This window comes from Diceros bicornis, chromosome 30 (assembly GCF_020826845.1).
Source record: "Diceros bicornis minor isolate mBicDic1 chromosome 30, mDicBic1.mat.cur, whole genome shotgun sequence".
NCBI classification, from domain to species: Eukaryota; Metazoa; Chordata; class Mammalia; order Perissodactyla; family Rhinocerotidae; genus Diceros; species Diceros bicornis.
Window position 1 is genome coordinate 4,166,152 of NC_080769.1, and position 243,793 is coordinate 4,409,944.

General features: G+C 58.2%; 7 protein-coding genes across 14 annotated transcripts in view; 4 read left to right on the top strand and 3 right to left on the bottom strand.

The window, feature by feature from the left end:
* CACNA1A (calcium voltage-gated channel subunit alpha1 A) overlaps positions 1 to 96,224 on the top strand; it is a 217,633-nt gene extending 121,409 nt beyond the window's left edge. Inside the window, 39 exon segments of the mRNA XM_058525574.1 lie at positions 590 to 646; positions 1,722 to 1,811; positions 9,207 to 9,416; positions 12,436 to 12,548; positions 13,728 to 13,840; positions 13,966 to 14,097; positions 14,343 to 14,415; positions 16,143 to 16,260; positions 16,380 to 16,447; positions 19,624 to 19,730; positions 21,551 to 22,345; positions 29,825 to 30,052; positions 30,054 to 30,268; positions 31,677 to 31,806; positions 33,277 to 33,406; positions 37,298 to 37,357; positions 38,066 to 38,172; positions 46,583 to 46,682; positions 48,346 to 48,506; positions 49,271 to 49,408; positions 50,810 to 51,011; positions 52,098 to 52,262; positions 54,526 to 54,636; positions 58,646 to 58,729; positions 65,964 to 66,080; positions 66,369 to 66,434; positions 66,510 to 66,625; positions 68,506 to 68,656; positions 71,593 to 71,720; positions 73,858 to 73,954; positions 76,387 to 76,492; positions 88,313 to 88,420; positions 88,537 to 88,637; positions 89,822 to 89,931; positions 90,024 to 90,162; positions 90,309 to 90,422; positions 92,710 to 92,896; positions 93,205 to 93,449; positions 94,868 to 96,224. Of these exon segments, the coding sequence (XP_058381557.1) occupies positions 590 to 646; positions 1,722 to 1,811; positions 9,207 to 9,416; positions 12,436 to 12,548; positions 13,728 to 13,840; positions 13,966 to 14,097; positions 14,343 to 14,415; positions 16,143 to 16,260; positions 16,380 to 16,447; positions 19,624 to 19,730; positions 21,551 to 22,345; positions 29,825 to 30,052; positions 30,054 to 30,268; positions 31,677 to 31,806; positions 33,277 to 33,406; positions 37,298 to 37,357; positions 38,066 to 38,172; positions 46,583 to 46,682; positions 48,346 to 48,506; positions 49,271 to 49,408; positions 50,810 to 51,011; positions 52,098 to 52,262; positions 54,526 to 54,636; positions 58,646 to 58,729; positions 65,964 to 66,080; positions 66,369 to 66,434; positions 66,510 to 66,625; positions 68,506 to 68,656; positions 71,593 to 71,720; positions 73,858 to 73,954; positions 76,387 to 76,492; positions 88,313 to 88,420; positions 88,537 to 88,637; positions 89,822 to 89,931; positions 90,024 to 90,162; positions 90,309 to 90,422; positions 92,710 to 92,896; positions 93,205 to 93,449; positions 94,868 to 95,440 (6,065 nt within the window). The 3' untranslated portion in view covers positions 95,441 to 96,224.
* A 31,536-nt stretch (positions 96,225 to 127,760) lies between these two features.
* IER2 (immediate early response 2) lies at positions 127,761 to 130,864 on the bottom strand. Its single transcript, XM_058525573.1, has one exon. It carries the CDS (start codon positions 129,446 to 129,448, stop codon positions 128,789 to 128,791), a length of 660 nt encoding a protein of 219 aa, XP_058381556.1. The 5' UTR covers positions 129,449 to 130,864; the 3' UTR covers positions 127,761 to 128,788.
* Positions 130,865 to 131,961: 1,097 nt separating this feature from the next.
* Positions 131,962 to 135,277, top strand: STX10 (syntaxin 10). Of its 3 annotated transcripts, none has more exons than XM_058525570.1 (8): positions 132,002 to 132,538; positions 132,747 to 132,916; positions 133,080 to 133,174; positions 133,250 to 133,312; positions 134,056 to 134,163; positions 134,256 to 134,362; positions 134,459 to 134,553; positions 134,646 to 135,277. In XM_058525570.1, exons 1-8 carry the CDS (start codon positions 132,504 to 132,506, stop codon positions 134,720 to 134,722), a joined length of 750 nt encoding a protein of 249 aa, XP_058381553.1. In that variant the 5' UTR covers positions 132,002 to 132,503; the 3' UTR covers positions 134,723 to 135,277. The 3 variants fall into 3 exon arrangements, with proteins under 3 accessions (XP_058381555.1, XP_058381553.1, XP_058381554.1); XM_058525571.1 differs by having other exon boundaries at positions 132,013 to 132,538; positions 132,747 to 132,928; positions 133,092 to 133,174; positions 134,646 to 135,260; XM_058525572.1 differs by lacking the exon at positions 134,646 to 135,277 and having other exon boundaries at positions 131,962 to 132,538; positions 134,256 to 134,358; positions 134,459 to 134,547.
* A 3,112-nt stretch (positions 135,278 to 138,389) lies between these two features.
* On the bottom strand, positions 138,390 to 157,298 carry NACC1 (nucleus accumbens associated 1). Of its 3 annotated transcripts, none has more exons than XM_058525569.1 (6): positions 157,103 to 157,298; positions 141,611 to 142,576; positions 141,359 to 141,532; positions 140,450 to 140,555; positions 140,261 to 140,358; positions 138,390 to 139,705 (listed from the first exon to the last, which is right to left on the bottom strand). In XM_058525569.1, exons 2-6 carry the CDS (start codon positions 142,566 to 142,568, stop codon positions 139,446 to 139,448), a joined length of 1,596 nt encoding a protein of 531 aa, XP_058381552.1. In that variant the 5' UTR covers positions 142,569 to 142,576; positions 157,103 to 157,298; the 3' UTR covers positions 138,390 to 139,445. The 3 variants fall into 3 exon arrangements, with proteins under 3 accessions (XP_058381552.1, XP_058381551.1, XP_058381550.1); XM_058525568.1 differs by lacking the exon at positions 157,103 to 157,298 and adding an exon at positions 156,427 to 156,502; XM_058525567.1 differs by lacking the exon at positions 157,103 to 157,298 and adding an exon at positions 155,200 to 155,343.
* TRMT1 (tRNA methyltransferase 1) lies at positions 156,596 to 163,997 on the top strand. Of its 3 annotated transcripts, none has more exons than XM_058525565.1 (17): positions 156,596 to 156,695; positions 157,014 to 157,208; positions 157,296 to 157,351; positions 157,603 to 157,745; positions 157,912 to 158,099; positions 159,528 to 159,643; positions 159,723 to 159,835; positions 160,987 to 161,135; positions 161,314 to 161,400; positions 161,478 to 161,547; positions 161,632 to 161,766; positions 161,854 to 161,939; positions 162,249 to 162,357; positions 162,442 to 162,518; positions 163,342 to 163,461; positions 163,550 to 163,679; positions 163,818 to 163,997. In XM_058525565.1, the coding sequence occupies exons 2-17, from the start codon at positions 157,024 to 157,026 to the stop codon at positions 163,896 to 163,898; spliced, it is 1,845 nt and encodes a 614-aa protein (XP_058381548.1). In that variant the 5' UTR covers positions 156,596 to 156,695; positions 157,014 to 157,023; the 3' UTR covers positions 163,899 to 163,997. The 3 variants fall into 3 exon arrangements, with proteins under 3 accessions (XP_058381548.1, XP_058381547.1, XP_058381546.1); XM_058525564.1 differs by having other exon boundaries at positions 156,609 to 156,695; positions 156,924 to 157,208; XM_058525563.1 differs by lacking the exon at positions 156,596 to 156,695 and having other exon boundaries at positions 156,757 to 157,208.
* A 1,407-nt stretch (positions 163,998 to 165,404) lies between these two features.
* On the top strand, positions 165,405 to 169,826 carry LYL1 (LYL1 basic helix-loop-helix family member). Its single transcript, XM_058525576.1, has 4 exons — positions 165,405 to 166,019; positions 166,964 to 167,316; positions 167,396 to 167,487; positions 168,418 to 169,826. The coding sequence occupies exons 2-4, from the start codon at positions 166,985 to 166,987 to the stop codon at positions 168,831 to 168,833; spliced, it is 840 nt and encodes a 279-aa protein (XP_058381559.1). The 5' UTR covers positions 165,405 to 166,019; positions 166,964 to 166,984; the 3' UTR covers positions 168,834 to 169,826.
* A 7,739-nt stretch (positions 169,827 to 177,565) lies between these two features.
* Positions 177,566 to 237,130, bottom strand: NFIX (nuclear factor I X). Of its 2 annotated transcripts, XM_058525584.1 has the most exons (8): positions 236,575 to 237,130; positions 192,632 to 192,694; positions 192,288 to 192,362; positions 191,793 to 191,913; positions 190,542 to 190,678; positions 187,554 to 187,676; positions 185,514 to 185,689; positions 177,566 to 177,651 (listed from the first exon to the last, which is right to left on the bottom strand). In XM_058525584.1, exons 1-8 carry the CDS (start codon positions 237,128 to 237,130, stop codon positions 177,580 to 177,582), a joined length of 1,323 nt encoding a protein of 440 aa, XP_058381567.1. In that variant the 3' UTR covers positions 177,566 to 177,579. The 2 variants fall into 2 exon arrangements, with proteins under 2 accessions (XP_058381567.1, XP_058381568.1); XM_058525585.1 differs by lacking the exon at positions 187,554 to 187,676 and having other exon boundaries at positions 236,575 to 237,101.
* Positions 237,131 to 243,793: the final 6,663 nt, after the last annotated feature.

Sequence of the window (243,793 nt, forward strand, 5' to 3'; positions counted from 1 at the left end):
AAAGTAAACAAATACGTATAATGTGGGCACTGCGAAATGCTGAGAGGAAAAATAAAGCAGAGTAGGAGGCGAAAACGGTCAGAAGAGGCAGGGTGATCAGAGAGGGTCTCTCTGAGGAGGTGGCGTCTGAGCAGAGACCTGAAGGAAGTGAAGGAGGAGGCCCTGTGGATGTCTAGAGGAGGGGCGTCCCAGGCAGAGGGAACAGCAAGTGCAAAGGCCCTGAGGTAGGAGCAGAGTTGAGTCATAGCAAGGAAGCGAGTGTGGCTGGAGCGGAGTGAGTGAGGGCAGAGTGGAGGGGGTGAGGGCGGGGAGGTGATGGGGGCCGGATCAAGCAGAGCCTCATAGGCTGTGCTGAGGATGTGGGTCTTTATTTGGGGGAGGTGGAGACAGTGTTGGCTGTTCCTGCTGTTGCTGAGGCGGGGCTGGGAGTCAGAAAGAATTGAGCAGCACGTTTCTGGGTGGTGAGCTGTCACTATCAGCAAGGGGAGAGTGGAGGTGGCGGTGGGCCCGTCTCCCTTCTGGTCCAAGGGAACCCGTCCCAGGAGACTCCCCCAACACTGGAGCTTAACTCTGTGCTCTTCCTCCTCAGAAGAGGTGATCCTTGCCGAGGACGAAACCGACGCGGAGCAGAGGCATCCCTTTGATGGTAACTGCTCTGCACCTGGCTCGGCAGGGGCGGGGGGAGGCGGGAGCAGCCGGTGCCGGGGAAGCAGGCCACTCGGTTCTAAGGGGCCTCCAGGGGGATGTTCAGGGCCCCGGTGATGCCAAGAACAAACACAAGCAGATCAGGCTCAGGAAGACACAGGCGTGGCGGGAATCTGCTTCCTCGGCGTTTCAGGACCCCGACAGAGGGCTTTCACCTTCTGGCCTGCCCTTCCTGCTGTAACCGTCTGCTCTGGGCCTCTGTTTTCCTCATCTGTAAAATGGGCAGGCTGACAATAGTACCTCCCTCACTGGGTTGTTTATGAGGATTACATTAATTCTGGCAAAGAGAGTGCCTTTGCCAGAATCAGCAGTGCCCAGCGCACAGTCAGCACCGTTTGTATTTGCCAAATAAAAATAGGTAAATAATAATAACTCCCCCAAGAAGCCAGCTTGCTGTTAAGGACAGTCGTCGCACACGTTAGACGTCTGGCCAGACAGGGCAGCGATGCTTGACTGGAAAGACCAGGAGCGAGGAGGAGGTGAAAGAGCCAGGCTCTGTGCCGGTGGGCTACAAAGGGGGCTGTGCTATTTGGGGAGGGGACGAGACTGCCCACGGGGGCGTCTGAATCACTTTGTGGGAAGTGCATGACTGAGCGCACTGTCCCCTGGAGGGCTCCTCGGAGAGCAGATCCTAACTACTGAGGGAGGGCGTCCACGGTCCCCGCCCACCTGCAAGTGTGCTGAAGGTCGCGGGGGACCGTCTCCCTAGGAGTCCCCGTACGTCCAGCCGCAGGGCTCCCAGGGGGCAGTAGCAGCTGAGAGCCAGACTTAGAGTCAGAGCGAACAAGAGTCAAGTCCTGTCTTCTCCCCTTGGACAAAGTCAGTAACCTCCCTGAGCCTCGGTCTCCACATCTGTAAAATGGGCGTACTGTTCCTTCCGTCAAACCGGGTGGAATCCAGTGACACACAGGAAGGCCCTGGCACAGCGCCTGGCACCGAGGACGCGCTGGGTCGACATCGCTGTTGTTGCAAAAAGGGTAACGTCTTTTTCTCCTGCCATGTTTCCATTGTTGGAGCTCTGCGGAGAGCCACCATCAAGAAAAGCAAGACAGACCTGCTCAACCCTGAGGAGGCCGAGGACCAGCTGGCCGACATCGCCTCTGTGGGTGAGTCCCTCCCTCTGCAGCCCGCAGGCGGTCGTCACCGGCGCCAGAGACGGGGACTGAGGGCGAGGCAACCAGGCTGCCTGGGTTTGGGTCTGACTCTGCCCCTTACCGGCTGTGCGTCCTGGGGCAGGTGACACGATTATGGGAATAACAGCCGTGCCCATCTTCTAATACGGTTGTGAGGATTAACTCACTAATCCACTCTCTACTACTACTCTCCACTAACTCACTACTCCACTCTCCCCTTGCTGATGGTGTAATCCATGTACAGCATTTAGAAGAGCACCTGGCAGAGAATAAGCTCCCGATAACACTGCCTGGTGTTATTCATTCATTATTCATGAATGATATTATTAGTCATTAGTTCACTGAGGGGCTGCTCTTATTAGGTGCCCAGTTGTGAACAAGACAGAGACTAAATCTCTCCGCACGTGGAGCTGGCAGTCCCAGCGCAGGAAATAGATATTAAACAGATAATTACACAGATAAACCTGTGATGATAACGGCACTGCAGAGGAGAAGCCCCGGGCTTGGCCTGCTCTGGAAGAGTGGGGTGTGATCATGGAAGGCTTCTCAGAGGAGGTGACAGGAGAGTTGAGAACTGAAGGTTGGGGAGGACTCCGCCATGGTGGTGATAGCAGAGAGGACCGTGTGGAAGGCTGTGCTCAGACTGTTGCCACTGGTTATTGCAGAGGGCGAGTTGGAGGTGGGAGGGAACATTTACTCACCTCTTGCCTCTTGATTGGGACTGTGTTGCTTTTGACCTTCTCCAAGGAGAATATATTATTTTTTGAAATGGGTTTTAAAAAATTCCAGTAATGAAAGAGTAGGTGGGAGAGCACCCAGAGTCGGAGGGGAGAGGGCATTTAGGCTGATGGGGAAACTGTGGGCGGAGCATACAGGGAGAAGGGGGGGAGGGAGGAGGGAGGAAAAAAGAGGGAGGAGGGATAGACACACACACACATATATACACACATATATAGACACATACACACACATACACATAAACACATACGTACAGGTGTTTCTAACCCACAGGCACCGGCTACTTTATACCCTGCTCTTTTCGCTCAGCCCCAGTGTATAACCCTTCCTGCTGAGTTCCAGCACGGTTTCCGCGCAGCGGGACCCCACGAGGGTGGCTACACTGTAGCTTCCTTAGCCGAGCTCTGTTACATGGTCTTTGAGCTGTTTCCAGTGTTCGCCCTGTTGAGGAGCACTGCTGTGCACATTTATGTACAATTACCCCCCCACCCTTTGGGCGTACTTCCTTGGGGATAATTATAGGATTAAAGATATTAACAGCTTTTCAACTCATTATTCGCAGAGCTACTCTGAGTTTCAGATACACTGAACCCATTTATAAACCTGCCAAGCACGCGTGCCTTCCCGGATCCCCCACCCCAGCCATCGCTCATGACCTGTTTAATTTCCTTTCCCGTTAAGTCAGTTTGTAATGATACCTTAAAGCTAGTTTTAATTTGCATTTCTAATTTCCAGCCCAAACACCATCTTCCCCGTAATGATGACCCAGTCCTGCTTCCACTTGTGGATGCATCTGTTTCTCTCCTTCCAGCATGTTCTGGAATTGGAGCGCTCCATCGATGCTCCGTGCGTTTGATCGGTTATGTCTGCCCCACATACTTTCCCAATTAGGTGGCTTCCATTTTTAAAAATCTGTTTTGTTATGTTTTGATAGGCAAACACTTTTTATTCATACCACATTTATTCAATGCCAGGCGCTGAAAAAAAATTGGGGTACCCACGTCAGGATCTCCTCTATGGATAACATTGGGTACGTGCTCTTAATTATCAGGGAGATATTGTTTTTCATTGATAATTCTAGAAAAGATGAAAACATGATAATACTCAGTGTTGGCAAGGATGCATGGAAATGGGCATTGTCATATGCTGTTGGCAGGAGTGTAATTTGCAGTTTTTCTGGTGTATGGTTTGGCATTATTTAATTGTAGATGTTTGTATTCTTTGACCTAGCATTTCCACTTCAAAAGCCTCTTCTCAGCAGCATTGTATCTGGTGTTCAAAAAAGTAAAAACCAGCAACAACCCGTGTACCCAAAAATAGGGAGATGGTTAAAGAAATTATAGTATTTATTCATAGGGAAATATTATGCAGCCAGGAAACAAGAATGGAGTTGCTACTGACATGGAAAGATGTTTGAAATATATTTTTCAGTGAAAAAGCCCGTTGCACAACAATGTAAAATGTATGATCCTGTTTAAAAAACAACGCTAAGAAGTGTAAGAGGTACTTAAAGATGTGGAAATTGGAGGATTACAAGGAATTTTCAATTTTTACGTGATATTTCTCTGGAATGTATGAATTAGTGACATGCATTACTTTTGAAATCGGAAAAGTAATGAGATGAGTTTCAAGCGACTTAAAAGCAGCAGAGACTAATTATAGGGAATCTAATGGCTGTGCAGGGCAGGGAGGAATTTGGTGAAAACCCAAAGAAAGCCTCGTGAAGGAGGCATTTGTAAACTGGGCTTCACGTGGAATGGGGAGAGTGTGTTAGTTCACTAGGGCTGCCATCACAAAATACCACAGACTGGAGGGTTTAAACCACAGACATTTATTCCCCCACAGTTCTGGAGGCTGGAGTCCAAGATGAGGCGCCGGCAGGGCTGGTTTCTCCTGAGGCCTCCCTCCTTGGCTTGTGGACGGCCGTCTTCCCCGTGTCCTCCGGTGCTCGTCCCTCTGTGGGTGTCTGTGCCCTAATCTCCTCTTCCTATAAGGACACCAGTCATATTGGAGTAGGACCCACCCTCATGACCTCACTTTAATTTAATTCCCTCTTCAAAGGCTATATCTCCAAACAGCATCACATTCTGAGGTCCTGGGGGTTAGGACTTCCACATATGAATTCTGGGGGACACAGTCCAGCCCATAGTGGGGAAGCCCCGGGAGACACTCGCAGAGGGCTTGCCTGTGGGAGACCCCGCCCTTGACTCTGGCTGGTGTAAGAAAACCTGCTCCTTGGAGAGTCCAGGTTCCCGCTGGCGTTTGTTAAACGTGTGATGGAAGGAAGACGAGAAGCTAAAGTCGGAGGCTGTCAGGCTGAGTGAGAGCCAACGCTGCCCCGTGGCTCCTGTGTTAAGAGGGCAGGTGACGTCCAGCTTTCTAAACGGATCCAAACCCAGGCCGGTGGCTTGTTCTCCCGGGACCAGGTTTGCCGCAGGGAGACCCACCAACACCCAGCTGCTTGGCCTGCTGGCTCGAGATCGCATGGGAAGGGCCCCCCCAGACAGTGGTTTCCTAACCCACCCCGAAAGAGGGCTCTGGAATCCCAGCGTTCTGACAAGGAGGCGTCTTTACTGTTATTTATTTCTGTAAAATACTAATACTGTGTTTCAAAGTAAGGCGGGCTGCGTGGGGTTTGTCTGCACTCTGTGCCACAGTAAACACAGTTTACGTAATCGGTGAGTCCACCGCGCTGTCAAATCCATTGATAAACACATTATAAAGCGGCTTCATTTATAGTTGATGAAATTGGAAATCTGAGTCGTTTACAGGAAGAGCTGAGCCATGAACGGAAGCTGCCATCGCAACACCGTTTCTTTAGGAAAATCAGATTCCCTGGAGACGATTTTCACGGTGTGAGTTCCACGTGGGTTTGCTGGGGCAGCCGTCACCAAGGCCACAAGCTGAGTGGCTTCAGACAGCAGACAGTCATTCTCTCACTGTTGCGGAGGCCAGAGGTCCAGAGTGGAACCAGGGTGTCGGCAGGGCCGTGCGCCCCTGAGGCTTCGGGGGTCGTCCGTCCTGTGCTGTTCTCTCAGCTTCCGGTGGGGTTGGCCTCTGCGTCCTCCACACCAGGCTCTGCCTGTGTCACCACAGCCTCTTCTCCGTGTGTGTCTCTGTCTCTTCTCCTCTTGGAAGGACACCAGTCACTGGATTCAGGGCCACTCTAATCGAGTCTGACCTCACCTTAACCTGGTGGCAGCTGCAAAGACCCTATTTCTAAATGAGGTCACACTCACAGGGACCGGGGTTAGGACTTCAGCACATCTCTCTGAGGGACACAGTGCAACCCACATTTTGGGCAGCACCTACTCCAATTTACAGAGGATTTTAAGGGCATATAAACTGCCGGGAATCCCCAGATCAAGCCTAGATGGTGACAGAGTGCTGTCCTCACCACGGAACATTCTAGACTAGTGCTGGCTCTCGATGCCTTGAGTGTAGTTGGTCTGAACTGAGATGTGCTTCATACTAACCTATCAGATTTGGAACTCTTAGTACCAAAAAGAGAGTGTGAAATATCTCTTTAATATATCTCTCTATATATAGATTTCATGTTGAAATGATAATATTTTTGATATAACAGCTTTTATAAAATAGCTTATTAAAATTATTTTAAGGGGCCGGCCCCATGGCCTAGTGGTTAAGTTCGGCACACTCTGCTTTGGCGGCCCAGGTTCAGTTCCCAGGGGTGGACCTACACCACTCATCAGCCATGCTGTGGCGATGTCCCACATACAAAATAGAGGAAGACTGTCACAGATGTTAGCTCAGGGACAATTTTCCTCAGCAGAAAAGAAAAAAAAATTATCTTAAAAATCTAAGAGTTGCCTGCAATTACAATTCCAGACCACAGAGAAAAAGCAGAGACAAGGATGGATAGAAAAAGAGACTGTGGGTCAAAGTGAGTGTGGAATACGATCAACAGAGGTGACAGGAGGCAGCTAGCACATAGTAGGTCTTCAGTTAATACCCTCCCCCGCCTCCCCTCCCGAGGGAGGTGTGCCCGTGTGGGATGTGTCCCCGGTCCCAGTGGTCAGGGAAGACGTCCTCGGTGAGTCAGCCCGTGAACTGGGTCTAGATTTCCGCTCTGGGGGTTGCAGCAGGAGATCGTTAAGGCCAATAATCCTACCGTGCCAGCGTCATGTCATACGGAGGGGGATTAACTCACTGGTTCCTCCCACCGGCCCTCTGAGGTGGGAAGTGTCCCCAGTTTACAGATGGAGGCACTGGAGGCTCGAGAAGCGTGGTCACCTGCCCCAGGTCACTGGCTGGTGATATAGCTGGGTTTTCACCGTGGCTCTGGTCGATGGGGTCGGGGCTCCCGCCCACTCTGATTGCTCTCTCTCTCTCCCCGCGTGGGGCCTCCCTCCCCGACCCCGAGGCCTTGAGAGCCCCATTCCTCTTCCCAAGCCCCGTGGATGCCTGCAGCTCTGGGCACATCTCTGGGAGCTGCAGGGACCGGGGCCAGAAATGCCCCGACTGGGAAGGGCCGTGAAGAGCCGCCTGGGGTTCCCAACGCCTGAGACGTGAGGCAGGTGATGGACGTGAGGGGAGGGTCCAGCGCCAGGTCTGGCCGACGGCTGCCGGTGGGAGTGTGCCCCCTCCCCACAGCCACGTGTCCCAGGAGTGAGTGTGGTGTGGAGGCGAGAGCGTGGGCTCTGAGCCGACCTGACGCTGCTCACCCAGTTCCTGGACCCCTCGGCCTCCGTGTGCTTGGCTGTAAGGTGGGGTCACGGTGGTCTCTGCTTCCTAAGGTCGCCATGAGGAGCAAGTAGCTTATCATGTAAGTGTGTCCCCCGCAGTGCCTGGTGCCCAAGAAATGTTCAATAACTATCAGCTGTTATTTCATCATAAAAAGCTGAAATCCATATTTTTATGGAAAATATCCCAGTTTTTAAATGTGGATCAATGATTTCAACTTTTACAAACCGAAGATGAACCACTATGGCCCCTGGGGCACCAACTTGCAACCTCTGCTTAGAACTTTGCCGACAGGGAGTGGTGTCCTGCGAGATGTTTGCTGTGCCCCAGGCCTGGCTGGTGGGACGGGGCCGGTGGGCACGCTGGAGGACGAATGAGCGAATGGAGAAATGGAGGAATGAGTGGATGAAAGGATGACCAAATGAATGTTGGATGGACGGATGAATGCGTGAATGAATGATACTGAACAAAGGGAGAAGAAATGAACCAGTGAAGAGCAACAAACAGACGAATGCAGTGGAAGGTTTGCAAGGAGAGGTATTTTAGAAGGTAACATCAATCCACCCAGAACTGAGCTCTGACCTCCTCCCAAACCAGTCCCCTCTCAGTGCAGGGCAGCTGTGTCCCTCCAGGGGCTCACGACAAGAACCTGGGCCCTCCCTCCCTCACACCCACGCTTGATCCATCAGCAGATGTTAACATCTGCCTTAAATAGTGCATCCCAAACCTGCCCACTCCTCCCCCATCTCAGCACCATGGAGGCCAGCCCCGGTCATCACTTGCCTGGACTGATGCAGTCTCCTCCTCCCTGGCCTCACCCTCTGCAGTCTGTTCCCCCACAGCAGCCAGAGGGCGCCTGTGAGCACCTGAGGCAGATCAGGTCTCTCCTCTTCTCAGAACTTTCCGTGGCTCCCACCTCACTCAGAGCAAAAGTCAAAGTTCTCCCCGTGGCCCAGAAGGCTCTGCTCAGTCTGCACTGTCCCCTCCCTGCCCTTACCTCTTCCTTCTCTCCTCCTCAACCACAAGCCACACTGGCCTCCTTGTGCTGTTCCTCAAATATGTCAGGCAGGCACATTCCTGCCTCAGGATCTTTGCACGTGCTATTTCTCTCTGCCTAAGATTCTAAGATGATTTAAGTCAACACCTTCACCTTGACCACTCAACTGAATACTGCAGCCTGCCCCAGGGCCCTGCTGGGGCTCCCAATCCCCTTAGGCTACTCTATTTTTTTCTTTTTCCAAAGCACTTTTCACCATCCATCACATTATTAGTTTACTTATTTATTATATTACTTTTGTTGTCTGGCTCCCCTACTGGAGCATTGGTCCCAGGAGGGCAGGGATCTGTCTGTTCACTCGTGTATCCTGAGCACCTGGAACAGAGCCTGGCACACAGTAGGTGCTCCATAAATGCTTAAGAGCAAAAATATGTGCAGACAGAGGGCACAGATGGCTCATTCTTTGGTGATCATTTCTAAAGTGAAGTGTCCACAGAAAGCTAGGGCCCCATGCACACCTCCTCCTGGAGGCTTTCCAAGCATACTCTGTGCAGCTCTGCTGCCCGCCCCAGCACGGAGGTCTGGAGCAGATCCTGCCTCAGCCCACCCTGTGGCGTGACCCCCAGAGTCATCAGACGTGGCCAGGAGGGGAGACACAGAAAGTTGGCTCTGGCAGTGGGGAGCCATCAGCCTCTGCACTGACACCCGAGCTCTCATTGGCTGTTTCCAGTGCTGTTATTTTTGGGGGCATCGCCTTCCGGTAAGCTCCATCTCTGGAAAGCTAAGCACAGGGGTCATGATGGTTCCCTCGGGCCAGAGGGTTCGCTGGGGAGGCCAATGGATCCCTGGCCACAATCCGTGCCTGGGCCGTGCATCAGTTCATTTCCTCCGCGGGAATGCCCTGACGTTCTCCATCCTTCCCCCCGCAGGTTCTCCCTTCGCCAGAGCCAGCATTAAAAGTGCCAAGCTGGAGAACTCGACTTTTTTTCACAAAAAGGAGAGGAGGATGCGTTTCTACATCCGCCGTATGGTCAAAACTCAGGCCTTCTACTGGACTGTGCTCAGTCTGGTAGCCCTCAACACGCTGTGTGTCGCTATCGTCCACTACAACCAGCCCGAGTGGCTCTCCGACTTCCTCTGTGAGTACCGCCTGCCCGCCCACATGATCCCTTCCTCACGCCCTTTCTCCTGCTCTCCTCCTCGGGTGGTGTAGTTTCTTCGTTGGTCCTTGTCAAATCTGCCCTTCCATTGGGCCGTGTCTGTGGCTGGGGTTGGGCTGATGTTGGTGCCGCCACAAGAACAGAGCCCCCCTTCTTTGGATCTGAGAGCTGAAAGCTCAGGCCACCAAACACCCCGGTGAGCCCTGTCTAAGAGAGAGCCCTGGGGGTGCTGGGGAAGGGGCATTGGAAGAGAGAGAGAGAGCGGCAGAGACCGCCCGGCAGCCACACAGACAGAAACACACATGCAATTTCTAGGTGTGTCTCTGGGAATGTTAAAATAAATAGCTTGTGGTTGAGAGATGGGATGCGTTAGGGACAGAGTGACCTGTATGTTGTCCCCATCTTCCCTGCTCATTTCTGACTCTCTGCTTCTCCCCTTTTCTTTCAAACCTTCTTCTTCTTTCCCCTTCTGCCCTTTTTGACTTCCTTATGTCTGGGATTCATTCCTAGAAGATCCCCTCCAACAAGTGTGAGAGCATCTTGCCTGCTCTGTGGGTACCAGGACCCCCAAGGCTTTGCCATTCTGGGCCTATTTGCAGATTCTAGGAATTAGCATGAGATAGACTCAGAATTGATGGTCAGGTAGGCGTCAAGAGAAGTGGTGAAATGTGGGCAGACGTCTGGTCAGGATTTCAGAAGTAAAGAGCTCTGAGGAATCAACAAGAGTAGTGACTGGGCAGTGAGGAAGGCAGGTGGATGCCCTGGCTCTGGCTTGTGGGCCCCAGGTGAGGACTTCCCAAAACCTTCCTGCCCTCTGGCTGCCCCCGCTCTGCATCTGCTGGCTTGTCCGACTTAGGTCTGTGGATTCTCTGCCCTCCTGATCTAGTTCAGAATTGACGCAGCCAGCCCCTGGGGACAGTCGAGTCTTCAGCCTGGGAGCCTGGTCCAGGTCACTGTCTTCTTGTAACCCTCATTGTTCCCAGTCATGTTGGCTGACCCCCCCAGGACACCCCCCAGGGGCCAGCTCTCCTTCCGAGAGCCCTGACCTAGCTCCAGCCTTGGTAATTGCATTTGGTCCCCCTGGAGTCTCTGATAAATGAGGACTCTTAACTTCTTGTCTACCCTCCCCTGAGAGTCTATTTTAATCTCCCATATTCTCCCCACTGATCACCTCCCTCTGTCTGTCCTGGTTCAGGAACAGAGGGTTGGGACTTCCTGCCTGGGGCCTCTGTGTCTCTAAAGGTCCTTTAATTATCCCCATTTTCCAGTTGAAAAAACTGTGACACAGAGAGGTTAAGTGACTTGCCCAGGGTCACACAGCCAGTAATTACTGAAGCCAGGATTTGAACCCCGAGTCCAAGCTGTGCCTGATGGCACATCCCTGCCCTGATCACCAGGTGACCTGAGTTCTCAGTGTCTGCTCTGCCCCTAACTCTCCACGTGACCTTGGGCAAGTTATTACCATCATCCGTCAATCAAAGACATCTTCAATTGTAAGGCGCTCTTTTGTTTTATGTGCCACTAAGAAACAAAACAGTGCTGCTGTCTAAATTAGCATATGCCACTTTTAAGGTACAGCCCAATCTCAGAGACGTCAAAATGTGAACAAAAATATGTGTCTTGGCATCGATGAAGGTACTGGTGTCTCTGGTCTCACGTTCCTCGTCTGCACTGGGTGGAAATTGGATTTGCTGGCCCTGAAGTTCCTCCGGACCCCCCAGTGCTCCACACAAGTCATTCCCTCAGGTCTTGTGTATCACCAGCTGTCACATTTCCATGGTAACCAGGGAACAAGCCTCTCAGAACCTTGTACATCCTCCCAGAGCTGCTTCTGGAGGCTCCTGGGATGCACCAGACGTGTGGACAGATTTCCCTCGTGAGGTTTTAGTCCTGGAGGTCCTGGGGACCCTGACGTTTCCCTCGGGCCCTAGGAGCTTCCTAGAGTCCTGAAGCCAAGGGGGAGTTTCCGTCAGGAATGAGCGGGAAGGACCTCAACAGTCGGTTCAGACCATCTCTTAAAGGAATGACACACACACGCCCTTGACCCTCACACAGGATTAGCTACGTGACCAAAATTGAAGTTGTTGGAAGTGTGGATCCTCATTCCTCCCTTTCTGTATGCTTTCCTGCCCTCAGAAACCCTCCTTGCCTCCACTCCCGTCCGTCAGGGGAGTCCCCACACCCCTCCTGACTCCTCGTCTTCCCACCCCACCCAGGAAGCCCTCCCAGGACAGGACCTGCTGTTGGATGTTTCTTTGCCGGAGCAAACAGACACTGTGTTACCCTTACGCTTTCTCACCAAAGAGCAACAGGCTTTCTCTTCTCAAGACCTTTAGACGTCGGCAAGACAGGGCGTCCAGGGAGCGTCGGGTGGGTTTGCCAAGTCGGGAGAAAGGCCGGGCCCTAGATCCCCTGCCTGTGGTGCTCAACTGAGGCCCTAACAAGGATCACTAGCAGGACACCACTGTGATTGCTGTCTCTGTTGTTCCTGTGGAGCTCAGGCGTATAAAAGTGGAGTCATCATAATTTTTATATTATGACACACTGGTGCCCATGCATGGCCCTTGTTATTTGGTTAGTTAGCCAGTCAGTTAGTCAGTCAGTTAGTCAGTCAGTCAGTTAGTTTTTCAAATGTAGTAAGCACCCAGGAACCCGCCACCCAGCACAAAACGTAGGCCCTTGACAATAACTTACATCCAACTCTTCTCATCAAACCAGGGCAAAAACTACAAGATGGAGACCCCCTGAACTTTGTCTCGCTCCTTTTAAGACTGGCGTGGGGGTGATGGGTTGGAGGGTGGGGCGATTGGCGCTCTTCCTCTGTAATAGACGGGCAGCGGAGGCCCAGGGAGGGGCAGGCTTGCATAGTCACCCAAGACCATGGGCTCTCTGCCGGCCTGCCAGGACAGACGGGGGCGGGGTGCAGTTCACAGGAGAGTCGGAGCCGCCTGGAGCCACATCCCCAACAAAACTAACCTCCTCTCTGCCCCCCTTCTAGACTATGCAGAATTCATTTTCCTAGGACTCTTTATGTCCGAAATGTTTATAAAAATGTACGGGCTTGGGACGCGGCCTTACTTCCACTCCTCCTTCAACTGCTTTGATTGTGGGGTAAGTGTTCCGGTTTCTGGGGACTCTGTTTCTCCAGCTCTTGCTTAGAATGGCTGATGCCTGGGGACGTGCAAAGGGGGGGTGCAGTCCCCCCGGATATGAGAGACGGCTGAATGCAAAAGGATGAGAGGACACCCTCAGACACTGGCGGGGAGGCAGAGAGCCCAGATCTCACAGCCACGCCCGGGGGGGGGGCGGTGTGGACCGTCTGGAACACGGTGCAGCCTGGCGATTCCACTGCCGGGGCTGCACCCCAGACAGACTCGCACGACGCCCAGGGGATGCGCACGAGAGTGTCTGAGCAGCCTTGCTCGTAGTGGCCCCAAACCAAATGACCCGAATATCCCTCTGCGGTAGGATGGATAAATAAGTTGTGGCATCGCCACGTAATGGAGTACTCTGCAGCAGCCGCCACACCCAACAGCAGGGTGAATCTCACCGCAGAGTACCGACACTGACATCAGTCCATACAGCAGGATTCCGCTCATGAAAGTCAGAGGGACCAAACTAACCTGTCTTGGTTAGGAAGGATACTTAAATACTTTAAAAAGGCAGAGACCTCAAAAACATTATGCTCAGTGAAAGAAGCCAGACACAAAAGGTCACATATTGCATAATTCCATTTATATGAAAGTCCAGAACAGGCAAATCCGTAGAGACAGAAAGTGGATTAGCGGTTGCCAGGGGCTGGGGGAGGGGATGGGGGGGACTGTTCATGGGGACGGGGTCTCCTTTGAGGGTGATGGAAATGTTTGGAACTAGATAGAGGTGACGTCTGGACAACATTGGGAATGTATGAAATGCCACTGATTTGTGTGCTTAAAATGGTTAATTTTATGTTATGTGAATTTGCTCTCAATTTTTTTTAAAGCAAGGAAATAGTATTACAAAATTCAGGATGGTGGTTGTGTGCAGGGGTCCCCGGAGGCTTCTGGGGTGCTGACATGTCCTATTTCTCGATGTGGGTGGTAGTTACATGGGCATCCGCTTTGTAACTGTGTGTTTCAGGAAATCTTTGCTGTCGTGAGCTCTTAATAAATTTTTTAAAAGGGACGAGAGTGGCCTGAGCCCTCGCCCTGCTTCCGTTTGGGGGTGGCAGTGGGGCTGGGTTCCTGCAGGGTTCAGGCTCAGGGCGTGTTTGCAAGGACCCTGGACACAAGACGGGGTCCTCGCATCCAGGTCATCATCGGGAGCATCTTCGAGGTCATCTGGGCCGTCATCAAGCCCGGCACGTCCTTTGGAATCAGCGTGTTGCGAGCCCTCAGGTTATTGCGCATTTTCAAAGTCACAAAGTAAGTCTTGGGGTTCCCTGGCGTTCCAGGGGCGGGGACGGGGGCCCGGGTGGGGCCGCCTCCGGCGTGCGGGGAGGTGGGCTTGGCCGGCCTGGCCTGACGGCCCCGCCGGCCGCTGCTGGCAGGTACTGGGCGTCTCTCAGGAACCTGGTCGTCTCTCTTCTCAACTCCATGAAGTCCATCATCAGCCTGCTCTTCCTCCTCTTCCTGTTCATCGTCGTCTTCGCCCTCCTGGGAATGCAGCTCTTCGGCGGCCAGTAAGTGCCCAGCAGACGCTCCGACCCCTGCTTCCCTGGGGTCTGGCGCCCCCTCGGACCCAGGCCCGCCTCCCTCCTGCAGACGCCCCGCGCTCTCACGCAGACAGGCGGAGCCGTGGGTGCCACTCGGGGTGTCCTTCTGGGGGACAGAGACGCTGGAGATGTCGCCCTGGAGAAAAGAGCGGGACCCAGACCTCGGAGCTCCTGGAGCAGGGCCAGCGTGCAATTCTGTGTCCTCCCCGCAGGTTTAACTTCGATGAAGGGACTCCTCCTACCAACTTCGACACTTTTCCAGCAGCAATAATGACGGTGTTTCAGGTACAGCCTTCACCCGGCCCCACGCCACGCAGGGCCACATGGGGCAGCACCAGGTTGTCAGGAGGCAGAGGGAGGGGGAAACGTGGGGCTTTCCTGTGGTTTCCGCGGCAAGGAACAGGCGAGGCCAGCCAAGCGGGTTTAGGATCAGCTGGTGTGAATGATTTCAGTGGGCTCTGGGGCATGGGGCTGTCCAAGGTTGTCTGGTGCCCGGCCCTGGGTGACCAGGGCCTGAGTGTGAGAGCCCCACGGTGGAGGTGCCAGGGGTGTGGGCTCTGGAGGGGCCGGTGTGCATTTGAAAAGCACGCTCATGGGCAAGTTGTTCCCTGTCTGTAGGAATTAGCAATCCCTGACTCTTCCAGCGTCAGGATACAGAAAATAAAAGCCATGGTTACTACACGCATCCTCCCCCAGATTGAAGACACCCGGATCCCGTGTCCCAGGGCAGAGATTGGCCATGGGTGGTCTCCCCAAACCGGCTCTGCACCCTGTGGCACACACCCTCGGGTTGGGACTGGCCTCGCTGGGACCTCCAGAGCCTGTCCAGTGGGTTCAGTCTCTTAGGGGACAGAGAGTGTATGAAAACGTGGCTTCACTCCCCCCTTCTCCTGGTGGGTAACTTCTCAATGAGACCCTGAGAGAGGGGTTTGGAAAGGGAGCCATCCATGAACAAAGTTCTGAGCCCTCACATAAATTATTGTTAATGGTCAGAATCACCACCCATGTATCTTCAGCACAGAGGTTCTGGCCCCAGAGCAATTCTGTCCCCCAAGGACACTCGGAAGTGTCTGGAACCATTTTCAGCTGTCTCGGCTGGGGGTGGGGGTGCTCCTGGCATCTAGTGGGTGGAGGCCAGGGGTGCTGCTCAACGCCCCACAGTGCCCAGGGTGGCAGGAGGGCCCCAGGTCAGCCGTGCCGAGGCTGAGAAACCGTGGCTTAAGGGATTCATGTTTCGGAGTCCTTTCACAGTGACTTTATCCTCGTGGAAATATACCCAGGAGGAAAGTTGGATTTTTTTTTAACAAGCGTGTGGGTGCCACACGCATGTCCCCTCCGTCCTTCCCATGAGCGTCAGTGCAGTTTCTACCTGCCAGCGTCCCTTTGCCGGAGCTTTCTCTGGTCCCCAGCACCCACTCTGCCCTCCGGCACAGCAGTCCAGAAGGACCAGTGAATGTGTTGCTTAAACCACAGACATTTATTTCTCTCAGTTCTGGGGGCTGGAAGTCCAAGATCACAAGCCCGCGGGTCGGTTCCTGGTGAGGACTCCCCTCCTGGCCTGCGGACGGCCGCCCCCTCGCTGTTCCTCACAGGGCAGAGAGCCAGCGAGCTCTCTGGTGTCCCTGCTCACAAGGGCACCGATCCCAGCTTGAGGGCCCACCCGCCTGACCTCCTCTAGCCCTGATCACCTCCCATCTCCAAATACCATCACATGAGGGTTTAGAGCTTCGATGGATGAATGTGGGGGCGCCGCTCAGTCCAGGCAAACCCCCGTGTCACACCAGGGGAGAGAGTTACAGAAAGATCTGTGAGCCCCCCAGGGTCACCGTCTCCTAGGAGTGGAGACGAGAGCCCCTCAGCACAGGGACAGCCCTTTCCCCTCGCAGACAGACGAGACCCCGCAGACGAGGGCCGAGGAGGGGCCCACACTGGCGGTGCCGGCTCCACAGCTGCGTCTCCGAGGGGCGCGTGGCTGAGGGGGGGTTGGCTGTGTGTCTCTCCCTCCCTTTCAGATCCTGACGGGCGAGGACTGGAACGAGGTCATGTACGACGGGATCAAGTCCCAGGGCGGCGTGCAGGGCGGCATGGTGTTCTCCATCTACTTCATCGTGCTCACACTCTTCGGGAACTGTATCCTCGGGGGCGGGGGCGCGCCCGGGCTCTGCAGAGTGGAGGGGGCGCGGGGGGCTTGGGAGACCCCGAATCCGAGGTGCGAGCGGCAGTGCTTTCCCTGACTCCGGCGTCCGCAGACACCCTGCTGAACGTGTTCTTGGCCATCGCGGTGGACAATTTGGCCAACGCCCAGGAGCTGACCAAGGTGGAGTTGGCGGGAGAGGGTTTCTCGGGCAAAGTCGCCACCTGCCCGCGGCAGCTCAGGACCGTGCCGGGCATGGGGGCGGGACGGGGTCAGAGCTGTGGCCCCGGATGCTCGGGGCCGGGGAGAACCGTCCCTAACCTCGCTGGGTCTACGGCGAGGGAAGCGGGAGGTGGCCAGCCGCAGAGTCGCCACAGGACGCAGACAGCAGACTCCGCCGGAGCGCCCATTACAGGGGGGCCTCCAAGCAAGGTGCGGCCCAGGCTAGCGGGCACTGTCGCAGCCCACACCGCAAAGGACGAGACAGACACACAGTAGCCCGCACGGGGTCCTGAGGCCGAGGCACGTCCCCGCGAGCCTGGGAGCTGGCGGACCTCACCGCCACGTGGGAGCAGGAGAGAATTATATGACGCCCGTGGTGCCGGGTGTTGCCGTTATCTCCCTTTCACAGAAGGGGAAACTGAGGCTCGGAAAGGCAAAGTCACCGGCCCCTGGTGGCGTGATAATGGCAGCTACTATTTATAGCATGCCAGGCGCTCGGCACAGTTCTTGGTACACAGTAAGTGCTCAATAAAGGGAGCCTCTGTGAGTCACGTGGCACGAGCAGGGACGTGGACCTAGAACTCTCATCACAGAGCTGGTGAAGGGAGGGCTGGGATCCGAACCCGACCTGAGTCCACCCACACGCCCTGCTGGCTTTCATCTGACCCCAGCTGAGCAGGTAACAATCAAAATAAGAATAACAACCACAGGAAATGTGGCTGCCCCTCTTGTGTGCCTGACGCCAAAAAGCCTAGGAGACAGGGAGTTGCTGCATCCACATTTTACAGATGGGGAAGCTGAGGCACAGAGACATTAAGCTACCCCACCACATAGCTAGGACCTGAAACAGCAGAGATGTGACCCCTCAAAGAGCAGAAAAGAGAGAAGAGCAGAGGAAATGAGGTCAGAGGAGAATTTGGGGGTTTGGGGGAGAACCATCCATGCGAGGAGAAGCCCAGTTTTCATTCATGGTCCGTGATGTGGAACTATCTGGGAAAAACCTGGTGCCGGGAGACCCTTCGGGCAGCCTTGGGCTCCGTGGGACTCAGGTCCACCCCAGCCAGGCACAGAGGAGGCAGCATTGCCTTCAGTAGCACAGCTCACACCCCTGGGATAGCCCTGAGCAGGGCCGCCGGGAATGGCTGTACAGGTTGTGCACTGCACAAAGGACGCCGGGCACCTGTCTGCAGTTTGAAAAGGGGGTGTCAGAACAAAGGCATCTCACGAGCCTTTCCCCACAGCCCCATCACAAGAGAACGTGTGCAGGCTTCCTGCCAGCCCAGGAGGCAGGCCTGGGCCCCCCTCAGCTTTCGCAGCCCCGTCCCCAGCACCTTGGGGCGTTCAGGACATGCTCATGGAACTGAACCGAACTGAGCAGACGTTGCCAGCCCTCCGTCTGCCGGCCCTGGCGGAAGGGAGAGCGAGTTTCCCGGGCCCAGCTCCAACTGGGGAAACGGAAGTCTCCACCACCCCAAGCCCGCGCCACGGCCTGGCCTCCACGGAGCCGGCTGGCGTGGCTGCGCCGGGGCTCATCCAGCCATGAGCTCGTCCAGGTTCCCAGGTCCCATCCTCGGGGGCTGGGGTGGGGGACAGGGGATGCCAGGAGGGCAGGAGAAGGGGAGGGAGAGAGGCAAGCTCGTCTCCCGTGAGGTATGGACGTGCCCCAGACCCACGTTCTTTCCTTTGTTTATAACACAAACCCTCTTGGGCATTAATACGTGGCAGGCACCCCGCTAAGCCCCTGACGTGTTTTCATCTCACTTAATCTTCACAGAAACCCTGGCAAGTTCTCTGAGCCTCATTTTACACATTTTGTCATTTATTCAAAAGCATTTATTAAGCACCTACAGTGAGCAAGGCCTGGTCTAGGAGCCAGGGACCCAGCAGTGAAGAGAACAGGCAGAAGTCCCCACCCTCATGAGGCTGACAGTCGAGTGGGAGAGGCAGACGAGGAACAAATCTGTCAGATGGTGATAAGCGCTAAGGAGAAAGTGAAGGGAGAGTTGGGGAGGGTTGAAATTACAGATGAGGAATATGAGACACAGAGAGGTTAAGTGACTCGCCTGAGGTCACACAGCAGTAACTGAAGGAGCTGGGATTTGAATCTAGAACCTGTGCCTCCAACTCCCTGCTTAACAGTGTGCGTGTTTCATATTCACCTGGGAGCTTGCTGAAAATGCAGCTTCCAGGGCCCAGCCCGGGTTCTGCGGGAGTCCTGGGAGTCTGCAGCTGCAGTGTTCTGAGGCAGGCGGGCCAGGGACCCGGCTCTGAGAAATGCTGGTGTGGTGCCAGGAGGAGGGGAGGCCTGGGGAGAGCAGGGTGGCCGGCCAGGCCCCACGCTGTGCTGTCTCTGGCAAAGTGCCCTGATCTGCCCACCCCGAGGTGCTAAGGTTGCTTCTGGCCCCGAGACCCCAGCGCAGGGGGCGGGGCGCCCGGCCAGCGCATGGCTGTCCCATTGGCGGGTCTGTCTCTGGCCATTTCTTTCTCGTTGCTTTTTCTTTGCTTTTTCTTTGTTGGCTTTTCTGTTTTGCGAATGAGGCCGTGCATGAAGGCTGAAGAAGGATTTAAAGCCCCAAAACGTCTTTTTCTGTATGTATTTTTAAAACTTCTTCCCCCATCCTCCTCCTCTCTGAACCTAACAGGCCAAGAATATAAGTTCCTCGCCCGAGTCCCCTTCGGAGGCTGTTGGCTGTGCATGAGGAGCCGCGGGTGCCGGGGCTTTCTGCACGTGGGGGCCAGTTGGCATTTTCTCAAAGTCTCAGTTCAGCGAGCTTAAACGGCCCGGAAAGTGGAGAGAGGAAAATCTTGGCATTAATTTCCAGCTCCTCAAGACAGGGTGCAGAAAAGTCGCCATTGTGGGAAGAGAAGGGAGTCTTTTTCCTTTTGTTTTCTTCTGGCTGCGTGTTGTGGCAGGGTCGATATGGAGCTGATGGAGCCTGCACACGGAGGGGAGAGCGGCGCCTTAGCCGACGCCGGGCGCCCCTTCCGGTCGGTGGGCCTGGGCTCCGAGTGGCCCACACGCAGGCGAAGCCTGTCTGTGAAGACTTCCGGTGTCGCCCCTGGTTAGCGGCAGGGTCAGGGGTGAGGCCCCAAGGCCCCGTCGTGTTTTGTGAACAGGGATCCCATGTGCGTTTCAGGATGAACAGGAAGAAGAGGAGGCAGCCAACCAGAAACTCGCCCTCCAGAAAGCCAAGGAGGTGTCAGAAGTGAGCCCTCTGTCCGCAGCCGGCATGTCCATAGCTGTGTAAGTGCCCCACTACCTCCGGCTGCACCCTCTGGGCCGCCCAGCCTCGACACCCTCCCAGTCAAGCATTTGGGGGCAGGGAGGGGTCCCCGACAGGGCTGAGCTTTAGGAAGAGGCACTTCTGTCCTCCACCTATTTGTACTCAGTAAATAGTTAATATGCACCTACTGTGTGCCCGGCACAGTTCTGGCTGCTGGGGATACAGCGTTAACAAGGGGTTAACGGGTGTAGGGAGGGCCAGGGGTGGAGCGAGTTGTGACTTTAAATAAAGCTGTCAGGGAAGGCTTCTCTGAGGAGGTGACAAGGCCTGGAGGAGGTGAGGGAGGAGCTGCAGGAGGATCTGAGGGAAGAGCATCCCCGGCAGTGGGAACAGCATATACAAAGGTCCTGAGGCAGGAACATGCCTGATGTGTTTAGGGGATATGAAGGGGGCCAGCGTGACTGAAGAGGAGTGAGCGAGGGGAGAGAGTGAGAGGAGACGAGGGCAAGGAGGAGAACTTCGACTTTTGCTCTGAGTCAGGCGGGAGCCGTGGAGGGTTCTGAGCAGAAGGACAGGATCTGACTGAGGTGCTCACAGGCGCCCTCTGGCTGCTGCGCGGGGAACAGACTGTGGGTGGCGAGGATGGGCAGGCAGGAGCCAGGAGACCAGGTTGGAGATGACTGCATTGGTCCGTGCAGAAGAGACAGTGAGGGCTGCACCAGGGCAGAGGCCGAGGAGGTGATGGGTGTAGCCGAATATTAGACAGATCACGAAAGCAGAGCAAATAGAATCTGCTGGTAGATCAGAGGTGGTGAGGTGGTGAGAGCTAAGGTGTCCGGATAAAGGGAGGTTCGTGGCACCAGTATTCTGGTTTCTGCCTTTGTTGGTGGCCCCGGGGTTTTGCACAGCTACAGCCTGGCCAGCACTCCCGCAGCAGACCCGCTGGCTCTTTGCACCGGCGGGAACGTAGGCACCACCCCAGACTCCCGAGAGCCCACCTGGCTCTTCCTGGGACCCCCAGATGTCCTCCTATCCAGAACTAAAGGGTCGTGCAGACACCACAGGGGCCTCTGAACCCTGCTGCAGGCCGGTGTCTGTTCGGGTTGGCTGTCTCAGAGGTTAAAATGTTTTGAACATCGAGACTGCTCCTGGGGGAGCCTGTGCTACAGTTCGCAGAGGAGTGGGAAGTGCTCGCCTCAGCAGCACAGGTACCAAGAGGAGTGGAGAGAGGGACGGGGACACCCTCCTGGGCTGAGACCCCATTAGACCAAAATGCCCAGCCAGACCAAGATGCGTTAGTGGACCGAGACACCCTCCTGGGCCAAGACACCTGGAAGGCCGAGAGGTCCAGTCAGGTTGAGTTTTCCACACAGGTACACACCTTGTTGTGCAGAGATGCCCAACCAGGCCCTGATGCCCACCCGGGCCCTGATGCCCACCTGGGCCGAGATGCCCACATGGATGAAGACGCCCACCTGGGTGGTGATGCCCACCTTGGTGGAGTTGCCCACTGGGCCGAGATGCCCACCTGGTTGGAGATGCCCACCTTGGTGGAGTTGCCCACTGGGCTGAGGTGCCCACCTGGGTGGAGATGCCCACCTGGGTGGAGATGCCCAGCTGGGTGGAGTTGCCCACTGGGCTGAGATGCCCACGCGAGTGGTGATGCCCACCTGGGTGGAGTTGCCCAGTGGGCCGAGATGCCCACCTGGGTGGAGTTGCCCACCCGGGCCGAAATGCCCACCTGGGCGGAGACGTCACCTGGGCCGAGCCTCCCGTCGCCCGAGGGGTCCGTGCCGGCCGCGTGCCCAGCAGAGCCCTGACCCCCGCGCCTCCCTTGCAGGAAGGAGCAGCAGAGGAACCAGAAGCCGGCCAAGTCGGTGTGGGAGCAGCGCACGAGCGAGATGCGCAAGCAGAACCTGCTGGCGAGCCGGGAGGCGCTGTACAGCGAGATGGACCCGGACGAGCGCTGGAAGGCCGCCTACGCCCGGCACCTGCGGCCCGACATGAAGACCCACCTGGACCGGCCGCTGGTGGTGGATCCGCAGGAGAACCGGAACAACAACACCAACAAGAGCCGCGCGGCCGAGCCCGCGGGGGCGCGCCTGGGCCCGCAGCGCGCCGAGGACCTGCTCAGGAAGCAGGCGCGCCTGCAGGAGCGCGCGCGGGACGGCCCCGGGGCCCCGGACGCGCGGCGCGCCTGGGCGGGCAGCCGGGAGGCCGAGCTGAGCCGCGAGGGGCCCTACGGCCGCGAGTCGGAGCCGCGCGCGCGGGAGGGCGGCCTGGAGCCGCCGGCGCTCTGGGAGGGCGAGGCGGAGCGGGCCAAGGCCGGGGACCCCCACCGCAGGCACGCCCACCGGCCGGGCGCCGGCAGGGAGAGCCGCAGCGGGTCCCCGCGCGCCGGCGCCGACGGGGAGCCCCGGCGCCACCGCGCGCACCGCCGGCCCGGCGACGAGGGCCCCGAGGACAAGGCCGAGCGCAGGGCCCGCCACCGCGAGGGCAGCCGGCCGGCCCGGGGCGGCGACGGCGACGGCCCCGACGGCGGAGAGCGCAGGCGGCGGCACCGGCACGGCCCCGCGGCCGCCTGCGACCTGGACGCGCGCAGGGAGGACAAGGAGCGCCGGCACCGGCGGAGGAAGTGAGTGCCGGGCGGGACCGCGGGAGCGAGGGTGGTCACAGCCCAGTGGCGCCTGCTGTATACTCCGTGCTCTCCCGAGCAGCGCGCTGCGGGGCTCGACAGCCCCCTGAGGTAGATCCCATTGTCACAGCCCCATTTCACAGAGGGGGACACGCAGAGGTGAAGCCGCTGGCCCAAGGTCACATAGCTAATAAGTGGCCTTGAACCCGGACGCTGCGAGCAGACCGTCGCGACCTTGCGTTTCTCAGGGAAACTCTGGAGAACTCGCCCCTAGAATTGCATGGCTGTTCCATGTGCTCGCTGTGTGACCTTGAGCTAGTGACTTCCTGTCTCTGGGCCTCCATTTTCTCAGTCTGTAACATGGGGGTGGTGGGATCTAAGTGAGTCATTGCTGGAATTAAATGAGATAATACATGCAAAGGTGGTGCAGGATGAGTGCCTGGTGAGTGTAGACCATTGTTAGCTGTCACTGAGTTAACCTCTTTTTACCTGATGCTATTCCTGAGGGACTTGAAAAGCCGCTCTGGGCCCTCAGAATCAAGGGCGAGCAGGGCTCAAGGCTTGTGGGGGCATCTTCAGGCCAGCCCCTTACCCAGTCGGAAACAGCACCCATTTTCATCCCAATATTTTGCAACACTCGTTGGAAGGTCCTATAGTGATTCTACATCCAAGACCCCAACACCCTACCTGCTGAAGTGGACGTTGTTCTTTTATTAATTAACGTCTTCTTAGGCTTCTTTTATATCACAGTTTGGGCATCATATTGATTGTTTAGTGATGTGTTTCGGGGGTTCTGTTCGACCACACAGGCCCTAGGTCAGCACTTCCCAAAACTGAGCATGTGCACGCAGCCCCAGGGGTCCTGTTCAAAGAGACCCTAATGCAGGAGCCCCCCGGGTGGGGCCGGTGCTCATCCGGGGACCACACTTTGAGTAACGAGACCCTGAGGGACAGATTGGGGCGATTCTGCCGCAGGCACCTGCACGCACGTTGCGCGTGAATGCGACAGGTACACTTGCCGTGGACTCGGGGCTCTGTGGACAGCTCCTGAGATGTGAGGGAGTTGTGCCCATGTCGACACGTCCCCCAATGGTGGACACCTCCTGGCAAAGTCCCATACGAATAGTCCAGTCTTGCTTCAGTTCGTCCAATAGCTGTATTCCAGGAAAAGGTGATGTGTATTTAAAACGTGCAAAAAACACTTTGCGTTTGTGTGTAAAACAGACTTAGGCTAAAATTAAAGGCGCAGCTCATTGCAAGCAGATTTCCCCCATGTGAGGGACCTTAGAAAGTCATGAAGGAGAAAGGCAGAAAATTCTGCTCCATGCAGGACCGCCCTGCACACGGCAAGGAGTTTAGTTTGCCTGCCTCCCGTTTCCTAGATGCCCACAATGCCCCCCAATTATTGGGTCACTAGGTCTTCCCGTGTCTCCTCAACAGCCCATGGAAACCATTGTTTTAGGTCATTCCTGCTCCAGGGTCTTCTCTTACCAGTTTATTCGTTCATTCCGTCAGTGTTTATTAAGCGCCTACTATAGTCTAAGCTGGTGCTGTGGATTCGAGCAAGTGGCGGGCATGCTGTGACAAGTGGTCTGGGGCACTCTGAGAAATATGCCCAAGAAACCATGCCCAGCCTAGGGTCCCAGCACAGGCTTCCGACAGGAGCAATCCGAGAAGGGAGGAGAGTGTTCTAGGCTAATAACAGCATGTGCAAAGGCCCTGAGGTGGGCCAGAAGGAGATCACTTTGCTGTCTACAGTTAGAGGGTGAAGAGAGAGTGGCAGACAGAGAATTGAAGGGATGAGGTGGGTCAACAAAGCCTAGGGTCCTCTCAGGCAATGGGAGGCCACTGAAAGGATTTTAGGGGGACTAAAGCATGTAGCACAGGACTCCGTCATTAAAGACCAGTGATTCACTGCTACTGTTATTATATTACCTGCTAATACGATGTTGTTATCATCCTTGTTATTGTATCTACTCCTATGACTGATGGAGGCAGAGTGACACGGGCAGAAGGCAGCCTGGTAGTGAAGGGCAAGCACTCTGGAGGCCGAGGTCACCCTCGTCCTCATCACTTCCCGGCTGTGTGACTTGCAGTGTCACTTCCCCTCTCTGGGCCTCCATCTCCTCATTTATAAAGTGGGGATGTGAACAGTGCCCACCTCCTAGGAGAGGCGTGGGGTCACATGAGCTAATACACATAAGACGCTTCACATAGTGCCCAACTGGTAATGAGTGCTCGGCAATGTTAGCCGTTACTAGTACGAGCATTGTTACTATTAGGCGCGCAGTCAGTGGTAGCTGCTCCTGGTATGGGTGTAGGCACTCACTGCGTTAGCTATCGCTGTTACTTTCACTATGATTAAGACTTTTTCATTGATAGACGTTAAAAATAATTTTAGATCCACAGCCTTTAGATGTCCACTCCAACTCCTTTTTACAGATGGGGAAACTGAGGCCCAGAGAGGGGAAGGGATTTCCCCGAGGGCAGCCAGCCCCTGGGCATCCGCCGGCTGGCCCTGTCCGCGTCCTCTCCCAGCAGGAGGCGCCTCCCCACTCCCACCCTCTTTGGTTGATCAGGCTCCTGTTCTGCACCAGGAGGCCGCCACTAGCTCCCTCAGCAGTAGACGTGTTGCACGCCGTGGCCAGGAGGGACGTGTTCATCTGGCTGATAAACATATTCTGCCCTCGTTGGAAATAAAACTTCGTGAAGATTCAGGCGCTTTTAGAGAAAAAGTCCGAGACAAGCCATTCATCTGCTTTAAAAAATAAATAAATACGAATGGCAAAGGTAAAACTTTATTCGAGAATATAATATGCTGAAAAGACGTTCGGTTCCATATTACGTACGAGGAGGCCAGTGGCCCCACGGGGTCTGCCTCGTGCGTGTCCCCCTGGCGTCCCTGAGGCCTTTCCCCAGACGGGCTCCGTGCTCCTCATTCTCCAGAACATTGATGGTATGTGTGAGGGTTCCCTTCTGTCCTCTGTCTTCCTTCCCGTTTCCACCTCCTTCTCTCCCTGCTCAGTTTCCCAGCTCTAGGGGCCCCTCCCCCAAGGCTTTCACTGGCTCAGCCGGGGAGCAGTGGCAGAAGCACGTTCTATCCCATGCCGTCAACAGTTGCTGGCCCCGGATCCCTCATGCCGGGCGTCTGAGCCCAGAGGCACCCCAGGGCGGCCAGAGTGAGGCCGGAGCCCTCCCTGGCTCCCAGGAAACGTCGGTGGCCTGCAGGGCGTCCACGGGAGGCGGGAGCCGGGCAGCGCCTCCTGCCAGACTTGGCCAAGCAAGGGGAACTTGTGCCAGGCCTCCGCCACCCCAGAATTAGTGTCTCGGCTCTTCGCATCCTGGCTCCACCTGCTCCCATCACCATGACAACTCGGTCCCCAAGAGGAGCCAGGGGAGAGACGCTGGACTGCTGAGCCTCAAGGTCTATCCTGCGTCGGGCGGGGGGCGGTTCATCCTTTAACACCCTGATCCTACAGCCCCCAGAGGCCTTAGCCAGTCTCCTCAGTACCCCCACTCCATACACCCCAGGTCACCCATCACCCCATTTTCTCCACTGCGTGGCGCTGTAGCTTAAGATCTCTAGGACCGGAGTCCAGCTCAGCCATTTCCCAGCTGGTTAACACTGCGCAAGTGCCTTTGCCTCTCTGGGCCTCAACTTCCTCGTCTATAAAATGGGCCTGATGCTAATACCGCCTCCGATGGTGGCTGTGGTGGGGATTAAATGAGTTAATATGTGCAGGTCCTTACGACGGTGGGGCACAAGGAAGCAGGACCATCCTCTGGATCGGGGGCCTGAGCTGCCCTGGGGGAGGTGTCCACGGCCCTCGGCAGAGGGGCGCTGAAGTGATTAGCTGGCAGAGAGACGTGGCACGGGGCCAGCCTTACACGCCCGGCTGCCTATTCCGGACAGATGATGGCAGGTCCCCAGGAGGGAGGGGGAAGGGGCCTGACTTCAAGGTTTTCTGCCCCTTTTGAGTTCTCTTTGGAGACGCTTAGAAATGAAACCTCCTGGAGGTTGGTCTTAGGCCTTTGTGGGCTGAGCTCGTGGAAACGCCGTGACCGGCAGAGCCAGCAGAGGAAGCGAAGGCAAGACAACAGAACCCTGTGGGTCCTCTGTCCGTGTGGAGAGGGCTCCTGGTCCCATGCTCGAGGCCGTCCCCCCAGCAAAATGCTCCGCCTGGCCGCAGCTGCTGAACTGTTTAGCACAGCCCCTTCAGGTGGCAGCCAAGGGGTTCAGTTCTCTGTGAAATGACAGGGGTATCTCTCTACTAGAAAATATATAAAAATGAGAGAATATTCCCAGCCAGATTGTCATCTGATGTTCAACTTCTAAAAAAGTACCAGGAGGGGGTTAGAAATAGGAGCCTTTTTGTGGGCTGTGCAAGAGCTTGGGGGAATCTTGGTTTAGAATTTTTCATCTAGTCCACACCATCGCAGCCAGCGCTCACCGTCCAGGCACAGAATTCACCTCCCAGGGCTGCCGGCAATCCTCGTGCCCAGCCTCCCTCGGCCGGTAGACCCGTCACTCCAGCCTCCGCCTCCGTCTTCACAGGGGCCCCCCTCTGTGTGCCGCCGCCCCTTCCCTTCTCTTCTGAGGACACTTGTCGTTGGATTCAGGGCCACCCTCATCCAGGATGAGCTCCTCCAAGATCCTTAACTTGATTAGGTCTGCAAAGACCCTGTTCCCATGGAAGGTCACACACACAGGTCCTAGGCAGACATACCTTGTGGGGGGCCGCCATTCAACCCACTACAGTCCGCCTCTGACCCCACCCCAAAATTCACATCCCTCCCACATGCAGACGACATTCACCCCCATCCATCCCAACATCCGCCAAGTCTTAGCCCCTTACAGCGTCAGCTCAAAATTCCCAAATCTCATCATCTGAGTCGGGATGGCTGAGACTCTGGCTGTGATCCACTGGGGGCAAAATGCCGCTCCATCTGTGGACCCCGAGACTGGAAACCAGTTATCTGCTTCCAAAATGCAGTGGTGGGACAGGCCTGGGATAGACCTTCCTGTCCCAAAAGGGAGAAATTGGAAGGAATGAGGGGTCACTGGTCACAAACAAGTTCTGACTCCAGCAGGGTGGATTCCATTAGGTTTCAAGGCCTGAGAGTAATCCTCCAGCCCTCGGCCTGTTCACACATTCGTTCCTCATAGCAACTCGATGGCGTTACCAGGCCCATCTTGTGGGTGAGGAGCAGGCTGAGTAACTCACCGGCAGTCATAGAGCAGATCAGCTCCAGGGTCTTCATTTTAGTCTCTGAGTTGTAGGGAAGGTTCTATAAGTAAACCCACCGTAAAGACGAGGGACCTGAGGGGCTGGCCTGGTGACGCAGCGGTTAAGTGTGCGCGCTCCACTTTGGCGGCCCGGGGTTCGCAGGTTCGGATCCCGGGCGCGCACTGACGCACTGCTTGGTAAGCCATGCTGTGGCAGCGTCCCATATAAAGAAGAGGAAGATGGGCATGGATGTTAGCTCAGGGCCAGTCTTCCTCACAAAAATAAATAAATGAAGATGGGGGACCTGAGGCTCAGAGAGGTTAGTCACACTACAGAGGGTCACACAGCTCGTAAGCGGCGTTGCTGAGGCCCAGGCCAGGTCAGCCCGTCCTCCAGGGCGTCAGTCTGTGGCCCGCTCGCCTGCCTGAGGACGGAGAAGCTCGACTGGGCCCGCCCTTCTCCCATGTGGCCTCAGAGAGCCGAGCCTGAAAATAAGTTACCTTGTCTCTCTTCTGCTCACTACAGCACCAGGGACTCTTGGAAGTTAAGATGCAGAAATACAGTGAGGGAGACGGTGCGAGTGGCTCAGCCAGGGGGAGGCCCCGGGGGGGCAGCCTTGGCTTGAGTGTCAGGTGGACGTGGTTCTGGGTGGGCCTGAGGCACCAGGCCCGCGCTGTCCAGAGCCGTCGGTTCCTGCGATTGCGTGTGCTCTCCCAGGCAGGCGTTCAGTGAACGGGAGTGGCCAGGTGCTCTGTCCTCGCTCTGGCCCCTCGAGTGAGGGGGTGAGGGGGACAGCCTGACAAAGCCACTTCGTAACGTGACTTGGCTTCTCCGGGCCTCAGTGACAAGCCCAGCCGCTCGCCCTGGTTGCCCGCGGGATGGATGAGCCGGTGAGCATGAGGTCTGGCGCGCAGCGTGCGCTCAGTGAGTGTGAGCTGTTACGAGGAGACGTGGAGGGCACAGGCTGCAGAATCGGGGGTCGCCTTGAAGAAGAGCGGGGGGAGAAGTTTTGGACTGCAGACCCTTGGAGAGAGGAGCTGCTGAGACTGTAAACCGCAGATGTCCTGGTGTTTCCGGGAAGCAGACTTTCTGGGGGCCAGGGCCCAGGGATCGGGGAAGGGTGGGGCACCGTATCTGAGGATCGGGGGTCCAGAAGGGCTCTCTGAAGGCTAACAGCAGACTTGGGGGCCGAGCCCGCAGGGAGCTGGCCAGGGGGCCAGGTCCACCCGGATGCGTGCGCAGGCGGGCAGAGCCAGGCTGGCCGAGGACAGACATGCAGCGAGGGGACGGGCTCCAGCCCCCAGCCACCCTCCCCGGACCATGGCTCCTGGGGTCCCTGGCAAACTGGGGGTGAACTGCAGGTGGGAGGAGGCAGGTCGTTGGAAGGTCTGGGCCGGTGGGACCCCTCCTAGGCCTCAGTGTCCTCATCTGAAAAATTCGTTTACCATTTGACAAGAAGTGACCAAGCATTTGCCGTGTGCCGGGCCCTGTCCTGGGCGCTGAAATCACAGCCCTGAACAGGAGGGACACAGATAACCCCTTGCCCCACGGAACTGATGTTCCAGTGGCTTTCGAGGTAGGAAAAGCTCAACAAGGAGCCTGGACTTTTTCTCTCCTCTGAATGCACTGAACTTGCAGACTCTTTTCTTCTCATGTCCGTCTGCAGGATGTTAATGATTTGACTAATGGAGGCACCAAACTCCTACCCACCTGTCTCCCCTGCTGTCCGCCTCCAGCCACACCAGCCTTTGCTGTCCCCACCTCAGGGCCTTTGCACTGGCTGTTCCCTCTGCCTGGAATGCTTTGCCCAGCACCCTTGTATCCCTGTGAGAAATTCTCTTGTTCTCTTACCAGCTGTGTGGCCTCGAGCAAGAGACTTAACCTCTCTGAGCTTCAGTTTTCTCATCTGTAAAATGGTGCTAGTCATTGTCCCCCAGGGCTGGCGAGGAGGGGTTATCACGAGTCAAGGGCTTAGAACAGTGCCTGGGAGTCTGTGTTACAGAAGTGTTGGCTCTTATTATTGCTGCTGTGAGTTTTCATTATGTTTACACACACGTACTGGCTGCTTCCTCTAACTGTGGAGGTAGAGCGTTGGGGGCCCCCTCGGTGCCGGGCGCTGGAGGGCTTAGGGACACAGCCTCTCGCTGTCCGAGTGTCCCCGAATGGTGGGATCTTAGGCGGGATCCACAAGTGTCCGCTCGGTCATTCTAACTCAGTCCTGGATTCTTTCTCGTTGGCCTGCCTGCCGCAGAGAGAACCAGGGCTCCGGGGTGCCCGTGTCGGGCCCCAACCTGTCGACCACCCGGCCGATCCAGCAGGACCTGGGCCGCCAGGACCCGCCGCTGGCCGAGGACATGGACAACGTGAAGAACAGCCAGCTGGCCACCGCCGAGTCGGCCGGTCCCCACGCCGGCCTGCCCCAGAGCCCGGCCAAGATGGGGAACAGCACCGAGCCCGGCCCCCCGCCGGCCCCGCCCGCCGCCAACCCCCCCGGACACCGCCAGCCGCCGGGCGCCCCACAACCCGGGGAACCCCTCCAACCCCGGCCCCCCCAAGACCCCCGAGAACAGCCTTATCGTCACCAACCCTAGCAGCGCCCAGACCAACTCAGCGAAGACTGCCAGGAAGGCCGAGCACACCGTGGTGGACATGCCCCCTGCCTGCCCGCCGCCCCTCAACCACACCGTCGTCCAAGGTGAGCCCCCGCCCTCGCCCGTCGTGGGCGCCGTCCCCAGAGGCCAGGCTGCAGGACCCTGGACAGCGACCCGCCTCCCCGCCTCCAGCTCCTCTGGACAATGGGGGGGACCCGGGTCCCCCCACGGGCCGCGGGGAGGATGCCGTGAGATAACGTGCACACGGGACGCGCCCGTAGGCGAAGGGTGTCTCCTGCCCCCCGAGTCCCCAAGGCACAGGGAGCCACCAGGTCTGAGGAGCGGGGGAGTCGCCCGATGGAAATGTGGGCCGAGATGACCCTCTAGGCCAGTGCTGTCCAAAAGAAATGTGACATCTGTGATTGTAAACTTTCCAGTGGTCATGTTGAAGTGGAGGGAGGAAGAGAGAGAGAGGAAGGAAGGAGGGAGGGAGGAATTAAAAAATGAAAAAGCAGTAGGTCAAATGAACTTTACTAATAAATTGTATTTAACCCAAAGTGTTTATTTATACCCCAAATGTTACCATCGCCACGTGCAATCAGTATTTTCAGAATCATTAACACGCTATTTCACGTTCCTGTCCTCGTACTCAGTCTTGGAACCCGGTGTGCGTTGCACACCCCGGGACGTGGCCGTTTGCACTAGCCCCGCGTGGCGTGTGGCTCACAGGTCCCGGCCCTGAGGGCCTGGCGGTTTCTGCCCCACCCCCGGGAGGGCAGAAGCGCAGGAATTAGAGATGAGCCACTGAACTTGTCTCCTACGGTGGCGGCAGGGGCCCACGTCCTCAGGTCAGCTCCCTGCACAAGGTTTCCGTGCGTTTGCTCTGTCAGCGCTCACCACGGTCCGACGAGGTGGGTCTCGTCATTGTGCCCACGTGCAGATGAAAGAGAGGCTCAGGGAGGCTCGGCCTGCCCGGGACACGCAGCGAGGCGAGGCTGCAGAGTCGGTGCTCGGGGAGTGGGGGCTCCTCGGCCCGGGCAGGAGAGGGGCGTCCCCGGGGGCACCCTGCAGTCTGACTGTGGGCGAGCTCCTAGTCCCGTCCGTAAAGTGGGGCTACCGGGCCTCACCCTGCCTGCCTCCGAGCGTGGAGTGAAGGTCCACAGGATGGGGGCAGGTCTGCGTTCACAGCCCGTGGGGGTCCCTCCAGACTCGGGGCTGCCATGGTTGAGGGGGGCCGGGCTGCCCGGGCCCAGCTCTGCCCCTTCCCAGCTGTGTGACCTTAGGCAGGTCACTTCCCCTCTCTGCACCTCAGTTTCCTCGTCTGTAAAACAGGGACCATAAAGTACCCACCTCAGAGGGTCACCTGAGGATTAAACGGCACAGGATGGTGCCTAGCGCATAGTAGGCACTTTATACGTGTCAGTGGCTTATTGCCTGCTCTGGGCAGTGGAAGGAGCCAGAGGCTTGTGGGAAATTATGGAGGGAGCTGTGCATTGGTTCTTGTCCCAACAGTGAACAAAAACGCCAACCCAGACCCACTGCCAAGAAAGGAGGAGAAGGAGGAGGAAGACGACCCCGGGGAAGATGGCCCCAAGCCCATGCCCCCCTACAGCTCCATGTTCATCCTCTCGACCACGAACCCGTGAGTATGGCTGTGGCCAGGGCAGGGCCCGGGGCTCCCGTGGGGGCAGTGGGAGTCAGGCCAGAGGGGGCCTTTGAGCAAACTGAAAAATGGTGCCTTTTTCTTAAGTCATAAAAGATAGAAAGTTGTGATAAAGTACTGATTGTGTAGCAGAAGACCCCTTCCTGCGATCAGCTAGAAATCATTGTCATAAATACCCAAATCTACACTGTCTGTGACGTGAGAGGTGCCCCTTAGAAATGGCTGCCTTGTGCAGTGCACAACATGTACAACTGTATGAGGCAGCCCTGCTCCTAACCTCTGCTCCTCAAGGGTTTGGATTCTGGGTGGATGGTCTCTGAGCTCCATGGCCCTCTGTCTTGGGCATCCTTGAGGAGGATGGATTATTTAGGGGAGAAGTTTATCACATGTATGTCACGGGGGCCCAGAGGTTGCTTTAAAATTGCATTTTTCTAAGGAGTATTTCTTGAAACCCTGGTCCCTCAAAATATTTCTCGACAAAGAAGAATCACATCCAACAAGCTGCTTTCTATAGCCTGCCTCTTGGAGTCTCACCCTGTGTGTTTAGTTTTTATTTAGTTGATATCTCTTTTACCAGAGAAACACGTGGCACCGAGTGCCGGGCGCTGTTCTGAGTGTTTTACAAATGAAAAAAATTTCTCATAATAACCCTCTGGGGTTGGTACTATGTGTATCCCCGTTTGATGAAGAAACGGAGGCCCAGAGAGGTGAAGTCACTGCCCAAGGTCACACAGCAACCAAGTGGGAGAGCCCAGACAGACCGACTCCAGCATCTCTGTTCTTAACCCCTCAGCCCTGCTGCCATTCCTACTACCTTATGACATATTTGTTATTATTAACTCCACTTAAGAGGTTAAGTACCTAAGTATTATCCCATTAGCACTTTAAAGGCTCTGATAAGGCCTGCAATTCATCGTTTTAGTAACTAGCTTTTCAGAGCCCCTACCGTGTGCCAACTCTTTGGAGCTTCACATCCTTGTGAGGTGGGCGCTATTATTATGGCCATTCCACAGATGAGAGCATGGAGGCACAGAGGGGATAGGTAACTTGCCTAAAGTCACGCAATTAATTAAAAAGAAAGAAAGAAATCTACTTAAGCTAGCATTCCCCAATTTTGTTTGACCACAGCACATTTTATGCATGAAAAACCATTTCATCTCCTACAGAATCAAGGATAAGATTTCCTCAGCTCAGCCTGGGAATCAAGATGTTCCAGGAGGGTTGTTTGAGAGTGATAGGAACTTATAAACAGGGCATGTGAATATCTCCCATAGCTGAGGTACCCCCTCCTTATGGGGTTCCAGGATCCTGAAGAGCCCCAGATGTGGGAGCTTGATGGTTTGTTGGGTGTGGGACCTCGGGAGTTAGAGATCTCGTGGTAGATGACGTAAGGAGGCTTGGGAGCCCGGGGTCTGAGTGGACCTCTGCACACCCACCTGTCCCCAACAGCCTTCGCCGCCTGTGCCATTACATCCTGAACCTGCGCTACTTCGAGATGTGCATCCTCATGGTCATCGCCATGAGCAGCATCGCCCTGGCGGCCGAGGACCCCGTCCAGCCCAACGCACCTCGCAACAACGTGAGTCTCACCCGGCGGGCCCCTTCCCAGCCCGGCCCCTCTGTCACGGCCACCCTCTCCTGCATGCAGAAAGCTCGCGGCTCGGGTGGAAGGGTGTCGGGGCGGCCGGGGCGCAGCCCGTGGCTGCTGGTCGGGAGAGGCCCCCACTCCCTGGGGCTGCTCCCCAGGGCAGGGGTCCTGGAGGGGCGGGAAGGGGCGGCCCGGCGTGGCTGCGCCCGAAGGCGCTGGCATTCTGGGTGGGGGGTGAGGCTGGCAGGATGCGGCGGGGCCCCTGCTCCGCGTGGAGCGTGGGGGCGCTCAGGCAGGGGGCTCCCGACACGAGCCCCCCACGGCCAGGTCTCGCCAGGCAGACTTGCCTGTTGACCCGACGCTGTGAGAGAGAGCGCTATTTTCACTCAGACACACCCTGAACTTGCAGCCTTTCCAGAGCTACAAGCCCTCCCTCGGGGGGCTGGGCTCTGCGGACAGGCCCGGGTCACGGAGCACTTAACAGGCTCCCCCCAGGAGCTCGGCGTGGAAGCCCTCCCAGCTATCCCCACGTGACAGATGGGGACACTGAGGCCCAGGGAGGTCAAGTGACCCGTCCGGGGTCACACAGCAGGATTCCACTTCTGCCTCCCCAAACCTCCTGCTGCTCTTCAACTGTCTCCGTTGATTGAGCACCTGCTGTGTGCAGGGCCCTCCCTGAGTCCTGCCAGGCAGGAATGAGTGTGTGCCCGGGGTCGAGAGGGCAAACCGAGGCGCCCACAGGCGAGGGCTTGGCAGGTCTGGCCTGGCAGCGGCGCCGCCCTCCCCGTGCCCAGGGCCGAGGGTACATTTCCCGCCGGAGCCGCCCTCGCTGAGTAGGTTAGGAGCCTGCACCCAGCCCGCCCGCGGCGCACCGTGCACGCTCCCTGCTTCCCGGGCCTGCGGCGGGGGCCGAGGGGGAGCTGGAGGAAACAACTAGAACACGCTGGCTCCCGGGGGAAACGGGGGGAGACCGGTGCCGGGCAGGGCCGAGGCTGTGCTGCCCGATTCCTCCCGGACCCAGGCGCCATCGGGGAGGGGCCAGCAAGGCCCCCGACTCTGGGAGGCCGGAGAGGCCCCGTCTGCAGAGGGGCCCGGCTGAGGATCCCGGGGGCCCGGAGCAGCCCCCGCCCCCCGGCCCCTCCCGCGCTGAGACGTCCCTCCTCAAGGCCTCCCCCTCGCCGTGAGCGCTGCGCCCCGTGCCACCAGCCGATGACCGGGGACCCTCCCCGAGATAGGCCTCAGAACAGGGCGGGAACCACGCGTGATCCGTTTATCCAGGATTTTAAGGTGCACACATGCACGCGACCACCACCCCGGGCGACTGGAACAAAACCGGCCCAACCACGGGCGCCTCCCGACCCCCGTCCCCTTCCCCCGGAGCCGAGGCTCCAGCCACCACGTCTGGAGGCGACTGGTTTTCGCGAGGGGGGTGGGCGCTCCTGGCATCCGGAGGGTGGGGGCCCAGGACGGTGCTCAGCACCCTGCGGTGCCCAGGACGCCCCACCACGGGGAATGAGGGGACCCCTGGTGTCCACAGTGCTGATGCCAAAACCTTCCCCCAGTTGTCACCACAACCCCCGTTCTGGAAGGAGCATTTCTTAGATTTTCTGATTTTTCCCCTGCACGTGACTCCTTAAACACTAGGATTTCCCCTGTTGCCCGTTTTAACACTGAACACCTGGAATAGCTCTGTGCCTCGCTTCTGTCACCCACCCTCGCGTCCCCCGTGAGCCAAGCACGCACGGCTGTGGGTGGCGGTGGTCCTTCTTTTGCCTTGCTGTATAATATTCCTCCGTGCGCTGTGATTTGTTGCTCTGTGCTCCTGTTGAGGAGCATTCGGACTGTCTCCAATGTGGATGCTGTCACCACCCCTGACGGGTCTCCCGGGGCCCCTGGGCATGACCGTCCCCAGGGTATAGACCCAGAAATGGGGATTCTGGGTCATGGAGCATGCTGTGGTCTGCCCCACTGGGTCCGGCAGGGGTTCTCTGGACGATACGGTGCACTGGCAGTGGCCACGTGGGGGCTCCCGGGGGCTCCACAGTCTCGCCCACACGTGGTGCTGGCAGGTCCTTTGTCTGGCCCGCCCGGTGGGAGCGGAGTGGCTTCTCCTTCTCAAGGGGCTTGATCTGCATTTCCCGTGATAGACGGGGCTGGGAGCCTTTCTGGATTCAACGAGCCGCGGAAGAAGGTTCTACGTGTCGACACGGTTCCATCTCATTCTCTTTGGTTGCCTCTTGCCCGACTTGCTCAGCTCTCCGGGACCTGAGCGCCGCCCGCCTGGCCTGCCCCGCCCCGCTCCTCGCTGCCTTCCCGCCATTTGTTACTTTATTTAGCAATCATGTGGCTCCCGTGTGCCGGGCGCAGAGCTCAGCATCGGGGTCCACAGGGACCAGACGGCCCCGCCTTCCCAGAGCTCGCCGAGCGCCAGGCGTTGGCCGTGCGGTGCCCTCTGCCCGGTGCCCCTGAAGTGCTCTCCCACACCGTCCCCTCTGCCCGCCCAGGTCCTTCCAGCCCCTCGCACCCGCCACCCGTCCCAGGTCAGCCGTCCTGGCCGCTCTGGTCCCTGATGGCCCTTCAGGCACCACACATAACGGGATGGGAGTTGCGACCACACGGATCACAGCCCCCAGCTCCCGCAGGACCCAGCACAGCTCCAGCCACTCATGCATCCATTCAACACGCATTTCTTGAGCGCCTACTGTATGCCTGGTCCTGCACTATGAACCAGGGATGCTGCGGGGACAGACAAACATCCCTGCCCTCGTGGGGCTGAGGTTAGGGTGGGGGACATGGACAGTGAGGTTATTAATAACTGTAACAAATAGTTCGTCAGGAAGTGATACGTGCGGGGGGCGGGGGTAGACTTGGTAAGGAAGAGCGCAAGCACCAGGAAGTGGCATTTTTATCAGGCGGCCAGGGAAGGCCTCGCCCAGCCATAGAGGAGAGAAGGAATCAGGTAGGACACAGGGAAGAGCATTCCAGGCAGAGGGAGTGGCCTGTGCAAAGGCCCTGAGGTGAGGACATCAGGTGGCAGGAGCAGAGTGAGCGAGGGGGGAGCGTGGGGCGAGGGGAGGGTGGGGAGGGGACCGGCCGGATCGTGCGGGGCCTTGGGGGCCTCGGGGAGGACTCTGGCTTTTACCTGGAGGGCCGTGGGAGCCCTGGGGGGTTCTGAGCAGAGGAGGGACGGACCTTGACCCCATGCTCATGGGCGCCCTCTGGCAGCCATGCTCAGTAATGGCCAGCCCCTCCTTCTCCTGGGCGCCCCTGATGGACCCCCGCGCTCACCGTGGCCCACCCTGACCCGGGGCACCCAGGGACGCGCCAGGCGGCCTGCAGAGGGGGCAGGCTGCAGGGCACTGCTTGTCAGGCAGAGACCCCCCGGGCTGGGGTCAGCCCCAGTCTGGCCTGGGAGGTTGGTCGTGTCTAGGAAACCCTACATGGGAACCATTGACCACCTGGGAGGCCAGCAGGTCGAGGGCACTGCGGGGTCAGACCGTCAGGCCGGGGATGCGGCCGGCCCTGAACCTGGCTGGGGCCTCCTCTGGTCTGCACAGGGCTTGTGCAGGGGTGTGGGAGGTGTCCTTCGCGTTGGCCACCAAACCGGCCTATTGGAGTCATTTTGTTAGAGCTTTGCCGCCATCTGCTGGACAGTTTCATTCACGACATACAAATCTGCCCTGGAGACAGGGTGGGCGGGGCCCTTGTGCAGTGCGCGCCCTGCCCCACCGCACGTGGCTGCCGTGTTTCCTCCTCTGGGTGCAGACTGCTCCTTGGGGGCTTTGCTGGAGCCGCACAGCCCAGTGGGCCCTCACTAGCTTCCCGGGGGCTCTGCGGGAGCAAGCCAGTGATCTGCCGCCCGCTTGTCTTTATCCCCTGCAGGTGCTGCGATATTTTGACTATGTTTTTACGGGCGTCTTTACCTTTGAGATGGTGATCAAGGTGAGTGCCAGGGATTCTGCGCCCTCAAGAATGCCACCCGGGCACGGGAGGCTCACCCAGGGATTAGAAATGCTTGGTGCGTTCGAGGAGCAGCGAGGAGGTGGGTGTGGCTGGAAGGAGTGAGTGAGGAGAGTGGGGAAGCGGAGGGTGGGGAGATGAGGGCAGGGAGGTCACGGGGACCGATCATGCAGGGCCTCGGGGGCCACAGGAAGGACTTTGGCTTTTACCCCTGGTGAGGTGGGAGCCACGGAGGGTTCTGGGCAGAGGAGGGATGTGACTGGCCTCGGGTGCTCACAGGCGCCCCCCGGCTGCGGTGGGGGGACAGACGGGGGAGGGCAGGGGGGGTGGGAGCAGGCGACTGCGCTGGTCCAGGCGGGCGAGGGTGGGGCAGACCAGGGTGGTGGAGAAGGGGGTGAGAAGCGGCAGATCCTTGAAGGTCTGGAAGGCAGAGCCAGCAGGGTTTGCTGATGGAGCGAGTGTGGGGCGTGAGGCAGGCAGGAGTCTAAGGGGACCCCCAAAGTTTGCACCCTAGAAGCAGCAAGGCAGAACTGTGGCGGGGGCTCCTCACTCCCCCCCAGGTCCCCCTGCGGGATGAGGGGGTCCCTCACCCCCCCGCCCCCTCCTGTCGTCCCTCCCAGGGCTAGAGTGTGGGTGCTGCTCCCAGGGTGGGCATGAGGGGTCTGAGCACCGTCTGCCCTCCCCCCATAGATGATCGACCTGGGGCTCGTCCTGCACCAGGGCGCCTACTTCCGCGACCTCTGGAACATTCTGGACTTCATAGTGGTCAGTGGGGCCCTGGTGGCCTTTGCCTTCACGTAAGTCTCCTCACCCCCCGCCCCCAGCCCGGGGCTGCCCGTTGGGTCAGGGAGCGTGCTCTCAGGTGTAGAGACGGGGAGCGCGGGCTCCGGGGCGGCGGGAGGCGTCCGCATGCCGCCAGGAAGAGCTTCGACTGGCTTTTGCATGACGTCCCCCGTGGAGGAAGAAGGAGAAGCCCCCTTCTGCCTCCTCAGGCAGCCACCTCGCCGGCCTTGCGGTGCTGCTTTGGTAGACTAGCCCCCCCCCCCCCGCCATCTCATCTTCCTTCCACCCTGCAAGCTCCCCCCAGCCGCTGTCTCTTTGGGGAGCCCCTGAAAAGACAATCAGGAAAGGAATGTGCATGAGAATCGGACCCCACCCCGTGCCCCGTAGTTGCAGACCTGGTGACTCCCTGTGTGTCTCTCACTCCTCCCGGCAGTCCTAGGACGCTCTGCCCTCTGAAAGGCCGTGCACTGTCATGCACTTCCAAGATGGCACCCAAGGGCTGGGCAGCCATAAGCTCTTAGGGCCCTGGTAGCAAACTTAGCAGTACGTTCCTCAAGTTGTAGACATTTGGAGCAGGATGAAAAGGCCTCCCAGCCCCTAATCCAGAAAAAAACCTTCTTGGGGCCCCTGTCTGTGCCCATCACAGCGGATGGTTCCCAGAAAGGAAGGTCTCAGAGGGGTTCTGGCCCGCCTCACCCCCATAGCGAGAAATCAGGGGCTTCGTCTGTGCCTCTGCCTCCCGGCTCCCTCTGAGCAGGTCTGTGGGGGCCCTTGAGTAGCCCCCCAACCAAACAGTGAGGGCTGGGTTTGTCAGGAGGGCCAGAGCGGTGGCCCATTTCCGATTTAGGGGCCCACTCTCAGATTCTTCCCTGGAAGCACAGCGAGGTCGAGTTGTGCAAGAGGAGCAAGAACTCTCCAGTTTCTGGAACCGTGAGGGTCGGGAGGCTGAGTGTGCTTCTGCCTCTGGCCAGACTTCCCTCTCTTTTCTCTTTATCTTCTGCCTTCTCCCCCTCTCTCCGTGTCTGCTGTCTTTCCACTCTCTCTCTCTTTTCCTGTCTTCCTCTCTGCCTTCTCGCCTCCCTCCTCCTCTCTCTCCTGCTTTTGCAAGTAATTGAGTCTTTATTTGAATATTAGAGCAATGAAAGAGATCGTAAAAAGGAAAAAATCAAGAAGTTTGTCTACATTATCATTAAAATGTTCTGTAGGTTAAAAAATAATAATAATAAAATAAAGTAAAATGCACAGCAAATTAGAAGAGAAAGACTGCCAGAAATCAGACAAGGAGTCAGTGGCCTTCATATGTAAAAAGCAATTACAAATCAATAAGAAACACTAAACCTCAATAGATAAATGGGCAAAGGATTTACAAAGAAATTTCACAGAATGCTGACAACTAATAAATGTGGGGAAAAAAATTCAACCTCATTGGAATTCAGAAAAATGTAAAATACAAACAAGATATCATTTGTTTCCAATCAAGTTAGAATGAGGTTCTTCAAAAAAGATTTTTTTTAAGATAACACACAGTGTACGTGAGCCTGTAGTGAAGCACACTCCTCCCTCCCGCTGTCAGATGTTTGAGCGGCTCCTGCGAGGTGTCCAGTGGGCACCGTGCGAGACCATGAGAGAGTTTCCGTTCTGAAAAGCCAAAACATCTTACCACCCTGGCCTGGAGTGAATCCTCCTCCTGCGGAAACACCCGGAGTGTTTCTCCGCCACTCGCTGTCTCTGTCTCTCAAATCCGCTCGCCCCTGTTCCTCCCTTCTCCTCCTGTCTCTCCTTCCCTCCCTCTCCCTGTCTGTCTGTCTGACTCTCTCCTTTTGACTCCTTTTTCCCCCTTTTCCCTATTTTCTCTCTCTTCTCTGTTTATTGCTTTCCCTTTCTGTCTCTCTCTCTCTCTCCGTCCCTCCCTGCCTCCTTCTTTCTCTCCCTCCAGCAGCCCCCAAGTCACCCAGGGCTCAGGAGGGTGAGGGGGACCCTGGCGGCCACACCCATCTGTCCACACGCGACCGCCCTCTGCCGGCTGGCCGTGGGCGGTGGGCTTTGCCCTCCGCGCTGCCTCTGGGTGTGGTGTCTGGCGCCCAGCGGTCACCGTGGCTGTCCCCTCCCAGCCCTCTGTCGGAGCCGACACGCTTCAGGCCGAGGAGGGGCCCCGTCCACCTCCATCCCCCGGTTGGACCCTCACAATTTGGGGAAGGGGTGGCCTTCCCAGGACGAGCCTTTCACCGTCGAGCTTTGCTGTGCCGGGCTGGAGTGTGCGGTCTGAGCTCTTTCGAGGCTCCGGAGCCACAAGTAGGCTGTGCTTTAAGCAAACCCAATCTGCACAAGCAAAGCTCTCTTCCACCAAAACCATCAGCAGGATGATTCTTCACGTCGCACAAGAATCTGCCACAGGGAGCAGATTAAGTATTTGAATTTTCTTTTTAAATATAAAGTTATATAAGAGCGTTCAGAATGAGCCTGTGACTCACGGAAATTCGGCAGCGTTCTCATAGTGTCAGCCTTTTAAACTGGTCTCATGAAGTTGCTACAGGCCCAAAACTAGCCAGCCCACAGCCTTGAACATCCCCGTCTTGGATGGTTTCTTAAAATTCCTGTGCAAGGGAAGGTTGGGGACAGGGATTTAATCCTGTGAGCCTCGGCGAGCTCGTAGATATCGCAGGAACTGGGGAGTGTGGGATTTTGCCAGTGGGATTCTGACAAGTGCCAGGGATGCTCGTGGGGTTTGGGGAGAGCTGACAGCCCTGGGAGCACCTTACTGTGAGGGTCATAGGGCTGGGAGAGGTAGACCGAGACCCACTCCTGCGATGCCCTCCCCACCTCACTGCCAATGATCCATCTGACGCTGCCACTCCTCCAGGGCAGGGCTGCAGGTCTGGCGCAGCTGGCCAAGCACCTTGATCAAGCCACTCCTGCATGCCTGGGGCCAATCTACCAGAAAGCCAGAGAAGGAGCCCTCGAGCTGCTACTTTTTTCCCCAGAAAAGTTTCAGAATCCTTTCCCTGGCTGCAGGCTTCTGGCCTCTTGCCTGAGGTCTCTCGACCTCCGAGGACTTTGCTATTGTCTCTCCTCGTCACCAGATGGATGTCACATTGGCAGGAGTAGGGGACGCTCTGAGGGTCTCAGCTGAGTGTCCAACCCCAGAGTCCTTTGCCTTTTTCTTTTCTTGTCTTTTAACTCATGTTATCTGTCCTGTGTGCCCATCTCCTGGGGCTGAGACCCCCAACAAGTGTTAGATTAACCTTATTGTTTTAGAAAAAGATTCCTGCAAGTCTATCTGGTTTCTCTCTAAGGTGCACGTCCCTTAGCGTCTCTGTGCTTCAGTTTCCCCATAAAATAGAAAACCTTGACTTGGTAAGAACAATTCAACAGCCTCCATTTATTTAATCTTCACAACAATCCACGTGGGAAGTCATCGGCTTATTCCCACTTTGTGGATGAGGAGACTGAGGCCCAGAGGGATGGTGGAGGGAAGCGGGATCTAGCAGGGTCTCTAAGGCCGGGCTCAGCTGTCAGATTCGGGGTTGCTCCCATCTCCGAGCCCTGAACACAGAGGCTTTCAGAAGTCAGCAGAATGAGACTTGGCAGCCCAGCCAGCCTGGGATCCTCGGGGCCCCAGCAGGGCCCGGAAATCCGGGGAAGGGGCATGAGGCTGTTCCCTTCCTCGTCAGAAGGAAGCTTGCTGTTCCGGCCTTTTAGGGTGGAGGCAAGGATTCTGCCCCAGTGCCGTGGCTGTGGCCCGGCCCAGATGTGGGAGACTCTCCCTGCAGTCCTCCAAGGGCTGTGTCGAGGCTCTCCCGCCGGTCGTCACCCCCTGCACCTCGCCCAGACCTGTGTGTGTCCTGCTCCGTCCCGTGACCGTGCCGTGTCCGTGTGGCGTCATTCCCACACCATTGCATTCGCCATCACCCGTGAGATCACGCTCTGTGCCTCGGGGCGGCCACTTGACATCTCTCAGCAGCTGGAGGGTGACGATCCTGCCGTCACTGCCAAGAGTCCATCTGGCGCTGCCACTCCTCCCTGAAGGCAGGCCGGCACAGCTGGCAGCGCACCTTGATCAAGCCGCTCCTGCATGCTCGGGAGCCAAGCTGCCAGGAAGCCAAGGAAGGAGCCCTCAGGCTGCCTTGTTTAAATGCCCATCCTCAAAACTGCCTCTGCCCTGAAGGCATTATTCTCCTCATGTGTGATGAAATGGAAAGAAGATTAGAGTGCAAGGTGCAAGACACACACGCCTGGGTTCGAGTCTCAGTCTGCCACATCCCGGCTATGTGACTTTGGGCGAGTTGCTCTCCTCTCTGGGCCTCAGCTTCCTCATCTGGAAAATGGGCATCATGGTGCCACCTTCCCCCAGGCAGGTGCAGTGGCGTTCAGAAGACTCACATGTTACACTGAGATCAGCAGGTTAGGCAGAAATCAGTGCCGTTGAAAGGTCCCTCAGTCATCCGTGAAGGAGCAGCGGCACCGTTCCACGCGTGCAGTAAGTCCTGGGTGCACTGAGCTTCAGGAGTCACCGAGCTCAAATAAAAAGGTGGGCAGGGGCCGGCCCGGTGGTGCAGCAGTTAAGTGCGCGCGCTCCGCTGCGGTGGCCCGGGGTTCGCAGGTTCAGATCCCAGGCGCGCACCGATGCACCGCTCATCAAGCCGTGCTGTGGCGGCGTCCCGTATAAAGTGGAGGAGGATGGGCACAGATGTTAGCCCAGGGCCAGTCTTCCTCAGCAAAAAGAGGAGGATTGGCAGATGTTAGCCCAGGGCCAGTCTTCCTCAGAAAAAAAAAAAAGGAGAGGAGGAGGGAAAAATCCAGTGGGAATATTTGTAGGCATTTAAGGTGTTCTGTGTTTTTGAAACATCACTAACTTCAAGAGGATGGCGGGTGGAACTTTCTGTGTCGGATCCTCTTGGCGGTAGGGCTTCCAGCGTTCTGATGGTGGTCGGGTTTTCCGATCGGCCTTGATCTCCAGCCGTGGTTGGAGGGTCGTGATGAGCCCCAGCCTGCTTCCCAAGCTGTGTTGTGCAGGGACCAGGGGCCGAGGGCCTCCCCCAGCCCTGCATCTTCTCAGAAGACTCTTGAGAGCTGCCCCTTATGTCCCCCGGGTGGGGCCTCTCTGCTGCCCCTCCTCCGTGACTGAGGGGCCGAGCCCAGGCCCTGGGCACCGTGCACCGAGCAGCAGGACCCGAGGCCTCTTTTCCAGATGAGGACAGTAATTAAAGGCAGACCTGGGATTCAAACCCAGGTCCCCCCAGCGCCAAAGCTTGCAACCTCAAGATATTCCAAACCCTCCGGCCCCAGAACTTCTGGAGAAAGGGGCGTGTCTGGCTCTTGGCAGTGACCTTCAGCGGCAAAGTCACCCTTGTAGTTGTTGCCTTTCTGGCCATCCTGCTCCTTGGACATTTGGCTTTCTCGGTGCTGTTGGGCAGTGCCGGGGGCCTGCCAAGGGCAGGGGACTGGACCAGGCTTCCCAATGGAAGGGTGGACGTCGGCCAGAGCCGCGAGCCCGAGGCTGCCCCCGCCCCGGTGCCCAGGTGGGCAGGGGGCGCCCGGGTGTGCGTGTGTGCACGTGTGTGTTCTGTGTTCTTTCTTCTGAGGCCGCTTACGATCTGTCTCTCCTTCCGACGCCACCCACCAGGAGCAGTACACGGTAAAGTCTCGCTCGCTCGCTCTCTCTCTCGTTCTGTCTCTCGTTCTCCGTGCCGTGCTGCAGCCACGTTGGTTCTGGGACTATTTCTGTGGCCTTGTGTCCTTGCTGCTGTGCTGTCGCTGACAGTGACCACAGCCCCTTCAGCCTGCTCCCCAGAGAGGAGGAGCGCAGAGGGGTCTTGGCCACTGCCTCCCACCATGACCCACCATTAGCCCAGCTCTTGGGGGAGAATAGAAAGGGAGTGGCTGGAGTACGTCCCCAGGGTCTGATTTTGATAGGGCAGCTGAGTGGGGCGGTGTGGTTATCAGAGAAATGAAAGTGTCCAGCCTCCCAGATGGGAGAAGGGTGAACAGTCCAAACAACCAGGACTTGGGCTCTAAGAAGAGAAAGTAACCCCCTTGAGGAGCATCTACACTCTTGGCAAAGTGGTTTGAAAATCTGGTTGTTTTCTGTGAAAGCACCTTGATCAAGCCACTCCTGCGTGCTCAGGAGCCAAACTGCCGGGAACACTCTCCTCAATGCCACAGTAAACAGGATTGTTTCTCAGCCTCTGCAAAGGCAGAAGGGCCTCCTAGGAGACAGACCCCACAATGGCTGTGAGTCTTTTTCAGATGAGCACATGTGCCCCAGGAGGTGTGTTCCCAAATGTTAGCCATTCGGCACATCAAGATTTTGGCCAGTTCCACATACAGCCTCGATGTTCACTTGCGAGATTTCCCCTCCGACGCAGAGTCTAAATTTCATTTTAGTTTTGCTAGGAAACTTTCTGTCATCCCCTTACAACCAGTATTGTTCACCTCAGATAGAACCACGACCACAAAAGCAAATCCAAGTGGAATGAGGCAGTGGCATTGCAAGTTGTTGCCTTCAAGCTGGGTTTTGTTAAAAGGGAAAGGAGCGAGTGTGAGGGCGGCGTTGAAGAGCTACCAGCACACACCAGAGACTTCCTGTCTCACCAAAGCAGAAGGCCTGAAAGATGAAGAAACAACTGTTTCCCTGCGTGATCAGTTGTTTCATTGTGCCCCTGTTCTGCCTAAAATTATCTCCGTGACCCTCTTGATGTGTGTCTCGAGGGGCACAGCCTTGAGCTCATAACGATGGCTTTTGTTTAAAAAAGAAAGAACATGTTCAGACCGCTGAATTCTGGAGTGAAGCTGTGCCTGGCAGGCTAGCATCCAGTGCTCTTTATTCCCTGGAAAATGAGAGAGAGGAAGCCCAAAAAAGTGAATGGCACAAAGAATGATGTTTTTGCACTGGACACACCGTGGTGGGGGGGGGCGGTCTCTGGGGCACCCCCACCCGTGACCCACGAGAGAACTGTAGGGAGGTGTTCACTAGGAGACCCCCAAAGAACTCTGATCTGGGTCCGTTCCTGTGCGTCTGGAGACCACGCGCCAGGCGCACGCTGGGGCCCGGGGCGAGGACCGAGATTAAGGGGGAAATGGACACACAGAAGAATAAATCACAGTTTAAGCCTTGAGAAGGTTTCTGTCTAAAGCCAAAAGCAAAGACAGAAGTAAAAATGATTCCGAAACAGTGATCGGGTCTGGCAGGACCCAGAGGCGGTTAGGGGAGGTTGGCGGATGGAGGGACGTTTACGTTGGGCTCTGAGGGCTGCGTAGCCCTGTGAGTGGAGACATGGAGGAAGGGCATTTCTAGCAGTGGGAACAGAATGTGCAATCGCAGACAGAGGCAAAAGAGCGTGGCTGGGGTTTGGGGTGTGTAGCCGTCGATGGGAATGCAGAGGTGAAGGTAGCTTGGGCTGGATTTCAAAGAGCCTTGAATTCCGGGCTAGAAGTTTGCGTTCTGGGAATTCAGAAGGATTCAGAATTCAGAAGGAATTCAGAAGGAGTTCTGCTCCAGGAGGATTCTGAGCAGGAGCGCGACGTGGGTGTTGGGTTTGGCCACTGTGCACAGAAAAGATGGAAGAGAGAGACAGGGAGTGGGGGGGAGTTGGGAGATGGGTAGTGGGGGTCTGATCTGAGACGATGGGCAAGAACAGGTGGGGGGGATGTGGGGGGGCCCAGTGGGTGGGGTGGAGGGCAGGAAACCGAACGTGACTGGGGTTTCTGTCTTGGGCGACTGGGTGGGTGGTGAGTTTCATTAACCACAAGCCTCTGATGGTGGCACCCAGTGCCCTCCTCTTGGGGGCTTGACTCGCGGTTGGCTAAGGGTGTCATGGTGTCCCCAGGGTCTGCATGGCTGACACTTAGGCCCAGCAGACCCCAGACTGGATTCCTGGGCAGCTCCCTTAGAAGGATGGGCTAAGAGACCCTGAAGAACGAGGCAGTGGTTCGGCTCAGCACCTGGTGTCCCAGCTCCTTCCTTGCCTGTGGGCTCAGAGGGTGTTGGAGGAAAGAGAGGAGTCTGGCTTAAGGGCCACTCTGAGCATTTCCTGAATCCTGTTGGAAGGAGTGCGGGGGGGGGGGGGGAATCCCATTTTCTAGGAGCCACCAAGACCACCTCCAAAGAGAGGGGCAGGGAGCAGCCCACTCCCCTGCGCTGGGTCTGAGGGCCATCCCATGCAGCTGCTCAGGCCCAGCCAGGTGGTGGAGGGCCCTCACCACACCCTGAGACCAGAGCCACAGGAGGCTGTCTCCTCACCAGCTCTCGAGCCCAAATGTAGCAGGAGTGCTGCCCACTCTCCCAGCAAGGGCAGGGCTGTGCCAGGCTCACCCCAGACTCCTAGGCCCGGGAGGGTGGGGTCACCTGGGGTGTGGGCCACCCACCACCCAGCCTGACCTCTGCTCCCTCTCATCCCTTCTCACCACCCTAACATCCCTCCACAGTGGCAATAGCAAAGGAAAAGACATCAACACGATCAAATCCCTCCGAGTCCTCCGGGTGCTACGACCTCTTAAAACCATCAAGCGGTTGCCAAAGCTCAAGGTGAGATTGGGGCATGGGGGAGGCCTGTCAGGGTTGCCCTGTACAGTTGAGCAGGCTGTGCACTGCTCAAGGACACTGTATCACAGCCACCATATATGGATATATTTATTATTCCAACTTTCCAGCAGATGGCAGTAAAGTGGGTTAATCTATCAAAATCTGTATATTATGACGATTTTCCATTGGACAAAATGTCTTATGCAAGGTCAAGGATCCCTTTTCCTAATTCACATGAAGGCGTCTTATGGATAAAACAATCTGAGAAGCAGGAGACTAAGTTCCTGGTCCCACGTGACCTTTGACTTTTCACCGACCTGTTCTAGGCTCCAAGATCTTCTGTTTCTAAATAGCATGAACCAGCACTTCCCAAAAGCTTGGCGTTCAAAAAAAAAAGAAACGAAACGAAACCTAGTCATCCAAACACCCCTTTTCAATCTATATACCGCCTGATGGCCGCTTGTATGCTCTCTTACTTAATGTGTTTCTTTAAATCAAGTCACTTTATTTTTTACTTAAGTGGATTTATTTTAAAAGGAAATGCTTTGTCAAGTTTCTCCAGTTGGAAAACCAGAACCCAATGTTAATACAAGGTGAAACTAAATATCTGTTCCAAAAGAATTAAGACACTGTTATTAAAATCTAGCCAAATATGGTTGCCTGACAAAGGCTCTGAGCAGAGAAGCTTGCTGTTTCTTGGTTAAAAAGGAAAAGTATCAATGTTTAGGTGTTAACATAGTATCAACTAAGGAAGCCTTTCTGCTTCACTCGAAAGGATTGAAAGAATTGCCAAGGGAGGAACTTTGTTACCCTGTGGTTCGCTGTTACTTAGAGCTGGGCTCCTATAGGACCTAAAAGTCCATAGATATCCCCAGGGGTGTGCCCCGCCCCCACGATTCTGCAAATATTGATACAAATGCCCCTTTTTTGTTGATGAACGTTAACAGAGAGATGTGGCCACCTTTGGACGTGCAAGCTTGCTGGCACTGAAGTGTGTGGCCTTCCGGCAGTATCCGGTTCACTTCTTCACCGTTTTCTGGGTCACAGCCCCCTGTGAAAGCCCCATAAAAGCTATGTGCTCTCTCCCCTGGGGAGAGCTGGCAAAGCTAGCCTGTAATTCCAGTAGGTTCCACGATATGCCCACTGGTGTTAGGACCCACAGTGATTAGGAATAGAATGGGGTGGGGGCGCTTCAGCCTGGGCCCCGCGCCTCCTCTGGGGGATGGTGGGAGGACTCCGTCTTACCCAGGGCGGATCTCCCGGGCACATGAGGTCGTCTCGCAGATCCAGAGCACCCCCAAGTGACCAGTGGGCAAAAGGCCGGAGGCCGCAGCCCAGCTGATGGGAAACAGTGTGGCGTGAGGCAGGGACACAGAATTAACAGGAAAAGACTCTCTGTTGAGGACTTTACTCTTGCTCTGAAGAGCCGTGGGCCTAACTTGGAGGGGCTTAAAGAGGCTTCATTTCCCAGGGGCTGCGATCGGGGGCTCAAGACACGTAGACACAGCTTGGGTCCAACCCTGGCACTTACTTCTCAGAACCTCGTGGCCTTGACTGGGCCGTGTCCTTGTCTGTAAAATGGGAGTGATGAGGACGCTTGGTGTTGTGGGCTGTGGGAGGCCGCGGCCGGGCAGCCACAGCCCTCACGCCCTCTCCGCCCGCCCAGGCCGTGTTTGACTGCGTGGTGAACTCGCTCAAAAACGTCTTCAACATCCTCATCGTCTACATGCTGTTCATGTTCATCTTCGCCGTGGTGGCCGTGCAGCTCTTCAAGGGGAAATTCTTCCACTGCACCGACGAGTCCAAGGAGTTCGAGAAAGATTGCCGGTGGGTCCCCACTCGCCACGCGTCCCCGTTCAGGCTGGGGGTGGCAGTGGCCAGAGGCACCAGCTGCTTGGGCTTGGAACCCAGGGCGCTGGGCACTGGGAGTGACCCAGCTGCAACCAGCTTGGATCTGGAGTGGAAAGAAAGGCCATTCTGCACTGGAGCGGCTGCCCATTGCTTCGGGATGAGCCGTAAGCTGGTTGCCTAACCTTTGTCAGGTGGGGGATATCAATACACATGCACGTTCCCTTATTTGAAACCTTTACAGGCAGATGTGTTTCAAACTTCAGAATATTTTGAGGTTTTAGAGAGATGGTAGGGTGCACGTCCCAGGTAAGACAGATCACCCTCAGCTTGGCCTGAGGCAGTCCTGTAATCAAACAGCACATTTCTGCCAGGAAACATGCAATATTTGCACAAATGGGATAAATAACAAGTTTGGGTGGCTGCTTCTTGGAACTGGAAGGATGACAGGTGTCGGGCGAGGGGTCTGGAGCTAAGCCTTGTTTCCTGCCCCCTGGGCCTGGTGAACCCAGAAACGGGCCGTCTCTCTCCCTGCCCTTCCCCTCCCCGATCCTGAGGCTCCTGCCCTGATGATGAAGTGTCTGGGCTGGAGAAAGGCGCTCGACTCACGCAGCCGGCTCCCCCACTGGTGCGGAGCCGTGGCATCGACCGTGGGTTTGTCTCCAAGTGGGGGCTCACGTGCCCCCGGCTGCGGGAGGCCCCTCGTCCCCTCCTGCACGCCCTCACGGCCCCTTTCCCCGCAGTGGCAAGTACCTCCTCTACGAGAAGAATGAGGTGAAGGCACGGGATCGCGAGTGGAAGAAATACGAGTTCCACTACGACAACGTGCTCTGGGCCCTGCTGACTCTCTTCACCGTGTCCACGGGGGAAGGCTGGCCACAGTAAGCCCCGGCCGGGAGAGGAGAGGCGCTGTGGGTGGGCGCCGGGAATCTGGGAGAGGAGGCGGCCCCTGGCAGCCCGAGGTGCGGATCCTGCTGGAGCCCGAGGGGCCGTCACCACCCTCCCGTGCGGTGGGGCTTGTGGGGCGGAAATCCAGCTTCACTTGGCTGGCCAGGCCGTGAGCGTCCAGCTGCATCCTCCCTGGGGGGCGCTGTTTCTGATCTGCAGAAAGTCTCCCCAGACGCGGCGCTCACGTCCTCCTAACCCTCCCGGTGCTGGTGAACACACATCTCCACCACGGGGTGTGGACGTGGCATTTTCTGAGTCTGTTTGACCGCAGGGCCATTCTCTCCCAGGGGCCGGGGCTGGGGGAGCCGGGTGAGGTGGGATCGTGCAAGTCCAGGGGCAGATCCTGTCTCTCTTTAAAATTTTGATATTTTGTTCAAAATGGATTTTTTGGCATTCGTTTTGATTTTTTTAAATATTGCGGTCAAATACCATTTATCTTGGTTATTGAGGATTCTCATGCCCCCTTAATTTGTGGCCGAGGCCAGTGCCTCACTCTCCTCACCTAGTCCCTGTCCCTCCGAGAGGTCTCGGAAATGCCTGGGTGAAGGCTTGATAGATTCCAGTGTGTGCCCTCAGCGTCCTCACCTCCCCCCGCTCTCCGCGAACACTCCAACCCGCACGTGCCTCTGCTCACCCACGCACACACTCATTACACACCCACACGGGGCCAGTGCGAGGCCATGAGGTTCTTTTGAGCAGATTTTTTAAAGACACCCCTTCCTCAACAGACTTCACCTCCATCTGTCAGAGAATCGTTGCAATATACTTAATGATTTTGTTCAAATGAGGCACTTTATGGCCAACTGTGAAGAAGTTGTCGTCGTGAATACATGAATCTATTGTGTCGACAATACGAATGGCACCAATTAGACACAGAGCCCTTGAGCAGGGCACAACCTGTGCAGCTGTACAGAGCAGCTACGCACATACACCCTCCCATGCACGTCCCCATTTCACCTCCTCAGCTCCCACCACCACTCGTGCTCAGATACCACCCACACACACACACACACACCTCCATGACCCCCTGCTCACTCCCGTCCACCACCACAAACCTGGTTTCAGACCTCAACCTGGCCATGTCGGAGTGGGTGATCTTCAGTAAATCACTTTAAATAGCTGAACCTCAGTTCCCTTGTGTGCAAAATGGAGCCAGCAAGAAGCTCCCTGAGAGGGTCGCTGGGAAAATAAGTAAATTGTGGGACATCATTTCTGGCACATAACAGGCTCTCGATACGTGCAGGTGGAAGTGGCTGACACTGTTGTCCCCTCTTGACGCTTCCCTCCGTTCTGCCCCCGCCCCCTGCCCCGCGTCCCCGTCCCGGTCCCCGCAGGGTCCTCAAGCACTCCGTGGACGCCACCTTTGAGAACCAGGGCCCCAGCCCCGGCTACCGCATGGAGATGTCTATCTTCTATGTGGTGTACTTCGTGGTCTTCCCCTTCTTCTTCGTCAACATCTTCGTGGCCTTGATCATCATCACCTTCCAGGAGCAGGGGGACAAGATGATGGAGGAGTACAGCCTGGAGAAGAACGAGGTGCCCCTTCCCACTGCGCCCCCTGTCTGAAATCTGACACACACGGGCACATCCTGCCACACACGCACACGCACGTGCACGCATGCACACGCACACACACGCGCACGCACGCACGCGCACGCACACGCACGCACAGAGCAGCCCTCCGTGGGGTGTCCAGAGGAAACGCATGGGCAGAAGCTGTATGTATCGGTCAGTTCGGACCAGGTGATGCTGCAGTAACAAGCAGCCCCGGCATCTCGGTGCTGGCTCTCCACAAGGGCTGGTTTCTTACTCGCACCACACGTCCATGGGGCTCTGCTCCCCCCCAAGACACTTCAGATCACAAAGAGAGTCTGGCCAGCCGTGGTCCAGCTTCTGTGCTCGTGCCCAGAAACGCCGCATATCACTTCTGCTCGCATTTCAGTAGCCAGAGCGAGTCAGACGGCCCCCTCTCATCAGTGGGGTGGGGAGGTGTAATTTCCCCCAGGGAGGGGTGGGGAATATTTATGAATGAAAATCCAGTCCACCAGAGTCTAGACATGGCCCTTTGCCCCTCTAGAATTATCCAAGCTAGGTGGAGGACCTAGAGTGCAACTTTCCTCTGCTCTGTTGGCCCCTAAGGCTAAATAACCATCATTCCTCCCTCTCTCCTTCTCTCAAAGGGAAAGAGGAAGAGACGCTAAGTATTCAGTAAGAAAGAATGGTTAGGCTTCAAGGTCAGACTTTGGTTTAAATTCGGGTTTGGCCCGCTCGGCAGCTGTGCCACCTCAGGCAAGCGGCTTAACGTCTCTGAGCCACTGTTTTCTTTGTCTGTAAAGTGGGGCTATTGCTAGGGCCCACGTCCCGTGTTCACTAAGGGGCCTCAGTGAGCTAGTGGGGGAGATGCCAGTGCCGGGTTTGGCAGACGGTGACTGCTCGAGGAGCCACAGTGTTGGGAGAAGCAGGCAGCTGTGGTGAGGACTCACAGGCAGCCCGGGGGTCCTGGTGGGGGGCAGAGGGCAGAATTGGAGCAGGTGTGCCGGGAGCCGTGTTGGGCATGCGGGAGGGCGCTCGGGTCCCCCGCCTCTCCCGCCCGGCGCTCACACCGCGGGCCTCTCCCCGCAGAGGGCCTGCATCGACTTCGCCATCAGCGCCAAGCCGCTGACCCGGCACATGCCGCAGAACAAGCAGAGCTTCCAGTATCGCATGTGGCAATTCGTGGTGTCCCCGCCCTTCGAGTACACCATCATGGCCATGATCGCCCTGAACACCATCGTGCTCATGATGAAGGTGAGCGCCGCCCCGCGTGGCCCCGAAGTCCTGCCCACACGCCCGCCCGCTCCCCACACAACGGAACCATCGGCTACGTCTCCCAGGCAGACCACACTCGTGTCACCGCCGAGCCTTTGCTCCCGCTGTTCCCTCTGCCTGACACGCTGTTCCCACCACTCTGCCTGGCCAGTTCCTTCCAGCTGCACGTGCACAGCCCTTCCTCCAGGAAGCCCTCCCTGGCCTCCCAGGACGGCACAAGGTGCCCGGCTTTGCCAGCATCCTGTGGGTTACCTCACATGCCATATACCAGGGTCAGGTTGCCCGACAGTCTCCACCCGTGAGCTCTGAGGCGCCAGACCCGTCCTGGTCACCCCTGGATTCCTGGGGTTCAGTGAGGGCTGGCTCAGAGCGAACAGGAGGCCCTCAACAAATGTTTGATGGATGAAATGAGGAAGCGGGGCAGGCAAGGGTCTTGTGACCCCAGGTCCACGCAGCCTCCTCAGGGTGGAAAGTCAGAACCTTTCCCTCTGGTTTGGAGACCAAGGGCCCGGACTCCAGCCCAGCTCTGCCGTTTAACTCAGCATTAACTTTGCCCAAGTGACCAGCAACTTCTCAGGCCTCAGTTTCCCTGTCAATGAAATGGGAATGATGATGATAGCACCTTCCCCCTCGACCCACGTGGGCATGAGGATTGAATGAGAAAATTTACACAAAGGTGTTAGCACATTTCTCAGTGCTTCAAAAACACTCAGTAAGTTGAAGCTGCTCGTTTTTGAACTGGCAAAAAAGCAGTGCGTATCTTTGCCTGAAAACTCGCCTCTATAAGCGAATTCTTTCATCGTTTTGTTGTCGTGATTGTGACCAGTTTCAGACAGACAGAAGAGTGGAGAGTGTAGCGCGGCGCTTCTCAAACTAATGTGCTCACGGATCATCTGGGGACCTTAAATGCATATTCGGGTTCAGCAGGTCCGGGTGGGCCTGGGATTCTGCATTTCCAGCCAGCATCCCGGTGACGCTGATGCTGCGGGTCCCCGCACTGCACCCTGATGTCCAGGCTCTCATGAAGCCCCAGCCTCCATCACCCAGAGTTACCACCTGCCACGTTTTGCTATGTTTACTTCATCTAATTTTTTTCTTATTTTTTTTATTGAGGTGAAATTCACATCACATCACATTAACCATTTTAAAGTGTATGATTCAGTGGCATTTAGTACCTTTACCATGTTTTGCAACCACCACCTCTATCTAGTTCCAGAACATTCCATCACCCCAAAAGGAAACCCTGTACCTGTTAAGCAGTTACTCCCCATTCCCTCTGCCCCCGCCCGTGGCAACCACTAATCTGCTTTCCGTCTCTGTGGGTTTACCTATTTTGGACATTTCATCTATTTTTTAAAGTATTTTAAATGATAGACATGACCCTATTTTGCCCTTAAATTCTTCAGTATGCATTTTTAAAAATCAAGAATATTTTCCTACATATCCTTATGCTTCACAAGATTAGTGATAGTTCTCTAAGATCCGTGTGGAATTGTCCCCAAAATGTCTTTTACAGCAAGTTGTTTTTTGAGCCGGGATGTAAACAGCTACACACGGCTTCTGGTTTTTGTCTTTTAAAGCTCCGTTCTCCCCATTCCTTGTTTTTTTTTTTTTTTCCTCGCTGTTGACTTTTTGGGAAGACCAGAGGAGTGGACTGAAAACCGTGCCAGCCCCGGGTGCGCTGGTTCCTCGTGGGGCGCTGTGACTCTTCCTCCATCGCCGTATTTCCTGTAACCTGGTACTTAGGTCGAAAGGTTATAGACTCGAATCTGATTAAGTAGTTTGGACAAGAATTTTTCACGAAGATTCAGAATAGTGGTTACCCCGGGTGGGTTATTGGCTGGGAAGGGGTACAAGGAAACTTTTTGGGGTGCTGGAGATGTTCTAAACCTTGGCCTGGGGAGTGGTCTCATGGGAGTGTGCAGGTGAGGATTGAGAGAGAGATCTGGAAAATAAAGAGACTACCACAGAGGGGGTGCTGAGCATCCTCCTGCACCCCGCGGGAGCCCCGTGGGGCCAGGCTGTCCCGGGTCCGGGAGGCCGAGAGAGGACTGAGACAGGAGTTTTCGTTTTGATGAGAAAAGCTGAGCCCAGCCGTGAAGAGCTGGCCTGGGGCCCGGGCGGCTCCACAGGATGGCAGCAGGGAGCCACCGAGTCCTGCCCGCCGGGAAGGGACGGCCACAGAGCCCCCCCATCCCTGCCCTGCCCGCTGACCCCCTGCCCTTCCTCCTTCCTCCCCTAGTTCTACGGGGCTTCGGTTGCGTATGAAAACGCTCTGAGAGTGTTCAACATCGTCTTCACCTCCCTCTTCTCCCTGGAGTGTCTGCTGAAAGTCATGGCCTTCGGGATTCTGGTAAGTACAGCCTGGGGCTGGAGCCGGGGGTTAGGGGAGCCCGGGGGCACTGGGTGCTGGTCTCCCACCTGGCCCCATGAGCCGCAGCCCCAGTGGTGGTTTGAGCATCCTCCACACTCACAGACCCGACTCAGGAGCCTTGTGCCTGCCCAGGAGCACCAGTGAGACCCAGCACGTTCACGGTTACCGTGTGCCGGGCGCGTGTCTATTCAGTCCTCCCTCGAAGTGATCCGATGGGGGGGAGTAACCGTCATCCCTTTTAGACACAAGGAAACTGAGATCCAGACAGGCTAAGTCCATGGCGTCAAACTGTTCTAACCACCATCCGCAGTAAGAAACACATTTTACAGCAGAGCCCAGCACGCAGACGAGCAGGTAGACAGCCGAGATGACACTTTCACAAAATCGGCATCCACTCTTATCGCACGCCCTGGGCTTTGAAGTTGTTTATTCTACTCGATTCCGTTTCCTCTTTTTTTTAATGCAGCTCATGACCCCCTAACTTGATTTAATCTCCCACTCATGCAAGTGGTCTCAACCTGAGGCCCATTGACCCCCCAAAGGGATCTGTGGGGGCGGGGCGTGAAATTAGATGTGAAAAAATTACATCTTTATTCTTCACCAGCCGCTAACTAGACTTTAGCACTTCCTTCCATCTGGAAAGCAGACAACAAACCCTGCAGTATCACCCATACACTCTGGGTCACCGATAGAAATCAGATATCTTCATAATGCATTCAAGAGGGTGTAGGTCCCTCAAAATTTAGTTTGCATTCATCGTTGCTTCAAAATCATTATTAAACCTACAGCTGGAAGCTATTTCATGTTGAACTGGCTCCTCCGGCTGGAACTTCACGCTGAAGAAGTGCACTCATCGTTAGGTCACTGTTTTTTTAAATATTTTGATCACCGTATTTCAGTATAACAGGTCTCCTTGCAGTCCTGGGTACTTTATTTTATGCATTTACAAAGTTTACTCTGAGGTCTTCCCAGATGGCCAAGGAGGTTCATAGCACAAAAAAAAAGGTGAAGAGGGCCTGAGCTAATGGGTTGTGACTTGGGGTGACCTCAGAAGGTCCCCAGTGAGTGGCAGGGCTGAGACGACACAGCATGTCTTCCCTGCGGGCCACCCACGTAGCCCACCTCTGAAGAGAAGGGCCACAGCCCACGGTCTCAGCCGGGTCTCCAGGGGCGGAGGCTGGGTCCTCACCCTGGCTTCCTGGGCTGGTAACAGGTGTCAGATTTGGCACCAGGGAGACCTCGATTCAGATCATATGTGGGCGCTGTCGCCTCACCAGTCTCTCCTCCATCACAGGAAGGGCCCGTCCTCTGCCTCTCCCTCGGAAGAGCTCTTGCAAACCCCGAATGCAAACAATGTGTGTCTGGAGCCTGAGGATGAAGCCTGGCATGCACTGAGTGCTCAGCAGATGCTAGGAAGGGTTACGATAAGGCTCCTCACCCACCTCCCTCCTCCCAAGCAGCGGCTCCCAGCCCTGCTCCCCATCAGAAGCAGTTGGGGAGGTTCCTAAAATTGAATGATGCCCTGGACCCAGCCCCAGAGGTTCTGATTCGCTTGGTCAGGTGGGGGCCCCCAAATCTGTATTTTAATGAGAACACCCGGGGGATCCAAGGTACAGCCTGGGTTGTGGGGCCCTGCACTGGGCACCAGCCAAGGGGGGAGGCACCCTGCAGCCAGGGCCGTGGTACCAACTCAGCGTTCCAGTCCTGGGAACGTGTGACCCAGGACAGGTCACAGAACGTGTGTGGGGAAGAACTCGTTCTTGGGGGCAAATCGTGGCTCAGCCTGTCTAGCTGAGTGGCCTCGAACAAGACACTTGGCCTCTTCACTCCTGTGTGCACATCTACAGAATGGGGGTACGTGCACCTCCAGGGCTGGGCAGAGCATGAGCCTCCCCGGTGCAGCTGAGTCATGGCGATGTTTTCACTCCCAGCCGGTTTTCTGGTGGGGAAGTGATTCTTCTACCAGGGGCTGGGGCTCCATCTCCCCAACCCTGACAATCCCATGGGGGCCTGGAAAGTCTCCCTCTTCAATTTTAGATGAAGCCCCAACTTCTCCATGTGGAGTTTAGGTGACAGAGGGGAATCTTCTAGTCCAGGGGCTTGAGAGCTGTGGCCAGAAACCTAGAAAATTGTCTTTGTTTGGGGTCCACCAGAAGCAGAGCCTGAGGCAAGGATTGAGTGCAGGGAGTTTATGTGGGAGGTGGTCCCAGGAGGCACAGTGGGAGGGAGGGGAGTGAAGCAGGAACCGGAAGGCAGCCAGTACAGGGTGCATTAGGAAGTCCATTCCCACTGTGGGCACTGGGGTGCAGTTCCAGTGGGGGCCTCAGGAGGCGGCAGAGAGCACGGACTTCAGAGTCATCCCACCGGCCGGGGAGGGAGCTGGGGTATTTATCCTCCAGTGCCCATCAGCATGGTCAAGGGTTGCTCCCAGGAGAGCTGTTAATTCCCCAGCAAATATGCAGCCAGAGAAAGCCCCAGGGCAGAGTAACCAAGGCACACAGTTGAAACATGAGGGGATGTGGGCCAGGCCCCAATAGCACCTGCTAAAATACCAAAAATACCAGTGTAGCCTGAATTCTTTCTAGACGACTGCAAAACAACATCCATCTATTGAGCACCTACTGTATACCAACCCCCACGCTCAGTGACTCACATTCATTATCTGATTGTTGTTATACCCCCGTCTTCCAGAGGAGGGCCCTGAGGCCCAAATGGTCCAACTCCGAGGACATTTGCATCATACTTGCTAAAAGGATTTGATCCTGGGCAGCACAGCTCCAAAGCCCGGGGCCTCATCTGTGAGGCAGAGGGGCTGCTGCGGTGTCCGATGCTCAGGGGAGGAGCTGACCACTCAGAAGGGGACCCAAGCTCCGACGTGGCCTCTGCTTTGGGGGGACACTGGGACGGCCTGCGTTGGGTGTGGGTATCGCTGAGCCTGAGGGGAGCCGTCTGTTTGAGCCAGACCTCAAGCCCAGGCAGGGGTGCTACGTGGTGTGGGCTCAGACAGTGTGAAATAGTTCAGCGTTATAACAACACTGCCGCTGTCCCCGCGTGTCCCGGCTGGACCAGTCAGGACAGGCCACGTTAAGCTGCATAGCAAACAGCCCCCACAGCCCAGTTCCTTCAACCAGCAGAGGTTTTGTTGGCACTCAGCAGGGAGCTCTTGGCCATCTCAGTTACTCAGGGATCGAGGCTTACAGATTAGCCGCCCTCTGGACCCTTGCTGGCCGCCAGGGTTGAGAGAGTTCTGACGAGTCCCTCGCTGGCCAGGAAGTGACCCACTTTGCCTCTGCTCACAGCCCACCAGCCATCTACACATGAGGGACCCGGATGTGCAGCCTGCTGTGTGCCCGGAAAGCCCCTGTGCCCCATTACTGTCTCTCTCCTCCAGGTTAGGAAATGGAGGCACAGGGAGGTTAAGTCACTGGCCCACGGCCACACAGCTGGACAGTAGCAGAGCTGGGAGGTGAACCCGGAGACCGCTCTCTTAGCGAGTGTGCAGTACCCAGGCCTGATTCAGTGGGGTCCTGAGCATAGATTCTAGACTAGCCCAGGCCTGGGTCCAAATCCTGAGTGTTCACCTCCATGCTGCTAGCAGCTCGAGTTGCTCTCTGAGCTTCACTTACCTCATGTAAATGGGTGAAGGTCTTCCTGAGGACCCCAGTGACGTCATTTATAAGGCATCTGGGGTCTCAGGGAGACAGGGCACAGCCGGAGGGCAGCCCTCGTCCCCAGCAGAGCTGAAGCGGACCCTGGAGGCCCCTCCGGGCCGGGCGCGACGGGGGAAGGCCTGGGGCCCCGGGGAGGCCACTCAACACAGATGACACTGAGAGCCGCACTTCAGTGTTTTGCTGTTTGAATGGCTGTGGTTGTCCCGGGCACTTGAGCTGACAGGCAGCTGTGCCCCTCACGTGCCCCCGGGGCCGGCCAGGGGGGCCAGGCGCGGAGCCCCGCGTTGGCATCTCTGTCTTGTGGGTCCTCATTCTAGAATTATTTCCGTGATGCCTGGAACATCTTCGACTTTGTGACTGTTCTGGGCAGCATTACTGACATCCTCGTGACTGAGTTTGGGGTAAGTTTCCAGCCGGCTTCTCTCTGGCCTAGAGGGGGGACGGGGCGGGATGAGGTCATCCAGAAGCATGGGTCCCGACAGCCGCAGCCGGCTCGGGCCGGCGCTTGACCGTGACCAGAGAGGGAGACGGGGCCCCCAGGGGCGAGGGGGGCCCCCGGGAGGGTGGTGGCTCGGGGAGGCGGGATGCCCAAACCACGGCTGCAGGGCCCGCGCTGCAGTGCGAACTTCCCTGCTGCTTGGCTGTTGACTTACGAGTCAATAATGTGGACGAGGGCATGGAGAGGGCCGAGACACTTAAAGGATCCCGTGGCTGAGCCCCCCAAGTCCCACCCAGTATTGGGGCCCAGAGAACAGCTCCACGTCCGCTCTGCTGGAACTCACCATCTTCCGGCTCATGGTCAGGCGGGAGCCTGGGCCCTGGGGCCAACAAGGACGCCTCTCCCAGGCCCGTAGGCGGGTCCCCAGGACGCCCACCTTCCTCCAGGACCAGGGGCTCCCAACGTGGGGGCCTCTGGACCGCCCTGCGGTGGCTCTGCAGGCCACACCGTCCTTCCCCCTTGTCTGGAAGATGCAGGGCCCCCGAGCCGCTGTCCCAGATGCCTCCTGGGCCACCCGCCAGCCAGCCCAGGCTTGAGTGCCCTCGGGAGGCGGGGGAGGGCGGGGAGCCTCGTGGAGAGGGCGGAGGGCGAGGGGCGTGGCGGCAAGGGCCGGGCTGGTGTCAGCCTCGTCACAGTAACAGTGACAATGTGAACATCCGACTGGGACGGCACCCGCTGCCTGCCAGGCTCTGTGCCAAGCGTTTTACGTGGATTAGCTCGCGGCCCAGGTCAGGGGCTCAGCACAGAAAAGGAGTCCGGCAGAGGTTCCACTGAAGGGCCTGGGAAGCAGAGACCACCCACGGAGGGGAGGGGAGGCGCCAGTGCCCAGCCACCCTGGGGAGCTGTTTCCTGCCCCCGGCGCGGGGTTGTTAAAGCAAGGAGGAGACCTGAGCCGGAATGGGGAGGGACCGGCAGGAGCTGTGGGGGGAGGAGAGAGCCCCTGCCAGAGAGGAGGGCAAGGCAGGCAGAGAGCAGCAGTGGAGGGGGGATACCCCCCTTTCTCTCCTCCTGCCCTCTGTCTCCTGCCAGCCCCTCCTACTGTCCCAGCCCAGCCAGAAGGGGGCGGGAAGAGGGCCGGAAGGCCAGGGAGCCGGGAGGATGCTCGGAACCAGCAGAGCAGAGTGGAGAACAGGTCTGGGTGGAGTGGGGCCTGAGAGGGTGTTGCCCCATTTCACAGATGAGGAAACTGATGCGCAACGCTCGGGGAAGTGAGGGACCTGCCTAAGGTCACGCAGCCAGACCTGGTGACTCCTCAGGGCACACTAGGGTTCCCTGGGGTGTCGCCATCTGAGCCCCCAGCAGAAAGGGATGAACTGGCCCACTGTTCCTTCCTGGAGGGCTGGTGGGACTGGGGAGCTACTCACAAAAGGAGGCCATTCTCTGAGGCGTCCCCCAGCCCCCTCCACATGGTGTCCTGGCCACACCGCTTTGCCTGCAGCCCCAGTAAGGCAGAAGTTCCCCCTCACCTGCACCTGACGCCCTGGCACCTTCCTCTAGAGAGGTCATGCCCACCCGGGGGCTGTGCCCGGCAGAGGGCCAGGGCCTGGACCTCATCTTCTGTCTGAGGCCTGGAGCCCCAACTTGCAGTCAGAATATCTTACCATCCCCAGCTGAGCACAAGGCAGCCTTGAACCAATGTCCCCCTGCATCAAGAGGTTGGAAAGGGTGTCCCACCACCCCAGTGTGGCAGGTGGAGGAATTTGGTCGAAACCTCCAGTCGCCAGTAAGAGACTCATAGGGCTGGACCCCAACAGCCTGTTCTCCTGGCTGCAAGATGGGGAGGGCAGGAGAATGGGGCATGGGGTCCAATTTGGGGACATCAGGACCACTGCAGTAGTCAAACAGCCCTCCCCATGAGCTGTGTTACCTTTTCTCGTCCTGTATGTGGGGATAAGCTTTATAACCAACCTCATCAGATCCCTGCAAGCCTCGCATTCACTCCTGCATTCAGTAAGCATGGGCTGAACACCTGCTGTGTACCAGGCCTCGTTATTGGTGCTGGAGACGGAGCCGTGGACAAAGCAAAACAGACAATACCTGCCCCCGTCTCAGGGAGGGAGATGGCAACTTCTAACAAGTCAGAGCGATCGACGTACAGTGCTTGGCACAGAACCTGCCAGAATTAGGCAGTTCACAGATGGTGGTTATTATTATTATTTCTGTTGATATTATTACCGTGAATGTCTTTGGGATTGCATTTTGCGAGGCAGCCCCCAGGCCCTGAATTGTAATCATTTGGAGGGAAAGATAGAGGGTGGGCGTTTGGACCCTTTTAGGACGATAAACTCCCAACCTGGAGTGGGGGGAGGCCCGCCCTGCCAGGCAGGGAGCCCACAGCCACCCCTTTCTCCCTCCCAGGTAAGCCCCCCAGGTCTGAGGGCAGAGCTCAGCCAGGCTGAGGCGGGGGAGTCAGGCCCTCCGGAGGGCAAGTCCCAGAGTTTGGGGGGGCGAGGGCGTGGGGCCTGCCGGGCCTCAGCTGCACCCCCAAGTGGCCGGGGTGATGTGGGTTTGCCCTGCGTGCGATGGATAATGACTGTGTTTCTTGTCTTGTCTCTTTTCATGCCTGCTCTTTAAACTGTATCTTGGCGCAACGCCGTCTGAAACACTCATCCAATCAAAATGCACTATGAAATCCATTTGTCCATCCATGACGTGGTCTGTGTGCCCATACACCAATGACTATCTCCCAACCCACCACCACCCCACTCCCCGCCCGGGAACCGAAACCCATTGGTTTTTTGGCTCTGGTTACAAATCAACCTAAAAAACGCTGAACTCGCCTTCCCAACCGCCCCCGCCCGCCCGTTCCCCCTCCATCTTCAACATCCGCATCTAGAATCCGGTTGGTCTTACTTCTTTCTGAAGTCTAAATGCCTTACATTAACTGTGGACGCATCCTCTCGCATCAGCATGCTCGCCAAGCCCTGGGCTTCTGACTTGGGTTGCCTGACGCCCGTCCCCCATCCCTACCCCGTCTGTCTGTCGTCCCTTCACCCCCCAGCCCCCTCCCTCCCCACCCCTGCAGTCTCTCTCTCTGGTTGTTTTCTCTGGGTTCTCAATTGGGGTTTTCTGTTTGGGTTGGTTTGCGTCTTCTGCAGAGAAAGGGATGGGTTCGCCCCGTGCAGCGCCCCCAACAGGATGAGTCGGCCGGCCGGGTCTCCCACCCCATCCCGGCCCTCAGAGCCCTCAGCCACCGTCTCGTCCCTCCTGTCCCCTGTTCGGCTCCGTGGAGTCCAGGCCCCGGAGAGCTCCACCCGACCCTCATCCCCTCCCAGGCCCGAGACCTCTGTGGGCTTGGCCGGCAGAGACGAAAATCTCCAAGTCCGATGGAGGAGGTCTGAGGGCCCGGCAGCGTGCGGGCAGGGCTCTCAGGCCGGGACTGGGGGCTGGCTGCTTCCAGACGGGCCGACCAGCGAGGCCCTCCGGCAGCCCAGACATGCACACACGCGCGCCCCCACACACACACGGGCACTGCACACACATGCCCTCTCCTTCTTGCTCAGTCTCTGCCTCTCATGCCCTCTTTCTCTCTCTCCTCTCCCCCTGCACACACGCACACAGTATCCTTCCCCTCCGTCACGTCCATCCACCTGCGCCCCGTACCCCCACCCCAGCACACACCATCCCCATCCCTCTCCTCACTTATTCAGCTCCCTGCACGCTCCTCGCTCTGTGAAATCCCACCAGCCTCTGCCCCTCCTCCACCCCCCAGCCCCCTTGAAGGACCCCCAATGGTATTTTGCAGTGGATCCTCCCCTGCTAGCGGTACACATGCACTCATCCAAACACTGAATGAGCCCCAGTTCAGTGCCACAGGTGGAGGGGTGGGCAGAAACAGACACCGTCACTGCCTCCTCCTTGCCTCCAGTCAAGGCGGGAGAGGGAGGCATTGGCCAAATAACCCCTCAGACTCACTTGAAATTGCAACTGTGCTGCGAGCTGAAGGATGAGCAGCATTAACAAGGCAGAGAGGGGAGAAAAGGGCAGTGGAGGCCCAGGACAGCATGTGCAAAGGCCCTGTGGCAGGAGGGAGGAGGGGTCGGGGTCTGCAAAGACAGCAGAGGCAGGCTGGCCCAGGGAAAGTGAGGAGGGCAGAAGGGGCCAGGCCCCTGGGGCCTTGTTGTGGAAGCCTGGGAGGATATGGAGCAGGGGAGGAGCCATCAGAAGTGTGATTAGACAAGATCTCTGGGGCTGCAGAGCAGGGAGCTGGGCAGAGGGCTGGGCTGGAGGCGGGCACCAGGAATCCTAGCAGGAGAGACAGAGCAGTGGGAGGACCGGGCATCTGAGCAGGGGCCTCTCCAGGACCTGGGTCAGGTCTGGGCTGGGGGGGAGGGGCGCCTGGAGGGACTTGAGTCTGGCTTGAACCGGGAGATGGAGGTTAGGGAATGCCAGGAGAGGGCCAGGTGGGGGAAGAGCATGGGTGTGGACAGGGTGGGTTTGAGGTGCCTTTAAGAACACCCCGGAAGAAGTCAGGCAGGCGGGTGGTTATGGGGTCTGGAGCTCAGAGGCCAGGTCTGGGCTGGAAGTGGGTCTGCCAGCAGCAGGATTTCTCTGGAGCCCCGAGCGGGTGGCTCCTGTGTCCTCCTGGCACTCGCACCCCTGAGCAAGCCTTCTGGGGCCTGCGTCCGGCCCTGGCCCCCTGGGACTGGGCAGCACAGGGCAAGGTTGGAGGAGAAGCCAGCTCCCAGGCTGCAGTTGAAAGATGGAAGCCTGGAAGACAGGGGTCGCGGAGGTTCTGTGAGCGCGTGAAGGGCAGACCCAGGAGGAGGTGGAGGGTTGGATGAGGGCCGACTAGCACCTTCCCCCGCCCCGTCACCTGCACTTCTCATCCCCACCCCTACTCCTCCATGTGTCTCTGCTCACCCTGCTCCGAGAAGGGCAGCATGCTCCGCACGCATCCCTCCGAGACCCCCTGCCTCTCCTGCATGGTGGTAGGCTCCCCGCTCCGCCCCAGCCCAAGGCTGTTTCCAGGGCCGCCTGCCTTTGCATGCTGGGCCGAGTCCCCATGTTATGTCCCACCCCGTGAAGGGATGGCTTGCACTCTGGGAACGGACGGGAGGGGGCTGGGGACACCTGGGCCATAGGTCCCGTCCCCAGGTGGAGCTGGGTGGCCAGGCAGGGCTGGCAGTCAGGTCCGTGTGGCATAGAGGGTGACTCTCTCTTAGCCGAGCTGGGTTGGGGGCTTATTCGAGGCACTTGGGCCACTGTCACAGTGGGTGGGCCCAGTGTGGCGGGGGCAGGAGCCCCCTGCCTCTCCCCCACCCTGGGGGGTCTAAGGGCGGAGTGACATGTCCCAGAGAGCACCCTGGGCTTGGCCAGTAGGCCAGAGGCCTCTTGCCAGCCCCAGAGATTCCTCGACACCCCCTCCCTGCCTCTCGGCTCCCAGGCAGCCCTTGGGGACCACCGCATAGGACTCCCACATAACTCATCATCCCAACTTTTGAGGCCAAAAGGGGCCCTGTCACTTTCGGGGCATCCTGTGTGGTCACCCCTGTGCCACTGGGTGGGGAGGGCCAGGCCAGTTTAAATCTTGCTCCACGGCTCGTGTCTGGGGCTCCTCCAGGTCCCGTGGAACAGAGTCCAGTACAGCCCCTCTGCCTCCGTCCCCTGGTGACTGAGCAGTGGGGATTTCCTTGTCTGCCTGAGGCAGGGTCCCACACGCAGACGCCTCCGGGGCCAAGCGGAGGCCGTAAGCCAGGAGAGCAGGCGCCCTTATGAGAACGCGGGGCCGTGGTGCTGGAGGATGTGTGGCCTGCTTCGGGGGGCAGGCACAGCTGGGCCCCAGCTAACCGTTGCCAGGCCGGAAGCAGGGCCAGGGTTGCCGGAAAGCCAGATCCGGGGGCAAAATCTGATTTTTAAACACTGGCAACTATGTTTAATTAAAAAAAAAAAAAAATCTGTTCAGGCGCAAGAAAAGAGCTTTAGGAGCCCGATTTGGTCCGTTTGTGACTTCTAGCCTCCTGCCCCCCGCAGCGCCCCCTGGAGGCCCCAGCAGGCGAGCCCGCGGACAGTCCCATGAGGCGCCCACCTTCTCTGGCAGCCCCGCCCCCGCCGGCTGTCTGCCCCTCACCCCCCCCGGGGTTCTCGGGCTTGGGCGGGAGGAGTAAGGCAGTGACTAGACAGGGGTCTTGGAGCAGAGGCAGGGGCCGCCCAGGGAGGTCCTGGGGGCGGGGACGGCCCCCTCCCCGCCCCCAGCACCGGCCCCTCGGTGGGCCCGGCCGATGCGGAGCTCAGCCACCCACGGGCGCTGCGTGCTTCCTGCTTCCCGCAGGCCTGGTCCCGTGCCACTCCACCCACCCCAGAAGCTGAGAAGCCATCCCTGAGAGGGGGGAAAAGGGCCCCAAATGCATCTCCTCCGACTCAGCGGGCAGCGAGGACTCGCCCTGCGGCAGAACAGCCCCAGCTCCCTCCCGTCCTCCCCATGCCCGCTCGCCAAGGGGGTAAGACAAGACGTCCTCCGCTGCTCCTCTTGGCGTGGGTGAGGTCAGGGCGGGCAGGAGCGGGTGGGCAGCTCGGCAGGGCAGGGCAGGGCAGGGCAGGGGGCCCGGTGAGTCCACGACAGATGCATTTCTGGCCCGGAGCGTAACATGCCCTCGGCACCGCCGCGTCCACCAGGCCCGCGCGCTGGCTGCCCCCCCGCCCTGGTGTCTGTGCCTCGCACCGTGTGACGGATTCGGCTACTTGCCCCGCTTGTGTCCTCTTGTCTCAGTGCATTTGGTTGTTGGGAGAAACAAAAACCATCTCGATTTTTTTCCTGATTGGATGATTCGGATATATTTTCTTTTCCTCGTTTTTTTTGTTATTTCTTCCCCCCTCCGCGCCCCACCCGTTCCTTTCTCTTCCTTCCTTTTTCTTTTCTTTTCCCCGTGGCGGGTGGGGCTGGCCGGGAGGGCTTATGCTTTTGAGTTGATGCCTCTTCCTCCCTCCCACCCTCTCTTCCCCGACTTCGCTCCTTTTTCGAGTTTTTCCTCGGCACCATTGCATTAATAGTGCTTTCTCTCCTCTCCCTCCTTATTTGGGGTCTGGCTTGCTTTTTCCTGTTGGTTGGCTTCATGTAGGGGCCTCTGTGAGTGGTGACGGCTCTGAGCCCCTGGGGGGGTGGGCGGACGGTCACCCCTCTTTCTCCGTCTCCCCAGAACAACTTCATCAACCTGAGTTTCCTCCGCCTCTTCCGCGCTGCCCGGCTCATCAAACTCCTCCGCCAGGGTTACACCATCCGCATTCTCCTCTGGACCTTTGTGCAGTCCTTCAAGGTGAGCCCCTGCGCCGCCCCCGCGCGGGGCTGGGAGGGACCGCAGACGCCCCCCTGCACGCGCCCTGGCTGAGTCTAGAAACCAGGTGGAAAGGCCCCTGTCATGCACCTGCTGAGGCTGCTGTCTGCAGGGCTCTTGTCTAACTCCCTGCCCCTGGGGTGTCTCGAGAGCTCCAGGGGAAGCCCCCCGAAGCCTTGCCCTGCGATGCCCCCCTGCGGGGCGGGGCCCTGGCAGCGGAGGCAAACTGAGGGGCGCAGCGCCCTCCCTCACGGCCGCCCTTCCCGCCAGGCCCTGCCGTACGTCTGTCTGCTGATTGCCATGCTCTTCTTCATCTACGCCATCATCGGGATGCAGGTGCGGGGGCCAGCGTCCCCGGGGGGAGGCAGCCGCGGGCGGGGCGCCCCCGGTCGTCAACCTGCCCCTCCCCAGGTGTTCGGCAACATCGGCATCGACGTGGAGGACGAGGACAGCGACGAGGACGAGTTCCAGATCACCGAGCACAACAACTTCCGGACCTTCTTCCAGGCGCTCATGCTTCTCTTCCGGTGAGGGGGGCGCGCTTCATCCTCCTGGGGGGGCGCGCTTCATCCTCCTCCTGGGGGGGGCCATGCTTCATCCTTCTCTTGGGTGGGGGGGGCGTGCTTCATCCTTCTCTTGGCGGGGGTCTGGCCTCTCCCTTCTCTTGGGGGCCGTCCTCTTCTCCTCTTCCGCTGGCTCCGTTCCAGTGAGGCCTGGGGACCCCAGGGCCCCTGGCAGGGCCGAGCCGAGGCCCTGGGACACAAGCAGGGAAGGTGTTTTCTGGCTTTATCTCACTGACTCCTCCCGACTAGCCTGTGGGGTGGGGATTCTCGGCAACCCCATCTGACAGGTGAAGAAACTGAGGATTAGGGACTCTGAGGCTTGATTCTTAACCCTGGCTGCACGTTAGAGTTCCTTCCTTCATTCAACCGAGGTTTACTGAGCACCTACTGTGTGCCAGGCACTGCTTCGGGCACCAGAGACAGAGCAGAAAGAGACATTCTCTGCCTTCTGGAAGCTGTCAACTTAAAAAGCAAATTTGCCAGTTATTTTACCCTCAACTTGAGTGTTTTCGGAAGTAGCCAAAAGAATTGCAACTCGGGATGTGCGTGCTATGGGGAACCATGGGCAAATCCAGAAAACAAAGGAGGGAGCTGCTTTTATAGAGAGAAAGGGGGATTAGAAGAGGCTGTTCTAAAGGAAAGTCCATGGGGGAAAGCAACAGCTCAGGGTTGCAGCGGTTTCTCATTGGCTGGGTCGTTGCAGGGTGAGAAGAGAAATCTTCCTTCAGTGTTCAAGTCCTTTTGCTTCCTGTCGAAGGTGAAAGGCATCCTCTCGTCCTGTTCTGTGTAACTGAGGATGTGTGGTAGGGAGTGAGAGCTCCCCCTGCAGGCCTTCCCGGCTCCAAGTTAGCTAAGGTTTCTTTTATTAATATCCACCAAGCTTATATTCTAGTGAGGGAGAGAGGCAATGGGTAAACTAATTATAGAGAATGCTCGAAGGGGATAAAACTGCAGATCCAGAGGGAAATGGAGGCACAAAAGAACAAATAATGTATGATTCCACTTATGTGAGGTACCTAGAATGGGAAAATTTATTGAAGAAAAAAAGTGGACTAGAGATTGCCAGGGGCTGGCTGAGTGGACAATGGGGAGTCATTGTTTGATGAGTACAAATTTCCAGTGTGTGGTAGATGAAAAGGTTCTGGAAGCGGATAGTGGTAATGGGTACATGGCATTGTGAATGTGCTTAATGCCTCTGAATTATACACTTGAAAATGATTAAAATTATAAGCTTTATGTTATGCAGATTTTCGCATAACATTTCTTTTTTTTAGTTTAGCAACAACAAGTAGAGGAATGGAGAGCTGAGAGGTCACACCTCTCTGGAGGGGGGTGACATTTGACAGAAATAGGTGAGGGAAGGAGCCATGCGGATATCTGAGGAAGGGCAGTCCAGCAGAAGGTACAGCAAGTGCAAAGGCCCTGAGGCAGTAGCATGGCTGGCACATTTGAGGACAGGGAGGAGCCCAATGTGCCTGGAGCAAAGTAACCTAGGGAGAAAATAGTAAGAGACGACAATCACCTGGAGGGAAGGAAGCTTTTAAATCATATCTGTGTCCCCAGGGCCCCACCCCAGACCAACTGAATCCACGTCTGTGGGAGTGGGGCATGTCATCAGAGGCATGTCATCAGCATTTTTTAAAAGCCTCTTACAGGCTTTTAAAAATCCTCTGCACAGCCTAGGATGAGAGTCACCTCTCTGAGCTTCCAGAGAAAAGAGTAGCTTACCTGGAACTTGAACCCATGCCAGTCCAGCTCCAGAGCCCAAGTGCTCTGCCTCCCTGGGGGGCATTGGTGTCCAGGGCTGGGTGCCCAGGTCCCTGACGCCCCCGCTCTGCCCTCAGGAGCGCCACCGGGGAGGCTTGGCACAACATCATGCTTTCGTGCCTCAGCGGAAAGCCGTGTGATAAGAACTCTGGCATCCTGACTCCCGAGTGTGGCAACGAGTTTGCTTATTTTTACTTTGTCTCCTTCATCTTCCTCTGCTCTTTTCTGGTGAGTCTGTGGACGTGCGAGGGCGGGCTCCCCAGACCCAGCTCCCCCTCAGGAGCACGGTTTCCCTGGAACGTGACTGTGTCGCAGACCTGCTCCCTCCCAGGCTTCTCTGAGTCCGCTGGGAATGAGGTTAACCGGGCTTCCTCACCCTCAGCACTGTTGACGTTTGGAGCTGGATCCTTCTCTGGGGGGACATCCTGTGCATTGTGGGGTGTTGAGCAGCAGCCCCAGCCTCCACCCACCAGATGCCATCCCATCCCCAGGTGTGATGACCAGCTATATCTGCAGACATTGCCAAATGTCCCCTGGGGGAAGGGATAGAATCTCCCCCGTTGGAGACCCGCTGGGTTCCACTGAGAGAAAAACTACTGGGGCCGAGAGCTGCTCCCACAGCCCATCTAGTTACAGAGGATACTGGTTATGTTCTCGCTCTCCCTGGAGCAGTCGGAGCCCAGTCAGATCAGAAACTGTCTAGGTGTTTCCAGCAGAGGGGATTTAATACGGCGATTGGCTACGCGGGGTTGAAAGAACAAACAGAGGACACTGAAGTCACCAGGGACTGCCAACAGCAGGAAGGCCTGGACTGGGGAATTAAAAGAAAGGCAGGGTGTTACCGACCCAGCCGGCTGCCCCTGCCCCCTCAAGGGATTGCTGGCACCCTGGCCGTCTGCTGCCCCTGGACAGTTGCAGTCGGTACTGGTTTCCTGTGGCTGCTGTAACAAAGTACCACAAACTTGGTGGCTTAAAGCAACAGAAACTTGTCCTTCTACAGTTCTGGAGGCTAGAATCCTGATCGAGGTGTCGGCAGGGCCAGGCTCCCTCCAGAGCCGCTCGGGGAGGGTCCTCTTGGCGTTCTTTGGCTTGGGGCAGCTTTGCTCCAACGTCTGCCTCCGTCGTCACGTGGCCTGCTCCCTGTGTGTCTGTGTCAACTTCCCTCTTAGGAGGGCAGCAGTCATATTGGATTTAGGGTCCACCCTACTCCATTATGACCTCATATTTACTTGATGACATCCACAAAGACTCTTTTTCCGAATAAGGTCACGTTCACGGGTACCTGGGGTTAGGATTTGAATGTGTCTTTTGGGAAGACATGGTCCAGCCCACAATACAGAGCCACACTGGCAGCAGAACGAGTCCCTTCTCCTGTCCTCCCCCGTCTGGCCTTCTGGCCGTGGCTCCCACTGACGGGATGTAGGGAGCCAGCTGTCAAGGGAGTGTGGGAGATGTGGTTTGCAGACCCCAGCCCAGACACCAGCGTCTGTCAGCAAAAGCCCAGCACCCCCACCCTCTTCAGACCAGTGGCCTCACATGGAGAGACCTGCAGTCTCAGACTCACAGGCCCCCAGTCCAGCGTCTGTAGCCGCTGACCCAGAGGGTCCCTGCCCAGTCCTAAATTCCCAGAAGGGAGAGTCTGAATGGGCCAGCCCAGCCCCTGGTCAAGAGGCCACCCTTGTGTCAGCAGCTCTGGGTACACATGTGGACAAGATCTTATAATCCAGCCCATGTGGGAAGGGCAGCCACCTAGAAGACACCTACAGCACTTGACCGTCAGCCCCCGAGGGCAGGGCTTTCTGTCTTGGTCACTGTTGTATCCCCAGCACCTAGGACAGGGCCAGGCACACAGTAGGTGCTCAATCAGTATCATAAAGATGAAGTAAAAATAGAGTCACTAAAGTTGGGGACACCTAGGATTACAGGTTACTTATTAAACACCTACTATGTTTACACTTTTGCTTCCACTTATCTAGATAAACACTTTGTAGTACCTACTATGTGCCAGCTTTATGCTAGGCATGGGCGGTGTAAGGAGACCCATGGTTCTCTCAGTTTGCAGGGGTGATGGGCAGACAAGTCGGCAGATAACAGCAATATGGTCTGATAGCTGCTGTGATGGGGGAGAGTCTGACTGCAGGAAGGACCATTTCAAACAGAGGCCCTCAGGGATGGTGAGCAGGAACTAGACCACATGTTAATCAAATCGGTTGCAAGTAATAGAAACTCAGCTGAAACTGATTTAAGCAGCACGCACAGCTGACTAACTTGTGTACCTGAAAAGTGTGAGTGCAGCTGGATCCAGGCCAGAGGACCCGTCCTCTTTGCTGTTCTCTCCATGCTGTCTTCATTCTCAGACTTTCTCCCTGTAGAGGCAAGATGGCTGCCAGAGTGCCAGCAAAAATCCCAGGGAAGGCTCTCATTGGCCGCCTTGGGTCATGTGCCCCTCTCCAACCAATCACAGGCTTGGGTTGTATGACCACGGGGAGCCATGAAGTGGGGGTCAGCCACACCCAGCTACAACGTCTTGTGTGTAAAGGAGGGGGATTCCCCAGGTTCTGTTACCCAAAGAGAGAAAAATCATGATGCAACATTTGCAAAGGCTTGGAGACAAGCTCCTTGCAAGCTCCCCACGTGCTGAGGGCTAGAAGAGCACGTGAAAAGGTGCTACCAGGTGCAGACAAGGGCAGGAAAATTTCTCCATCCGTCCGTCCATCCATCCACCCACCCAAGAAATATTTGCTGAGTGCTTACTTTGCGCTGGGGCTGGGAACACGACCAGGTCCTTGCCCACAGGGAGCACTCACTTTGGCCTTGTTGGCGGCCAGGTGTGGGAGGATGTGGGTCCTGGTGGTCCCCTTGGTGTTGGCCCCCATTTTACATAGCCTCTCCTCTCTGTGTCTCTATCCATCACTCTCGGTCTTTGTCTCTTTGTATCCCTCTCTGTCTCCATCTTTCTCTGTCTCTGTCTCCCTCCCCCATCTCCATCTCTGCATCTGTCTCTGGACTCCTTGCGTGAGTCTGTGTCTTTCCTCCCTGTCCCCCCATCTTTCTCTTCTGTCCCCCTTGCCCCTCTCGTCTCCCCGTGCCCCGGGCCCTGTGTATATGTGTTTGGATGTGTCTCGCTCTCCCCCACTCCCTCCCGGCCCCCGGGGTCCCCACAGATGCTGAATCTCTTTGTTGCCGTCATCATGGACAACTTCGAGTACCTCACCCGAGACTCCTCCATCCTGGGTCCCCACCACCTGGATGAGTACGTGCGTGTCTGGGCCGAGTATGACCCCGCAGCGTGGTAAGGAGTCACCCCCAATCCTCCAGCCACATGGCCCACCTCTCCCTGGCATTGGAGCATGGGTTAAGTCAGGCCCCAGACCCCAGGACATTCAATCACTGGGGAGCCAGCGGGGATCTTGGGGGATCAATCTAGAGGAAAGAGATGAGAATCAGTGCTTTTGCACACCCGGGTTAAATGCGTGGATACCAGCCCTGCCCAAACCCCAGGCTTTCTGGGAAATGAGGGAAGGAGTCAAGCATGAGGCGTCCGCCTCCTGTGAGTCTCTCCTGCCCAGAACGATGAAGGACAAGTTAGCCAGGCCCCAGGGAGGAAGCCGAGGGCTCTCGGCCTCAATGCTCCTGGGGGTGTGGGGAGAGGGGCTGGCCAGGCTCTCTTGGCAGACAGGATTGGCTGCAAGATCAGAGTGGTGGAACCCAGCTCCCACGGGGATCCCGAGCCTGGAGCAGGTGATCACGTGAGGCCAGAGGAGAGGACACAGAGCCCCAGTGGCCCTTGCATCTTCGTGGTGATGAGGGAGTGGGCGCCAGAGTGCCCCCTCCTGGCCGGCAGGTGGTGGTGTCAGCGAGCCATCTCCACCCGTGCGTGTGTGTTGGGTGCCTGCTCAGCACCAAGCCCTTGCAGGACCCTCAGAGGCGCTGTCCTGGTGTTCAGAGCCCACCTGCCACTACCTGGGGATTCTAGTGCAGGCGGGGCTTGGGGCCTGAGGGACCATTACTGGGGGCCTTATAGGGGCCTGAGCGCTCAAGGAGAGGCCTCACAAGGAAGGGGGAGGAGTCCATCTGTGCCATTCCGGCAGCCTCAGACAAGTCCTCCCGGAGACTGAGGGGCCGGGGTGAGCCGCGGGTCTGGGGCTTCACTTTCAGCTGGTTCCTAACTCTTCCTCTTTTGATTTTAGGTCACAGCAGTTGGATGCTGTCCCTCTGCCCTCTATTCCACGAGCCCCACCCCCCGCAGTGTAGCCCATGTAGATTGTGAAGGAGGGAGAGGCAGAGAGACCCCTGGGGGAGGTGCCCCCCAGCCCAGAGCTCCCGCCACACCCTCTGCCCCTGGGGTCTGCGAATATTTGGGAACATCTCAGGGACTTTTGCTCATCCTGTGTCTCCCCCACCCCTTCAAGCTGGAGGTCCCCAGCCCCTGGCGTCACAAGCTTGCTGTGTGGTGGGGAGCCAGCGTGAACGCGGCTTGACCCTGTGCCTCCACTAATCCCCTCTCTTCTGCTTTCAGCGGTCGGATTCATTATAAGGACATGTACAGTTTATTACGTGTAATATCACCCCCTCTCGGCTTAGGCAAGAAATGTCCTCATAGGGTTGCTTGCAAGGTTTGACTTCCACTAAAACCTGCTAGCATCCATGGAATGAGTGTGGCTTGGGGTTCTTCAATATATATATTTCGTATATATATATATATATATATCTAAAAAACAGAGCCATCTCTCTCTCTTGCATTAAACTAGAAAACTCTCTTAGCCACCAGAATGCAGTCACGTAGACTCGGGGAAGCATGGAACATTTCTCTCTGTTCCCTTCAGCCATTTCTGCTTGCTCCCAGCTGAAGCTGCCCATCCCGGGGTCTCCACAGCACCCCAAATCAGACGCATCCCGGGGGGGATCGTAACTGCATTGACCCCCCGCAACCATCACCTCTACTCTGTCCCCCTCCACCCTTTGCTTCCTGAAGCTCCCAGCCCTCCTCCCACGGCCCCCGCCCCTCCTCCCCATCTAGGCACCTCAGAGACCAGCCTCAGCCAAACCAGAAATTTTTAAAATAACGCTGAACCAAAGCGTTGCTCCAGGCCCTCCAAAACAACAACCCCCCTTCCCCCACGTTGTTCCAGAACCGGAGATCAGAGTCACCACCGAATCTGACTGTTCTCTTTTCTCTCTCTCTCTCCCTGCTCGTGAGCAGTGAAATCTTTTTTTTAATTACCTTTTCTTCCATTTTTTCCTCCTCTTTCCCGTTTATTTGAAATACCTATTTTACCATTCTCTGCATCTTTCTCTCTATTTTTTCGGCTCGTGTGATTTTTTTTCCTTTTTGGTTTTTTGGTTTTTGTTCTCCCCCGTTCCTCCCCTGCCCGCCCTTTCCTGTGCTTCTCCGTTCCCACCCTGTTCTTGTTTTTTGGTGCTGCCAGGGGCCGCATGCCTTACCCGGACATGTATCAGATGCTGAGACACATGTCTCCGCCCCTGGGTCTGGGGAAGAAGTGTCCGGCCAGAGTGGCCTACAAGGTAGTCTACCCTTGACCACCGCCGCCGTCGGGCGCTGGGGATTTTTCAGTGCCGACCAGGAACAGCCAGCCGGGTCTCTTTTTCCAGCGTTTCTCTTCTTCCTTCTTTTTTTTTTTTTTTTTTTTTCTTTTTTCCCCCTTTCCTCCTCGAGTAAATGGACCTGGCCGTCCCTTGACTCAGCAGCACCCTGTGTCCGTCCTCTGATGACTGTGTCTTGGTGTTTGGAGACTCCATTATGGCCGGGGGGGAGGGGAGCCCCCAGGTCCCCTGGCACCTGGTCCCCTGGGAACCACATTGGACACAAACATGCTTTGGGGGGGATCGCCGCCACGCCTCCCTTCTGCCCACCCACAGCGGCCCCTGGGGCCCAGGCTGGGGCAGGTACCTGGTGGCAGCAGTGGGGGAGACTTTGGCCCCCAAGAAGGCAAGACCCAGGCCCCAGCTTTTGTATCTTGAGCCCCCAGGTCCAGGCCCCCCACACACACCTGAAGCTGATCTCTGACCTAGGGCCTTGGGGGATCCAAGACCTCCCGAGGAGCCTCCAGAGCCTCTCCTCCCCACCCTCCCTCCCCTCTGGAGCCGTTTCTCCGGCCCCTGCCCTACACCACCTGTCTCCCCACCCCTACCCCGAGACGCTCCAACATGCCTCTGCATCATTCCAGAGTGGGCAGGCAGGCCGCAGCTGGACCCTTGGACTGTGGCACCCTGATGCAGGCCATGCACGCTGCCTTGGCGGGGGCCTGGGGCGGGCAGGCACCATGGCCGACCGGGGGCGGTGCATGCTGGCTGTAGGAGCAAGGGCCGGGCCACCAGGCGGCTGAGCCGGGCCACCCTCCAGACCCCTGTCCCGGAATCTCCCTTGGCACCCAAGGACAGATGCTCTGTTCCCTCCAACTCATCCACGAGAAGGTCGGGAGTGACCTTTAAAGTCGTCCCTCCCCCAAAAAGATTGCCCCATCATCCCATTCTCCCGTCCACCTTGGCTCACCCTGTGTCTGCGAGAGTCCTCCCTCCCTCTGCTGCCTCCTGCGGCCACCCCACCTCCTCTGTCCTCCCTCCGTGCACCCCTCCTTCCCAGTCAAGATCGGGCTGAGGCCGCCCCGCCAGCATCCAAAAGATCGTCTCCCTGCACCTGTCTCTTCCCTCTAATTGTCCTCTCGTCCCTTCTCTGAGTCTCTACTTGGCTGGCTGCGTGTGTGCAAAAGAGAGGGAGGAGTGCCCTTCCCCTCCTGGTCTCTGTGCAGGGCCACCACGGCTCCATAAAGCACCTTTTGAAAATTTGAAAAGGGCACCCTTTCCATAGAACACTTTGTCGAAAAATTGTTGTAGTCCATCCATATGGCAAGAACAAGACACTCTTCTGCTATCAGCTGGGCAGTTGTCATTTAAATAAACAAATCCATGATTTCTAAGATGAGGAGTCCTTTGTGCAATGCACAACATGCCCAGCTGTGCACAGCAGCCCAGTCTGTGTGTGTTTCTCTGTCTACGGCCTCCCTCCCTGCCCTGCCCCAACCCCTGTCTCGTGTTCTACTCGGGGTTTTCCATCCCCCTGCCCATCTGCAGCTCTGTGTTTCCTGCTGACATGTGTCTTAATCCCCTGGTGAATACCAAACTCACCCTCAACCCCCATCTCCATGCCACCTGAGCTTGGCTGGTGCCCACCAGCCCAGCATCCTCTCCCATGCCGCCAAGCATGGGGGACAGAGCCCCTGCCTGGGACACAGGGAGTCTTTTCTTCCCTGGGCCATGGGAACACCCCCTCACCCCTTCCCCCTGCCATCACACAGAAAGCTGAGACCTGGACACACCCCTGAGATACACTTCCCACGGAGCTATGAATGAGTCTCGAGATTCCGTCTGCATGCGCCCCTGTCTGCTGTTCTGTGTGTCATGGCCTCGCTGCATGTCTGCGAGGGGCCCACCCCATCAGCGGGGGGCCGCCCGCCTGCTGCTTCTCAGAGGAGTGATGTGGTCTGTGCCCACCTGGTCTGGTGTGGGCCGAAGGGGGGTGGGATGGGGAGCCGGCGGCCCCCCAGTGGCTGTGGCTGTGGACTCCTGTGCCTGGCTGCTGCATGAGCTGCTGCAATCGATTTGGTCTCTTCTTTGGGGTCAGAATGGAGCGGAGCCGTCCAGAAGAACTCTGGGGCAGCGCCAGGGTGTGGGGCAACCCTGGAAGTGCCAGCTCTGGGGTCCAGCAGGCGGGAACAGAGAGGGCAGGAGCTCAAGGCCTAGGATAGCCCCCAGGGCCCTCCCTCCAGGCCACCAGAGAAGTCAGTAAATGGAGCATTGGGATGGATAACTGGGGATGCAGCCCCCTTAGCTGCTGCCATCAGAGTTCTTCCTGGTGCTCCCCGGGTGGGTGGGGCTGTCTCATGGGGCACCGGGAGGGGTGCCTGGGAGTGACTGCCCTCACCTCTGGTTGTCTGTAGAGGCTCCTGCGGATGGATCTGCCTGTAGCTGATGACAACACTGTCCACTTCAATTCCACCCTCATGGCTCTGATCCGCACAGCCCTGGACATCAAGATCGCCAAGGGTAAGGGTGAGCACGTGAGCAGAGAGGAGGACAGGGTGGAGCAGCAGGGAGCCAGGGAGCCCCCTCCCGGCCTGAAACCAGGGGAGCCACTGCCCTGTCCTCGTCTTCACTCACTCACCTGATCACTCATTCAGCCAACATCCAGTGCAAGCCTCCCGGGCACTGGACACTGCTCCAAGCATGGGGGACACGGCAGCTTACACTCCAGGGGGGAGGCCTCCCCGCGGAGCTTCTGAAGGAGGTGCGGTGATGAGTCACATGGGTACCTGTGGAGAAGGTGCCCCTGTTACCCAGCAAGGGCTCACCACCCAATGCACATATAGAGTTGATTCTCACAGCGTCAGCCTGTGGGAAAAGAAAAACAGCTTTATTTGTGAGGTTGATCTGCAAGGAGACAGGAGAGACGTGCTCTCAGATCTGTCTCCCTGATCCAGGGCTTGGGTGGAATTTATGGGATGAGGGGCAGGGCAGTCTGAAGTGTGGGAATAGATGACTGGAGGAGAGGAGAAGTGAGGTCGTTGGTGATCTGCACAAGCACAGTCAAGCTTCATGGCTCTTCACAGGACACACGTTCACAAAATGGTGGTGTTAGTGTGATCTGAGGGTGGAGTGTTCAGCCCTTCGATGTCAGAAGGGTCACTTATCAGGCATTTGCACAGCCCCAGTTGATGGGTTGGTGGTCTCAACAGGCCTGAACTGGACAAGGAGTCATTTCTCAGTTCCTGAAAAACCACTCTTAATTACTCTGTTGTTAAGATGGGGTCAGTTGAACTGTGCTGGAGGGCCCGTGGTTACAAATCCCCCCTTTTTGTTGTTCATTCCTCACTCTTGAGGGATACAGGGTGACAATTGCTCCAGCTTCTTCCTGCTGATGAGGGGCATACGTTGTTCCATCTCATTGAGCCAGTCTCTTAGTAAGACGGTGATGCAGGGGGGATCCCAAAGTTAGGCCTATATGGTGCAAGCAAGTAACCAGGTATTTAATAAAAAACATTTCTAGAGAAACAAAAAGAAAACCAAGGTTAATGGCTGCAGCAAATTATAAACCAGTTTCTGAGTCCAGGGAGCAGCCAGTCAAAGGATTTCTAGATGTCAGGGTCAAAGCATCTTTTGTAGCTTAAAATGTCTCTGCTGATGTCATCAGGTGTTCAGGTATCTTTCTGAGTGGCTTACACAGCAATAGATATGAATCTCCCTTAAATTTATATTTGGAAGTCCAGCTTCAATTTGCAAGGCTTCAAGAAAGCAGGTTCAGTTCTCAGTGATTCCAAATGAAAATGATGAAAAAAATTGAAAACGTTAGTTTGGAGATTTGGAGCCAGATATTTGAGGAGACTAGAAGAATTCAGGATCCAGTCCAGTTAACAGATATCATACAAAAACCTCAAAGACAATTAACAGAGCTAGAATCTAATATCCACAGATGTGTATTATAGTTTCTACTGAAACGTATTTTTTGTCTCTAAAATCGCCCTCATTTTTAACAAAGATAGGCAAGTTGGGACTAATTGGTTGGCAAAATAAGTCTAGTTTCAATAAGCTTGGGCCAATTATTTACATAAGTACAGCAAGAATAGCAATTAATAATATAGGCTCTTTTAAATGTGCTTTGCTGGAACGTTCCATAAGGAATCTCAGATTGAACTTCAAAGGCCTCTCAAGGCCAGAAGAGCCAAGGACTTGTCATCAGAGTCCACTTGCAATACCTATAGACGAGGTCCCCAAAATATCCAGAGATTCTTGCACCTGCCAGGGAAGTGACCTTCTTTACTCACCTTGTAAGGTTGCTGGAAACCCTGTAAACAAGGTACCAGGCCAGTATTTCCAAGTGGCTTTATTTGTTCCATAAAGTGAATCCTTGTTCCTTAAAGGTGTTTGGTCATACCTGAGTTTATGCATGTTTCTCTCAAATATGACATTCCAGTCAAAGCTTTGGTAATATAACCAGTGTTTCCAATTGTGTCCTGTTATAAGGAGAACAGATTCTTACTAAACATATACAAATAACTATATTGCCATGAAAATAAGAATATTTACTCATCAAGAGTTTCCAAATTCCTAGGGATCAGGTAGGGAGAAAAAGATAAATGTTTCAATTCTGCTTACAGAGGTATAATTTACCAAATTGTTATAAGTCATAGCTAGCTTAAGAGAAAAGAGAAGAAGGTTTCTTAAAATCTGGAAAAAATAAGATGTTAAAAAAATCAGCAATATTTCAAACAAAAATTCATAAAAATTATAATCATCCTCATCAGTTTGTTCAGACTCATGTAATCAACTCTTGATCTTGATCTTTTGTTAGCAGTTTTATGGGGCCATCAGTTTCTCCATTAGAGTTCTGTAATTTCTTACCCAGCTCAGTTTTGTAATCTGAAAGTTTATCAGAAACCTGTATTCTAGAGTAAGTGCTAGAGTGCTTTCCATGAATCTCTCTGAAGAGGAAACTTTTGCAAAAACATCGTAGTAAAACAATAACTGTCTATAAATGACAGAAGACTCAAAAATGGCAATTGACAAAGAAACTTGGCTCTTTCTGTGACATACAGCACTTTAAAATAACTAGAATTATGACTGATAACTAGGACAGATCAAAATTTTAGGAATGTTATATAATTTTTAAAACATTTGTATTAATAATGTTTACCCATGCAATATAACCTAAGAAGATTTATCATCATTTATTTGACAATGCTTCCCATGTAATTTAACATACAAATACGCCTAATTAGTCTAAGATCTCCCTGTTTATAGAAAGAGAGAACAAATTATTTGAGAAGTCCCAGGGCCCCACTGGAAATTATAAAGTTTGAATTTGGGGGAACTTTGTCAAAAATATTAAAAGGTTTGAAAACACTTGGTCACATAGGAAACAGTGCTGAGTTATCTATTTAACCAAGGTGATAACAGAAGATGTTAAAGGCAAACAGAGAGAGTTAAACAGTTTTAAAAACCCTTAGTTTTCTTAATAGAGAGATTCCAACCTTTTAGAACATGGGAAATTATTTTGCCAAAACATAGATTTTTCTGTCTTTTAGGTAGACTTACTCAAAGGTAAAGAAAAACCTTTTATAATCTCTTTATCAAGAGCAGACTAAAAGTCAAGGAAACATATCCTTTTAAGAGAGAGAAAATTCTAAATTTTGTACCAGCTTATTTTTGCTCTTAAATCTCATTCACTTAATTAAATTCATTTTGATCTTAGCCAACTCAACCACGCAAAAATCTCTTTCCTCAGGGTTCCTCTTCCGCAAACCTTCCATAACCTTCTTTTTTTTTTATTGATGTCATGATAGCTTATATCATTGTGAAATTTTAGTTGTATATTATTGTTTGTCAGTCACCATATAAATGCATCTCTGCACGCCTTGTGCCCACCCCCCAACCCCCTTGCCCCTGGTAACCACCAAACAGTTCTCTCTGTCCATGTGTTAGTTTATCTTCCACTTATGTGTGAAATAATGCAGTGTTTGTCTTTCTCTCCTGGCTTATTTCGCTTACCATAATACCCTCCAGGTCCATCCATGTTGTTGCAAATGGGATGATTTTGTCTTTTTTTATGGCTGAGTAGTATTCCGTTGTATGTATATACATATACATACTATATGTATATACATATACATGTATATACATATATACATATACCACATTTTCTTTTTCCAGTCATCAGTCGAGGGACACTTAGGTTGCTTCCACTTCTTGGCTATAGTGAATAATACTGCAATGAACACAGGGGTGCATAAGCCTCTTTGGATTGTTGATTTGAGGTTCATTGGGTAGATACCCAGTAGTGGGATAGCTGGATCATGAGGTATTTCCATCTTTAATTTTTTGAGGAATCTCCATACCATTTTCCATAGAGGCTACACCAGTTTGCATTCCTACCAGCAGTGAATTCGGGTTCCCGTTTCTCCACAACCTCTCCAACATTTGTTTTTTGTCTTGGTGATTATAGCCATTCTAATGGGTGTAAGGTGATATCTTAGTGTAGTTTTGATTTGCATTTCCCTGATGATTAGTGATGTTGAGCATCTTTTCATGTGCCTATTGGTCATCTGTATATTTTCCTTGGAAAAGTGTCTGTTCATATCCTCTGCCCATTTTTTGATCAGGTTGTTTGTTTTTCTGTTGTTCAGCTGTGTGAGTTCTTTATATATTATGGAGATTAACCTCTTGTCAGATATATGATTTGCAAATATTTTCTCCCAGCTGGTGGGTTATCTTTTCATTTTGATCCTGGTTACATTTGCCTTGTAGAAGCTCTTTAGTCTGATAAAGTCCCACTTGTTTGTTTTTTCTTTTGTTTCCCTTGTCTGAGTAGACATGGATTTGAAAAGATCCCTCTGTGACTGATGTCAGAGAGTGTACTGCCTATGTTTTCTTCCAGGAGTTTTATAGCTTCAGGTCTTACCTTCAAGTCTTTGATCCATTTTGAGTTAATTTTTGTGTATGGTGAAAGATAATGGTCTACTTTCATTCTTTCGCATGTGGCTGTCCAGTTTTCCCAGCACCATTTATTGAAGAGACTTTCCTTTCTCCATTGTATGTTCTTAGCTCCTTTGTCGAAGATTAGCTGTCCGTAGATGTGTGGTTTTATTTCTGGGCTTTCAATTCTGCTCCATTGATCTGTGTGTCTGTTTCTGTACCAGTACCATGCTGTTTTGATTACTATTGCTTTGTAGTATGTTTTGAAGTCAGGGATTGTGATGCCTCCAGCTTTGTTCTTTTTTCTCAGGATTGCTTTAGCTATTTGGGGTCTTGTTGCCCCCTATGAATCTTAGTATTCTTGGTTGTATTTCAGTGAAGAATGTCCTTGGGATTCTGATTGGGATTGCATTGAACCTGTAGATTGCTTTAGGTAGTATGGACATTTTAACTATGTTTGTTCTTCCAATCCATGTGCATGGGATGTTTTTCCATTTCTTTATGTCATCATCGATTTCTTTCAGTAATGTCTTATAGTTTTTGTTGTATAGGTCTTTCACCTCCTTGGTTAAATTTATTCCTAGATATTTTATTCTTTTTGTTGCGATTGTAAATGGGATTGTAATCTTGAGTTCTCTTTCTGTTAGTTATTAGCATATAGAAATGCAACTGATTTTTGTAAGTTGATTTTGTACCCTGAAACTTTGCTGTAGTTGTTGATTATTTCTAATAGTTTTCTGATTGATTCTTTAGGGTTTTCTATATATAAAATCATGTTGCCTGCAAACAGCAAGAGTTTCACTTCTTCATTGCCTATTTGGACTCCTTTTATTCCTTTTTCTTGCCTAATTGCTCTGGTCAAAACCTGCAGTACTATGTTGAATAGGAGTGGTGAGGGTGGGCACCCTTGTCTTGTTCCTGTTCTCAGAGGAACGGCTGTCAGTTTTTTCCCGTTGAGTATGATGCTGGCTGTGGGTTTGTCATATATGGCCTCTATTATGTTGAGGTACTTTCCTTCTATCCCCATTTTGTTGAGAGTTTTTATCATAGATGGATGTTGGATCTTGTCAAATGCCTTCTCTGCATCTATTGAGATATGGTTTTTGTTCCTCATTTTAGTAATGTGGTGTATCACATTGATTGATTTGCAGGTGTTGAACCATCCCTGTGTCCCAGGTATAAATCCCACTTGATCATGGTGTATGATCTTTTTAATGTATTTCTGTATTCGGTTTGCCAATATTTTGTTGAGGATTTTTGCATCTATGTTCATCAGCAGTATTGGCCTGTAATTTTCCTTGTTTGTATTGTCTTTGTCTGGCTTTGGTGTCAGGCTGATGTTGGCTCATAGAATGTGTTAGAAAGTGTTCCATCTTCGTCTGTTTTGGGGGTAGTTTGAGAAGGTTAGGTATTAAGTTTTCTTTGAATGCTTGGTGAAATTCTCCAGAGAAGCCATCTGGTCCTGGACTTTTATTTTTTGGGAGGTTTTCGATTACTGTTTCAATCTCTTTACTTTTAATTGGTCTATTCAGATTCTCTATTTCTTCTTGATTCAGCTTTGGAAGGTTGTATGAGTCTAAGAATTTATCCATTTATTCTAGATTGTCCAATTTGTTGGCATACAGTTTTTCATAGTATTCTCTTATAATCCTTTGTGTTCCTGTGGTATCCATTGTATTTTCTCTGCTTTCATTTCTAATTTTATTGATTTGAGCCTTCTCTCTTTTCGTCTTAGTGATTCTGGCTACAGACTTGTTTCCCAACGTATGGTCTATCCTTGAGAATGTTCCATGAGTGCTTGAGAAGAATGTGTAATCTGCTGTGTTTGGATGGAGTGCTCTGTATATATCTATTAAGTTCATCTCGTCTAGTTTTTCATTTAAGTCCGCTATTTCCTTGTTGACTTTCTGTCTGGATGATCTATCCATTGATCTAAGTGGGCTATAACTTTATTTTTACATTCAGAATTTGTCCCATGTCTTCTTTCCTTCCTAATACTTTAGGACAAATTTATCTTTCTTAACAAAATAAACAAAAATATTTCCATTCCTTGAATATTCTTTACTGAAAACATACATCTTACTTTCCTTGAATACAAAGATGTTTTCCTTATTAATTTTTAGTATCTTTAATCACATATATTGGTTAGAATTCTTAACCCTTACAAACTTTAATTTTTAGTGAAAACTAAGAAGTAAGCAATTATAAACTGTCTTTTACATTAGCATTCTGTGGCTTGGCAAATTTATAAACACCTTTTATAATTTCTAGAAACATGCTACTTCATAGTACAATCTTTTAATAAAATACAAGACATGTTTAATAATAGGCCCAAACATCTTTTAGTTTTAGTTTCTCTGTGATGAGAAGCCAAAAGTAGATAAACCTATGTTTAGTAATTAATATCTAACATTTTATATCTTATATGGAAATAGCCTAGATACTCAATAATTTTATCATTTAACTTAATTGAACAAAACTCTAAGGTTTTAACTTAGCAAAACATTTTAAAGTTATTTTACGTACATACACCATAACACATAATTATTGTTAAAAAGTTCACCCCAAATTTTTATCTTTTCACATCTATTTAGTTTACTTGTTCCCAATAATTGTTTAGATTGCCCATAAAACTTCATGAGACATTAGACAAAATTAGCTGTCATTTTATTATTTATGTCCCCCGGGCACAGCTGAGCCAGGCTCTGGGGTTAAGCAAGGTCAGCTGAGCGCTTGGGGATGACAGGTATAACAGTGGTGACAACGGCAGCCGTTATAGCAGACTGAGAGCGTTAACACACTTTATTTTCAACAGCTTGATTTACTTTCTAAACACACCGAGTTTCTTTCCCACAAGTGTGGGGCACCACGGGAGGATGGGTTACCCTCAGCCGTTCTTCAGATCCTCCAACGATTGTGCGGCCATTCTTAGCTGGAGACCTGGGGAGAGGGCAGGTCCCTCTGCTTGTCTCTCTCAGTCCTTTGTGTGTCTGTCCCTCTCTCTTCTGTCTGTCTGTCTCTCCCTCCCACCCACTCCTCTGTTCTCTCCACTCAGAAGAATCTTGTTCTTGTCTGGGGAAAATCCTTCTCTCTTCGTGTTTCTTTTTCTTCTAGACATTGTGTCTGGACCCCAAAGCCTCCCCCGAGGAACTCAGGCTGTGTCCCTCATGCCCCCTGCCCTCCTGCTCCCCCCGTCCAGGGGATGAGGGCAGAGCCAGCTGCCTGCCAGAACAAACGCAAACCCGGTTTGCACATCCGAATCCCCAGCCCCATGCTGACATTCTGAGTTCTGCTGAGAGCTTACAGGGAGAGCTTCGTAAACACTGTGCCCTGCGTGCTCACAGCCCTGGACCTAGTGAGGGGCAGCGCGAGAGGAGACAAGCCCAGAGCCGAGTAGGACCAGACATCCCCGTGCCTGCCGGGCGTTCCCCATGACCGTGTGGTCCTCGGCCCTGGCACTGGTGCACAGAGACCTCAGCTTCCCAAAACAGGAATGCCTTATGCCATTGTCTTAGAAAGGGCCAAAATCAGGGCCAATACCCCCCAGGGCTGGCCAAGAGTCTCAGGACTGCGTGTGGCTGACCAGCCAGAGGCCACTGTCTCATCCATTTATTCCCCGAAACACCAGGTTCTGTGTGAAGGTCGGGTCTGCAATGGCCCAGAAGGTTCCAGAGTGGGCCTCATGGGAGCTGAAGGGCTTTGACCTGCCTGTGCCAAAGAGGGTGGCTTCCTGGTGCGTTGTCACCAGCCTGAGACTGGTGGCCATGTTGGCCCCACCTCATTAAATGAGAGCATTTATTGAGCGCCTGCTGTGTGCCGAGCTCTGTCCTCTGCATGTGGGATGCAGGAGCCTCCGGCCCTCATGGGGCTGTGGGCAGACAGGCAACAAGCAATAACTACGACAAATAAGCAGCACGTGGAACGCGCCCGAAGGCGAGAAGGGCTGTGGGAAAGATCGAGCGGGGTCGGGGGCTCGAGTCCCGGTCGGAGGTGGACCCCACGTCAGCGGTTCTCAACCAGGGTAGTCCTGCCTCCAGGGGACAGTGGCAGGGTCTGCAGACATGTTTGGTTGTCACAATTGGGAGGGGGCTGGTGCTGGTGGCATCTGGCATGTAGCGGCCGGGGATGCTGCTCAGTGTCCTGCAGAGGACAGGACTGACCCCGAGACAGAGACAGATGACCAAAGGCTCTCAGAAGGAGATGGGGGAGGGGAGGGCCCTCGGGCCACAAACTCTGGGAGGCGACCGGTTTGTGGGCAACTGTTATCCATGTACAGGGGGACCTCCTGTCCCTGGGAGCCCCAGTGTTACTGATTCTGCACCTGGAGGAGGAATAAACCTGGGGTCAGCCTGGACTGAACCCCATGACCCCCGCTGAGGGCCACCTTGAAATCCTCCAAGGATTTTCCCTTTGTTTTAAATATGAATGACAATCCAGAATGCGAGGCTTCCCAGTGAATTGAAGCTGAAAAAGGCTAAGATCGTGGTTCTCAACCGGGCAATTTTGTCCCCCAGGGGACATTTGGCAATGTCTGGGCACAGTTTTGGTTGTCAGGACTTGGGGAAGGGACGCTGCTCCCCATCCTAAGTGCACAAGACGCCCCACAACCAGGAGTGGTGTGGCCCCGAGTGCCAGCGGTGCTGACTGGAGAAACCTCCCAGGCTCCCTCACCTGGCTCAGGCGCCGAGAGCGGCTGTCTTAGTCTGCCCTGGCCGCCATGACGACATACCACGGCCTGGGCAGCTGAAACCACAGACTCTCATTTTCTCGCACTTCTGGAGGCTGGAAGTCCGGGATCGAGGTGTCGGCAGGTTTGCTGTCCTCTCCTGGCCTTGCAGATGGCCGCCTTCTTGCTGTGTGCTCACCCGGCCTTTCTCTGCACACACCCCTGGGTCTCTCTCTTCTCATGAGGACACCAGTCCTATTGGATTAGGGGCCACCCTTACGACTGCTTGTAACTTTAGTCACGTCCTTACAGGCGCCATCTCCAAATGCAGTCACAGTGGGGGCTGGGGCTTCAACCTAAATTTGGGGGACACAATTCAGTCCACAACAGCAAGTGTCTTCCTTTTCTCCATGAGAAACAGGGAACATATAAGCTATAAGGAGGAAGTGACTTAACAGGACATGTCACGTCCCCTTCTTTCCCTTCCCGAGTCTCTGAGAGGGAGCCGCAGAGACCCCGGGCATCTGGCTTAGCTGCAGTGGAGGGCAGACTTAGCTGTTAATTCCAACCGCTTCCCGTGAGGAAAGAAAACTTTATAGGTTAGTGTCGAGGGTCTGGAGAGCCCAACAGCACAGGGGGTTTTCCCAAGGGTCTCAGACAATAGTCTTGACCTCCTGACCTGAGCCTAGGCCCCACCCTCCCGCAGCCGGGCCCAGCGACCACAGCCCCCAGCATTGCCAGTGGTGAAAAGAAAGACCAGACCATGGAGCACGATTTCTAGTGGGCGAGATCGGGAACAACAATTATGAGATGATAAGTACAGAGAAGAGAAATAAAGCAGGCGAAAGGCGTAGAAGGTGATGAGGGGGCTGGCTGTTTTAGATAGGGGGCCAGCTAGAAGACCCACATAGATGTTTATAAAAGAACTTCCTCACAGAGGAAGCAGCCTGTGCAAAGGCCCTGGGGCAGGACCGTGACTGGCGGGTTTGAGGAACAGTGAGGAGGTCGGTGTGGTGGGAACAGAGTGAGTGAGGGGGGTTGCAGAGGAGACGAGGGCAGATGGGGCAGGGCCTTGTGGACTTGGGCGATGGGACTGGGTGAGGTGGAGCCCTGGAGCGCTCTGAACAGAGGAGGCTGGTGACTGACTTGGCTGCACACAGGCGCCCTCTGGCAGCTGTAGGGGGACAGGGAGAGCTGGGCAGAGGCAACTGCGCTGGTCCGGGCAATTCAGTCCCCATCGCCTCGATAGCTTCACTCCAGAACTGGATCTGAGCTCTACCTGTGCATTAACATTTACAGGCCTTTCTGGAGGATTTTTCCCAAATAGAGACGGCTGTCTCCAGACCCACATGGGGAAGGAGTGAATGCTCTGTGGGGGCCCTGGCAGATGTCTGTGCTCTGACTCACACCTGCTGAGAAGGAGAAGCTAGGCAGGGGTGCCCGAGGCAGCCCGAGGCTGGACCATTGGGGGCAGGAGGGGCAGGGAGGGCAGACACTGGGCGAGGAGAGGCCGACGGGGAGGGAGGCAAAGCAGATGTCAGGGCTGCCCGGGCGGGGAGGCTCCTCAGCCGGCGTGCCCCAGTGGGTGGTTGTTAGAACCCTGAAATCCTTCCCCACTGGCTGGCGGCAGGCCCCTGCCCTTCCCCCAGGTCTCTGGGACCTTCCCCCACAACCCGGCCACCACAGGGTCAGCATTGGCCCGGCAGGAGCCCTCGGGCCCTTGCTCTGTCTCCGTCATCAATATCCCTTCCGTACCTGCTGGTGAGTGTCTGGAACGGTGCCCCTGTGCCCGGGGCGGGGCTCTGAAACAGAAGTAGGAGCAGGGGCCAGGCTGGCGTGTCGTCAGGATGGATGGGAAGGTGCTGCTGTAACAAACAGCCCCGAAGTCTCCAACCGATCCAGGCTGGTGCCCACTCCCGTCACGTGGGAACTTCCTGGGCTGGCAGGGGTCTGCTCATCGGTCACTTAGAGCCCAGGCCTGAGGGAGCAGCACTGTCCTGATGTCACCAGCCACCATGACAGGGAAAGAGAACTCGGAGGGTCCCCCACTGGCCATTAAGTGCCCTGACCCCAAAGTGGCCTGTCACTCTGCTCACACTTTGTTGACAAGAGCTCATCACAGGAGCCAACCGCAGGGGTCGGGGGCCATGCTCCGGCGCATTCAGGCAGGAGGGACCCCTGAGGCTTAAAGACCAGCATGGCTGGGGGGAGGGACCAGGGATCGGCTCTGCGAAGGTCACATCCGTGGGAGGGGAGAAGTCTCCTGTCTCAGGGCTGCTGCAGGTCTCCCGGCCTCACTGGGGTCAGCCTGGCCCGCCTGGGGCCAGTGGCTGCTGTAGCAACGATCCTACGGCAGACGCTGCCTAAGGCCGCACGGACTATAACCGCTCGGTGATCATGAACCACCCAGTGAGGCAGGGACCACTGGTCTCATCCCCACTGCAGATGGGGAAACTGAGGCACAGAGAGCCTCTCAGTTGGGAAGTGGGAGCCAGGCTGGGACCCGGGCCATCTGGCCCCTCTCGATGCTGGACTGTCCCCCACGCGGCCGCCTCACGGCCCGGCCCTGCCGAGGACCAGAGCCCACGGGTCACTCCGCGGCCAGGCCCCGGGCGGGGCGAGCCGTGAGGAGCCGGCTCCAGAGCGCTGGGTCGCAGGCGCGCAGGCTGAGCGGCGGCCCCGAGGCCGAGGCGCAGGCGGGCGGTCAGGGCGTGTCTGTGCCCACGCTGCAGGCGGAGCCGACAAGCAGCAGATGGACGCCGAGCTGCGCAAGGAGATGATGGCCATCTGGCCCAACCTGTCCCAGAAGACGCTGGACCTGCTGGTCACCCCGCACAAGTGTAAGCGCCGGGCCTGACCCGTGGGGCGGAGGGCGCGGGGCCGGGGGCGGGCGCGGGGCGGGGCGGGGGGATCGGGGCGCGGACCTCGCCCACCGTGAGCTCGCCCTGCGCCCCAGCCACAGACCTGACGGTGGGGAAGATCTACGCGGCCATGATGATCATGGAGTACTACCGGCAGAGCAAGGCCAAGAAGCTGCAGGCCATGCGCGACGAGCAGGTACAGCCGGGCCGGCGGCCGCCACTGGGGACACCGGGCTGGGAGACCCCCGCCAGGACCCACCGGGACAGGGCGTGTGGCCAGGCCCCGGGGCCGGCCACCGAAAAGTGGGGCCTGCCGAGGAGACGTAGCCCGGATTAACTCATCTGCTCCACCAACACGGACCGGGCACGTGCTGTGTCCCGGGAGCTCTTCTCAGCCCTGGGGGTGCAGCTGTGGGCGAGACAGCGGGGACGTGCCGACAATAATAAATGACTGACTAGCATGGCAGAAAATAGTAAGTGCCCCAGGGAGAGGGGTGTAATCTGGGTAATCAGGGGAGGCCTCCTTGAGGAGGTGATGTCTGAGCAAAGACTTGAAGGAAGAGGAGGGGGAGTGGGCCAAGCAGATACCTGGGGGAAGAGTGCTTGGGCAGAGGGAACAGCCAGTGCAAAGGCCCTGAGGCCGGACCATGAGTTTGAATTAGGGGAACAGCAAGGAGGTCAGTGTGGCAGAACACAGTGAACAAGGGAGGAGACAACGGTGGGGAGGTGATGGGGCAGATTATGCGGGGCCCTGGGGGCCACGGGGAGAAGTTTGACTTTGCTGTGAGTGAGGTAGGAGCCATGGCCCCTGTAAGTAGAGAAGGGAAGGGAGGTCACTCCGGTGTTCATGGGCATCCTCTGGTGGCCGTGGGGGGTAAGGCCCGGGAGGAGGCAAATGTGCTGGTCCAGGGAGATGATGGGACCATGGGGGCCGTGGAGGGGCAAGAAGTGATCCAGTTCTGGGTGGATTTAGAAGGAAGGGTCTAGCGGACTGGCTGATGGAGCAGACTTGAGTGTGCGCGTGTGTGCGTGTGTGCGTACACGTGTGTGTGCACGTCTATGTGTGTGCGCGTATGTGCGTGCATGTGTACGTGTGCATGTGTGCGTGTGTGCGTGCGTGTGCGCGTCTATGCATGTGTATGTGTGTGTGCATGTGTGTGCGCGTGCATGTGTCTGTGCACGCGCGCTTGTGTGTGTGTGCTGGGGGCCATAAGAACGCCTTCTGGGATTTCACGGTGCAGGAAGGTGCTGGGTGTGCCCGGCGCAGCCTCCTGCGGCCCCACTCAGCTGCAGCCTGGGCAGAGCCCGGGCCTGGGGCACCCTCCCCCACATGCCCCCGCCTCCGCCCCACCTGTGCACACACTGCTGTCCCCTCTCCAGAACCGGACTCCACTCATGTTCCAGCGCATGGAGCCCCCGTCTCCAACGCAGGAGGGGGGGCCCGGCCCGAACGCCCTCCCCTCCACCCAGCTGGACCCGGGAGGAAGCCTGTGAGTGTCCTCTGGCCGGGAGGCAGGGATGGGGGGCAGGGGGCGCCATTCCCAGGTGCCCACCACCATTCTGCCCTCTGTGCCCCACGCAGTATGGGTTATGAAAGTGGCATCAAGGAGAGCCCGTCCTGGGTGACCCAGAGAGCCCAGGAGATGTTCCAGAAGACGGGCACGTGGAGCCCTGAGCGGGGGCCCCCCACCGACATGCCCAACAGCCAGCCCAACTCTCAGGTGCGTCTGCCCCCCACGGCCCCCACGGCCCCCACGGCCCCCAGGAGGGCGGGGTCTGGGCCCCCACTGCAGCTCCGCACACCCCAGGCCACCGGGGTCCACGCGTCTGGCCCAGGACTCACCGGGCCTCGCCGTCCGCCCCGCAGTCTGTGGAGATGCGAGAGATGGGCAGAGACGGCTACTCGGACAGCGAGCACTACCTCCCCATGGAAGGCCAGGCCCGCGCCGCCTCCATGCCCCGCCTCCCTGCCGAAAACCAGGTGAGGGCTTTCACCCGCCGCCAGCCCGCCCGCCCGGCCTGGGGCCCTGGAGTCCCCTCCCCATGAGGCCCCACATCTCCCTCCTGCGGACTCAGGCCTGGGGGCTGCCTGCGCCCTCAGCAGCAGCGTGCGGGCCCCCCGCCCCTCCTGCCACACCTGGAGCATCTGGAGGCCTGGTCCTCTGAGCTCCACTCTGATGGGGGGCGGAGATGGGAGGGGTCCCCTGCGGCAGAGTCCGTGGTCTGTCCACCCTGTTTGGGGGTGCTGAGGTGGGAGGATGTGGAGGACACGTGTGGGGGACAGGGGGTGGGAGGTGATTTGTTAGGCTAGGTGAAAGCTGCAATCAGGAATATACAAACACATGCACACACACACAGGCATGCACACACATACACACACACACACGTGCACGCACACGTGGGTCTGCTCGCAAGAACTGGGCAGGTCCCAGGGCCTGGTAGCAGAGTCTGGGGTGGTGGGCCTGGGGGCAGCTGGGGGTCGTCCTTCTGTCTGGTCTCTGTGGGGGCCGCTGGGAGGAGCAGGTGTGCGCCTGCTGTGTGTCTGTGTGTGGCTGCTTTCCCCAGCTGCAGGGCCCACGGGTTGTGGGGGGATCCCACCACAGAGGGGCCAGAAGCCAGAAGCATGGCTGGCTGGCTGCCCGCCCGGACCGAGGGGCGGGGCAGCGTGTCTGGCTGTGGCGGGCTGCCCGTGTGCTGTGCTGTGGCGTCTGCTCGGGGCGGAAGGCTGTGCTGTGCGTGGCTGGGCCAGGGTCGCCCGGGGGCCTGGCCTCTGGCTGCTGGGAACTCGAGTGAGGGGCACCCAGCCTGCATGTGGCTGCGTAGCCCTATCTCACCCCTAGAATTGAGCTGCTGGGCCCCAGGAGAGGGTTGGGACAAGCCCAGCTGATGGCCACCGCCCCAAAGCTTTGAGTGTCCGCCGAGCCAGGGCTGGGGCATTGCATGAGGCAGAGCCCAGGGCCAGGGGCCTGCGGCCGCGCTGTCCCATCTGTCGGTCCTGTGCCTCTGCCATCTGTGTCTGTGGTGTCTCCTGTCTGTCTCCTCTGTGCCGTGGGAGGACGGCCGGCCGGGCCTGGGGTCACCCACGCCCAGGAACCTTAACCTCCCCCCAACTCTTCAGGGTCCTCTCCCGGACCCTGGTATCTCCTCCATGTACCACCTCTCACTCTCCCCTGGGCTTTTATATTTATTTTCTTCTTTCTGTTTTTCTGTGTGCACCATCCCGTGGGGCTGTGACAGAGGAGAAGGGGCCGGCCACGTGGGAATAACCTCAGTGTATGTACCGTGCCCACCAGCTGGGCTCCGGCCCCCTCTTCCCGCCCACCCCCCCTCGTGGGAGTCCTGTCATCTCTCACCTCCCCCGTGGAGCCCCATCCTCGTGTGTTGTATTCTCTGTGTGACCTGGGGGGCCGCCTGGCCCCGCCCCCCTCCTTTCTCTCCCTCCCCCACCCCCTGTCTTCAGAGCCCCCAAGCCAGGGAGCCATTGTTCCTAAGAAGCCCACCCGGCAGCCCCACCTGGCCCTCTCTTTCTCGGGGCTCGTTCCCCTGACACAGCCCTGCCCCTCTGCTCCTGCAGCCACCTGTCCCTTAAAACTCCTGCCTCGGGCAATGCCACCAGCCGCTCAGCTGGGCCAGGTCCCGGGGGACGTCCGCCCCGTCTCCCTCCTCTCCGGTCCCGGCCGCAAAGAACCACAGGCCCCCTCCTTCTGTGACTTGACCCAGGGGTACGGCACGCGCAGGCTCCCAGGCTACAGGCCAGGGATGACAAGAGCAGGTCACGGGGGGCCTGGAACGCCAGGGGGGCCCCTCAAGGAGCCAGACTCGGGCCGGCAGGAAGGCGCAGCCCAGCCTAGGGTGGGAGGGAGGACAGCGAGCTGGGGTGCCTGGCACCCAGCCCTGAGCCTGCGGGGACTGGGGGGGCCTGACAGCCCGAGAGGCAGAGGCCTCTCTACCCCTGGGGAGCAGGCAGGGCCCAGGGCAGGGGCGTGCTGCCCGGTGCTCCCCAGTGTGCATTCTGGGTGGAGATGCTGTTCCCTCCAACAGGCCTGCCTGTCCCCTGCGTGGACCCCCAGGGCGGGGGCATACCCCCAGGCTGGTCCTGAGACGCAGCAGGGGTGGATCAGACGGGGCCTCCTGGCCAGAACCCAGGATGGACCTGAGAGGGGACAGACTCTGCCCCTGGATGGATGGTCACTGATGGTCGATGGGGCAGGATGGAGCGGGACCGCCAGGTGCCAGCCGCTGACCCCAGCCGCCGGCCTGTCCCCCAGACCATCTCAGACACCAGCCCCATGAAGCGCTCGGCCTCTGTGCTGGGCCCGAAGGCCCGGCGCCTGGACGACTACTCCCTGGAGAGGGTGCCACCTGAGGAGAACCAGCGGCACCACCAGCGGCGTCGCGACCGCGGCCACCGAGCCTCCGAGCGCTCCCTGGGCCGCTACACGGACGTGGACACAGGTGGGCCCCAGGGAGCTGGGACAGAGCGGGGGAGGGAGGAGAAGGCAGAGGGGTAGACACTGAGGGAGAAAGGAGAGGCCTGGACGAGGACCCACCTGGAGGATGGGACGCAGGGGACCGAGCCGGGCCCGCTGCTGCGCGGAGCCTGGGCACTGGACCCCCGATGCCCACCAAGCCCCCCTTGGTCCAAGGGAAGACACCCCTCTCTAGGGCCTGCAGACCCCTTGGTGGCCTCCTGTGTGTACGTCCCCCCCTCCCCTCCCTGATGGCCATCTGTCTGTCTGTCTGTCTGACCCCACCTGGCCCAGGCTTGGGGACGGACCTGAGCATGACCACCCAGTCGGGGGACCTGCCATCCAAGGAGCGGGATCAGGAGCGGGGCCGGCCCAAGGACCGGAAGCATCGGCACCACCATCACCACCACCACCACCCCCTGCCCCCCGACAAGGAGCGCTACGCCCAGGAGCGGCCGGAGCACGGCCGGGCGCGGGCCCGGGACCACCGATGGTCCCGCTCGCCCAGCGAGGGCCGAGAGCACATGGCGCACCGGCAGGTGGGTGCGGCCAGGGGTGCCCGGGACCCAGGCCATGGGGGCCGGAAGAGCGGGGGTGGGGGGGCGGCCCACTCCCACTGTGACCTCTGACCCCGCCCACCACTGGGCTCTGAAGCCAGGGGGCCCGGGCAGGGGTGGACACTGCCCCGCCACTCTGCCCCCACTCTGCCCCCGCCCCAGCCCGCCCCTGCCCGCAGCCGCTTCCTCCTCGCTTGTGGATCACGTTTGAGTTGCCGGCCCGCGGGCCTTACCGCTCCCCCGCCGGCGCCCGCTGCCGTCCGCTTTCCTTTAACCCGGCTTCCGTTTTTGTTTTGATTATGATTTCTGTCCTCTGGACGCCTGTGAGTAATTTTTGAAACTTCTGCTCTTTTAACCCCGAAACTTACAAAACTCCATTTCTCATTTCTCTTTTCACTTTGTTGTGTTGGTTTTTCACTTCCCCCTCCCTCCTTGTCTCTCACCCCCCCTCCTCCCTTCCCTCCTCCCTTTCCTCCCCCTCTCTCCCCTCCTCCTCCCCCTCCTCTCCCTCCTCCCCTCCCTCCTCCTCCCTCCCCTCCCTCCTCCTCCCTCCCTCCCCTCCTCCTCCTCTTCCTCCTCCCTTTCTCCCTTCCCTCCTCCTCCTTCCCCTCCTCCCTTCCCTCCTCCTCCTCCTCCTCCCCTATGCCTCCTCTTCTCCCACCTCCTCTCCTCTCCTTGTGCCTTCTCCTCCCACTCCTTCTCTCCTCCCTTCCCTCCTCCCGTCCCTCCTCCCCCCTCCTCCCTTCCCTCCTCCTCCCCCCTCCTCCCTTTCCCCTCCTCCCCCTCCTCCCTTTCCCCTCCTCCCCCTCCTCCCTTCTCTCTCCTCCTTTCCCTCTTCCTCCCTTCCCTCCTCCTCTCCCTCCTCCCTTTCCTCCTCTTCCCCCTCCTCCCTTCCCCCTCCTCCTTTCCTTCTTCCTCCCTTCCCTCCTCCTCTCCCTCCTCCCTTCCCTCCTCCCCCTCCTCCCTTTCCTCCTCCTCCCCCTCCTCCCTTTCCTCCTCCTCCCCTCCTCTCCTCTCCTCCTCCTCCCTTTCCTCCTCCTTCCTTCCTCCTCTCCTCCTGCCCTCCTTGCCCTCCTCCCTTCCCTCCTCCTCCTCCCTTCCCTCCTCCTCCCCGTCTTCCCCCTCCTCCCTCTCCCTCCTTTCCTTCCCTTCCCCCCTCCTCCCCCTCCTCCTCCTCCTCCCCCTCCTCCCCCTCTCCCTCCTCCCTGTGGCTGTTGCTTTTCTCCTTTTTTTCCATTCAAATGCCCTGTGTCCCCTCCCCGTCCTCCTCCCGGTCCCTCCACTGTCCTCCCTTGGTTTTCCTCTCCCCCCCTCCCGCCCTCTGTGTCTCCTCCCGTCTCCTCCTGGTTGATTTTGTTGTATCTTTTTTTTTGATTTCCTTTGTTTCAATTTTCGTGTAGGGCAGTAGTTCCGTAAGTGGAAGCCCAGCTCCCTCAACGTCTGGTACCAGCACTCCGCGGCGGGGCCGCCGCCAGCTCCCCCAGACCCCCTCCACCCCGCGGCCGCGCGTGTCCTATTCCCCCGTGGTGCGCCGGGCCGGCGGCGCGGGGCCCCCGCAGCAGCAGCAGCAGCCGCCGGCGGCGCGGCCGGGCCGGGCGCCCAGCGGCCCGCGGAGGTTCCCGGGCCCGGCGGCCGAGCCTCTGGCCGGGGAGCGGCCGCCCGCGGGGGTTGCGGGCCGGAGCGAGTCCCCGCGGGCGTGTCGCCACGGCGGCGCGCGGCCCCTCGGCTACTACCGGGGCTCCGACCACGACGAGCCCGAGGCCCCGGGCGGCGGGGACGCGCCCCCCGCGCGCCGCGCCTGCTCGCCCAGGACTCCCCGGGCCGCGCGCCCCGCGTGCGCCTCGCCCTCGCGCCACGGCCGGCGCCTCCCCAACGGCTACTACGCGGCGCACGGGCCGGCCAGGCGCGCGCCAGGGCCCCGGAGAGGCCTGCACGGCGCCTGCAGCGAGACCGACGACGACGACTGGTGCTAAGCCCGGGCGAGGTGGCGCCCCCGCCCGGCCCCCGCGCCCCGCTGCCGCGCCCCGGAAGAGCGCGCGCCGGAGGCCCCGAAGGATCTGCGGGGAGTCCGCGGGGCCGGGGCGCACCGCTGTCCGGCAGAGACCCTCCGCCAGGCCGGGACGGGCCGCTCCTGGGCGGTGACCGCGCGCCAGCCGGCCCCGACCCCCCGCCGCGGGACCCTCGGGGGCAGACAAACCACACAGCCAAGGGATTCGAATTAACTCAGCCATTTTTGGAGAACCTTGGGGAAAACGGAAATTTAAAAAAAACAAACATTTTTAAAAGAAAAACGGGGAGAAAAAAACGCTTCTATTGATGAGTTTTATCATCTCAATCGAGTCTTTCCTTCCCCTGGTGAAGGTGAGCTGGTGGCCCTCGTGTGGCCGAGGAGCGGCGGCGCGTCGGAAGCCCAGCGTCGCGCGCAGACCTCACCAGACACTCACCCCACACACGTTCTCAGACACGAGAGTGCTTGCTGGTTACACCAAACCCTACTATTACTGCCTGCAGAAATCAACTTAAACAAATCAACAGTTTTAAAAAGGACAAAAAAATGAATGATTGAGAAAAGAAGCAATTTTTTCTGACGTTTGGTCCTGCTTGAAATAACAAAAGAAAAAGAGAAAAAACCACCACCGATTTCCTTTGCTTCTTTTTTCCTTTTTCCTACCTTGTTTGAAAACTGTGGGCTTGGGACTGTGAATTATTGCATGACATTCAAAAAGAAAAAAAAAATTAAAAAAGTGAATCAAAGGGCTTTTGGATCGGACTGGTCTTTCTCCCTCTGCAGAGTGCTCCCCAGGCTCCTTGGGGGGAACCGTGGAAGGAGGCACTGTGAAATTGTTTGCAAGTGGCTCAGAATGAGAAGGCTGTGGCTCTCCAGTCACCCGCTCTTTGCAGTGTCTGGGTGATGTTCCGGACCCAGCAGAGAACAGGCAGACAAGCCCCGCCCCTCCCAGAGCTTAGTGGCCAGAGCTCCAGGGATCCTGGCTGCCTTAGCAGACCCCTGGAACACCAAGGCCAAAGACACTAACCAGGTCTTTGCCAGCTGTCCTGGCTGGGGGTGGGGCAGTGCACCTCGCCGTCGCCCCATGCGTCCCCCACAGCCCCCCGTGTCTCCCACAGTCTGCTTGCTGCTGCTTCTGCGGGCCAGGTTCTACCTAGAAGCAGCTGCCCTGGACCGTGAACCATCCTGGACCATACACCATCCTGGATGATCAGGCCAATGAGACCCCAGGGAGCTCTGTGAAGCCCCAAACATTTGGAAAACTCCTAGTGGAAACGCCCTGCAGATACCCAGGAAATCAAGCTCACCCTACCCCAGCCCACCAGCCCCCAAGAAGCTGCTTCTGAGGGGCTCCACCCCAAGCTGGGTCCATTGCACAGACTTTCCTGAGATGCCCCTAAATTACCCGCAGCCCGTGGGGAGTCCTAGAGGTCAGAGGTCAGAGCGGTCCAAGGGTGGCAGCGAGGGCCATGGCCAGCTGAAGGGGAAGGCAGCCTGTCAGAGGTACAGGTGAGGGCCGGGTTCTGATGGAGGGACTGCAGCCCCACCCAGTGAGCCTGTCACCCGCCTGCAGTGCACCTGCCGGTACACTCCCACTCCAGCCTTCCAGAAGCCACCCCGCAGAGGAGGTGGTAGACCCCACCCTGCCCCCACCCCCAGTGCCTCACCTCCCTGCCTGTTCTGCCAGTGCTTCTGTGAATGCAGGTGTCGGGGGAAGAGGGAGGATCGCCCTCTGCCGTTTCCCTTAAGGTTCTTATGGCTGGCCAAATAATTAACAAGACAGGTTAGCAGGAGAAAATAATACCAAGTTTAATAACATGTATACATGGGAGAAAGCAGGGACGCTGCGTTTCTCAACACAATAGCAGAAATTCTCGTCTTAAATACCATGTTCAGCCAACGACAAAGGAGGATGTTGGGGGTGGGGGGAGTCAGTCACAGGAGATTACCACTAAAGCACAGTAAACAAGAGTGAGGTTATTATGCAGATTTAAGGCCTCACCTTTCACATTGATAAGTTTCTAGGAATGAGGTCATCCCCCCTCTTCCCAATACAGAGAGGGAGATACCTTTACAAATGGAGATTTCCCTTATAAACGTAAATGTTTGTCTGGCAACTCCTCGCAGGGCCATCCAGAGAATGTGGCCAGAGAGACAGAACTTCCGATAAGATGGGCTTGTTGGTGCCTTTCCTATTGTAACATTTATCCTACATGATCTTTACAGCCATCATGATAGATCTGTTCCAGGAAGGAGCCACCATGTCAAATTCTTTAGGCAGTTAGTGGGGGAGGTCACATGTCCCTCAGAGAAAACAATCAAGGTAAAGAGATATATTTCAGGGTGGCCAAATCTTGATCTCGCACAGCACACAGGCTATAGCCACCAAGCTGCAGTCAGGAAGAACCGGAGGTCTGAGGAGATTCCGGCGAGCAGAGGCCAGCTCTAGTCCCTGTTGGAATCACGGTAAAGACCTTTCTTTGGCCTGAAAGGGCAGCTCCTAGTTCTCCTCAGAAAGGGCTTCAGAAAAGCCCACAGAATCTGCAGACAAGGAGAGGGGGATGGTCCTCGGCAATCACCGGGCTGCTATTAGCAGAAGAAGGGGGATCACAGGCCGGGCAGGGGGAGACTAAGCACAGGCATCTACCACACCCCACCTTTTGGGTCAGTCGTTGCACCCTGAGGAGCTTAGCAGCAGGGCCGGCCCCGACCTTTACATTCTTAAAAAAATTATTGAGGCCCCCAAAGCCTGTCTATTTATGTTGGTGATAGCTACCGATAGTTACCACTTACAAACGAAAACTGAGAATTTTTAAAACTATGTATTAGTTTTTAATTCACAGTCAACACGGGGTGGGCCCAGTGGCGCAGCAGTTAAGTGCGTGCCGCTCCGCTTTGGCTGCCCAGGGTTCGCCGGTTCGGATCCCAGGCGCGCACCAACGCTCCGCTTCTCCGGCCATGCTGAGGCCGCGTCCCACATACAGCAACTAGAAGGATGTGCAGCTATGACATACAACTATCTACTGGGGCTTTGGGGAGAAAAAGGAGGAGGATTGGCAATAGATGTTAGCTCAGAGCCGGTCTTCCTCAGCAAAAAGAGGAGGATTAGCACGGATGTTAGCTCAGGGCTGATCCTCCTCACGAAAAAATAAATAAAAAATAAAATAAAATACAACTCGGCCTGATGGACTCAGCAGCCACAGGTCCTGGCCCCCGTGGAGAGCGGCTGTTCTGGGAGCAGTTCCTGGCCCTCCGCGAGCTGTCCCGTCCTTTCGAGTGGTTACCCGCAGCGCGTCACGGCGGAGTTCATCAGCCCTCGCTCCAGACCCCAGGCTGGAGCTTCCCTGGGGCAGGGAGTGCCGAGGGACTGCAGGGGACAGGGACAGGCAGAACTCCCCTACAGTGGCATCTGGGAAGTGACCAGTCCAAGGAGAACCTAAAGAGCGTTTGAGCTTCCGCACCAGGCTGTGTGGCCACTCACAGCCCCTCAGACCTCTAGACCAGCCGCCAGCCCGAGGCGGCGCAGGCCTCCGCCGAAGGTCGCCCTCCTTGGCGCCAGAGCTGTCCGGGAGCAGCTGGGCTCAGGCAGTTCCCCCGGGGCCAGCAAGGGAGGCCACTGCCAGAGCCCCACAGCCCCAGACCCAAAGGCCAAACCTGTGGCTGAGGGCCGGGGGTGGGGGGGGTCGGGGCTGGACTCCAGGCCGCCACAGCCCACACCTTCAGGCTGGAGCGAGTGTAAGTTGCCCAGGAGACACGGAGGGAGGGGATCGGGGATCGGGGGATGAAGAGGCAGAGGGGGCGTGGCTTAGGCCCTGGTCTCACGTCCCCCAGTCCCTGGCCTGAGCCACATCATCTGGAAGGCTGAAGAAGGGGCAAGAAAATAGAGACTCTGAGAGCCAGGAACTGGTGCAAACGCCCTGGGCAGCTCCCTTCCTGGGGCGCAGAGGACCAAGAGCCCCAGGCTCCATGTCAGACGTGTTCTCGGGGCTTCAAGGAATCGCTGCCCCTTCCCAGCAACCCACAGCCTCCAATTGCTACCTCAACGTTCTGTCTGTGAAATGGGGACCCGCCACTGCATTGCAGAAGCAATATTTTCCTCTACTTTCTTAGATTCGGTGACCGGGGCCTGTGAATTAAACTAACAAATGGCAGATTAACAGGAAAAAATACATACAATTTTTATTAATATTTACACGCAGGAGAGTTCACAGAAAAGTGAAATTCAAAGAAGTGATCAGACTCAGGGGCTTATATGCCGTTTTAACAAAGGAAAAGGGGTTTGTGCTTCGAGGGACAATAAATTGTGGGGAAAGTCCTAGGAAATACATGGGGAAAAGGAATGGAAGATAAAGGTTAAAGTCTGTTTATGCAGACTCATCTTGGCGCCGACTCTCCATCTCCAATGATAAGAGTCACTCTTCTTTTCCTGGTACAGAAGACGGGATATCTTCACAAAGAGAAATTTATGTCACCTTCTTAAAAGGAAATGTATGCCCTGCTTTTAGGCAGAAGAGCGGAGGGCAGAGAACTCCTCCTGTGTGTGTTGATTCTCAGTTGCCTTCAACTCTATTTTATTAAAATAATCCTTTTGCCAAAGTGGCACATTCGAGGCTGGTGTATCTGATCCCCTTTAGCTGCCATCTAAAGGGTGGGGGGAGCATGGGTGGGTGACAGCGCTTGGCTCCAGAGCTCGTGGGAGAGCCAGATCTGTGTGCAGGTGCCAACCAGCGCACCCCAACTACAGGGACGGCTGGATCCTCAGGAACTCAGGGCACCCCTGGGTGAAGGCTCGATTTTAGAGAAGCGATCAGGATGAGGAGGACGGAGACAGGACACTCAGCCAGGAGGCTGTGTTTATGTCCCCGTGCATTTGAAAAAGCCTCCCCAGGGGCCGGCCTGGTGGCGCAGCGGTTAAGTGCACACACTCCGCTGAGGCAGCCCAGGGTTCGCAGGTTTGGATCCCGGGCGCGCATCGACGCACCACTTGTCAAGCCATGCTGTGCCGCCGTCCCTTATAAAGTAGAGGAAGATGGGCACAGATGTTAGCTCAGGGCCAATCTGCCTCAACAGAAAAAAAAAAAAGAGGAGGATTGGCATCAGATGTTAGCTCAGGGTTGATCTTCCTCACAAAAAAAAAAAAAAAAAGAAAAGAAAAAAGAAAAAGCCTCCCCGCACAGCAAAGCCAGTATCTTCCAAATACCGGTGCTTAGAGTGATAAAACATATAAGAAAAAAACAAAAAGGAAAACAGACAGCTTAAAAATAAATTTAAAGAAATAGTAGCAATGTTAGTCTCCTAGGGCTGCTGTAACAAATTACCACAGACGGGGTGGCTTAAAATAACGGAGATTTATTCTCTCACAATTCGGGAGGCCAGAAGTCTGAAATCAGGGTGTGGGCAGGGCTGGCTCCCCGGCAGGCTCTGAAGGAGAAGCTGCCCCACGTCTGTCTTCCAGCTTCTGTGGTTCTGATCCTCTGTGTGCCCAGGCTGTGGCTGCCTCACTCCCATCTCTGCCTCTGTCTTCACATGCCCTTGTTCCCTGTGTCTCTCTGTGTCCTTTTCTGTCTCTTTCGAGGACAGTCACTGGATTTAGCTCCCACCCCAAATCCAGTATGATCTCATCTCCATCCTTACCTTAATAACATCTGCACAGACCGTATTTCCAAATAAGCTTCCTGGAGTTTAATAAGAAATATATTTGGAGCCAGTCCTGATGGCCTAGTGGTTCAAGTTCAGTGCTCTCTGCTTCGGCGGCCCAGGTTCAGTTCCTGGTCTTGGAACCACACCACCTGTCTGTCGGTAGCCGTGCTGTGGCGGCGGCTCACATAGAAGAACTAGAAGGACTTACAACTAGAATATACAACCATGTGCCAGGGCTTTGGGGAGAAAAAAAAAAGAAAGAAAAGGAGGGAGATTGGACAGATGTTAGCGCTAGGGACATCTTTTCCTGCAAAAAAGAAAAGAAAAGAAATATATTTGGGGGCCGGCCCCGTGGCTTAGTGATTAAGTGTGCGCACTCCACTGCTGGCGGCCCGGGTTCGGATCCCAGACGTGCGTTGACGTGCCAGTTCTCCGGCCATGCCGACACCGCATCCCAAATACAGCAACTAGAAGGATGTGCAACTATGGCATACAACTATCTACTGGGGCTTTGGGGGGAAAATAAATAAAATTATGAAAAAAAAAAAAAGAAAGAAATATATTTGGTCTTGGTCTCCAGTTCCCGGCACAGAGCTCCTAAAACCCTTGGAATTTCCCGAGGCATAGGTGTGTCTTTTGTCATTCATAAGGAGCCCCTTTTGATCACACCTGAGTTTATGCTAATGAGGTGGCTTGGGGTGCTGGGGGAGCCCAGGTAGCTTCAGGTTGAGGGCTGGTCACCAGAGAGACCAAGAGATTAGAGGCTGGGAAATTTCAGACCCACCCCCACCTCTGGGCAGGGCAGAGGGGCTAGAGACCAGGGAGAGAGTCTCAGCTAGCAGACACATCCTCACCCCGGAGAGGGGAACACCCCAGCTCCGTGGAGACAGAAGCTCCTGCTCTCCAGACCCTCTGGACCTCGCCCTGGGCACCTCTTCATCTGGATGCTCATTTGTGCCCTTTATGATAAACCAGTACACGTCAAAAAGGGCCTTCCTGAGTTCTGTGAGCCATTCTAGCAAATTCTCAAACCTGAGGAGGGGGTCGTGAGGATGCCTGATTTACAGCCGGTCGGTCGGAAGTACGGGTGTCTGAAGTGAGGGTGGCCTTGTAGGACTGAGTCCTATAACTTGTGACACTAACCCCACATGGACCGTGTCAGAACCGCATTGACTTGCTGGACGTCCAGTTGAGGTCAGAGAATTGGTTGGCATGGGAAAACCTGGCACATTCGGTGTCAGGAAACATCCCAGTCCTATTCTGAGGTTCTAGGTGGACGTGAATTCTGGGGGGACACTATTCACCCCACGACAGTAATATGAACAGTAAAGTGGACGTGGAGAGACTGAGATGGTGCCCGTGACTGACCACAGTGAGGGACACAGCCAGACGAGGCAGCCTTGACCCCTGGCTGTCACCCACCGGGTCCAACAGCAGCTGACTCCAGCCTGAGCCTGTGTCCTGCACTGTCACTGGGACGAGGGTGCTGGGCCATGCTGTAGACTGAATGCTGTGTCCCCCCAGATTCGTATGTTGAAACCTGACCCCCCAGTGTGATGATGTCAGGAGGTGGGGCCTTTGGGGGTGATGAGGTCATGAGGGCGGAGCCCCCGTGAGTGGGAACAGTGACCTTATGAAGGGGACCCCAGAGAGCTCCCTTGCCCCTTCCTCCATTTGGGGACACAGCGAGAAAACGCATCTGTGAACCAGGAAACAGACTCCCACCAGACACCGAATCTGCTGGCACCTTGTTCTTGGACTCCAGCCTCCAGAGCTGTGAGCAATAAATGTGTGTGGTTTATAAGCCCCCGTCTATGGTTCTCTTATAGCAGCCGGAACGGACTAGGACAGCCAAACACCTGCTGAGGGCCAAGTGGGGACACCACCGAGGACGAGCAGACGAGGGCTGCTGGCTGGTGTCGAGTCTGCAGAGGGGGTGGACACAGAACCTCTGTCATCCCACCCCTGCCCTGGATCTGCCATGACAGCTCCCTCCGCTACACGCGACACCCACCTTCCATCTGGCCTCCTTCCCCCGCCGGGAATGGCGGCCTGTGCCCTCTGCAGCGCCCCTCACAGCTGCCACCTCCGGCCCTGGGAGCTATCCTGAGCTCCAGCCCGCCCCAGCCTCCCACACGGTTCCTCCAGGCCCGCCCCCTCTTCCCCCTCGCCCACCTGCCCCTGCTCTCAGACACGAGAAAGGCCTCGCCATCCGTAGTGTACCCTCCAAGACTCCGTTTGCTCCGTGGACAATGCCCTGGAGGGACACAGCCAGCTGTGGACGGCGGTGGCCACCCCCGGAGAGCGCTGAGAAGGCGCTCGGCGGAAGGCTGTATAGACTTTGGCGTTGTACTAAATTAATTCTCCAAAACAAACGATTGCTTCTGTAATTTGGAAACAGTTTTTAAAGGTGCCCAGATGCACTTCCTCTGAGCTCCAAATTTCCCTGGCTGATCGAAGACCACATTACAATAATCAACTGGACAACGAAGTGAGACTTGGAGCCCCCCAAAACCAAGGTGCAGGCCTTGTTCAAGGTCGTGTCCCCAGCTCTGGCTCCTGGCCCCCAGGAGAGACCACGGGGTTGTGTTTTTGAGCTGAGGTTGCACAGGCAGGACCAGTCAAGGTGCACCGTGCACACAGTACCACCTAGAGGCCAGACTGCAAATAGCAGTCTGTAACTAAGTGGTGGGGAACCGGGTGCTGGAGCCAGAAGAGGCAAGGAGGGTGGGGAGCACGAGAGCACCCCTACTTTCTGCTCCAGGGACAGGGCAGGACCGGCGGGGACATCACAGACGTAAATGCCCGGCCACTCTATAGAAAGAACATGCTAACAACTACTGGGAACAGAGCAGACGGCTCAGGGGGACCCGGCATCCGGGAGCCAGGTGAGGCTGGCTGGAACCCGAGGCCCTGGGAGCCTCTAAGCTTCTGCCTCCACTTTTCTCTGGAAGAGCCCAGGGGAGACAGGAGACAGAAGAGGAGCTCTGGGGAGCACTGGGGGGGGGCTGGTAGGGGGAGCAGAAGAGGAGGGAGGCACGTTCAGAGGAAAACAGAGGGTCAGAAAGGTTCGCTTATTTGCCCAAGGTCACAGAGTGGGAAAAGGTGGACCTTGAACCCACACCCAGTTGGTTTCCCTCCAGTCAGCCCTGCTGCCTCCCAGAGGGTGAGGACAGGCCCCTCCTGGCTGGAACCTAGTTACCCCCTGGCCTGTCTGCCCCCCCATGCTGTGTACCCCTTTCTGGTTCTACTGTCCCCTCACCCTAAACCCACTCCCAGACATTCCCCTCCCACTGGGGGCACCAACCACCAAACCACCGAGCGGCACGACAGGCCCCAGGTGTGAACTGGTCAGAGTTCAGGGCGGCTCACGGTGTTGCACCACCTCCGACCTCCACCCTCCCACCGCCAGGGAGGGCGAGGTCACAGCCTCACGATCTGAATGAGTCAGAAGCCCCCGGTGGGGGCCGGCCCGGTGGTGCAGCGGTTAAGTGCGCGCGCTCCGCTGCAGCAGCCCAGGGTTCGCAGGTTCAGATCCCGGGCGCGCACAGAGGCACCGCTCACCAAACCACGCTGTGGCGGCGTCCCATATAAAGTGGAGGAAGATGGGCATGGATGTTAGCCCAGGGCCAGTCTTCCTCAGCAAAAAGAGGGGGATTAGCAACAGATGTTAGCTCAGGGCTGATCCTCCTCACACACACACACAAAAAGTCAGAAGTCCTCAGTGGATGGGGGTGGACAGGCAGGCCTCCTCCCGCCCTGCCCAGGGTCAACGGCATCCTGCGGGTTTTCACCTGCAGCTCAGGGGACACAAATGTGATCTGATCCCCCCAGAGGCACAGTGGGGGTCTACACCAGCCACGTCCAACAGCAATTTAAAGTGGGTCACATTTAAACATTCCACTCACCACCATGAAGAAAGCAAAAAGGAACAGGTGAATTTTTTTTGTTTTTTTTTAATAGAGGTGAAATTCACATAACATAAATTACCCATTTAAAGTGCACAAGTCCCCAACATTGAGTACATTCACGATGCTGTGCAACCACCCCCTCTATCTAGGTTCATAATATTTCCATCACTCCAGAATAGACCCTGTGCCCATTAGCAGTTGCTCCCCATTCCCCCCACCCCCAGCCCCTGGGAACCACCAGGCTACTTTCTGTCTGTATGGATTTGCCTGTTCTGGACATTTCACGTCAATGGGGTCACACACTACGTGGCCTTTTGCGACTGGTTTCTTTCACTGAGCATAATGTTTTCAAGGTTTATCCACATTGTGGCGTATGTCAGAGCTTCCTTCCTTTTTACGGCTGAATAGTATTCCACTGTTATTGTGGTCCACTGGATGGACCACATGTGGTTTATCCGTTCATCTGTTGAGGGACATCTGGGAGGTTTCTACCTTTGGGGATTGTGAACAGTGCTGCTTTGTACGTGCGTGGACAAGGATTTATTTGAACACCTGCTTTCAATTATTTGGGGTCTATGCCTAGGAGATCTCCATTTGCACCAGCACATTTCAAGCACTCAATAGCCACACGTGGCTTGTGGCGACGTCCTGGACAGCGCAGGTCTGGCCTCACACTCCTGGGGTCATTCTCGAGCTCTTGTGCCTGGGCGGTCACCCCCACCACTGCCCCCTAGTGTCCGGGTGCAGGATCCCACTCCGCGCCTCCACGATGAGGTGAGTAGGTGACCGCTGCACAGTAGGCTGCCAGACTACCCTCCAATCCCTGCTCTGCCTCCTACACACACATCCTGCTCTGCTGTGAACGTGTGTCCCCACAAAATTCACGTGTTGAAATCCCAACCCTCAGAGATGATGGTGTTAGGAGAAGGGGCCTTTGGGAGGAGCCCAGTGAGTGGGATCAACGCCCTTGTAAAGGGGACCCCAGAGAGCTCCCTCACCCTCCTTCTGTCGTGTGAAGACACAGCGAGAAGATGCTGTCCGTGAACCAGGAAGAGATTCCTCCCCAGAACCCCACCATGATCTTGGACTCCAGCCTCCAGAACTGTGGGAAATAGATTTCTGTTGTTTATAAGCCCCCAGTCTGTGGTTCTATTATAGCAGCCAGAACAGAAGGAGACACATCCCAGCCAGGGACCTCAGCCTTCTAATCAATAAAATAGCAGTAAGCTACGGAGGGCATGCGTGTGCAGACCCTGGGGGCCATCTGGCACTGTGTGTGTGTGTGTGTGTGTGTGTGTGTGTGTGTGTGTGTGCGCGCGCGCGCGCGGTACCAACCACAGCAGCACGAGACGATCTGTAAAAGCAAGAGACTCTGCCTGTGCCCCTCTGGGAAGAGGTGGAGCCCCAGAATCCCACAGGAGTCACCCGGCTGCAGAGGCCACTGCATAAGGGAGCCATCGCTGACCATCAGCTGCCTGTAGGCACCCTGAGTTGGGGGTCACCCATGTGCTGCTCACCAGGAGCAGAGCTGGGGTGGGGGGGGGTGGCCGGGGCGGGGAGACCCCAGGTCGACAGGGGCCTGCTGGAGCTTCTACAGGACTGCTCCTCGGGGAGATGCTCCCAGCCTCTCAGGGCTGACCGGGCAGGCCCCGAGGCCACATCAGGCCTCCCTGTGACTCATTCATCCTGGTGAGGACCCCGCAGCGGGGGCGGAGAAAGCAGCCTTTAAATATAGCTCAGCGCCATCTGAGGCTGCGGGGCTGCGGGAAGGGAGCCAGCGGCCGCCCCTGACCCAGCCAGCCTCCCTCCTGGCTGGGTCCAGACGCCCGCCTCCCTGCCTTCCCGCCCTTCCCTTGCAGCCTCAAACAGCCCACCGCCCCCAGGGCCAGGCTCAGACGCATAGGGTTTCTGGAAATGTGAGACATAAAAAGAACCCGGGGCTAGCGCAGGGGGGCAGTGGCCACCGGCCTGCTGAAAGATGCCACCCCCACGCTGCCCGAAGCTGGCAAACAGCCCCCCTACACACACTTGGTGCAGACTCGGCCACAAGCCGGCATCTAGAATCAGGCACAAGGAGGCCAACCAGTTGGGGGAAAGCCGGTCTGACCTTAAGAAGGCCTCGCTCCTGGGCCAGAGCTGGGCCCTGGAAATGGCCAATCGTGCGATGTCCCCAGCCGAGGCGGGTCAAGCCTGCCCCAGGAACTTACCTCTCGCCGAGGACACCGGGACTCCGTGGAGGTCTGGCGGCCAGCCCCTGGCAGGGCTCCAGCCGGGCTCGGCCTTCCCGGGCTCTGAATGTGCAGGACGGCCTGCAGGACGGCCGTGGTCGCAAGTGCAGCATCCACCCGCCCCCTCAGCCCCGCCTGGGCCCGCCCCGCTGCAGGCTGCACTCTGCCCGGCTCCACCCCTCCACGCCCACCGCCCCAGCCGAGAAACTGCAGCCCCCAGCCAGCCAGCGCCCCGCTCTGCTCACGCACCCGCCCGACCTGCAGGCCTGGCGCCCCACACCCGCCTCCGCCCGCCCGGCCGCCCAGACGGCCGAGCGCTCCCCTCGCCCCCGCCGGCGCTGTCTGCCGTTCCCTCTGCTATACGTTGGGCACCGGCTGTGCGCCAGGCACAGGCCCAGGAGCCCGGGACGCACCGCGGAGAGGAAGACGGGCGCCGTCCGTGGGCTCACGGTCAGATGGAGGAGGCGGAGAGCACGTCAACAAACAGAAGAGAAAAAGTGCAGACATGTAATGAATTACACCTGGGACGTGCTCTGTGCAGGAGCAGCCCCGAGCACCGCAGAGAGGCCCACCTTCCTCTGCAGGGGAGGGAAGGTGTCCTCCAGGCCTGAAGGACGATTGGTCTGGTAGGAGAAGGGAAGGGGAGGGGACATGGCGTGCAGGAAAAGAAGCTCTGAGAAGGAGCAAATTGAGAGGACCCAGAGGCAAGGTGCGTCCTCCTTGGAACCATTTGCCCTTTATCCTGAGGGCAGTGGGGAGCCGCTGAAGGCTCAGGAGAGCTGGCATGCTCAGACTTCCATGTGTAGAAGCTCACGGACTTAGATTCAGAAAGCAGAACAGAGGGCGCCAGGGGCTGGGCAAGAGAGCGAAGAGGAGTTAGTGTTTAATGGGGACAGAGTTTCCACCTGGACTAATGACCAAGTTCTGGAGATGGATGGTGGTGATGGTTGCATGACTTAATGCCACTGAACTGTGGCGCTTAAAAATGGTTAAAATAGTAAATCTCGGGCCAGCTTCAGTGGCCTAGTGGTTAAGTTCGCACCCTCCACTTCAGCAGCCTGGGGTTCACAGGTTCGGATCCCGGGCGTGGACCTACACAGTGCTCATCAAGCCATGCTGTGGCGGTGGCCCACATACAAAGTAGAGGAAGATGGGCACAGAGGTTAGCTCAAGACTAACCTCCCTCAGCAAAAAGACGAGGATTGGCAACGGGTGTTAGCTTGGGGCCAATCATCCCGACCAAACAAACAAACAAAAAAAAAGCTTGAAATGGTAGATCTCGGGCCAGCCCCGGTGGCCTAGTGGTTAAGTTCAGCTGACCCCACTTTGGCAGCCCAGGTTCAGTTCCCAGGCATGGACCCATCAGTGGACCCATACACCACCCATCAGTGACCACACTGCGGTGGTGACCCACGTACAAAATAGAGGAAGATTGGCAACAGATGTTCGCTCAGGGCAAATCTTCCTCAGCAAATTAATTAATTAATTAAACAAAATGGTAAATCTCATGTATATTTTACCACAATTTTAAAAAGTAAAAATAAATGGTTAAAATGGTCAATTTTATGTTATGTATATTTTACCACGCACACACACTAAAAAGCTCGTTGGTTAAGGTGGAAACAACCCATGTGTCCATCAATGGATGAATGGCTAAACAAACTGTGGTGTATCCATACAAGGGGGTATTCAGCCAGAAAAGGAGCAAAATCTTGATACACGCTACAACCTGGGTGAACCTTGAGAACACACCTGGAGAAGCCAGGCCACACAGTGGATGATTCCCTTGACATGAAATATCCAGAACAGGCGAATCTCTACAGACAGAACGCAGACTGGTGGCTGCCAGGGGCTGGGGGCGGGGGGCACTGTTCATGGGTGCGGGGTTTCTCAGGGTGATGAGGTGCCCTGGAGATGATGGTGGTGGTGGTTGCACAACATTGTGAAGGCACGGAATACCAGGGGATTGTACACTTGAAGTGGTTCATTCTATGTTACATGGATTTGTCTCAAAAAAAGGAAAAGAGGCTCGAGGGGCAGAGACCAGCTCAGGGAGGTGGGACACAGCTCCAGACCCAAGGCAATGGCCGGCGATGGCACCCAGTGAGGGTGGTGACAGCAGGCGGGGGAAAGCAGAGGAAAGGGAGAAACGGGAGACGGTCACTGGTTGGACGGGAGGCGGCTCCCGGCTGCTTCTGTCCCATCCGCCAGCCCCGGGGCCGGGCCCTTTCTTGAGGCGGGTCCGGCCTCCCTGTCTTTGCTCCTGCTGGGCCCACGGCCAGCCTGCCCACCTCAGGCCTCAATCCCGCTCCACCTTGAAGACCCGAGTGCCCCTCCTCCCGGCCGCCACCCTCCCCCTCCCCTCCCCAGGGTCAGTTATCAGTCCTCAGCCTGTCCGGGCCACTGCACTCTCACTCCCAATCCACCCCACTTTGCTGTCCCAGTGAGGAGACGCCGCGGGGAGCCCTGAGTCCTTCAGAACCCAGGCCCTTCAGAGCAGCCTTCTGCAAACTTCTTCTCAAAAGGGCCAGGCAGGAAATGTTTTCTGCTTCGAGGGCCAGGTGGTCCCTGTCACGATGACTCGACTCTGCCTTGTAGCACAGCTGTGTGTCAATAAAACTTTATGGACAGGGAAATTTCTTTTAATTGAAATATATTTGACATACAACATTGTGTAAATTTAAGGTGTCTAACATGTTCATTTGACACATTTATATATTGTAGTATGATTGCCATCGTAACGAGAAGTAACACCTCTATCGAGTCACGTTATCATCTTTTCTTTTTACTAGTTGGAATAATTAAGTTCTGGTCTCTTAGCAAGTTTGATGATTATAATACAATACTGTTGTCTATATTCACTATACTCTGCAGTAGATCCCTGGGGTTTATTTACTACTTGTGGCAAGTTTGTACCCTTAAACAACATCTATCCTGTTCCCCCACCTCCCTAGACACTGAAATTTGAATTGCATATAATTTTCATGTCGTGAAATTTTTTGGATTGTTTTTCAACCATTTAAAATGAAAAGGCCATTCTTTGGCTATAATTAACAAGACAAGAAATAACAAGTGTTGGAGAGGATGTGGAGAGAAGGGAACTCTCATACGCTGCTGGTGGGAGTGCAAACTGGTGCAGCCACTATGGAAAACAGTATGGAGATTCCTCAAAAAATTAAGGATAGAACTACCATATGATCCAGCTATTCCACTGCTGGGTATTTATCCAAAGAACATGAAAACACAAATGTGTAAAGATACATGCACCCCTGGGTTCATTGCAGCGTTATTCACAATAGCCAAGACTTGGAAGCAACCTAGGTGCCCATCAAGGGATGAATGGATAAAGAAGATGTGGTGTATATACACAATGGAATACTACTGAGCCATAAAAAAGGATGGAACCTGGCCATTTGTGACAACATGGATGGACCTTGAGGGTATTTTGCTAAGCGAAATATGTCAGAGGGAGAAAATCAAATACCGTATGATCTCACTCATAAATAGAAGACAAAAACAACAAACACACACATAGAGACAGAGATTGGATTGGTGGTTACCAGAGGGGAGGAGGGGAGGGAGAAGGGAGAAAGGAGTGGTTCACACACGTGTGTGGTGATGGATTGCAATTAGTCTTTGGGTAGTGAATATGATGTAATCTACACAGAAACTGAAATATAATGATGTAACCTGAAATTTATATAATGTTATAAACCAGTTACCTCAATTAAAATGAATAAATAAATAAGAAAATTTTTTAAAAAGTGGGTAAAGAACAAAATAAGATCCTGGAAATGAATCCAAATATTCCAATAATCAAACTCAATTTAATTGTGATATAGTTTACAAAAACACAGGTGAATCTAAACAATTTGATGTCTAACATTAGATCTACATGTGGTAAAACGATGAGGAAGAGAAGACGACTAACATGAAATTTATGATGTGGTTATTTCCACAGGAGAGAGAGGGCCCCTGGGGAAAAAAAATTAAGAAAATGAAATGGAGGGGCCCGCCTAGTAGTGCAAGAGGTTAAGTGCACGCGCTCCGCTGCGGCGGCCCGGGGTTCGCAGGTTCGGATCCCGGGCGCACACCGACGCACCGCTTGTCAGGCCATGCTGTGGCGGCGTCCCATATAAAGCGGAGGAGGATGGGCACGGGTGTTAGCTCAGGGCCAGTCTTCCTCAGCAAAAAAAGAGGAGGATTGGCATGGATGTTAGCTCAGAGCTGGTCTTCCTCACAAAAAAAAAAAAGAAAAGAAAATGGAATGAAAAGGCCATTCTTAACTCGCAGGCCCTACAGAAACAGGCGACAGGCTGCACTCAGTACCCCCGCTGTGGTGGCTTCAACACCACATCTTGCACCTTATCTGCCCCTTCTAACACCATATCAGGGAGTCTGAGAGGATTGTCTGGGTTTTTAAAAATGCGTGATTATGATAGGGATGCTATAAACCCACACTGCTATCAGCAGGAGGTCCCACGGCACGGAGGCCCGCTCTGGTGCCTTCTGTCTCCCGTCCTGCACCTGTGGCTCCATGGGGAGCCCCTGCGATCAGCTAAGGAAGAGAAGATTCAGGGTGATTGACGGATGGTCCTGCGTTACCTCCGGGCTCCACCTGAGGGCAGGCAGCGCAGCGCCACAGCCCCTCTCTGGGACGTCCCTGAAGGACAGGGTGACGAGAACCCCCCCCATGGGAAAAACTTTGGGCAATGTACTCAGTTGTTCACTTTACTTGGAGGGAGACACGGCTGGATGGGCGATTACATGCTGGTTCGTGGGCTGTGGCCAGTGGTTTGGCTGGATGGCCAGGGACTTGAAGAGAAGATGATTGGAAAATTGTGACAAGGAGGTCTGGGGAAGACGCAGGCGGACAGGCTTCTCTGAATGGGCCAAAAGTGTGAAGATAGTGTGTCCCGTGTGAATGCTCCCTGCTGTGGTCTGAATGTGTGTGTCCCCCCAAAAAATACTCATAAGCTGAAATCCTATCCCCCAAGGTGATGGTATTAGGAGGCGGGGCCTTTGGAAGGTGACGAGGTTATGAGGGTGGGGCCCTCATGAATGGGATCAGTCCCCTTGTAAAAGGGACCCTGTGGGGCAGGCCTGGTGGCCTAGTGGTTAAGTTTGGCGTGCTCTGCTTCGGCAGCCCAGGGTTCAGTTCCCAGGCGTGGACCTACGCCACTCGTCAGCGGCAATGTTATGGTGGTGACCCACATACAAAATAGAGGAAGATTGGCACAGATGTTAGCTCAGGGCGAATCTTTCTCAGCAAAAAAAATAAAAAATAAAAGGGACCCCTTCCACCATGTGAGGACACAGGCAGGAGATGGCCAGAAGAGGGCTCTCACCAGACACCAACCTGCCGGCGCCTTGATCTGGAATGTCCAGCCTCCAGAACTGTGAGAAATAAATGTCTTATTTATAAGCCACCTGGTCTATGGTTATTTTTGTTATAGCAGCCAGAATGGATCAAGACACTCGCCAAAGGGTATGTGTCTTAGCAGAGGAGGATTTTAATAATCAAGTAGGGGGCCGGCCCCATGGCTTAAGTGCGCGTGCTCCGCTGCTGGTGGCCCGGGTTGGGATCCCGGGCGCGCACCGACGCACCGCTGGTCAGGCCATGCTGAGGCCGCGTCCCACATACAGCAACTAGAAGGCTGTGCAGCTATGACCTACAACTATCTACTGGGGCTTTGGGGGGAAAAAATAAATAAATAAAAATTATAAAAAAACATAATCAAGTGGGTAGGATGACCCATCCCATGGATACCCACCAGCCTCTCTCCCAGCCACCCTGTCAAGATCTAATGGGCTCATGAACAAAGTGGTCACCAGCGCCTCCCCCGCCTGCCAGGCAGCCACCCATAGCCGTCTGGTCTATGTTGTGACCCTGCTTTCACCACCATCCTGGGAGTTCACTGCTTCTGAGCGTCTCCCGTGGGCAGGCAATGAGCGGCCACCCTCCCCGCAGCCCAGAGCCACATCCACTTGTGCAGACATGGCCCGGAGGCGGGAAGGCCAGTACCTGGTGGGAGCAGAGGATTAACACCGGGCAGGCTCCTTCCCTTCCCTCCTGCCCTGCACCGCCCCCACCACATACCCTTGTAAATCCTTTTATTTGAAGCCAGAGCAGAAGCATGCAACACTTAATTTGGTGACTTGCTTTCTTTTTAATTGAGGCAAAATTCACATAACACAAAATTAACCAGTAACCATTTTAAAGTATACGATTCAGTGGCATTGAGTTCCTTCACAACGTTTTGCAACCATCACCTCTACCTGGTTCCAGAACATTTCCATCACCCCAAAAGGAGACTTCCTATGCATTAAGCAGCCACTCCCCGTCCCGCCTGCTCCCAGCCTCTGGCAACCACTATTTTCTGCCTCTGGATTTGCCTCTTCTGGACGTTTCATATAAATGAAGTCATACAATATGTGACCTTTGTGACTGGCTTCTTTTGTTGAGCATGATGTTTTTGAGGTTCATCCATGTTGTAGCATGAATCAGAGCTTCATTCCTTTTTATGGCTGAGTAATAGTCCACTGTATGGATGGCCCACCGTGCATTTATCCATTCATCATTGATGGACATGTGTGTTGTTTCCACCTTTTGGACATTGGGAATATTGCTCCTACGAGCATGCCTGTAAAAGAATTTGAGCACCTGTTGTCAATTCTTTGGGGTATCACGACTTGCTTTTTACTTAACAATATAGCAAAGACGTCCCATCGCAGGCTGGCTCTACACCCAGTCTCTGATCCACCCAGAACTCAGTAAATGTGTGTGGAATGAATCAATGAATCAATGCATTGATGAATCAATGTTTAGACGAGCCTTTCCTTAGCACACTGCAGTTTTTGCTGGCAAAGAAGCTGGCTGGCTAAGGGGAGAGGCTTAAATGCAACAGTGGGGTTGGGGGCGGGGAGTACAAAGTCAGGCGAGCCCAGCAAAATAGAAAGAGGGATATAGATTCCTTCTTCCTGAATTCTGGGGACCCGAGGGGTTTTCTGGAAAGGTCCCAACCTTACAGTCCAGCTCTAAGGGTCAGAAGGACGGGGTGCTGGGGTTGTCCCAAGACAACTGCCCAGACGGTGAGGCCAGCCTGCAGGATGGGGACAGCATCCGCCCACAAGCATGTGCCGAGATGCATGTGCCTGTCTTGCAAAGATTCTTCCCTTTTACACTACAAATGTGGGATGGGGGGAGCCGAGAAAAAGCGGTCTGTTCAGAACAACCCCCTCTGCCACGTAGGGCATGAGCAGCCACAGACAGTATGGGCATGAACAGGCGTGATGTGGACACTTCATTTACGAAGCCTGAAATTGTCATTTCACACCACACGATTTTCACGTTTCACGGAATGCTCTGCTTTTGTTTTCAACTGTTTAAAAATGTAACAATCATTCTGAGCCCGAGGGCTGTGCAGAGAGGATGGGCGGATGTAGCCTGCCGGCTGTGGTTTGGAGACTCCGGTCCAGTCCGCCTCTTCCCCTCCTGCACGACACGCGTCGGCCTGGCACAGGCGAGGCTGTGCAGAGGTGCTGCCTGAGTGACCGAATGCATGCACGAATGGGGCAACAACAGGTCAGCGCTTTGCAGCCAGCTGGTCCAGCACACGAACCCTGTGCTTTTGCTTCTTTCCTGAGCCACCTCGGGAAAGCCGCTTAACCTCTCTGGGCATTGGGTTTTCAGCTGTAAGTGCATCTGGCGCTGTGCAGGGCGTGCCTCCACTTCCAGAGCCTCCCCTGGTTCTGCCCACTCTGTGTCCCGCTCCCTGGGCCCACTTTAAGAGGGGGAAGGCAGGGACCTCCCTGCGCTGGCTCAGGGCCCCCACCTCGCTCTTCAAGCCCGCTGGGCTGGCGCCAGGGCCCGCTCTGAACCACACACACACTCTCATCCTGGCCTAAATATATTTCAACCTCAGAGACACTCCACGCCCCACACTCATTTCCGCCTTCCTGCCCTAGTGCGGTGCTGAGAAAAAAATCCCACTGGTTGGAGGCAAGGGGAGGGGAGGAGGAGGGACACAGCCCGTGCCACCCGTCTGAGATGCGGCCTCAGGGGTGCTGGGCACCATGCGGATGCTAGGAAGGCCAAGGAGAACGGGGCCCCAGCCTGCACCCTGTTTCTCTGCTTGGGTCAGCAGCTCTGTGAGTCACCATTCTGGCCGCTGCTGGCCCAGAGCCAGGGCTGGGTGGACCCGAGGGCGGGCCGGTGGTGAGACCTACTTCAGCCTCCGGTCGCTCCTCCACGCCCACAGGGGCCTTGGGTCTGGCAGCACACGCCCTGGCCTCAGCCTCGGCCCAGTGAATCCGGACGGACGCAGGTGGGGCTCCCCACGTCCTCTGGCTGCCGTGGCCACCGCCCACCCCTGGGAACCGGGAAGAGAAAGGCTGCCTGTCTCCACCCACCCAGCTCTGCTCACCCACCGCCCAGCAAGCCCCCACCCGGGGAGGGGAGCCACCGCCCCTCCCTCCAGCCAGGGGGAGGGGACATGGCCAGACTGCTGGCCCTGCCAGCCCCACCCTCCCCACGATGCCAGAACCTGCCAATCCTCTCCACCCCCAGGACTCGGGTCACACACACACACACACCACAAACACACACCACACACACCACACACATGACATACCACACACACACACTACACACCACACCCACCACACACACACACTCACAGACCACACACACTACACACACACCACACACACACCACACACACTACACACCACACACACACCACACACACCATACACACCACACACACACCACACACACACCACACACCATACACACACCACACACACACCACACACACACCACACACACTACACACCACACACACACCACACACACCATACACACCACACACACACCACACACACACCACACACACCACACACACACATCACACACTACACACCACACACACTACACACCACACACACACCACACACACACCACACACACCATACACACCATACACACACCACACACACACATCACACACTACACACCACACACACTACACACCACACACACACCACACACACACCACACACACCACACACACCATACACACCATACACACACCACACACACCACACACACCACACACACACCACACACACACCACACACACCACACACACACCACACACACACCACACACACACCACACACACTACACACCACACACACACCACACACACCATACACACCACACACACACCACACACACCATACACACACCACACACACCATACACACCACACACACACCACACACACACCACACACACCACACACACCATACACACACCACACACACACCACACACACACCACACACACTACACACCACACACACACCACACACACCATACACACCACACACACACCACACACACCACACACACCATACACACACCACACACACACATCACACACTACACACCACACACACACATCACACACTACACACCACACACACTACACATCACACACACACACCACACACGCACCCCCCACACACACGGTGTTACTTCACAAGGGGGTACATGGGTGGCGACGCAGGGCAGTGAAAAGCAGGTGGCCAGCCTGCCCCCCCACCCCCGCAACATTCAGCCACATCCGGGGCCATTTTTGGTTGCCAGGACTGCAGGGGGAGGCCCTACTGGCGCCCAGCGGGTGGAGGCCAGGGCTGCGGCTCAACATCCTCCGATGTGCCGGGCAGCCCCCACCACACAGGACGATCCCGCCCAACTGTCAGCAGTGAGAAACCCGGCCTGCGCCTGGGTTCAAATCCAGGCTCTGGCCCTTCCGAGCTGTAAAGACTCTAAAGCAGGCACAGTATCGAACCTCGCTGGGCCTGTTTCCTCCGCGTGAAACGCGGGTGCTCACACCACCACCAGCTCTGTTGTGAGGACTCCACAAGTCCCGACCGTGAAGTGCTGAAGCCAGCAGGCAACGGCTGTGACGATTATTGTCGCTCTTACGATCTCAGGCCCCAAGGCCCACAGAGCCGGGTCCGAATCCGACCCTCCTCAGCTGACCTTGGACCAGGGCTGTTGCTGCCTTGGGGTCACTGGGGGACATAGGTGGGCTCCTGACACACAGCCTCGGTGGTGCTGGGGACACAGGGTGCAGACTGAACATTGCTGAGCCCAGAAGGGGCTGAGCCTACGAGGGGCACTAAGGGGCGTGAGCTCTCCTGGTTCCTGGGTACCCCGGATGGCAGGGCAACAGGAAAGGATGGGCTCAGGTGCCATAGGAGCTGGACAAGAAGGACTGGAATTGAAGGGGAGGAGGCACGCTGCAGAGGGAGCCTGTGCCTGGCCCACCTGGAGGGCGGCTGGCAGGAGGATCTTCCCCGAGCTTTCTAGAAGGTACAGGCCAGCTGCCAAAACGGGAAGTCACCAAGGGCAGGAACAGGTGCACTAGGGTAATTCAGGACAACGAGAGGGAACCTTGGCCCTTTGGAGAGTGGGACAGAGAATTTCCCAGGAGCCGTGTGTGTGTGTGTGTGTGTGTGTGTGTGTGTGTGTGTGTGGCTGTAGGGAAGCCACTGGGCCCAGACCCAGCTCAGTGTTGAGATAAAGCCCCCCAGCCCAGTCTGACAAGAAACCCAGGTTCAAGCTGGGGACATGTGGCCCTGGGGGTGGGTCCTGGCCCCAGCCTTCAGGGACAGGGCTGGCTTTAGTCCCAGTGGAACCGCTAGGAGGTTGGGCACCGAGTCTGCACCCCTCCCACGGATGTCCAGAGTCACGAGAAAGACAGACAAGCCCGGGGAGAAAGGAGGGAGGCAAGGAGAAAATGAGGACGCCCCGGCTGCACTGGCAGACACGACTGTGACTGCACAGTCCCCGAGGGCCCTCCTCGCACACTCCCCACTCCCTGGCGGCCGCATCTCTGCAGCTGCGGCCAGAGATGCAAAGCAAAGCAGCGAGAGGGGAAGACTCCCAGGCTGAAATGAAGGCTTTGGCTGTCCCGGGGCGTGCCCCCTCTGGCAGCCTCAGTTTCTCCCTCGGAGCCAGCTTCATGGCCGCCCACCCCTCTCAGAAGGGAATGCCTTGTCACAAACAACAGGACAGCACTTTGAAAATTCCAGTATCTGTTTACGGCAGTGTCTGTGGGGATGGGAGTGCAGCCGGGGAACACGTGGACCTCGGTGCCGCAGCCCTGAGCCGCCGCTCGGGCACACAGCAGCCCCAGGGGGAGGGTCCCAAGGGCCCACCTCCCGCCCAGGCGGAGTCTGACTGCCACAGCCGCACGGCCCGCAGCCAGTGAGTGCAGGCCTGCCACGGGCGGCCCGGTGGCGCACAGCCAGGACTGGGCTCATTCCGGAAGGGCGGGCCCAGCAGGGGAGGGAGTAGGGAGGACAGGAGGGAGGGGGCCTCAGGTGGAGGCTGACTGGCAGTGGGCTGGCCTGAGGCCCAGCTGCTGGGCCAAGGCCCAAGCCCCTCTGGCCTCTGACACACCCCCCAGGACGGGCAGCCTCCGCCGGTCCGCCCCACCCGCCCTCGGGTCTAAAGGGCGAAGCCGAAGCCGTGAGCCATCCGGTCCCAGACACCAGCGAGGAGGCCGGCGGCAGCCTCTCCAGTCTATCCGTTTGGTTTTCCTCAGCAAATACTGATCACCAAAAAACAAATCACACACCAAAAGCAGCTTTGCCCTCATCAAGCCTGTGGGCTGAGTGGGCACAAATTGGCCCCTGGGGACATTTTCACCCAAGGAAAGGGGAAAAGATGGTACAAAATCACCCAGTAAGTGGGTCTGAAAAAGCTGAAGAGGGACCCTGGTGGGCGGGCAGCCGCAGATTTGAGGAGGGAAAGAAAAGGCCGCCCGGCGGTGGCAGGAGACCTGGGGCACAGCCGTCACCACCCCAGGCTCTCTCTCCTTATCTGTGAACGGGAGACAAGGAGCAGGGTATATATATCTGTATGTAGACACACACACAAAACTCCCTACCCAACCCCTGCCTCCAAATCCAGGAGACGAAGAAAAACAAGGGGCTTCCTTTTACGAGGCACAAGATTGCTCTGAGCCTCAATTCCCTCATCTGTCAAATGCGGCCAGTGCAAGTGCCCTCTTGAATTCTGATCCAGGCTTGCAGAGAGGGTCAACTAAGTGAATACAGTTATTCATCGCTTAAGATGGGGACATGTTAGGATGGGGGCACATTCTGAGAAATGCATCCTTAGGCCATGTCGTCGTTGTGGGAACATCACAGAGTGCACTTAAAAACAAACCTGGTCGGGGGCCGGCCCCATGGCTTAGCGGTTGAGTGCGCACGCTTCGATACTGGTGGCCCGGGTTCGGATCCCGGGCGCGGATCCCAGGCACGCACCGACACACCACTTGTCCGGCCATGCTGAGGCCGCGTCCCACATACAGCAACTAGAAGGATGTGCAACTATGACATACAACTATCTACTGGGGCTTTGGAGAGAAAAAGGGGGAAAAAAAAAAACCTGGTGGTATAGCCTCCTACACACCTAGACTATATGGTGCTCATCTTATGGGACCACCGCCCACCGCTGACACACGGCTGTCTGTGTAAGGAGCCAAGCACACTGCTCCAAGGAAGCACCAATAAATGTGGTCACTTCTGACAACAGACGAGTGTTATTTGGTCTATAACTAACCGGAAGCCCCCGGGGCCGGATGCTGAGCCTCCAGGGTCCCTCGGAGGCTCCTGGAATCTTCTGAGGGCGCTTCTCAGGCTGACTGTAAACAGAAGGGACCTTGCAAGAAGCCTCAATGAACACAGGGGCTAATTCCCCAGCATGTCTTCCCAGGGCTCCAAAGAAGAGCAGAGCATTTTCAAGACTCCCAGCTCGGCCCACTCTGGCCCCTTAGGGCCACCCTTAGCTCCTGTCAGGCCCTTGGGAGAACTTCCCAACCTGGGGGAAACTGAGGCCCAGACCACCAAGGGAATTGGCTCTTGGGGTGACCTCAGGTAACCCATCGGGGCAGCTAGAACAGTGACTGGCAGACGTAGTTGTACCTTGGATTCACCTGGGAGGCCTGGGTTCCCCGCCCAGCCCAGCCCCAGAGATCCTGGGACTTCTGAGCTCGGAGCTCAGTGCAGAAGCTTCTCCCAGGCTGGCCACGCCCCATCCCTCAGCTGCACAACCCCTAGCAACAGAGGGGAAAAGAAACAGGCCCTGTGACTCCATGGCCGAGGGCAAGGTCTGCATTTGCCTCACCGTTTCCGATCACTTTTGCAAACAAGACCTGGAACCGGAGGAAAAAGGCTGCATATTTGCCTGCTTTGTCAATCCCCTCGGCTCCCCCTCCCACTTCGGGCCGGGCCTTGGAGGTGCTCCCCACAGCTGCACCCCGAGGGAAGGGTTAACAGGAAGCGCCCGGCGTCCTGCAGCCACAGAAGCCCATTGTTCTCCAGCCGGTCCCCTCCCCCTTGTCCAGGAAGACCCTCCGGGGAGCCCCTTCAAAAGGGCCGATGTCTCCAGGCTGCAGGCCAACCCATCGGGGAGCGAGCACAGGAAGAGGAAGCCCGCTGGGCGCGGGCCGGGGCACAGCTGTCACCACTGCGTCTCAGGGGGTTTCCGAGGAGGGGGGGCGGGGCTCAGCCTTGCCCGCCCCTGGGGGGGGCAGCCCTCCCCCACAGTCCCCATCTGGAAGCCAGAAAGCTTTGATCTCAAGCCTCTAGGTACAGCTGAAGCTCCCGGCTCCCTCCACCCGCCCCCTCCCCCACCAGCATCTCTGGGTCAGAAAGTTTCACACTCCACCCTTCCTCCGTCTGACCTCAGATCTCCCCCCCTCCAGGTCTAACTGTCAGCTTTTTCTGATTAGCAGACTCCAGTGGGGGGCCGTGTGCTTTGGCGGGCCGGCCTGGATTTGGAGGGGCCAGAGAGGAGGAGAGCTGTTAGCAATTCCCGGGAGCCTGTGGGGTGGACAGGCTGAGGCCGAGCAGCTGGCAACCAGATGCGGGTGGACAGGCTGAGGGGGAAATTAATTGGTGCCAGTCGGGGTGGCCGGCGGGGAGGGCAGGACCCCAGGGGGCCCCGCAAGCTGGTTAGGTGGCTCAGGGGGGGTGAAGGGACGTGAAGGCTGAGACGACTTCTTAACAGAATCAATGAGGTGCTGGGGGAGGGGCTGATCTGGGCCGATGAGCCGGGGAAATGGAAGGCAGCAAGAAATAAAGGGGCGGAAACAGGAGGTGGGAAGGTGGACCCAGGGGATTTCCGCTGAGGGGCTGCATCGAAGGGGCAGGCAGGGAGCTGGCCTTGGGGAGGCCGGAGGTCTAGACATGAAGGTCCAGGGCCTCAGCCCCTGGGTTCAGCTCTCCTGGACACAAATTTGTGGAGACCTAGCTCCCCTTTACACAGACTTGGGCGGAATAACCCCCTTTGTGCAGCCCTAGAAAACAGATATGAAGTGTCCTAGTGAGAGCAACCTAGACACAGGTGGGGAGGACTGGGCTCCCTGGACACAGGTGTGGGCTCTGAGTCCGCTGGACACAGGTGGGGAGGACTGGGCTCCCTGGACACAGGCGGGAAGGTCTGGGCTCCCTGGACACAGGTGGGGGCTCTGAGTCCGCTGGACACAGGTGGGGAGGTCTGGGCTCCCTGGACACAGGTGTGGGCTCTGAGTCCACTGGACACAGGCGGGGAGGTCTGGGCTCCCTGGACACAGGCGGGGAGGTCTGGGCTCCCTGGACACAGGTGGAGGCTCTGAGTCCGCTGGACACAGGCGGGGAGGTCTGGGCTCCCTGGACACACGTGTGGGCTCTGAGTCCACTGGACACAGGCAGGGAGGTCTGGGCTCCCTGGACACAGATGGGAAGGTCTGGGCTCCCTGGACACAGGCAGGGAGGTCTGGGCTCCCTGGACACAGGCAGGGAGGTCTGGGCTCCCTGAACACAGGTGGGGCTCTGAGTCCCCTGGACACAGGCGGGGAGGTCTGGGCTCCCTGGACACAGGTGGGAAGGTCTGGGCTCCCCGGACACAGAACGGGAGGTCTGGGCTCCCCGGACACAGGCGGGGAGGTCTGGGCTCCCCTGGACACAGGTGGGGAGCTCTGGGCTCCCTGGACACAGGTGGAGGCTCTGAGTCCGCTGGACACAGGTGGGGAGGACTGGGCTCCCTGGACACAGGTGGGAGTCCGGGCTCCCTGGACACAGGTGGGGGCGTCTGGGCTCCCTGGACACAGGTGGGGGCGTCTGGGCTCCCTGGACACAGGTGGGAGTCTGGGCTCCCTGGACACAGGTGGGGAGGTCTGGGCTCCCTGGACACAGGTGGGGGCTCTGAGTCCGCTGGACACAGGTGGGGAGGACTGGGCTCCCTGGACACAGGTGGGGAGGTCTGGGCTCCTTGGACACAGGTGGGGGCTCTGAGTCCGCTGGACACAGGTGGGGAAGGACTGGGCTCCCCGGGCGCAGGTGGGGAGGTCTGGGCTCCCTGGACACAGGTGGAGGCTCTGAGTCTGCTGGACACAGGTGGGGGCTCTGAGTGCGCTGGAAACAGGCGGGGAGGTCTGGGCTCCCTGGACACAGGTGGGGGCTCTGAGTCCGCTGGACACAGGTGGGGAGGACTGGGCTCCCTGGACACAGGTGGGGGCTCTGAGTCTGCTGGACACAGGTGGGGAAGGACTGGGCTCCCCGGGCGCAGGTGGGGAGGTCTGGGCTCCCTGGACACAGGTGGAGGCTCTGAGTCTGCTGGACACAGGTGGGGAGGACTGGGTTCCCTGGACACAGGTGGGGAGGACTGGGCTCCCCGGACACAGGTGGGGAGGTCTGGGCTCCCTGGACACAGGTGGGGGCTCTGAGTCCGCTGGACACAGGCGGGGAGGACTGGGTTCCCTGGACACAGGTGGGGGCTCTGAGTCCGCTGGACACAGGCGGGGAGGTCTGGGCTCCCTGGACACAGGTGGGGAGGTCTGGGCTCCCCGGGCGCAGGTGGGGGACTTCAGCAGCCTCCACGCCAAGGCTGGGTACCGGGAGCCTCATCTCCCGCTAGCCCCATTTCCCTTCTGCTCTTTGCGCTCTTTACCTGATCCCCGAGGCGGCCCCCTGCCCCAAACGCCCCCGGCCAGGCCTCCGCCTCCTCCTGCCCGCGCGGCCCCGAGCCCGCCCCGAGGGTCTCGGAATCCGGAGGGGCCGCGGGGGCGCGGGGTCCAGGCCCGCCGACTGCGCCGGACTTCTGGGAGGCGGCTCGGCGCAGCGCGCGGGGCGGGGCCCGGAGCCGAGCGCGGGCGGGTCAATTTGCATACCCCGCCCCCCTGTGATTGACACCCGGGCCGCTCCGCCCCACTCCCTGGCTAGTGACCCACGCGAGCGCGCCGCCTCGGACTAAAGGTTCCCCGCGGAGATCCAGGCCCCGCCCGGCCCCGCTCCGCTCCAGCCCGGCCGAGGCCTGCGCCTTCCCCCCCGGGCGGGCGGACCTCGCCAGGTTCCCGGAACCGGTCAAACCGGTCTGCGCGCTGCTTCTGCGCTGGTCCAGAACTGTGGCCCGGCCCTTTCCCAGCTCAGCGGAGGCTGATCTGGGGCGCCTGTCCCTAGGGTCCTGCACAGCGGAGCGGGGGAGGGAGCTCGGGATGGGCGACACGGCCAGGGCTGTTCCCTACTTGTCCTCCTGCAGGGCGATCCCCCCTGGGCCTCAGTTTCCCGGTCCCTAAAAAGTGGACATAAAAAGGACCGACCGCAAAGGAAACTTGCAAATGCATCCTTCATTCACAAAAACCACTTAGTAAGCACCTGCTCCACTCCTCTCTGCCCTCATGGAGGCCACAAGCTGTAAGAGGAGACAAACCCAGAAGCAAATATAAAATTGCAGTTGTGATAAATACTACCAAAAAAGAGAAAAAAGTAGCTCTTGATCTGAGTGTCAATAAATATAGGAGTCTTAGGCCAAAATGGGGGCCAGACAGGAAACATTTCCCTCATAACGTGCCCTTGAGCTGAGCTGACTTAACTCAATGAATAGGGAAGAGAAAACATTTTAAGGTGGACCATAGCATATGCAAAGGTGCTGTGGCTGGGAAGATTGTGGAAGCATGAGGAATAAAGAGCAGGTCAGTGTGGACAGAGGATGATGCAAGATTAGGCCAGAGATGGGCTGGCCCAGATCCAGCAGGGCCTTTCAGTAGGTTTCATCCCTCCTCCAGAAGCAGAATTTTCCTGACTCTGGGACAGCGGGCAAAGTGATTCCATATTATTTGAAAAACATGGAATGAACCCCTCCGCCTCTGCCTTGTCAGCTTTCAGTCCTCTGTTAGACTTCTGACTATGGCCAGTCTTCCTGTAGCAATAACATATCTTCAACCATGCTAGTCTTCCTTTGTAACTAAGAAAGCTGCCTGACCTCACACTGGCTACTGTTTCAGCAGGATCTTATGACATTGTTTCATTTGCATTGTAACTTTTATGGACCTGTTACTTTCTAAGTATAGTGAGTGATTAACCTGTGGGTTGTTAAAAAAAAATTAGATAAATAATAGTACAGTTGTTACACAGATATGACAAAAACCCTGACCCTCAACTCTCTGAGGTTTGGGAAATTCTAAGAGCCACGGGAAGCCACTGATTAAATGAGCTAATAAATATTGAGAATTTAACACCTGCTTACCCCAGACGACCTCATTTACTCATTCAGGCCTGAGCTGCGCATTCCTGGAACTGACATTAAAATGAAGGCAGAGATGCTAAATAGAACGTGAACATACCCTTTCAGCGGGTGAGCAGGGCTCTGAGGAAGGCTGAGCAGGGTCAAGGAGCAGAGTGGCAAAGTGGGGTGTTACTTTAGATCAGGTGGCCCCAGAAGGCCTCCCCCAAGGAGTTGACATTTCAGCAGAAACCTGAAGAAGTGACGATGGACTTGTGGGGGTCTGGGAGGAGAGTGTTGCAGGCAGCATGAACAGAAAGTGCAAAGGCCCTGGGGCTGGAACACGGTTGGCCTGTTCTTCCACCAGGAAGGAGGCCAGTGCGGATGAAGCAGAGGGGAGCTGGCAGAGTGCAAGGATCCAGCTGCATTCTATGAAATCTGTGTGTAGCCGCTGTCGAGAAGAGACTGAGGGCAAGGGCAGGGAGGAAGCCACTGCCATAGTCCAGGTGAGAGGCGATGCAGCTCACACCAGGGGGGGAGCCGTGAGGACCGGGAAAGCCTGGGTGTGGGGTGAGAGGTCAAGTTGACAGCACTGAGACTGGACAGGGTGTGAGGGAAGGCGAAGGAGGGAGTCAAGGAGGACTCCTCCACTGGAAGGCTGGCAGGAAATCGCAAGACTCCTCTTCGTGTCCTGTTATGTTGGAAACACCTGAGACCCCGGGAGGAGACGCAGGGAGAGGGCTTGACAGCGGAGTCCGGAGGGTGGGGGCGTCCAGGATGGAGAGTCAGCATAACGCGGCATTTAGAGCTCTAAGACGAATGAGGCTACCGAGGGGCAGGGGCGGTCAGAGAGGGGCCCAGGGCCTGAGGTCAGCCGCTGGTGGGGGAGGGGGGGCAGCCCCGGAGGGCGGGGCCTGGAGGAGGGAAGGAGCGACCCTGTCACGTGGCTAGCATTCCACCAAACCGGAGCTGGGGGGAGGCTGACGGGGTCACACTTTCCCAAATCCACATACTTGCATTGCTGCGCCTGCTTCTACACGGCCGGCCCTGTTCTCATCACGGCCTCTAACAATACTAAAGTAATAGGGTCAGCATTGTCCACAGTTTACAGCCTGAGAAACTGAGGCCCAGAGAGGTGAAGCGATTTGCTCCGAGCTGCACAGCAAGCAAGTCAAGCTGGTTGCCTGGCTCCAGAATCTGCTCCTTACCCCCAGCCTCTGCAGCCGGCCTCCGGCACTCGGCTGTCCCCGCGGCCAGAGCGTGTCGATCTGTCTGGCTCAGGCCTTGCATCCCCTGGGGCGGAGCCACGGAGAGCCCACATTCTACCAGACCGGTCTGGTGAGATGGGCATGTGGCTTGTTTCCAGTTTGTGCCAATCTCGGACAACACTGTAGCGCACGCTCTTCTGGAGCCTCTCGCTGCGGCCTCGGTTCCCTGGGGAGCCCGCTGGTCACGCGATGTGGGACACTTTCCATTCTCACAACTGTTGTCCCAGCGATCTCTCCCCAGGGGCCTGTACCGAGACCCAGCGCCGCGTAACGGCGTGAAGGCTGCAGGCCTCGTCCACGTCGGCCGCGGCAACTTTCAACCGTGCCCGTTCTGATGGGGGAAATGGGGTCTCGGGGAGGGCTATACCTTAAGGGGATGTGCGGCGGGTGCTTGTCCTGTCTCCCACGGCACCATCCGCAGCCCCCCGCCCCCGTGGCCTGGCCCCGGAAACCCCCAGGCGGCGCGGGCGGGGGCGGGGGTCGGCCGAGCCGCTTCCCGCGGAAGGAAGGGCCCGGCGGTTCCTGCGACAGGATGCGCAGCGAGGCCCCCTCCCCAGCGCCGGGGACTTCCCGGGCCGGGCCAGGTTCGCGGGCGAGCTGCTCCCACGCGGACGCATGGAGCTGGCGCTGGGGGGTGGGGCTGCAGTCCCCCCGCGTCCCACCGAGGAGTTGCGGGTCAGGACCCCGAGTGGGTGGCGCTCCTGTCTCGCACGTTTCCCTGGAAGGAATCTGGCGGCGGTGGAGGCGACTCGGCTGGATTCCCCTGGGGGGCCCCGAGGGGGGGTGGAGGCAGGAGAGGAGCCTCAGGCAGGCGCTCCGGGGCGGGTCCGCCCTCCACCACACCCTCCTCCCCCTGCCCTCCGGCTTCGGGGTCAGGTCCCCGGGGCCTCCGGAGGCCCGCAGCGCGGAGCCAGCCGTCGGGAGGCGGGGCGGGCGCTTCCCCGGCGCCTCGCGTCCCCCTCACTCCCCGCACCTGCGGCCCCTTTGTCCTCTCAGCAGCCACCCCGCCACCCACCCTGGGGCAACGCCCACAGCCCTTCTAAACCAGCCTTGGGTTAATGATGAGGATTTTCTCCTCTGGGGTGACTAACCTGGAGCTGGGTTGGGGCCAAAGCAGCTAACTAGGGCTCCCACGGGCCTTTCTAAACCTATAGCCGCCTCGCGGGGAAGCTGTGCAGAAGCCCACTTCACAGATGAGGAAACTGAGGCTGGGAGCTCACCTCCCCGCCTGAGCCACACAATTATACCGCCAGACATTGGAACAGGGGCATAAAGGGAGGGCGCCCCAAATGTCACCTGCTCAGCTCCCCCCCTTAGGCTGTGGGACCCCCGCCAGAGGTCATGCACTTGGTCAAGTGGGGTGGGGGCGACATCTGCCATCCTTCAAGTCTTCAAAGGAGGCGTGGTCCCCACTCTGCTCTCGGCACTGTACCCAGAAGTATCCCCCCAGACATCTGAACTCGGAAAGCCCTCTCCCCACCCCTAGTTGTAGGGGAATTTCTAAAGAACCCCAAATGTGGGGACCAGGGCGCACCGCACGTAACTGCTCTGGCAAAGAAAAAGAGGCCCAGCCCCCTTCTCCCGCCCACTCTGCCCACGTGGGAGCCGGTCAGACCGGTTTCTGGGCCCCAGCAAGCCGCCGCCAGCCCCTGACCCCTTCACCCTGCCCCTCCCCCGCCAGGGAAGAAAACCAGACGGGCAGCAGAGTTTTTATCCAAATGGTCTTTATTTTTCTATCTGGCGTTTCTAGCAAAGGGCCAGATAGACGGAGTTAAACAGAAGACACCACAGTAAACAAGTAAACAGACCCTCGGAACGCCCTGGCGAGAATCTCCCCCTCCCCATACTGGCCCAGTCCAACCAGCAACTGGTCCCGGCTCAGCCTTATAGCGCCCTGAACACCCCCTCCCCCCTTTTTGTGATTCACACCAGGAACGTCTGGGTCGATTGGATCGGCGTGTCTGAAGGAAGGTCATGCTGGAGACTGTGACCATATTCCCACTTGTAACGCACCAGATGAGAAAACTTTAACCTGAAATTAGATCAGGCCCCAGCCCCACTCGAAGGCGCAGGGGCGCGGGGCACTAACCCGCAGCACGCGGGGGCGAAGTGACTCAGGCCGCCCTCCTCCCATTCCCCAGGGCGGTGCACACCCCAGACCCTCCTCCCAGGGCCCACACCCACGCAAGGCCAACAGGAAGCGCTCCACGTCTGGCCCATGACGCAACAATGACCGCTTGCACAAGTATGTCACTAGAGGGGGAGGGGCGGACCTGGAATTCTCTGAGGTTGGAAACGCCGACACCAACTACCGAAAAACCTTGAAAGGGCAGCGCAGCCCCCAGTGAAAAAGTCAAGTCCGACCCTGAGAAGTGGAAAGAACCAAGCCTCCCTTCTCCCAGTCCCAGGAGAGAGAAAGGGCCACGGCCCAGTCCGTTCAGACAGCACCTGTGGGCGCGCCCGGTCTTGGCGGAAGGCGCCCGCGCCCCCGGCTCAGGCTCCTCGGCGCCGCCGCTGCTCGCACCTGGCGACGGCTCCCGGGGGCAGAGTCCCTCTCCGGGGCTCTCGGCAGCCCCGGCAGCGGCTCCTCTCCACGGTTTCCGCGGGCGCTCCCCCGGGGGCTGGCCTCGCCTCGGGTCCGCGCACTCAGGCCGACGGTTCGGCCCGCGCTCTGGGCTCCGATCGCGCCGCTCGGGGGCCCTCAGAAGGCCACCACGGCCCGCACCAGCACGTTCAGCATGCTGTCCGCCGGGCGGCAGACCGGCTTCGCCTCGCACGCCGGCGGCGCCGTCGGGGGGGCGGCGGGGCTGCAGTTCAGGAGGCCGGAGAAGCGCCGCTGGAGGACGCGCGCCAGGTTGGGGAAGGCGCCCTCGGCTTGCGCCGGAGGCTGCAGGCGATCTCGCAGCTCCGAAGAGGCCCCCTCCTCCCCCTCTTCTAGGCGCGCTTTCTTACTCGGGACCAGTCCGGCGTCCCCGCCGTCGCTCAGGCTGCTGCTCCGCCGCTTGCGGCTGACTTTGGCGGGGCGCGGGGCACAGCGGGCGGGGGGCTCCTCGGCTCTCGGCGCCTCCTGTGTGTCCATGGGCTCCGGAGAGGACTGCTCGCCGTCGAGGGGCGCTGCCTCGGCTGCTGCTTCCGCTTCCCGCGGGTGCAAGCGAGGGTCAGGGGAGCGGGCGGGCGGCAAGGGCGCCCCGGGCTCGTGGGCTTCCACCTTGGCCGAGAGGTAGAGCTCCCGGGCGCTGCGCATGACCAGCGACAGCTGCAGGCTCCGGTGCAGCCGCAGGCCACCGCGCTGCATGCGCGAGTGGTACATCTTCCACACCGACAGGGTCATGATGCGCTGCGCCTCCTTCTGCACCTCCATGGCGGCTCGGCGGCGGGGCCTCCGGGGCGGGGCAGGACAGGGAGCAGGTGCACTCAGGACGCCACGCTCGCTCGCGCTTTCTCCGCGGGCCCACCCACGCTAGGACACCGCTCGGACGTTCTGCTCGGGCGCCCGCCACCCGGGCCTTTTATACTCGGAGGGAAGTGCCGGAGACGCCCCGCCCAGTCAGAGAGCCCCATCCGGGCTTTCCAGCGCGCCGCGGCCGGGGCCTCCTTAAAGCGACAGGGTGGAATTTACCCAGCGGAGAAAAGGGACCGGAGCCGGCGAGGAGGAGCGCGCCCCAGCCCACGCTGAGCCCTCGGGGTGGTCTTCTTTCTCGGGGTCCCCGAATGCGCCCGCGCGCAGGCCCCGGGGAGGGGGGCCGCGGGGGCGCTCAGGGCCCGCCCACGTGCTTGCCTCTGGCGGCCCCAGCGGGTCGTAGGCGGCAGGTTTCCCTGGGCACCCGGGAAGACCCGGGTAGGAGCCGGTACATCCCCCGTGGGCACGGTTCCCAGCATCCACCAGGCGCCTAATTAATGTTTTCTGAATCAATAACAATGTGCTTACTACGTGCCAGGCGCTGCTACGGGCTTTCGTTTCATAAATACCTGCTTGATCCCTCACCTCCACTCCGCGGAGGGACAGTTGTACCTGATTTCCTCGGGTGGGGAAACCGAGGTCGAGTGACTCGTCCAGTATTTGCTAAACGAATAAGTGGGCCACTGCGGTGACAGGGGACCAGCGGGGCCTCCAGCTCTGCCGTCTCTCCGGCGCACTCCCCTTGTTTGTGGGCGGTGAGGAGGCGGGCGGCGCTGGCTGGCTCCAGGGCAAAGCGGCCCACTCCACGGGCGGCGGATGTCTGCAGACACGAGCGCGGCCCGGGCTGCGGCGTCTGCGCTCAGCACTGGGCGTCCCCCCAGTTCCCCTCGGCACGAGCTCCACGGGTGGGCTTGGCGCTCGGAAGGCGGGGGAGCCGGCCGCACGACAGTCCGCGTGAACACGTGGCTGCCACCCCCCGGACGACGCGGCCGTGCTCCGCCTCTGCGCCGCGGAAGGCGTGACTGGGGTGGGACCTGGAAACTTGAGCAACGCAGAGATAGAGCAAATAGACAGACAACAGCAGCCCCACCCTCCGCTACGCGCTAAGGCTCCAAGAAAACCTGTTTCCAGTTCCTCCAAAAAAAGTGCAAAATTGTCGAAAAGCTCCATTCATTCGTGGCGCGCGCGGGCCCTTTAAGGGGAGGCTCCGCCCCCGCCGTCTGGCGCGCGGAGCCTTCCCGCCACTGGCTCCGCGAGACTTCCACAACTAAATTTGGAAGCAGTGACGTAGGGCATAGCGCGCGAACTGCTTCCGGCTGCCCATATAAGGACAGGGGCCGGGATCTCCGTACCCGGCAGTAGCGGGCTTCTTCCGGGCGGGCGGGCAGGCGGGCGGGGGCAGGGCCTTGGCCCCCGGACACACCTCCTCCCCTCCCCCTCTCCAGGCAGCTAGCCCTGGCAGGAGCCCGCGGCTTCCGGGCCACTGTCCAGCCGGGCGGGCAGGAAGGGAGAGGCAGGTATCGCTTCCTTCCCTGCGGAGGCCAGGAAGGCTTGACGGCCCTCCGGGAAAGCCCCCCACCGGCTGGTAGGGGCGACCTCAGGGCTCCCAATGACGCCATCTCCCAGAGACCCTACACAAAGACCTTGCCAACACATGGGGCGACTCCCTGAGGACCCCTTCATCCCTGTCCCCCCGCGAAGACCCCCAGTTATTTTCCCCTACGAGGATTCCATGTATTCCTGCCCCTTTCCCCAAAATTGATCTTCTCATGCACCCCTGGAGCGCGCTCAGGTCCCGCCCCGTAACCCCCCCACCCCGCGCACATGGGAACTCAACAATTATTCTGTCTTCTAAAAGACCCCTTCAAAAACTCCCCATTCAGCGATCCCGCCACACATTACAGCGACCTGCTGAGGACGCCCCCATGCCCGCCCCCCACCACCACCACCCAGACTCCACAATGACATCCCCAGCCCAGGCACTATCTCTGAGACCCCACACAGGACTCTGACACGCACAGGAGCGACCCTCGAGGACTTCTTCAGACATCCCGTCCCCCCTCCAGAGGGAGATCAGGACCTCACTCAGGCGCTGGCTCCCCCCTTCCCCCCCAAAAAGTGCTTTCCCGGAGACCTCACACAGAACTCTGTCACACTAGGGGCGACCCTATGAGTGGCTCCCCAGACATTCCTGGCCCCTCCCCAGACGGGGACCCCACACGCAGAGGACTTCCCTGCGGACCATCCTCAGAGCCACCACCACACCCCCCTCCTGCGACTCCCAGGCTGGCACCCAGAAAGGCCCCACCTCCAGAAGCACCTCCGGGGCCCCCACTCACGGCACCCCGCCGCAGGGCGACCTCGAGGCGCCCCTCCTCCGCAGGAATAAAGAGGAGGAGGGGAGAGTCCCCCAGAACCGCCCACCGGAGAATGCCCGCGCCGCACCCCGCCCCCGCGGCAAGGTGGAGAGGACCGCCTCTCCCTCCACCCCTTCCCAGTGCCACTCCCGACCCTGGGGTGGGACGATGTCCCAGGACAGGATCCGGGTGGGGGCTCGGGGAGTCCTTTAAGAGGATCTACGAATCGAATGAGCCTCTACCGCAGCCATAATCTCCCCTGATTTGAAGGAAGCTATTATTATTTACATTGCCCAGAAGGGAAACTGAGGTTGCGCGGCAACAACCCGAGGGGCTGGGTCTCGAACCGAGGGACTCCGAGCTCCGACCCGAACCCCGCCGTGCAGAACTAGGACATTGCCACAGCGAGCGGACGCGAAGGGGCGGGGCATGCGTACAGGAAGCCTTCTCTGCCCACAACCAAGGTGGCTGCGGAGAGGGCGGAAGTTTCCGCACTTGGGGCCTCCGAGGCCTCTCTTTCTCTCCTGGCGGACCCGCTCTCGATGGCCGCATGGGTCACGTGACGGGGGCGGGGGTGGCGGCGCGTTCTCCAAGGCTGCGAGGGAACCAGCGAGCAAGGCCGAGACGGGAGGGGCCTCGGCCTCGGGCGGGCAGCTGACATGTCTCTCGAAGACCCGTTTTTTGTAGTCCGAGGGTGAGTGACAGCGATGGGGAAGGGCAGAGGGCGCTCGCTCCCCCTGCCAGCCAGTGCCCGGGTGCCTGCCAGAGCGTGCCGGCGGTCCGGACACGGCCGTCGGGGTGCGCGGGTCGGGATCGCCCGGTGGCCGAGTGGGAGGGGTTGGCAGGGGGCTATGCGGGTCTCCTGAGGCCCCCAGCCGCGCCCGCTGTGCCCCCGCCTGCAGCGAGGTGCAGAAGGCGGTGAACACGGCCCGCGGGCTGTACCAGCGCTGGTGCGAGCTCCTGCAGGAGAGCGCGGCGGTCGGGCGCGAGGAGCTCGACTGGACGACCAATGAGCTGCGGAACGGCCTGCGCAGCATCGAGTGGGACCTCGAGGACCTGGAGGAGACCATCGATATCCTAGAGCGTCGGAGGGCAGCATGGGAGAGTCCATTGCGGTGACGGGGGCGCTGGGAGCCAGCCCGTGGGGGAGGCCGGACACCGGGGAGGTGTTGAGGGCTTTGAGGCGGAGGAGGGTGTTGTGTCTGGCTCTGGCCTTGACTCGACTGGCGGCTTACGCATAGTGGAAGCCAACCCAGGCAAGTTCAAGCTCCCGGCCGGAGACCTGCAGGAGAGAAAGGTGTTCGTGGAGAGGATGCGGGAGGCGGTCCAGGTGAGGAGAGGTTCTGATGGAGCGAGGTGGGGAGGTTGGGGCGTCTTTACTCCCTGACGCTGTCCTCACCCCTAGGAAATGAAGGACCATATGGTCAGCCCGGCAGCCGTGGCCTTCATGGAGAGGAATACCAGAGAGGTAAAGCCTGCTGACCCAGCACCCTCGCTGAGCCTCTGGGGGACCCTGCCCTTTGAGCCTGACTCCGCTCTGTGTGTATAATCTCCTCTGCCTTCCTCTGTGGGTCTATACTGGTTTCCCGGGGAAGAGGGGATGTCTGTATACCTATCTCCTTTTTTTCTCTTTGTCTTACCGTTGCCGGGATGTACACCTACCTTTTTTCTGTGAGTATGTGCCTGACCCATCTGAGCGTGTGAACTTGACCTCTCAGTGTATCCGCGTCTGCCTCTGTCTGTGCACCTGTCTGTGTCTCTGTGCTGTGTCCATTCTTTGCATGTTGGAAACTCCAGCCTCTCCCCATCCCACATAAGCCTACTTGGGGTCTGGGAGGGTGGGGGGCCGAGGCCTGCATCAGCTTGGAGTTCTGCAGCAGGTGCCCACGTGCCATCCAGGTGTGTGGACTTGGGGATTAAAGTCCAATTCTTAAATATGCCTGTTTATCTGATGATAAGAGTTCTCCGTGGATTAATTCATTAAATCCTCATTCCAGCTCCAGGAAACAGAGATTATAGCTCTCCCATTTTACAGATGAGGAAACTGAGGCACAGGGAGGTCAAGTGATATGGCCTAGGGGTCACCTTGCTAGTTAGTGGTGGGTCTGGGGAAGCTTCCTGACTAAGCACCGTCTAGATCTGCACAAACTTGTGCCTGGCTCTGCTGTGAGCAGGCATCCCTCCCTGAGCTTGGGGTCTGTGCCGCCACAGATGCTGACGGGCAAGCCAGCCACCCAGAAGTCCTCCAGTGACCTGCTGGCCGCCAGCGTGGTGTCAGCGGCCTCTCGATACCTGGAGGAGCAGCAGGCCACGCAGCAGGTTTGTGTGGGTGGTCGGGGGCTGGGCTGGAGGAGCCTGTGGACAGCTCGGGGCTCTTTGCTGACGGCAGTTCCCACTCCTCCGACCTGCAGCTGATCATGGACCGACAGGATCAACAGCTGGAGATGGTGTCTGGGAGCATCCGGGTTCTGAAACACATGTCTGGCCGCGTCGGGGAGGAGCTGGACGAGCAGGGCGTGTGAGGCCGGGACCCGGGGGTGGGCTGGGAGCCCTTGGCCGGCTGCACTAGTGTGCATGGACCCTTCGGGCGCTGACGCCACCCTGGTCTCGGCAGCATGCTGGACGCCTTTGCTCATGAGATGGACCACACCCAGTCCCGGATGGACGGGGTCCTCAGGAAGATGGCGAAAGTATCCCACATGACGAGTGGTGAGTGCCCCGGGGAGGCGATTCTGGGGTGGGGGGAGTGGGTTGTGGGTGGTGCCCCCTCCCGCAGTGACCTCTGACCCTCTCACCCCCAGACCGCCGACAGTGGTGTGCCATTGTGGTACTGCTGGGGGTGCTTCTCCTCGTTCTCATCCTGCTCTTCTCTCTCTGACCCCGGCCCTCCCCAGGGGGCTGGTCCCTCTAGCTGGGGGGCTGGCAGGGCCCGGCCCTCTGGGAGGAGGGGCTTCTGTCTGGGGAGCTGTCCCAAGGCTAGCATTCAGAGCCACTGGGACCCTCAGGGCCCTAGGCAGAGCCCCTACTGCTGGTCTTGCCTCAAGTGCGCTTAGGGGGTGGTGGCGGTAGGGGGACCTCAGACACACCTCTCCCCATTTCTGCTTCGGGTGCCCCAAAGCCATTCGCCTCTGTGCCTTCTCCATGTGCCAACTTGGAAATAAAATCCCAGCCTTTTTTGTACATATTTGTATCATATGGTCTGTTGTTGAAACTTGTGGCTGCCCCTGAGTGGGAACTCCCATTCTTAGCCCCCTGCTTGCACACACTGGGGCTCAGGGGGCTGTGTGTGTGTGCGCACGTGTGTACGTTAGGGATTTCAGTAGTCGATATTTGGGACAGAAAAGACTAGTCTGGTTTATTTCTTGCTTTTCATGATGGATAATTTTATTAGCATTGAAAATCCCAAACTCGAATTCTTCCTTGAGCTTTTGAAGTTCAGCATAAACATCTTTGTGTCCTGTGCCTAAGGTAGGTAAATCGCTTAGCCGCGGAGCTGAGTGGTGACTTCTGAGGGGCCTCTGAGTAACGCTGGGCTCCACTGTGCACCTAGTCACTTTGGTCCCTCTGTGATATGTCACTCTATCAAGGCAGCATTTGTCAACCTAAGGGCCTTGCCGTGGAGCCTTCCTGAGTACGAAATGACTCTAGAAGCCAGGGAAACTTGTAAGTACCTGAACCTTAGATCGTCATCTTAGGTGTTTCTATCCTTCGCGTTATGTGACCTGACATCAGAACCGTGCGTCTCGGTTGCTCATTTACACGCTGTGAAGTGCTGTGTGTTATGAGGGTATCATTCCACGAGACCCATTTGTCAAATCTTAAAAAGAACCAAATATGTAGCTTCCTCTTTTTTTTTTTTTTTTGTTGCTGAGGAAGATTGGCCCTGGGCTGACATCCGTGCCCATCTTCCTCTGTTTTATGTGGGACACTGCCACAGCATCGCTTGACAAGCAGTGCACCAGTCTGTGCCCGGGATCCAAACCTGTCAAGCCGGGCTGCTGAAGGGGAGTGCGCAAACTTAACTGCTCTGCCACCAGGCCAGCCCCCAGATTCCTTTTTTTATGCAAAACCATCAGTGCTATGGGTTGGGCTCTCTTGATCCATTCCATACTTAGTCTGAGTCTTCCCGGGGTCAACAGGCTCGCTTCTGGGAGTCAAATGCTGTCTCCCCTTACCTAGGGTTGCCTACATTTGTTCAGACAGAGCGACTTCCCGTTACTTGAGGTGACTCTGGTTGTCACCTCTGGGTTTTTGTTGGCGATGCTGTTGGCTCTCAAAACCCCTCTTTTCTGGTGGCTGAAGCTGGGCCTCAGGACTCCAGAGGGACTGGTCTCACTGACACGTACCTGAGCCGCCCAGAGCTTTGCGGCACCACCCGGCCACCTTCCCCACAGATCGCTGCACTTCCCTAGTCAGCCTGGGGTGGACGGACCTGGCTTGGGCGGAGAGGAAGCCTCACTGTCCACCTCCCAGCAAAGGTCTTTTTGAGTTATTTACCCTAAAATGGGTAATGACCCTCCCACACTGCTTGAAACATCTCTGAATCAATGGGAACCACCCCCGCCAGGACCTTTTGTCCTTTCACATTCTCAGGACCCCACAGCTTTCCCAGGTATGTCGACAATCACTGGCTGAATTTAGACTTGCCATTTCAGCTTCCGTGTTCCTTCTTCTGACGTGGGATGTGTGCTCAGGAGGGGTGCGGGGTGTGGGTGTACAGGATGTGTTTCTAGGGGTCAGACCACAGAAGGGGCTCCCGTGGGACACCCGTGCAGGATTTCGGGCTCGCGTGTGCAGGGACAGCCTGGGGGGTGTTGTGTCTACGTACCAGGGTAGCTGGAAGGGTGCTCTAAGTGGAAGCCATCAGCAGCCTGGCTGTGAGCCTCAAGTTTCCCCACCTGAAAAGGGCATGGTTGATCCTAGCCCCCACCCCCAGCGGAGCCCCTGCACCTGTCAGTGCGAGGGCCCAGAGGCGGGGGTCGCTCCGGGAAGGCCCCCTGGCCCCAGTGAGCAGCAGGCGGCAGGCAGGCTGTTACAAAGGCGTCCGTTTATTCTCCTCATCAGTATCACTGATACTCTCAGGTTCACATTTCCCAGTGCGGCTCTTCTCCTTACAGTAGTTAATGTGCAATCTCACGTTTGGGCCGGGGACGGGGCTTGGCCCGGGGGGGAGGGCGTTGGCACTCCACACGGACAGGGCGCAGTCTGTCCGTGTGGGAGAGGCGCGGGTGAGCGGGCGGCCGGGGGAAGCGGACCCCGTCTTTTTTGCGTTGGTCAGCGATTCTCCGTTCGTGCTCCTTCCTGGCTGCCCGGGGTGGGGGGCCATGCAGCTTGGGGCGGGGGGGAAGGAAAAGCAGCAGGACGCCCAGGAGGAGCAGGGCGGGAGGGGCGCAGGGGTGGCTCCTGGGGTAAGGCACAACCCTGTCTTTGGCTCTCCTGGGGAGGAGTGTCCCCCCTGCACCCCGCCGGGCCCCTCTCCCCACCCCCCACCCGCCCAGACAACACACACAGTCCCGGGAGCCAGGGGCACCTCCTGGGGTCCCTGAAAGGAGAGGCTCTGCCACCCAACCCAGTGCTGCGGGGGCTTGGAGGGGGACGGGCAAGCCCACCCAAGGACAAGGCAGGGAGGGCTGGGCAGGGGCCTGCCCAGGACAAGGAGGTGGGGAGGGAGAAGACCCCAGTCCCAGAGAGCCGGCCCCCACTAAGGCCTGGAAGGAGGGGAGCGCCTAGGGACTGCTGCTTCCCTCTGGGGTCTGGTGGGGCCCCAGCCTGCCCCTTGGCCTCGGCGGGCCAGGCGGCTTACCAAGCAAGCAGGGTGTTGTGCTTTGGGATCGACGCTGGGGTGGGGTGTCGAGGCCGGGACGGGGTGGGCAGGAGGGGCGTGACTAAGGTGCTTGTGCTTTAGCTGGGGGTGTCAACTCCCCCCACACGCCGCCCGCCGGGGCTAAGGGGCCGGGGCAGGCCAGCGGAGCGCCAGGGCCCCAGCTGGACCCAGCATCCCCACCCCCGCAACAAGCAGATGTCAGGAGGGACCCCCTCCCTGCAGGCTGCCAGTCAGGGGGAGGCCCCCCAGGACAGGCAGAGTGCAGGGGTCCTGTGGGGGCTGGCCCCCAGCCCACCCCCGCAAACCCCTGCCTCTGGGGAGAGAGGCCACTGAGAGCTCCAGCTGGTCAGCTGGGGAGGAGACAAGAGGCTGTAAGGACAGGGCTCCAGACAAAAACACAAAACGTGAAGTGACACCCAGTGTGGGGGATGGGGAGTAACAAAACCCTCCAAGTTCACAAGTACAGCTCAGAACAAAACCACTCGCCCTGGGCGAGGAGAGGAATGGTTAGAGAGAAGATTCTGCAAACAGCTGCTAACAATGGAAGTGGGCCCTGCACTGTCCCCAGAGCTGGGCTCAGCCAACCGGCCAGGGACACCCTTCAGAGGCAGCCCCGAGGGGAAGCAGCGGGGGGCAGAAGCAGCTGGTGGGACCCACAGGAGTCAGGCGGCTGGGCCCGGGCCCCCCCGGAACACGCACCCACACTCCACACTCACACACGCACACGTGCAGCCTGTCCCCGGCCCCCACCCAGTCCTGCCTTCCACGGCCCCCGGGGACCGAAGGGGACATCAGACATAGTCCCGTTGGTTTGAAAAATAAAAGGAATCTTATACTTCAATATTTCATTAGCTAAAAAAATGTTTTAAAAAGTATGTACAGGGTGTGGGGGCTGGGAGCCCTGCCGTGGGGCAGGGTGGGGGTGGGGAAGGGAGGGGGGACAGCAGCCCCCCAGCCTGCCCCCCTGGGTTCCAACCCTGGTCCTACTGCCTCCTCTACCTTCATTTGTTTAAAAGCAACACTTCTACACACGCAAGCGCACACACACACGCTTCTCCACCCCAGAAACCCCTCGTTCTGTCCTTACAGACCTTCGGTCTGCCCCCAAGGGCCCCTCACTCAGGACCTGCCCCTCTCAGCCGCAGGGGACTGATGGGGGCAAGAGGCTGCGCCCGGCAGCAGGGAGAGACGGGCACCGGGCTGCCACCGCAGGCCTGTGGAATTTCTGGGCCCGTTTCTTGGCTATAATGGGCAGCCCTGCAGCCTCGCCTACCCCAGCCCCAGGAGCGGGGACAGACGAGGGAGACAGGAAGGCGCTTTTGGAAACGTGGAAGCACTGGGAGGTGGTGGCAGGAGGGGTCCAGAGGACCCCAGGGCCCCTTCGAGTCCTGAGGGGCCGCAGTGAGGGGCAGAGCCTGAGGAATGCTTCCGTGTGGGGCCCAGGGCTGGGGGGGGCGCACTCCCAAGCCCCCCAAGCCGGCCCTGCCCGTGCCTGGCCCGGGGAGTGGGGAGACAGTTGCTAGAGTTCAGGAGGGGGAGCGAGAGGTCCCACCGTGCACGAGTGTGTGCTCGAGAAGGCCACACAAACCGCGCGCCGCCCGCCCGCCCGCCCCAGCCGTGCCCACTCGGGTGGAGGTTGGGGTGGGGCGGGGCAGAGGGGCCGGGAGCATGCAGCGCCCCCCGTGGGTCCGGGGAGGGAGGGACAGTAGTCGTGACCAGGACGGCGGGCGGGTGTGGAGGGAGAGGAGAGCGAGGCCCCTCGGGAGGCTGGCGCAGGTTATGGGAGGGCCTCTGCCGAGGGGCCGGCCTCGCTGTCGTGGCTGGCCGGCTCGAAGCCGTGCTCCACGCCCATCATGTCCGGGTCCATCTTGCCCGTGTCGCTGATGAAGGTGGTGTAGGCGTCGCCCTCGGCCGTGAGCAGCTTGAGCTTGGGCATCCAGCTCTTGCGCACGACGCGCCGGGCGTTGGTGCACATGTCGGCCGCAATGGCGTTCATCTCGCTCTCCTTGAAGTTGGGGGCAAAGCTCTGGCAGTAGTCTGTGCGGGCAGAGCAGCGCATCAGGCCGAGCGTGGCCTGACCTCCCGCCCTGCAGACAGGCACTGGGCCCTGCAGCTCCTGACCCCCCAAGCACACACGCACAGGCTCCTCGCAGGGGAGTACAGAGGCCTCGCCGACAGCACGCTAAAGCACGTCCATTGGCCCCGGGCCCGACTGAGCCCAGCTGCGTGTAAGGGATGTGTGAGTCTTGACGGGACGGCCCGGTGCTCTTGAAAGATGTGGATCATTTGCCAGAACTTAGCAGCTGGAGACTCCCCGGGAAAACCTCGAGTTCCCCCCTGACCAGGGGCGGGGCCAGGCTGCTTCATCACTCCCGTGACCACTGTGAGTTGCAGGACCCCTCCCCACGTCTGACACAGGCCTCAATTCAGTGCCCACCCCCCAACGAAGAAATCCCCAAACAATCACAGTCCTTCCCAACGAGTCTCCACTAGCCTCACAATCCTGAACACCAGACCCTACCCACCCATCAGGGCCAACGCCTGCCCACCCCAGCCCCACCCCAGCCCGCCTCCGGAAAGCTGCACACTCACACTTGACGGCGTGGAGGACGCGACTGTCCAGCGGTTTGCGTCTGGGGTCGTTGGTGGAAGATCGGATGCCGGTGCCACAGCTGTTGGCCAGCGTGTTCCTGGGGCGGGGGTAGGGGTAGGGAGATCAGGCCCCTGTGGTGGCGGTGAGGGCATGGGGCAGCCCCACCCCCGCCCCCGGCCAGGCCTCACCGGTCAAAGAAGGAGGCCAGGAGGCGCCGCAGCAGGACCTTGTGCCGCGTACCCGCGCTGACGTGGCAGTTCATGAGCTGCGCCCTCGTGATGTACACGTTGGTGCCTGGAGGGGGAGCTGGAGGGTGGCCGGGGGCCCCAAGTGCCACGTTCCCCGCGTGGCGAGGCCCCCGAGAGCCTCCCCGACAACTGGCCCCAGGGTGGCCTTGCCAGCGCTCAGAAAAGGAGAGGCCATGGTGCCAGCGTCCACAGGGGCACCTACGACGTGCCAGGTACTGCTCGCACCTCCATGCCTTCTGCCCGCACAACCACTTGGGTGGCAGAGAGAACCGGCAGCCGAGGCTCACACCCACGCACCCCGACTCCGACAGCCCAATTTTTTTTTTTTTGGTGAGGAAGATCAGCCCTGAGCTAACATCCATGCCAATCCTCCTCTTTTTTTGCTGAGGAAGACTGGCCCTGGGCTAACATCCGTGCCCATCTTCCTCCACTTTATGTGGGACGCCGCCACAGCATGGCCTGACAAGCGGTGCGTCGGTGCGCACCCGGGATCCGAACCCAGGCCGCCAGCAGCGGAGCGCGCACACTTAACCGCTACGCCACGGGGCCGGCCCCCGAGGGCCCAATTCTTAAACCACTGCACTACTTAACCCTCACAGCACCCTGTGAAGCTGCCAGTCTACCTTCCCAGGCGGCCCCCGCTGCAGGCCAACACTTAGAGCAGTCCCTGGGGCGGAAACCTGGAGGCCAGCCTTGGATGTGTACCGAAGCCCAGGGGTGTCAGCTGCCACAGGACGCGGCCAGTGGACAGTGGGCCCCGAGTCTGGCTTCTAACTGCCGTGCCACAGGCCACTGGCCCAGAGGGCCCCGAGGCCCAAGCGGGGGGAGGAGGGAGCGAGGCTGGCCCACCTGTCACCAGCTCCAGCTTCTCCGAGGGGTCACCCTCATCGTAGAGCTTGGGGTGACAGCGGTTGCCAATCTGGTTGATGAGTTCGGCCGGGAGAGACGCCAGATCTTGCCGCACCCGGATGCGATTCCGGGACTCGGGGGCCACCTGCTCGGGGAGGGCCTCCACCTTCTCGGCTGGTGGGGAGACAGCAGCATGTCAGGCACGGAGGCAGCGGGAGGCGGGGCGGGGCTGGGGCGGGGCGGGCACCTCACCGGCCTGGCCGACGTTCATCATGCTGTACATGGTGTACATGTTACATATCTGCCGGTACTGCTCGTCTGTGCCCTCCTCGCCCGCGTCCTCCTCCTCGTCCTCCTCGTTGTGGTAGGAGCCGGGGCTGTCGCTGGTGTAGGCGCTCGAGGTGCCGGGGCTGGTTCGCTCCGAGGTGCTGGGCCCGCTTGCCACGCCCCCTGTGGCTGCTGCGCCCCCAGCTGGCTGCCCAGCCCCGGCCCCGGCCGCCACCGCCACGGCCACCCCAGTGGGCTGTGCCGCCGCCACCACCGGGGCCTGCTGGGGTGGCCGGTTGGCGGCCAGGTCTGGCGTGGAGAACTTGGCCATCTTGCGGCTGCCATTGCCACTGCCGCCAGCCCCGGCCTCCTTCTGGCCGCTGTCCCACAGCCGCTTGGCCACGGGCATGCACTGCACCGAGTCCGACTCCTGCTGCTCCGTCTTGACGCGCGACAGCAGGGGCAGCGGGGTGCCGCAGGCCGGCCAGCTCGACGTCTGTGCCACGGGGCTCTGCGGCTCGGACGACGGGGCCTCCTCGGCGTGCAGGCCCTGCGAGTCGCAGCTGGGAGAGCTCACCTTGAGGAAGAACTCGGTGCCCTTCTCCATGATCTCCTGGATCTGCAGGAAGCCGGCCGTGTACATGAGCAGGAACTGGTCGCCCACGTTCATGCTCAGCCGGCCCGTGTAGCAGAAGCTCAGGATCTGCTGGAAGGACTGGGGCTGCACGGCCGCCGGCAGCTCCACCACGGCGCTGCGGCTGCTGTTGAACAGATCCCGGAAGTAGGAGCTGCTGGCAGCCAGCACAGCCCGGTGGGCCTTGAAGGCGTGGCCCTTGACCACCACGGACACGTCACAGTACAGGCCCTGCAGCCGCTGCTCGTTGAGGCACTCCAGGATGCTGTTGCCGAAGTTTGGGATCTCCATCTGCAGGGTCTGTGCCATGGCGGCAGCTGCACGGGGGACAGGGAGACAGAGAGAGGGACGTGGTCAGGCGCAGAGGCAGCCTGCCCTCACGGACCTCACCTGCGCAGGAGACACAGGGAGCGTGGCAGTCCACCCGGCGGAATCTGCCGTGAGCACCGCACAGAGCCACCCACTCCTGGCACGGCCAGACTCGCCTCTAGGACAGACTGTCAAATAGCTAACTCAGCTCCAGGCCAGGGTGGCCACATGCTGTTCCTCGCAGATGGGAGGGCGAAGGCATACTGACACACACGTGCTTGAATGTTGAGTGAGTTCACACCGAGAGCACCCCGTGTACATTAACCATCACGGCACTGCACCCACAGGGTCACTCGGAAGGGCACCGGCAGAGAAACAGCATGAGGGCAGGGCCATCCGGTTTCTCACAATGTATCCATAGTGCTGAGCACAGGACTCTCAATCACTGTTTGCTGAATGACTGCATGACCGCTCAAGAAACCAAGAAATTGCAGGACATCACTAGTCATCGGGGAAATGCAAATCCAAACCACAATGAGACACCATTTCACACCCACTAGGCGGCTGGAATAAACGAGATAAGTAAGCGTTGGTGAGGAAGAGAAATCAGAACTCGCCTGGGCTGCTGGCGAGAGTGTCAAATGGCGCAGCTGCCGGGGAAAACCGTCTGGCAGTTGGTTCCTCGAATGGTTCAACACGGAGTTACCACACGACCCAGCAATTCCACTCCCAGGTTACACCCAAGAGAAATGAAAACACAGACCCACAGAAAAACCTGTGCATGCGTGGTCACAGCAGCGCTAGTCACGATGGCCGAGAGAGGGAGACGACCCAATTGCCCATCAACTGGTGAACGGATAAACACAGTGTGGTCCATCCATACAGCGGAATGCTATTCGGCCATAACAAGGAAGGAAGCTGATTCATGCTACAACGTGGATGAACCTTGAAAACATTATGCTAAATGCTAGAAGCCAATCACAAAAGGCCACATATTACATGATCCCAGTTAGAAATATCCAGAATAGGCAAATCCAGAGACAGACGGCAGACTAGCGGCTGCCAGGGGCTGGGGGAGGGGAGGCCCAGGGAGGTGCGAGCAAAGGGACGCAGGGTTTTTTCTTGCTGTACAGAAAAACATTCTACAATTGTGGTGACGGTCGCACAGCTCTGTGAACATACTGAAAACCACTCAAGTGTACGCTTTACACGATGCACTCCGTGGAATGTGTGTCTCAATAAAGCTGTGAGAGAGAGGAGAGAGCAAGAGACAGACACCTAAGACTGGATTCTTCTGGGCAGAACTAGGGACCTGCCACGGACACTCGGGTCTTTTGAATTTTGAACCTAGTGAATGTATTGACTATTTACAAAAGTAAGTAGTACTTAAAAATAAATGTGTGAAATCATAGCACGCACATCTGATTTATGCAAATTGACCTTAAAGTGCTGGGGGAGGGGGAAAGAAATACAAATTTAAGGGATGGCCTGTGACCCTGCTCAGGGAGCCCACCCCGATCCTGTAGAGGAACCACCTGGGGGACCCTCTCAGATGTGTGAAGCCCTCCATCCAAGCCCAGTCCATCAGTGCAAATTCTGGCACATTCCAACCCAGGAGGAAGACCTGGTTGTGTGGAAAGGGCATGTGCATACTCTGGTGGCAATCATAAAAGAGCCTGGAAGGCCGATGTGGCTTTACAAGAGTCCCCGCTGGTAAAAGTGAGTCTCCTGCAATTCCATAGGGTGTAGAGGGCAGTGGTCCTGAACGGGCAGGGCAGCGTGAGAAGAGGCTGAGCCGAATCAGGCTGGTGAGGAGGAAGAGGAGAAAGGCGGAAAGAGTGTGTGCAAAGGCCCTGGGGCAGGAACTAACTAGAGCCCCCAGCTCTTCTTTCCCCATACCCATGGTAGCTTTCACGCATCTTGCACGGTTTTTGTTCATTAGCGAGTCCATTCAGAGCTGCCTCCATGGGCTGAGCACTGGGGACACAGTGGGAAGTTGGGCCCTAGCTGGTAAGACCTGGTTCATTCTGAAAGGGCTGCCTGGAGGAAGAGAAGCAACCATGTGCCCACGGGCTCAGAGGTGTACTCTGGGGCCAGGGTAAGTCTTGGCCCCAGAACTGTCAAGCTCCTGAAACCGAGAGCTCGGATCCCTCTTCTCCATTTGGAAACAGACGCTGATAAGACCAACCTGATTCTGCAGACTCTGAGGGACATGCGGCCCTGCCCCTCCAGCTCCCAGGGGAGCCCGCGGGGGACCTGCCTGAGCTCCCTGATCCTCTCAGCAAGCCTATGGAGCTATTTGATACTCCCATGTCTCAGCTGGGGAAACTGAGGCCATGGGGAGTTAAGGACTGTCCCGAGGTCACAGTGAGTGACGGGAACAAGGTTCAAACCAGGGTCTGTCTGGGCACTGAAACTGGTGATTTCCCTCAGCTGTGCCCTCCCCCTCCTTCCTCAGCATCATCAAAATCACTGTCACCATCCCTAAAGACAACTTCAGGCAATGAGAAAGGGGAGGCACTGACGGGGACTCCCAGTTAGAAGGCAGCACCTACCTCACCGGAGCTCAGACTCAGTGCCGGGCAGGCCAGGAGCTGGCCCTCTGTGGGAGGAGGGAGGGGAAACTGAGGCACCACGTGGAGGCACAGGACAGGCCCAGAGAGCCCCTCCAGGGGCCTGGCTGCCAAACTGAACCCACTCCAGGTTCTGGGGCCCAAGTGACCAGGGCTGAGGCGGTCACGGGGGAAGCTGGCCCCTAGTCCGTGGAGCACTGCTCTAGACCCCCCGCTTGGAAGGTTCCCACCCCGAGGGGAAGGACAAGGCAGGAAAGGCAAGTGGCAGAGCCAGATGCCCCCAGACCTGGGTTCTGATGCCAGCCCCACACTCTCTAGCTGTGTGACCTCAGGCCAGCACCTCGCCTCTCTGTGCCTTGGTTAGGTCATCTGTAAAACGATGACTCATTCATCCAGCCTCCCCTGATGGACTGCAGGGCACTGGGGCCACAGCCTGAAGGGGACTGGGTGTGTCCACACGGGGCTCCATGTCCAGTGGAGAGACACAGGAGCGAGTTAACTACAGTTGGGGTGAGGCAAAGACGGGGTGACGGAGAGAGCAGCCAGCTGTCTTGGGCAGGAAGGAGCCAGGCTGGGTCCAGAGGCCCCAAGGCGGCCAGTGTGGCTGGAGGGCGGTGAAGGGAGGGCGGGGCTGCAGGGCAGGGCGTGGCCCTGGCCTGTGAGGACCAGGTCTTCGAGGGTGAGCAATGGGAGGCTTAGAGCAAGGGCGGCTCGGGCCAGACCTGCTTCGGGAGAACCCCCAGCAGCAGCGGCAGGGACGAGAGGTGACGGCCGGACTCAAGAGCAGGTGGCAGGGGGAGCGGGGGCAGAAGGAGGGGAGGCCAGGACGGGGCCTGGCTTCTCTGTTCGCCACTGGCGCCCACGGCCGACCCTGCTGGGAGGGGGCAGTCCCTTGTACAGGGGAATGCTAAAAGAGAAGCAGCTTCTTCGTGGGGCGGGGGACCCTGCAGCAGTCCGTGGCTCTGGACAGGGGACCCCCAGGGAGCCACCCATACCGTTACCGGGCGCCCTTAGCCGATGCCCCGGCATTGGGGCAGCGCTGTAAGAGCTGTATGTGCAATGACTCCTCCAAGGAGACAGCTCCCCGAGGGCAGGCATCCTGGCTGGGTTCCATCACGATTAGCAACCCTGAACAGAGGCAGACGCTCAATACTCATGCGCCGCAGGACGACGTTTCGGTCACGGCGGACCTCAAGACACACTGCAGGTCCTACAAGATGAGCACCACACAGCTTGGGTGTGTCATCGCTACCCGGTCCAGGTTTGTGTAAGTCCACTCGGTGATGTACGCACAGCGACAACATCGCCTAACCATGCATTTTGTCGTTAGTGATCTGTGACTGTGTTCGTACATGTGTTAATGGTGCAGAGAGGGTCAGGCAGACAGCGCCAAGGCAGGAACAGACAACCCCAGTGTGGGACGTGGCAGCTGGGGGGAGAGAGGGTCCGAGGCTGGACGGAGGCGGATGCTTCTGGGCTGGAGAGGGCACTCCAAGGGGTCCCCCGAGCTGTGCTTGGTGTGCTGGGCAGCGCTGCAAGCATTCAGAGAGTCACCTCCGAAGACGGCACAAGGACTGCCCGCCTTGATGGGTAGGGACCACAGCCAGGCCCTGCCCCAGCCCAGGCAGCCCGCCTTCAGGGCCTGACCCTTCTCCGGAAATGGCTGTGGGGAGCGCTCAGCAATGGGGGCGCTGAGGGAACAGATGCAAGGAGGGGGGTCCCCCATGCCTTGTGAACCCCAGCCTTGGAGCCCAGCACCCAGGGCCCTGATGCCTTCGATTAGCAATTCGGGGTGGGGGTGGCAGGATGACAAGGGGTGCACACAGCTCCTCCCTTCAGTGCACAGGAACCCGCCCCCAGCGCTGTGGAGGGGACAGCACATCTGTGAGCTTGAGACCCTGGCGGCCTCGCTGCCCCTGCTGGGATAGTACCACAGGGAGGGGCCACGGGAGACCTCAGAGATCCACCCCAGGGCTCCCCGCCCTGCCGCGGTGCCTGCCCCAATCTGGCCAGCTGGGCTCAGAAGGAGCCCCACCTGTGGCTCTGCGCAGAGCCCCTTCCCCGCACCAGCCTGAGGGAGGGGCCCCGGAGCCGGGATGGGCTCCCAGAAGAGACAGGCCTAAGGCAGCTAGTGTTGCCCGAGTCACTGCTGTTGGGAAGTGATGGGATGGAGCCAAGAATTGGGGTCTCTAGGCCACCCAGTGATTCTGGCCCCACCAAGCCGAGCCCCCCACCCCACCGATCTTGGACCCCAGGCGCCCTGCACGGCTCCCCGCAAGCTGTGCGCTCTGCCCTTCTCCCACTGCCCACAATTCCTCCTCATCCCCAGCTCCCCCTGCTCTGGGAATTCTGCAGACTGTAGAGGACACCCCTCTTCTGCACCACACCCCCAGGGGCAGCATCCTCACGCTTACCTCTGAGAACACTAAACTCCACAGGACAGTAACCTCCCCAAGGGCAGAAAGCTATAGCGGAATCACCTCTCCTCACAAGTCGGCCTATCAGCCTGCCCACCCTCTGGGTCCCAGGTCCCCTGGAGGGCGGGGGAGGGGCAGCCCCCAGCCCCACACAGGGCTGAGGGGACCCTCCTAGCATCGCTAGTGTCCTGGCCCCGGGTGAGACATGAGGGCACAGCATGCAGTTTCCATGACCTCCCAATAGTCACTCAACAAATATTTGCCAAGCGCCTGCCTGGGCCAGGCCGCCACTAAGACAAGGCCCTGCCTCCAGGGCTCGTGGTCTCGGAGGGGAACCGGCCATTCATCCGGGGTCTCACAGATCAACGCCCTGCGTGCCAGGGCCCCTGACCTTGCCCAGAGCTGAGATCTTGGGGGGCAGATCTAACGAGGCAGTGGCGGGCTGGGAGCGTGGCCATCGAGGTACAGGGAAGGCATGCAGGGTCCCGAGGGAGGCAAACACAGCCCTTCCAGAAGGTGAGGGAGGCGAAGGCTGCCCTGGGCTCAGTGCTCAGTCTGCTCTCCACCCGGGGAGCACACCCAGTCTCAGGGCTCTGTGATGGGCTGACTGGGCCTGCCCCCAGTCCCATGCTGAAGTCCTAACCCCCAGCCTGCCTGTATCTGGAGACAGGGCCTCTAGGAGGTACTTAAGGTTAGATGAGGTCATGCGAGTGGGGCCCCAAACCGATCCACTAAGACAAGTGCCTGATTAAGAGGAAGAGAGCGAGATTTCTCTCTCCACGAGCCCATGCACCGCGGAAAAGCCATGCGAGCACACCAGCACTTCACCAGAACCGGACCCTGCTGGCACCTGATCTTGGACCTCCAGCCTCCAGAACTAGCAGAACAAATGTCCGTGGTTTAAGCCGCCCCATTTGTGGTATTTTCTCCTATTAGCCTGAGCTAGGACAGGCTCGAAACACCACAACCCCCCCGACCCGGAGCCCCTGGCCTGGACCTCCCTGTGGGTCCAGACCTCTACACACCCCAGTCGCCAACTCAACGCATCCCCAACCAAGCTCCCGTCCCCGCCACCCCCAAGCCTGCTCTGGCTGTAGCTTTTGCCAGAAAGCTCCCCACTCGTCAAGACTCTCAGCGTCACCTGACTCCTTCAAAACCAGTTCTCACCACCTGGGCCCCGAGTAACGCCAGGGGGTCCCTACAGTACGTACTGGGGTTCTGCCTGTTCTCGTACCTCCTGGAATACTGTCCCCGAGATGGCCACAGCCCTTCAGACTGTCTCCAACCAACTACATCGCATCTCCCAAGCCAGAGCCCCTCCCAGCCTTGAGTCCTCCGGTCACCTCTCCGGCCTGCCTCTTCCTCCTTGGCACTTCCCACCATCCAGCCAACTAGATGTGCCCTTGGCCTCGTGTCAGCTCCACCGGGCCAGGGCGCCTGCCTCTCTGCTTCACGCTGCTGTGGCCCCTGCCCTGAGGATCGGACACGCACACAGTGGGTGCCCAACAGTTGTTTGCAGAATGAATGGAACGAACAAAGAATTATTTCCATTACTTCCAACCTAACTCCCTTTTTTGTTCCACGTTATTGTGACGAAAACAGGCTGGGACTCAGAAGAGCTCTCTGAGGCCGGGCGGGGGTGCCAGCCGCGCCAGGCGGGTGGCCTGCAGTCAGGGCCCCACCTGGGGCTCCAGGTGACTGAACCTCAGATTCCCACCGATGCTCTGGCTGCCGCCAGATCACAGAAGGGTGCAGCAGGCTAGACACGGCAGGCAGCGCCTGTGCGGCAGGCTGACTCCTGAGAGTGGAAAGGCCAGCTCTTTGGGAAGGGAGCTCCAAATGCCAGCCAGCAGAGGCAGATTTGTGCCTCACCAGGGACTGTCTCTCCAGGGAAGCTGGGAGCCGCCCACTGACATGGAAGCCATGTCATGTAAGGGAAACCACCAACCCCAAGTTTAAGGAGGACCAAAGGCCCTTGGACAGCCCCACAATCCTTCACCTGGCTCAGCAGAGGTCAGCCTGACCGTGGTGGGGGGAGAGCAGCACCCCCCAGGCTGCTCGGGGGGCCCTCTGTGGGGGCCGAATCGGAAGGCAGCTCAGGCAAACGGTGGCTAGTGAAGAACAGAGTGGGATCTGACTGCACAGACCCTACTGTGGGCACCTGTACTTTCTTCCAAGTACGTGCACACTTAATTCATCTTCTTTCTCCCTGGAAAGCTCCCATAAACCCACGGTGGGCGATGGGATTAGCAACAGTAGCTGGCATCCACGGCCCTGCAGTGCACTGGCGCCCAGCAAGGGCTTGGAGGGGCTCACTTCAACTGCTCCTCTCAGTGGTTTCTGGGGGAGAAACAGCTCTTCCGGCCATTTTACGGATGAGGAGTGAAGGAGGCCCAGGATGGCGCCCAGGCCATCTGGCTCCTGTCTAAGGATCAGGGGCTAATGGGACTGACGCTTCTAACCGCGGCTGGCCAGGTGGCCTTCACTGGGCTTGTCCTCTGAGGGTCTCACTGCTCCCCGAGGCCGGCCGCCACTGTGACCAGATCCATTGCACGGATGGGAAAACGGGCTCGGAGGAGCCAGAGTGGGGAAGAGAAGCCAGGCTGGGCCAAGGCCAGAGCCAGGGCTCACTGTCCTCTCCAGAAACAGGGTCTGCGGCCTGCCTGAAGCCCCCCCAGGGTCTCTGCGCCCTGAGGGCCAGGCTGGTGCTGCTCCTTCCGCTCCCACACGGGAGGCCTTCTCCGCCTAGCCTCCCCCGCCATCCTCCACTCACCGCCACCTCCCCACCTCCCCACCTCCGGGAATGAGCAGTCTCTCGCGGCTGCCTCTCCTTCCTCCCTCCTCCCACTCTTTCCTCGCAGTCCTCAGTCCTGCGCAATGTGGCCTCCGCCTGCCGCAGCTCCAGAGAACCCAGTGGCTGCCACGCCCCCCTCCCACTCTGACCAGAGCCCACCCTTGAGTTACACCCTGCTCCCCATGTGTGTTCAGACTCGACGGACATGGGCAGCAGCCAAGCAAACCGTGGAGGGACCGGCAAGTGCAAAGGCCCTGAGGGGACACTGATGTGCCTGGAAACCACGCAAGGCCTCGGCAGGGTGTAAGAATCGAAACCTTCATTTTACTAGGCTCAAATATCCTTTACAAGCTTCCCGCTTAAAATTCCGCTTCCCTTCCTCTCTGCTCCCAAAAAACATTGATCTATAGTAGTGCTTGCCTCCCCCATCGGTCTTCCCATCTATAAAATGGGCTAACAGCTGCCACCACCTCCCAAGGCTGTTTCAAGAATTAAACCACCAAGTACCACAGGTAGATCAATGCTCACCGTGCAGTGAGTGCCCAGCAAGGCTAGCTGTTATTATTAGTTGTGCCCCCTTCTGCCCCCCGCCCCTCGCTGGACTGTAAACTCCCAGGCAGCAGTGGAGACATCTTACGCCTCTCTCCATCCCCCAGAACCTTCCACCATTTCATGAGATGATGGGCAGTACTTACTGAGGGCTACCCAGCCCCCCCCGCCCCACCTTCACAGCTTCATCAGACCACACCCCAGACACCAACCTCTCCTGTAATCCTCAGGATGACCACACAGCAGGGATCCCCTAGGCTGAATCATCCTCTGTGGTGGGGGCTGCCTTGTACCTTTTCCGACGTTGAGCAGCATCCCTGGCCTCTAGACTCACTAGAGGCCACTAGCACCCCCAGCCCCAGCTGTGACAACCAAAACTGTCTCCAGACATTTCCCAAGCACCCTGAGGGGGGCAGAATCGCCCCAGCTGACTGAACCACTGCAGCTATGCCTCCCTGTCCTCACTTGTCAGACGAGGAAACTGAGGTGCCAAGACCAAGACCTCTGCCAGGGTCTCACGGTTGAGCAGGAGGGCGCTAACTGTGGAACGTGACTCTGCTGCACTGTGTTTGCTCACCCCCCCTTAATTCAGGATAGAGTCCGGGTCCTCACAGAGAGCCCGAGGGGCTCTGAGGACAGTGGGACCTTCACCAAGGAGACGGGATTGATGACCACAACATGACCCGGGACACAACATGACAGCCACCTGCCCAGCCCCCTTATGGCCTCTGTGGCTCAGAGGGCTCTCCAGGGGAGATGGAGGGGACCCAGGAGCAGAGGCAGGGAGGCGGGCCTGCACGCTCTGCTACACACCACAGGCCTGGGGCAGGAGGCAGGGCCGTGGGGGCCGCCCTCAGGCTTCTGAAAAGGGGAGCGGGGCGACGGGCAGATCGCTCGGGGTCTGTGTGAAGGAAGGACTGCAGTGCCTCAGTTTCCTCCACAACAGGCAAGACCCCCGTCAGGTAATCATGGGCTTCAATGAGTTAAAAGTGTATAAAAGTGCTCAGAACAGCCTGGCACCCAGGGTCGGAGGTGATGAGGGGCAGGGAGGACCCAAGAGAGAACAGAGGCTGGCACAAACACCGCCTCCACCTGGCACACCATCACCTCAACGGCAGGCTCCCTTCTCTATCACAGGCTGTTGGCGGTGACACTGACAACCTCCAGGTCAGACCCCACCGGGCCAACCCCAACCCTCTCCCAACCCCACGCCTCCAGGCTGACCCCAACACTGGGTCTGGCAAGATCGACAAAGACTCAGTTCTCCTCGCAGCCCTGCTCAACAACCCGGGGGGCTCCCCACTGCCTGGCTGGGGTACCAGATCTTAAAAGGCTCTGGATGCAGGCCAAGGGATCTGGACTTTCATCCAGGAGACCCTGAGACAGGGCGCTTGTGCTTCTTTCCTGTGAAAGGCACTAAGCGTCTCTGTCTCCACACTAGGGTCACCCCTCATTCCTTCCCACACGAAGACAAGATGTTCAGAGCACTTAGCAGGAGCCTGGCACATGCTCAATAAAGGCTTTCAATGTAATGTCCCGGTCTGCCCAGGACATTTCCCCTCGCTGCCCCAGCTCCCCCCACCAGGCTGACTTATTATCCAGAACCCAGCTCTCCCAGGGGAGGCCTTCCCTGACACCCCACCTAAAGCTCTCCGTGACCCCCAGGGCTCACTCGCACCTCACTCTCTTACTGTGTTCATGAACGGAGGAACGTCAGACACGATCTGGGCAGTCTGTTTGTCTGAGGTCGGTCACCCTCGCTAGAAGTTGCTGAGAGCAACTGTTATTCAAGGCTGCTCCCCAGCCCCTAGCAGGGGGGTGGCACTCTAGTGAAATAAAGTGTCCCAAGGGTCCCTTTGCTTGTTGCACTTGCCCCCCAGCTGTGTCGGCCTCCTCTGGCGCCCCAGATCTGTGCTAAGCCCCAACAGAAAAGCTTTATAAAGGGCATCTTCTCTGCCATCCAAACACCACAGCCAGTCTCTGCCCCCGTTCCAGTCGTGTGGCTAGAGGGAGCCACCCCTGTCCTCAGTGCCCAGCGCAGAGGCCTGCTGAGACCCAGGAGGCCCCAGTCTGTGCCACGGCAGCCAGCCTCGGCCCAACCAGGCGGGGGGAAGGCCTCTTTACGCAGGGTGGCTGGCCCAGTTTCTACCCCTCCCAGAGCCAGGAGGCCAGCCAGGGAGGGGACGAGGGCAGGGCCCAGGTGCAGGGCAGTTCTAGGAACTATGGGGAGATTGCGGGAAGGGAGGGAACGAGGGTGACAACCCATCATTAACCCCAGATCTGGCTGATACCACTGGACCCAGCCTCACGTGCAGAGGATCCCAAGTCAGCGTTCCCATGACACGCTGGTAACAGCCTTGCGAGTAGCCCAGAGAGAAGGAACGAAAGCTGGGGCGGTCTGACTGAGGACCAACATGGGGAAAGGAGAAACGGGGCAGGCCAAGGAAAATCGAGCTCCAGAGCCAGGCCCCATCCTCACCACCGCCTCCCCTGCCAGCCCACAGCTCCGAGACCCGACCTCTCGGCTCCCAGAAAAGGCAACGGGGGATAAGATGTGGCCAGGCCTCTGAAAAACAAGCTTCCGCTGTTCCAGCCCCCTGAACACCAGGAAGACGCAAGTCTGTCCACAAGGGCGCTGACCCGTCCCTAGGGATGGGCAGGAGCAAAAGCCCAGGCAGAGAACTCCACTAGGGAATGCCAAGCAGCGGGGAGCTCCTCCAGTATGTCCCTCGAAGGCCGGCTTGGAGCACTGCGCTTGTGGGCTGAGGGTCAGTCAGGCCCAGGCTGCCACGGTCTAATGGTGTGACCTGCGACAAGCCACACCCCCGGGGGCCTCAGCTTCCTCGTCTGTCCCACGGAGGAGGCTTAAGCTGACGGGGTGGCAGCGAGCAATCAGTGAGCTCATCCGACAGCAAGCTTAGCACCGGGCGGCCCAGGAAGGGCACCCTAGAGGCAGAGCCCTGGGGCCAGCAGCCTCAAAGGCCTGGGCCAGGCTGTAGGTGCCTGATTCCATCCCCTTCTGGGTGACCTGCCTTTACCCCACCAGGAGCCTCCAAAACACACGAAACTGAGCTTTACATGCTCACCTCCCAGTTCCTCACCTCCAGGGAGCGGGTGACTGGGAGACCACGGTATAAGATGGCGGCTGGGAGGTCCCATCCCCTAGGCTTGAGCCTCAAGGCTCTGGTCACATAAAATGGGAACAAATCTAGGACCCTAAGACACTCAGGTAAGGGCGGTGGGGCTGCCTCCCTGCAGATACATGGGGTGGGAGTGGGCAAGGGCCACTCCCCTGGTAAACCAGACGCCCGAGCCAAGAGTTCCACACTCTTTCCCAAGCTGCCCACACTAACACCGCTCTGGCGGGGAGCACCCTGGAACAATCGGCAGAGGCTTGCCCAAAAGGTAGGTCGGGGACCCAGAGCCTGACAGAGATGAGATGTGTGAAGGAGGGAACCCCCAGGTTTGGACAAGAGCTAACACTTGGCCGGGAAGGGGAGCATATCTCGGGATGTGCCTTTCGACCACACTAGTTTCTCGGGACCTGCCCCACATCCCCACCAGCCTAGCCCAAAGACTCTGCCTCCCCCCACTCCCCAAGGTCCTACAGTACTCCCTCAACCTACCTGATGGCCCTCGGATCTGGCCTTCTCCCCTCCCCCCGACGTCTCTCCGGCCCTAACCTCATGTGACCCCTGCAAACATCTCCAGGATCTCCTATCCGCCCCCACCCGCACTGACTCCGCCCACACCCACCCTGCCCCACTTCCTGGGCTTCTCCTCGGCCGCCCCCAGGCCTGTAACCTGACCCACCCACCTCCTCCAGCGCCGGGCCATACCTGCCGGCCCGGCCCCTCCCCGCCCCCCTCCGGGCCGTTTCCTCCGGCCGCGCCGCTCCCCCTCCTCCCCCACTCGGCCGGCCCAAAGCCCGACGCCTCCTTCCCCTCCCCCTCCGCCTCCCCGGGCGCCTCCTCACTTTTTCTCCTCGGGCCCTCCAAGTTCCCGGGCCCCCGGTACCCGCCCGGCCCGGCCTCGCGCCCCCGGCAGGGAACGCAGGAGACGGTCTGGCCCGATCCCGCCGCCCTCCAGCCCCGCGGCCCGGCCCCGGGCTGGACGCTCAAGGCCGCTGGCGGGGCCGGGCCTCCCCGCGCTCGCCGGCCCAGGCAGCGCGCAGGCCGCGGGCCCGGCTGCTCGTCCGTCGGAGGAGATCCCTCGGCCCTCTGCCCTCGGCCCGCGGACGCCCTCGGGCCGCCCCGGCGAGAGGAGGCCGGAACCGGGCCTGGGGCAGGCCGCCTCACCTGCGCCGTGGCCGCGCTCCGGGGGCTCCCGGCGGGCTCCGCAGCGGCGGCTGGGGCCGGGCCTGGGCCCGGGGCGCGCCCCCCTGCGCCGGGGCCTCGGCCTCCGCCTCCGCGGCCTCCGCGGCCTCCGCCTCAGCAGCAGCGGCAGCCGCGGCGGCCATTCATTGTGGGCCAGGCCGCCCCAGCCGAGCGCCGAGCGAGCGCCAGCCGCGCCGCCGCCGCAGCCCGGCCGGGGAGGAGCGGCCGCGGCCCCGCCCACGCACCGCCCAGGCCCCGCCCCCTAGGCGAGGCCAGCCGAGCGCCGAGCGCGCCCCTTCTTCCCCTCTCCGGCGTCTGCCTCCGCCCCTCCGGGTCCCCGCTGGAACCTCGGCTCTGCTGCAGAGTTCGAATCCGGACCCTGCCACCTTCTAGTGCCGCGATCTTGGGCAAGTCGCTCTGCCTTTCGGAACTTTAGTTTCCTGTAAAAGGGAAACAATAATGACTTCTGTTTATTGTGCCAGGCACTGTTTTAGGCTCTTTATGGGAATTATCTCGTTTAAACTTCACAGTAACATTTTTAAGTAGAAATTATTACACACACACACACTTTATAGTAAGGGAGGCACAGAGAGATGAAGAAACCTGCTCAAAATCACACAGCATGCAAGTGGTGGTGGGTCCCAGGATCAAACCCGGGCTTAAGAAGCAACAATACAAATTAACGCTTTTATGATGCTTACGCATCGCTTACACTCTGTCAGATTCCGTTCGAAGCATTTAACCTGCACTAACTCGTTTAAAACTCACCACAACCCAATAAGGAACGTTAAAACGTTCTGCCCATTTTGCAAATAGGGAAACGTAAGCACAGAGAGGGTCAAGAACCAACAGCAAGGCGAGCTGGGACTGGAGCCCAGGCAGTCCAGACCACTACGCTCTCCCTTCCCACACCGGTTAGAACCTACTCAGGGTTTGCCATGTGAGAAGGGCTGCTTTGCACACTTTGCAGGCATTCTGCCATTTAATCTTTGCTGTATCTTGGAAGGTAGGATTCTTATTTAACAGGTAAAGAAAGTGAGCCCCAGAGAGTTTAAGTAACTTGCGAAGAGTATGTGATAGGAGTAGGATTCAAACGCAGCAAATCTGATTTCAGAGCCAGAGTTATTTCTGCAGGGTGCCCTGAAAGAATGTGTTTACAGCACCCAGCACACAGGAGACGACCAATAGGTGTTGGATTTCTCCGCTTACCGCCCCTTTTCTGAACTTCACCTTCCTCATCCGTGAAATGGGGCTAGTGACGTGTCCCCTTCCAGGGGAGCCGCCGTGATTAAGGCCACTCGCACAGCACTTTCAGCGCTTTGCGGCGTGCATTTTGATCCCGGCCGCCCATTGTAGGTAGCATCACTGATTGGCTAAATTCTGTCACGTGACCTGCCCTCCCACTGTGCCAACATGGCGGCGCCCAGGACCTAATCCGGGAAACGTGCCCCAAGACTAATTCAGTTCTCCTGGAGAAGGTGAGGAGGGCCTGGGCGGCGCCGGGAGGGATCCGGAGCAGGGGCGGGCCCATTTGAGGGCTTCTGGCTCCGCAGGGGCCGGTCCTCCGAAGATGGAGGGTGGTGTCAGCTTACCGCGCCCACAGGGTCTCCTTAGCTTCTACCTTACAGATGTGTAGGCAGGCCACTCGGCCCAGGAACGCAGCTCTCTGATCCTCTCCCTATGCTCTCCCCCGCCCCCTGAACCAGGCTTGGCGGGCAGAGGCGCCCGCGGATGTCCCGTGCGAAGATCGTTCTGTCGCTAAGCCTGACTCTCCGCTCCGCCCGAATTCTCTGTAGAGCCCAGTTTATGGAGGGGCAGGCCCAAGGACCGGCGAATCCAGCCGCGATGGAGAACGGCACCGGGCCCTGCGGAGAAGAGCGCCCACCTGAGGCTCAGGAGACGACGGTCACCGAGGGGGCCGCAAAGATCGTCTTCCCCAGCGCCAACGAAGTCTTCTACAACCCAGTGCAGGAGTTCAACCGGGACCTGACGTGAGCAGGGGTCCGGGGTCAGCGTGGCAGAGGGCAGTGGGTCCGTGAGGTGGAGGGGGAGGTGAGCTGACTCTCCGTCTCCCGCAGGTGTGCTGTGATCACCGAGTTTGCTCGCATCCAGCTTGGGGCTAAAGGAATCCAGAGTGAGTGGAAGCCCAGGCTCCTGGTGGGCGTGAGGCGGGGGGGTCAACAGAGCTCTCTTCCTGCCCCGCCCCCTCTCCCTTAAAGTCCAGAAAGGCTCCAGCCGCAGAGCAGGCACTTGCTCTTCCTCAGCCTTTCCCCAGGGACTTTGGGGAGCTTTTCTTTCATGCATCTTCTGTAGTCTGAAGAGTAGGGGGAGGCTTTTCCGAGGGAGCTTTGATATCGCCTGGCTTGTGTTTCTGGGTGGCTGCAGTCAAGGTGCCAGGTGAGAAGGACGTGCAAAAGGTGGTCGTGGACTTGTCGGAGCGAGAGGAGGACAAGGCTGAACTGAAAGAGGCTGCAGACCCGGCCCCAGGAGACCAACCTCGAACAGCCGCTGTCGGGGAGATCTGTGAGGTGGGGCCTAGGCATAGGAGGTGGCAGCCTGGGAGCCTAGTGGGTGATGGAGAAAGGAAGGGTCCTGGAGGGGGAGAGCTATAGGAGGTGGGTGTTGGGGGCTCCTTGGGGTCCAGCAGAAGATGGAGGTATTGAGGTGAGTGGGGTTCCCTGCTTACTCCAACAGGAGGGCCTGCGAGTGCTGGAGGGCCTGGCAGCTTCGGGCCTCCGTTCCATTCGCTTTGCCCGAGAGGTGCCTGGACTCCGATCTGTGATTGCCAATGATGCCTCTGCCCAAGCCGTGGATCTCATGCGCCGTAATGTGCAGCTCAACAATGTGGCCCATCTGGTGCAGACCAGCCAGGCAGACGCCCGGTAGGTTGGGGGCAGAAGAGCCTGGCGGCTGCAGGGGGAATCTGGGGCAGGGCTGCCGGGGGTCAAATCCTAGCTCTGTCATATTTTTGCTCTGTGACCTTGGGAGAGTGCCTTAGCCTCTCTGAGCCTCACTTTCCTTGTCTGTAGAATGAGGACAGTGGTTAAGTTCATGTGCTCCGCTTCGGTGGCCCGGGGTTCTCGGGTTTGGAGCCTGGGCGCAGACCTACACACCACTCATCAAGCCATGTTGTGGTGGCCACCCACATACAAAATAGAGGAAGAGGGGCCGGCCCGGTGGTGCAAGCGGTTAAGTGTGCGCGCCCCACTTCGGCAGCCCGGGGTTCACAGGTTCAGATTAGCACTGAGCTAACATCTGTGCCGATCTGTTTACTGTGGCAGTGTCCCATATGAAGTAGAGGAAGATTGGGACAGATGTTAGCTCAGGGACAATCTTCCTCAAGCACAAAGAGGAAGATTGGCAACAGATGTTAGCTCAGGGCCAGTCTTGATCACTAAAACAAAAAACAAAGCCACCAGAAGTTAAGTCTAAAGATAAACAAACTTATGGAAGTATTTGTTTAATGATCAATTAGAAAAATATTTTTTTAAAAAAGAAAATAAGTAAATAAATATTTGTGCTCCTGACTGTATTAGAACGTGATAGGCAGGGGCCGGCCTGGTGGCACAGCAGTTAAGTGCGTGCACTCTGCTTTGGTGCCCTGGGGTTCACAGGTTCAGATCCCGGGTGTGCACCGATGTACCACTTCTCAAGCCATGTTGTGGCGGCGTCCCATATAAAGTAGAGGAAGATGGGCATGGATGTTAGCCCAGGGCCAATCTTCCTCAGCAAAAAAAAAGGAGGATTGGCAATGGATGTTAGCTCAGGGCTGATCTTTCTCACAAAAAAAAAAAAAAAAGAATATGATAGGCTGATGATAACAAATAATCATGAGAAATAAGTAAATTGTGTAGCAAACGAGAGGTGAGAAGTGCTCTGGAAAAAAATGGAGGGTCCAGGGGGTGGAGGAAGGTGGCGAGGTGGGTTGTAATTTTAAATCCCGTGGTCAGAGTAAGCTACATTAGAAGGTAGCATTTGCATTTCCTCACCTGCGAAGGATCCACCATAGTTTCAATTCCACGGAGGTGTTCGGAAGATTATGTGAGTAAGTGGGTTACTGCCTCTAAACTGCTTGAAGCAGCACCAGGCATATATGCGCTCCACCGGCCTTGGCTGTCGTCGTTGTTGGAGGCGGGTAGACTGAGGCAGGAGAAGGAGGAGTCCTGCAGTTAGCAAACGGCCGAGCCTGGATCTGCCCGGGCAGCTGGCCCCCGAAGCCGGGCCGTAGCCGCCACACTGCAAGAGTGAACATGTGGGGACAGAGCAGGTCCCTGCTGCAGGGGCTGAGGACCTGGCCCTCTTGCTCCCAGAATGCTGATGTACCAGCACCAGAGGGTGTCGGAGCGCTTCGATGTCATCGACCTGGACCCCTACGGCAGCCCTGCCGCCTTCCTGGACGCAGCGGTGCAGGCTGTGAGTGAAGGAGGTGAGGCCGGCTGGTGCAGGGGATGGAGCAGGGCGTGGGTGTCTGGAGGGTCCTCACTGCCCAGGCCCTCCCCACGCAGGGCTGCTGTGCGTGACCTGCACGGACATGGCAGTGCTGGCGGGGAACAGCGGCGAGACGTGCTACAGCAAGTACGGGGCAATGGCCCTAAAGAGCCGGGCCTGCCACGAGATGGTGAGGGGCCCCCAGCACACCCGCCCCCCCAGACACACTCAGCGTCCTCTGGGCAGCCAGGCCAGACCCATCCCAGGACAGTGTCCACCAACACATCTTCACCTGGCCGAGTTCTTAAGAGCCTGGGATGTCAGTTGCGGTCATTTGGGGGCAGTGGCTTTGCCCAGGGGAGGAGCAGGTGGTTACGTTATTGTTTCTAGAATTCCCTGTTTTCGTAACTTTTCAAGATTGTTTTTAATTAATTAATTTATTTTTTGTGAGGAGATCAGCTCTAAGCTAACATCCATGCCAATCCTCCTCTTTTTTTGCTGAGGAAGACTGGCCCTGGGCTAAAATCCGTGCCCATCTTCCTCCACTTTATATGGGACGCCGCCACAGCATGGCTTGCCAAGCAGTGCGTTGGTGCACGCCCGGGATCCGAACCAGCGAACCCTGGGCCACCGCAGCGGAGGGCGCACACTTAACCACTTGCGCCACTGGGCCGGCCCCACAAGATTGTTTTTTTTAAGGCAGTTTGTCCAGGTCTGGGTTCAAATCCCAGCTTTGCCAGTGGCTTTGCGCCAGTGACTTCACCTTTCTGGGCCTCGGTTTTTGCATCTGTGAAATGGGCGGGATGAGGGGTTGCTGTGGGGATTCAAGAGGGTGGGGGCTGGCTACATGGAGGGGCAGGAAAGGGGGAGCTCTTCTCCTTGTTCCTTAAGGGCCCCGTCATCTGGTCAGTCTGAGAGACACCTCCCTTCCTGTGTTGGGGTCTCACGGCAGCCCTTGGCAAGAGGAAGCCCTGGCAGTTCTGCAGCACCCAGTGTCCCCACTTCCTGCCTGCAAAGCCCGTTGGGGCCGGAGCAGGTCCTCGGTTCACGTGGCACATACGGGGCGCCCTGATGATGCTTGTTGGAGTGGGTTCGGTGTACCGGGCCTGTGCGTTCCTCCATTATTCATGGCCCCATAAAGAGACAGAGACCACCGTGATTTCGAAGATGAGAGAACTGTAATGTCACTTGCCAAGGGTCCCACAGCCAGGTCGCTCGGCACTGGGCTTGGCACCCAGGGGGCCGGCCCAGAGCCTGTGCCCTCGAGCACCATGCGAGGCTCCAGGGTGGGGGAGGTGGCGGTGGGAGCGGGGCTGACCGGTGACCCCGTCCCCCGCCCAGGCCCTGAGGATCGTCCTGCATAGCATGGACCTGCGAGCCAACTGCTACCAGCGCTTCGTGGTGCCACTGCTCAGCGTCAGCGCTGACTTCTACGTGCGTGTTTTTGTCCGTGTCTTCACCGGCCAGGCCAAGGTCAAGGCCTCAGCCAGGTTAGCCTGGGGTGGGGTGGCGGTGGGGGTGATGGATTGAGGGAGGCAGCAGGGCCTGTCCTGGGGGTGAGGGGGGTGCAGGGTCCTGCCCTGGGGAAACGGGGGTCCTACAGGGGGCTGAGTCAGCCTGAGGGTGGTGACCACGCTGGGAACCGTGGCCACCCCTGTCCCCCCACAGCAAACAGGCACTGGTGTTCCAGTGTGTGGGCTGCGGGGCCTTCCACCTCCAGCACCTCAGCAAGGCTTCAGGAGCCTCTGGTGGCCGGTGAGCAAGGGGGAGCCGGGAGGGAGGTGAAGGGACGCCCCAGGGTCGCCACATCCTACCCACGCCTCTCTGCACAGGGTCAAGTTCTCTGCAGCGTGTGGTCCCCCTGTGGCCCCCGAGTGTGAGCACTGCGGGCAACGACACCAGGTGGGGCCAGGCAGGGGAGGCGAGGGGGCTGCGAAGGGCCTAGCAGTCTCGGTCCCCGCTCATCTGGCCCCTGTGTGTCCGCAGCTCGGCGGCCCGCTGTGGGCGGGGCCCATTCACGACCTGGACTTCGTGGGCCGCGTCCTGGAGGCTGTGAGCTCCAACCCCCGCCGCTTCCACACCTCGGAGCGGATCCGCGGGGTCCTGAGCGTTGTCACGGAGGTGGGGGCCGGGCGGGGAGGGGAGGGGCTCTGCCTGTGCCCAGCTGTCCTTCTTCCGTCCACTCCATGCCCCCCCGTCCCCCCGCAGGAGCTCCCGGATGTGCCTCTCTACTACACGCTGGACCAGCTGAGCAGCACCATCCACTGCAACACGCCCAGCCTGCTGCAGCTGCGGTGAGCCTGGGCCTGAGCGCTGGGGGCCCTTGGGCAAGTCGGCCCCTCTCAGGCTGGAGTCTCCCGTGAAGCGGAGATCAACAGGAGCCCAGTCACGGGCTTCTCGAGAACAAAGCTCAGAGCAGAGCTTAGAGGCTGTGAGCCCCGGCCAGGGGGTGGTCTTAGGGTTGTGGTTGCTGGTGGTACGCAGGCCACGTAGTCATCGTGAGATGTGCAGTCGTGCCAGTGCATGAAACATGGCTCACACCCACACAGGTCAACACCGGTTTCGGGGTGAGTCTCCCCCTCACAGCCCCTCTCGGTCCCCAGGTCAGCCCTCCTCCACGCTGGCTTCCGGGTCTCGCTCTCCCACGCCTGTAAGAACGCCATCAAGACCGACGCCCCCTCCTCAGCCCTCTGGGACATAATGCGCTGCTGGGTGAGGGCGCGCCTGACCGGATGGAGGTGGGAAGGCAGGGTGGTCGGGCCCAGCCTCTCCTGACCTCTGACCTTTGCCCCCCAGGAGAAGGAGTGTCCAGTGAAACGGGAGCGGCTGTCAGAGACCAGCCCGGCGTTCCGCATTCTCAGTGTGGAGCCCAGGTATGGGCGGGGATGTGGAGGTGGCTGCCCACAGGCATGGGAAGCCACATCTGTGCAGATGACATGACAGACATGCTCATTCTTCAAGTCAGATCCAGAATCTACCCACCTCTCCCCCTCCTCTTCCGCCCCCACCCTGGCCTGGCCTCATCACTGCTCACCTGGACCAGCGCAGTCACCTCCTGGTCCCCCATCTCCCACCCTTGCCCCCACAGCAGCCAGAGGGCACCTGTGAGCCCCTGAGTCAGATCCCGTCCCTACTCTGCTCAGAACCCTCCGTGGCTCCCACCACCCTCAGTAGAAACCAGAGTTCTACCTGCAGGCCCTGCACCATTTCCCCGTCACCTCCCTGCTCTCATTAGTCCCCACTCTCTCTCTGCCTCACTTACTCAAACTCACCAGGCACAGCCCTGCCTCAGGGCCTTTGCACTCGCTGTTCCCTCTGCCTGGAGTGCGAGTCCCCAGGTCCCCCGTGGCTTACCTCGCCTCCTTCATGTTCCCCTGACTGCCCAGTCCTGCTGCCCCACTCTCCTCTTGCCCTTTAGCCTGCTGTGGTTTTCCCCAAACTCGCGTCTCACGCCCTAACACAGTATAATTTGCTGGTTTCTGATCTGTCTGTCTCGTGCAGTAGAATCACCTCTAGCAGCAGCACATTTTAGGCACACAGTAGACACTCGATAAATGTTTATTCAGTGAGTGAAAGAGTCCTGCCGCGGGCAGACAGTCTCCCGGGGCACACGGAGCTGCCCCGAGGTGGACGGCCCGGGCAGTCCGTGCACGCCCGCGTGGCGCTGCCCCTCAGCCCCCACCCCCGCTTCCCCAGGCTTCAGGCCAACTTCACCATCCGGGACGATGCCAACCCCAGCTCCCGCCAGCGAGGACTCAGGCGCTTCCAGGCCAACCCCGAGGCCAACTGGGGCCCCAGGGCCCGCGCCCGGCCAGGGTGAGCGCGAGCGTGGTGGGGTGGGGCCTGGCTGGGGCAGGGGGTGCAAAGGCCAGATGGGGGCCCAGCCGCTCATCCCCTTGCACAGGGGCAGGGCCGCAAGCGGAGCTATGGAGGCCAGACGCAGGCTGCTCCAGAATAAGCGGAAGGAGCCGGCTGAGGACCCGGCCCAGCGGGCTGCCCGGCTCAAGACCTTTTCCTGCAAGCGGTTCAGGGAGGTGAGGCGCCCCACCCCCATTGCCGCGTGGGCTCCCCTCCGGCAACAGGGCGGGGAGGACGCGGGGCAGGTCCTGGGGAGGAAGCTCGCCATCCAGGAAAGGAACCAGCGGAGGGTTCACCCCACCGTCCTCCACCAGGGCACCTGCGAACGGGGGGGACCAGTGCTGCTACTCCCACAGCGCCCCGCCGCCCCCCGCCGACTGTCCAGAGACCCCTGACCAGAACACCCCTGCGCCTGGGGCCGCCACTGGTCCAGGCGTGGACTGAACCAATAAAGAGATGTCACCTTCCCCTGACTGTCGTTTGTCTGAGGAGGGAGGCTGCCTGTGGGCTGTCTGTCCGTCTGTCCAGCCGCATGTCTGGGATCTGTTCCTCTAGCCACCTGTTTTAACTCCCTTGGGAGCTCCGTGCATCTGGCGGCTTGTTTGTCCCTGCCTGACGGAGGTGCTGCCAGCGTTTCTGTCTGGGTTGGGGGTGGGAGCCGAGCACCCGCCTGCACGGTGGTCTGTCCCTCTGCAGCACGAGGCTATCCACCCCCGGTGCCGGCGCCTGCGGTTCCCGAGGCGGCCACGGGGCGGCAGCCGTGCGCTCGCGCCCGCGGGCCTTTAATCGCCCCCCACCCCCGTCGGCGCGCTCCCGGGCGCAGGCGGGTGCTCCAGCCACCGAGCCCCCACGTGGCCTCGCGCCGCCGCCTCGCCGCCTGGTTTCTCTGGCCCAGCCCCCCCTTCCCCCCGGGGCCGCCGTGGCGGAAGCCGGACCGGAACCAGGCGCCTTGTGTATCCGCTCCAGACCAGGTGCTTCCTGCCCCGCGGCCCCTCGGGCGCGCACTGGGGCACCCGGCAGGCTGCTGCATCTCCTCCTCCCAGGGCAGGGGTTAGCAACCGAGAGGCCTGGGGCGCAATCCCCACCCGCCGCGGGGTAGCTGTAGGACCCCCGCAAGCACGCGTGCTTCATCCCCGTCTGTGAAATGAACCTCATCCCGGAACCCACTCTGTAGGGTCATCCGAGTTAGCCCGTGTGCTCGGAGCGTATTCTCGCTTCCCTGGGCAGCGGGACGACGGTTGGTTGTGGGCCCGGCCTTTGCCCAATTCCTAGGAGGGTGGTGGTAGTGCGGGTGCTGGGCAGCGCTGAGGGCCTGCCTGGGCTCCTGCAGTCACCCAGATACACAGGGCAAAGCATGACCCACCAGGGGGCAGGGTGCCAGCGTAAGGAGCAGTCTTGTGGCGGCTCCTAGCTGGACCCAGGCCCCTCCCTCAGTGAGGCTCCAGCGGGGTCTCGAGTCTCCTCACCACTCCAAGAGGCTTATAACGCTGCAGTGGCCCGGAGAGGAGGGCCAGGGACCACTGACTTGGGGCTATGCCATCCTGTGACCTGGAGGCCCAGGATGGTGGGGACGTGCTGGGGGCGCCTATCGGAAGATTCTGCCCGCCCTGATGCCCTAGGAAGTCTCTGCCAGTTGTAGCACTTCCTGTCACCCTCCTGGGCCTGGAAAGGTGTGGTGGATAGCTCCCTGGGGGCCCAGGACAACTGCCCAGGCTGGACACCCAAGGCCAGACTGTTAGCTGCCCTCCTGCTGGTGTCCCACTCCAGGGTGGGGGTGGCGGGAAGGCCGGGAGGGGCTCTGTAAAAAGAGGAACCAGGCAGGGTGAGGAGAGGAGGGGAGGCCGGGTCACGAGGCCCCAGCAGGGCCGGAAAGGGTTCTCCACCCCCACTGGCACGGACACTCGGGCAGAGGGTGTTCAAAGCCAGAGGCCAGGCCCAAGCAACACAGGAGGCCACATCTTCTCTGCCTCGGTTTCCCCTCTGCACATATCCGGGCACCGCCCAGCTGCACGCTGGGGTGGGGGTCCCTCGAGTCCTGTGGGACAGAAGGTGAGGCCCTGAGAGGTGCCGGCCAAGTCCTGCCCTTGCTGGCCCGGGGGCGGGGCCGTGAGGCCCACGCTCAGAGATCCCCGCCTGCCGGTTTCCTCCGGGGTCAGCCCGGCTCCTTATCAGGCGCGGCCAGGCGGCCAGGCCCTTATCTGCGCTGGCCCAGCATCCTCCGGCGTGGCTGGGGGTGAGAGGGAGGAAACCGGGCCGCTGGGGGGCGGGGAGAGGGCGGGCTGGCCGGGAGCAGCTCACTTTCCCTCGAGGGACCCACGCTGCCGCCAAGACCCTTGGGAGCCCGGGAAGAGGCACGGCCTGACGCTGCTGCCTGGACGGGGCAGCCGGCTCCCAGCAGCCCGGAGCACAGAGGCTGGACGGGAGCTGGCTGTGGGGCCTGGCGTAAAGCCACAGCTGCATCCTCGCCCTGACGGACAGAGCCAGGGCACTCACCAGGCAGCAGGACCAGCGCTGGGGTAAGAGGGGAACTGACCTGAAGGTGGGGGATCCCAAGACTGCCTGCATTCATTCATTCATTCATTCATTCATCAGTGGGGACTTACTAAGTGAGGGGCCAGGCCAGCTTCCCCAGGGCCTGGCTGGGGAAGGCGGGGCAGAGGGGCCGGGAGCCCAGATGTTGCTGGGACACTCCAGGCCATGGGGCGAGGCATGAACAGGGAATTCTAAGCAGGGTTCGAAGGCGCGGATGCTGATGGGGGGTATGGCGGGTGGGGAGACACCAGGGCCAGAGGGAGGAGTGGGGCATGACTGTAGGTACTGGGCAGTGGGGTCAGTGTTTGGGGATCCTAGGGTCAACATTTGGGGTCACAGTGTCAGCAGTGGGGTCACAGGGTTAGTAAGGGGGACATTTTCAGTGAAGGGGGCCACGGGAGCAATTACGGAGGACTTTCAGGGTCTGACATGCAGGCAGTGGGAAGAGCCTGTGGTCATAGCTGAGGGCCACATGGTCAGCCTGGGGGGGAGTCAGTGAGGGATCAGTCAATCGTGGAGGAATTCCAAGGTCCCATGGTATCAGTGAGTGGTCTCGGGATCAGGTCAGAAGGTCACAGGGTCATCCTGGGTGTCACAGGGTGCATTGTGGGTTCCCTCCCTTGCCCCTCCCTCCAGGTGAGAGGGGATTCTGGAAGAAGGGAAATTTGCTCAGGGACTGGGTGACTGAGGCCCTCATGGGTCACAAACAGCTCAGAGACAGCACTGCCCAGCTCAGTGCTGCCCAGTGCCTCAGTGGGCACCTCCTGCTCTTGTGTCAGGCCCCTCCCATGTCCTGGCAGTTTCTGGGCCCACCCCCCCACCTGACTTTGCCTGCTGAATTGCCATCCCCCCCCACTCTCCCTCCCATTTCTAGGGCTCTCGGGCTAAGGGGTGTGTGTGGCATCTGATCCCTCCATTCCTCCCACAGGTGAGCACCCCCTCGGGGTCCATGTGCCCGCCCCAGGCCCAGGCAGAGGTGGGCCCCACCATGACTGAGAAGGCCGAGATGGTGTGCGCCCCCAGCCCAGCGCCTGCCCCTCCCCCCAAGCCCGCCTCGCCCGGGCCCCCGAAGGCAGAGGTGGTGGGCCACCCAGGCTCCTCCCCCCCTAGGCTGCCCCCCGGCGTGCCAGTCATCAGCCTGGGCCACACCAGGCCCCCAGGGGCGGCCGTGGCCACCACAGAGCTGAGCGCCCTGCGGCCCCCGCTGCTGCAACTCTCCACCCTGGGAGCCGCCGCACCACCCCTGGCCCTGCATTACCACCCTCACCCCTTCCTCAACAGGTCAGTAGAGGCTGGGGCCTGGGGGGAACCGGGGCAGGTCCTTGTCCACAAGGCGTTAGTGACCCACAACCCCTTACAGCCTCTACATTGGGCCGGCAGGACCTTTCGGCATCTTCCCTAGCAGCCGGCTGAAGCGGAGACCGAGCCACTGTGAGCAGGAGCTGGCTGAGGGTGAGTGTGGGTTTGCGTGTGCGCCGCCATCTCTGCGGGGCCACATCTGTCCCATACCCTTCCACGGGGAAAGGTGTCACCAGCGCACAGACACACACAGGACAGCCCACACAGGAGCTCAGTACTTAGGTTACACCCACGTGCAAACCCACAGACCCATGGTCGGTCCCACACAACCACAGCCACCCAACAAGCCACAAAGAATCATAGCAAAACACAGCATGGCACAGGGGCCACAAAATGACAGCTCCACGTGAACGCACAGCCACGCAGGAAACAGCCACAGGACAACAACCTCTCAAGACAGCCACACAAGAGACAGCCACACAACCACAGCCACACAAGAGGCAGCCACACAACCACAGCCATTTAGGACCATGGCCACACAGGAGTCAGCCACAGAACCACAGCCACGCGTGACACAGCCATATGACCGCAACCACATGGCAAGGATCACACACAACCACAGCCATTTAGATATACCAGGAGTTCACACAGCCACCGGAGACGCAGACTGGCCCACAACCAGGAGAGAATCCCTCAGACCGACCAGCACACTCAGCCACACATGGGGGTACGCTCGATGAGGACCACAGGGACAGCTCCCCGGCCTGGCAGCCCGGGGAAACACTGCCCTAGGGAATCTCAACCAGTGGCACAAAGGTGCCGACAGTCAGAGGGACAGAAGGCCCCAGTGTCTGCAGCGTGGGCCTGTGATGCTCCTTGTCTGGAGGGCTGGGGTGGTGTGGGGGGCGGGGCTGCTAACCGGCAGGGGAGCTACACGTGGATCCTACACGTGGGTCCCTTGGGTGGAGAAAGCCCCAGCCCAACGCCTGTGCTGAGTCCCCACGAGGGTGTTGGGTGCCAGAAGTGAGGGGAGGAGGGGGAGCCCCCCGGGCCTCGGCGCCAACCCTGACCCCCTGTCCTCAGGGCACCAGCCCCAGAAGGTGGCCCGGCGCGTGTTCACCAACAGCCGCGAGCGCTGGCGGCAGCAGAACGTGAACGGCGCCTTCGCCGAGCTCAGGAAGCTGCTGCCAACGCACCCGCCCGACCGGAAGCTGAGCAAGAACGAGGTGCTCCGCCTCGCCATGAAATACATCGGCTTCCTGGTGCGCCTGCTGCGCGACCAGGCGGCCGCTCTGGCCGCCGGCGCCGCCCCGCCCGGGCCCCGCAAGCGGCCGGCGCACCGAGGCTCGGACGAATGCGCCCGCCGCGGGCCTTGCCGCAGGGCCGAGGCGGGGGCGCGCCCGCAGCCGGCGCCCCCGGCCGGCCCCGAGGGCAGCCCTCGCGGGGCGTCCCGGCCCATCAAGACGGAACAAGCGGCCGTGAGCCCGGAGGTGCGGTGACCTCCGCGGCGTCGCCTCTGCGCCGAGGGTCACTAGGAACTCAGCCCAGGGCCGTCGAGGAAGGGGCGGGCGACGCGCTGCGCCCGCTCTGGAGCGAACTTCCCGGAAGAGGGACCAGTGAGGACGTGTCCTACAAGGGAAAGGGCCCAGGGGTCTGGAAGGGCGACCGTCGCCCCCAGGTGCTCGGCAGACCCTTTTATCATCCGCCGCCCACTGGAAGTGGCCTTGTCCGCGTCCCCCTCTCGGGGTCGAGGTCCAGGAACCCACATGGCAGAGCGGTCATCGGACCGAAGTGGCGCCTCTTTTTTCCGGGCTGGGGTCGCCGAGAGGTGGGGAGGGCCGGGGAGCCTTCGCCCTCCTCAGCGGCGCCCCCTCCCGGAGACTCAGGGACAGACGCTCCTCGACGGCGTGCGAGGAGAGAGGCGCAGAATGGACGCGGGGGCCCCACCCACCGACCCCGAGCCGGTCCCGCACGATCGCGTTAGCGAAGGCTCAGGCGCTCTTGCTTTTGTTTTTCTTTATTTCTTTATTTCACATACACATTAGCCATTCAATGGAGAAGCCGGAGAGAGTCAGGCAAAGATGGTATAACAGAAGCGCAGTGGCGGGGCGGGGCGGGGCGGGGCGGGGCGGAGGGGGGACAGACGGGCTGGCTGCCTACTTGCATTCCGCTAGGACACTGAAAACCCAGAAAACAAAACAGACAGTAAACTACCCTTGTTTCTTATGTATCTCAGTGCAGAGACGGGGTGGAGGGCAGAGAGGGGAGACCAGGCCGGAGGAGGAGGAGCGGAGGGACAGGGGACGCTAAGGGGAAGCACACCAAATCCATTAGTACTATATATAGAGATACTCGTATATACTGCGTTTCTTAGCCTAAGAAGAAACTTGTTTGACGGGACGGGCGGCCTTTGCGGTCCGCGATGCTGGTGCTGGTCGGGCGCACGGATCTCCCGGGAGGGGCCGAAGCGGGGCTGGCCCAAGCTGGCTTGCGGGCGGAGGGGGGCGCCCCTAGGGTGGGGTGGGGGAGCAGAGGCGGGGCTGGGGTGCCCCTCGGGCTCTCAAATGGGGGATGAAAGTTCTCGTGACTTTATTGCTCCTTTATTTTCTCTCGTGTGGGGGGTCCGTTCAGTACGGTCGGGGTGGGGAGTGGTGGGTCGTCTGAGCCACCCGGCCCCTCTGGGACCCAGAGCGCGGCGTCCGCTCCGCCAGCACGGGGGTGAGAACAAGGCACTAGGTCGGCCGGCCAGCGCGGGAGCGGGTGTGTAAGGCAGTCGACGGGGCAGGTTGCAGGGGGTTGGGGGGCTGTGTGCGGGGCCGTGTGCGTGCGTGCGTGCGGGCGCGGGCCTGGGCGAATCGACCTGTCAGCTTGGCTGGTCCTGTCTTGGAGCGTCGAGCCTTCCCCGTGCTCCCCGGAGGGCGACGGGGGTGGGGGTGGGGGGCGGGGGAGTGATGTTGAGTCGGGGGCGCCGGGGAGGTGGGGAGGAAACTACCAACTTGCTGAGCGCGCTCCTGATAATGCTGGTGACGGTCAAGTTGGCGTCTGGCTCAAAGAAGGGCGCTCGGGGCGGGGGGAGAGGGAGGGCGGGAGGGGACGTTTGTTCGTTGGCATTGACCTCTGCGGTGAAGGGGCTGGGGACCCCTCGCCGCGCCCCCGTGCCGGGACGGGGATGGGCGAGGAGGGGGCGCTGGGCCCGGGGAGGGGCGCCCGGGGAGACCCGCGGCCAGAGCAGCCCAGCCGCCGGGCGCACGCCGCTGTCCCGTTCCGTTAAACTCAACAAAGAAGGGATATGCGTGTTCCTAACAAGTGCAGGATATTTAATTGATTCATAAACTTATGTATAATAGTTTGTGGGTTTTTTTTTAAAACGTACTTTATAATGTAAGAAGCACCAGGGTTTTTATGTTGAATTATCTTAAAAATAATTTTTTCTCGTCCTTTTCCTTTTTGATCTTGTTTTTTTTTTAAATGTCAAGGTGTTCATTTTTGTAACTCTAAAATGTGAACGTTTCCTTCAGCCCTCCCACCGAAACCGAGAACGAACGACGAAACAAATAAAAACCCCAGATCATCCTCGTCAACGCAGGAAAACGACTTAAAAAAAAAATGAAAACGAACGAAAAAAAAAAAGGAAAAAACACTCAGCTTTCGTTATCCCCGCGCAGGGCGGGGCAGGCCCGGTTCTTTTAGCGTCCCCAGAGCCGCGAGGACATTACAACAAAAATAGATTTTTTTTTCTTAACAATCTCTTAACATACAAAGATAGGAAAACTCTCTGATGCATTGCACTTGGTTCAATGAAAAAAAAAAAGTTCATTTCCCCCATATATATTTTTTGTAGGTTTTTTTTTTTCTCTTCTAACAAGTCCCCACATCTCCTGTCGCCCTCGTCGCCCCTCGCCTGCCCCTCACAGCGACACTTGGGAGAGGAGCGGCCCCCCCCACCCCGCCCTCCCGCGCAGCCCCGCCGGGCGCGCCCCCGCCCCGGCCCAGCTGGCCTGCAGCTTCCGACCTCGCCCGGGCGGGCGCCCCGCGGCCCCCGGCTCCCGCGGGCCCACCGCGCCCGCAGCCCCGATTGTCTTGGAGGGAAGAGGCGCGTGCGGCCGGGCAGGGGGTCCCTTCCGCTCCCCTCTCAGCTCTGACCCTGTTTAGCCAACCAAACTGAAAAATCATTGCACTTTGACCGCGCGTCACGCCCGGCCCACCCGGCCCCCCCCCCCCGCTCCCGCCCCCGCCCTACTCCCCACGCCCCCCCAAGCTCCCGCGGGATCCCCTGTCCCCTGCTTCTCAGTCCCGGTCCTCCCCGAGGGTTGCACGCCGATGAGGGAGGGGCTTCGCTCAACCTCCAATAAAACCCACCCCTGGGGCCAGCCACCTTGTGGCTTCCAGCTGGGGAGGAGGCGCCACTCGCTGGCCCCTTCTGCCCCAGGTAAGGGCCCTCCTCCCCTCCTCCTCCCGCCTGCCGGGGCCACAGCCTCACAAACTAGATGCACAATAAATAAAGCCCACGACCCACCCCTCCGTGCAATGTTGGGTTGACTGACTTTCAGACGATCCTGACCTGTGCTTTGTGTTTTCAGACAGTTGAGAGAGAGAGGGAGGGAGAGAGAGAGGGCGACATGGAGAGAGAGAGAGGCACAAGGACTGGAGAAGGGGCCCAGGAGGGAGATGCAGGCAGGAGGGAGTAAGGCACAGAAAGACAAGCCAGAGGGGCCAAGTCACACCCTGCAGGGGGTTGGGCGTGCTCTTGCTCCCCTCCCTCCCAGGGGGCTTCTGAAGACCCTCTGGACAGGCCCCCAACCCTCCCTTTGGGGAGGTGGGGGCTGCGGGGTGGGGGTGGGGGGGAGATCTACTTCCTGTGGTGTGTTACCAAATTGTTCCCAAGTTGCTCAAATGGAGGAGTTCTCAATTCCAACAGTGAAAGCCCCAAACAGTGAATGTCCCCCCCCAAATAAAGAGTACAGACTTGACAGCTGAGATCCAGAGAGAAGTGGCCACGGGGTGGGCAGGGTGGTGGGGAAAGTGGAGGGGGACAGAGAAAGCTCCAAAACACTTGTGAGAAAGGACAACACCCAACACCCTCCAAAGGAACTGAAAGTCGGCGAGCAGGACGCCTACCTACTGCAGGTGGTGGCCTAGCCCATGGCAGCAGCTGCCTCGTCCTCCTCGCTCGGCTCCGGGGTCCCCTTTCTGCTCCACTCTCCGGCCCGGCCACAGCAGGGCTGTCTGCATGAGGGGCAGGGGCACGGACCGATGGGGCGGAGTGAGGGCACCTGCATGCGGGGCTGGGGTGTGAGGGTGACCTGGGGCCCACCTGCCCCCACTCGTGGCGTGGCAGGAGGGCGACCTTCCCAGCCTGCCTGCAGACAGAAGGAAGAGGAGGTCTGTCCCAGGCTGGGACAGGCCGTCGAGAGCACTCGACTCTTTCCTATGGACTGTACAGGAGTCTGGGGCCCCAGGAACTGCCCCTGCGGCTCACGGTGGGGTGGCACAACACCCTCCATTCCAGGAGCACGGAACCAGCTCCAGGGGACGCCCCCTGCCCACCCGGGGGGCTTCTAGCCCAAGGGTGGGGCAGGGGGATGTGGAGGCCACTGTGCCTTGCCCGGTCCAGAGCAGCTGAGGAAGAAGCCAGAGGCAAGGCAGTGAGGGAGGAAGAGGGTGGAGGCTGGAGAGGACAGCCCTCTGGATCAGCACCCCGTCACCTTCACGAGCTGGTCCTCCGAGCTCCCTAGTGAAGCCGCAGCCCTAGCTGAGGGTGGGGGTCCCCTAGGAAGGGTGAGGGTGGGGGACAGCCCCTTCAGAACTGTGCTGGTTGCTTTGTTTGGGGATTTCGTTCCTTTCCCAGAAGGCCAGGAAGGGATGGGGGAGGAAGGCAGTTCTGCTGCATCCTTCCTTTCTTTCTGTCCTGGGCTTGACAGAGTCCGTTTTGCATGTTTCTTTCTGCTTGGCTGCCGGTGCACAGCTCCACCGAGACCTCTGCCGAGGCGAGGGCTCTCCGAGAACTGGGCTGCTTGGGGGCCTGCAGGGCCCCGGGCTGGAGGAGAGAAGGGCTGAGTGGCTGACGACGTCTAAGTTTTGCTTTTCGGTGGGGCTGGGCTGGGCTGGGGGATTTTTCCACGTCTCAAAATTTCTTCTCCCCCCGTTTGAGGAACCTCTTCTTTTCATTTTGTCATTCCTTTTGTTGATCTTATCAGAGGAACCAGGACTGAAACGGGACAAAACAGAGGCGATGCTGAGCACCGCAGGGGCAGGCCCCTCCCCTTGCACCCGGCCCTGTGGCTGCAGGCCGGTGCCCGAGGCCCCTGGAGGCCCACTCCAGCGGAGCCAAGGACACCAACACCCCACACCGAGGTTCACGCCCGTCCTGTCAGTCCCTCCTCTGGGACTCCTGCCCCCAGAGCCAGAGCCCAGCTGGCCTTCTCACGGGCACCGTGCCAGCGGGTGGGACCCCGCGGCTGGCGCTGGCACAGGCACAGACCTGGGATCTGGCCATGTTTCCAATTGTGGAGGTTTTGTGTGGGTCCTGGAGGGTGGGGAGGAGGCAGGCTGGAGCTTTTGTCCCAGAGGAGTTTGGAGAGTGGGGTGGGGGTGGTCCAGCTTCTTGCTGAGATTTCTTTCTGTCTCTTTGGATTAAAAGCAGAAATTCCTGTCTGCACACCCCAGCCAAGGTCCCACAGGCTGAAAGGCTGGGGAGGGGGACACAGCACATGGCTTCAGTCCCTAGCAGTGCCAGGCCTGGGGGAGGGGCCTGCAGCCCACGGAGTTTGATCCTCTACCCTGAGGGCACCAGGCCCTGGGGAAGGACCAGAGGCTCCCTGGGGCTGGTGTCCCGTTCCTCAGGGTGCCAGCAGGGGGCGCTGCCTCCCCACAAACGGGCCTTGGCGACCACTCAGCACAAAACACACCCAGGGTGGACCCCTAGGACTGGGCTCCCTGGCAACACCCTCCACCAAAGGCTCTGGCCCACCTCGTCGTCCTCTATGGTCTACAGTGCCAGGGTACGCCTGGTGGTACCCTTGGGGGCAAAATGGGGGTCCCTGAAAATGCATCTTGGGGCCTCTCCCAGGCTCTGGGTCACAGACTCCAACCTGCAGGGGCCAAGCAGAGCTAACTAAAGAGGCTGTGCTGGGTACAGCCTCATTCTGCCCTTGCTGCTGCCCCCTCCTCCCCACAGGAACCGTGGAAAGAGAGGGCGGGGAGCTACCCCAGGCCATGTAGCCCGTGGGCCTCAGATGCATGGGCAGCTCCGTGGGGTGTGCTCCCGGGGAGGGAGGGTCTGTGGGGGCCAGGACGCCCGCCCCCGCCTAGGGCCAAGGCTGCCACCTTGGGATGAGGGCCTGGGGTGTTCAGATCAGCCAGCGTTTCCAAAGAAGCCAAAGTCCAGACAGAATTTCATGTGAAAATTTCCAATATTTAAAACCCTTGTTTCGGGCACACAGATTATGCCTGCAGGACGGACCTACCCCTCAGACTCTGGTTTGGGACCATGGGCTGTCAACCACTGTGAGATGGAGACTTTGAATTTCAGAGTTAGAAAGGGCCTTGGAGATCATCTAGAACTTTCTGAGACAATGGAAATGTCCCCTATTTGCACTGTCCAATGTGGTAGCCGCTAGCCACGTGTGGCTTCTAAGCACCTGAAATGTGGCTAGTGTGACGGAGGGACTAAATCTTTCTCCAGATAGTTATTTAACTTATTTGTAAGCAGCCACACGTGGCCAGTGGCTACCCCAGTGAATGGTGCAGATGGAGAGGCATCTGGAAATGTGGGGGCTGAGGGTTGCCGCAGGGACGGGGGCGCTGCCGGCCTTCACTGGGGGGGCAGAGACGCTGAACTTCCTGCCCCCTGCTGGACTACACGCATGGAGGAGGCCTGCCTGAAGTCCACCCCACAACTGACGCGAGGCCCAAGGGAGGCTCACGGAGGCCTGGCAAGGCGTGGGGGCACCAGCCTCGAGGCATCCCTGGAGCGGGCGAGGGCCGGATCAGCAGCCAGCTCCTGGGCTTCCTCCTGGCCCGAGGAGGCGGGGAGCTGCCTGCGTGAGCCCCCAACTCCCATCCCTGCAGGCTTGGGCCTCAGTGTTTTCTGGGACCCCCTTCCCAAGGGGAAGACTACACTGGAACCCTTACACCACTGTCCTGGCCATGAGCCTCCCCCTCCCTGTCCCCGTGAGGGGGAGGAGGCTGGGGACAACTAGGACCCCACTTCCAGGCCTGGCGTTAGGGACAAAGGCGGCTCCCGCGGGCTCCCCAGCACCTCCCCACGGGTCCCAGAAACGGGGGACCTGCTGCCAAGCACGGACCGGCTTTTTCTGCTCACTCCTCCCTGCTTCCTGAGCCAGGTCCAAAACTGATTAAAACTAAGTAAAAAGCGCTGCCCAGGGAATGACAAAATTGCTAAAATTCTCTTTTCTTCCCTCATTCTATTGTTCTCTCTCCATCTGGTGCTCCAGAGATCAGCTAAAGTCACTGGTTACTGTGGAAACCGCCCCCCACGGTACCCCCTGCGCCCGCCGCAGCCGCCTGCCTGCCCCCAGGCCCAAAGGCTCCCAGCTCAGCTTGTCCAGCTCCGGTCCCCCCCCCCCCCAGACACACCTGCCTGCTCTGGGGGCCGGGGAGGGGGCGGTGTGTGCAGGGGCCCAGGCCCCTTGCAGAACAAGGGAGAGAAAAACTGTTTCCCAAACTTGCCTCAAACTCAGACTTGGCCCCGAAGTCCAAGCAAAGTGAGCAGAGCAAGTGAAGAAGGGAAGCACCCGGAGGCGGAAACGGGGTGAGCGGGGCGGGCCCGCAGTGCGCCCGAGCGCGAGCAAGGGAGCACAGTCAGAGCTGCTGCAGCAGCGCTGGCCGCAGGAGGGCGGGCGGGTGGGCGCGGGGGAGCCCTGCCGCCTGGGGCCAGCCCAGAGCCAGGAGGAGGCCGACTGCTGTCCCTCCTCTGGCCGCCCCCCCCCCCCCGCCAGCAGGGCTCTCTCTGCCTCCTCGCACAGAGCGGAGGGGCTGGCTCCAGCCCCTGCTCGGAGCCATTGTTTTTCTTCTCAACACCCCCAAGTTCAAGTTCATCTGGGTGTTACATCATGTCTGGTTGCTCCTGGAAACCAGACGGGTCAGACGTGACTCTGGGAAAGGGGGTGGGAAGCTGGAGGGGGCTGACGTTCTCCTCCCCTCCCTCCTTGCCACTAGGGAGCTCTGAAGTTTGAAGTTTGACAAAGTTTTTTGGCTTTTTTTTTTTTTTGAGGGAGGGAAAGGAAAAGGGAAAAAAAACAAAACCTCAAACCACACACACAAAACTTCCATCCACCAACTTTCTCTGGACTCAGGCCTCAGAGCAGAGGGAGCAGGAGCTGAAAGAGGTGGCCCTGGGGCTCTGGGCCGAGGTGGATTTCCGGGGCTGAGGAAGCCTCCAGGGCCCTGGGCTCACAGGGCAGTGTTTTTGTAAAACGTGCAAAAGAGAGATTTTCATGTTCTTCTCGGAGAAACCCCGCACTGGAAACGCGGCCTCTGCCCTGCTCCTGGGGGCATCCTCCCTGCGCCCAAGGGCTCTGTGCTCTGGAGGCTCTTCCCAGCCTCCTGGGGACAGGCACCAGCAGGAGGGGGCCTGTGCACAGCCGGGTCCAGGGGCCTCCAGCAGGAGGGCTGGGGGAGCTGTTTCCTCGTGAGAACTGGGGGGCACAGAAGCGGGACTGGGGCTCCAGCAGCTGGCCTCCCCTCTAACAGGATTCATGGGGACTTGGGGAGGGGTCTCCAGGCAGCACCGGGCCCTGCCCTACGAGCCCTGCCTACCGTTGGTGCCAGAGTCTCTGGGCACGTGGCCCACCAAGCCGCTCTGTCCCTCCTCCACCCCTTGCCCAGCCCACCCAAAGCCAGGGAAGAAGGGAGGGCTGGGGGCCAGGGCTTCCAGCCCTAAGCGAAGCGGGAGGAGAGTGACGAGGCAGCACTGTCCTCAGGCTTCCATCTTTGCTCGCACCAAGGCTGGCCCAGAGCGCCTCCAGTCTTGGGTCCTTGGCCGCCTTCCCCAGGGCCGGGCTGTCAGAGCTAATTATCCAATTAGCTGATTAGCCGGGGGGGCCTGGGGGCTGCCTGGGGAGACAGGCTCAGCTGGGCGTGCAAAAGCCTGGGCCTTCCAGCCCTGCCCCAGCTGGCCAGCAGCTTCCCCAGGCCCTCTCCAACAGCACAATGCCCTGCCCCTTCCTGCCCGTGCCCACCTCCTCAAGGTGGGGGCTCCTACCTGAGACTGCTGTGGGATGTTCAGAAAGTTGCCGTCCCGGGGTCCGATGCTGACAAACCGGTTGGCAGAGGAGGCGCCTGTCGTTGCGAATGCTGTGGGGAGCAGGGGAGAGAGGGAGAGAACCCATGAGGCCGTGGGGCCCCCCAGGCACTGCCCTTCAGGGCTGCTGAGAGAGGGAGAGACCGGGTTAGACCACGTCGCCCAGGCGGAGGCTGGCAGTGGGAAGGACAGGCCGCAGGGGCCCCTTGTCCTCTCACTAACCAGGAGCACAAACTGCCGCCACCCCCCAGCACTCTGCCTCAGCCATGTGTCCTCTTTCATGGCTGGGGGTGAGGGAGGGGCCCTAGAGGCTTCAGCTGAGGTTCCACAGACCCCTAGCCAGGCCCTGGGCAGGGCCAGGGAAAGCCCTTGTCCCGAAGCTCCCAAAGTAGACCTTTGCTTTCCCACTGGCCCCCTCGGGTCTGGAGAACAGGGGCCCCGGGAGGGCGGGTGCTCTCAGGTGGGCCCCATCTCAGGTGGGGAAGGCCGTCTCGGCCATGCCACCTCTGCAACCAGGGCAGCTAGTTGAGTGCTGCCCCTCTTACCACCCTGGGCAGCCCCAAGGACTGGGCCAGTGGCTTGGGGAACTTGAAGAGGCCCGACAAAGGGCTGAGCCGGGTGGGACGGGGTCAGAGAGGGTCCTAGGAGCTGGCTGCCGGCTTGGAGGCAGGGGTGGCAAGGCTCAGGGCCTGCAGGCATTCTTCTCTGATGGATGACTCAGGTCCTATAGTCCCCAAGGCCCGAGATGGGCCAAGGCAAAGGGGAGGAGAAGGCCTGAGGGCCTGGCAGAGCCCCAGGGCTTGGGCACCTGGGGGCAGCTGTTTAGGGACTGAGGGGGCAAAAGGGCCAAACAGCCCTGAGCTCCTCTTGGCTTGTCCAGCTAGAGCCCCACGGGAGGGAGTGAGCCCTGCACCCCCAGGAGGGAGGATGCCCCCTGAGGGAACGAGGAATGTCACAAGCTGCCTGGGAGGCCCCCACCCCGCCCTGCACCACATACACCGGGGGCCCTGTGCTCCCCGGATTCTGTCCAGAATACCCCCACCTCCGCCACCCTGCAGCTGGGCTCCCCCCACCCTGCCCCCCTCTAATGACCATGACCATGACTTGGTGTCTCATGGCAGATGCAGATGGGAAGATGACATGAAAAGGATGGAGGGGAAAAGAACTCAAACCGTGAGAAAGAAAGTGAGACAGAGAGCGCAAGACGAGCAGAGTGGTGAGATGGGCCGCCCCCGCCCACCGCTGCCAGAAGTCCTGGCCTGTGGCCTGCGAGCCCCAAGAGTGCCCGAAGCGCGCGCGCGTGGCCCAGCCCACCCACAAACGGCCACCGCCCACCCGCCGCTCTTTCCTTCACGTCGGGTCTACCTCAGGCCTCTCCACTCAGATGGTTCTCCTCCCTTTGACAAAATTTGTCATTGGTTTTAAAAAAAAAAAAAAAAAAGAGAGAGAGAAAGAGATGAAGTAAGCCGAGGCCCAGAGCCCTCTCTTGTGCTTGGAACATCCAACCTGGGGAAGGAATTGGGGGGAGGGGAAGAGGAACAACGAGAAACCAAATGTGAGACTGAAGGGGAGGGTCAGGGGCTGGTCTGCTGCACCTTTAGAGGCCCCAGGGCCCCAGAATGGAGGTGAGGGGCAAGGCAAAAAGGGGATGGTGGTGGCGTCGCCTTGTGGTCACAGTTAATTTTCTTGGTGTGGAGGGCACAACGAAACAACAAAAAAAATCAAAAAACAAAAAAACGAAAAACGAAAAAAACAGCAATCAGGCATGAAGATGGCATGGCTGCGCCTCCCCGCCCCTCCCACCCCGGCCAGCACCCCTGGCCTGTGTGCCCCACTGTGCTCCCCTCCCGCCCCCCGGAGGGGCCTGGGCCAGGGGCCCCAGCTGGGAGCAGCGGGCAGGCAGGGGGGTCCTGGGGTGCTGGCTTATGCGACAGGCCCAGGAGGCCATGGCTGGGAGCTCAGCTCTGCTCTCGTCCAGGCGGGAGGCTCCGTGGCACTCCGGGTTGGGGGGCTTTGGTGGTGGGCGGGGGTGGGGGGATTCTTTTTGCAGTGGAGACGGTTTGGATGGGCTGGGGACGCTGGGCGTTGTGGTTTCGGTTTCATCGTCCACTTACAAGGTGATGGAGGAGTCAAGGCGGCGCCGTCTGGGGCAGTGCTGGTGGATTTGGAATCAGGCATAGGAAGGGGCACAGGTCTGGCCACTGGAGGCGGCGGCGGTAGCAAAAATGACCCCGGGACTTTGCCCTGGCCGCTACCGTTGGGCTGCGAACAACATAAATAGAGTGACGCATGAAGGCACATCACACACAGACACACGCCCCCTGCACGGCCGCCCGCTCGCTCCTGAGAGCAGGCGCTCCCGGTGGAAGATGCAGGATGGGGTCCTCTCCTCCGGGGCACAGGTGGGTGAGGGTGTGAGGCCTCTACTTGGTCTCTTGGGTGTTTCTCTTTTTTTTTTTTTTTTTTTTGTGGTCCTCTTTTGAAGTTGTGGGAGGAAGGAAGGGGGGTGTCCGATAGGTGGTTTGTTATTTCTTAAGGAACACGTTTTAGGTACCAAAACGTGCCACCTAGCCATACGAGCAGCTGCACCTACAACTCGCACGTTCTTGAAGACCTCCTCCTATGGCAGGAAAGATGCGCCAGCTGGCCCCTGCTGTCCCCCGAAAACGTGCACGTGCCTCCCTTCGTGGGCCCCTGAACTGGGGCTGGCTGACCCAACCGAGGACTGCAGGACCGCCAGCATCTGCCCCACGTCATGGCCCTAGGGGGGCGCCAGGCACTGGGGGGCTCGCCCTTGGCTCCAGCAGCCTGAGGACAGTGGGGTGCTGGCCTATTTGCTACAGAACAGCCGGAGAGGAAAATCCATCGCTGCCAGCTCCGGCTCCTGAGGGGTTCTTCGAGCGGACTTCCCTGTACAACGCCCTTGGAAGCGGGGGACACCTGGTCACCAGAGCCGCTCCTTGTCTTTTATTCCCTCTTGTGCCTCATACTTGAGTTTCCTCCTCCAGGCCCCATGCGTGGCCTTGCATTTGTCAGCCTTTGGGCTTCAGGGGACATAGGAACCACAGGGAGGGGTGGAGGCGCCTGGCCTCTTGCAGGCACAGCCTCCCTGGAGAGACCTCCCTGGAGCTCTGGCCAGTGCCCACAATGACAACCTACAGCCCGGGCTCAGGGGGCCAGGCCGGAGCTCTTCATCCTAAACTGGCTGCTCCCTGGTGGGGCAAAGCTCTGCCCTCCCAGCCACCCAGGTGTGAAACCTGGGGAGGCTCCTGTGCTCCTCGTTCTGTTGGTGGGCGACCCCTGCGGCACGCACCCCCTTGATGTCTCCAGCCAAACTGTCTTTCTATCCATGCTGGTTTCGCCTGGACTATGACAATGACTCCTAAGGGGTCTCCCCTGTGCCGACAGTGTGCTCATCAGCTCAGCACTCTGGCGCCCCACTCTGTCCCAGGCACTCTACTCACGTCATGTCCAATCCTCCCACCACGCTGTCAGGCAGTGGTTCTCACCTGGGAGCAATCCTGGCCCCCAGGCGGCACTGGCAATTTCTGGAGACATTTTGGTTAGACGACCCAGGGGGCGCTACCAGCATCGAGTGGGCGGAGGCTGAGCATGCCGCTCAACATCCTACACTGCACAGGACGGCCCCAGGACAGAGGCCGCTCAACACCCTACACTGCACAGGACGGCCCCAGGACAGAGGCCGCTCAACACCCTACACTGCACAGGACGGCCCCAGGACAGAGGTCGCTCAACACCCTACACGGCACAGGACAGCCCCAGGACAAAGGCCGCTCCGTCCAGACGGTAACAGTGCTGTGGCCGGGAAACCCTTTCACAACTGGGGAAACTGAGGCTCTGCACAGTTAAGTGGTTTATCCAAAGTAACCTGGCTGTAACTGGCGAGGCCTCGAATCCACAGCCACAACTATCTGACTCCAGGGATCCTGTGGATTCTTTCCATCAGGCTCATCAACCCTCTTCCCCAAACCCAAAGGAGCTCAGACTTCTCCCACCCCCCGAAACCTTCCACAGCTCCGACTGCATCTGACAAAAAATATAGTCTCCCAGGTGGGCATTTAATGTCCCCACAGTGGAGCCAGAGGGGGTCTTCCACCACTCATGCCTCTGCACTCCCTCTCCCCAAGGACTTCCCCCTGCAAACCGACCGGGGTTTCCAGAATGCAGACGAAGCAGTGAGGGCTGCACACTGGCTCCCTGCAGAGCCATCTGTCTAGAACACCCTTCCCACACCCTTCAAGGCCTGCTCAGAAAACAGTGTCCCCAACGTGGGGACCAGCCGGATTCCCTGAACCACCATCCATCTCTCTTGGCCCTGTTCTTCCAGGATGCTCTGGACCTCCACTGGAGCCTTGGAAGCAGGCTGCCTCCCAGGCTCCTGACAAGCTGGGAGAACGTCACCTCTGTGTGGCCCAAGCGTGCAGCACTCACACTCCACTGACTGAGCTGAATCGACCAGTCCATCCTGCTGCACTTGAAAACCACAGAGTCCCACGGACGGCCGTGCAGGCCATGCCCTTCCGAGCTCTGGCTGTTCCACCCTCCACCCTTCACCTCTAATGACCAGCACCGAAGTCTGACATTGTCCCTCCAGATGGTTCCCTTGACTTGATCTTTCCTGCCCACTCAGAGGCCCCTGACAAAAGCGAGCAGTGGCTGCTGGTCCCCGTCTGTGTCGGGCTGGAGACCCTTCGTGCCAGGTGTCATTTCCGAAACAGACCCTTCCGGCCCAGGCAACAGCACAGGCCAGAGAGCAGGGGTTTCCAGCTGTGCAGCCGCGGTGCTGAGACACAAGCAGCAACTGCCTTCCCTCATTTCCACGGCCTGTCTGGTTTCAGTCTCGTTCTTCCATCAAGCAGGAAACGGCCCGATCCCGACAGGTCACAGCCTCACTCTTCTCTAGGCCGTCCTGAGCTTGGGCCCCTGGGGGGCTGGGACACAGGGGCTTTCCAGGCAGCCCTTGCTCCCATGGGGTGGTCTCTGCCTCTTTCTAGTCCTGACAGCCTGTTTCCCCCCAGCAGGATCTAAATCGATAATCCCACCCAATAAAGCAAATCCCAGCCCAACACGGCTGGACATCGAAACTCACTGATTTACAACATTCAGTTTCTAGAAGCAACTTCCAGTCAGGCTAGGGTATCTCAGCTCTGGTTGGGATACAAGTTGAGGTTTTAAAAATCTCAAAGTCTTGTGATTTTGCAGTGCCTTAAAACTTTGCGAGTTAAGAGCTAGGAGAAACCTAGAGGCTGGGAGTGCTGCTCACTTTCCTCTAACAGATGAAGACGCGGGCCTGTCCGTTTCAGCGCTGGTAGTCGAGGCTGCGCTAGAAGCAAGCTTTCTGCCTCCCAGAGTCGCGCTCTCCCATCGGGCCCTGTGACTTCTCCATCACGTTCACTCGGCGGTCTCTTCTCTCTGCCAGAAATACCTCTAACCAGGCATCCTCTTTCTGCCCTTGGCGTCTCCACCGAGTGGTGTCTCCATTCCCCTTGGCCTTCACTGATTTGGTTCTTCTCAATCAGGGACTTATGCCGGGGTCAGAGGACGAGCCATAGGGGCGCCTGGAAACCTGTCTGCAAATTGTCTGTAACATTTTTTATGCATATTTTATGCATATTTTTCTGCCAAGATGATCTGTAACTTCAGATTCTCAAGGAGGTTAGACCTCTAGGCTCTAAATCAGTGGTTCTCAAAGTGGGTCCCCTGACCAGAAGCAGCAGCAGCACCTGGGAACTTGGGGAGAAATGCAGATTCTCTGCCCCACCTCACACCTGCTGCATCAGAATCAGGTGAAGCCTGGCCACCTGTGCGTTGGTGAGGCCTCCAGGTGACTTGTGCACACTGAGACTGAGAACCACTGCCCTGGAAGTGGCTGTGGAGCAAGCCCGGCCTGCCGCCAGGTCAGCTGCCAAGCCCGGGGCCTCTGGCCCTGCCTCATCCAGAGCATGGTCCTGTCTCTAGCCTCCTCTCAGAGGAGGGCCCCATGGAGCAGGCTTACTCCCCGTACCCCGCCACCACCTTGGGCACAACAGGCCACAGGAGGAAACCAGAGAGGCTGCTCTCCAGCTGGGATAGACGCTCTGTTTAACCAGGGTGACTGTTTGCACCCTGTCTGCAGCGTTTTGTCCATGGTTGACTCGGAGCAAGCACCTGCCTCGAGAAGAGAACCTTCTAGGCCAAATGAGCCCTTAATCTTGAACAGTCAAGTCAAGGGAGAGCCTCAGGACTCAGCTGTCAGGATGTCCAGGGATCAACTGACCCCTACTCTCACGGGTCCTGTGGGTTACGTTTGGCCCTTTGGGCTAAACTGTTCCCCCACGTCGGTCTCATTTTGATTCCAAACCCCAGCTGCCTCTGTAAGTGAGAAGGAAGGCAAAGTGGGGTCCCTGGCCATACTCCAGACCCCAGGCCCCTTGGGAGCTGGGACACAAGCTGGCAGCTCCAGAAGACTCTGCTGGCATCTCTGAAGAAAGTGCAATATCTGTCGGGGGTCACGTCCACTTTTCTCTCCATGCCCCTAAAAGTGGACAGAGCTTGTCCAGAGAGGCGGGCAAGTGTGCTGAGTCTGAGTGTGCTAAGGAGCTGCAGAGCCAGCAAGAGAAACTCTCGCAGGGCAGAGAGGGAAAGGAAACGAGGAAAGCGGAAGGAGGGAGAGCAGGGGAAGGAAAGAGGACTGGCTTCCATTACGGACAGCGAGGGCGAGGAGGCCGAGTGTGCCATGCCCCAGATCACCACACCAGCACTTAGCAAATGTCTGCGCTGCGCACAGCGCCCTAAGGCAGCACTGAGGCGAGTGGCTGAGGGCCACCCGCCATTCTCCCTGGGCTGCCTCTGGCATGGGCTTCCAAACCTTTTCCCCACCATGGCCCTTTGAGCATCCTCCTCACCTGACCTCTCACAGCAGGCTTCCAGACTGGAATGGCTAAGGGCAAGGGAGATGGGCCTTCTCATAGTGCAGCGTGCTGCTGGGGCTCCAGAACCTTCCCAGAGGTCTAGAGACCACCATGTCCCAACCCAGAGTGGTCTCCCAGGGACTAAGCAAGGAGTACTGTCCCACTGAAGGGTCACCTCTGGCCCACCACCACCTGGGACAATTCCTTTGCTGAACGGCCCCACGTTTCTGCTTGTCAGTGACCAGGCCCTAAGGCTTGCTGGCAGAGACGGGCAGTGGGGCCACAGAGCTCCATGGGGAGCCAGTCCCTCTCCCAGGCTGAGGAGCAGAAGGGCTTCTCTCCAGAATCGTAACCGACCAGGGAACCCCTTGTTAAACAGTCCTGCCAATGGGAGTCTCCATGACAGCCCCTGTGGAACAGGCCTTCCCTCTGCCCACGGCTTCTCCCAGGAATGACAATGCCTCCAGGGCACAGTGAAGCCTGGAAACATTCACGACCGTCACGACTGCGGAGGGGGCATTGAGCGGGCTGGGGCCGGGAATGCTGCTCAACAACCCACAGTGCACAGAACGGCCCCACACAACAGAGAATGAACATCCCCAAATGTCAATAGTGCCAAGGCTGAGAAACCTTGGTCTAGAACCTACCAAATCCTTGCAGCTCTGAGGTTTAAGGGTGTTAGGAGGTAAGGGGCCCGGGCCTAGGTTGGACAGATCAGGGTAGACTCCTGCTGGGAAACAGAGATCACAAGGAGGGCAAGGAGTCCGAGAAAGATGGGCCCAGCCGCTGCCCCTACCTCTCTGGACCGTGACGGACAGGCCCCAGCACGACACACAGACCCTTGCCCCAGACCTAGAAGAATGAGGTACTCGGCACCAGCTGCTCTCTGCTGCTCCAGCCCCAGGTGGGCTCCGGCTTTCAGGCTCTCTCCCTGTGAGCCCTGAGACAGACGGACAGACGCAGAGATGAGCTGTAGCGGGGCTCCTGGGGCCCTCTGGACTCACCTGTCCGGTGGCCTGGCCCGAGCCGTCCGAGCACACAAACTGCACAAACTCCTTCAGCGAGTCCTGCCCGTGGTGGTGGTGATAGCGGATGGTCGGGTGCGTGAAGTATGGACTCGACTGCTGGATGATGGACGTGGAGGGGAAGTGCAGCGCTGATGCTGTGGCCCGGGGGCTCCCTGCATGCACGTGGGCAGGAGGAAAAGGGCGTCAGGGCCCAGGAGACAGCCAGGGCAGGATGGAAGACGAGGGGGACTGCTGGTAAGGGAGCTGAGGATCCAGAGGAAAAGGGAGAATGGGGCAGGAGCGTTGCTGGGACCAGGGTGAAGAGAGTGAGGCACTGGCCTCTGGCACCAAAGACTCAGTAATCAAGGGAAAGAGTATTTTAACGCAATGTTAAAAAAAAAAGTCAAATTGGCAAACGAGAGCCCGCATGCCAGCTGCCTGTCTTTGTAAATAAATCTGATTGGAGCCAGGGCCAGGGTTAGCGCAAGGCGCACGAGGCAGGGTAGTGCAAGTGCATGGTTAGTTCCATCTTTTGTTTAAAATGTTGATATTTGCTCATCATATGTTTTTTGCAACAGTTTTATTTTTTAAAAATATTGCATCAAAGTATTATTTATTTTGACAACGGAGATTTTGGGTGTCTCCGGACGTTTTGTGCCCAAGGTGAGTGCCTCACCAGCCTGGCCCTGGTCCAGGGCTTGGGTGGGAGCCTGGAGGAGGGACAGAGGAGGCAGAGGGCCCCTGGGGCTCTGGATAAAGACACGGCCCTGCACCTGTGCAGGATGGCCCACAACGTGCACACACGCCCCTGCGTGAGAGTGGGTGTGCACCTCGCCACTGCTGCCTAGGCCACATTCTTGTGTGCTCAGCCCTTGCACACGTGTCCTCGCACACACAAGTCCCACCCCAGCGCAGGCCCCAGCTCTTCCTCGGCCAGCCGGCCGAGGCCTCCCCCTCCGGTCTGTTTCCAATCAGCTTGCTCTTGCTCTCAGTTTCATTAGGGGGCTGAGGAAACTTGGCTTCTCTCTGGAGTTCATAAAAACTGAGTGGAGCTGGGCCTGCTGCCCTCCCGCTGCCTGTGCAGAGGGCCCAGGCTCCCTGCCCCCACCTTGCCACCACGCCCTGCCCCAGTGCTGGCTGCCTCTGGGCTCCCAGCCAGGAGGCCCGGAGAAGGAAGCCGGGAGGTAAACCTCGCTGTTCTCCGTGCCCTATAGAAGGAGGGAGACGGTGGGCAGACACCAGGCAGTGTCCAGAAAACGTCCAGGCCTCTTTCTGTCAGATGAGTGCCAAGGGAGGGAAGGAGCAAGTGAGGGACTGGCAGGGCTGCAGCCTCAGCTCCACAACTTCCTGCCTGATTCCATCCCCCCCACCCCGGAACAGCGAGGCGTTCTCCCCTCAAGCACCCTGTCTCGAGACTGAAGCAAGAGAGCAGCCCCGAGGCAGCGGGCCGGCTCCTTTCCCTGGAGAGCAGTCCAGGAGTCACCATGGTCCCCTTAGCCTAGCCCTTCACTTCCGGAAAGGGGCAGAGAGGCCCCGGGAAGGGGGCCTGGGCTCCTGCGAGAGCTCTTGTCGATCTGTGCCCCACACCAACCTGGCTGGCCGGGAGCGGGGAGAGAAGAGCTGAAAGGAAGGCAGCGGGCGGAAGGAAAGGAGACCTGGGCTGGAGGAGCCTGAGGCCTCTGGAGTCTGAGGGCAAATCAGTCAGGCCTGTGCTGCACACGGCACACACAGTGTACACATCCACACACACGCACACATGCCCCCAGGCATGTACACGCCCATGCACACCCGTGCACACAAGGAGTGAGAAGCGGGGAAGGGTGCTAAGGAACTCGGTGAGGAGGCCCGGGGCCGGGCAGCTCTCAGAGGTGCTGCCTCAGAGCGAGGGCCGTGCCCATGCCCCCACTGCTGCACCCCGGCCCACTCAGGGAGCTTGGAGCTGGCCCTGGGGGTGGGCCCTGGCCCCTCCACCTGGCCAGCTGGCCCTCGGTGCTCTGTCGCCTCCCCCACTGCCCCCCCGGGCCCCCCATTTCTCACCTGGTCTGACTCCAGCAAGCACAGGCAGCGGGTGGTGAGTGAAAGCCATGCGCGGGGAGCTGCCCTGAGAGGAGAGGGCACTGCAGAAGTCCAGCTTTCCTGACTTCTTTAGAGAAGCCGGGCCTGGGGGAGGAATCGGCAACACAGGCACGTTTAGCAGGGCTAGGGGGGAGCAGGGGAAGGCGGGAAGCCAGCAGGTCACTCCTTGTCTCCTCAGCCCCCTCCCGGCTGCCCCGGCCCCACCATGCTCCCTCCGGCCTCCTTCGCCCGCCTCTGGCTCTGTTTCTCAGGCCCTGTGTACAGACGGGCCAGCTGTGGCTGCTCCTGACGGGAGAGGAAAACGAGGCCCGTGGGTGCGCCAGGCAGGGGTTGAGCAAGGGGGCCTATCTTGTTCTCCGACAAGCAGGTAACAAGCTCAGGGGGCACAGAATGACAAGCTGGGACGCAGAGGCAGGGAAGGTGTGCAGGAGGAGCCCTGGGGGGCCAGCTTCAGAGTCGGGGGCTCTGAAGATACTGAGGTCTGCTCCGGGGGGCCCTGGGCTGTGGGAGGCTCTGGTGGAAAGAAGCCAAGCTCCCTGCACGAAGGGAAAGCACAGCCACCCTTGGGAGGGACTGCAGTGGGGATATAACACCTGACAAGAGAGCAGGGAGGGGGCTGGAGGGTCGGGGCAGTGGCTGGGGACAGAGCTGGACAAGAAAGGACTCCCTGGCCAGGGGACCCAGCAGCTGGGCTGCCAGAGGAGGGCTCCTTTCAGGGCTTTGCTCTGTTCCTGGGGCCAGAGATGGGGTGGCATTCAGCTGGAGACAGGGGCACAGAAAACACCACATTTGAGCTCTGCCTGTAGGAACCTGATGCTGCCAACCAAGGTCACCTCTGTGCCCAGTGGGCACCACGTCAAACAATGTACGACAAAGGAGGGCGCCCGGGCCAGGTCCTCCAGGAGAGCCTGTCTCCTGTCCTGGGCTGAGCCTCAAGGCTGTGCCCAGGCTGGGAGGAATAAGGTGGAGTTGGGGCAGATCTCCAGAGTGCCATCTTTGAGGCACAAATCCCGTCAGTGGGCGTGGGGGTAGGGGGCTGCAGAACAGAGAAATAAGAGCCCGCGGAATCACAGAGGGAAGAGGTGGGGGAGGGGCGCACTCCCAACCGCCAGCAGAGGTGTTATCTGGCAGCAGCTGTGTGCCACCTGATAGCTGGCACGGTGGGGGGGGGGGGAGCGCCCCCACCAGCTGTGCACAGCTGTCCCCATGGCTGCATAGCGCCTCCCCAGCTGTTCCCTGTCCTGCAGCTGGGCTGCTTAATTGGCGATTTGTCGCAGCACAGGGAAACAACACGGTGAGGGGGGGTATCGAGGAAAAGAAGGGAAAGCGAGGGAGCTGGGGGTGCTGCAGAAGAATGTTGGGGGGCCGTGCACAGCAGGACTGCTGGAAGGAGTAGAAACAGCGGGTGCGAGAGCACACAGCCGGGAAAGGAGAGAGCAGGAGCCGGGGAGGGGAGGGCTCCCTGGGAACCAGGTCTGGGCAGTGGGCCTGGGGGCTCACGCCCCAGGACACAGCCGTGGACAGGCCCTCACGGCACACAGTCCTTGAGGAAGCAGTTACTGAACTGAGGTCCTGGCTGCAGAGTCTGCAGGGCCTGCTCAACTCCTTTTCTCTCTGCCTCCCGAGGTCCCCCAGGGAAGCATCTGGGCTGTGCTGGCCCAGGTCCCTGCTCGCCTCACCACAAGGAGACTCTGGGAGGGGCACCGCAGAGGCAGCCTCGCTGGTGGTCTAGAGCCCACTCCCTCAGCCCAAGGCTCGGAGGCGAGCCCTCTCCTCCTCCTCCCAGGGAGCGGAGGACAGAAGCCGGAGCCTGCATCTGGGCAGCAGGAAAGCAGGAGCCTGCCCGGCCCTCCCGCCTTGCTTCTCCCCAGCCTTGGCCCTGCCCATCCATGTGGCCCTTCCCGGTAGGGGCGCATGGGGAAAACACCAGGCAAAACGCCATCGCGTCAGACCCTCGTCCTCCTGCATCGGAGAGCAAAGCCCCAGTCCCCAGCCTGACCAGAGCAGACCCCACGCACACCCCACACACATGGGTCTGCACTCCCTGGCTCCAAGACACCCACACCTCTAGGACACAACAGGCTGCACCACCAGTGTGTCATGCAGAAGGATCCTGCAGCCAGCCTCCTCATACACGTGTGCGCACACACAGGGGCGCGCACACATACACTCTCCCTCTGTTACATCTGGGCTCTCCGTGTCTGCCCACACCTCCCGTCAAGACGGGAGGTGAAGGTGGGTGGCTTTACCAGGAGTGGGTGATTGGAAGGGACTGGGAGGACTGAGCTGGCTTGCTGCAGACCTCTGCCCTCTCTAGCCTCCCTGCTTGGTTGGAAGTTGACTCTGCTCAGCCTTTACGAGACTCTGCTCCTCTGTGTGCCTGGGGCCTTCACCCCAGCAGCTCTCTCGCCAGGATGAGTCTGTCCCCTCCCCAGGGGACACTCAGCAATGTCTGGAGACATCTGTGGTTGGCACACCTGGTTGGGTGGTTGGGGGGTGCTACTGGCATCTGGTGGGTGGAGGCCAGGGCTGCTTCTCAACACCCCACGGTGCATAGGATGGCCCCCCACAGAGAATGATGCAGCCCCCAGTGTCTACAGCACCCAGATTGAGAAGCTGCTTTAAACCATGATGACCATAGGGCTGGGGCCACCTTTCTAGAGAAATACCAAGAGGAGGTGGCCGAGGAGGCTCTGAAGGGGAGGGTACCAGAGGCTCAGTGCCAGGCCTCTGCTTTCCTCCTGCCATGCCCCTGGGCTCTGCTGCCCACTTAGTGACAGTCCAGCTCCTTGTCTCTGCTGCCTCCTTCGGCCTGGTCTGCCCTCTTCTGGAAGATCAGGAGGTGAGAAGACAGGTAGAGGAACTGGTGGGGGAGGCTCGCCAGATAACCTGAGGGGGCAGAAGAGGCTCCGGCTGCCCTGCTCTGGGTTGGCCCTGCGGCACCCATACCTGCATCCACGTCATTGGGCCACCCGCTGGACTGGCTGCTGCCAGCCGCTGGGGAGCGGCCTGTCCCAGGATAGAACACGTCGTCGACAGGGCTCTCCATTTCGCTGTCATCAATAGACTTGGGGCGCTTGGTGGTGCTGGGGAAGGAGGAGAGGGATCAGGTGGGCCCAGGGGGGCCGAGATACTGGCACCCAAACTGAGGAAGCTGTCCCGAGGACCTCGCGTGGGGAGCGGACGCCCGCTGACAGCAGCACTCACAGCACTCACGGCGTGCCCACCCAGACCAGCCCTAGAGCCCCCAAGCCCACCAGCCCTCCTCCTCGAGCCCTTCTCGGTCTGTGATACCATCATCCACCAAGCTGCCTGCATCAAAGAAGGGGGCAAAACCCTCATCTGCTTCTGCGGCCCCACCTTCTAGTTCCCATCAGCCCCCAAGGCCAGGGCCAGGTGAGTGAGGGACTCACAGGGGAGAAAAATGCCGGGGGAGGGGGGCATAAAACTTAACATCAAGGTATCACGTTATTTTATATGAAGATATTATTAAATACCAAAATACAACATTTTAATAAATCAAAATGAATGCCAAAAACCTCACAATGAGCCAAACATCCCAGTTTTTAAAAAAAGGACAAGGTCCCATCCTGCCCTGTAGAACTGGCCCTGACAGGGGCTGACATCTCCCAAACCTCTCTCCACTCCATCCCCCCCTCATGCCACTCCCACGAGGCTCAGGGCCTCCTCCACTCCAGCCTGGCAGGACGGCCTCTAACTGGCTGTCAGCCCTGCCCATGCACACTGCTACTGGAGGGTACTTTCTGGAACACACATCCCCAACATCTCCTGCTTAAAACCCTTAAATGGGTTTTAAGTCTAAACGCCTTGCTCTGGCCTCTGAAGCCCTCCGTGGGGGTCCCGCCAGCCTGTCCAGCCTCAGCTGAGACGGAGGCTGCTCTCTCCAGCTGGAGTGTCCACCCCAGGCCCGTACCAGCCCTGTATGGCTGGGCTCATATGTCACATCCCCAAGAGAGAGGCCTTCCAGGCAGAACTTGCCTTGTTCCACCTTACGTCCCCAGGGCCGAGTGCACAGCAAGGAGCTCAGGGAGTGGGTAGTAGGTGGGCCCAGGCTGCTCTAGAGCCGGCACCCTCAACGAGAGGTGACTTTCTGAAGCACCCAGGCGTCCGCCCGCAGCACAGCACCCGCAGCCCCTGAGATGGCCTCGGGCGGAGGGAAGGCCAGGGTGCTGGGCTTACCTGGTGGAAGGAGGGGAGGTGATGGACCGCCGCCCCAGGGTCACCTGGTTTATGTTGTAGTAGCTGGGACTCTCCAGGTCCGCCAGCGAGAAGTTGGGCCCTGATGCTGTCGCAACAGGAGCTGGGAAGAAGCAAGACGGTGATGAGGTTTGGAAGGTGCGGAGGAAGGCCCACTGAGGCCTGTTTCGTTGCCCTGAGCAGCTCCCAGAAGCCCCAGGGCGAGTTCACTGTGAAGGCTGCTGAGGAAACCTCCTCCTGGCCGTAGGTCGTCAGGAGAGAGCCGTTGGATGTGATTTTCTCCCTCCAATGCAGTGGAGATTACAGATGGGGCTCTCTGGACACCCCTGAGCCCAGTGCCAGTGGGCAGAGAGCATCCCAGGAAACCCTGTCTGCCCCCCAAAGACCTCATCAGTGGGGGCCACTTGGGGTCCAAGTCCCCCCTCCCCGCCAAGCTCTGCTGGGCTCAGCCCAGGCCCAGAGGAAGGCCTCACTTACTCTGTGATACTCTCACCAGCTCCGTCACATTCCAGACCCCAGAAGTCACAAAACAGTCCTGGAAACTTAAGTGCCCTGCAGAGGGAAAGGACATGGCAGTGAGTCAGGGAGGCCAGGAGCTCTCCCTGCCCCAGCCGCTGTCCGGCCCTGGGGCTCTATGTGGAAGAGGGCGTGGACTGCAGGTCAGCCCCTCCCTCAGGACAGGAGCGAGATGGAGTGGATGGACTGCTGAGTGAAGGAGAAGAAGCGAGGGAGGCCCGGTGGGACAGGCTGTGGACGGGCAGGGGAGGGCAGGGGGACAGGGCAGAGGGATTAGCTGGGCGCGGGCGGGCGGGGGCACTGACCGTTGGGCAGTGGTTTGATGTCCGCATCTCCTTGCTGGTTTGAACTATCTGATTGTCCGGATTCTGCAGAAGACACAAAGAGGGGCCTGGGTCAAGTCCAAAGTGCCCCACGAATGCCAGCTACACAGCTGCCCCCAGCCCGGTAAACCCTTCACCGCCCTCCCCCAGAGCCCAGGGAGCCGGGGAGAGGGGGAGAAAGTGCCACCGACACTGGGGCGGGGGCCTTCTCTGCGTGGGGCGTCCTGGGCACTGCAGGGTGTTGGGCAGCATCCCTGGCCTCCACCCACTAGGGGCCAGTAGCACCCCAGTTGTGACAACCAAGACTGTCTCCAAACACTGCCCCATGTGCCCTGGGGGCAAAGTCACCAGTGGGTGAACAGCACTGGCTGAGAGTCGGGCGAGGAGAGCACTCAGGAGAGAAGCCAGCGACCATCTCTTTGCACAGCTGGGACAGACCCAGGGTCCCCCCTCCTCCACCTGGCTCAAGCTCCCTGAGGAGCAGCCCCTTCCTCATCTCCCTTCATTAATTAGAGTGGTCCCGCCTGCCCGTGCCACCCCCACCTCACCTTTATGCGTACAGGCAGTGCCTGGCAACATGGAGGGGGAGGTCTGCCCTGACGCCGTCGCCCGCTCTGTGCCAGCCTGTCTGGGCTGTCTCATGCCCCAGTGCCACAGCTGCTCAGAGGGAGCCCCGAGACAAGGGCCCATTGTGTGCTGCGAGCTCACAGAGGGCTGGGGGCAGGGTGGAGTGTGTGTGTGAATATTTTGCTGAGCTTGGGAAAGCCCCCCGCCCCCGCCCCCCAGGTCCTCAAAGCTTTGTGTGCCAGGGGCACAACGGGGACCTCCAGAATGCCTGCTCGGGCACGACAGCTGGCGAGAGGGTGGCAGAGGGGGCCAGGGCAGGTTGTGGGGCAGGAGGAAGGCAGGCATTTAGTAAGAATCAGCTGCTCGCAGGGGGACGACGTGGGGGTGGCATCGGAAAACTGTGCCCTGGCGTTGGCCAGGGCTTTGCCTGACTCTGGAGCCACCTGCTCCTGGATCTTGCCCACCATCCACCACCCGAGGTCAGCCTGCTGGCCGGGGAGTCCGCCCCCCCACTGGCCTCACAGCTGAGCTGCTCACGCTGGGGAGTGACCAGCAAGGGAGTTCCTACGGGACTCCGCGGGCCCGAGAGATGGCGGTGGGGTCCCTGTGCCACTCAGGAGGAAGGGAAGAGCCCGAGCGCTGGGGCTGGTGGGCAGAACAGAAGGCCCCACCACAGCTCAGACCAAGTTCCTGGCCACCTGCCCAATGTGGCCACTGGGAAAGGACAGGCTGCCCCCAGGACAGTTTCAGGCCTCACTTTCCCTCTCCTTTACCTTGTTTGATTTTTTTTTAATTCCAAAAAATAATAAATCCTGTCACAAATCAAGAAGACAGAGGTTCACAGGGGAAGCCTCAGGTTTGGAGTGCTCCTCCCTTACCTCCCTTTGTGCTCAGCTCCGAGCTGCGCCTGCTTAGGGCTGGCTAACCCCACGGCAGGCCCCTCTTTGCTAGTGGCGCTCTGCACTGGACAGAACCCACAGGCCCTCGCGCCACGCTCCAGGAGGGCAACCTCTCTGTGCCACGTGGCTCGTCTCGTGCATGTGAATTTTCCTGTCGCACTCTCTACGTGGTCCCTTCCTGCTCTCCAGGACTGATTCAAGCCCCAGGTGGGTCAGGAGGGAGCAGGTGAGGGCAGAGGCAGCAGGCGGCCCACCAGAGGGCCTCCCTGGACCCAGGCCCCCAGCCGGCGGCTTCTCAGGGCCACCCTTTTCCCTATTCGTAACTCAGGGGGCACAGCCGCAGGTCCAGCGTGTGGAGCCCATCAAGGGGCACACACTACAAGCTCTGCTGCCCAGGGGTTCTGGCTACAGACCCCACCCATCCTGGGACCAACGCAGTCTCCAGCAAGCCCTCCAGGCCTGGGTCAGTGGAGTAGGGAGAGACGGAGGAGGCCCTGGACTCCACTCCATGGCAGTGGTCCCGCCCTCCGAAAATGGCCAGGTGGAGACGGAGAGCCACGCGCACGCGCACTCCCAGCCCAGGGACAGAGAGAGAACCCGACAAAGAGATGGAGGCGGGCCAGCGACTGAGGCAGAGACAGACGGGGCTCCAGGAGAGCACGACAGACAGGAAATCCTTCTACACCAGGACACTGCCCCGAAACATTTCTGCTGTTATTACCGCTAGGTCCATGTAAAGGACGAGCGGGGAGCGAGGAGCCGGTGTGGACAGACCTGCTGCCACGCGCCTCCGGGCGCTGCTCCGGGCGCTGCTGGCAGCCATTTTAGCCCTTGGCAGCCATCTTACGGCTGGCGGCCCCACAATGCCACCACCACCGGCCCCCAGCATGCTCAGCTCAGTTCCAGGACAAAAGGCAGAGACACTGGAAATCTGGACCCGGGCTCAGAGGCAGAGGAGCCAGCCCTGCGGTGGGGGCAGCTACAGCCAGGGCCCACTGTCCTCATCAAGCGCCCCCTGCATCCCCCTGCCCAGTGCCAAGCGGAAGGGGCAGGGAGGGCCGAGGTGGCGGGTGCACCATGCTCCACTCAGAGGGGGCCAAAGCCCCCATGGGCCATCCCCAGGTGCAAGGCCTCAAGTAGTTCAACAAGCGTGCACCCCTGCCCCAACAAGGCAACAGAGTCCTCAGGACAGTAAGGGACGTGACGGGGGCAGGCTCTTGTCTACCCAGTCAGCTTGGGGGCATGCCTTGGACAAAAGGGGGAAGGAGGCTGCTGGGCCCATGATGGACAGGCTCCCCGCCCAGACCGGCTTTCTTACGCGGTGGGCTCTTGGGGAAGCTGTGCCCTGAGGTCAGGGTCTGCTCTGGACAGCCCCTGGGGGTCAGGAGCTATGCCCCAGGCTGGCATGCCAGGGAGCACACCACACCCCAGCCCCTCGACCCCCCTCCCTGCCTGGGTTCCCTGGGGGAGAGGATAACCCCAGGCCTCAGGACAGGCAGGAGGAAGGCCCCTTTCTGACGCCCTCCCCAGGCCCCGCCTCACGGCTGCTTGGCTTTTCTCTGGCAGAATGGGGCTTATCAGAACCACCAGCTGAGCAAACATGCAAATCCACAGTTAGTGAGAGAGAAGCCTCTGCCTGAACTCTTTATCTCCTGTTCGCAGGCCCCACCGACTGCCCCTGCCAACGGCACAGGAGGAGACCTGACTGCTGCACAAGCCGGGCTCCCCTCTCCGAAGCCCCCCTTCTCCCCTCACCCCGGCCCAGCACAGGGTGGCTCTCCCCTGCAGTCCCTGCCGGGGGGGCGTGCATGAGTGAGCTCCTGCCACACAGGAGCCCCACTCCAGGCTCTGCTTTCTCACCGGGGACAACGGGCCAGCTGGTGGCCTGTGGGCCAGTGGAGGGAAAGGGATGGTGTTGGCTGGCACAAGGTGGGCAGCTGCCCGGCTCCATCTTTTATCCTCTCCCGCCCGGCCCACGCCCCCGAGGCTGTCACTCTGATTCCCCAGCCTTCGGGGACCACGTCCCCTGGCAGCCTTTCGGGCCTTGGCCTTCTCCCCAGCCTGGTTACCAGAGCAGTGGGGACCCTAAAGTGCATACCTCCAGTTGAGGGCCACCTGACTGAGGCTGGCAAAGAAACTCAGAGCCCCTACCTGCACCTCTCCTCAGGGACTAGGCTGCCTTCACTTCCTGGAGCCTGGAAGTGGGACAGAGGGGCCAGGGGCACCACCACCTCTCCTCAGGGCCCCGAGGCAACTCCACATTTTCCCCCGTCCTGGTGCTGAGGATCAGAGCGCCTTCCGTGCTCTCAGCTTCCTCCCACGCTGCCCATCAAATGCAGCCTCCTCAAAACCGAGGCCAGCCACTGCGCCCCATAACGGATGCCTTGGGTGGGCAGGAATCGGGTCCCTGGGCCAGGTTTGGAGATGGAGAGAATTCTGGAGCCCACAGCCTGCCGTGGATGCTGCCAGTCAGACTGGCTCAAGTCACACACGCGAGCATGCTGTGCTGATCGGCCTCCCTGAGGACCTGGGCTGCTCATGCGATCCACGCCTCTGAGGCAGAGGCCTTGCCTGCCAGGGGGCCTCAGGGGTCTGGCCACTGCAGAGCCTTCCGGAAGGGAGGCTTAAGCAGGAGCAGGTGATAAATCTGGCGTGGGCCCAAGTGGGCTCTGCAGAGCAAGGCTCTGAAATGGGATTCCGTTCCTGGGTCCGGGGCTGCCCCCCATTCACCCACACGTCCTTGGTCACCCCCCACGTCAGTGACTTGTGGACTGGAGGCCTCGTGCAGCACCCAGACCCTGGTGAGGCTCAGCTGACAGTCGGCAGCATGGGCCCTTCCCTTCTTCAGGTCCCTCTGTATCTCCTGGGACAGCCACAAAGCCCCCCCAGTACTGCCTTTCTCAACCCCCACCAGCTAGACCTTCCCAGCCCTTGAAGCCCCCCTACTTCCTTTATTGGGCTCTTTGCCTTTCCCTCTGGAATCCTATTTCTGGTCTCATTTTGCTCTGTCTTGGCTCCATGCCCCCTCTCTGTCCTTCCTTCTCCTTCACTTTCCCTCTCTCCGGCCCCCTTTCCTCTCCGGATCCTGTCGGCACGTGTGTGCATGTGTGTGCGCATACGTGTGCGTGTTTCCAAGAGGGCTCTGCCTCTTCATCGGAGCTCTGGAGGGGAAGCTCCAGCAGCCAGGAGGAGCCCAGCACTGCACACCAACCCTGATTAACGGCATGTTTTACATATATACGTACATATATTTCCAGTCACAGACAGGGAGATATTTATGGCTCCTGCTAGGTGAGGAAGGAATTCCTGCTTATTGCAGCGAACGCTCTGCCTCAGCTCGCACCCGAAGCAAACTCGTTCTGCAAAAGGGGCCACATGTAATGTGCTGGCCAGCTGCTCCTCGCACATCACTGATCGAGCAAGTTCTTGGGGGCTGAGGGGGCCTGCAGACTCGGCTTAACCACACCCACACATGCATACCCAGGCACGTGCGTACACTTGGGCGAGCACACTCAGACACATACACACACGTGGAGATGCTGCCAGCCGCTTCCTGCTGTCCTGCAGGGGTGGAGTGAGATGGTGTGTCCAGAACTGTGGTCCTACTGTGCACAGCACGCTTGGTACTAAGCACCAGGTGGGCCAGAGAGGAACCTTCCAGCTCCGCAAGGACTGCTGGCCTTCGGGGGCTAGGGAGGACAGCCCTTTGGGCGCGCCTGCCCTTCCCCTGGCTCTCCCCAGGCCTGAGGTTCCAGAAGCAGGAGGGAGTGTGCTCTGTTTGAGGGGTGCCATCCATTCAGGAGCCGATCCCAGCCCTCCCCAGCATGGCTCCCCCCACTCCCTTGCTCCTCTGCGATCCCGATCCCAGAGCGGCCAGGGCTGGGGAAACCCAATCTCAAGGGGAGCCAGAGGCCTGGCCTGCAGCAATCAGAGCCGGAGAATGTAACTATTGTGCCTCCTGAAACCTAAGTCCGAGAACCTGAGACACCCTGAGGAGGAGAGTGGCGGATGGATGGGGGTTAGGGGAACGGGTCACAGAGGGGTTCTCCTGGTCTCGGCAAACAGAAGACTCAGGGCAGCCATAGGGCAGAGGGGGACAGGGCTCAGCCCGGGCCAGGCCCAGGGGGCTTTTAGGATCTTCCCCTATGTCTCTCCACTCCCACAAGCCCGCGTGCACACGCACAGGCCCTGGAGCCATCCTGAGGTTTCTCCCTCTGCTGTCATGGTTGGAGACAGGAGCCTGCCCAGGAAGCACAGCCCTGAAGCTGTGGTGGGGATGCAGGCAGAGGCAGGGCGGGAAACGTGTCAACCCCCCCATCACCCTCATCTCTCCTTTCTTCATTCCCCCTCCACTCATGGTTCCAAAGGGGCTCGAGCTTTTGACCTGAGTCACCGCGCAGGGGCGGAGGGGATGAGTGACAGGGAAGAGGAAGAGGCCCAGTCACACCTCTGCACACACATGGTCTAGACCTGCTCTGGCTGCCCCTGGGGCCTGGGCTCAAGGAAGGCCATCAAGGGGGGTAGGGTGGGGACAGGAGATCAGGCCACAGGAAGTGGGCAGGCCAGGGCCAGCATCTGGATGGGACATTCCACTCTCAGTCCCTGACCCCAGCAGAACTACCTTCTCCAGCTCAACCCACCCCACCTCCATGGGTGCCGTCTATGATCTCCTGAGAGGGAGGCCATGTCTGGCTACCACAGGGCCACCACCAGGCAGTGAGGCTACGGGAAGGGAGGAGAAGGCAAGTCCGTGGGCTCCTCTGGTGCCTAGGAGACCAGCAGAGTGGGCTCCGACGGCTGGGCTCTGGCAAGCAGCCTTGAGGCCTCCAGGGTGCCCCTGAGGTGTGAGCTGCTCAGTGCCCTCTGCCCCGCACCTGCCAGGAGAACCTTTCTTAGTGCTTCCCCCAGCCCAGGGGGAACTGGAGATGGGCCTGGGCACTGAGGGCCAGGGGATGACAGACGGTGGCCGCCAAAGGAGAGAGAAGGAAGGACGTACCCTGGTGCAGAGCAGAGCACCCACGAGGTGGATGGAAGGAAAGAGCCCAGGCCTGTCAGCCTGTCAGCCGCCTCTCCACGCCCTGCTCAGCAGTTAACAAATGAGACCCCCGCCCACAGCAGCCTGGGGAGACAGTGGTGGGCCTGCAGGGTCTTCCCTTTGCGGGGACCCAGCCCCGACCCCCAACACCTCAGACATCAGTGCTCCACAGCTGTCTGTGGAGTGAATGAGCAGACCCAGGGCCTGGCAGTAACACCACCCGGGATGTTCCAGAGGTGCCCAGGGGCTAGGAAGTCCCATCATAGCAGAATTCCCATCAGAGAGGGATTGAAGGTGAAGCAGTGGCTACTGAAGGAGGCAAAGGGAGGCACCCGCAGGGACACAGAGGAAGGCACGAGCCCCCGCCCCAGGCCCACCTCCACCTCTGCCCTTGGCCTGCCCAGGGAGGTGTCCTTTGTCTGGACGCCATGCCTCCTCAAGGCAGTACAATGATGCTCTGCCACTGAGGACACCCCATCTGGGGTGGGCCGGCCTCCTTCGAGCATCGAGGGGCAAAGGGGGCACATCAAGGGCAAGGGGAGATGGAGTGGGCAGCCAGCAACAGTGGAAAGGGGCTCCCCCTGCATTCACATCCATGCTCTACAAGCTTCTGGCCAGGGCCCTTGACCAAGTTCTGAACTATTTCCTCATCTGCAAACTGCAAACCCCACCCGCACTCTCCGGTCCCCCGGTGAGGAATACATGAGAACACAGGCCTAAGGTGCTTAGCCAGGGCCGGCTCATACGGGGCTCCACAGACATCGGCAGTCCTTCCTTCCGCCTGGCTCACCATTTCCCTTCACCTCTATTGGCTGAAACTCTACTCCTCCTTCCGGGCTCAGCTCAAATGCTGCCTTGGCGGGGACCCCATGGCGAACCCTCGGCTCCCCTCCCACAGGAGCTCACAGGTGACACATTAAGTACACGCTAGATTATAGTTTTTTGGTATCTCGCCCTAGAGACCATGGCCAGTGAGCCGAGGGGCTCCCTTGGGGCCTGGCCAGGTACATCTCTGGAAATAAAAGGCAGAGCCAGGCTGCCTTCCACAGGTGCACCCTCCACTGTCAGAGGCCGCAGTGACTGGTCTCGGCATGGTCACCACACTGGAAACGGGGGAGAGGCAGGGAAAATGAAGGCCAGGAGACAGGCAAGGCCAACAGGGAAGGCGAGAAAATGCCGTGCTCCCGGATTCTGAGGGTGCTGGGCCCAAGGCCCTGCCCATCCTCACCCAGCCCTGGAGGCACAGAGAGCTGAGGACACCAGGAGCACAGGCGCTGCCCGCGGGCGGCCGGGCGCCTCTCCTGGCAGTGTCAGCTGGTGCCACGACTCAGCCAGCAGCTGGAGCCAGCATTTCCAAGAGATCCTGGGGCCAGGAGTCATGTGATGGTGGGATCCAGGAAAGCAGTCCCCAGCCCTGAAGCTTCTGTCCCCTCCCCAACCTGATGGATAGACACTGACAGTGAAGAATGCCCTCCATACCCCACAAGCCAAGAAAAGATGGGGGCCCTGTAGGGGGTGCCCACATTCAGGTGAGGGGCCTGTAGAGCTGCACCCCCACCCCCGCCCGTTCTCTATTTTCAGCGCTGCCCTTTCTGGCCCTTGGAGCTGCCCAGGCCAGGCCTGGCCAGACAACCGCCCCCACCCCCAGCTGCTCTTAGGACTATTAATAGCGTCCCCACCTTCCAGGGCCAGTCGTCACCCTCCCCACCCCCAAATACACTCGCCCTTGGTCTAATTATCTGTAAAGGGGCAGAGTCCTCCGGGCACCAATGCCAACCCGGGATGACAAGCGGGAGGCAGAGGCTCTGGAGGCCACTTGAGGGACATGCCTGGGACAAGCGGGATTTCAAGGGAAGGAGGGGAGGAGGCAGTGAACCCTAGAGCAAGAGAATCACAAAAAGACAAGACTGAAACGAAGAGAGACAGAGGGAGGCCAAGATAGAAAGTCAGGGCCAAAGCAAAGTAGTTCAAAGATAGAAGTCTGCGAAAGAAAGAATCAGAGCAGGAGAAGGTTCCAAGAGAGGCAAGGAAAAGGGGAGAGAGAGAAAGCAAAGGAGGAAATGACTCCTTAAAAAAACAACAACAACAACAACAAAAACAGAATGGGGGAGAAAAGTTTCCTAAAAATACTCAGGAGTGGCTTTGTGAGCACAACTGCCTGGGCTGCATCCAGCTGCCAGCATCTGTCTGAAGGGCACTCAGCAGGCGAGGGGCTGGGGAGACCCCAGGCCAAGGCGCCCCTACCTGCCCACCCTCGCAAAGTTCTGGGGAAGGGAGGGGAGGCAGAGGAAGAGAAGGAGGCGCAGAGAAGGAACAACTGACCAGGAGCAGAGAGGGGGAGAAGTGAGTCCCCACAGAGAGGCAATTCACTCAGCCCTGGGCATGGAAGGCCCCCATATCGGACCTCCTCACCTACGAAAAGGGGGCCAGAGGACACGGCGGGTGGGGGAGCATCAGGGCCCCCAGCCTCCTTGAGCTCTCTCTTTCTGGCTGTGAGCAGAGTCCTGCCCCCCACCCCCGCCTCCCGCTGCCCCCTTTCCTTGGGAGAATGCTGAGGGAAGTGGGAGCAGGCCGAGGCTACCTGCCTCTCATCCTCAGATGCTCTAACTTCCTCAGCCTCCTAAGGGACAGCACCTGGCACCCAGGCTGGCGGCCCTAACGGAGCCTTGTCTGCTGGGGACTTGCCTTGTGGAGGAGATGAAGTCGGGCTCACGGGAGAGCAACAAGGACAGACACATGCCATCCTCAAATGTCCCAGTGGAGAGTTTCCACCTGGAGGCTGCAAACCGAGCAGCCCTTCTTTCCAATCCCATCCACACTGGGGCCCTCCGGCTGGGCCAGGGCTAGGGGCGGGGGAGACTCTGGCTCTGGACAGCTCAAGAACCCCAAGGACCTGGCCATCACGCCTCCCAGGAGGGGGGTTCTTCGCCAGGAGTGCCCCACTAGACCATCAGCCCCTTAGGGTCAAAGCCTGCCTGTGTTTTGCTCCCTAGGGTATTCCCCACACCTGGAGGTGCAGGTGGAGTGGATAACAAGACTCTGAAGAGACCCTTCTAGGTCCATCTTCCAACCATGGCTGCACTAACCATTCACGGGACACAAGCGCCAGCTAGCTGGCATCTGCTCCCTCCCGAGGAGAGAACATCTTCCCCGCCGGCCCAACCCTTGACACTCACTCAAGGAACTGACGTGGAAGCCCCAGTACCCCTAATCCTCCTGCAAAGCCCAGCTAGGCTCAGTGGCAGGATGGACACACCAAGGGAAGGAACCGGAGCCTCCCTGGGAAGGGAAAGGCAGGGGAGCCCTCTCGAAGGCCTGCTTCTCTCCCCAGCCTGGAGGTCTTAAGGCAGCCACTGTCCAGAACAGTCCAAGTGAGACATGAGAAATTTGGGCCTTTAACTCCAAATCTCCAACTCAGGGCCCTTGGGCCCACAGTGGGCTGAAGGGGTGGGCGGGCAGGTGGCCTCCCGAGGGGCTGAGACAGCTCTGGGTGCTGGAAGGAGCCCTGGGCCTGGAACCAGGAGCCTGGGGTCCCAAGCCTAGACCTGCTGCTATCAGACCCAGCGTGTCTCCTGGCCTCCTCTCCCCACTGGGCAGCACAGCCCAGGCCTACCTCAGAGGGCACAGTGAACCATGAGCGGGGACTTTTACAGAGAATCAGATGGGCTGGTTTTATACACTATAAAGCACCAAGCATATGTAAGGAAGGCAATGATAGGGCAAAGTGGGCAGCTTCTGGGATCCTATATTTCAGCGTCACTGTGATACTGAGGAGCAGCGGAGGGGCATCTTCCAGAAGTCTGGACCCGCACAGAGTACACAGGCTGGCACTTGGTAGGGGCAGCTACCCAAACTCAGGGCTGGGACAGTTCAGGCTACTGAAGGGACAAAACGTCATAGATCCTCCAGGCTGGCAGGCGCCAAATTCCCCACTCACAACGCCCTAAAGACCAAAAGGGGCTTCCCTGGGCGGCCCCGAGGGAGCGGCGCGCTGCACTCCCGGACGCCGTAGCTAGGTGGCGCAGCGAGTTAACACTAGCGGCCTTCCACCCGCGGCTGCGGCGGGGGCTGCGGCGGGGGTGGGGGTGGGGGCGGCGAACCTGCGCGCCGCCGCCGGGGGCTCCAGGAGCCGGGGTTCCCTCTGCACACCCACGAGGCCCGAGCAGGAAGGAGGACCCGGCCAGGCCCGGGCCACTCGGACCCCGGGTTGTGCTGCCCGAGGCAGCGTCTACCGTCGCTGCCGCTGCCAAGCACATCCCGTGATGTGACTGAGGGTCTAGCTTCCCGTCCTCATTGATTAGGAACAGCTTGCGGTGCGGGGGCCGGATGGAAGGGGGCCGGGAAACGGGCGAGCAAGGAGACGCGGGAGGTGGGGAGCTACCAGGTGCATGGCTGGGGGGTGGGGTAAGCCAGTGCGCCTGGGCCCACCCTGCGCAGCCGCCAGCGCGGCTCTGCATCCCTGCCTGCCTCCCCCGGAGCAGGGCTGCCCTGGATGTGGGCGAGTCTGCGGCCGCGTGACCCCGGGAGTGTTCCCGACACGCCCAAGACGCCCCCCCCCCCCTTTGGCAGCACAGACCTGCCTCTGAGCTTGATAAAAGCTTGAGGAGGAAGATTTCCTTTTTTTTCCCCACTCCTCTCAAAAAGTGAAAAATGGACACTAAAAGTCAGAGATCAGGAACCAAAGAGAAGAAGAGAAACGGAGAAAAGTCGGGAAGAATAAAAAAGAACTACCAGCGCCTCCTTGCAGTGGCGGCAGCGGTCGGGCAGGCACACCCTCCCGGGCAGGCAGGCGGGGGCAAAAAGGCCCCTTTGTTCGGTGGGGAGGTTAGCGGAGGTGAGGGCCACCCCCCCCCACCCCCATGACCCTGGGCAGTGCAGATCCCTTCTCACGGCTCCAGACTGGACCTGGACGCGTCCCCAGCCCCCCAATCCTTCTCCTAGTTCTCCTGCCAGCCGGTGGAGCAGCCCAGCAGTCAGGGAGGACTGCTCCCTACCCCCTGCCTTGCCCAAGCACCAAGGGTCACACCAGTGAGGCTGGGCTGGGCTCGACTCCTCCAACGGGCCCCCTGGATGCCAGCGCTGCCAGCCATTAGCAGCTTGCTCAGGCTGCTCTTAAACTGTGGGGTTCGGGGGGCAGATTCTGCACGCAGATTCCCCCAGGCAAAGCCACCGCCAGAGAGGCATGTGCTAGGAGATGGCACCCCAAGAGGCACAGGCTGGCTGACCATGCCTCTCATGCCCACAGTGAGGCCCTGGGGTGTCTCCTGTACCCACTCCAGATACAAGCCCTTTCCAACGCCCTCGGGCTCTGGGCTGTGCAGGGCTACCTCGAAGTGAGGGCTGGGGTCACGACCCCCAGATGAGAGGCAGGGCCTGAGCTCACTTCTACTCCCCAAGGAGGGGCCGGGGTAGGGTAGCAAAGGGGGACTGAGAACATGCACACCCTCAGAGCCTGCCATAGCAGAGACCAAAGAGGGGGTGGGAGGGGAGAGACATTGAAAAGTATCCCCTCTGCAATGCAGCACACCCGGTCCCCCACCCCCCACCCCCTGGCTCAGGTGGGGGAGGAGACCTGAGGGATGCAGTTCCCCAAGCACTGTGTGCCCTCCACTGGCACCTGCACCCCATCCATAGGGCTCCTGACCACTCCTTCAGGGATGCAGACTCCCCAGAGCCCCAGACCTTTCAGAGCTTGGTGGCTTTACACGTGGCCAAGAAGGGCATCCCGCTTCCAACCACCCTCCAACCCCTGGCACCTGCCAGCTCCCACCCCATGCAGGAGCAGCAGAAAACCTACAATAAGGGGTTGGCCTGGCCACTCTGCTCCAGACAGTCCCCTGTCCTCAGGCTGGGGAGCACCTGCTCCTCGAGGCCCCAGCCTCCTGCCAGCAGGAGTGGAAAGCCAGGCGGTGAGAGAAGGGGAGGAGGAGCCTCTGGCCTGGGAAGTGGGGGAGGGGGAGGGGAGCAGCAGCAGCTGGAATCTCAGGGAGCCGGAACCGTCCTGTCCTGCGCTGAAACGGCTGCAAGAAGCTGCAGCTCAGATACACAATGTCCTGCCAAACCCCAGTCCTTTAATTCAATTAGACGCGGGACAGACTTCCTCGATTTTTCTGTGTGTGCGAGTACATGTGAAAATCCTGATGTGTGTGAATCCGGGAGCTGTGAGCATGTGTGCATGCATGCGCACATGTGGATGTGGATGGTGGAGAAGGAAGATGAGAGGATGCAAATGTTGGAGGGGAGGACCGAGGTGGGGCAGGATGGCTCAGGGGGAGAGTGGGTACCTAAATCTTCTTGGAGGGCAAAACACCAGACCAGAGTTCCCAACCCCGCGCCATGGACCATTCTCTGTGGTGGGGCCGTCCTGTGCACTGTAGGATGCAAGCATCTCTGGCTTCCACCCACTAGATGCCAGCAGCATCACACCCCCTCAGCTGTGACAACCAAAAATGTCTCTGCCATTGCCAAACGTCCCCTGAGGGCAGAATCAGCCCTAGTGGGACCCACTGCTCTGAGGCATCAGATGAAAAGCGCAGCTTGTGTCTTTACTCCCAGTGCCTCGCCTCACCTCTCCCCCTCTGGGCTTAAATCCCAGTGTGCTTGGCTTCCCCAGTGTCTCGGGTCTGGTTCTTTTTTCCGAGAGATTCTCCCTACCTTACCCACCTGGCCAGAGGAGACCGAGAGCGACTCCAGCTCAGTGGTGGTTTTGTAAAGCAGCACAGTGCTGGGAAGTGTCAGGTCCCCTTGGTCAGGGGAAGCGAAAGCTCAGAGCACTTCAAGTCTGGAGCCTGAGGTCACGCCCAGGCCCAGACAGAAGCCTGAGCTCTACACTACTGACAGGGGAGCCCACAGGAGAGGTGGGAACTTGCCTGGGGACAGACGCCTGGAAAGGTGCCCTGCTCCGCCCCTGGAGGCCAGCGGAAGCCCCTGCACAACCCTCTCGCCATTCGACCACCCCTCTTTCTTGCGGGCCCCAGAGAAGCAGGAGCTGGGGTGTCCCCAGCTCAGCCCCAACACAGGCCATCACCCCATCCCCCCGCTGTTCCTGGGGTCACCTGTCCTGGTGAGGTGGGGGAACCCAGTTCCAACAGCCCTTCTTCCCTCAGGCTCAGGGAGCCTGCCTCTCTCCCCTGCCCTCCAGGAGCCCTGAACAGCCCCCTTCTGGGAGCACAGCCAAAAAGATGGGAGAAGGATGTTTATAAGCTGCTAAAAGGGAAAAGAAAAAAAGTGGGAGGTGGAGCAGAGAGGCCCAGGCCTCCAGGTTAGCGTGGACTGGGGCCTCGTGGGGAGGGAGGGAAGGCGAGAGGGAGGGAGGCCCCCTTCCCCAGGGAGCCCACCATCTAGCTAACTGGGTGAGGTGGTGCCCCCTGCCCTGCCCCGCTTGACCACAACTAAGCCTAACAGTGTGCACATGCAGGGGTCTCTCGCCCCACGGTGGCCTGCCAACTGATAGTTTCTTGACATTCATCCCGACCCACAGGACCCTGAGACACTACTGGTTTTGGCTTGTGCCTCCTGCTCAGCCTGAGGAGGGCAGGACCTGGGAAGGGCACAGGGCCCTGGGGAGCCAAGGCTGGGGGTGTGGCAACAGGAACTGGGCTCGGCAGGAGCGAAAGCGGGTCCCCAGCTCGTAGGGCTCGGCACACAGCTAATGGGAGGCTGGCAGCGGCAAATTGTTGTTTACTTTTAATTAAGTAAACAATGTCGGCTTTCCGCCTCCTCCCCTGCCATCCCAGCCAGTAATTTGGGGGATGACAATGGGGTTGTTTCCTTCCTCTTGCCTTCTTCTCTCCCTCCAAGCACTCCTGCTTGCTCCCTGCTCTGCATAGCCGCTGCAACTTGCCAGTTCCCCAGGGGGAGGTCCCCTCCCAGGGGTGGGGGGACAGGAAGGTCCAGGCTGACCCGACGCCTGCTGGGCCCAGCGGGCTGCAGGTTCCACCTCTGGGGGGGTGCGGTTCCACTGTCAGATTTGCCCATGGGTGGCAAGGACAGCCTTGCCCTGAGAATCTCTAAGCACTTGACAGGTGGCCCATTCTCTCTCTGCCCCTCCCTGCTAACCACCACATCTAAAATCCAGAAAATGGGTGATCCCCAGTCTCTGATGGATGCAGCAGCAGAGACCCAAGCCCCAGATGAGGAAGAGATTTTCACAGGAGTTGGACAGGTCTTCCTCACAGGCAATCAGCAGGTGGAACCTTCTGGTCCACTCAGGCAGGGCAGGGGCAGGCCCGTGGCCGGTGGATCCCTGGGGCCAGAGCTCACTGAGCCAAGTGGCCTCAGGACAGTGGGTACCAGGTTTCCTTGGAAGCAGGGCTGGCTTCATGGCCTGGGTTTATGCTGTTCCTGTCTTGAAAGTTTTAATTTGTGAACAAGGGGCCCTGTGTTTGCATTCTGCACTGGCCCCCACAAATTCTGTAAGTTGTTCTGCTCAGAGGTCCAACTGAGGAACAAGAAGAAGAAAGCTAAGCCGGCCTTTCACTGACTGGGTCCCCTGGCCTGGGGTTCAGGCACTGGGCTCCCCTGAGTGGAGGGGCAGGCAAAGGGGGCCAAACCCCAAGTCTCCGGGGGAGGCTGAACCTCAAATGTCTCCACGTAGACAGACAAACAGATGGATTCGCACAAGGGATCTACAGGGGAACACTGTGCTCCTTGGGAAGACTGTCAATGGGCCCCCCTCTCCGAGAACCTCCGCACGCAGTGGGCGCTCCACGAATGCAGCCGAGCTGAGGGGCAGGGAGAGGAGGGGAATCGCTCCAGCCCCTCTCCCCACTCTGCCTCCCGAGGATCAAGCCATTGGGTCCTGAGCCAAGCCTGGCCCTGGAGCTCACTCGAGTCTCCTCCTCCTGGAGAGGCAGAAGGGTCTCTCCAAGGTGTTGGGGGCAGGGGCTGAGTCGTGTGCAAGCCCCGCTCCTCCCCCGGCCCAGGCTGCTCCCTCACCTCCTCCCGAAGGGCGGGCACTGCGGCAGCGGAGTTGGCTGGGCTGGATGCAATTTCAGCCGCAGAGCAGGGCTCCTTGGCTGGAAGCAATTTTCTCATTAGGACCCCAGGCCTGCCGGCCCCTTGGTTCTTAGCCCTTACTCCCCTCCTGCGAAACCACACCCCACAGGCCTCCCCACAGACCACTCACACGCACAGGGAACCACACGTGTACCCATTGGAGGGGCGATCGCGGGGTCACCACAGTGGAGGCCGTGGCAGGAGACAGCTGCTGGCACAACGTCCCAGCTGGGGAGGCCCATGGCGAGGTCAGGGCTCCTCACCCAGCAACTAGCCACCCGCACCCAGACAGCCGCCCCTCCTCGCCTGCCACAGGGAGAGAGAATCCCAGAGCCCAGGACAGAAAGAGGAGCCTGAGGGCTGGCCTCACACAACACTCCCAAGAGAGCCTCGGAGCGCTCAGCCGGCCCAGCAGCCCATCCCCTTCTTGCTCAGCTGGGCCCAGGCGAGCAGATGGGCTCTCGGAAGACAGACCCCCTCCCCCAGCCCTGAGGCTGCTCTGAGTGGAGGGTGGTCTCGAGCGAGGGAGGGGAGAGCCGAGGCCCTGTGAGGGGCGGCTCCACACTCCGCAGACACATGTGGTTGGACTTAAAAAGCTATTAGGGAGCGAGGCGCTGGCGAGAGTGCGGCCGGCCCTCGCACCAGAGGCGGGGGAGGGAGATGCCGAGGCGGTGAGCTCAGCACCTCCCGCTCCCTCCCCGGCAGGCCCCCCGACTCCAGCAGGACTCAAGGGACCCTCACTCAGCAGGAGAGTGAGGCAAGCCCTCAGGGGAGGACAGGCTGGCTACCATGCCTGGTCTGGGCACCGATTCCGGGAAACGCTGCTATCTGAGGACTCTAGGCCTGTGATGGCGACCTCTCAGGGCAGAGAGCAAGGAAAGGGGGGAGGTTGTGCCAGGGCTCGACTGGGGCCCAGGAGGGCACAGACAGGTCTGTGGCCTTCCTTCAGCTTTCTTGGGGTGACAACCGGCTGGAGGTCTCCTAAAGGGTGTATGTGTTTGGCTGGGCTGAGGTGGGGGCATTATTAGGAAAGCAGGAGAGAGAGGGAAGGGAAAAGTGGGCCCCACCCATCACGAGGCCAGAAAGAACCGACGGAAAGTTCCCTAGAGCCGCCAGCTTGTAAAAAGCTCCTTTTCTTTCCAAATTATGAACATTTTTTAACGAGAGGGGGGTGGAAAACCCCAGAGCAGCAATCTAGAATCTAGGACTTCATTAGGACCGTGTGTGACCATGAGTGACTGGTGACTGGAAGGGACGGGGCGTGTATCTGCCGACTTTCCAAAGTGTTCTACTCCAAAAGCCCGGCTGTCCCTCCCTGGGGCTCCCTGCCCTCACCCTCCTCAGGCCCCTCTACTTTCAGGGCTCTAACCCCCTGCCCCATGTCTAACCCAAAGATGGCACCCCACTGCTGTTACAGATCAAGATGGGTGCCAGGAAGGGCAAGGGGCACAGGGAGTGGGACCAGGTCTGGGATTGGCCGGTCACCTGCTAAGGACCCAGCTCCATCCCTTAGGAGAGGAAGGACTCCCTGGGGTGCTGGCCTCAGTGCTCCCAGGAGGAGGCCTTAGGCTCTGGGTCCCCACAGGACTGCAGGAAAATGTCCCACTCAAGGCTCTGAAGACTCTCAGCTCCTCAGCCATCCACGAGGTCACCCCCAGCCCCCCAGCCCCCAGCCCTCCCAGGGTGCAGTGCAGGAGAGCTCAAGTTGCACGGTACCTCCGCTGGGTGGCAGGCCAGAGCTGGGTGTTTGGGAGACCGTTAATCTACCTGACAGCCCCATGGGGTGGCCGCTATTTTCCCCATTTGTGCAGAGGACATGGAGGCTCAGCCAGAGCCTGAATGGATGGAATCTCCTCTTGCCCCTGACTGCGGAGCAGGCCCACCAGCCAAGCTCCTAGGGCTCTCCCTCTGGCCCAGCTCCTTGACAGGAGGGATGGAGCTGTGGGAGGACCCTGGGCAGGGCAGCAGAGAGGGGACTGCTCTGAGCCCCAAGGAGCTGGGCCGGTGGGGGAGGAGCTGAGGGATCTGCGCTCAGGAAACACGCAAAGAATGCAGCTGGCAGCGGGCCAGTGGGCCAGGACCACAAAGCGGGCTTTGTTTTAGGAGGTGTCCAGGGAGTGGATAGACAGAACAGCAGAGGTGGGGGCAGCGCCCCTTGGGGGTCTGACTAGGGGAGGGCAGTGGTGCCTGCACTGTCCCCCCACTCCTTCCCCAGCAGTGGGGGGCTCTCATATCAGGCCCCAGACTCGAGGGGAGGGAGCCTTTGGGGCCAGGGTCCCCCCTTTTTCAGCTCCTGACCTCCCTCGGCTTGGGGGGGGGCGGTGCGCTGTCCCAAATTCACCTTCTGAATCCCAGATGTCACTTCCCTTGCAATGTGACTCTGAGTTCCTAGGAGCCCCGCTGACATTCTCCGCTGACTCGGCCTCTCCACCCTGGCTGGGGTTTTCGGGGTGAGGATGGGATGGCAAAGGGGCTCTCTGACCTCCAGGTGGGCTGTCTGAGGTACCGAGTCACCATGCTCCCCAAGCAGTTCTCCTTTCCACCTGGGGGAAGGGGGAAGGCCTTGGAACACGCTCCCTCCCCCACCCCGCTCTGCAGTTGCAGGGTTTCTCTGGCCCCTTCTTGGCATCTGGAAAAGTTTGGGAAACTTAAAAAAATTTTTTTGAAGAGTTTGTCTATTGCTCCCTAGCCTTACCAGGGAGCCACAGCCAAGAGGAAGAAGGGAAGGAGGGGTCTGGGGGAGTGGAGGACAGAGCAGAAAGTCAGAAGAGAAGCAAAGCATGCGGGGAAGGCAGGGAGCACCCAGGGGTGCCCGCCAGCCAGCCTGACTCCCAGCGGGGTTTCCTGGGCCTACCGGCATCTCCACAGCCAGCAAACGCTGTCGAGCCCACCCAAACACTACAGGCCTGTGGTGGGTGGCCCCTCCCTGCTGGAGTCCCTCCCAGTGCTCTGCTCAGCACCTTCCCCAGGCCGCTGCCAGACAAGTGTACACCCAGTGAGGGGCAGCCTGTGGCTGTGGCCCTCACAGAAGGAGAGAACATCTTAGGATGGGCAACCAGAGGCAGTAATAGCAGCTCTGAGTGGGGACGGAGAAGAAGGCAGGTGACTCTGGGCCTGTGGGGTTTCTCTCTGGGTTTCCATCTCGCTGTGCACAGGGTGAGGGCAACATGGGAATACACAGACTCCTAGGTGCCAGGGGCCAGGCAGGGCAGGGAAAGTGATCCACATCCCTGTGCCCGGCATTCTTCCTCCTCTAGTGTGTGTGTGTGTGTGTGTGTGTGTGTGTGTGTGTGTGTGTGTGAGTGTGTGTGTGAATGGGGCCGGGGGCTGTCCCCAGCAGCAGAGCAGCCAGGCTGGGCTGAGACAGCCTCCTGTTCACTCAATGGGTAGAGTTAAGGGCATGTTATAAGCAGAACTCTAGGTTCATCCCAAGAAAAGGGACATGTGTGACATACGACTGTTTCTCTGAAAGCACCCGGATCGTCTTGTCTAAGTCAGGAGGGTGCCCTCCTCACCCTGACATGGCGCCCAGCAGAGTCAGGGCCAGGGGAGGCAGGATGCTCTCTTGCGTGACTCCAACAACCCTGCCTGGCAGCCCCTGCGTTGTCACCACCCCTGTGCTCTCAAAATACAGAGACCACCAGGGGGATTCCTGCCCCACTAGGATTGGCTCCCATCTGAGCTCTCCACCCAGGTGGCCAGCTCAGCCTCCCAAGGATGGCCCCACCCCTGGGGACAAAGTTGCAGATTGCCGGGGAAGCTGGCAGAGGCTGGGGGGCAGCCTAGAGGACCAGCAGCACCTGGAAACTAGTTGGAAATGCAGATGCCCTCTGGGGCAGGCCCAGGGACCTGTGTTGTAACAAGCCCTCCAGGGGACCCTGACACAGGCACCAGTGTGAGAAGCACTGGCCGAGGGGAGGATTCTGACTGGAACTGAAACGGGAGGGGAGGAGGAGAGAAAAGGAGAGGGAGGGCGTGCAAATGGGCGGGTACAAGGGCAGCACCGCCGGGACGCAAGGGGGCATCTGGTCCCAAATCCTCCAGGAAGAGTGGAGAGCAAAGGAAAGACAGAGGGAAGAGGTGGCGGAGAGGAGGGGCAGTGGACAGGAGGAGGTCCGCAGAAGAAGAAGAGAATTCGAGAATCCTAGAGAGCCAAGCCGGAAAGGAAAGGGGGAGCGGAGGGCAGGGGGGGGGCGGGCGCTGTGGGGAGGGGGCAGCTTGGGAAGCTCCTTGCTCCTTCCAGCCACCGCCGGGTTGGAGGAGCCTCCCCCGCCCCTCAGGCACCTGCTAAGGCAGCAGCGAGGTTGTGTTTCTTTAACCCCTGGGGCCTGTTGACACAGATTAGTATCGCTGGTCAGGGGTCAATAGGGAAGGCTCTTGAGGTCAAGACCTGAACAACTGGAGTTGTAATGAGCCACGTGGGGAAGAGGCCCAGGGAGAGGAGAGGGCTGAGGAGGGAGAAGGAGGAGGGCCAGGCTGCGTAGAGAAAGGCGGCGGGTCGCCAGGAGGGGAAACCTGCCTGAGCTTGGAGAAAATCAGGCTCACTGGTCTGGAGAGATGCATCACTGGCTGACCAGAGCCGGACCCACAGCTAGGGAAGGCGCGGGAGGACCCGGCGGGAGGGGAGAACAAGAGGTGAAGGGTGGCCTCACCGGTCAGTGGTCTAGTGCAGACAGCCTTCCCCTCCCTTCTCTCTCCATCCCCCGTACCCTGCTCCTCCCTAGGCCTGCAAGGGGGCGGCTGGGGTGGTGCTGCACCCACGGGAGCCTGAGCGTGTGTGGGGGGCAGGCAGCAGCCCCAACTCTTGGTGGGAGGGCCTCAGCCCCACCCTCTGCCATGGGATCCGGGATCCAAGGCACAGCACCCCCCAGGCCCAGGCAGCTGCTCCCCGGCTCCTCTGCTCGCCCTGTCCCTGGCCTTGGAAAGGTCCTGGAGGTGCGCGGGGCGCTCGAGGCCAGCCTACGCTCACGGCCAACAACACTGGGCCCTGGAGGCCGCTCTGAGGCCACGTCCAGAGGGGCTGGTCTGGCTGGGAGGAGGGGACCAGCCCTCTGTGCTTAGAGGAGGAGCAAAGCAACACAGCATGAAACCGGGGCCGTGTCATCTGCTCTTCACCAATTCAGGTTAAAAGGGGTTGGGTTCCCTCAGAATTGCCTCTGGACTCCTGGAGTCCTGTCCTGTACACCTCCTAAACTGCTCCCATGGGGCCATGGAGAAGCAAACATGAGGACACCGACACCGGGGCCCAGAGGGTGATGGGAGGCACACTGCGCGTGTCCACTTGTACATATGCAGGGGCACGGGGCTGTCACGCACAGATCTGTAACATGCAGGAAAAGCTCATAAGGTGCCTTAATGCTAACTCGACATGTTTGTAAAGCACCTACTACCTACTAGAGGCCCACAAATACAGAACCAGAGAGCTGCCCTGGGCAACTCTCCCGGAGCTGGGAGCTGGGTGCATGATGGACAAAATGCGGGGCCCTTCAAAGAAGGAGGGATGGGCTCTGGGGGTGAGAAATGACGTGGGACAGGCTGCACCAAGAAGGGTGACAGCTGGGTTGAGTGTGAAACACAGAGGCGTTCAGACAAAAGGGGAAAGAGAAAGGTAGACGGAGAGAAACGTGAACATAAGTGAGAAGTGCAGGGCAGCACAGGGCCTGCAGAGCTCCGTGTGCTGGGATACACAGTGTCCTGGGGAGTGTGAGAGATGACGCTGGAATGGTCAGCAGAGGCCCGACTGTGAGGGACCCTGCCTGCCCACCTAAGGGGATGGCATCTCTGGGAGATGATGGGACCAGCTACCCATTTGAAGGCGGTTACAAAACTCCAGGAGACAGCAGTTTCCCTCTGAGGATTCAAGAGAATCAAAAACATGTGTCCACATAAATACCTGTACACAAAGGTGCGTAGCAGCACTATTCACAATGGCCAAAAAGCGGAAACCACCCAAATGTCCATCAACAGAAGAACAGATAAACCAAATGTGGTCCTTCCATACAGTGGAATATTATTCAGCCATAAAAAGGAAGGAAGCTCTGACACACACTACAACGTGGATGACCATTGAAAACATTATGCTCAGTGAAAGAAACCAGTCACAAAAGGCCACATAGTGTGTGACCCCATTGACATGAAATGTCCAGAACAGGCAAATCCATAGAGACAGATCAGATTAGTGGTTGGCAGGAGCTGGAAGGCAGGAAGAATTGGGACAAACTGCTAATAGGTATGGGTTTTTTTGTGGGGTGACAGACTGTTCTGGAATTAGATAGTGATAACGGTTGCACAACATGGTGAATGCACTGAATTGTACACTTTAAAGTAATGAACTTTATTATGTGAATTATATCCCAATAGAAAACAAATCTGGAATTGAGGAGAAGCAGCTGCACTCAGAACATGACAGTGGTGGTGAAGGGGCAGGGATGCTCTGGAGCCACCACAGGGCCACATTCGTTTGGTTGTGAGGGTCATGAGCTTGGGTAGCCGGTGACAACCCCATCCGAGACAAGGCATGGAACGGAAAGAGAAGAAGGGAGCCAGGAGTGTGCTGAGGTCACTGATGGACACAGAGTGGAGTATGAACTGGATGTCGGCCCAGGAGCTGGAAAGAAGAGTCTGGAGAAATCAGACCTGAGATAAGCCAGGGAGATCAGCAGTGACGGGCAGGTGTGCTCGGAGGGGACAGGCCCTGGCTGCTGCTCCCTACTGCATGGCCTCAAAAAGGTTCTTCTGTCCACCTTCCAGGCTTCCAGACATAACTGGAGGATTCTATCAGTGCCTAGTTCATCAGACTGTTGTGGGCTTCAGTGAGATGGGGCCCAGTGACACTGACAAGTAGCATCACCAACTACAGGTGAGAGCGCAGAAGAGAAGAGTGGGCAGACCTGGGGGAAACCAACCGTAACAGGGCAGATGGAACAAGAGGAGCTGGGCAAGGCGCATGGAAAGCAAGAGGCTGGGACACCTTGGGGCAGAGAGAGGAGCCTGTCTTCCATGGGTCCGGGGACCAACTAGACCACAGACAACTGCAGATGGAAAGACAGGCCTGGGAGAAAAAGCCAAGTGGCAAGTTCTCCGGTCCCTGACCAAGGCACGTGGGGTGTGTGGGAAGCAAGGCTCTTGTCCCCAATCCTCCTGATGCAACGCTTCCACCCTCCTGGCCCAGAGCAACAGCCCTGCCCACGGTGCTGGGCCCGGAGCTCAACACATGGCACCACTCAATGGTTTCTGGCACCGGAGAGGAATTTATTTCCTGGACGAAGCAGCCAGAATCGTTCTGCACCTTTGTTCGTGAGCATGGTGCAGTCGGAGCCGACATTTTCTGACGGGGCCGTGGAAGAACAACTCAAAATGGATTCGGGGAGGGTGTCGGCTGAGGAGCAGCTGAAAGGCAGATCATGCTGCGGTCTGGAAGGCTGATGGCGGGAAAACGGATGTGGCCAAGTTTATAAAGTCAAGTACACCAGGGTTTTTAGTGAGTTTGCTGTAAGTCCAATCCTGGGATAGGTAAGCCACCTGCAGCTTAAAAGGGAGCCAGTCTAAGGCAACAAGAAGTCTCACTTGGAAAAAAAAAAAAAAGAACAGGGAGTGGCCCTGCAGACCATACTACCTAAGAGACAGCCTGTGTCCAGGGAAAAACAGGCTCCCATTCAGAAGCGGACGACCGACAATGCTCCCGAGAGCCGAGGGCCATCGGTCAATGCTGGGCAGGAGGAACAGTCCCTCCATGACCTGCCTTTCAGAGCCTCTGAGTCCTGGACACTTGGACTTCAAGGCCAGGTTCTAGACTGGGAGCCTGAGTGGGGAGGATAGGCCCACTGGCCTGCTCCAGCCCTCTGAACAGCCAGCCCAGAGCCACTGGCACACACAGTGGCTTCTCTTCTGATGTTCTGCTCGGCCCTTACAGGGTCTGTGCCTTGGGCCCTCTCCTGATCAGGACCTGTGATTCAGGCCAAAACAACGTCCTAGAAGGAAGAGAACTGTCCCAGGGCCCCCAAAAGCCATCTCTTTCCTCTCTCTTCCATCCTTCTCCTCCTCCCTCTCTCTCCGCTCCTGACATTCCCGTGCGGAGACATGCACAGACACAAAAAGGCACTCGCATGCACAGGGATCCGTGTAGAATCACCGCCTCGCAGCCTATTTACAGACATTTTACCAAACAAAACATCAACTCCCAATGTTTGACAGGAAGCTCCTCCCCTCTTGTCAGGAGCAATCCCTCCTGAAGGGGGTTCCCAGCGATGAGCAGCAAAAACCCCAGGAAGGGGAGAGGGAAGAAAAGGAGCTTGCGAAGCGGGAGAAGGTAAAATTATAAGGTTGGAGCTGTCAAGGCAGAAAAAGAGGGGAAAAAGCAAAGCGACTCCACTATTAGAGACTCGGTGTGAAACACGGAATTCACAACAGCCAAAAACCTCAGTGCTTTGTCTGCGGAAAACAGATACAGCGGCCTGAGGGCTGGGAGGGCATCAGAAGCCACCCTGCACAGGCCTGCTCGGCCTGCTCGAAAGCAGCGCACAGGACCGAGCGCCCGCGCCTGCCTCACCCAGCCCCACAGGCTGCTCCCCACTGCACCTCCTCATTGACCATCCTGTCCTCTCTCTCCAGCAGCACCCTGGAGGGGCCAAAGTTGGAAACAAAAGTGGAAAAGGGGCAGCCGTGCCCTGCACACAGTGGTGCCCGTTTTGTGGGCAGGAATGAATGGTGGAGGAAGACTTCCTGTGCGCATCCAGAAAAGAGCCAACTCAGGTTTACTGGTGAGGCCTCCGCCCTGCTCTGCTCCATGCCCCAAAGCGGAAGCCCGGCCCGATGTGCCTTCTGGAGAAGCCAGAGTGTGGCCAGCGTCCTTGCAGGATGGGAACAGGAGGGTGCAAGGCCTTCCCACCTCCGCACACCCTCCTCCCGACTCCTCCCACCCAGAGCAGTTACGAGGCCTGAGCCAAAGGAGAGGGCCTGAGCCCCTCACTCCCAGTGCCTCAGTGGGTGGGCAGTGAGGACATGGGCAGGCGGGGCAGGGGCAAGTGCCCCAATCTGGGTCCTTGCTGCCAGAGGAGGGAAGGGCCTGCCAGAAGAAAGAGGGAATGGACAGGAGTGTCCATGGCCTGCAGTTCTCAGATACCTACCACAGGGTCAACACACTGGGGTTGTCAGCCTAGAGCGCCTGCATTCTCCAACATCCCTGGCGATAGACATGCCAAGCCCCCTGGGCTGAGGTCTCTGGATGCAGCACCGGGGAGTCCTCGGGACCCTCCTCTGGCCTGACTTGTCATCACCACAGTCACAGAGTGCTACAGTCAGGGTTCCCCATGTGACACCCTGACACTGGGGCAGGATCATTCTCTGCTGTGGGGGGCTGTTCCGTTCGTCGTAGGACAGTTGGCAGCCTCCCTGGCCTTAGCCCACTAGATGCCAGTAGTGACCCCCCCTCAGCAGTGACAACCAAAAATGTCTCCAGACATCGCCAGAAGTCCCCTGGAGGAAGAATCGCCCCACCAAGAAGCCCGATGCGATATGATCACCAGGTCCTCTTCTCCTAGGAGCACATCACACACAGCTCTGGGCTCATGCCGGCACAGACCAGGCACTCTGTTTGTCCCCACAAATCAACAGGGGCTGGTGGCTGCAAAGCCCCCTCAGAAGAGAGCCACTGTCCTACCCTGGCAAGTGCCCCCATGTCTCCTCATTCTGTGCCTGCGAAGGCCCATCTCTTCAGCATGGGGCCTGTGAGGGCAAGGTGCCCAGGGGCCTCCCCATCCACAGCCCTGCTGACCTCCTGCATCATGGCAGAGCCCATGGTGGGACCTGGGCCTGCCCCTAGGGCCTGCCCAGCCCTCGGGAAGGGCTGTTGTCCCCACACCATATCAAAACCCGGGGCTTTTAATAGCTTCCTGTGGGGCTGGGCTCCCCCAACCCTCCCGCTCACTCAGCCTGGCTCCTGACGGTGCAGCTGCAGCGCCCTGTAATTACGGCAACTGTAATCTCTTTTACTAACAGGTAGATTAATAGCGAGGCAGGTTCACAGAGAGCCCCAGAAAGGAGCTGCTCAGCTGCCAAGCAGGCAGGAAGGGCCCGGCACTTCGCAGCAAGTGTGCACAGGGCTGACTCGAACACTCGCTCCAGGCCGAAGGGGCTCAGGGCCTGAAGTCCGGCCGGCTGCACCCCTGAGAGACCTGGGTACTCACTTGGTGACCAAGGGCAGGTCACTGCACTCTCCCTGGGCTTCTGTGTCCTTGTAGGAGCAACAAGGGTTTGAACCTCATGACCCTCAAGTCTCCTCTTACGTTCTCAGGGTGTGATTCGAACTGACATTTACACACACACCCAACGTACACAGACACCCACCTCCTCACACTCGGAGGGTAACACGGACTGAACACCTGTAGAGGAAAAGAGCGGACCAAGCTCCATATACAAGCGTCCCACCCACAACGGTCCGGCCACAGGCCCTCTAGGCACTGGACGCCCAGCACTGCCACCACAAGAAGAGGCAGGAAGAAAGCTGCCTCTCCCGGTCCTGCACAACGCCCTCCACCGCTGCATCTCACAGGCCTCCCACTGGCCTCACGGGCCATGAGCGGCTCTTACCTCACAGTGCCTGGGGACAGTCAAGTTCTGGGCAAGATGCAGCACTGAGTAGCAGGGGTGGGGGACAAGGGAGCCAGAGGCCTGAGACACTGCAGCCCTGATAGGCCAAAGAGATGTCGAAAGTGACCTAAGGCCCAGGTTCAAGGTGGATGAACACATGTGTATGCACATGCAGATGCGAGAGCACACGGCAGGAACTAGTGGGGACTGAGTCCAATGGGCACGTGCTCAAACACGCACGCCTAGGGGCCCGGGGAGGACACCGCCCTGGCCCTGGGGAAGAGCACAAGGGGCCGTGGGGGACGCTGTCTCTGGGGCGTGGTGTGTGTGTGTGTGTGTGTGTGTGTGTGTGTGTGTGTGTGTGTGTAGACAGAGTTCGAAGCCTGGAGAGAAGGGCTCGCCCTCCCTTAGCCTCCCCTCCAGTCATAGGAGGACACGCGCCTCTCCAGGCAGGCCCAGGGTCTGGCGGCAGATGGCCGGCCAGCCTCAGGGGTCGACAACAGCTGCTTCCTTAGGAACTCTTGGAGCACGTGCCGGCAGCCACCATGGGCTTGCACCTCAGCAGTGGCGCGGGGGCACTGCTGCCATTAAGATGCCATGGCTAGCACCTGCTCACTGCCAGGCAGTCCCCAGACACCCACACCAGCTCCTGGCCCGAGGGAACCAACACTGCTGGGGGGTGCGGGGGGGAAGCAAGGACCCCTCCCCTTCTAGCAGTGCTAACAGAGAGGGGCCTGGGAGGGGGGACCTCAGATTTACATAAAACAAGGGTTGGAGGGTGTGAGTGTGTGGGGTGACATCCAAGACTAGCTCTTACAGCGGACATGTGACCCAATGCAACGGACATCCACCTAAGACAGGAGGGGAGTGTGGGCTAATAAAAAGTGCACCCTGATGTGGTACCTGCCCGACATGTGCGTGACGTGCGTGAATAATGGTAGTGTCTTTCTGGGGCTCTGGGTAGCATGAACAGGGTACAGCTGGGGACGTAGTGAGAGGGACCCTCAGGTGCCATCTGCAGACATCAAGTTTCCAGACAGCAATTTAACAACTCATACAAAGAGTCTTCAGCAGAGTCTATACCCTTTGCCTGGTAATTCAACTGCTAGGAAGCCTTCTCTGAAGTTCATAAACAGAGCTACAAAGCTTAATGCACCAGGATGTCCATCCCAGCAGAATTCACAACTTAAAGGCCTCCACAGATGAGGGATTACATCAACCCTGGCAGCTGAAGTCTCATGCAGCCATTTAAAAAGCATGGTTGTATTTTTTTAAAATAAGCATCTATTACATTTATAATAAAAGATAATTTCTCATTTCCAAAATGAAAAGGGAATAGAAGTCATTAAAAATGTCAAGAATTAGGGGCAATGCAGCAATAAGGAAAGATGCTAAACCACCAAAAATTAATTTTTGAAAAACTGTGATGTGGTAGAATACACAATGGTGTTAAATTTTAAAAGCAGCACCCCGAAGTGTTTATATTATAAACTCCAGGGCCAGCCCCGTGGCTCAGCGGTTAAGTGCACGTACTCCCGCTACTGGCGGCCCCGGTTCAGATCCCAGGCACGCACTGACGCACCGCTTCTCCGGCCATGCTGAGGCCGCGTCCCACATACAGCAACTAGAAGGATGTGCAGCTATGACATACAACTATCTACTGGGGCTTTGGGGATAAAAAAAAAAGGAGGAGGACTGGCAATAGATGTTAGCTCAGAGCCCGTCTTCCTCAGCAAAAAGAGGAGGATTAGCACGGATGTTAGCTCAGGGCTGATCCTCCTCACAAAAATAAATAAATAAATAAAATAAACTCCAATTTTTAAAAAATAAAATATGTGCATGAGTAGGCATAAAAAATGCAACAAAAGGGGCTGGCCTGGTGGCTCAAGCAGTTAAGTGCGCACGCTCCGCTTCAGTGGCCCGGGATTCTCGAGTTCAGATCCCTGGCATGCACCGATGCACTGCTTGTCACGCCATGCTGTGGTGGCATCCCATATACAGTAGAGGAAAAGGGGCAAAGATGTTAGCCCAGGGCCAGTCTTCCTCGGCAAAAAAAGAGGAGGAGAGGCATCGGATGTTAGCTCAGGGCTGATCTTCCTCACAAAAAAAAAAAAAAGCAACAAAAGGGGCTGGCCAGTGGCATAGTTAAGCTCGCGTGCTCAGCTTCGGCGGCCCGGCATTCGCCGGTTTGGATCCTGGGCGCAGACCTACTCACTGCTCATCAAGCTATGCTGAGGCAGCATTCCACACAGAAGAACTAGAAGGACCTACAACTAGGATATACAACTAGGTACTGGGGCTTTGGGGAGAAAAACGAAAAAGAAGAAGATTGGCAACAGATGTTAGCTCAGGGCCCATCTTCCTCAAAAAAAAAAAAATGCAACAAAAGGTGAATAGTGGTTATTTAAGTGATAGAATTTTGATGATTTTTATTTACCTCTCTAGACTTTGTGCTTATTTGGTATTTTTATGATGAATCTGTACTAGTCTTATAATCCAAAAACTAACTTTTTAAAAATAGTGGATGGATAGGAGACTATACATATGTGACTCTCTCCCCAAATCGTAGAACATAATGAGGCAACGGCAAACCACAGCCCCGCGGGTCCAGCGCACTCACCTGAGCCAGGCAGGCCTCGGCCTCCGGAACTTCCACGCTCAAGTGGACTCCAGGCCAAACAACACAGAGCAGGAAGGAGGGTGACACCCTCAAACCACTGTCACACTGCAGCACACCACACACCCAAGTCTGGGCACTGGGGCCTCCCCTCCACTGGATCAGGGGGACTTGGAGGGGAAAGTGGGTCTCAGAGAAAGTCAAGGACAGGCCCAAGGAAAGAGGTTCAAGACCAGGGAGGAAGTAGCTGGCAGGAGAGTCTTAAGGTGGTGAGGGGAGAGCTGGGAATTCATTCGAAAAGTGATGAGACCAGCTCTAAGGTCTGAGACAAGTGAAGGGGCAGCAGAGGCAGAATCGGTTTTGGGGTCGGCTCAGAGAAGCAGCTGTGCGTGCGAGTGTGTGAGAAACGCACTGTTCACAGTCCTTTAATAATTCATTGTTAAGAACCGAATCCAGCCACTAGAGCAGGGAGCATATGTACCAGCTGGGGGACGGCAGCCATCTTCAACCTGGAAGGCCAGGCCCAGAGGGGTCCCCAGGAGGAGAGAGAGGGCAGGAAGAGCCAGCCATGTGTCTGCGTCTGCGTGGGCTCCACACGAGGGGCCTGGAGGCCAGGGCTTCTGGAGAAAGTGGACAGGGAGGCTTCGAGCAAAAGGCAAACAACCCCGAAGGCGTGGGGCTCTTCTCTGCCAACTGTGCCGCAGGGCATCCCCCAGGCCAGCTAGGCGGGGAGGATCCGGCATGGAGGAGATCCCATCACAGGTGAGCTGGGCGGCCTCGCAGGCTGCTGCGTCTGTAGAGGACGTGGGCTCAGGAGCCTGTGCTTCTGTCTAGCAGGGCCAGCCAAGGAGAAAGAGGAAAGGCCTGGGTGAGGGTGGGGTGGGCTGAGCCAGGGCCTCTGGCCCACCCAGCAGCGGCTCCTCTAACAAGGGGCTGGGGATGGAGGGGCCAGGAAGAGGGCTGCTCTTTCACCATTTTCATGACACCTCATTCCCATAAAGGGAAAAAAGCATTTTGAGAAACCAAGTCCCTTTCAACTCATTAACCTACAGCTTCTCACTTGCCCGCCACATTCCTTCCAGCCTACCAGAAGCTTCCACCACTCCTCATCTGTCAAGATTCTCCCCTTGTGATGCCCACTCAGAAAGCACGCCAGTCGCTCTCCCCTGCCTTCACTCCCTGCCTTCATCAGCCCCGTTTCTGATTTTTATGCCATTTCATGCCTTTGCATCGTCTCAAGGATGGCCATCAGCTGCTTCTCATCTGAAGGTAATATTCAAAATGGGTTTATGGGGTTGTATAAAACTATATGCTGGGTGACAGACAGATGCAAAGGCAGATAAAACATAGTCCCAGTTCCAAGATTCCAGCCTAGCAAGAGAAACCTAAAAAATTAAGTGCAAAGTGTCACAGGGGAGCAAAATTACCTGGCCCCCAGCTGAGCTGGGTCCAATTTGTGTTCAAACGGTTCCTCACCCAGCTGACTGCTCACTTCTGTTGCAGACTCTCCAGAGGTGCCTGTCTCGTGACAAGGCACATAAAGGCACGACTTGCCACTGTGGGAACACCCAGCCTCTCCTAGGAAAGGTGCGCTGAGGAGGCTGACACATACCTCTGTCCACCGTCCACAAACCGGGGAGCGGGCTCTGCTCACAGGGCATCCGCGCAGCCAGAGGACTTTGCTGGAGAGGAACACAATTCAAGGGGCCCTGCCAAGCCAGGCTGGCATCTGAGTAATTATATTAATGAATCTCTGAGCTACAAAATCTAATATTAGATGGTGGCTTCAGACCATCATCCTCAGTTACTGTCCCACGTGGCCAGGAACACTCCTGGGCAGCAGCACGGCTTGAACAGACCGCGTGTGTGTGCGCGCGCGCGCGTTGTTTAATTTAAAAGAAATGCATCTATTTGAAACTATGCCCAGAGATGTGTGTGCTGGGCCCACTTCATAAACCACGATACCATAAATAAGTGAGAGAAATCTGGCCCATTCTCGGGGCAGGGGCCTCCCACTTGGCCGTCTCTCTCGGGCCAGCCATACCCTGAGGATTACTACTCCATGGAGCAGTGGCCTTTGTGTTCGAAGCCAGCACTGCTCCCCACAGAGTCCCCTTGGCGCAGCAGGCAGGGCCTTGCCTACAGACCCGTGTGCCCTTTCTCCCCATCTGTGCTCATCAGCTGTCTTGATCCCAAGTCCAGACTCAAAAGCTGGGCTCGACACACACAGGGGCAGCCCGAGGCCCAGCACACCCTCCTACCGTGGCCAGCCACCTGGGGCAGAGTGGACCACTGCACCACCATCTTGGCCATCGTCTGAGGCCCCATCCCAGGCCAGCAGAAACAATGACCCAGTTGGCCACACTATGCATGTGGTCAGGGCCAGAGGGCGCCAAGTAAACTGCAGCCAGGTAGTAAACTAAACAGGCACTAAACACAGGTGAAAAAGAAAATGTCTGCTATACTCGCGTGACTACATTTCAGGTACGCCGTGCAAATGTAATCAGCTATAAACAACATCAGGCCGCTCAGAACCCAGATTTCTGTAAACTCCACAAGCCAGAATAGGTTTCAGCTACCTCGTCTGCTCCATGTGTGAAGTCTCTTTGGGAGATGAGCTTCTGTGGACAAACGCTGGCCCTGGGACTGGCACCCTCAGGGGCCCCGGGGCCAGGCAGCGGCAGCGGCCTGCTCAGGTCTCCGCGGGAAGAGCTGGCCTGAAAGGCGGCAGACGCGGGCAGGTTTTTCCTTTTGGAAACTCTTCGGGAGGCAATAAGGGATGGCTGTTTAACGATTTTTCCATTATTATTATTTTTAAATAAGAGGCAAACGATCCACACCAGCGCCACGCTGCCTGACAGGGCTTACTCTCAGCATCGTCTTAGCTGCAAAGGGCCACTGAGCTTGGAGAGAGGGAAAGGTCCCCTCAGACCCCATGACTCCCTAGAAAAGGTCTCCCAGCCCCAGAACCCTACATGTAACCAATCAAAGTGCAGACAATGGAGCTGCAGGAAATTGAGGGGGGGCCTCTGCTAGCAGAGGCCAGGGCCATCTTGAGGAGAGACGAGCAGGTTCCGCTTACCCACCCCCAGCCAGGGTGTCCCGGCCTCGCTGCTAGTGACCTTCTGGGCCAGAGGATACCTCACTGAGGAACTGTCCTGTGCTCTGGCCTTGACTCACGAGATGCCAACAGCACCCTCCCCTGGCAGTGACAACCAACAGTGCCTATGGACACTGCCAAACGTTCCCTGGGGGCCAAGCTGCCCCTGGCTGAAAACCACTGTTCTAGGGTGACCAACCATCCTGGTTTGCGGGGGACAGAGGGATTTGCTGGGACGAGGGGCTTTCAGTGCTAAAACCAGGAAACGCCTGGGCAAACCAGGATGAGTCCATCACCCATCCTCCCTGCCTCCTAACTTCAACCCCCTGCCCGCCAACAGTGTTTCCTCTTCTCCTCTCAGGGATGTGAAGAGTAGCTCTTCACCACCCTATATGAAACTACCTCTCACACGTCGAAAAAGATTACATCCCACCCCACAGCTCCTTCTGCGGCCAAAACATTATCCTTGTCTCCCCTTTCTTCCTGGGCGCCATTTCCCAGCACCTCGACTTCCACAAGGCTCTCTGAGACTTGCGCCAAATTGCTCACATATTTCTGTTATTACTAAGGCCGAAATTGGCCTAAACCTCTGGTAGGAGAAGCGGGCCGCCCTGGGGGGGACATGACTGGGGTGCAGGGCTCTGGTGTGCTCACGTTCAACTCCCCTTCAGCAAGTGGCTGCAGAGCCACGGAGAGGTCACCAGGGAGAAGAAATGACAGCGAGACACCACTGGCCTTCTCGTTCTCCCTGACATGCAGCTGAGTCTCCCATGACCTGCTACACACTGGTGGGGGCCTGAGACTTTCTAAAGAGGAGAGGAAAGGAAACAGAGTTTCCTGCCCTGGCACTGGTTGAACACTTGAGGGTAGATGGCCTGTCTTATCCCCGAATCCTCCGCCCAGGGGACCCCACCCGGGTCAGTCCCAGGCTCAGCAACCCACCCCTCAAGCTTTCTATCCATTTGCTTCCTCCCTTTAAAGGCCTGTCTTCACTTAGTCCCCCAGGGAGCATTCTTGTTACTACGGAAACAATGATGTCATGTGGCCGGGTGGGACTGTAGGTCCCTCCTACCACCCCCTAACTAGGTACCATGCCTGCCTACGTCACTGCTCAGAAATTTATAGCCCAGCGCCGGGTATTTATAAGGTGGCTCTGTTGTGACCACAGATTCAGTGCAGGGCTGGTGGCTATTTATAGCCAGAGGATATACACTTATTACACCCCCCCCCATATTCTGGGCCATGTGTTATGTAACTGTCATTACGCAATGACGCCCATTATATAATAATTATGCGCTAATGGGGATATAATCTGCAGGCATAATAAGGACACACTCCCCAAGGGCTGCCCTCGACCGGCCTCCGGCAGGCCGCCTCCAGGGATCTCCTGATCTCTCTGCACACTCCACCCCGTCCAGAAGAGTCACCAGGTGTCACCCTACTCCCGGCTGTCCTCTGCAGCCTCCCCTGGGCCAGCAGACCCAGCTGCAAAGCTCCCTCCGGATTCCTTCGCCCTGTCCTGTCCCTGCCCCTGCCCTAGAGAGGACACTCCTCTCTGCCGTATCTTTAAGCCCGCGGCAGAAAATTATGATGGGATCAATCCGGGAAGGCTAAGGGACACTTCAGGCCCCATTTTAACAAAGGACAAAAGCAGCAGCAGCAGCCGCCCCTGGAAGGAGCCTGTAGGGTCTAGAAAAGCCTCTGGGACGCCAGGCCAGTTGGCGGAGGGTCAGCCCCACACAAAGGAGAATGCTGGCCCTCCAGGAAAAAGCTGGGAAGCCAGCTCCAGAGGCAAGGGCCGGGGCCAAGCAGGGCACAGCCAAGCAGGCCACTTCTCAGCAGCCCTTCCTTGCCTCAGAGTGCCCCCGTCCCGGGGCCAGGCCTTTGGCGGGGTTACACTGCCAGCAGGAATGCCCCAGAGCAGGATCCTGGCCACTCAGACACCAGCCCATGCTCTGCTGGTCACTCTGCTCCCGGGAAGGATGGGAACTGTCACCTCAGGGGAAAAGAGGACAGGGACATGGGCTCTGCACTGGGTGACAGGGGACATGAGTGGGAGGGGCAGGGGACAGGCAAAGTTAAGACCACAGTGGTATTCGACGGAGCCAATTCAATTAGCCCAAACATACCCTCTGCTCTTAAAATAGATAGTTCTATAGTTACAAGTTATTTGACATACGAATTGATGAAAAAAATTCGAAGAACCTACACGGATCTGGGAAGAAAGTTTCTCTCTGGGGCAGGAGGGTGATTTGGGGAGCCTGTCTGTCTCCTACATTTCTTTACGGAGAGTCTTTTCCTACTGTCATGAAAACAGCCCCAAACACATCACAGAAAGAGGAGCACTGAGGGTCAGGCGCACTTCCTGTCTTTGCAGCCCCCGCCGCAGAAACAAATGTCTGCTGCTCTCTGGGGTCCGGGGTGGGCCTGATGGGGTCAGCTGAGTAGTAGGTCCCCTGTTCTGGTCCCCAGATCAGCAGCTCAGGTGCCCAGAGAGCTCACGATGCAAGACATCGGGAGGGATGCTCGGGAGGAGACTCGGAGGGGGCTCATGATTCCCTCGGGGTAGAGGAGCCCCTAGATGGCTTCAGCCCAGCCACCTGCTGCCCAGAAAGGAAGAAACAGCACAGGCCATGCAGGGGAACAGCTGGGCTCAGAGGTTTTGTTGCCATTCGAGGAAAGGTAAATGAGGTCGTAAACTGGAGAGGCAAGAGGTAAACACGGCAGGCGACGCTGCCTGAATCTGTTTGTTTCTCCCAGGCCAGAGGTTCTCAGCGGGGCCATCCTGTCCCCAGGAACACTTGGAAATGTCTGGAGGTATTTTGGTTGTCACACCTGGGGTCGGGGGTTGCAGCTAGCATCCCGTGGGTCAAGGTCAGAGATGCTGCTAACCACCTTACAATGAACAGGACAGTCCCATGACACAGAATGATCTGGCCCAAAAGTCAACAGTGCCATGGTTGGGAAACTCTGCTCTACGGGGACTGATATCAGTCCCTGCTTCTTTAGGCACAGAAGCAGGAAAATCTCTAGCCGGGAGCTAGCCTCTCCCACAACCCAGCCCAGCATGCTGAGAGAGATTTTACATACACAGCCCCAAAGTTTTCAAACTTCAGGAAAGGGGTAAGGGTGAGAGTCTGTGTGAAGCAGCATAAAAGGTAACAAAGAGCAGATTATTGCAAAACTTCCAGTGATCATCTGGTTAATTGGGATAATTACATTCATTTTTATTTCCAACCATGATTCCAAGCAGACTCCCAGGAAAAGGGTGTGACCAAGCAAGACTCAGGGACCCCAAGATCCAGCCAAGCTGCCTGGCCCTCTGCCTAGACTTCCTGCACACTCTACCTGCCCTCCCCCACGCTCCAGCAGGGGTGCCAAGAAGCCGAGGTGGTTGCAGCGGGGTGGGGGGGCATCCAGCTGACCCACTTCCTTCTACGACAGCAAGCTGCCTCTCAGGGCCAGTGAGGAGGGAGCTAGTGTCAAGGACAGGCCAGGTGCTGCTCTCTGTCTCCACCCCACAGTGCTCAGCGGCCAGGGCAGCCCTTGAGCTGAGCCGCGTGCTGGGCTCCGGCCCCACCGTCGCAGCTCCTAGAGAGCTACGGAGACCACGGGGAGCCACACAGCTTTCTCCTCTGAGACTCCAGCAAGGCCAGCAATCTCGGCGAAGCTCAAGGAGCAGCGAGGCCCGAGGAGGGAATCCTAGGTGCTCAGTGACCTGGAACCTGGCTCCTTCTGCGGGAAGCTCATCGTGTGCCCCAAGTGCCTTGACGTCTCTGTACTTCGGTTCCCTTCTCTGTGCGGCGGGGACAATAATACCTGCCCTGGCGTATCACTCAAGCATTGTGAGGATGGGATCAGCTCCCGGCAGGCTGAAAAGGCTCAGCCAGCTGACAAAAATGAGCTAATTCCTCACCGTCTTTCAAGGTGCAGTTCAAGCAGGTCATCTTCCAGGCAGACTCCCAGGTCCCCCAGGTCTGGTTCACTGATTCCTCACTACAAACTGAGACCCCCATGTGCGTCACCTGAGCACACACACACAGCTTGGAGCATGGCTTTAAAACTAGAACCGGTGTGAGAATTTGGGTGGTTAACACACGGACAGGACTCAGCATGCTGCTCAACTATACTGGGCCTTCTTTGGAAAAATGGAATTAAAGCAGGGGTCGGAGACCACGGGTGTGCTCCCTCTTCCATTGACAGAGGACAAGAAGTTGTTGGGAGCCTGGACAAATGGGTGCCTTTAAGTTATTGGATGTCCCCCAAGTAACAGCAAATGATGGCCCTGACCTGCAGCAGTGGCATGCCAGGTCAGCATGAAGACATCAAAAGAGAGGAGAAGAGCCAGAACATGCCCCCACCGATAGACGGGCCATGGTGGCTGGTGGGGGGACAAGTCAATTGGGAGACAGGCCCACAAAGGGTAACCCCAAAATACTAAAAAAAAAAAAATCCCCAGAGGGCCAGAAAGTCAGGTATTAGACAGCCATACAGACAAAGTGGGGAATCCAGGCACCAGAGGGGAAGGCCAGTTCAGCCAAACCTCCCTGCCGCAGCCCCTCTGCCTGCTGGGACCCTCTTCCAATGCCAACAACCCTTCGGCTCAAACATGCTTAAAATGGCGACGGCGGCCTGCGGGGCCGGGCGTTTGTCGTGCTGTTTTCCACGGTGCCCTCAGTGCCAAGAAAAACCTATCATCAGAAATGCCATCAGCTATATTTATCTATCTCTCAGCCCCCCAGCCTCCTCCTCCCGTCTGCCAACCAGGCCCTGCGGAGCCCCCCTCACCCAGTGGGCACACTTCCCTGTTGCTGACGCCCGTGACCACCTGCCCAAGCCTGGCTCTCGGCGCTCTCTTCCCCGGCCCTCCCAGCAGGCCTCCACAAGGCACGACAACCAGCGGGCTGCACCCCCCTTCTGACTGGTCTGTCGGGGCACACCCACAGGTACTTAAAGATGCACCCTGCTAGGCGCTGCTCTGGGTCTCTCTCGTCCCAAACCGAGGGTGCAGGTGGCCCTCTGTCTCCCTTCAGCCTAAGGTCCCCGCTCGCCGGGGCCTCAGCAATACCAGCCTGCCCACAGAGTCCTCCCAGCCACAGGCTGGGGCCTCCAGGTGGGGGTACGCACGCTGCAGCGTCTCACAAACCAGCCATCGTGGAGAGACCAGAGGCATAGGGTGAGGGACCAAGCCTGGGAGGACAGGAGCTCCCCCGGGGGCCTGCGGGCACCACTGCTGCAGGACACTGGCAGCTGGCTGGGCAGACCTCTCAGGCCTCCACCTAACTCCCCAACAGAGAGTGCGGAGCCCCAGCCTGTGCAGCCAGGCGCTAAGAATGTCCAAGGAGCATGGACGCTAGAAGGACCCCCACTCCCCTCCCCTCCAACCAAGAGGGAGATGGGAGAATCTGGGATGATCAGGGGAAAGGGCACAGTCAAGGCTCAGGACCACTCAGATCCTACAGCCTCTGCTGGGGACTCGGCTGACAGAGAAGGTCCTTTGGTGCCAGGCACCACAGACCTTTCCCGACCCAAGCACCAGGGCTCCGACTTGACCCTTCCCACCCTCAGGCCTAACACAGAATGTCTGAAGGTGAATCCATGACTATATCCTAAACCCCCACACCTCCTCCTCTCGCTTCGGGGGTCAGCCCACTCTTCCCACCCAGCCCTCTCCCCAGAAGGCTGCCCCTCGCCTCCAAATCCCCCAACTCAGAAAGGAGTTCCAGGGAGCTGACTCCTCTGAGAATGAAGCAACCCAAATAAAAATTTTAAAACCCAGAAGCTCTTTCTCTCCTGCCCCCTCCCCCTCCGCTGGCAAATGAAAACAAACAAGAAATCAAAGAGGCCTTTTGTGCGAGCACCGCGCTGACACGGCTGGGGCCTTTGAAAGGACTTCTGAATCGGACACTGAGGATAAAATAACTGAAGCGTGGCAGCTCCTGAGATGGGGGTGGGACTGCCGGGGCAGAGAACAAGCGGTGGGGAGGGAGCCACCATCCTCCCTGGGCAGCAAGGGGGACACTCAGCTGGGCCCTCTCTGCCCAGTGCTGCAGGACGCCAGGACAGGGGAGACCACGGCACAGCCCTCCCGGGCCCACCCTTCCTCAGCACCCCAGGTGTCAGTAGCACTGGAAGGTGGCCGGGACGGGCCTTGCCTCCCCCTTCACAGTCCACTGGGAGCTGCCCGCAATGGAGTCCTCCCCTCCAGCAGGGACCACAGCAAGCTCATGCCTACAGGACGCGCCCTCTGGAAGTCATCGTGAGGCCTGCACCCAAACCCTGCCAGCCGCATGCAGGAGTCTCTCACTCTTAGAAGGGCCTTGCTCACAGTAGATTCACCAAGTGCGTATTTCATAAATAAAGGAAATTCGACCATCATTTGGCAGTGCCAAAAAGTACACTGAATCCTCAGGAAGTCCTTCTGCACATCTGGACCCCAGCCCTCCTGCTGCAGAATGGCCCGTTTGCTCCCGGTGGGCAATGGAGCACAGCTGGTCACCATGCTCGGGCTTTTTCATGGCCCGCACTTCACCAGCTCAAGCTCACACAACGGTGGTTCTTTTCTCCCTTGAAGTACAGCTTCCAACTCAGCCAGCAGAGTGAGCGCTCCACCAAGACCACCTGCACATCGCAGCCAGCGGGACTCCTGACGGTTGGGTGGACACGCTATGCACAGAAGGGACAGGAGCAGACAGTCAAGGGAATCCCCAACGAGACCAAGCCCAAGGACCGGGTCTGGGCCTTCCTGACCTTCTCTTTGAAGTCACTCCCCCTCTGAGGCCAGCCTGGACCCCGTCACCCCTCCACACCACCAGAGCCAGGCACCCGTGTCACAGTAACAGAGCAGAGGCGCCGCAGCCAGCTTCATCGGAATGCTACCTGGGCAGCGGCACAGGCCCCAAGCTTGTTTAATGCTTTAACTATTGTCATCTTGCAATTCATAATCATTTTGCACTAGGAGCCCTGCATTTTCATTTTGCACTGGGATCCACAATTTATGTAGCTGGAAGGCCCTGCAAATCAGGTAGCTCCCGCGAGATCTGATCGCTCCTGGAGTTTCTGTGCTCAATTCCAAACGCTCCAGTTTAAGAGGGCCTCAAGGGGGTGGTGACCAAAATGGCAAGGGCTCGAGGAGCTGCGTCAAATGCAGGAAGCGTGAGGGACTGGCAACTGTTTGGCCTGGAGAAGGGACAGCTTCCAGGGGAGAGGGGTAGAAAGGACCCACAAGAGCTGCCTTCAGCATTTACAGGCTGCCGTGTCACAGAAAAATCAGCTCTCCCATGGGTCGTCCCTTAAGACAGAAATAAGACTGACAGGCAAAGGTGACAGGGAGAAGGCCCCGGGCTCACGAAACCCAAACAGCAGTTCACAGCAGCTGCCGTCCACTGCTTGCCTGCGACGTGCCGGCATCTTTACCTGTTAGCTGTTTAATCCCTTTGACCATCCTCTGAGTTAGACGATCAGAAGAATCTTACAATGACCAAAGCTGACCTCTGAACCACAGTAACATCTCTTCCGGGATGTCCTAAAGGGGATGCTATCCTGGGTTAAAAGATAATCCATACATCTTGCTAATTTTATGAATCTGGTTCCTAGGCCCTGCGGTCTTTGCCAGCCCTGGCACCAGATGGCGCTGCCTCAAAGATACAAACCAGTGGCATTTCTGGGCCTTGAAAAAGGAGGCAATGGGTGAGGTCGCACAGGGGCCACAATGGGGGTTAGCCTCCTGAGAGGGTAGCTGGTGCTCCTGTGGCCCCTCCCACGCACTTGTACCAGAGCCACCAGACAAGCCCGGCGTCCAGCAAAGGTTTGGGGCCGGGGGGGCGGGGGCAGCATCGCCGGCATTGGCCACATCTTGGCAGGGCAACGCCCCCCACAACCAAGGAATGACGCAGACGAGAAAACCTCCCTTGGACCCAAAAACCAGTGCTCACTGCAAAGCCCCAGGCCCTGAAGCAGAGAGCAAACACCAGGAAGCTCTTATACCTGAAAAGGGCGACCTTGTGCTTGAAAAAGTTCACTTAGACAAATCCTCAGGTGCTAATCCATTTCCTGGGACAGGGAAGACCCAGCCATCCCAGGACCTGGAGACGAGGAGGGAGGCAGAATCTCCTTTCAGAGCAGCACACTGAACGACCCAGGGGAGCACAGCCTGCAGAGTCCAGACGGTAAAACCCTACAGGACAAATCACCCAGTTCCTTCAACAACCACTACCCAAAAACTGCCACAAAAGAAACCAAGACCAAGGAGGAGGAGGAGGACCACCACTTAGAGATTATGAGTCTTAAAAGACAGATTAACTCACTGCGATGTATGGGCCTGATTTGGATCCTGATCCAGACAAATAGACAAAATTAGGAGATTATCAGGGAAATGTGAACACTGACTAGCTATCTGACCATACTAAGGAAATTGTTGATTATTTTTAGGTGTGATAGCAGTATTGCGGTTACGTTCTTCAGGAGTCCTTATCTTTAGAGATGTGTATAGAAATATTTACAGATTAAAAGCCATGATGCCTGGATTTTCTTCTAAATAACCCAGCGTGGGTGGGCAGTGGGGGGTATGGATGAATTGAGACCGGCCATAAGTCGGCAACTGTTGGCACTGGTGACGGGGGTTCCTTCTACGTGGGAATTTCTCCGTAATGAAAATGCTAAGATAAAGAAAAGAGCCATCACCTGCATACAGGGACTTTGTGGGCCTCCACTATGGGCCCATCATAGGGATCTGACGGGGGGGAAGCTGATATTTCCATTCAGTAAAGCATTTTATTACTTTCAGATTTTTTTCCTTTCTGAGGACCAAGGCCTAGGCTAGGGAAGGTCTAAAGACGCTGGTTCACCTTTAAAGCCCTGTAGAAGCTTTCGAGATAGTCTAGCAGACTTCCAGACCAGCTCGGCCATCTTTCCTCACACAAGCAGAGCACTCCTGGCCCCACATTGCCTTCCATCTCCGGCTACCTGCCCCGGGACACCCCGTTTGGACGGAAGGATGTCACCAGCCTCCTCCCCGTGGCAGTGCTCTCTGACCCTGCTCTGTCTCACCTTTCCCTCCTAAATGGGACAGACACATGGCAGCGAGAATCCTTCCTAGCAGGAAGGCCGCCCTGATGGCTGCAACACGCTCTGGGCGGCCTTTCGGGCCCTGTATTCTGGGAGTGGAGTTCCCAACGTCCCACATGCACCCTTTATTCCCTCTCAATGACGCCGCCTCTTGAAGCTTCATGTAGAGCAATACAAGGGCCCATGAGGGCCACAGATGATGACGGCACCTAGAGGCGAAGCTAGGCCCCCATGCTTACCACCATGTCAAGTTTGCTTGTCATCAAACCTGGCACCAACAACTCAGCCCAGATCAGGTTCTTCAGCCCAGTTTTAAGGGAAGAAAAGCACTTCTTTTAGAGTCCAAAGCAACTCTTGTCTGAGCCCTTGCTACCCCAGCCCCCACATCCAGTTCATACTGGGAAGGAGCAAGTGACGCCCTACTGAACATGTCTGTGGGTGTGGACGTGGAGAAGGCCATGCTGTCAGATCGACGCCGTTTGGGGGCTCAGCCAGAAGATAGTTTATAGCAAAACGGGGGGACTTGGGGAGGAAGCCGTGGCCACGCCGTGTCGTCTTGAGACCACCTACCCAAGGCCCACTGGTGGCCCATGCTACACCAACTCACCCCTGCTCCTTCAGTGAGGCGTGCTTGAATTAAAGCCCTTCCAGCAAGAAAAATCCTCCCTTCATGGAGACTATCTGGAGTCCAGGGACCTGAATTAGGACATTTTTTATAATTCGTCTATCAGTTCTCCACTCAGCTTTGGTCAAGGAACGTGGCCTCAGCGGGACAGAGGTGGCCTCGGCTGCATGCGATGGAGCATGAACTCACTCACACTCCTGGGCAAATGATCTCATTATAGCTGCGGGGCGGGCGGGGGCACCTCCCTTCTCCCAGCACCTGCCCAGTCAGTCCAGGAGCCAGGAGGCTGGCCAGCAAACGGTCTCCTTCATTACACATACTTCATCCCACCTCAGCCCCATGCTGGCAGCAGTCAAAAATCTGGCCTAAAATGAAAGAGGCGAGGGAAACAGCTCGACTACAGGGATCCAGCTAGAGAGTGGGGTGGGAGGAGGCCAGCATAGAAGGAAGATGAGTACTGATTTCTGTCTTCGAGGCCCTAGTTCTAAAATCAGAAGGTACAGAATCCCCTCACAGAGGAGCTATCTGACAGACACAGGCTCAAGGCTCCAAGCCTCTCCCAAGCCACCTCCAACACCACTAGGCACTCTGACTTGCTGTGTAGACAAATAAGGAGATAACTTTTAAAATTTTCTTTAGTGTCTTTTCCAGAAAGAAAAACGATGAATGGAGGAGAGGACTTGCAGTTGGTCATTCTTCGTGATGGGTCATGACAGTCACATAGGGCCAGGTACAGGCCTAGAAAGATCCACAGAGGTAGTTTAGGTAGTTTAGCGGGGGCTGGGTGGGTCCATTGCCTCCAACCAACTCCCAAAGGCACCTCTCAGAACGAGAGAGAATGAGCAAGAAGAGAGGCCTCAGACACCACCTCTTCCTCCCCCGAGTTCTCAATATATACACTCTCAGCACTCTGCCCGGTCGAGGTTACATTCTGGACGCGATGCTGAAAGCTCCCCCAAATTTCATTTCTGGATTAAGTCATACCGCTCCTTCCAACTTCCCAAACAGGCCAGGGGGTGACCACAGCAGAGAAGTGAGTCGCTTTTCTTTTTTGTGAATGAACAGGAAGGAAGACGCGCACACACACACTTGCGGGAAAGAACAGTCACTAGAGTTGAAGTTAAGCCACATTCTCTTACATTCGCATAAAGAGAGAAAGAAGGGAAACGAGGGGGAAAAATATTGGAATGGTGGAAAGGAAAACACACACACACTCACACACACACACACACACACACACAGAGAAAGGTTTGGTAGCCCTCTCATTACAAGTTGGTTGGGCATAATGTAAACACACTTCTGCCTTGCTTAATCACAGAGGGCCGCCGTTTAGGTTTCAAAGGCGGCAGTAAATTGGGCGTAGCTGAGTGGAGGCTAAAAATTAACCAGCCATCTCTGTTTCAATTTGTAAGAAAACAAAAGCGGAAAGAAATTATAAAAAGGGAAAGGGTAGGGGAAAAAAACAACAAAAGGAACAGAGGAGGAGAACGGAACCACCCTGACCCAAACACAGGGTAAAAGCAGAAAAGCCAAGAGGAGAACGGGAACTACTTGGAACACAAAAGGACGAGGGAATTTTACAGGTTTTTGACTGTCTGTTGCCTCTCTAAGACCTCTTCCGCAGCAAGGCCGCTCCCTGCCTTGCCTGTGCGGGTGAGAGCCTCTCTGCCCCCAGCAGAGGTGTGGGGGCTGCGGACATCCATCCTGGGGGTTCACCACTTCAGCCCAAACGCGGGGAAGGGGAAGAGCGCAAGGTTTTCACTCTCTACAGAATCAAATGACCTTCCTACTCTCTGACAGCCAAATCCCAGCCAAAACACTCCCGCCTGGGCATCTGGGCCCCAGAATCTGCCCGCCTCTGCCTTTTCTCCTCTTTTCTATTCATCCTTTCTCATGTCTGGGGGTTTTACACGCCCCTCTCTCTGCCAAACTGCTACCTACCCCGCTTGTGCCAAATCCGGCTTTTCCCCGGGACCTGAGGGTAAGCCGCAGAAAAGCCAGCACCTGCCCCCCAATACTTCTTCTGACTCATTTTAAATCAGAGCAATGAGTGATTTTTTTTTTCGGTGGTGGTGATAGTGTTCAGCCCAAATTCTCACCATGATGGATAATCCTAGGGCACCCTGGCTCCAGTTCTAAGACCTGCAGTGTCTTTGGGATAAGCTGAGTCCTCCAAAGATAGAGATGCACGAAAATCGGTTAACACGGCAAGGGAGCAAAGGAGGAAGAACAGAGAGGGAAATGGAAGAAGGAAAAAGGGAACATCAAACGGGCTGCAGGCCTCGGCAGGACGGGTGGGCAGGAGGGCGGGCGCACCAGCTAGGCCCACTGCAGGTATCGCCCACTGCAGGTATCGTTGGGAAAGAAGAGGAACAATAAACAGCACAAAAGCCAGCAAGTGAAATAAAATGGGGGGATTGACAGCGACCTACCGGGAGTGTGGACAAAGTAAGCCAGATAAAGATCCAGTTCTTTGATTGTGACTCCAATGTGATGTGGCTGGACGCACAGGCCGGGGTTCGAGCACTGGGGCGACTTGTAGAGCCGCTCCCCGTCAGTACTTTCCAGGGGGATCCCCTTAAACAAAATCACCATGACCAGGTCCAGCCGCCACACCTTGTCGGCCTGGCGCAGGCAGTCAATCCGCCGGATCTTGCCCTTCTGGTCGGGGTTGGAGAGCACGCAGCAGGGGGGCTTCTTGCCCGTGATGGTCAGCACAAAGTCCTCTCGGAACTCGGGCCGGATGTCTTTGCGCAGCTTGGCCAGCAGCCGGGATGCCCACTTCTGCTTGATCTCGGGCTTCTCGCCCAGCAGCTCGTCCTTCACCGCCCGCTCCTCGTCCTTCGACATCCGCTTCTCGTGCTTCTTGAAGTACTTGCGCTTCCGCGCCTGCAGGTTGAACCAGGTGTAGGAGAAGGCGCGGACGTGAGGCAGCAGCGCCTCGATGAACGGGTGGAACTCATCCTGCAGGCGGCAAGCCGGGAGCATGCGGGGCGAGGGGGGAGGAGGGGAAGACGGGGTGAGGGGGAAAGAGAAAAGGAGAAAAGAAGCGTTAGAAAAGGGCACAAGGAAAATCGCCTTCTCCCCCTCCTCCCCCAGGACAATTTTCTCTCGCGGTTGTTCTACAGAAGTGTGGTCTGGAGCCACCACCAGCCTCGCCAGCCGCCTGCTCCCATCTCAGCCTCAGCAGCCAGACAGAGGCACCCGGAGCCTGAGCACACACCTATTCTCTCTCTCCCTCACTCACTCACACACGCGCGCACAGACAACGCTGCCGTCCACACACACACGCTGCTGGTATCCCCGCCAGGCTCTGTCGCGCCCATGACATCTCCATGTTCTATTGCAGCCGCAAACTCATGTCAGCTCGCCCCGGCGCGGTGTCCGGTGTGCACAGACGCCCATGGACGCACACGCGGGGCGTGCGGGGGCGCCCCGGCACCCCGACACCAGTCGGTTTTTGGCCACCGCCAAGAGAGAACATGACATCCACGAGCAAGTGAGGAAACGAATCTGGCTTCCCCCTCTCCAGGAGGTTTTCCTTCTCTTTTCTCCTGCTCTAACTGGAACACCCACCCCAGCATTTTTAAAATCAGATCTAAATCTTAAATATGTGATTTCAGCTTTGTTATCGACACCGATACTAATGTTAACCACAGTCATAAGGAACAAAACACTTCTTGTTAGCACAAATAAGGTGGTTGTCTCGGCCACATTAGGGTTAAAAGCTACACAGGGTGTCCTGTGGCCCCGTCCCCACTGACCCCTACACCCTCTTTCCCACTCAGTCAGGTGACAGAGGGCCGGGCTCTCGCTTTTTGGTTTTTTTTTTTTTTTGCTTGTTTGCTTGCTTGAAGTTTAAATAATAATTGATTTCTGTTTACAAAAATAAAACTGGAAAAAATTAAATAATTACCATTGATCTGAAGCACCCGGCAAAGCCCAACGCCCGATTCTGAGCTTCTGGACTCAACAGAGTTGTGAGTTGGGGGCGGGTGGGGGAGGGGGAGGGGGAGGAGCAGGGGAGGAAGGTAAATGTTTTAAAGGGGGTTATTATTGGTGTTCTGGGGAATAGGGGCCGGGCTTGGGTGGATTCTCAAACCCTCCCCCCTCCCCCCCCCCCACGCTCCATTGCACAGAAGGGGGAAATTAATATTTTTTTTGAAAAGGAGCAAAAAGAAAGAAAGGTCAGAGACAGCAAGCAGAGAGAGGGCGCGAGCCGGTTGCCACACACGCCAGGTAAACAAAAGCCAACAAAAAAAAAATTTCTTTTCAATTTCGCCCCCTGTGCATCTTCTTCCAGTTTAAAAAAAAAATATGCAAAATTAAAAAATCGAAACCTACCTCCCAAGCCCCCCCAACACACAACACACCCTACCCCACCCCCGTGCAAAACAAAAACAAAAACAAAAACCGGGAGGGGAAAAGCGGCAGCTGAAGAAAAAGGCTTTCGGCTTTGGCAGCGGCACAGGGGTGTAAACTTCCAGCCGCCCCCCTCCGCCTCTGAGCCTGATCGCAGGCAGAGGGGAGCTCGCGATTCCCGGGAAGAGGACGCGTTCGGACCGGCTGCAGACCGTCGCTGGCAGACAGACGCGTGCAACAGAGAGAGAGAGAGAGAGAGAGAGAGAGAGAGAGCGCGAGGGAGGGAGGGAAGAAGAGAGACAGAGGGAGGGAGAGAGCGAGGGAGGACGTGGATGGGATGGGGCTGTGTGTGCGCGCGCGAGTGTGCGAGTGTGTGTGTGTGTGTGTGCTCGAGCGCTGGTTGGGTTTTGGGTTTATTTATTTATTTTTTTTGCTTCTTTTCTCTCTCTCAAACTCCCTCTCTCTCCCCTTTCATGCTCAATCCCCATCCATTTGCCTGTGCCAAAGCCTGTAAAAAGAGGGGGAAGGAAGAGAGAGGGAGAGAGAGGGAGAAGGATCCACCTATTTGGCAACGAGACATCCTCGAGCAGCCAATGGCACCGTCCAAGGGGAGGAGGGAACCGGGCAAGCTGGGAGGGTGGGGAGAGCCCCCGGCAGTTGGAGACCAAAAACAATTTGCCCAATCGACAAGTTCACGTCTAATGAACAAGCGAAGTCCAGCAGTTATGAAATTTTCATTCCAGGCTCCCACTCGGGTCCATTTGGCAGCAGCCACCCAGCAAATTTGGAGGTGGGGTGGGTGTGATGGGGAACTAGGATTGAGGAAGATGCAGAATTTTTTTTTAAGCCAGAAAAATAAATAAATAAAGGCCTGACTCCGGGCGGGCGGGCGCCCCAGAAGGCCTGGGGAAAGCAGCTGCGCCTTCTCCGTGTTTTGGTTTCAGTCTCTCTCAGGCCCGCACACTCTCTCTTTTTCTGGTTCTATTTCTTTTTTTATTTATGGAGCGCACAGGGGCGAGTGGAAGTTTTCCTCCCCGGCCATACCCACGAGCCTGCGGTGCTATGAATAGAAAGAAGCAGAGAGAGAGCTGGAAAGTGTCGATGCCAGCAGCACTTCCAGGGCAGGGCCCCAGCGCCCAGGGTGCGGCCACCCCTGCGTCCCCTGGGTCTGGCTGCTGCTCACAGGAGCACTCCCAGACGATGAGGCGGCCCCCAGCACCCCCGCCAACCCCCTCTCCCCAGCCCCCAGCGAGCTCGGCCGCCTCCCTCGGCCCACACCCAGCCACGCACGCTCCATTAGTGGTGAAGAGGGATGCCAACGCAACGCAGCTCGGCTCGAGAAACTGCAACAGTTTATTAAAATAGCCTCCTGTCACAGCACTCCGCTGACAAGCACTACATGCAGCCACAAACACAACAGCCAACCCCAGGGAAAAGTGACAAAGGCAGGAAGATGGACAGTACTTCCAAACACAGTCACTGAGTCTTGCCGACGACCCCCCCACCCCAACACTTCATTCTTTGCTTTCTCCAGCTTTGCCCTCTCCACTTGACGCATGTCTAGTGTCCTTGGTGGGAGGAGGAGAAACACTCACCTGTCCCCCATTCAATCCAGACTCAAGGGCCCGAACCACAGGGAGCAAGGTGCAAAAGCATAAAATAAGAAACCTAAAGGAAAGGGAGAGAGCTAAGAAAGGGAACACCATAACAGGAAGGAGAGGCCTCCATCACGAAACGTGGGTCAACCTTGGGGAAACCGAGTCACAGAGCAGCGACCCCCGGGGGAGCCAGGCAGGAAGGTGAGCCATGGGGAGGGAGCCCAGGAGCGCCATCTCCACAGGGCTGTCCCCAGTAGGGACTATTGAGCAGCCACACCTCGGGCCTTCGAGAAGCAACGAGGAGAACACAGTTAGAAACGGAAGAGCAGAGGACATGCACACAGAGAGAGACTGATCCCGCTCAGAATCCTGTCCCCACAGCTGCCCTCTCCCCAGGCGAGGCTCAGCCCTCAGCTGGCAACAGAAAAAAGGTCACTGCTCACTCGTGCCCCTTTCTTCCCCATCTGAGACCCTGTGCTCGGTGGCCTTTATGCTGGCGGAAAGGCTCCCGAAAGAGCGCCTGGGGTGCGCCAAAACAAAAGCAGGCGGCCCTGGGCTGGCGCTGAACCCTGAAAACGGGAAAGGTGCCACCCAGCACCTGGGACCCCTGTCCAGGCCCTGCATGTCTGAAGGGAGCTCACAGCTGGCTCCAAGAGAAACGGTCAGAGGTGAGAGAGCTGGTGTCACTGCCTCTCAGGGTGGCGTTCAGTAATTAACGTCATGTTAATAACCAACTTCAGTCCAATTAGCCAAAGATGTTAGCTGAGTGACAGAAGACACCAGACTCTGCCTCTCCACCTTGAGAGAAACAATCTTACTTTCTAAAGTCAAGATGAGACGGGAGAAACTACAAGTGAGTTTACATTTGGCATGGGGGTGTTTCTCTGATATTTTGATTTATAGTAAATATTAGACACTGAACAGAAAATGGCCAACGTGAGCCTCCTGGAGAATCCTGGCATGTTCCGTCTCACAGACCACAGCGCTGGGTGGAAGAGATGTGCTGAGCACGGGCTGATTCTGAATCCAGTGGTACAGCTGGTGGGTGGTGGGGAGATGGTGCATGGAAGGACCCATGTGGAGGCTAGGGAAACAGGATGAGATCCAGGACTCACTCCTGGATGGAGCCTGTCAGAGGTCCATGGAGTGGCTGAGAAGTTGGGCACAGAAGTGGCCCAGGAAGGCCAGTGGAGTGTCTCAGTGGAGCCTCAGGGACCCACACAGAGCCCATCAGGCCCCTCAACGCTCCCTTAACTGGAGGAGCAACAGGCCCTTCCCAGGGGAGCAACTCCGAGAACAACTGTCAACCGTCCTTCTCCTGCCGGTGGCCACAAACCTTGGAGGTGGGCAGAGAGGATGCAAAGGCAGAGCTCTCCCCTCACCCTGTTCCCACAAGGGCCACCGGCTCCTGGGGGAGGCCTTCCTGGAAGAGCTGCCAGGGTATTCCCACCGCTTGGGGACAGAGGGAACAAGGTTTCCCTCTCTCTTCCCTTGGGCCACAGGGAGAAGAATCACTCAGGTTCCCTTAGAAACACTTTGAGCGCCCGCACCCCTGCGGCCCCCTCCTCTTGCATACCAGTGGTGGCCAGTCTAGGCACTGGGCACGCCCCTCAAGAGCCTCAGACAAAAGGGGACTGTCCCCCTTTTGTTAAGAGAGTGCGGCTCTGTTGGAAGATTACCTGTCCCAGACCCAGCCTCCTTCCCCTCTCCCCTCCCGCTGCTCAGACACTCTGCACCCTGCAGCCGGACCAGAGCCAAGACAAAAACCCTCAGACACCCCAGGCTTCTCCAGGGCTGAGTCACCCACCAGCGCAAGGGTTCAGGGGATGGAGGGAGCAAGGGGACCAGCAGGCCAGGCCACGGCTGAGAAGGAGAGGGGTGGAGCGAAAGGGAAAGAGAGAAAAAACAACCGAGGGGAAAGGAAGCCAGGGATGCTGGTGAGGCAAGTAAGCGAAAAGAAAATTACAGAAGAGGAAAAGCAGGGAAACTGGGGGGAAAGGTACTTTCCCCATTTAAAAGAAAAATTGTGAAGCCAGAAATAAAACTTCAAAAATTCACATGGGCTTTTGGTTTGTGGAAAGGAATTTTTCTGCCTTTGTGAGAGAAAGGTCTCTCTCTTGCTACTGTCGAGTAATACAGAATTTGGTTTTTTAAAAAAAGCAACAGTTTTCACTGAAACATTTCTGAAATACCCAAGCCGGTTTCAGCAATCACTGGGAGAAATGTGCCTCCAAAGGGAAAAGACTGAGCAGACCACAGAAAAGGAAGAATAAAGAGAGGGAGAGAGAAAGAGAGAAGAAAGCCAAACCTGGAGAGAGAAAGCGAAGCTGAGCCCAACACCGCAGAGAAAGAAGGACCAAGATAGACAGAAAGAGGACAGGAAAGGAAGGAAAAATGAGCACGGGGAAAACACAAGGGCTCTGGGACGGGGCAAAAAAAGGAAAACCAGCTAAGGAAAATGACAGCTTCTATCGCAAGAACGTGAAATGCGTGGTTTTCCAAAACTCCACAAAACAAATGAGCCCTTGTGGATTATTTAAGGGAAACTAGGAAAATATGTACAGAACATCACTCACATACATAGTATTCAAAAGTCTTCAAGGAAACAAAATAATTTTCCCAGCCTGGGACAGGTTTCAAAACCAGCCCATACCTGCCAATAGTGGAACATCTAGAAGCACAAGAAGTTATATCTTTAAAGACAGGGCCTCTATTTGGATGTCTCTTTATCTTAAAAAAAAAAAATCCTATTTGTCCACATCCTGCTTGCTTTAAGGCCCAGATTTATTCTTTCATACCCTGGACACATGCTAATTTTATATATATATCTCCATGCTAATTTGGATAACTATACACAGTTAGTGCAAATAACTGACAAAGCCTACAGAGGAATTACCAGATATTTCAACATCCATCTTACTACTATATATCTGCAGCCTGGGTGAAAAAAGATGCAGGAAATTTTAAAAGGCCACAAATAGAGCCCCGATTAGTCTGCCCAGTTCCTGGGATTTTATAATTCAGCCTTGGCCCAAACTGAAAGAGGCTGACTTCACATCCCTGAGATCTCCCATGTTGCCCCACAGAAGGGACATAAGAAGGCAGTGGCTAGACTCCCGGCAGAGATGGAAAGAGAACCATAGGCAGCAAAAGGAAGGGGCCCAGCCCCTTATCCTAGAGGTAGGTGGGGCCTCCCCTCTCTTGGGGGACTGGCAGGAAGGGGCTCTGCAGCCAGAGTAAAATCATCCAAGAGTCTGGAAACGCAGGCATGGAAACCAGAAAACGCACGTTGTGAGGAGGCTCGGAGAATTTGGACAAAGCGGGTTTTTGGCTGACTTGGGCCTGTTTGCCTCTGCTCAGGAAAGGCAGCCCTGCACGGTTTTTCTAGCGTCCTTACCCTGGCTGAATGGATATGCCCCACGCCCCCGGGCTGGGTCTGGGATGGGCCTGCCTCAGAACCAGGCCACACACTCCTCTCTCATAAAACTGTCCCCCCCGCCTTTTCCCTTCTTTTTCTCCTCCTGACTACAAACCAGGAGCAGTGGCCTGGGATCGGGCCAACAGGCAGCCTCGTTCTGGCTCCAAACACTACCCCGCTCCCGGCACATCTCCCCTCACCCTCCTGGCACTGAATAAAATAGGGTAGGAACGGGGGTACTGGGGGAGACAATCTACTCTCTCTAGTGCAACT

Excerpts from the sequence above, each read along its gene's own strand:
- STX10 (XM_058525570.1), top strand. The coding sequence starts at position 132,504 with ATGTCTCTCGAAGACCCGTTTTTTGTAGTCCGAGG. Across the intron at positions 132,539-132,746 it reads CCGTTTTTTGTAGTCCGAGG|CGAGGTGCAGAAGGCGGTGA; the intron begins GTGAGTGACAGC and ends CCCCGCCTGCAG. Across the intron at positions 134,164-134,255 it reads AGCAGCAGGCCACGCAGCAG|CTGATCATGGACCGACAGGA; the intron begins GTTTGTGTGGGT and ends TCCGACCTGCAG.
- TRMT1 (XM_058525564.1), top strand. The coding sequence starts at position 156,949 with ATGTCCCGTGCGAAGATCGTTCTGTCGCTAAGCCTGACTCTCCGCTCC. Across the intron at positions 157,352-157,602 it reads TGGGGCTAAAGGAATCCAGA|TCAAGGTGCCAGGTGAGAAG; the intron begins GTGAGTGGAAGC and ends GGGTGGCTGCAG. Across the intron at positions 162,358-162,441 it reads GGGACATAATGCGCTGCTGG|GAGAAGGAGTGTCCAGTGAA; the intron begins GTGAGGGCGCGC and ends TTTGCCCCCCAG.
- IER2 (XM_058525573.1), bottom strand. The coding sequence starts at position 129,448 with ATGGAGGTGCAGAAGGAGGCGCAGCGCATCATGACCCTGTCGGTGTGG.
- NFIX (XM_058525584.1), bottom strand. The coding sequence starts at position 237,130 with ATGCTCCCGGCTTGCCGCCTGCAGGATGAGTTCCACCCGTTCATCGAG. Across the intron at positions 192,363-192,631 it reads CATCAAACCACTGCCCAACG|GGCACTTAAGTTTCCAGGAC; the intron begins GTCAGTGCCCCC and ends TTCCCTCTGCAG. Across the intron at positions 177,652-185,513 it reads CGGGCCAGGCCACCGGACAG|CATTCGCAACGACAGGCGCC; the intron begins GTGAGTCCAGAG and ends TGCTCCCCACAG.
- LYL1 (XM_058525576.1), top strand. The coding sequence starts at position 166,985 with ATGTGCCCGCCCCAGGCCCAGGCAGAGGTGGGCCCCACCATGACTGAG. Across the intron at positions 167,317-167,395 it reads CCTCACCCCTTCCTCAACAG|CCTCTACATTGGGCCGGCAG; the intron begins GTCAGTAGAGGC and ends AACCCCTTACAG. Across the intron at positions 167,488-168,417 it reads TGAGCAGGAGCTGGCTGAGG|GGCACCAGCCCCAGAAGGTG; the intron begins GTGAGTGTGGGT and ends CCCTGTCCTCAG.
- NACC1 (XM_058525569.1), bottom strand. The coding sequence starts at position 142,568 with ATGGCACAGACCCTGCAGATGGAGATCCCAAACTTCGGCAACAGCATC. Across the intron at positions 141,533-141,610 it reads GATGAACGTCGGCCAGGCCG|CCGAGAAGGTGGAGGCCCTC; the intron begins GTGAGGTGCCCG and ends TCTCCCCACCAG. Across the intron at positions 140,359-140,449 it reads CTGGCCTCCTTCTTTGACCG|GAACACGCTGGCCAACAGCT; the intron begins GTGAGGCCTGGC and ends CCCCCGCCCCAG.